At 43.3% G+C, this 288,358-nt stretch overlaps 7 protein-coding genes and 1 pseudogene across 19 annotated transcripts in view; 6 read left to right on the top strand and 2 right to left on the bottom strand.

Annotated features, from left to right (window-relative positions):
* The first annotated feature begins 7,360 nt into the window (after positions 1-7,360).
* On the top strand, positions 7,361-9,439 carry LOC139536149 (zinc finger and SCAN domain-containing protein 31-like). Its single transcript, XM_071336382.1, has 2 exons — positions 7,361-7,682; positions 8,406-9,439. Exons 1-2 carry the CDS (start codon positions 7,490-7,492, stop codon positions 9,299-9,301), a joined length of 1,089 nt encoding a protein of 362 aa, XP_071192483.1. The 5' UTR covers positions 7,361-7,489; the 3' UTR covers positions 9,302-9,439.
* Positions 9,440-26,487: 17,048 nt separating this feature from the next.
* LOC139536148 (zinc finger and SCAN domain-containing protein 2-like) lies at positions 26,488-30,995 on the top strand (annotated as a pseudogene).
* Positions 30,996-43,569: 12,574 nt separating this feature from the next.
* Positions 43,570-61,065, top strand: LOC139536147 (zinc finger and SCAN domain-containing protein 31-like). Of its 3 annotated transcripts, XR_011667263.1 has the most exons (6): positions 43,570-43,897; positions 50,539-50,742; positions 58,055-58,098; positions 58,236-58,253; positions 58,364-58,430; positions 59,029-61,065. XR_011667263.1 is itself a non-coding variant. In XM_071336381.1 (5 exons), exons 1-3 carry the CDS (start codon positions 43,705-43,707, stop codon positions 58,072-58,074), a joined length of 417 nt encoding a protein of 138 aa, XP_071192482.1. In that variant the 5' UTR covers positions 43,570-43,704; the 3' UTR covers positions 58,075-58,098; positions 58,236-58,253; positions 58,364-61,065. The 3 variants fall into 3 exon arrangements, 2 of the variants coding, with proteins under 2 accessions (XP_071192482.1, XP_071192480.1); XM_071336381.1 differs by having other exon boundaries at positions 58,364-61,065; XM_071336379.1 differs by lacking the exons at positions 58,055-58,098; positions 58,236-58,253; positions 58,364-58,430; positions 59,029-61,065 and having other exon boundaries at positions 50,539-52,992.
* A 1,441-nt stretch (positions 61,066-62,506) lies between these two features.
* On the bottom strand, positions 62,507-84,194 carry LOC139536145 (transketolase-like). 4 transcript variants are annotated; one of them, XM_071336377.1, is made up of 14 exons: positions 83,690-84,194; positions 81,332-81,449; positions 80,878-80,991; positions 79,704-79,807; positions 78,648-78,839; positions 78,323-78,441; positions 76,918-77,114; positions 76,385-76,549; positions 68,913-69,069; positions 67,445-67,575; positions 66,452-66,535; positions 65,980-66,073; positions 65,293-65,415; positions 62,507-64,058 (listed from the first exon to the last, which is right to left on the bottom strand). In XM_071336377.1, the coding sequence occupies exons 1-14, from the start codon at positions 83,794-83,796 to the stop codon at positions 63,871-63,873; spliced, it is 1,893 nt and encodes a 630-aa protein (XP_071192478.1). In that variant the 5' UTR covers positions 83,797-84,194; the 3' UTR covers positions 62,507-63,870. The 4 variants fall into 4 exon arrangements, with proteins under 4 accessions (XP_071192478.1, XP_071192479.1, XP_071192476.1 ...); XM_071336378.1 differs by having other exon boundaries at positions 79,704-79,801; XM_071336375.1 differs by lacking the exon at positions 83,690-84,194 and adding an exon at positions 82,108-82,259.
* Positions 84,195-109,425: 25,231 nt separating this feature from the next.
* Positions 109,426-237,781, top strand: LOC139536141 (voltage-dependent L-type calcium channel subunit alpha-1D-like). 6 transcript variants are annotated; one of them, XM_071336362.1, is made up of 49 exons: positions 109,426-109,670; positions 113,560-113,983; positions 114,974-115,079; positions 145,990-146,129; positions 150,883-151,088; positions 156,812-156,964; positions 157,128-157,324; positions 157,735-157,838; positions 163,051-163,223; positions 169,994-170,071; positions 173,404-173,491; positions 173,814-173,840; positions 175,903-176,063; positions 184,312-184,537; positions 184,801-185,008; positions 185,578-185,698; positions 186,062-186,165; positions 186,343-186,376; positions 186,581-186,707; positions 186,894-187,023; positions 187,626-187,685; positions 189,842-189,948; positions 190,271-190,358; positions 190,613-190,720; positions 196,681-196,733; positions 196,969-197,115; positions 197,408-197,609; positions 199,429-199,587; positions 200,111-200,221; positions 202,008-202,091; positions 207,166-207,198; positions 208,603-208,731; positions 208,956-209,021; positions 209,520-209,611; positions 210,267-210,426; positions 211,543-211,670; positions 211,819-211,915; positions 212,106-212,208; positions 212,298-212,399; positions 214,776-214,909; positions 216,223-216,339; positions 216,932-217,344; positions 218,184-218,210; positions 219,460-219,588; positions 220,928-221,094; positions 221,394-221,500; positions 221,832-221,986; positions 228,830-228,995; positions 234,119-237,781. In XM_071336362.1, the coding sequence occupies exons 2-49, from the start codon at positions 113,709-113,711 to the stop codon at positions 234,422-234,424; spliced, it is 6,408 nt and encodes a 2,135-aa protein (XP_071192463.1). In that variant the 5' UTR covers positions 109,426-109,670; positions 113,560-113,708; the 3' UTR covers positions 234,425-237,781. The 6 variants fall into 6 exon arrangements, with proteins under 6 accessions (XP_071192463.1, XP_071192467.1, XP_071192464.1 ...); XM_071336366.1 differs by lacking the exons at positions 169,994-170,071; positions 187,626-187,685 and adding an exon at positions 187,768-187,827; XM_071336363.1 differs by lacking the exon at positions 169,994-170,071.
* Positions 237,782-237,926: 145 nt separating this feature from the next.
* LOC139536144 (parapinopsin-like) lies at positions 237,927-245,241 on the bottom strand. The gene is made up of 5 exons (XM_071336374.1): positions 244,778-245,241; positions 244,118-244,286; positions 243,842-244,001; positions 243,281-243,523; positions 237,927-238,295 (listed from the first exon to the last, which is right to left on the bottom strand). Exons 1-5 carry the CDS (start codon positions 245,115-245,117, stop codon positions 238,176-238,178), a joined length of 1,032 nt encoding a protein of 343 aa, XP_071192475.1. The 5' UTR covers positions 245,118-245,241; the 3' UTR covers positions 237,927-238,175.
* Positions 245,242-269,680: 24,439 nt separating this feature from the next.
* Positions 269,681-271,453, top strand: LOC139535296 (uncharacterized). Its single transcript, XM_071334605.1, has 2 exons — positions 269,681-269,911; positions 270,605-271,453. Exons 1-2 carry the CDS (start codon positions 269,681-269,683, stop codon positions 271,451-271,453), a joined length of 1,080 nt encoding a protein of 359 aa, XP_071190706.1.
* Positions 271,454-272,202: 749 nt separating this feature from the next.
* Positions 272,203-288,358, top strand: part of LOC139536142 (voltage-dependent calcium channel subunit alpha-2/delta-3-like) — a 127,476-nt gene continuing 111,320 nt past the window's right edge. For 2 of the 3 annotated variants that reach the window (XM_071336371.1, XM_071336369.1), the window contains exons 1-4: positions 272,203-272,532; positions 273,530-273,611; positions 282,300-282,416; positions 284,606-284,665. In XM_071336371.1, coding sequence (XP_071192472.1) covers positions 272,396-272,532; positions 273,530-273,611; positions 282,300-282,416; positions 284,606-284,665 — 396 coding nt within the window. In that variant the 5' untranslated portion in view covers positions 272,203-272,395. Of the gene's footprint in view, positions 272,533-273,529; positions 273,612-279,000; positions 279,115-282,299; positions 282,417-284,605; positions 284,666-288,358 lie in introns of those variants that run through there. The other variant, XM_071336370.1, reaches the window with a different exon arrangement.

Genomic DNA, 288,358 nt, shown 5'->3' with positions numbered 1-288,358 from the left:
GGTTAGGAGAATTAGAGTAGCAGGTTAGGAGAATTAGGTTAAGGTTAGAAAAATAGTTAAGCTTAGTTAAAATGCTGTAATCCATCTAGCCACAACCTCATTGTCTACAAAATGCTTCCTCAATCTGTGACCGTTGCGTAGATATTATTTTGGGTCTGTAAGATGTTGTATGGTATATTTACAATCGAGTCTCAACACATAACCATTTTATAGAATCCTGGAGTTCTGGACCTCCAGTACAGCAGACAGCGACAGCTCCCTCCCTTACAGGCACGCAAATAGAGGAAGCGTTTGCGTTGTTTGCTAGTAATTATCGTTCTCCTGGCAGCAGGATATTATGCTGTCAACACGATCGCAGTTTTGTTTATCAAAATAAGAGTTCCCTTTAAAAAACATGCTACATTTTGGCAGTGGTGGAAAAAGTACCCAATTGTCATACTTGAGTAAAAGTAAAGATACCTTCATAGAAAATGACTCAAGTAAAAGTAAAAGTCACCCAGTAAAATTCTACTTGAGTAAAAGTCTAAAAGTATTTGGTTTTAAATATATTAAAGTATCAAAAGTAAAAGTATAAATAATTTACTCAGTTGGGATTACTCAGTAGGGTCTGTAGAATCGCCACTGAGAATACCAAACATTAGGAACACCTTCCTAATATTGATAAGTAACACAATTACTACTACTAACTTTATGTTGCATATCTCTCAATTACTGTCCAATGTGACCTTAAGTTCACTGGCACTATCACATGCTTAAAACCACAGCAGTTGATGGCCATTCTAGGGAAATTTGGCATAACCTCTTCGCTGTCATAAAACAGACTGTAATTTCTGACTCGCAAAAAATACAGTGCACATTAACCTAATTTGTTCCTTCAGATGTAACTTTAACAGATCATTGTACCCATTCACTATTCTGTCATTGCTTAATATGTTATAATCCTCTTTAGTTAGTGGAGATGGAACCCACTGGGAAAAAACTAGTTGAATCAACGTTGTTTCCATATCATTTCAACCCCCAAAATCAATGCGATGACATTAAATCAACGTGGAAAACAAATTTGATTTGCAGAAAATCATCACCTAAGAGCATTTAGTCTTTTTTTCACCCATTTTTTCACCTACATCCAATGACATGGTGAATGGTTTTGTTGATTTCATGTTGAATTCACGATAGTTCACAAATCAAACAAATGTAAATCAAAACTAGACATTGAACTGACGCCTGTGCCCAGTGGGAAGAGTTTTGGTTGTCTTTGCAATTTGATGTTTAGACCCAGATAGTCATTCTATGTGTATTTGTTAGAGCACAGATGACTTGTCTTTGTGAAGAAAATGTTGTATTATTTTCGTATGATACCAGATAGATTTCACAAATGTGTAATTATCAGAAAACACTATGATACTAGATAATTCAAAGAGGTGTACGATAAATACCCTACTGAGTGCTCCCAACCTCACTTTTACATCGGCACAAAAACGCTTTCACTATAAGACAATACTTGCCATATGGCCTATGGAATGGGTATAGTAAAAGGCCAGCAACACTTGGCATTATTCAGCGCCACCATATATACAGTGCCTTCAGAAAGTATTCATACCCCTTGACTTACTCCACATTTTGTTGTGTTACAGTCTGAATTCAAAATATACATACAATACCTCATAATGACAAAGTGAAAATGTTTTAGGAAACCTTTGCTAATTCCTTGAAAATGAAATACAGAAATATACATTTTTGCATACATATTTAAACCCCTGAGTCAATACTTTGTAGAAGCTGCTTTGGTGGAGATTACAACGTTGAGTCATCTTGGGTATGCCTGTATCAGTTTTGCACATTTGGATTTGGGGATTTTCTCCCATTCTTCCTTGCAGATTTTCTCAAGCTCTGTTAAGTTAGATGGGCAGTGGCAGTGAAAAGCAATCTTCAAGTCTTTCCACAGATTTTCAATTGGATTCAAGTCTTGGCATTGGCTGGGCCACTCAAGTTCCTTCACATCCTTGTTCTGAAGCAATTCTATTGTTGCTTTGGCTGTATGCTTGGGGTCATTGTCCTGTTGGAACGTAAATCTTCGCCCCAGTCTAAGGTTGTTTGCACTCTGAAGCAGGTTCTCATCAAGGATTTGCCTGTATTTGGCTCCATTCATTGTTCCCTCTATCCTTACCAGTCTCCCAGCACCTGCCACTGAAAAGCATCGCCATAGCATGAGGCTGCAACCACCAATGTGTCACGGTAGGGATGGCGTTAGACGAGTAATGAGCTGTGCCTGGTTTTCTCCAGACATAGCACTTTGCATTCAGGTCAAAGAGTAACATTTTTGTCTCCTCAGTGTCACGATCTATCACAAGGATGACGCTGGAGAGACGAAGCAGGTACGGGGAGTAACATTTAATAAATAACGGACATGGAACGAGACATAAACAGCTTAGCAAACAGAAAAACAATCAATGCAGAAGCAGGGAACAGAGCTGGGGAACTGACACATATAGGGGAGGAAATGAACAGGTGATAAGAGAGTCCAGGTGAGTCCAATAACGCTGATGCGCGTGACAAGGAAAGGCAGGTGTACGTGATGGATGGCAGGAGTGAGTGATGCAAGGCATTCTGGCGCCCTCAAGCGCCAGGGGGAGGGGAAGAGCGGGAGCAGACGTGACAGTACCCCCCCACTAGGGGCGCCACCCGGCGTCCCACCTGGGCAAACCGGCCGAGACATGGGCGCTGGGCAAGCCGGTTGAGGCGTGGAAGCCCGACGAACCGGCTGGAGCGTGAGAGCCTGGCGAGCCGGCTGAGGCATGGGAGCCTGACGATCCGGCTGAGTCCAGACGCCTGTCGATCCCGCTAAGGAAACCCGATGATCCGGTGGATTGTGACGTGGGATGGGAAGCCACCGAGCCAACCGAGGCAATGAAACCTCTCGAGCCAGCCAGGGCATGAAAGCTCGACGGGCTGGCTTAGGCACCCCCGGTTCCATCGGCGGCAGAATCCACCCCCGACGTCACCGACAAAACAAACAACAAACAAACAAAAAACTCCTGGACAGGCTGGGCAGACAAGAACTGACGATCCAGCTGAGGCCCGACGTGGGATGGGCGCCATCCGAGCCAACCGGGGCAAGGAAACCTCTCGAGCCTGCTAGGGCGTGGAAGCCCGACGAGCAGGCTAGGCACCCCCGGTTCCATCGGTGGTGACCCAGAGCCGATGCCACTATACCAACCAGAACGCCAGTACTCCCCGATGCTTCGTGTGAGGGCTTCTGCATTCTGTCACGATCTATCACAAGGATGACGCTGGAGAGACGAAGCAGGTACGGGAAGTAACATTTAATAAATAACGGACATGGAACGAGACATAAACAGCTTAGCAAACAGAAGCAGGGAACAGAGCTGGGGAACTGACACATATAGGGGAGGAAATGAACAGGTGATAAGAGAGTCCAGGTGAGTCCAATAACGCTGATGCGCGTGACAAGGAAAGGCAGGTGTACGTGATGGATGGCAGGAGTGAGTGATGCAAGGCATTCTGGCGCCCTCAAGCGCCAGAGGGAGGGGAAGAGCGGGAGCAGACGTGACACTCAGACCACAACATATTTTCCCTTATAATCTAGTCATAGTCTTTTAACTGCCTTCTGACATGCACTGTCAACTGTGGGACCTTATATAGATAGATGTGCTTCATTCTAAATGATGTCCAAACAATTGAATTGGCCACAGGTGGACTCCAATCAAATTGTAGTGACATCTCAAGGATTATCAAAGGAAATTAGACGCAACTGAGCTCAAGTTGGATTGTCATAGCAAAAAGGTGTTAATACTTATGTACAGTAAATTAAATAATTCTGTATTTCATTTCCAATAAATGTGCTCAATTTTCTACAAATATGTTTTCACTTTGTCATTATTGGGTATTGTGTGTAGATAGGTGAAAAAACAAATCAATTAAATAAATTGAATCTGTAACAAATGTGGAATAGGTCAAGGGGTATGCTATGAATTTCTGTAGGCACTTTCTAAACGGAGTACTCTAAACCCTAATTTTACGTCAGCAAAAATAATAGTTTTTTCACTATAAAGCAGATATGTATTTCATATACAGGGATTTGCGTTGTGGCCTATGGAATGGGTGCAGTAAAAAGCGTGAAACACTCTGTATTACGCAGCGCCTGATGAAAGGACACCATGCAGTGCATTCGCAAAGTTCTGAAATTGTTTTCCTCATAGATCTGCATACAATACCCCATAAAGACAAAGTGAAAACAGGTTTTTAGACATATTTGCAAATGTATAATTTAAAAAAAACAGAAATGCCTTATTTACATAAGTATTCAGACCCTTTGCTATGAGACTCGAAATTGAGCTCAGCTGCATCCTGTTTCCATTGATCATCCTTGATGTTTCTACAACTCGTCTGGAGTTCTCCTGTGGTAAATTAAATTGATTGGACATGATTTAGAAAGAAACACACCTGTCTATTAGATCCCCAAGAACACAGTGGCCTCCATCATTCTTAAAGGGAAGAAGTTTGGAACAACCAAGACTCTTCCTAGAGCTGGCCACCGCGCCAAACTAAGCAATCGGGGGAGAATGGCCTTGGTCAGGGATATGACCAAGAATTCAATGGTCACTCTGACAGAGCTCCAGAGTTCGTCTGAGAAGATGGGAGAACCTTCCAGAAGGACAACCATCTCTGCAGCACTCCACCAATCAGGCCTTTATGGTAGAGTGGCCAGACAGAAGCCACTCCTCAGTAAAAGGCACATAACAGCCCGCTTGGAGTTTGCCAAAAGGCACCTAAAGCACTCTCAGACCATGAGAAATAAGATTATCTGAACTGATGAAACCAAGATTGAACTCTTTGACCTGAACAACAAGAGTAACATCTGGAGGGAACCTGGCACCATCCCTACTGAGAAGCATGGAGGTGGCAGCAACATGCTGTGGGAATGTTTTTCAGTGGCAGGGACTGGGAGACTAGTCAGGATCGAGGGAAAGATGAATGGAGCAAAGTACAGAGAGATCCTTGATGAAAACCTGCTCCAGAGCCCTCAGGACCTCAGACTGGGGTGAAGGTTCACATACCAACAGGACAATGACCCTAAGCACACAGCCAAGACGACGCAGGAATGGCTTTGGGACAGGTCCCTGAACGTCCTTGAGTGGCCCAGCCAGAGTCCGGACTTGAACCTGATCGAACATCTCTGGAGAGACCTGAATATAGTTGTGCAGCAACACTCCCCATCCAAGTACTGAGTAAGGGCCTCCCGGGTGGCACAGCGGTCTAAGGCACTGCATCGCAGTGCTTGAGGCATCACTATAGCACTGGGTTGGATCCCAGGCTGTGTCACAGCCGACTGTGACCGGGAGACCCATGAGTCGGCGCACAACTGGCAAAGAGTCGTTCTGTTTTTGCTTTGTCATTATGGGGTATTGTGTATAGATTGATGAGGGAATTTAAAAAAATCAATTTTAGAATAAGGCTGTAACGTAACAAAATGGGGGAAAAGTCAAGGGGTCTTGAATGCATGTTGGTCCCATGTTTCATGAGCTGAAATAAAAGATCCCAGACATTCTCCATATGCACAAAAAGCTTATTTGTGTCAAATGTTGTGCACAAAATTGTTTACATCCCTGTTAATGAGTATTTCTCCTTTGCCAAAACAATCCATCCACCTGACAGGTGTGTTATATCAAAAAGCTGATTAAACAGAATGATCATTACACAGATGCAGCTTGTCCTGGAGACAATAAAAGGCCACATATGTCTCAAGTTTTGAGGGAGTGTTCAATTGCCATGCTGACTGCAGGAATGTCCACCAGAGCAGTTGCCAGAGAATTTAATGATCATTTCTCCACCATAAGCTGCCTCCAACATGGTTTTAGAGAATTTGGCAGTATGTCCAACCGGCTTTACATCCGCATACCACATGTAACCACAGCAGCCCAGGACCTCCACATCCGGATTCTTCATCTGTGGGATTGTCTGAGACCAGCCACACGGACAGCTGATGAAACTCTGGATTTGCACAACCGAAGAATTTCTGCACAAACTGTCAGAAACCGTCTCAGGGTAGCTCATCTGCGTGCTCGTCATCCTCACCGGGGTCTTGGCCTGACTGCAGTTTGGCACTGTAACTGACTTCAGTGGGCAAATGCTCACCTTCGATTGACACTGGCACACTTGAGAAGTGTACTCTTCTTGGATGAATTCCAGTTTCAATTGTACTGGGCAAATTACAGACAGTGTGTATGGGAGAGCGGTTTGCTGATGTCACATTGTGCCCCATAGTGATGGCGGGGTTATGGTAGGCATAAGCTACTGACAACGAACACAATTGCATTTTATTAATGGCAATTAGAATAAACAGAGATACCTATACATTTTAGTAATTCAGCAGATGCTCTTATCTAGAGCAACTTACAGTAGTGAGTGCATACATTATTATTTGTACTGTTCTCCCGTGGGAGTTGAACCCACAACCCTGGCGTTGTAAGTGCCATGCTCTACTAACTGAGCCAGTTGGCACATTGTTGTGCCAGTCATCCGCCGCCATCACATCATGTTTCAGCATGATAATGCACAGCCTCATGCCGCAAGGATCTGTACATAATTCCTGGAAGCTGAAAATGTCCCAGTTTTTCCATGGCCTGCATTCTCACCAGATATGTCACCCAGCGTGTTTCAGTTCCCACCAATATCCTGCAACGTTGCACAGCAATTTAAGAGGAGTGGAACAACATTCCACAGGCCACAATCATTTGCCTGATCAACTCTATTTGAAGGAGATGTGTCACTGCATGAGGCAAATGGTGGTCACACCAGATACTGACTGGTATTCTGATCCACACCCTTACCTTTTTTTAAGATATCTGTGACCAACAGATGCATATCTGTATTCCCAGTCATGTGAAATCCATAGACCAGGGCCTAATGAATTTATTTCAATTGACTGAATTCCTTATGTGAACTGTCAAATATTAGAAATTGTTGCATGTTGTGTTTGTATTATTGTTCCTTGTATATTCTAGAGACTCTACTGAGTATGCCCAACCCCACTTTTAGATCGGCACAAATAAAATAAAAATCACTATAGAGCCCAATATTTTCAACATACAAGCCAGAACATTGTATTGTCAATGGTGGTCTTAAAATAATATGTTTAAAAACATATATATATTCATAAATCCCTACTTGTATTTGCTTATAAGTGAAGAAAAAATTAATCGACTGATTAAAATGTGATATTTGTTACGTTATCCACCTTGCAATGTTTTATTTTGAAGGTTTCCTCATTACCATAGTAAACTGACGTCGTCGTTAGTGTCGCTAGCGTAATAGTAGTGATGCAGGAGGTGAACAAATATAAATGATAAAAGGCTACAGATGAAAGGGGAAAGTATCTTCAATCTTGAACCTAGGGGAAATGGTTGTTGCTTGCTAGCGTTCACAAGCACCGCGTTAGCAACAAAATAGCCTAAACGTTTCCTTGAAAATGTCTAAAATGCAGCTGTTGCAGGTTTATCTAAACGAGCGGTTAACAGCGGTGGCTGTTGAGATATTTGGGGCCGTGGAAAATACCATAGGAGAGTACCAGGAAGAAATCTCCCGTTCAAATGAGGAGATCGAACGTCTACGGAGGCTGCTGGATTTGGTTTTCCAACCCGACATAAAGCTACAGAGAGCAGGTTAGTAGTTAGCCCAATAATGGACTAAAGGAACCCAACTTTACTCCGTAAGGAATTTACAAGTTCTGTGTAAAGGCAAATTGGCACTCGAAGCCAAAACAGCCAAATACTCCATGTAAATATGAATCGATTCTCAATTGCGGCACGGTTCTATAAACATAAATCTCCTTATTTTAATATCACAAAATAATTTACCTGAAAAATACACACATACACTGTTTTACCCGGTTTTAACAGTTGCAGCAGATATTTTCAGTGACAACATGTTTGTGGCGTCCGTCTTCAATCAAGTTTTATATAGCCTCCATTAACACAGGGGTTCGCAGACAGCTAATAGCACAGGTAGTCTATTCTGTCTTCTGTTGTTTTCCGTAAACAAGTGCTGTAACATGGACATATCATATGGCCTTGTGGGAACCTAACCCGATAAAAGGTGTGTAATTGAACCTTATTGTTTGCTGATATGAAAGATGTTTCTCGTGTTTCCAAAATCGTACCGAAAGCGATGCGTATTAATGTTTAGAGCAAGCATCGGGGCTCTTAGCAAAACTCCCCATGTCAGATCAGAACATACTGTCGTCAATAGGCGCTGAAGCCGTTAGTGTCTATGAATGTATAGTTCGTAGTGAATGAAGACCGCTGCAAGTTAGCTCAATCAATGTGATTGAACCAGCCAGGCCTGCCAATCAACTGATTGACTAATTTTTTATCCAATCCTCTCAGACCCCCAGCAGCTCATTCTCCCTGTCCCTGAAGAGGAGGTTCCCCCTGAGCAGCAGCACTGTGAGCAGGAGTGGAGCCCCAGTCTGGTCCAGGAGGACCCAGAGCCCACTCCGATTAAAGAGGAACAGGAGGAGTTTGGGACCAGTCAGGAGGAAGAGCAGCTTCAGGGGCTGGAGTCTGATATCAAAGAGGTCATATTCTCTCCTCCCTCTCCTCCCCAGCCCTCACATCATCTCCAAACCCAAACTGTGGAGAACAGAGAGAGGGACGCTCTACCTACCAAAACAAGTGAAGAGATCAAAACGGAACCGGATGGAGAGGGCTATGGAGAATCTGAAGCAAACAATGAATTACAGCCCCTCTCTCCAGTAAATTCTGACTGTTCTGCAGCTCAGATTGGGAACAGTGAAAGTATAGGGCTAATGTCAGGGTTACAGCCACTCAAATCAAAGACAACATGGACAAAGAAAGTACAAAGCTCTATTAAGACCAGGGAAGCCAGTGAGTTGAAAGTTCCATTGAGGGCGGCTCACTCAGGGGAGAGACCACACAGGTGTCCTGTCTGCAGGAAATGCTTTCTGAAAATTAGCATTTTAAAAACTCATCAGAGAATTCACACTGGGGAGAAACCATATTGCTGCAATGTATGTGGCAAATGCTTCAGCCGGATGGGACACCTGACTGAGCATATGAGAACTCACACTGGGGAGAAACCATATCAGTGCAAAGAATGTGGCAAATGCTTCAGCCGAATGAGAAACCTGACTGTTCATATGAGGACTCACACAGATGAGAGACCATATAAGTGCCCCATGTGTGTAGAATGCTTCAGATCAGCAAGTCATCTAAAATGGCACCAGCGAAGACATCACACAGGAGAGAAACCACGTTGCTGACTTTGTGGTAAATGCTTCACTTGTAAGAACTGAGGATGAGAATGAACCCAGAGGGATAAACATGACAGTGCTGCTTGGGGCAAAATTGTACTCTCACTTGTAGGAGGACCTTTCCATTGTAAAACGCTGATGTTTCATAACCCTTCTGAGCATGGCACAAATGTATATACGGTAATATGTTTTTCAGAACCTAGTAGTTATTTGGCAATTCCAGCATTATTTGCACGCAAAATCACAATTTATGTCTCACAGAATGGACAAACAAAATGTAAATGAAACTTTTGATGTGTGTCTATAGTACCCTTTGGGGGGAGTGTTTACCCCCTAAAAGCAGACTTGTAAATATTGACATGTTGGACAAATAACGCAAATAAGAAGTGTTCTGGATGTTACACACCCTCTGTTCTGGATGTTACACACCCTCTGTTCTGGATGTTACACACCCTCTGTTCTGGATGTTACACACCCTCTGTTCTGGATGTTACACACCCTCTGTTCTGGATGTTACACACCCTCTCTTCTGGATGTTACACACCCTCTGTTCTGGATGTTACACACCCTCTCTTCTGGATGTTACACACCCTCTCTTCTGGATGTTACACACCCTCTCTTCTGGATGTTACACACCCTCTCTTCTGGATGTTACAGGGAATTGAACATATTAGCAAAAGTCTGAGAGGTCAAAACATGGATTGCCATTTCGATCACAAAAAACTATAATTTTCAAAAGATTGTAACAACTTATGGATGTTACAGAATCTGAAAGTTTTATTGATCAAAATCAAAAAATATTTTTTGGGGGAATGTTTTTCAAATGTCAGCAGAAGGCATAGTATCTCAGGATTACATAATTGCAGTTAACCTATTAGGGTGTGGTATTTAGGCTATGTTTTGTCTTTAAATACACTATATATACAAAAGTATGTGGACACCCTTTCAAATTAGTGGATTTCAACCACACCCGTTGCTGACAGGTGTAAAAAAAAAAAAAAAAAAATGTTATTGCAGGTGTAGTGAAATGCTTGTGTTCATAGCTCCAACAGTGCAGTAATATTTAACAATTCACACAAATCTAAAAAGTAAACGAATGGAATTAAGAAATATTAGGACGAGCAATGTCGGAGTCCGGAGTATAAATATACACTGAGTATACAAAACATTAAGAACACTTGCTCTTTCCATGACTGACTAATCTGCTGAATCCAGGTGAAAGCTATGATCCCTTAATTGAGGTCACTTGCTAAATCCACTTCAATCAGTGTAGATGAAGTAGAGGAGACGGGTTAAAGAAGGATTTCTAAGTATTGAGACAATTGAGACTTGGATTAGGTATGAGTGCCATTCAGAGGGTGAATGGGCAACACAGAAGATTTAAGTGCCTTTGAACAGGGTATATTAGTAGGTGCCAGGCGCACCAGTTTGTGTCAAGAACTGCAACGGTTTTTCACGCTAAACAGTTTCTGGTGTGTATCAAGAATGATCCAACACCCAAAGGACATCCAGCCAACTCGACACAACTGTGGGAAGCATTGAAGTCAACATTGGGCAGTATCCTTGTGGAACGCTTGACACCTTGTAGAGTCCATGCCCCGATGACTTGAGACTGTTCTGAGGGCAAGGGGGGGGGTGTAACTCAATATTAGGAAGGTGTTCCTAATGTTTGAGAGACTGTGTGTGTGTGTGTGTGTATATATAAGTTTGGGGTCACTTAGAAATGTCCTTGTTTTTGAAAAAAGCAAAAATGTTGTCCATTTTAAAATAACATCAAATGGATCAGAAATACAGTGTAGACATTGTTCATGTTGTAAATGACATTTGTAGCTGGAAACGGCAGATTTTTTTTATGGAATATCTACATAGGCGTACAAAGCAACAGTGAAGAGGCGACTCCGGGAGGCTGGCCTTCTAGGCAGAGTTCCTCTGTCCAGTGTGTGTGTTCTTTTTCCCATCTTAATCTATTCTTTTTATTGACCAGTCTGAGATATGGCTTTTTCTTTGCAACTCTGCCGAGAAGGCCAGCATCCCGGAGTTGCCTCTTCACCTTTGACATTGAGACTGATGTTTTGCCGGTACTATTTAATGAAGCTGCCAGTTGAGGACTTGTGAGTCGTCTGTTTCTCAAACTAACATAATTGCAAAAGGGTTTAAAAAAGCACAAAGCAGATAAGGCTTAATAATTCATAAAGGTCAGGTTAACTGACTGATATTATGGCATATAATAAATTATATAAGATCTCCTAAGCCTGTGTTTACCACCGACCTTGCTAACATAATTGCAAAAGGGTTTTCTAATGATCAATTAGCCCTTTAAATTTATAAACTTGGATTAGCTAACACAACGTGCCATTGGAACACAGGAGTGATAGTTGCTGATAATGGGCCTTTGTACACCTATGTAGATATTCCATTAAAAATCAGCTGTTTCCAGCTACAAATGTAATTTACAACATTAACAATGTCTACACTGTATTTTTGATCAATTTGATGTTATTTTAATGGACAAAAAATTAGCTTTTCTTTCAAACACAAGGACATTTCTAAGTGACCCCAAACTTTTGAACGGTAGTGTATATAGTGAAAAATATATATAAATGCAACATGTAAAGTGTTGATCCCATGTTTCATGAGCTGAAATAAAAGATCCCAGAAATGTTCCATATGCGCAAAATGTATTTCTCTCAAATTTTGTTTACATCCCTGTTAGGGAGCATTTCTCATTTGCCAAGATAATCCATCCACCCTACAGGTGTGGCATATCAAAAAACTGTTTAAACAGCATGATCATTACACAGGTGCACATTGTGCTGGGGACAATAAAAGGCCACTCTAAAATGTGCACTTTTGTCACACACAACACAATGCCTCAAATTTTGAGGGTGCATGCAATTGGCATGCTGACTGCAGGAATCTCCACCAGAGCTGTTTCCAGGGAATTTAATGTTAATTTCTCTACCATAAGCGGGAATGTCGTTTTAGAGAATTTGGCAGTACGTCCAACCCGCCTCACAACCGCAGACCACATGCAACCACGCCTGCCCAGGACCTTCAAATCTGGCATCTTCACCTGTCGGATGGTCTGAGACCAGCCATCTGGACAGCTGATGAAACCAGGGGATTGCAAACCTGGATTTCTGTACAACATTTCAGAAACCATCTCAGGGAAGCTCATCTGTGTGCTCGTCGTCCTCACCAGGGACTTGACCTGACTGCAGTTCGGCGTTGTAACCAACTTCAGTGGGCAAATGTTCACCTTCGATGGCCACTGGCACGCTGGAGGAGTGTACTCTTCACAGATTAATCCCGGTTTCAACTGTACCGGGCAGATAGTGTTTATGGGAGAGCAGTTTGCTGATGTCAACATTGTGCCCCATGGTGGGGTTATGGTATTGGTAGGCATAATTGCATTTTATTGATGGTAATTTCAATAAGCAGCTCGGCGACGCAAACAATGCATTCTTTATCAGAAGTTTGGACCGACCACCGATATACCAAACAGGTCAGTAACAGACCTGGGGCATTGGGATATTTTTTAGACTAGAGGAAAGAGTGCCTCTTACTGGCCCTCCAACACCACTTCCAGCAGCATCTGGTCTCCCATCCAGGGACCGACCAGGACCAACCCTGCTTAGCTTCAGAAGCAAGCCAGCAGTGGTATGCAGGGTGGTATGCGGCTGGTCAATGAAGCTCATGACAAAAGTATGATGCCATAGTTTCAGTGGTGGAAAAAGTACTCAGTTGTCATACTTGAGTAAAAGGAAAGACATCTTAATAGAAAAGGACTCAAGTAAAAGTCACCCAGTAAAATACTACTTGAGTAAAAGTCTAATAGCATCTGGTTTTAAATGTACTTAAGTACAGTGGTGGAAAAAGCACTCAGTTGTAATACTTGAGTAAAAGTAAATGCTATACGTACTTCAAATTCCTTATATTAAGCAAACCAGAGGCTGCAATTTTTTAAAATATACGTGTATATATTTTTTACGGACAGACGCGAACACTCCAATATTCATAAATAATTTGCAAACGCAGTATTTGTGTTTAGTGAGTCCGCCAGATCAGAGGCAGTAGGGATGACAATGTGTTAAATCAAATTGTCACATGCAAATAGTCTGGGTAGCCATTTGATTATCTGTCCAGGAGTCTTATGGCTTGGGTGTAGAAGCTGTTAAGAAGCCTTTTGGACCTAGACTTGGCGCCCTGGTACCGCTTGCTGTGCGGTAGCAGAGACAACAGTCTATGACTAGGGTGGCTGGAGTCGTAACAATTTTTAGGGCCTTCCTCTGACACCGCCTGGTATAGAGGTCTAGGACGGCAGGAAGCTTGGCCCCAGTGATGTACTGTGCCGTACGCTCTACCCTCTGTAGTACCTTGTGGTCGGAGGCCAAGCAGTTGCCATACCAGACAGTGATGCAACCAGTCAGGATGTTCTCAAAGGTGCAGCTGTAGAACATTTTGAGGATCTGAGGACCCATGCCAAATCTTTTCAGTATCCTGAGGGGGAATAGGCTTTGTTGTGCCCTCTTCACGACTGTCTTGGTGTGTTTGGATGGAGAGGTTGTTATCCTGGCACCACACGGCCAGGTCTCTGACCTCCTCCCTAAAGGCTGTCTCATCGTTGTCGGTGATCAGGCCTACCACTGTTGTGTCGTCAGCAAACTTAATGATGGTGTTGGAGTTGTCGTATCTTATCCATCATTAAAGGTGAAGACTTACTTTATCAAAGCAATTCTCTGTAATTATTATTACGTGATTCAACTAATCATGTACATTTTATTAACTAGGAAGTCGGGGCACCACAGAAAATCTTCAGATTACAAAGTTATATTTTTCAGAATAAAACTATCTGATCAATAATTCTTCTATTAATGAATTATTCTTTACCTCACGTCAGTCTCATTCCAAACGTTGTCAATTGTTGGTTATCTGCACGAACCCAGCTTTTACTATAAATCATCCATACACCAATTGGCTTAATCATTTATTTACTAACTAACTAAATAATCACAGAAATGCACAAACAAATAAACAGTAGATATTGGTTACTAACAAGGATAGGGGAAATTCCCTCGTGGGCTAAGCCGATATGACGGCTTGGTGGACAAAGGGAAGTGGGTGTGGACAGAGAGAGCAGGAAAGGAAAAAGGGATCACTACACACAGTTGATAATTATATTAATTGAAATGCAAATCCTTTGCACATGAACGCTCACTCATTCGGGAATAATTGCAATCAATATATATTTACGCCCATGTGTCGTTGTGATTTTCTCTGTTGGAATCCGGTTCGTCTGCTGGAGAGTTCATCCGTCTCGCTCTCTTTCTGTTTCCCTGAAGATCAAAGTAGTTGGTTAGAATGGATACTTCAGAGTACCATTCAGAAATGTTGTCATAGATAGATGTTTCGGCGATTGTCGTTATTCTCGTCCCAGGTTTCCACCATATCTAGCTGAGGACTAGTAATTAGTATCTAAGATTTGCTCGTATTCTGTCGGGATCGATAGTCTCAGAGTTGAACCATTTCCAGCCGTGTAGCCAATGCTCCATGTGGTATGGTTAGGAATTCAATAACTATTCACAATCACAGCTCATACGAATTGCAAAAATCTCTGAAGTTGGAGACTTTTATCTCCCTCAACAACTTTAAAAATCTGCTATCCGAGCAGCTAACCGATCGCTGCAGCTGTACATAGTCCATCTGTAAACTACCCACCCAATTTACCTACCTCACCCCCCATACTGCTTTTATTTATTTACTTTTCTGCTCTTTTGCACACCAGTATCTCTTCTTGCACATGATCATCTGATGATTTATCACTCCAGTGTTAATCTGCTAAATTGTAATTATTCGATTTATTGCCTACCTCATGCCTTTTGCACACATTGTATATAGATTCTCTTTTTTTTCTACCATGTTATTGACTTGTTTATTGTTTACTCCATGTGTAACTCTGTGTTGTCTGTTCACACTGCTATGCTTTATCTTGGCCAGGTCGCAGTTGCAAATGAGAACTTGTTCTCAACTAGCCTACCTGGTTAAATAAAGGTGAAATAAAAAAAATAAAAATAAAATTCTCCTAACCTGCTACGTTAATAATTCTCCATCTAGCCACAGCCGTAGAAGTCACCAGTTCCGTGAAACTATCAGTGTCACCATACCAGGACAGTGACACCAGTTTTGTTTAGGTAGGGCTACTTATGTTTTTGTACACAGTTTGTCTCAATGGACTAAACAATGTAAGTACAAAATACGTCCATTGTAGCATGAATTAATATAATTCCCCTTACAAAAAAAAGGCAGTTTTGAACCTGCAGTAAAAGTGCAGTAACTGCAGTCGACTGTGGTATCTTGGCCGCAGTAATTGCAGAATATCTGCAGTGTGCTGCAGTTGAATTGTAGTTATACTGCACTCTAAATGCAGTTACACTGCAATCTGACTGCAATCTTTTTCATAAGGGTCTGTATAATTTGTTATGTTAGGCTTACCCTTATGAAAAAAGATTGCTTCCAGAGTGCAGTATAACTGCAGTATGCTGCAAATACTGTGTCCAAAATAACATTTTTTTTTACGGCAGTAATTTTGCATTGTAACTGCAGTTCAATTACTGCATCCAAAATACCCCAGTCGACTGCAGTTACTGCACTTTTACAGCAATTTCAAAACTGAAATCTTTTTTTGTAAAGGCAGATTGTCGAGTGAAGGGGCCAAGTGATAGTCGGTGTCAGCAAGAGTCTGTTGCTTTAGCCAGGCAAGCCAAGTGACAGGGGCATTTAGAAGTAGGCTAAATCTTTTTTAACATCAACTCAAGAATATGGTACCACCTCATTTGACTGTGGTATAACAGCAATCTTACTTGAAAGTACAACAAGTCCTCCAACTTGACGTGAATTCCTGAATGGATGGTAATGTGATTGATCTGTTTGTTTGTCCAGTTTCTCTCCACTCTACTAGGTAGCCTGGTATGGCAGCATGGTGCAACCCACAGATTTCAATGGGAGCTCATTATGGCAGTGGCTTTATTGTTGGGCAATTCCACAGTTACTGAATAACGCTGAGACTCAGATTTTTCACTTTAAAATGTACGCCAAACAAAAAACATTGATTTCACAAACCATACAACTCTATGCTCTACTTTTAACAATGCACACTTACAAAAACACATTTACTGGAAGAACTGTGCAGATGAAAAGTTTGGTAACAGGATTTCGGTACAATCTACCTCCATTTTTTATGTGACCAAATTTTCCAAAAACGGTTACATTTTTGATCTGAATTAAGATTCAATTATGTCTGCAGAAAGAATGGGGTGTCAGCTATGACATGACACCTTGAATTGGAAAATATCTATTTTGGTTAATGAACTACCGTAAGTGTCACGGCCGTTGTAAGAAGTGGACCAAAGCGCAGCGTGGTAAACGTACATATTCCTTTTTATTAGAAATGACGCCGACAAAAACAATAAACAATACAACAACAACCGTGAAGCTTACGGGCTATGTGCCACAAACAAAGTTAACTTCCCACACTGAAAGGAGGGAAAAGGGCTACCTAAGTATGGTTCCCAATCAGAGACAATGATAAACAGCTGTCCCTGATTGAGAACCATACCCGGCCAAAACATAGAAATACAAAATCATAGAAAACAAAAACATAGAATGCCCACCCCAAATCACACCCTGACCAAACCAAATAGAGACATAAAAAGGCTCTCAGAGGTCAGGGCGTGACAGTCCCCCCCCCCCCCCGACCTAGAATATGTGGACATCTATAAGTACCTAGGTGTCTGGCTAGACTGCAAACTCTCCTTCCAGACTCATATCAAACATCTCCAATCCAAAATCAAATCAAGAATCGGCTTTCTATTCCGCAACAAAGCCTCCTTCACTCACGCCGCCAAACTTACCCTAGTAAAACTGACTATCCTACCGATCCTCGACTTCGGCGATGTCATCTACAAAATAGCTTCCAATACTCTACTCAGCAAACTGGATGCAGTTTATCACAGTGCCATTCGTTTTGTTACTAAAGCACCTTATACGACCCACCACTGCGACCTGTATGCCCTAGTCGGCTGGCCCTCGCTACATGTTCGTCGTCAGACCCACTGGCTCCAGGTCATCTACAAGGCTATGCTAGGTAAAGTGCCGCCTTATCTCAGTTCACTGGTCACGATGGCTACACCCACCCGCAGCACGCGCTCCAGCAGGTGTATCTCACTGATCATCCCTAAAGCCAAAACCTCATTTGGACGCCTTTCCTTCCAGTTCTCTGCTGCCTGCGACTGGAACGAATTGCAAAAATCTCTGAAGTTGGAGACTTTTATCTCCCTCAACAACTTTAAAAATCTGCTATCCGAGCAGGTAACCGATCGCTGCAGCTGTACATAGTCCATCTGTAAACTACCCACCCAATTTACCTACCTCACCCCCCATACTGCTTTTATTTATTTACTTTTCTGCTCTTTTGCACACCAGTATCTCTTCTTGCACATGATCATCTGATGATTTATCACTCCAGTGTTAATCTGCTAAATTGTAATTATTCGATTCATTGCCTACCTCATGCCTTTTGCACACATTGTATATAGATTCTCTTTTTTTTTTTCTTTTCTACCATGTTATTGACTTGTTTATTGTTTACTCCATGTGTAACTCTGTGTTGTCTGTTCACACTGCTATGCTTTATCTTGGCCAGGTCGCAGTTGCAAATGAGAACTTGTTCTCAACTAGCCTACCTGGTTAAATAAAGGTGAAATAAAAAAATAAAATAAAAAATGCTGTGGGTTTGCTTAGTCTTGGTACTCAAACTTGTGCCACCCCAGCTTACACCGAGGTATGTGTGCTGAAGAGGATATCCTCAGGTGGGGGTTTTATTCGTAACAATAGGAAAGGGCGGTTCCATGACGCCAGATCATGTCTGTGCTCACGGGGGCGGTCCAATGACTTAGTTAACTTTAAAGGGAATTACAATTCTCTCACATTAAAGGTTTAACATCACATTACATAATTTCACAAATAGTTTCATCTTTACTCATTCATTTTATACAAGAATTAGATGCAAACACCATAATTGAGAAATGTACACATTCAGAGATATACAGTGGGGCAAAAAAGTTTAGTCAGCCACCAATTGTGCAAGTTCTCCCACTTAAAAAGATGAGAGAGGCCTGTAATTTTCATCATAGGTACACTTCAACTATGACAGACAAAATTAGAAAAAAAATCCTGAAAATCACATTGTAGGATTTTTAAGGAATTTATTTGCAAATTATGGTGGAAAATAAGTATTTGGTCACCTACAAACAAGCAAGATTTCTGGCTCTCACAGACCTGTAACTTCTTCTTTAAGAGGCTCCTCTGTCCTCCACTCGTTACCTGTATTAACGGCACCTGTTTGAACTTGTTATCAGTATAAAAGACACCTGTCCACAACCTCAAACAGTCACACTCCAAACTCCACTATGACCAAGACCAAAGAGCTGTCAAAGGACACAAGAAACAAAATTGTAGACCTGCACCAGGCTGGGAAGACTGAATCTGCAATAGGTAAGCAGCTTGGTTTGAAGAAATCAACTGTGGGAGCAATTATTAGGAAATGGAAGACATACAAGACCACTGATAATCTCCCTCGATCAGGGGGTCCGCGCAAGATCTTACCCCGTGGGGTCAAAATGATCACAAAAAAATCCCAGGACCACACGAGGGGACCTAGTGAATGACCTGCAGAGAGCTGGGACCAAAGTAACAAAGCCTACCATCAGTAACACACTACGCCGCCAGGGACTCAAATCCTGCAGTGCCAGACGTGTCCCCCTGCTTAAGCCAGTACATGTCCAGGCCCGTCTGAAGTTTGCTAGAGAGCATTTGGATGATCCAGAAGAAGATTGGGAGAATGTCATATGGTCAGATGAAACCAAAATATAACTTTTTGGTAAAAACTCAACTCGTCGTGTTTGGAGGACAAAGAATGCTGAGTTGCATCCAAAGAACACCATACCTACTGTGAAGCATGGGGGTGGAAACATCATGCTTTGGGGCTGTTTTTCTGCAAAGGGACCAGGACAACTGATCCGTGTAAAGGAAAGAATGATTGGGGCCATGTATCGTGAGATTTTGAGTGAAAACCTCCTTCCATCAGCAAGGGCATTGAAGATGAAACGTGGCTGGGTCTTTCAGCATGACAATGATCCCAAACACACCGCCTGGGCAACGAAGGAGTGGCTTCGTAAGAAGCATTTCAAGGTCCTGGAGTGGCCTAGCCAGTCTCTAGATCTCAACCCCATAGAAAATCTTTGGAGGGAGTTGAAAGTCCGTGTTGCCCAGCAACAGCCCCAAAACATAACTGCTCTAGAGGAGATCTGCATGGAGGAATGGGCCAAAATACCAGCAACAGTGTGTGAAAACCTTGTGAAGACTTACAGAAAACGTTTGACCTCTGTCATTGCCAACAAAGGGTATATAACAAAGTATTGAGATAAACTTTTGTTATTGACCAAATACTTATTTTCCACCATAATTTGCAAATAAATTCATTAAAAATCCTACAATGTGATTTTCTGGATTTTTTTTTCTCATTTTGTCTGTCATAGTTGAAGTGTACCTATGATGAAAATTACAGGCCTCTCTCATCTTTTTAAGTGGGAGAACTTGCACAATTGGTGGCTGACTAAAACATTTTTTGCCCCACTGTAGTTATATGTGTTTCCTGTCCTTCATGAGGTCACCAAATGAAACACACTCAACATAACTGTCCCTTAAGTGTCCACCATTCCCACATTCTCAGTAGTGGACATATAGTTTCAGTTTTCCCATTTTGGGGATTTAGGAGTTCGACCACGTGAAATCCTTTGTTCACTTTGGTCTCTCTCTCTGCATGAAAAGGAGGAGAGAGTCTCCACCAGGAATTTATGACCTGAGATAACAGAACCTGGGTGTAGAAGAGAGTGACAGAGGGGGAAGCCCCGATCTACACCCGAAAAGGGCCACGTCATGACAGAGTCGTGCCTGGCCATGCAGTCATGAGTGAACAGGGAGTACAGGAGGGGACTGAGCATGTACCCCTGAGGGGCCCCCCTGTTGAGGATCAGCGTGGCAGATGTGTTGTTACCTACCCTTACCACCTGGGGGGCGGCCCATCAGGAAGTCCAGGATCCAGTTGCAGAGGGAGGTGTTTAGTCCCAGGGTCCTTAGCTTAGTGATGATGAGCTTTGAGGGCACTATGGTGTTGAACGCTGAGCTGTAGTCAATGAATAGCATTCTCACGTAGGTGTTACTTTTGTTCAGGTGTGAAAGGGCAGTGCAATAGAGATTGCATCATATGTGGATCTGTTGGGGCGGTATGCAAATTGGAGTGGGCCTAGGGTTTCTGGGATAATGGTGTTGATGTGAGCCATGACCAGCCTTTCAAAGCACTTCATGGCTACAGATGTTAGTGCTACAGGTCGGTAGTCATTTAGGCATGTTACCTTCGTATTCTTGGGCATAGGGACTATGGTGGTCTCCTTCTAACAGGTTGGTCTTACAGACTCAGTCATATTGATAGGTATGTGAATTGGACCATATCGCTATCCTGCCTGAGCATTCAAAATGGAACGAGTACTTTTGGGTGTCAGGGAAAATTAATGGGAGTAAAAAGTACATATTTTCTTTAGGAATGTAGTGGAGTAAATGTAAAAGTAGTAAAACATAAAAAGTAAAGTACAGTTACAACTAACAAAACAACTAAGTAGTACTTCAAATTTTTTGTACTTACAGTGCCTTAAGAAGTATTCATAACCCTTGACTTATTCCACATTTTGTTGTGTTACAGCCTGAATTCAAAATTGATTAAATCGATTTATTTTTCTCACCCATCTACACACAGTACCCTGTAATGACAACGTTTAAACATGTTTTTAGAAATTCTTGCAAATGTATTTAAAATGAAAAACATAAATATTTGATTTACATAAGTATTAACACCCCGAGTCAATACTTTGTAGAATCACTTTAGGCAGCGATTACAGCTGTGAGTCTTTCTGGGTAAGTCTAAACACTTTCCACACCCGGATTGTGCAACATTTGCCCTTTTATTATTTTCAAAAGTCTTCAAGCTCTGTCAAATTGATTGTTGATCATTGCTAGACAACCATTTTCAGGTCTTGCCATGGGTTTTCAAGTACATTTAAGTAAAAAATGTTAACTCGGCCACTCAGGAACATTCAGTCTTGTTCGTAAGCATCTCCAGTGTAGATTTGGCCTTAACTTTAGGTTACTTTCCTGCTGAAAGGGGAATTAATTTCCCAATGTCTTCTGGAATGCAGACTGTACCGGGTTTTGCTCTAGGATTTTACCTCTGCTCCATTCGGTTTATTTTCTTATCCTGAAACACTCCCCAGTCCTTAACTATTGCAAGCATACCCATAACATGATGCAGCCACCAATATCCTTGAAAATATGAAGAGTGATACTCAGTAATGTGTTGTATTGGATTTGTCCCAAACATAACACCTTTTGAATTCAGGAATTTTTTTGCAGTATTACTTTTAGTGCGTTGTTGAAAACAGGATGCATGTTTTGAAATATTTTTATTCTGTACAGGCTTCCATCTTTTCACTCTGTCAATTAGGTTAGTATTGTGGAGTACCTACAATGTTGTTGATCAGTCCTCAGTTTTCTACTATCACAGCCATTAAACTCTAACTGTTTTAAGTCACCATTGGCTTAATGGTGAAATCCCTGAGAGATTTCCTTCCTCTCTGGCAACTGAGTTAGGAAGGACGCCTGTATCTTTGTAGTGACTGGGTGTATTGATACGCCATCCAAAGTGTAATTAATAACTTCACCATGCTCAAAGCGATATTCAATGTCTGCTTTTTTTCACCATCTACCAATAGGCGCCCTTCTTTGTGAGGCATTGGAAAACCTCCCTGGTCTTTTTGGTTGAATATTTGTTTGAAATTCACTGCTCTATTGAGGGACTTTACAGATAATTGTATGCGTGGGGTACAGAGATGAGGTAGTCATTCAAAAATCATGTTAAACACTATTATTGCACATCGAGTCCATGCAACTTATTGTGACTTTTAAGCACATTTTCACTCCTGAACTTATTTAGGCTTGCCATAACAAAGGGGTTGAATAGTTATTGACTCAAGACATTTCAGCGTTTAATTTTTAATCAATTTGTACAAATTTCAAAAAACAATTCCCTTTTGACATTATGGGGCAATCTGAATTTTAATCCATTTGAAATTCAGGCAGTAACACAACAAAATGTGGAAAAGTCAAGGGGTGTGAATACTTTCTGAAGGCACTGTAAGTACACTATATATACACACAAAAGTATGTAGACACCCCTTCAAATTAGTGGATTCGGCTATTTCAGCCACACTCGTTACTGACAGGTGTATAAAATCGAGTACACCTCCATGCAATCTCCATAGACAAACATTGGCAGTAGAATGGCCTTACTGAAGAGCTCAGTGACTTTCAATGTGGCACCGTCATAAGATGCCACCTTTCCAACAAGTCAGTTCGTCAAATTTCTGCCCTGCTACAGCTGCCCCAGTGAACTGTAAGTGCTGTTATTGTGAAGTGGAAATGTCTTGGAGCAACAACACCTCAGCCGCGAAGTGGTAGGCCACATGAGCTCACAGAAGGTGACTGGCAAGTGCTGAAGCGCCTAGCACGTAAAATTTGTCTGTCCTCAGTGGAAAGCCTTCACAGAAGAGTGGAGGCTGTTATAGCAGCAAAGGGATACCAACTCCATATTAATGCCTATGATTTTGGAATGAGATGTTCGATGAGCAGGTGTCTACTTTTTGGTCATGTGGTGTACTTTACACCACTGCATAGTTTTCAAAATACCGGTAGTTTCTTTGAGAAGATATATAAATTATCTGTGCATTTGAACAACAGCATAAATACACTTATTTCACTTCCACCATGTCAAAAATCAAATGACCACTGCTGCCACTGTTTTGAACAGATTAGATGATACTATTCAGAACAAGCAGCCAGCTCAAGAACGAGTGCACCAGGGAGAACGGTCGTCACTAGTTACCAATGCTAAGTCATAAAGCCCGCCTATTTCAACAGTAAAAAATAAAATCTTTCAGTCATTTAGCAGACGCTCTCATCCAGAGTTATTTACAGTGCATACATTTTCACACTAGTCCCCCATGAGTTTCGAACCCACAATGCTGGCATTTAAAACACCATGCTCTACCAACTGAGAAACATGGGACAACCTCTACAGTTTCTTTTCTGAAAATGTGATTTTAAACCTAACCTTAATCATACTGCTAACCTTAAATGCAATTGTTTGTTTAAATTAGGGAGAACCGAAATAAGCATGCAGATGCAATAAAGGAAAACATGATCTAACTGGGGATAGCTAGCTAATATCATGTCACAAAGCAAGATGCACTAGCCAGATAACCTTCATTCTGAAATTTCTTCATATTTCAGAGTTAGTCAGATAGTTTAGAAAGACTTGAAATTGGAGCTAAAAAAGGTGTTGTCCTTCCAGATCCGCTATGAGAAGGTTCTAGCTAGTGTCTCCCTCTGTCCTTCGACTCTTGTTGGATGTAGTTGTCTGGTTTATCAGGTCCCAGGCTCCTCTACTGGTTTGATTATTTATTTAAAAAGTGCTTTTGCGCCATCTGTACCTGATAGAGCAGATCTAGTCTCACGTGCAGAAGTAAGCCGTCTGGCGTGAGAGACTCAGTGGGGAGGGAGTCTAGAACAGACCTAGAAGTTCTGACTGAATGCACATTTGAGAGCCCCAGAACGGTCCATTTACTTTGTGCTGTTATAATTTATGCTGCAGTTCCCCCTCATAGCAAATAGCTGGCAAAACAATCCAAGGAAACACCTATGCACTCATGGAAGTGGAGCAGCTGCTGAGGAGCAGACTAGTAAGTAACTCAACAGCTTGTTTTGAAAAAAAAAAATATTAACATGGAAATGTACATATTTACCGCAATTTTAAGAGTATTTAAAATATAATCCATGGATTAAATAATATAATATATATAAATATTAACTCAGCAAAAAAATAAACATTCCTTTTTCAGGACATGTCTTCCAAAGATCCAAATAACTTCAGATCTTCATTGTAAAGGGTTTAAACACTGTTTCCCATGCTTGTTCAATGAACCATAAACAATTGATGAACATGCACCTGTGGAACGGTCGTTAAGACACTAACAGCTTACAGATGGTAGGCAATTAAGGTCACAGTTATGAAAACTTAGGACACTTAAGAGGCCTTTCTACTGACTCTGAATAACACCAAAAGAAAGATGCCCAGGGTCCCTACTCATCTGCATGAACGTGCCTTAGGCATGCTGCAAGGAGGCTTGAGGACTGCAGATGTGGCCAGGGCAATACATTGCAATGTCTGTACTGTGAGACGCATAAGACAGCGCTACAGGGAGACAGGACGGACTGCTGATTGTCCTCGCAGTGGCAGACCACGTGTAACAACACCTGTACAGTATCAGTACATCCGAACATCACATCTGCGGGACAGGTACAGGATGGCAACAACAACTGCCTGAGTTACACCAGGAACGCACAATCCCTCCATCAGTGATCAGACTGTCCGCAATAGGCTGAGAGAGGCTGGACTGAGGACTTGTAGGCCTGTTTTAAGGCAGGTCCTCACCAGACATCACTGACAACAACGTCGCCTATGGGCACAAACCCACCGTCGCTTGACCAGACAGGACTGGCAAAAAGTGCTCTTTTCTGACGAGTCGCAGTTTTGTCTCACCAGGGATGATGGTCAGATTCGCGTTTATCGTCGAAGGAATGAGCGTTACACCAAAGCCTGTACTCTGGAGCGAGATCGATTTGGAGGTTGAGGGTCCGTCATGGTCTGGGGCGGTGTGTCACAGCATCATCGGACTGAGCTTGTTGTCATTGCAGGCAATCTCAACACTGTGCGTTACAGGGAAGACATCCTCCTCCCTCATGTGGTACCCTTCCTGCAGGCTCATCCTGACATGACCCTCCAGCATGACAATGCCACCAGCCATACTGCTTGTTCTGTGTGTGATTTCCTACAAGACAGGAATGTCAGTGTTCTGCCATGGCCAGCGAAGAGCCCAGATCTCAATCCTATTGAGCACGTCTGAGACCTGTTGAATCGGAGGGTGAGGGCTAGGTCCATTCCCCCCAGAAATGTCTGGGAACTTGCAGGTGCCTTGGTGGAAGAGTGGGGTAACATCTCACAGCAAGAACTGGCAAATCTGGTGCAGTCCATGAGGAGGAGATGCACTGCAGTACTTAATGCAGCTGGTGGCCACACCAGATACTGACTGTTACTTTTGATTTTGACCCCCCCTTTGTTCAGGGACACATTATTCCATTTATGTTAGTCACATGTCTGTGGAACTTGTTCAGTTTATGTCTCAGTTGTTGAATCTTGTTATGTTCATACAAATATTTACACATGTTAAGTTTGCTGAAAATTAACACAGTTGACAATGAGAGGACGTTTATTTTTTTGATGAGTTTAGTTACTCCTCTTTATGTTAATGATCAACTCTTTTTGGCTTCGCGCCACTATTGTTTTCCCACCCTAAATTCTTCTTTAAGGCGGGCTTTTTCCCACCTCTACAAATCATTTAACACTCTACAAATCACTGAACTGATTATATTATAACTGTGACAGTTTGGTTTAAAAAGTAATAGGGGCCTCTACCAGGCTGCAGTCATAAGTACATTCATTATATAGATTATGACATTTCTTCTCCAGGCATGCATCTGGATTACAATGTGTGTCTATTTCTTTTGTATTTAGGCTTTTCTTATGCTATGCAGGTGTGGTTACAGGTTCCTTTAAAGCTTTTAATGATTCTGTTTCATTACATTATTATTTCACAAAATGCTACTGAAAAATCACCATATTATACATCATTATCCCCAACAAACCCACCACCCCTTCACACTACTTTGGCCCTAACAGATCCTACACCAGACGCTCAGCCTGGGAGGCTGGAACCCCTTCTCTTAAAACCCCCTGTATTTCTTCTGCACTAAAATCTCTGACACCCAACAACTTCTCTGCTGAGCTAGGGTTAGATGGTGGTGCAATTTCTTTTTTCTCCTTTCTATTGACTTGCTTGTGAACAAAATATGCAATTCACTCTCCGACCTGTGAAGGGCAGCAATACGCAATAAAGCGTCTAGTACGTCTGCCAGGAAACCACACGAAGAAGAAGAGTTAGCCTTGTTTACAGATACAACAGGAAAGTGTCTTTGCTGTTTACCTCAAGGGGATGGCTAGCTAGCCAGCTTCCACAGAAAACAGGCTAAACGTTTCCACTTTACTTTCCCTCAAAATGTCTAAAATGCAGCTGTTACGGGATTATCTAAACGAGCGATTAACAGTGGTGGCTGTTGAGATATTTGGGGCAGTGGAAAATACCATAGCAGAGTACCAGGAAGAAATCTCCCGTTCGAAGGAGGAGATCGATCGTCTACGGAAGCTGCTGGATTTGGTTTTCCAACCCGACATAATGTTACATAGAGCAGGTTAGTAGTGAATGATGGCCGCTGCTAGATCAATCAGTGTGATTGAACCAGTCAGGCCTGGCAATCAACCGATTAACCAACGTTTGCTGATTCTACTAAACAAAAATATAAACGCAAGTGTTGGTCCCATGTTTCATGAGCTGAAATAAAATATCCCAGAAATGTTCCATACACACAAAAAGTTTTTCTCTCAAGTTTTGGGAATAAATGTATGTACTTCCCTGTTAGTGAGCGTTTCTCCTTTACCAAGATAATCCATCCACCTGACAGGTGCGACATATCAAGAAGCTGATATGCACCTTGTGTTGGTGACAAAAGGCCACTCTAAAATGTGCAATTTTGTCACACAACACAATGCCACAGATGTCTCAAGTTGAGGGAGCGTGCAATTGTCATGCTGACTGCAGGAATGTCCACCAGAGTTGTTGCCAGATTGAATGGTCATTTTTCTACCATATTCCACCTCCAATGTCATTTTAGAGAATTTGTCAGTACGTCCAACTGGCATCACAACCGCAGACCACGTGTATGGTGTCATGTGGATGAGCGGTTTGCTGATGTTAACGTTGTGAACAGAGTGCCCCATGGTGGGGTTATGGTATGGACAGGCGTAATCTACGAACAACAAACACATAGCATTTTATTGATGGCAATTTGAATGCACAGAGATACCTTGATGAAATCCTGAGGCCCATTGTCGTGCCATTCATCCGCCGGCATCACCTCATGTTTCAGCATGATAATACACGGCCCCATGTCACAAGGATCTGTACACAACTCCTGGAAGATGAAAATGTCCCAGTTCTTCCATGGCCTGAATACTCACCAGACATGTCACCCATTGAGCATTTTGGAATAGTCTGGATTGACGTGTACGACAGCATTTTACAGTTTACGCCAATATCCAGCAACTTAACACAGCCATTGAAAAGGAGTGGGACAACATTCCATAGTTCCAACATTCCACAATCAATAGCTTAATCAACTCTATGCGAAGGAATTGTGTTGCGCTGCATGAGGCAAATGGTGGTCATACCAGATACTGACTGGTTTTCTGATCCACGCCCCTACTTTTTTTAAAGGTATCTGACCAACAGATGCATATCTGCATTCCCAGTCGTGAGAAATACGTAAATTAGGGGCTAATTTATTTATTTCAATTGACAAATTTCCTTATATGAACTGTAACTCAGTAAAATCTTTTAAATTGTTGGATGTTGCATTTATATTTTTGTTCAGTATATATGAAAATTAATATTCATTTGAACTTGGCTCAGAGCTATTGAATACTAATAATTGATCCTATCGTCTCAGATCCCCAGCAGCTCACATTTCCTGTACCTGGAGAAGTTCCCACTGAGCAGCAGCACTGTGAGCAGGAGTGGAGCCCCAGTCTGGTCCAGGAGGACCCAGAGCCCACTCCGATTAAAGAGGAACAGGAGGAGTTTGGGACCAGTCAGGAGGAAGAGCAGCTTCAGGGGCTGGAGTCTGATACCAAAGAGTTCATATTCATTTCTACCTGTGTGAAAAGGGACTGTGATCAGAACCCATCCCAGTCCTCACATCTTTACCAAATCCATACTGTGGAGAACAGAGTGAAGGACTCTCTACCCACCAAAACAATTGAACAAGACATCAAAACAGAACATGGAGAGGGCTACGGAGAATCCGAACCAAACAATGAATTACAGCCCCTCTCTCCAGTAAATTCAGACTGTTCTGCAGCTCAGATTGGGAACGGTGAAAGTGACAATGGTGTGGATGGTGGAGGACTAATGTCAGGGTTACAGCCACTCAAATCAAAGAGAACATTGACGAAGAAAGGACAAAGTTCTAAGACCAGGGAAGCCAGTGAGTTGAAAGTTCCATTGAGGGCGGCTCACTCAGGGGAGAGACCACACAGGTGTCCTGTCTGCAGGAAATGCTTTCTGAAAAGTAGCATTTTAAAAACCCATCAGAGAATTCACACTGGCATGAAACCATATTGCTGTAATGTATGTGGCAAAAGTTTCAGAGAAAAGGGAACCTTGACAGAACATACGAGAAGTCACACTGGGGAGAAACCATATCAGTGCAAAGATTGTGGCAAATGCTTCATCCGGATTAGAAACTTGACAGACCATATGAGGATACATACTGGAGAGAAACCGTATCAGTGCAGTGATTGTGGCAAGTGCTTCAGTCAGAAGAAAACCCTGACCATACATATGAGGACAGTACACTGGAGAGAAACCGTATCCGTGCAAAGAATGTGGCAAATGCTTCAGCCAGATGAAAAGCCTGAAAGGCCATATTAGGATTCACACAGGTGAGATGCACCATCAGATGAGAGACCATATAAGTGCCCCATGTGTGTAGAATGCTTCAGATCAGCAAGTCATCTAAAATGGCACCAGCGAAGACATCACACAGGAGAGAAACCACGTTGCTGACTTTGTGGTAAATGCTTCACTTGTAAGAACTGAGGATGAGAATGAACCCAGAGGGATAAACATGACAGTGCTGCTTGGGGCAAAATTGTACTCTCACTTGTAGGAGGACCTTTCCATTGTAAAACGCTGATGTTTCATAACCCTTCTGAGCATGGCACAAATGTATATACGGTAATATGTTTTGTAGAACTTAGTTATTTTTGTTTCCACAGTAAGATTTTTTAATTTGTTCCAACATTAATCCTCTCCCCACTTGGACTATCCCCTATAAAGTCACAGCAATCTAGTACATTGGTGTTATCTAAATACATTAAAGGATGTTTACATTTTGAGGGTGTGACGATCAGGGTTGGGTTTAATTCCATTTCAATTCCAGTCAATTCAGGAAGTTAATTGAAATTCCAATTCTCCTCAACACTTTTCAATTATGAAGATGTGGAATTGGAATTTGGTTTACTTTCTGAATTGCCTGGATTTTAAATGGAATTCACCTCTACCCTGGTGATGATCATCCTAGGTCATCATCACTTAATCTAAAGCCTTGCTTATTATATAAATGACCAGACATGACAAACGGTTTATGATAAGAAGCCCGATATGTCGATAGTTGATCACCTGGGAAAAGAAATGTGTTAGAGTTTGAGATTGAGGGAATTCTATTCATCTGGACCGGGCGCCCTGGTAGTCGTGTTTTGCACCATGTGAAAGTTGATTGCATTTGTTTTGGAACCGTGCTGCCTGGCATGAGCCAGGTGCCCCATTCAAAGCCCACGGTGAAGTCGGCTAAAAACAAAAGTGACATAATTTAGCATGTGGCATAATGAGTAGGATTCTGTGTTTTCACATGCAGAAGTGATTGCTTTTGATTTAAAAAAAACTTTATCTGCCTTCCCAATGAAAACTAGTTTGAAAATTCAAACATATTTTATGGGAAAGAGATTTATGTTCTGGCCGATTCACCATGCTTCCTTGTTGGCGACATGACCAAGCAGTGCAGTTACTATTTCATTTGAGAAGGGTGCTTTTTCCTCACCGCTTTTGGCCTTTCATGTCATGGGCCATAAACTGCTGCCTCAGCATAATCGAATCCGCCCATTGGCACGTCGGAAATTGGTTTGTCGCTAAAACCTTCTGTTGTGCGTCTCCGATAATATTATTCTTTCTGTTAATGCATTTAACGATCAGAAAGTTCAACTAAAATGTGATCATGTGTAACATTTAAAACGTGAAGGCTAATTTAAAGAAATGTGAATGATTACCTTGTTTATCCCCGTGATTGTTGAGGGTGGTCTGTCCATTTCCTGATCAGAGTTTGACAGGTAAACAGTGGGAGTGTTCGAGTGCATGGTTAATTCATGGTACGGGGTATGTTGTAGCACCTTTATAAGTCCCTCCCGGGAATATTACATATGTATTGTAATAGTTGCCTTTGTTAATTGATCACCATTTTGTGAATGTATTCTCATTGGCCGTTGCATTATGGGTAGCGGTATTTAAACCTTGCCATTCGTTGCCATTCGTTGTTTGAGACAGGACAGAGCCAGGGAAAGGTTGGCATGCTGCTGGGTTAATTGACATTATTGTAGCCTGGATTTTTCTTTGAACAAGCTCTTATGTGGAACAGTTTATGATCCTGTTGCAACCAACAGTCTATTTTGTTTTGTAAATATTGTAAAACTTTGCCCACTGTTTTCTCACTGCAAATAAAAAGCCTCACCCTGAGCAGAAAATCAGCTTTATGTTGTCTTGCCGATTCCAGTTAAAAATCCAACTGCTGGGTCACCCTCAGAGAGGGGAAAGGGCTTCAGATTTGAAGACATGCTACCTTTATACCTGTAGTAGGAGGACAAACAAACCCATCAGGTCAATGATATTGGCTGAATGTATTAAGGGATAAACATGCACTACATTGTAGAAGCCCGCAATGTTGTGCCTAACAGAACCATGCATTTTTAAGCATACATGTATGTAGTTACCTTTCTTTTGTTTAGAATTATACACAATTCGTTTCAGTGACTGTCTTGTAGCTGTACTAAAATTAGCACATATTTTGTTTCATGCAGAAGGCACCTGGTTCAAATGTTGGAGTGTCACCTCACCAGCTCTAGTCTGTCATTACCTCTTATGTCTGTGTAGTGGGTTTGACACCACTGCATGGTGTTCTTTCTCATTAACCTGACATAGCCCCAGTCCATGTAATGCCATGCTATGTTGTTGTGAGCATCTTAGAGTGGATTGGTATATCATGCTTCTTAATAAAATGTTATTTTTAATTAGTTTATAATTTTTATGTTTTTGTTGTAGGTTATTTTTATAGATTTGTTAGTACAGGGGCTCAAAGAAATGGAGTAGTTTCTCAACCTTTATTATTAGTCATACATCAGGTAGAGATGAGATGTAGGATATTTCACAGTGAATATATTTGTGAATATAGTGGAAAGTTACTCCACAACTTTTGCTGTGTGTTTGATTTGCATTATAGAATTGGAACACAGCCAGGTGGAGATTGTTTAGTTCAGATGCGCTACAGTTTCATTACAGCAGGCGGCGGTATAACAATTTTACCTCGTGCAGGTTCAAAAAGACAAACCGATATGGGGGGTGATTCATGCCAGAATTAAGCCTTGTGAAGCTACTGATACCTCTCACCAAGTCACCTAACGTCTTCCTAGCGCCATAAAAATAACGGCATGAATTAACATGGACTGTCAATGGAGACAAGTTTGTTTCTAAAGCGTCAAACTGCCGACGCGTTCACAACACGTGACACATATACGTCATGTAGACGTGGTGTTCACTTCGCGTAACGTGTCAGTTTGCATGTAAGATTATTATGAATGATCTTACCATGAAAGCCTTAACGTCTACATGTGTTACGTGTTTAGTTTGTGTCTGTTCAGTTCATCAATTTCATTTGTCGATTTAGCTAAAATAGGCTTATCACCTCAATGCAACAATTATTAGGCTAGTTAATATTGCAGCCACCATTACTGTGTAGATATGCCTATTTCTCACATCAATAGAAACACAAGGGTTTCTTGGTAGCCTAGTGTTAGAGCGTTGGGCCAGTAACCTAAAGATTGTTAGATTGAATCCCAAAGCTGACAAGATAAACGTTCTTTGTCGTTTTGCCCGAGCAAGGCAGTTAACCCACTGTTCCCTGGGCAACGAATATGTGGATTTCGATTAAGGAATCACCCTGCAACTCTCTGATTCAGAGGGGTTGGGTTAAATGCTGAAGACACATTTCAATTGAGTGCATTCAGTTGTACAACTGACTAGGCAACTGAAGTCGAAAGTCAGAGATTGCCGACTTCCGAGTTGTTTTGAATGGGCCACTAGAGACCTAGGCTACCTCTAACAAAGGAAAGGGTAACAACTCGGAAGTCGGCAATCTCTGACTTTCGACTTCAGTGTGTTCGAGGCAACTGGGAACTCTGGGGGGGAAAAAATTAGCTCAGACTGGGATTTTTGTTTTGAACAGTCATTCAACTCAGAATCTCTGGCATCTTAGGCAGTAGCCTAGTGGTTAGAGTATTGGACTAGTGTAACGGATGTGAGATGGCTAGCTAGTTAGCGGGTACGCGCTAATAGCGTTTCAATCGGTTACGTCACTTGCTCTGAGACTTGAAGTAGGGTTTCCCCTTGCTCTGCAAAGGCCGCGGCTTTTGTGGAGCGATGGGTAACGACGCTTCGTGGGTGACTGTCGTTGATGTGTGCAGAGGGTCCCTGGTTCGCGCCCATGTCGGGGCGAGGGGACGGTCTAAAGTTATACTGTTACATTGATGCTGTTGACCCGGATCACTGGTTGCTGTGGAAAAGGAGGAGGTTGAAAGGGGGGTGAGTGTAACGGATGTGAAATGGCTAGCTAGTTAGCGGGTACGCGCTAATAGCGTTTCAATCAGTTACGTCACTTGCTCTGAAACCAAACATGCAACAGCACCCCCACCTTTGAAGGTTTTTGTCAACCTCTGCTCAGACTTAAATCGCAGTGTTCCAAGAACCTCCACCAGGGGTGACTAGTATCCTCAAACGGGGAAAAATGAGACACAAGAGGCACCCCACACTCATTTTAGATCCCAAGGGTCTTTATTTTCATACTGTATGCTCTCACTCTCATCACTATTTCCTTTGCCATCTTCTCAAGTCTTTACTTGGAACTCCATACACACACACACACACACACACACATACATACACACATACTATAGCATCTTGCTTACATTTCAGGCATCCAGCTGAGGCCTTCGATGGATCATGTTACACTGAGATGGGCACAGGGGTATGTATGTACAGTCATTTTCAGTGTGGTGGCACAGTAGTTGAACAGGAGAAGAGGATGTGGTTACTTGTGGAGGGAGAGCAGTGAGGGTGGTGGGTTGAGCACCTGCAGTGAAGCTGATTGGTTGCTCTGGCTCATCACATCTTCTTGACTAAAAGAAAGAGATTTAGAAATTAGTTCGACATTGGCATAGTTCAACAGCTGAAAAGCCTTCATTAACATACTCCCAGAGATAGCAATGCATGCAGTATTCACTGAATGAAGTAGCCAACCCATCCCCATTTACAATTGTATTCATCAATGAAATAAATTATGCTATAGCACATTCAATTACATTACTATTGTAGGCTATAGACTACTCCTGTATCTACCTTGTACAATTACGTAATCATTGAATGAAATAGCGTACCCAATCACATTCACAATTTAATTGATAAATTAGATAAATAATACTAGCACATAGTTACATTGTTGTAGAATAGGCTACTACTGTATTCACACTATATTAGGATACCGTTGTGATATTGTCAGGCATGATTTTAGGTCTTCGATTGAAGTTGCATGTTGTACCTCGTTTCCCTTCAGTGAAAAGTAGTTATTTCATTTACAATTGAATTAATCCATTAAATAAATAATACTATCACATCAAATTACGTTATTGTACACTAGCCTACTGCGCTATCGACACAGTAAATAATATTGCCTTCGTGCTTTTGACAATACGTTATCAACAAAAAAATATTATTTTCAAATAAACCACATTTGCCTTAACACTGTAGCCCTAAATATTTCCTAACGATGACAACTTAAATATAGCCTACTTACTCCTCAATTGGATCAAGTACATCTGGGTAATTATTTCCATCGTCTCTAATGAAACTATCTGGGGCAGACACTCAAATCGCTTCTGCCGCTTGTAATTTTTTTTTTTTTTAAATTAATGTCTGTGTCGCCGCGGAGCTCTCAAATACCGTGCCAGTCTCTCACTCTATGAACGGTCACTGCTATCCGGATTCCTTGGGACGTCCTTACCCTGAACCCTAAACTAACACTAAACTTAACCAATTGACATATATACTTGATAGAGGTATGGACATCCCGAATAGCACGAACCTCTCGGAAAGTCTATGAACTGCTCTATTCGACTGAAGGGACATCCCAAGGATTCCGAATAGCACCTATGAACTCCTCTGAAAGCCGTGGTCACAACTCTGATTGGTTGTCTGATGTGGAACTGGTAACAACACAGTCTGTGATTGCTAACAACATTTAGATCTGTATACAGCTAGATAAGATAACATACCATGCCATGAGGTGTTGAGGGAAAGACAGAGTATCTATAGATTGGGCATCATCTTTTCTAGGCCATTAGCGATAACAGGAAATACACAAGCCGTAGGCTACACTATAGTTCAAGGTGGCTACTTCGGAATGTCTGCTTGCACTGAAAAATAGTAAGTTTCTAAAATTTATGGTTGAGATTTAATTAATATAAATGATGTACATTATGACTCTCATTAACACGCGATGTAGGCGTCACTCAGACGTTAGTAAGGCGCTGGTATCATGTCAGATGGTACGGGTGCCTAGGCTGATATATGTCCCTTATCACCCCCTATACTATAAACTGATATCTTTGACTAGGAAGCGTTTGAATTGTTTACACTGACAGGACGCTTGCATGCGCGTCACGGCAGCAACATTAACTGGATCCTATCCACATTTATACTTCCGTCTTTCGGATTTTGCCTTCAAAATAAAAGTCCGCTGTAAACAATATTTTTTTTATTTAACCTTTATTTAACTAGGCAAGTCAGTTAAGAACAAATTCTTATTGACAATTATGGCCTACCCAGGCCAAACCTGAATAATACTGTGCCAATTGCACTCCGCCCTATGGGACTCCCAATCATGGCCGGATGTGATACAGCCTGGAATCGAACCAGGGACTGTAGGGACGCCTCTTGCACTGAGATGCAGTGCCTTAGTCCGCTGCGCCGCTCGGGAGCCCTTAAGTGCTGTGCATGATACAAAATCAATATTTTTTTGCATGATTGCATATTGCATAATGTAAAAACAAATATAACTCCATGGGGAAAATCTCAAGGATAATTGCTACTTTCTATAAGATAAAGAATATTATAAGGTGCAGCACATTGAGAAATAGTTGGAGCTTAAGTAAATGAATGTCAAGAACATAGTAGCCTACTGGTAAAAAAATATACAATTAAAATTAAAATGTATTTATATAATTGTATCATATTATTATATGTAGTAGAAAGCGATGGGTTAGAAGAAGCCTACATAACTGTTACGGGTACAGGTATCCTGTGTGTGTATTTCTTTTCTCTCCTTCTCCCCTCACAGGTGGCAATCATCATTCCCCAATCAGTCACCAATCAGTCATCAATCAGAAGACACACCTCCTCCTGTTTCCATTACCCAATCACATCTCCTTTCCCTTGGTTAAAAATCCCATTCAGTTGTTCTCTCTGGAGCTCAATCTCTCTGTCATGCAATCTCTCTGTAGATCTCTTGTTCTTGCAACTACATGTCACTTTGTCCGTTACCCTGTGAGTATTATTTTTGTTATGGTGGGAAAAGGGGGTACCAAGACAAGTCGCCCATGGGCATACACTACCGTAGGAATACTTTGTTTAAGAACACTAGTTAGAACTGGGCGGACCATCCACTGTATTTTTTGGTTAGTTAGTTAGCTGTATCGAAGTAGGCAGTCTAACTTAGGGGTGTTTTTGGATATTTGTTTCTTTCCTTGGGTCCAGCTCAGCACCCCCCCCCCCCCCTTTACTGTGTGTTTACCAAATAAACCATGAGTGTTTGACGGTAGATTTGTCTGTGGTTATTTGTTCTCACTGTTACTTTTTCACTGTTATAATTTGCATGAGTTATATTACGGGTCTTCTTGCCATCCCCCTAGACTGTAGAGCCAAAGGGATGCGTAACATAAGTGGGGGCTCGTCCGGGATCTGTCTGTACTGACACCCATGCTGCTCGTGCAGGTCGATAGTGTCTAGTTGAGCGTCATAGCTGATGTAGCATTAGTGTTTGCTATTTGTTGGCTCTTGTGTATAAGTAGTATTTCAAGATGGCTACTTTTGATTTGAAATCCTTTTTGGATAACCTTTCGTGGGAGATTTTTGACTAATGTCAGAGTTGATTTGATGACCTTGGCTGACCATTATTCAGTATCGATTCCGCAGAGTTTAGTTAAGGCGGAGGTTAAAAAGCTAGTGGTAAATGTGTTGGAAGAGCAGGTGCTTGTATTACCGCTGCCTGAGCCTACTACCCCTGTAGGGGCTGTTGCTGCTCCTGTAAGCCCGTTGGTGTCTGAGAACGAGGGCGAGGCTAAAGCTCAGCCACATTGCCCCGTTTTGATCCACTCTCCCCACAGTCAACCGGTGATGCCAGGAGGGATGTCCGTTCAATACAGTTCCAACTGGAGGCGGAAGGGAGAGCCCAAATTAGGCAAATCTCCAGTTGTAAATGTGTAAACTTGAGGCAGAAAGAGAACAGCGGCATTTGGAGATGTGTAAAATTGTTCAACTATGTCCTTTGCACCACTAATGAAGTTGCTATTGAACCATGGATTGTGAAAATATCCCCAATTCAAAGTGAGGAGACTGTTTCACTTGGTCAGTGTAATCTCTTATGGCATTCAGAAAATACTGATGTAGTATTCAGAAACATTAAAATGGCTAACACTTTATCCACTGATTTGTATTTATTATTATGCCAAAGCAGCAGCTACTCTTCCTGGGGTCCAGCAAAATTAAGGCAGTTTATACAATTTTCAAACATTACAATACATTCACAGATTTCATAACACACTGTGTACCCTCAGGCCCCTACTCCACCAGTACCACATATCTACAGTACTAAATCCATGTGTATGTATAGTGCGTGTGTTTGCGTGCGTATGCATGTGTCTGTGCCAATGTATGTGTTGCTTCACAGTCCCTGCTGTTCCATAAGCTGTTTTTTAAATCTAATTTTACTGCTTGCGTCAGTTACGAGATGTGGAATAGAGTTCCATGTAGTCATGGCTCTATGTAGTACTCTGTGCCTCCCATAGTCTGTTCTGGACTTGAGGACTGAAGAGATGTCTTGTGGGGTATGCATGGGTGTCCGAGTAGTGTGTGCCAGTAGTTTAGACACACAGCTTGGTGCATTCAACATGTCAATACCTTTCATAAATAAAAGTAGTGATGAAGTCAATCTCTCTTCCACTTTCAGCCAGGAGAGATTGACATGCAGATTATTAATATTAGCTCTCTGTGTACATCCAAGGGCAAGCAGTGCTGCCCTGTTCTGAGCCAATTGCAATTTTCCTAAGTCCTTTTTTGTGGCACCTGACCACACGACTGAACAGTACTCAAGGTGCGACAACGAGGGCCTGTAGGACCTGCCTTGTTGATAGTGTTAAGGCAGAGCATCGCTTTATAGACAGACTTCTCCCCATCTTAGCTACTACGGCATCAACATGTTTTGACCATGACACTTTACAATCTAGTCTTACTCCAAGCAGTTTAGTCATCTCAACTTGCTCAATTTCCACATTTATTACAAGATTTAGTTGAGGTTTAGTGAGTGTTTAGTTCCAAATACAATTATTTTAGTTTTAGAAACATTTAAGGCTAACTTATTCATTGCCACCCACTCTGGAACTAACTGCAGCTCTATGTTAAGTGTTGCAGTCATTTCAGTCGCTGTGGTAGTTGACGTGTATAGTAGAGGTCGACCGATTATGATTTTTCTACACCGATTATTGGAGGACCAAAAATGCCGATACCGATTTTTATTTATTTGTAAAAATGACAATTACAACAATACTGAATGAACACTAACTTAATATAATACATCAATAAAATCAATTTAGCATCAAATAAATAATGAAACGTGTTCAATTTGGTTGAAATAATGCAAAAACAAAGTATTGGAGAAGAAAGTAAAAGTGCAATATGTGCCATGTATGAAAGCTAATGTTTAAGTTCCTTGCTCAGAACATATGAAAGTTGGTGGTTCCTTTTTAACATGAGTCCTCAATATTCCCAGGTAATACGTTTTAGGTTGTAGTTACTATAGGAATAAGACTATTTCTCTCTACCATTTGTATTTCATTAACCTTTGACTATTGGATGTTCTTATATGCACTTTAGTATTGCCAGTGTAACAGTATAGCTTCCATCCCTGGGCTCGAACCAGGAACACAACGACAACAGCCACCCTCGAAGCAGCGTTACCCATGCAGAGCAAGGGGAACAACTACTCCAAGTCTCAGAGCGAGTGACGTTTGAAACGCTATTAGTGCGCACCCCGCCAACTAGCTAGCCATTTCACATCGGTTACACCAGCCTAATCTCGGGAGTTGATAGGCTTGAAGCACAGCGAAGAGCTTCTGGCAAAATGCAGGAAAGTGCTGTTTGAATGAATGCTTACGAGCCTGCTGCTGCCTACCACCGCTCAGACTGCTCTATCAAATCATAGACTTAATTATAACATAACACGCAGATATCCGAGCCTTAGGTCATTAATATGGTCGAATCCGTAAACTATCATCTCGAAAACAAGATGTTTATTCTTTCAGTGAAATACGGAACCGTTCCATATTTTATCTAACGGGTGGCATCCATGAGTCTAAATATTCCTGTTACATTGCACAACCTTCAATGTTATGTCATAATTACGTAAAATTCTAGCAAATTAGGCGGCCCAAACGGTTGCATATACACTGACTCTGCATGCAATGAACGCAAGAGAAGTGACACAATTTCACATGGTTAATATTGCCTGCTAACCTGGATTTCTATTAGCTACATATGCAGGTTTAAAAATATATACTTCTGTGTATTGATTTTAAGAAAGGCATTGATGTTTATGGTTAGGTACACATTGGGGCAACGATACGCACCGCATCGATTATATGCAACACCGGACACGCTAGATAAACTAGTAATATCATCAACCATGTGTAGTTAACTAGTGATTATGATTGATTGTTTTTTTTTATAAGATAAGTTTAATGCTAGCTAGCAACTTACCTTGGCTTCTACTGCATTCGTGTAACAGGCAGGCTCCTCGTGGAGTGCAATGTAATCAGGTGATTAGAGCATTGGACTAGTTAACTGTAAGGTTGCAAGATTGAATCCCCCGAGCTGACAAGGTAAAAATATGTCATTCTGCCCCTGAACGAGGCAGTTAACCCACCGTTCCTAGGCCGTCATTGAAAATAAGAATGTGTTCTTAACTGACTTGCCTAGTTAAATAAATATAAAATAAAGGTGTAAAAAAAAAAAAAGAATCGGTGTCCAAAAATACTGATTTCCAATTAAGAAAACTTTAAATCGGCCATTCCGATTAATCGGTCGACGTAGTGTTGAGTCATCCGCATACATAGAAACTCTGGCTTTACTCAGTCAGTGGCATGTCATTAGTAAAAATTGAAAAAAGCAAGGGGCCTAATCAGCTACCCTGGGGAATTCCTGATTCTACCTGGATTATATTTGATAGGCTTCCATTAAAGAACACTGTGTTTTGTTAGACAAGTAACTCTTTATCCACATTACACAGGGTGTGTAAAGCCATAACACATTTACGCAGCAGACTATGATCAATAATGTCAAAAGCTGCACTGAAGTCTAACAAGACAGCCCCCACAATAATTTTATCATCAATTTCTCTCAGCCAATCATTAGTCATCTATGTAAGTGCTGTGCTTGTTGAGTGTCCTTCCCTAAAAGCATGCTTAAGTTCTGTTGTTAATTTGTTTACTGTAAAATAGCATTGTATCTGGTCAAACACAATTTTTTCCAGAAGTTTACTAAGGGTTGGTAACAGGCTGATTGGTAGGCTATTTAAGCCAGTAAAGGGGGCTTTACTATTCTTGGGTAGCGGAATGACTTTAGCTTCCCTCCGGGGCTGAGGGCACACGCTCTCTAGTAGGCTTACAGTGGGGCAAAAAAGTATTTAGTCAGCCACCACTTGTGCAAGTTCTCCCACTTAAAAAGATGAGAGGCCTGTAATTTTCATCATAGGTACACTTCAAGTATGACAGACAAAATGAGAAAAAAAAATCCAGAAAATCACATTGTAGGATTTTTAATGAATTTATTTGCAAATTATGGTGGAAAATAAGTATTTGGTCACCTACAAACAAGCAAGATTTCTGGCTCTCACAGACCTGTAACTTCTTCTTTAAGATGCTCCTCTGTCCTCCACTCGTTACCTGTATTAATGGCACCTGTTTGAACCTGTTATCAGTATAAAAGAAACCTCAAACAGTCACACTCCAAACGCCACTATGACCAAGACCAAAGAGCTGTCAAAGGACACCAGAAACAAAATTGTAGACCTGCACCAGGCTGGGAAGACTGAATCTGCAATAGGTAAGCAGCTTGGTTTGAAGAAATCAACTGTGGGAGCAATTATTAGGAAATGGAAGACATACAAGACCACTGATAATCTCCCTCGATCAGGGGCTCCACGCAAGATCTCACCCCGTGGGGTCAAAATGATCACAAGAACGGTGAGCAAAAATCCCAGAACCACACGGGGGGGACCTAGTGAATGACCTGCAGAGAGCTGGGACTAAAGTAACAAAGCCTACCATCAGTAACACACTACGCCGCCAGGGACTCAAATCCTGCAGTGCCAGACGTGTCCCCCTGCTTAAGCCAGTACATGTCCAGGCCCGTCTGAAGTTTGCTAGAGAGCATTTGGATGATCCAGAAGAAGATTGGGAGAATGTCATATGGTCAGATGAAACCAAAATAGAACTTTTTGGTAAAAACTCAACTCGTCGTGTTTGGAGGACAAAGAATGCTGAGTTGCATCCAAAGAACACCATACCTACTGTGAAGCATGGGGGTGGAAACATCATGCTTTGGGGCTGTTTTTCTGCAAAGGGACCAGGACGACTGATCCGTGTAAAGGAAAGAATGAATGGGGCCATGTATCGTGAGATTTTGAGTGAAAACCTCCTTCCATCAGCAAGGGCATTGAAGATGAAACGTGGCTGGGTCTTTCAGCATGACAATGATCCCAAACACACCGCCCGGGCAACGAAGGAGTGGCTTCGTAAGAAGCATTTCAAGGTCCTGGAGTGGCCTAGCCAGTCTCCAGATCTCAACCCCATAGAAAATCTTTGGAGGGAGTTGAAAGTCCATGTTGCCCAGCAACAGCCCCAAAACATCACTGCTCTAGAGGAGATCTGCATGGAGGAATGGGCCAAAATACCAGCAACAGTGTGTGAAAACCTTGTGAAGACTTACAGAAAACGTTTGACCTCTGTCATTGCCAACAAAGGGTATATAACAAAGTATTGAGAAACTTTTGTTATTGACCAAATACTTATTTTCCACCATAATTTGCAAATAAATTCATTAAAAATCCTACAATGTGATTTTCTGGATTTTCTTTTCTCATTTTGTCTGTCATAGTTGAAGTGTACCTATGATGAAAATTACAGGCCTCTCATCTTTTTAAGTGGGAGAACTTGCACAATTGGTGGCTGACTAAATACTTTTTTGCCCCACTGTAAATTGAAGATGTGGCAAATAGGAGTGGCAATATTATCTGCTATTATACTCAGTAATTGTCCATCTAGATTGTCAGACCCTGGTGGCTTGTCATTGTTGATAACTATATATTGTTGTCTATTTCACCTCTTCCACACTGATTTTACGGAATACAAAAGTACAATTCTTGTCTTTGATAATTTGGTCCGATATACTTGTGATTGGAGAAGTATTCATACTGTGGAATGACAGAAATCTCTGATTCTGAATCAAGTGTTTGTACATCATTGTAATTTGTTTGTGTGTGAGGCTCATTAACTACTTCCTAGAAATATATAACGCCTTCTGTTCTCGTGCCAACAGAAATGTGTTAGTCATCTGCTCGTATATTGGTGTCAAGGTGTCAAATTCAGATCTGCAGCCTCTGAGATTTTGCGCCTGAGTGACATATTACAGAGCTCAATCTGTACATCTGCTTCTTGTTGCCAACTGGGATTTTAAATTGCAATGGATGGAAGAACTGGGTTTCTCTTAACTCTACCATTTTCTGCTACACGGGGAATACAAATAACAAGAATACCTGGTGTGGTGGTCCAAACAGTCTGTCTAATCAATACGCCATCACATTGACTGCAATTTGTGGGTGCACCCCCCTTTGTGATTAATTGCTTGAATAGAATATCAAGCGATGATGTGTCTGTATTTAGTTGAACCTGAAATTTTGTTGCAGTAAAGCTCATTGTGTGAGATGCTGATCACAGCTATCAGTATGCATGGCACTGACCACTGTTTGATGCCCAATTCTTGTAACCAGGGGAGTAATTGATATATATCAATCTAGTGGGTCATTATGCTGACCTATTACCAATGATGGATTGACATGCTTTGGGCCACATATTTGCCACATGTAGTATTTGAAAATAGGCTGACAACATAACATTCTAAAACGATAGCTGTCCATGGTGCTGATATGCCTCTCACTGTTCAAATGTCACATAAAGCTTCCTATAACATAGTTTTTTGTTCAAACTCACCTGTTTTGTATTTTAGGGACTCTAGGGAGTAGACTGGATACTGGTTTTATGGACACACAATTGATTGTTTTTCCTGTACAGTGCTACATTTTAACCATATAGTATCAAGGCATCCAATTTTAAGCTGTTTGACCACAGTAAAAGGCCAGCAATATTCTGTATTTTTTCAGAGCCCCATGAAATGACACTATATTTAGATTCTACAAACCCTACTGAATAATCCCCAACCCACTTTTACAAAAATAATCGTTTTTTCTCTATAAGCCAATATGAGCTGAATGCATATACAGTGATTTGACTTGGGGGCATTTATTTGAACATGTTTTAAAACCCAAATTGAATGGACATTGAATACTTAAATATTAACAAATGTTAATATTGACTATGTTCCATACATCATGAATAAATACAGGTTACTATTTTTTACTATTACATGGGGACCTTTATTTTGAAATTTGTTGAAAATCCCTGACGCGGAAGTACTTTTTATTTATTTCGCTGACCAGACGCTGATAATGCTTGCTACCATTAGACACCTTGTTAGCAGCAAAACACATCTCTTCATAGTAAAACAAAGTGCACTTAGATTTCCATCAAAATGTCGAAAATGCAGCTTTTGCGGGGTTTTCTAAACGAGCGCTTAACAGCAGCGGCTGTTGAGATATTAGGGGCTGTGGAAAATACCATAGCAGAGTACAAGGAAGAAATATCCCGTTCGAAGGAGGAGATCGAACGTCTACAAAGGCTGCTGGATTTGGCTTTCAAACCCGACATAAAGTTACATATTGCAGGTTAGTAATGAGTAGCTATGACCCCGCTATAACAATCTAATTGCAGGCCATAGCTCTGTCTCGCAACTAGCTACAGTAGCCATTTAAATAATCATTTATAGTAACTTTTGACTTTTATTGTTACACATATCATTCTGTAACATTCAAAGGAAAAGTCTAAATTGTTAATGATCATTTTAAATGGCTAGTTGCGGGACGAAGCTAGTCAGGCCACCGCTCAGTTTCTAGCTGGACCTTAACATGGTCCACCTTGAGTTATTTGCCAACCCGTGCCTGTTTGGCAACTTTTCCAACGTCAGGGCATATCTGTAATCGGTAGAAGGTTCTGATTAGGAAGTCCTCGTTTGTATCACAGATCAGTGCTGTTGATAAAACAAGTTTACTGGAGAACTGAGACGAAGTAGAGACTCTGGACAGGGTGGATTAGGTTTAATTAAAAGCAATTTATTCAGAGGTAAAGATATCTGAAATAGCGTGCACGGACCCTTTTCATCAAGCTCAAATGGAACTATCCGAAAGAAGCCCAGATAACAGAGTGCATATACATTTTATACAGTACAGAAAGTAGGTTGAGTCTGGAAGTTCTGGTCCTCTGGTTGGTTCTGATGAGTTGGGCGAGGTCTCCTTCAGGCCAGTATCACTGTCCCATTGGCTCTGAGTAGAGTTCTTTGTCTTCAGAAATGTTCAGCTAAAACAGGAGATTAGGTGTGTGCGTAGATGTTCCTATTTTGACATTTCTGTGTGTCTCTGTAAAATGTTCATACTGAAGAGGAGTTTTTGTGTGTGCGTAAATGTTCCTGTCTTATCTGTGTTTATGAAAGGTTTACGTCAGCCCTCTGTCCTTGGGTATGTGTGTGTCTCAGTTTCTCGTGATATGCAGTACCAGGCACCCCTTTTCTTATCAGTCTTTATGAAAAGGCCTGTGTCAGCCATCTGTCTCTGGGTGTGTGTGGGTCTCCGTATCTGCTATGAGTTTGTGAGAAACCCTGTTTGGAAAGAAGTTAGTTATAACAATGTATTAGCAAATATGCTTGTGTTATAATAAATGATATTTATTACAGTGCCAAATAAATAATTAGGCCTAAATACAATTGTAGATGCTAACAACTCCCCATCGAAATGAAAACCAAACATAGATTTAATGTGTTCTTGCTTTGTGTGCACACCTGTGTTTCATAGTCAGCCTCGCAACTACAGATTGATACAACAGAATGTGATTTAACCAAATCTTTTTTAAGAGGTAGGTACAGTTTGGTGTAGCCAAATATTGGACCCAACGTTGCTCCTTGGTCCAAGGACCTTACATGTTCTGTTTAAAAGGCGAATTGGCTCTGGAAGGCAAATACTAAACGTGAATCGATTCTCAATCACGGTACGGTTCTAGAAACATAAATCCCTCTACTTTCATATCACATCAAAATTATTTAAAATGCAAAATATACTGTACACTATTTTACCCGTTAACAGTTTGGCCGACAGTGTTTTTCAGTAACAACACGTTTGTGGTGTCTGTCTTCCGTTTACACACTGATGTTCACAGATGCATATGGTTAATTAGCACAGATAGTCCACTGTCTAACGTCCGTTTTCCGCAAACAAGCACTGTAATATGGCCGTGTGGGAACCCTAACCCTATAAGTGTGTATCAATTTAACAGTGTATTTTTTTATTATTTCTTGCGGATATGAAAGATAATGTCCTTATGCTTTCAAAGCCATGCCGCAAGCGGCTCTTAATAAAACTTCTTCCATTAAATTACACATAAAAGTAATTGGAACTGAGAGACATGATCAAGGGCTATGTTTGGTGTAGCACAGAGAATTTTTGACCAGCCTTAATTTAGTAATACCATCTTCGTTATCGATTCGGCCAAACGTATCTTCTAAAATGTCAGTGTCCAGATGCAGGTGTTGCGTTTGAATTTAGAAAATGATCCATCTGTACGCCGCCACCTTGTCTATTTCAAATCTTCTCTCATTGATTGAGACAGGTGGGTCCACCCCGAAGTACCGCATGTCACGGTGACACTCACCTGCATTTCTTCTTCTCTGGTATTATGGTGGTCCGCAAACAAACGCCTACTGTGAACGAGGGGGAAAAAATCCATTGTGGGAAAGGTGGAGAAACCCAATATCATATACAGTACTAAAATTAATCCAAAAACCCATGCCACTCCTTCAGTCATAATCCAAGCAAGTGACATCCCTATACAGGCGCAGGGCCTTGTGAGGATGGAACGTTAGTTGACAGTGTTCTTTGTAATGCCTCTGCTGTAAAATCTCTGAGTCCCAAAAAACATTCAGCCACACTCACAACCTAACGCTGCACTTGACACATTTATGCAATTTCTTATTCCGGTTACTAATAAGCATAAACCCATTAAGAAAATGACTGTAAAAACTGTTAAATCCCCTTGGATTGAGGAGGAATTGTATGATTGAGACGCAAAAGGAATGGCAAATAAGTCTGGCATCCCAATCAATTGGCAAGCGTACTGCAAATTTAAGAAAAATTAACTATACTATGAAACAAATAAGTGATATAAAGAATCACTTATTTGTTTTGGAGGACCTTTAAATTACATTTTTGGGAAAAAGGCAAACTGCTTTGTCATTCATTGAATCAGATGGCTCATTTATCAAAACCCACTGATATTGCCAACTACTTTAATGACTTTTTCAATGGCAAGATTAGCAAATTTAGGCATGTCATGCCAGCAACAAATGCTGACACGACACATCCAAGTATATCTAACCAAATTATGAAAGACAAGCATTGTACTTTTGAATTCTGTAAAGTGAGTGTGGAAGAGGTGAACTAATTATTGTTGTCTATCAACAATGACAAGCCACCAGTGTCTGACAATCTGTATGGAAAATTACAGAGGATAATAGCGGACGATATTGCCACTCCTATTTGCCATATCTTCAGTTTAAGCCTACTAGAAAGTGTGTGCCCTCAGGCCAGGAATAGTATAGCCCCCTTTACTGGCTCAAATAGCCGACCAATCAGCCTGTTACCAACCCTTAGTAATAAAATTAATTTCAGTAAATAAATTGACAACAGACTTTCAGCACACTTATAGGGAAGGACATTCAACAAGCACAGCACTTACACAAATGACTGACGATTGGCTAAGATAAATTGATGATAAAAAGATTGTGGGGGCTGTTTTTTTAGACTTCAGTGCGACTTTTGACATTTATTGATCATAGTCTGCTGCTGGAAAAACGTATGTGTTCTGGCTTTACACCCCCTGCTATATTGTGTTATGGCTTTACACCCCCTGCTATATTGTGTTATGGCTTTACACCCCCTGCTATATTGTGTTATGGCTTTACACCCCCTGCTATATTGTGTTATGGCTTTACACCCCCTGCTATATTGTGGATAAAGAGTTAGCTGTCTAACAGAACAGAGTGTGTTCTTTAATGGAAGCCTCCAACATAATCCAGGTAGAATCAGGAATTACCCAGGGTAACTGTTTAGGCCCCTTTTTTCAATCTTTGCTAACGTTATGCCATTGGCATTGAGTAAAGCCAGTGTGTCTATGTATGCGGATGACTCAACACTATACACGTCAGCTACTACAGCTACTGAAATAACTGCAACACTGTCATGTTCAAAACATATTGATACAGCAGTAGCTAAAATGGGGAGAAGTCTGTCCATAATGAAGCGTTACTCTGCCTTAACAACACTATCAACAAGGCAAGTCCTACAGTTCCTAGTTTTGTTGCACCGAGACTACTGTTCAGTCTGGTCAGGTGCCGCAAAGAGGGATTTAGGAAAATTACAATTGGCTCAGAACTGGGCAGCACGGCACGCCCTTAAAAGTACACGGTGAGCTAACATTAATGATATACATACATATACATACAATCTCTCATGGCTTGAAGTGGAAGAGAGATTTACTTTATCACTACTTGTTTTTGTAAGAAGTGTTGACATGCTGATTGTACCGAGCTGTCTGTTTAAACTACTAGCATACAGCTCTGTCACCCATGCATACCCCACAAGACATGTCACCAGAGGTCTCTTCACAGTCCCCAAGTCCAGAACAGACTATGGGAGGTGCACAGTACTACATAGAGCCATGACTACATGGAACTCTATTCCACATTAGGTAACTGATGCAAGCAGTAGAATCAGAAAAAAAATGTAACTGGTAAAAATACACCTTATGGAACAGCGGGGATTGTGAAGACACACAAAGGTACAGACACACGCATGCATTGTAATATTGTTGTATGGTGGTATTATACATTTTGTATGGTAGATATGTAGGGGTTTTATCTTTTGTTTAATATGTGATGTAAGTGTTCTAATGTGTTTGAAACCCAGGAAGGGTTTATATACAAATTCAACGATACCTATTTTCTCAGATTTCCTCATTGTTTGCGCTGTCAAGTTTATAACCAGTGCAAGAAACGATACGAAGTCCACCTTTTTAACATGCATCATGTCAGGATCCTGTTGGCGAGTAACATTTACGGTTGTCTCTAATCCAACTACCATGGTTTCTTCAACGTTACTCACTTCTACTCTTCTCAACGCCTCCAGATAGGAGACATGCTGGATAGCCCTTACTCTTGTCACCTCTGTCTCCTTCACTCTAACAGGGCACTTCATGAATTGGGTGTTTGCTCACTACCAGAATTGCAGCATTTTGTCTCAACTGGCATACAATACTCCTGTCTACATACACTTGACACATGTCCAAATAGTTGTATCACACTTCATGGGTTTGGGCATGAAGTCTCTTACAGGGTATCTCACATAACTGAAATATACACTACCGTTCAAAAGTTTGGGGTCACTTAGAAATGTCCTTCTTGAAAGAAAATTTAAAAAATTGTCCATTTAAAATAACATCAAATTGATCAGAAATACAGTGTAGACATTGTTAATGTTGTAAATTACATTTGTAGCTGGAAACAGCTGATTTTTAATGGAATATCTACATAGGTGTACAAAGGCCCATTATCAGCAACTATCACTCCTGTGTTCCAATGGCACGTTGTGTTAGCTAATCCAAGTTTATCATTTTAAAAGGCGAATTGATCATTAGAAAACCCTTTTGCAATTATGTTAGCACAGCTGAAAACTGTCGTTTTGATTTAAAGAAGCAATACAACTGGCCTTCTTTAGACTAGCTGAGTATCTGGAGCATCAGCATTTGTGGGTTCGATTACAGGCTCAAAATGGCCAGAAACAAATAACTTTTTTTCTGAAACTCGTCAGTCTATTCTTGTTCTGAGAAATTAAGGCTTTTCCATGCGAGAAATTGCCAAGAAACTGAAGATCTCGTACAACGCTGTGTACTACTCCCTTCACAGAACAGCACAAACTGTCTCTAACCAGAATATAAAGAGGAGTGGGAAGCCCTGGTGCACAACTGAGCAAGAGGACAAGTACATTAGTGTCTAGTTTGAGAAATGGACGCCTCACAAGTTCTCAACTGGCAGCTTCATTAAATAGTACCCGCAAAACACCAGTCTCAATGTCAAAAGTGAAGCGGCGACTCCGGAATGCTGGCTTTCTAGGCAGAGTTCCTCTGTCGTGTGTGTGTGTGTGTGTGTGTGTGTGTGTGTGTGTGTGTGTGTGTGTGTGTGTGTGTGTGTGTGTGTGTGTGTGTGTGTGTGTGTGTGTGTGTGTGTGTGTGTGTGTGTGTGTGTGTGTGTGTGTGTGTGTGTGTGTGTGTGTGTGTGTGTGTGTGTTGTGGTGTGGTGTGGTGTGTGTGTGTTCTTTTGTCCATCTTAATCTTTTCTTTTTATTGGCCAGTCTGAGATATGGCTTTTTCTTTGCAACTCTGCCGAGAAGGCCAGCATCCCGGACTCTTCATTGTTGACTTTGAGGCTGGTGTTTTGCGGGTACTATTTAATGAAGCTGCCAGTTGAGGACTTGTGAGGCGTCTGTTTCTCAAACTAGACACTAATGTACTTGTTCTCTTGCTCAGTTTTTTGCAATGATGCCATTTATCTACTTCCCCAGCATCAGATTAACTTTTGGATATCATTTTTATGTCTCTGTGTCCAGTATGAAGGAAGTTGGAGGTAGTTTTGCCAGCCAATGCTAACTAACGTTAGCGCAATGCCTGGAAGTCTGTTTCAAGTTTTAATGTAACATGCACAAGTATAGTGAAATACCTTTTTTTGCTGCCGCAGACTGGAAGTAGAATGGAGCGCACGAAAACATCCACATCCATGTTTGGTTTTAATTTGGGGGGGGGGGGGGTGGTAGCATCTAACAATTGGATTTAATTATTTCCTGGGCATCACACGGTGACACAAACAACACATTCTTTATCAGAACGGTCCACAGACCACGGATATACCCCTCGAAGTGGGAAAGGCTTTGCCAAACAGGCACAGGTCGGTAAATAAATCACACAGTGCATTGTGAGCTAGTGTTATAATGCTAGACTGAGATACAATCTTTGTCTAGAGAAGCTGGGCTAGCCAGGCCACTGCCACTAAACACCTGATTCATTCAATTGTTTAGCTGTAATGTTAGAACTATTTACAACTGATGAAATTGAACATTCCAATTGTAGCTTACTGTTGTTAATCTAATAGTTGGGCTCAAGGCCACGTAGAACTGGAAACTACATCTAATTGATACCCTATTCTTCTCTTCAGACTCCCAGCAGCTCACTCTCCCTGTCCCTGAAGACATTCCTCCTGAGCAGCAGGACTGGAGCCCCTGTCAGGGCCAGGAGGACCCAGAGCCCACTCAGATTAAAGAGGAACAGGAGGAGTTTGGCACCAGTCAGGAGGAAGAGCAGCTTGAAGGGCTGGAGTCTGATATCAAAGAGTTCATATTCACTCTACCCTGTGTAAAAAGTGAGTATGATCAGGACCCTCAGCCCGTATATCTTCCCCAAACCCAGACTATGGAGAACAGAGAGAGGGTCTCTCTTCCTACCAAAACAACTGAACAAGACATCAAAACAGAACCTAATGGAGAGGGCTGCAGTGCATCAGAACCAACAAGTGAATCTCAACCCCTCTCTGCAGTACACCCAGACTGCTCTGCAGCTCAGATTGGGAACAGTGAAAGTGACAATGGGGTGGACTGTGGAGGACTAATGTCAGGGTTACAGCCACTCAAATCAAAGACAACATGGACAAAGAAAGTACAAAGCTCTATTAAGACCAGGGAAGCCAGTGAACTGAAAGTTCCATTGAGGGCGGCTCACTCAGGGGAGAGACCACACAGGTGTCCTGTCTGCAGGAAATGCTTTCTGAAATGTAGCATTTTAAAAGCACATCAGAGAATTCACACTGGGGAGAAACCATATTTCTGTAATGTATGTGGCAAAAGTTTCAGTCAGAAGGGAACACTGACGGAACATATGAGAATTCACACTGGGGAGAAACCATATCAGTGCAAAGATTGTGGCAAATGCTTCAGCCGAATGAGAAACTTGGCAGGACATATGAGGATACACACTGGAGAGAAACCATATAAGTGCAGTGATTGTGGAAAGTGCTTTAGTCAGAAGATATGCCTGAAAGATCATATTATGACTCACACAGGGGAGAGATCATATATTTCCCCGCTTTTGCCATCAAACCCCTGCAACATATCCAGATCGCCGCAGCACGCCTGGTGTTCAACCTTCCCAAGCTCTCCCATGTCACCCCGCTCCTCCGCACACTCTACAGGCTTCCAGTCGAAGCTCACATCTTTGAGACCCTGGTGCTTACCTACGGAGCAGGAAGAGGACCTGCCCCTCCCTAACTTCAGGCTATGGTCAAACTCTACACCCCAACCCAAGCACTCTGTTCTGCCACTTCTGGTCTCTTGGCCCTCCCACCCCTACAGGAGGGCAGCTCCCGCTCAGCCCAGTCAAAGCTCTTCTCTGACCTGGCACCCTAATGGTGGAACAAGCTTCCCCCTAAGTTCAGTACAGCGGAGTCCCTGCCCGAAAACGTCTGAAACCCTACTTAAATAACCCTCCCTAAGAGTATAGGTTTAATCACCATTCGCAATGTCAAGCGTCGGCTGGAGTGGTGTAAAGCTCGCTGCCATTGGGCCCTGGAGCAGTGGAAACGCGTTCTCTGGAATGATGAATCACACTTCACCATCTGGCAGTCCAACGGACGAATCTGGGTTTGGCAGATGCCAGGAGAACGCTACCTGCCCCAATACCTAATGCAAACTATAAAGTTTGGTGAAGGAGGAATAATAGTCTGGGGCTGTTTTTCATGGTTCAGGCAAGGCCTCAACTGTACAGCATACAATGACATTCTAGACGATTCTGTGCGTCCAACTTTGTGGCAACAGTTTGGGGAAGGCCCTTTCCTTTTTCAGCATGACAATGCCCCGTGCACAAAGCAAGGTCAATATAGAAATGGTTTGTCGAGATTGTTGTGGAAGAATATGAATGTCCTGCACAGAGCCCTGACCTCAACTCCATCAAACAATTTTGGAATGAATTGGAACGCCGACTGAGAGCCAGGCCTAATCGCCCAACATCAGTGCCCGACCTCACTAATGCTCCTGTGGCTGAACGGAAGCAAGTCCCCTCAGTAATGTTCCAACGTCTAGTGGAAAGCCTTCCCAGAATAGTGGAGGCTGTTATAGCAGCAAAGGACAGACCAACTCCATATTAATGCCCATGATTCTGGAATGAGATGTTTGACGAGCAGGTGTCCAAATACTTTTGGTCATGTAGTTTATGTACCGTATTTCATGAATTTTGATCAAACGGGGCGCCAACATCTGGCCAATCAGTGTAATTTTGTAAATGTCGGAGCTCTATGGCAAGACACATCATTCACCCAAGTTTAATCAAAGCATGTGACGAACATATTAACGGACGGAGACCGATCCACAGTCCCCTCCCCGATTTCGAGGGTTACAATAAGTAGTTGAAGGATCTTTGCCTACCATCATAGGCTACCTCCTCTGTCAATAAAACCTTCTATCCATGTTGTGAAAATATTGAGAAATTGAGGGTTTCCCTTGATGTTAAATTCCTTTTAGATTTTTTAAAATTTACATCTCAAATGTTATTCTTGCTGTTATTTACATATCAAATGATACTTTTGATGTAATAAAAATGTACTTCCATGTGTCTAAAAGGGGCTGAAGTCTTTCAGAATAATTACTGTAGTTTATTCATACAAAATAGACGGAACAACACATCCAGGACAAAACAAAGGACACTGATAGCCTATTTTTATTTAACCTTTATTTAACTAGGCAAGTCAGTTAAGAACAAATTCTTATTTACAATGATGGCCTACCAGGGAACAGTGGGTTAACTGCCTTGTTCAGGGGCAGAACGACAGATTTTTACCTTGTCAGCTCAGGGATTCGATCTAACAACCTTTCGGTTACTGGCCCAACGCTCTAACCACTAGGCTACCTGCCTATAAGACGATTTATGCGGTCCAGAGTTTCCGTACGGAGGGTGTGACGCAATTGCGGATGCCAAATTAAGCTCTGTACCGCATCGTCCGTATTTTGTAACGATGCAGAGGGCTCCGTATAGCTCTGCATTGATATGATTGGTTGAAGGTAGGTGGGGGCGGTACGTCCTGTGGAAACAAACTCACTTCCTTGACAGCTTCCTTCACAACAGCTCTCTGCGAAGTGCAAGAAGTATGAATGCCCTGACTTCTGCAGAGGCCGCATCGCAGTAAATGCTGTACGGCCAATGCAAACTCCGGAATGACCATAATTTGGCTTTAAGTGTTCAATTATATGATATGTCCAAGAAGATGTACACTCAGTGTACAAAACATTAAGAACACCTTCCTAATATTGCGCTCAGAACAGCCAAAATTTGTCAGGGCATGGATTCTACAAGGTGTTGAAAGTGTTCCACGGGGATGCTGGATGTTGACTCCAATGCTTGGCGGCTGGATGTCCTTTGGGTGGTGGACCCTATTTCTATCCCTCTCACTCTCTCCCTCTTCTCTTTCCCTATACATTCTCCCTATAGCTCTCATATCTCTCCCTCTATCTTTATTTCTCTCTCCCTCTCCTCTCTCCCTATGTCTCCCCTATCTCTCCCTCTGCTCTCTCCCTATGTCTCCCCTATCTCTCCCTATATCTCTCCCTCTCCTCGCTCCCTATGTCTCCCCTATCTCTCCCTCTCCTCGCTCCCTATGTCTCCCCTATCTCTCCCTCTCCTCGCTCCCTATATTGCTCCATATCTCTCCCTCTCCTCTCTCCATACATCTCTCCCTTTATCTCTCCCTCTCCTCTCTTTGTATCTCTCCATACATCTCTCCCTTTATCTCTCCCTCTCCTCTCTTTGTATCTCTCCATACATCTCTCCCTTTATATCTCTCCCTCTCCTCTTTGTATCTCTCCATACATCTCTCCCTTTATATCTCTCCCTCTCCTCTTTGTATCTCTCTATCTCCTCTCTTCATGTATCTCTCCTTTACATCTCTCCCTTTGTCTCCTCTCTCTCTCCCTATATATATCTCCCTCTCCCCCATCTCTCCCTTTCCTCCCTATATCGCTCCTCTCCCTCTCCATGTGCCCCTCTCTACTATTGTCCTCCCCATCTCTCATTTTCTGTCACTTAGGATAATGCTTTATTAATGTGCATTACTCATTATCATAATTCACAGTTCAGCACACACATTGCTTCCACTGAAAGTGGATGGATGACTCTGTATGTGTCTGTCTGGATATGTGTTTGTTAGTGTTTGGCGGGGGAGGAGCGAGTGTGGATTTATGTGCAGGGATGCGTGTCTGTGTTAGGGGCGGCAGGGGGTAGAAATGAGCAGGGGTGGGTATGTGAGTGTGTATGTCATGTGCATGGAGGAGATCTCATACGGGATGTTTCCAGTCAAAGGAATTCTAGAGCCACATTGCAGAGAGATTAAATACAGTCCATCTCTGCCACCTCATTTGTGCACACACGCTGCCATGAAACAATTTCCTTTTCAGAGACCCATCGCTCAGAATCATAGTCATGATATCCATCTTATACTTTCTGGCATGCCATAAAACAGTATGTTAAATTAAGATATACAGTGCATTCGGAAAGTATTCAGACCCCTTGACTTGTTCCACATTGTGTTACGTTAGACTTATTTTAAAATGTATTACATTTTTTTCCTTCCTCGTAGATCTACACACAATACCCCATAATGACAAAGCAAAAACAGGTTTTTAGAAATTGTAGCAAATTTATAAAAAATAAAACAAGGAAATATTACATTTACATAAATATTCAGACCCTTTACTCAGTACTTTGTTGAAGAACCTTTGGCAGTGATTACAGCCTTGAATCTTCTTGGGTATGATGCTACAAGCTTGGCACCTGTATTTGGGGAGTTTCTCCCATTCTTCTCTGCAGATCCTCTCAAGCTTTGTCAGGTTGGATGGGGAGCGTCACTGCACAACTATTTTCAGGTTTCTCCAGAGATGTTCGACAGGGTTCAAGTCCGGGCTCTGGCTGAGCCGCTCAAGGACATTGAGAGACTTGTCCCGACGCCACTCCTGCGTTGTCTTAGCTGTGTGCTTAGGGTCGTTGTCCTGTTGAAGGTGAACCTTTGCTCCAGTCTGAGGCCCTGAGCGCTCTGGAGCAGGTTTTCATCAAGGATCTCTCTGTACTTTGCGCCGTTCATATTTCCTTCGATCCTGTATAGAGCTGCCACCACCATGCTTCATTGTAGGGATGGTGCCAGGTTTCCTCCAGACGGGACGCTTGGCATTCAGGCGAAAGAGTTCAGTCTTGGTTTCATCAGATCAGAGAATCTTATTTTCCATGGTCTGAGAGTCCTTTAGGTGCCTTTTGGCAAACTCCAAGCGGGCTATCGTGCCTTTTACTGAGGAGTGGCTTCTGTCTGGCCACTATACCATAAAGGCCTGATTAGTGGAGTGCTGCAGAGATGGTTGTCCTTCTGGAAGGTTCTCCCATCTCGACAGGAACTCTGGAGCTCTGTCAGAGTGACCATTGGGTTCCTGGCCATCCCCCTGACCAAGGCCCATCTCCTCCGATTGCTGTTTGGCCGGGCGGCCAGCTCTAGGAAGAGTGTTGGTGGTTCCAAACTTCTTCCCTTTAAGAATGATGGAGGCCACTGTGTTCTTGGGGACCTTCAATGCTGCAGACATTTTTTGGTACCCTTCCTCAGATCTGTGCCTCGATACTCCTGTCTCAGAGCTCTACGGGCAATTCCTTCGACCTCATGGCTTGGCATTTGTTCTGACATGCACCGTCAACTGTGAGACCTTATAAAGACAGGTGTGTCCCTTTCCAAATCATGTCCAATTGAATTTACCACAGGTGGACTCCAAGTTATAGAAACATCTCCAGGGTGATCAATGGAAACAGGATGCACCTGAGCTCAATTTCAAGTCTCATTGCAAAAGGTCTGAATACTTATGTAAAAAAGTTTTATTTTAGTTTTATAAATTTGCAAACATTTCTAAAAACCTGTTTTTTGCTTTGTCATTTGGAATATTGTGTCATTTGGAGTATTGTGTAGAGATTGATAAGAAAAAACGATCAATTTCAGAATAAGTCTGTAACGTAACAAAATGTGGAAAAAGGGAAGGAGTCTGAATACGTTCCGAATGCGTTGTATACAAAAGTTTGTGGACACCCCTTCAAATTTGTGGATTCGACTATTTCAGCCAGACCCGTTGCTGACAGGTGTATAAAATCGAGCACACAGCCATGTAATCTCCATAGACAAACATTGGCGGTAGAATGGCTTTGCTGAAAGACTCAGTGACTTTCAATGTGGCACCGTCATAGGATGCCACCTTTCCAACAAGTCAATTTGTCAAATTTCTGCCCTGCTAGAGCTGCCCCAGTCAACTGTATGGGCTGTTATTGTGAAGTGGAAACATTTAGGAGCAACAACGGCTCAGCCGTGAAGAGTTAGGCCTCACAAGCTCACAGAACGGGATCACCGAGTGCTGATGAGCGTAAAAATCGTCTCTCCTCGGTTGCAACACTCACTACCGAGTAACAAACTGCCTCTGGAATCAACATCCGCACAAGAACTGTTCGTTAGGAAGATCCATGAAATGGGTTTCCATGGCCAAGCAGCTGCGCACACAAGCCTAAGATTGCCAAGCATTGGCTGGAGTGGTGTAAAGCCTGCCGCCTTTGGACTCTGGAGCAGTGGAAACGCGTTCTCTCGAGTCACGTTTAACCATCTGGCTGTCCAACGGACGAATCTGGGTTTGGTGGATGCCAGGAGAACACTACCTGCCCCAGTGCAAACTATAAAGTTTGGTAGAGGAGGAATAATGGTCTGGGGCTGTTTTTCATGGTTCGGGCTAGGCGCCTTAGTTCCAGTGAAGGGAAATCTTAACGCTACAGCATACAATTATATTCTAGACGATTCTGTGTCTCCAACTTTGTGGAAACAGTTTGGGGAAGGTCCTTTCTTATTTCAGCATGACAATGCCCCCTGACAGGTTGACTGGTCTGCATAGAGCCATAACCTCAACCCCATCGAACACATTTGGAATGAATTGGAACGCCGACTGCGAGCGAGGCCTAATCGCCCAACATCAGTGCCTGACCTCACTAATGCTCTTGTGGCTGAATGGAAGCAAGTCCCCGCTGCAATGTTCCAACATCTAGTGGAAAGCCTTCCCAGAAGAGTGGAGGCTGTTATATCATCAAAGGGGGGACCAACTCAATATTAATGCCCATGATTTTGGAATGAGATGTTTGTGCAGGTGTCCACATAGATTTGTTCATGTAGTGTATTTTTGTTTGTGTTTATGGTAAGTGAATACGAAAGTGATATGTCTGGGATTTTCCACTGTCCCTCATGTCGGAGCAGTATAGGACCTGATGTATACCAGTCTGACAAGTTTCTGTAGTATAGGACCTGTATACCAGTCTGACAAGTTGCTGTAGTATAGGACCTGTATACCAGTCTGACAGGTCGGAGCAGTATAGGACCTGTATACCAGTCTGACAGGCAGTGTAAAACTGTCAGAGCCTGTCTGGCTTCACTTGAATGATACACTAAGGGGCCAGGAGCTAGTGGCCTACTACACCCTACTACTCCTTCATGGTAGGTACCTCTCACCATGCAAGGCCCCTGGGTTGGGAATGGGATGGTGGTTAATAACCATGGGCATCTTCTTTCTGTCTCAATCAATCTCTCAAAAGTTAAAATGTTGATCTTTTTTGTGTATTGTATCAATTTTCAGGACCCAGGACAAGACTTTAAAAAAAATCTGTTTCTTCCACTACTGTAAGTTTGCATGCTTGCTAAAACTAAAATAAGAAAATGCAAGATCTTTTTAATCTTTTGACCAACATGCTTCTCTTTTGAAGATAACTTTTAAAATTTATTCTCAATTTGTTTTGGACTGTGTTGTGGTATGGCAGTCTACGGACCATATTACTGTGAGTAAATGTCATTGACTATTCAAGAAACCTGAGTAATTGTTACTTTGTTTTTTCTTCACTCAATATGGGCGGTTTTGTGTCTACAATCAGTGTTCTTGTCTTTCCAGTCATTATGACGCCAGCATTTCTCTGTGGTTTCGACGCTTGCATTTTCCTTTGTGGGCAAGCTCTCTGGTAAGGTCACCTGTACTGTCCGTCTTGTGTGTATGTTTATACTGTAATTTGAGGTGTTTATAGTCTTATGTATAGTAAAAAGCATGAGCTTCTTGTGTATAGTCTTGTGTGTGTAATGGCTTACTAGTTAATGACAATGAGAAATAACACAATACATTCCATCTCTGCCGGCTCACATTAAAAGATGGCCCTCCCTATCATAGCAGAGGTACTGCATGTCGTATATATACTCTCACACGAACCTCAAGTCCATCCCAAATACAGAACAACAGGATGTCCAAAACTCTTCTTCACATCCATAGTGAACTTCAACAAAACTACCTTTTTGATGAATGCAACGATAACTCATTCTGCCTCTACCTTCCTAGTATCTTTAACAACCCACAGCATATTACTGTCTTCTCTGAGGTCTACTGGGGGTTGTCTGTTGCTCTGTTTGTGGCTGTTTTAAACCTTCCCTCATATTATGGTACAATTGATTATTCATTGAAGTAATTGTGATGAATACAGTGTAATATGATTGTAATACAAATATAATCATGTTGAACTCACTATTGATTATAATTAAATGTGAATTATTATTTCCCCTGTCTGACAGTCTTATGGATGTGGAATCATGGTGTTTGCAGTTTGAGGAGCCAAGCAGAAATACAGTTCTCTATGGTAGGTAACTGACAACAGACCTACTGTATATAACACAGCTGTCTAGTGCACAATGAAAGCTTCCATATCTCATGTGAATTGACAGAGACACTTGTGATACAGGATGTTATTCTGTACAAGAAAGTGCTTACACTATACACTGTGTACTACAGTGTTACACTGTATATGCTGTAACACGGTGTGGCAGCTGTGGTATCATTGACAAAAGACCCTGCTAAATGGACCTATAACAAACTAAACTTGTATTTTTTACATTTACATCTTATCCAGAGCGAATAAGTTTAGTAGGGAGAACAACCAGTCATCCTATCTAAGTCATCTATTCTAAATAATACTGTCAAATGTGGTGGCAGGTAGTCTAGCGGTTAAGACCGAAAGGTTGCTATTTCGAACCCCTTAGCCCAGTGTTTCCCAACCCTGGTCCTCCAGTACCCCTAACTGTACACGTTAGTATTGTAATCCTGGACAAGCACACCTGATTCAACTTGTCAACTAATCATCAAGCCCTCAATGAGCTGAATAAGGTGTGTTTGTCAAAGGGGAACACTTCCCTAGCAGACTAGGTGACAAATCTGTCGATGTGTCCCTGAGCAAGGCACTTAACCCTAATTGCTCCTGTAAATTGCTCTGGATAAGAGTCTGTTAAATTACTAAAATGTAAGTATGGATGCACTGTTGGTTTTGTCCAGGGAAATAATAGCAAGGTGGTGACCCAGTGACCCATGCCGTTGTCAACTGTAAAACACTATGTCATGACGTTGGCCTTTTGGGGGAGGTTTATGACCCCCATAAATATCCACCCCCTTTTTCCTCTATCTACTCTACCGATGTGACTATTGAAAATCCCTTTGTTAACATAGAGAGTCTGGTAACATCAAAAAGTGGGAAACGGAACCATATTTCGGGTAATTCAACCAGTTGAAAATATGCGTTGGTAGTTAATGAATATAATGTCAGATCAGTTGGCGTCTGAGACATTATTACGGATGATAGGACAACATAAACTGTATCTTGGAAAGTCTACACATTCTAGTTATCAGATTCACATGGAATTGTTGTGCAATTTAAATGTTTAAATATGAAACTATTTGTGAAAAGATTAAATGTAATTTTAGCTTCTAAAAGAGAGAATTGGTTGTCATAGAGTAAACTCTGCTCACCCAGAGGCCCCGCCCAAGTGAACAGACATTGGTTGTAAACTATGAAACACGCCCTTCTTTCACCAAACCCATTGACGGAAATTCGACTTTCTGTTCCAAGGAGGTGAGGACTTGCGGTCCCTGCATTAAAAGTACAAGATAAACTTACGTGAGCGTGAGCTCTGGTTGAACGACAAGAACCTAACGAAATTAGCATTGAATTTCAACGTGAAGATGACGATCAACACGCCGAAAGGATGAATTTCAACTATACCAGCCAGAATATAGCATGAGCTTAAAGTATGGCAACTTGGTATGAACTTTGAACTCTTATTCACTAAAGAAGTGATACCTCCTAGCCGATTGAGTTAGCCGCAGCAACTGTAAACGTGGGCTAGGAGAGGACGGACAGAGTATCCATTCTACCATGCTCCAGTTCACCACTAGACATTCTTCAGAGTAGAAGAGATCCATGCTGGACAACCTGGCCTTCTATCTACGACCAATCTACCGAAGCGCAGCTCAGAGTAAATATTTATTGCATTTTCATTTTCCAAATGGACAGTTATTTAGAATGCATAAGATACTGTATTTACGATAGCATAGCTGCCTACGACCCGATAGAGACACAAAATATTTTTGTTCCTCAGTCTTCCCGCTCTTTCATTCAAAACCCAAACCCCTTTCTTTGTGTAACCAGCCGTCATATCTGTTCCGTCCGCTAGGAACGTTTTCCTTTATGACATAATTTGTAATCAATGTATGATCCATTCTGTGTAGATGTAATTCTGTGTGATTATTTAGGTATTTAGTAAATAAATAATTAAACCAAATTTTGTATTACTTGTTAGCCAGGGTTCGTGAAGATAGCCAAGAATTTACAACTTTCAGATGAGACTGAGTAAAGTGACGATTAATAATTGACTACTACTGATGTAAAAGACTACCAGGTCTTTAAGAGTTTATTCGGAAGATAACAGCTCTATAAACATTATTTCGTGGTGCCCCGACTTTCTAGTTAATTACATTTACATGATTAGTTTAAATCAGGTAATATTAATTACAGAGAAATTATTTTATAGAATAGCAGGTCATATCACTTAATCCGGCATAGCCAAAGACACGACAACTAAGTTGTATGTAGCATTTACTGTGCTACCTACAAGGTCACATTGCCGAGCTGCCATTGGATGAGCTGATCTCAGGACCTGATATATTCAAACTGATACTGTCTGCTGATAGGATCTCAGCATAACCATGGTGACCGATGGACCAACTCTGCTCTGTCATCTGTCAATCTTTCACAATCATATCTGGATACTCTCTGTAGTTGCTGGTTTTGATCAAATGGAAAATTGTACAGAATTGAAAAGAAAGATAAACCTTCTGCAATTATAATCCAATTCAAACTGAATGACACACTACAAAATACATTTTAAAATGTACTAATATTTCTTACACAGATTTGAAATATTTTCTATCATGAAAATATCTCCCCTGAAGTTTATAATATGAAGTTTATTTCCAAAATGCTATATGTACCAATTCTTCACATTTGTGTTTTTTCTCATCAGAAATGGTTGCTTATGGGTACCTTCATGTGTGTGTAAAATATTACTTCTCTCAGATTTTTATTAACAGATTTTAGATGTATGAATTTTATTTAAAAAATTATGCTAAACGCTATATATCTATTGTTTAGCTGGAATGGAACGTTTGTATCCTGTATATTTGACTGTGATATGTGGTTGTCTCACCAAGCTATCTTAAGAGGAATGCACTTACAGTACTGTAAGTCGCTCTGGATACGAGCATCTGCTAAATGACTAAGATGTCAAATGTAAATGTTTTACATACAGATTTCATACTACTAATATGGATTTTTAACATAAAAAAAAAACATGGTTATTTGTCTCTCTGAAATGAAACCAAGTGATAGATTTTAAACAAATACTGTACATATCTGTCATTCAACAGCCCCATGCTATGATTAGATAGTGAAAAAACACACCAAAGCTAATTTACCAACATTTCTGAAAATGTATATATAGTGTTTTGTCATGAAACTCTTCATATTGTTTTATATTAGTTTATTAGTCTTATCTATTGAAAATGTACGCTTTGGTTAGTCTTCCATGTACAATAGTCTAATACGAATGTTTTGAATAAGCAAATACACCAACCTGCCTTTCAATAGATCTACACTCTGATATGCATGCACACATACAGAACGCACAGATACACAGTCAAAAAAACACACAACTACTTGCACTCTAAAATTCAAATGCAGATGGCTTTAATAAATAAAAGTATGAGGTACATACAGAAGTTCAAGTAACGAAGGAGGTGTTTGTACTAGGTTCACAGTTCAGATGTAACAGCATGCTCCCAACATCACCATGGCCACAAGCACAGAGACTCTCTCTAATCCAGGGTTAGGATCAATTCACTTCCTGAATTGACTGAATTCAAATGGAATTCACCCCAACCCTACTGTAAGTCCTAGCTGGCCCTGTATCCCTCTCCCCGACCTCCAAGTCAAACTATTTGCTGTAGAGGACACATTGATCCTGCTCCTGTAAGTCACTCTGGATGAGAGCATACGCTAAATGACAAAAATGTCAATGGAATAGAAACATTATTGGTATGTTCAGACAGCTCGGGCTAACGTACTTCTTCTGGTTTGCTCATCCAGGTAAAAGGTGTTAATATGGAGTTAAATATCTGCCAAAGGTTGAACGCACAACATTTTGGCAGTTCTCTGACGCCATATGTTTAGCTAGTCTACGCCTGTAGAGATGAAAGGAAGTTAATGTGTGCTGTGCTAACACGAGCTGTCCAGTACAAGTTGGGTGTTGTGGTATAAAGAGACATATGGTTCAAACTGTATGGTCTTTTCACTTCACTGATATTTATGGCCCACATACATTTCTATTTGATCGTCTGTATTTATTTTTTATTGGACTACGTTCTACAAACATGTCATGGAGACGACACCTAGATTTCACTACCACATGCCCCACCCTGTCTTCAGAACTACATCATCAGAACAATATAAAAGTATTAAAATAGACTGCTGCTGGTTGTTTGGGTTTGAAAATATCAAAGAGGAAGAGTTTAAAACACATGAGCATCACATAAAGGTACCTGCATTGAGTAAAACATGTACAGTCTTTATTGGATTGTTTGGTATGGAGAATGTCCATCTACACCTGCCAACCGGGTTTGACAGTCAATGACTCATTTTAATTTCTAAACTTGACCCTGTGATGACCCATGGTTACCAGGAAGTGTGTGTGTGTGTGTGTGTGTGTGTGTGTGTGTGTGTGTGTGTGTGTGTGTGTGTGTGTGTGTGTGTGTGTGTGTGTGTGTGTGTGTGTGTGTGTGTGTGTGTGTGTGTGTGTGTGTGTGTGTGTGTGTGTGTGTGTGTGTGTGTGTGTAAAATGTATGAGGGAAAAAAGGTGAAATGTGTGACGGTTACATCAAAATGTACATACAGCACAAACTCACGTTACTTCAGTAAACACAGGGGTGGACTTTCACAGTAAGGGGGCGAGGTTACCAGGTGGGGTGGTGACATGAAACGTTTATCTGAGGGGTGGTAGAATTGGGTGGGGCTTAGGCAGAAAGGGGTGGAGCTACTTGGCGTTGGAAGAGCCGCTGAGCATCTTCCTGATGGCCTGGCAAATGGCTTCGCGGTCGATGCCGTAAATCTTGAGCAGCTCGTTGGGCTTGCCGCTGCGGGGAACGTGGGCCACGGCCAGCCGCTGTAGGGTGAAGCCCTGCTCGTTCACCACCGCTGAGCACACTGCCTCCCCCAGACCACCTGAGGAACAGCAACAATAAATTAAATACGTGACATGAGAGAGGGAAGGGACAGGAAGAACCTTCTCTGTGACAGGGTTATGGTCAATTCATATTCAATTCAGTCAATTTGAAATTCGGTTTCCTTCCCGAAATTTGGTGAATTGAAATGGAATTGACCCCAATCTGAGACACTAGGATTAAGTTGAGCTCAAACACTGACCTAAGGTCAGCTTTGTGTTTATCCCTCTACACTTAAAGGTTATGATTGTGGGTAGATAAGCTGATCCTAGATCAGTGCCCACTGCCTAAAGGTTCTACCTGTAGCCACTCGTTGCTCATTGGTCATTTGGATGAAGCCATTGATCTATTTCTGTTGCCATGCAAGCCCCCCCTATATTCTCACCCTCTATCTGTCTTTCGTTCTCTGACTCTTTTTCTCCCATGCTATCCCTAGTTTCTCTCCCCTTAGGGGACAGAGAGGGGGATGCTACTGATTTTGGATGCCACACATCTTTGGTCCAGTCTGTCCCCTCCCCACCCCCACTCTCATCTCCTCCGGACCTAACCTACACAGGCTGGGCAGGACTAGGCATGGCTGTCTGTGTTGGACATAGCTGTCTATGTGATATCTGGGTCACAGAAAGCCCCATGGGAACACACTCCACTAAGGAAATCTGACAGCACTCTGCTTCCCTGGCGCACACACACACACACACACACACACACACACACACACACACACACACACACACACACACACACACACACACACACACACACACACACACACACACACACACACACACACACACACACACACAGTCTCCCACCTCAGCAAACAAAATACACCAGAACAGAATATATCTCGCCCACCATGACAACGCCTAACATGTGGTGCCTCTCGAGCCAATGAGAACATGCCACTGCATCACGTCTCAGCCACTCATCCAATTGGAACATGCCACCACAACACACCCCAGTGTCTATGGGCCAATGAGAGGACACTGGCTGCATATTCATAAATAAATAATGGCAAAATATTTCAGGTTGCCAGGTTGTAAAGGCCATGCAATATATATGGCTAAAACACTACAATGTGGCTAAACTACATAAAGTACCCTCGAGTGCTGGAGTCTGGTGAAGTGGTTACTTCCTGGTGTTTGGTCCCTCTCTAACTTCCTGGTGTTTGGTCCCTCTCTAACTTCTTGATGTTTGGTCCAAGGAGGTCGGAACACTGGTCAGAAAAAGCATACCTTCGTAGTAGTGGTCCTCTACAGTGAGGATACGCCCCCTGGTCTGGCGAGCATGCTCAATGATGGTCTTGGAGTCCAGGGGTTTGATGGTGAACGGATCAATCACCCTGATGAAGATCCTTTCTGGGAAAACAACAAGGTGGAAAACATAGCGTTAATCAACAGTAGTGCAGAGGATTGCAGAATTCCCAGGTTTTTCAGAAATCCTGGTTGGAAGATTCACGGAATTAGAAGTGAATAAGCAGGACATCTGGAATCCTTCAACCAGGATTTTTGGAAAACCTGGAAATTTGTTACTGGAGTTACTGGAATTGTGGATCTTTGAGTAGAGTGTTTCAGTGGAGAAACAATAACAAGACACAGGCAGCTACACAGAGAATGACTCTAAAACCTGATCCTTAAATCATTGAGAGAGCGGTAAAGCTTTCTAATCTGGATAAACTTGAACATATAGTTGAGAAAGTCTAACACTTATAGGAGAATAAGATGTTGTGTGCGTAATGGTAATGAACTGATTGAATTAAATAGCAGCGCATTAGTGCATGGAGCCAATATTAGCGTATGAAGAAAAGAGAGCATTGCCCCAGACAGGAGTAATCAAACTCAGATAAAGTTTTGTCCTGGGTTCCAAGTATTTCTCCACACCCACATAGTTATATCATTGATCTGGCCGTAGTTGTACTGTACCTTTCTTGAGCAGCTCAGCTGCAGCCACGGCTTCATGCAGAGTAATCCCAGCTCCGATCACGGTCACCTTGTCCTCCGTACTCTGGTGCACCACCTGAGATGGACAGGGAAGGGTTAACAGCAAGGCTCTAGCACATCTCATACAGCTCTTCCTGCTCTAGACTATTGGTTGAGAGACTAATTGTTTATCCTACTAGAAGACAACCCTGTCTGTCTGCAGGCTTGTGTTCTAGCCACTCAACCACTTGTACTGCATCCATAGTAGAAACTCTTTCAGTTGTCAGACAAAACGTTCTCAGTGAGATACAGTAGTTCCTATTATGGATGCTGTACAACTGATTAAACTAATCCTTTTACTAATCATAGCACGTCCTGAAGCAGGATAGAAAACTAAAGTGGTTTAGTCAATGCTGTGATTAGTCTGTGTAGTTAGCGTAATGTAGAAAATATTTCAGAGCTGAGTGGTGCTCACCTTAGCCTGTCCAACATGGAAGTCCTCATTGCTGCTGTAGATGATGGGATTCTCGGGGCGGCTGGTTCTTATGTAGCAAACACCCTAAAAAAAGATAACATAGTACAATGTATATTGGAATTCATTGTAAACAGGTATTACATAGTAGGGTGAGAACACAAAGCCCACCCCATGGTTTTGGGGGGGGGGTGGGAGGTAGAGGGAAAACATGAATGTTGGAGGACAAATAACATATTGTGGGAGGGGATGAGAAACCAATAGCATTTTGGGAGTATGGAGATAAGGACCAATAACATTTTGAGGGTATGGGGATAAGGACCAATAACATTTTGAGGGTATGGAGATAAGGACCAATATCTTTTTGGGGGTATGGGGATAAGAACCAATATCTTTTTGGGGGTATGGGGATAAGAACCAATATCTTTTTGGGGGTATGGGGATAAGGACCAATATCTTTTTGGGGGTATGGGCATAAGGACCAATATATTTTGGGGGGTATGGGGATAAGATCCAATATATTTTGGGGGGTATGGGGATAAGAACCAATATATTTTGGGGGGTATGGGGATAAGAACCAATATCTTTTGGGGCGTATGGGGATAAGGACCAATATCTTTTTGGGGGTATGGGGATAAGAACCAATATATTTTGGGGGGTATGGGGATAAGAACCAATATCTTTTGGGGGGTATGGGGATAAGGACCAATATCTTTTTGGGGGTATGGGGATAAGAACCAATATTTTTGGGGGTGTATGGGGATAAGGACCAATATCTTTTTGGGAACATGGGGATAAGAACCAATATCTTTTAGGGGGTATGGGGATAAGAACCAATAGCCTTTTGGGGGTATGGGGATAAGAACCAATAGCTTTTGGGGGGTATGGGGATAAGGACCAATTGCATTTTGGGAACATGGGGATAAGAACCAATATATTTTTGGGGGTATGGGGATAAGGACCAATAGCATTTTGGTGGGAGGATATAATAAGTACCTTTGTGCTGGCGGCAAGCTCCACTGCCTTTTCAATAGAAACGCCATCGCTGGGGTAGAAGATGGTTGCCGTGGGGATGGCCCTAAACATGGCTATGTCTTCTAGACCCATCTGAGACGGCCCGTCCTCTCCTGGAACACACACATACTCACATAGTTAGAATCATTTAATTCCAAAATGTTGTCAAATGTAGCAGAAAGCAAACAGTATGTTGTTTGTCAGGGACTTTAGACGTGCTTCATTGAGCGTGCCTGGTGAAAACCACATCCATCCCACACTCCAGGCAGGCTCAACAAAACCTGAATACTATTTCAACCCAATATAAAGCGAAAGGCCTGGTGGACCGACAGACATGCAGGTGTATAAGACCAGAAAGGAATGAGGACAATAGGACAGACTGACGGAGAGAGTGGCAGACAGGTGTGCAGACGGACAGACAGACAGAGTGGCATGCAGGTGTGCAGACAGCGAGAGTGGCAGGCAGGTGTGCAGACAGACTGTAGGACAGACAGACAGAGAGAGTAGCATGCAGGTGTGCAGATAGACAGTAGGACAGACAGAGAGTGGCAGACAGGTGTGCAGACAGACAATAGGACAGACAGACAGAGTAGCATGCAGGTGTGCAGACAGACAGTAGGACAGACAGAGAGAGTGGCAGGCAGGTGGTCAGACAGACAGTAGGACATACAGTAGGAAAGACAGACAGAGTGGCATGCAGGTGTGCAGGCAGACAGAGAGAGTGGCAGGCAGGTGTGCAGACTGACAGTAGGACAGACAGACAGACAGGCAGGTGTGCAGACAGACAATAGGACAGACAGACAGAGTGGTAGGCAGGTGTGCAGACAGAGATACAGACAGACAGACAGACAGACAGGCAGACAGAGATAGAGAGTGGCATACAGGTGTACAGACAGACAGTAGGACAGACAAAGTGGCAGGCAGGTGTGCAGACAGACAATAGGACAGACAGAGAGCGAGAGAGACAGAAAGACAGAGAGAGTGGTAGGCAGGTGTGCAGACAGACACTAGGACAGGCAGGCAGATTGAGAGGGTGGCATGCAGTGTACCTGAGGGACTAACAGAGGAGAGGGATATCAGGTCCTCCGGTGAAGGTGACAGCGTCCAGGACAGACAGGGTCAGGGGTCAGGGAGGGTGAGGAGAGAGGGAGGCTAGGGAACTCAGGGGGTGAAGGAGAAGGTGAGGAGGAAAACACAGAAGTGGAGAGAGAGAAAGAAAAATAGGAACTTGGATCAAGGAGGAGGACAGTCACGTTAGGCTTTCAGAACATTTGAGGATGCGTAGACTTGAGGAGCCAATAGAAAGAGTGCAGAGTGAGTGAGGTCACTGGGGAAAGGGTGGGGTTGTGAGATGATAGGTTACAGTTCATGGGGGTGATGGTGGGAGGTTGTGTGAGTAGCATGTAGTGAGGGTGTTTGGGGTGGATGAATGGCTGACAGACAGACTCACCGATGGACAGGCCGCAGTGGGAGCCACACAGATTGATGTTGCTCTCTGAGATGGCAGCCATGCGGAGCTGGTCGTAGGCCCGGGTGAAGAAGGAGGCCAGGGTGCTGGCGTACACAACGTTCCTCTCACGGGCAGCGCAACCAGTGGCAACACTCACCTAGAGGGAGGAGGGGAAGAAGGGGTTCCATCATACTATAACAATGGCGGCTGGTGACTTTGGCAAGATTAGTTTGGGCGAATAATGGATATAAATTATTTTAATGAAGCCAAGGGTGACATCTTCCAAGTCACCGTCTATTCATTTACAAGGGATGCGTCCTAAATGGCCCCATATTCCCTATATAGTGTATTACTTTGTGTGCACCCTGGTTAAAAGTATACTATAAAGGGAATAGGGTGCTATTCAAGATGTAGGCACAAATTCAGGAGGACCATCCTCCTCTTCCTTCCTGGATGAGCCTCCTCTGGAGCCAGGCAGTAAATCTAGTCCCTCTTGAACCCCTCGGGGACATGTGCAGTGACCTCCGCAATTATTGGGACAGTGAAGGATTTTTTATTATTTTGGCTCTATACTCCAAAGGTTTGGGTTTAAAATCAAACAACGACTGAGGGTAAAGTGCTGTCACGCTCTGACCATAGAGAGCCTTTTATTCTCTATGTTGGTTAGGTCGGGGTGCGACTATGGTGGGTAATCTAGGTTGTCTTTTTCTATGTTGGCCTGGTATGGTTCCCAATCAGAGGCAGCTGTTTATCGTTGTCTCTGATTGGGGATCATATTTAGGCAGCCATTTCCCCACTGTGTTTTGTGGGATCTTGTTTTTGTGTTGATGCCTGTGAGCACTACAGAACGTCACGTTTCGTTTATTCTTTATTGTTTTTTGTGCGGGTCACATAATAAATAAATATGTCGAACCGATATCCCGCTGCGCTTTGGTCCGAGTATGCTTACGACGATCGTGACAAGTGCAGACTGTCAGCTTTAATTTGAGGGTATTTTCATCCATATCGGCTAAACCGCTTAGAAATTACAGCACTTTTTCTACATTGTACCACCATTTTAGGGGACCAAAATTAATGGTCCAAATTCAGTTATATGTGACAAATGTCATACCTCCAAGACATGCTAACCTCTCACCATTACAATAACAGGGGAGGTTAGAATTTTATATCATACCTCCAAGACATGCTAACCTCTCACCATTACAATAACAGGGGAGGTTAGAATTTATGGGAGGGTATGATATTTGTGCGTCTGTCATTTTTTCACTCATAATTATTCACGATTCAGTCAGAATTATCCATAGCATCCAGATTAATGTAGAAGTATTTAGAAACATATTATATTCTTATTTACAATAAAATTGACTCCAAAATGACACAATACATTATTTACCATCCATTTATATTGGCCACAAAATGATCTGAAACACAACCAAAACAAACAGCAAATGCATTCAACAAATTTGTAGAGTCACAAGCTTGATGTAGTCATTGCGTGCTATGAATATATTAATAAATTCTAAACTTTTTACTATTTTAATACACATTTAATACACATACAACCCGCCCAAGCCCCCACCATTTCTCCTTCACCCAAATCCAGATTGCTGATGTTCTGAAAGAGCTGCAAAATCTGGACCCCTACAAATCAGCCGGGCTAGACAATCTGGACCCACACTTTCTAAAATTGTTGCAACCCCTATTACTAGCCTGTTCAACCTCTCTTTCGAATCGTCTGAGATTCCCAAAGATTGGAAAGCTGCCACGGTCATCCCCCTCTTCAAAGGGGGAGACACTCTAGACCCAAACTGTTACAGACCTATATCTATCCTACCCTGCCTTTCTAAGGTCTTCGAAAGCCAAGTTAACAAACAGTTCACCGACCATTTTAAATCCCACCGTACCTTCTCTGCTATGCAATCTGGTTTCAGAGCTGGTCATGGGAGCACCTCAGCCACGCTCAAGGTCCTAAACGATATCATAACTGCCATCGATAAGAGACATTACTGTGCAGCCATATTCATCGACCTGGCCAAGGCTTTCGACTCGGTCAATCACCACATTTTTATTGGCATACAAATTCCTTGGTTTCTCAAATGACTGCCTCGCCTGGTTCACCAACTACTTCTCTGACAGAGTTCAGTGTGTCAAATCGGAGGGCCTGTTGTCGGACCTCTGGCAGTCTCTATGCCACAGGGTTCAATTCTTGGGCCGACTCTTCTCTGTATACATCAATGATGTCGCTCTTGCTGCTGGATATTCTCTGATCCACCTCTACGCAGACGACACCATTCTGTATACTTCTGGCCATTCTTTGGACACTGTGTTAACTTCTTACGTCTGAAATCCCGTTAACGGGATCGATTTGACAACAGCCAGTGAAAGTGCATGGCGCCAAATTCAAACAGAAATCTCATAATTAAAATTCCTCAAACATACAAGTATTATACACCATTTTAAAGATGAACTTGTTGTTAATCCCACCACAGTGTCCGATTTCAAAAAGGCTTTACGACGAAAGCATACCATGCGATTATGTTAGGTCAGTGCCTAGTCACAAAAAACACAGCCATTTTTTCCAGCCAAAGAGAGGAGCCACAAAAAGCAGAAATGGAGATAAAATGAATCACTTTGATGATCTTCATCAGATGGCACTCATAGGACTTCATGTTACACAATACATGTATGTTTTGTTTGATTAAGTTCATATTTATATCCAAACATCTCCGTTTACATTGGCGCGTTATGTTCAGTAATGTTTTGCTTCCAAAACATCCGGTGATTTTGCAGAGAGCCACATCAATTTACAGAAATATTCAAAAATGTTGATGAAAATACAAGTGTTATGCATGGAATTAAAGATATACTTCTCCTTAATGCAACTGCTGTGTCACATTTCAAAAAAGCTTTACAGCGAAAGCACACCATGGAATAATCTGAGTACAGCACTCAGCCACCAAAACAAGCCATACAGATACCCGCCATGTTGTGGAGTCAACAGAAGTCAGAAATAGCATTATAAATATTTACTTACCTTTGATGATCTTCATCGGAATGCACTCCCAGGAATCCCAGTTCCACAGTAAATGTTTGTTTTGTTCGATAAAGTCCATAATTTATGTCCAAATACCTCCTTTTTGTTCGCGCGTTTAGTTCACAAATCCAAATTCACAAGACGCAGGCACTTGGTCCAGACAAAAAGTCAAAACAGTTCCATTACAGTTCGTAGAAACATGTCAAACGATGTATAGAATCAATCTTTAGGATGTTTTTATCATAAATCTTCAATAATATTCCAACCGGACAATTCCTTTGTCTTTAGAAATGAAAGGGAACGGAGCTCGCTCTCAAGGCTGCGCGCGTGACTTAGCTCATGGCATTCTGCCAGACCCCTGGTTCAAACAGCTCTTATTCGCTCCCCCTTCACAGTTGAAGCCTGAAACATTTCATCTGAACGTGAAAATAGCGCCCCCAGCCATAAGAAGTTAACTAACCTCCAGACGAGCTTCAATGCCATACAACTCTCCTTCCGTGGCCTCCAACTGCTCTTAAATGCAAGTAAAACTAAATGCATGCTCTTCAACCGATCGCTGCCCACACCTGCCCGCCCGCCCAGCATCACTACTCTGGACGGTTCTGACTTAGAATATGTGGACAACTACATATACCTAGGTGTCTGGTTAGACTGTAAACTCTCCTTCCAGACTCACATTAAGCATCTCCAATCCAAAATTAAATCTAGAATCGGCTTCCTATTTCACAACAAAGCATCCTTCACTCATGCTGCCAAACATACCCTTGTAAAACTGACCATCCTACCGATCCTCGACTTCGGCGATGTCATTTGCAAAATAGCCCCCAACACTCTACTCAACAAATTGGATGCAGTCTATCACAGTGCCATCCGTTTTGTCACCAAAAGCCCCATATACTACCCACCACTGCGACCTGTACGCTTTCGTTCGCTGGCCCTCGCATCATACTCGTCGCCAAACCCACTGGCTTCAGGTCATCTACAAATCTCTGATAGGTAAGGCCCCGCCTTATCTCAGCTCACTGGTCATCATAGCAGCACCCGTAGCACACGCTCCAGCAGGTATATCTCTCTAGTCACCCCCAAAGCCAATTCCTCCTTTGGCTTTGGTTTTCCTTTGGCTTTCCTTCCAGTTCTCTGCTGCCAATGACTGGAATGAATTACAAAAATCACTGAAGCTGGAGACTCTTACCTCCCTCACTAGCTTTAAGCACCAGCTGTCTGAGCAGCTCACAGGTCACTGCACCTGTACATAGCCCATCTGTAAATAGCCCATCCAACTACCCCATCCCCATACTGTATTTATTTATTTATCTTGCTCCTTTGCACCCCTGTATCTCTACTTGCACATTCATCTTCTGCACATCAATCACTCTAGTGTCTAATTAGTATATTGTAATTACTTCGCCACCATGGCCTATTTATTGCCTTACCTCTCTTTTCTTACCTCATTTGTACTCACTTTATATAGATTTTCTTCAACTGTATTATTGACTGTATGTTTTGTTTATTCCATGTGTAACTGTGTTGTTGTATGTGTCGAACTGCTTTGCTTTATCTTGGCCAGGTCACAGTTGTAAATGAGAACTTGTTCTCAACTTGCCTACCTGGCTAAATAAAGGTGAAATAAAAAAATTAAAAGATAAGTGAATTTGTCCCAATACTTTTGGTCCCCTAAAATGGGGGGGAATATGTACAAAAGGTGCTGTCATTTTCTAAACAGTTCACCCAATATGGATGAAAATACCTTCATCTTTAAGCTGTCAGTCCTCACTTTAACCTTTAACCTTTAACCCCAGTCATTGATTTTTTTTACATCCAAACTTTTGGGGTATAGAGCCAAAAGAAATCCCTCTCTGTCCCAATAATTACAGGGGGCACTGTACTTCATTTGTATGGTGGTCCTGCACCTGCAGAGTCTTAGACATGTAGGAAGTTACTGAACACAAATCAGCTGCAGATACAGTACTTCTGAAGTTCAGTAGAACCACAAAATTACATAGAACAATATTTATTGTATCTCTATGACCTGAGGATCCAAAGGGTCAAGTGAGGTCTCCATGGGAACGATAACTGCTGAGCCAATCACAATCAAAGGTTCATGCCTCCAGAAGTTATGTAAAAGTCAGTGAGAAGTCAGTCAGTCCAAAAGCACAGGAGCTTACAGTACCATATGTGAGGAATCACTCTCATGCATTGTCATTTCCTGTTTCCTGTCTCCAGAGCCCTCCCCAATCCCCCTGCTCCTCTCCTCAATGTAATATGGACTCATTCATATTCTATAGCAGTACCAAACAGAGGAACTATTATCCCATGTCCCTATTCTCCACTACTTTGAATCTGGACAAAGAGGACAGAACTCCTGTTATTGACTCCTGTCATTGTATAGAAGAGAATTGAATTAGTCTCCTTTTCTGTATCTCCTTCGCAACATATATATATATTTTTTTTCTGTTTACCAAAAACAGTGGCGGGGTGTCCACTGTGTGATTATTTGAATTACAGCTTGCACCTTTGATACAGTATTCACAAACACATGACATAATGCAGTCATAAATCAGTCATAACATTAACACCGGTGCCTCTCTGATTTTCTCATATCAATATTAATGATTCCTCATTAGAGAATCTGTCTGTCTCATTTGAACCTGTCATTCTGGCTCTTTTCTGCACGTCGTCTTTATGATAATAGTCTAGCAGCCAGCGAGCCAGCCAGTCAGTCAACCAGTCAGTCAGTCTGTCAGTTAGTCAGTCAGCCAGGCAGTCACCTACCCAGTCAGTCAGCCAGTCACCCAGTCCGTCAGCCAGTAAACCAGTCCGCCAGCCAGTCAGTCACCCAGTCAGTCAGTGAGATCAGCCAGACGGCCACACCCACCCTCCTCTCTGATGAATATTTCACCTCTCAACTCAGCATGACTGACTTGTTATAACGGCTGCTCAAACACAGCCCTGACCTACATCTGAACAGACTGCCAGGAGGAACCAGACAAATGGCCAGGCAGCTACTGTATACAGTACAGCCAGGCCTGAATGGCTGACTCTTCCAAAATGTTAATGTATGGGCAGATTGCAATGAGAGGGTGAAATAAGTGGGGAGGGGAGAGAGAGAAACAGAAAGATACAGATACATTTTCCTATTTATATATATATATATATATATATATATATATATATATATATATATATATATATATATATATATATATATATTTTTTTTTATTCAGTTTATTTACAAAATATTTTGTTAACACTTATTTTTCTTAAAACTGCGTTGTTGGTTAAGGGCTTGTAAGTAAGCATTTCACTGTAAAGTCTACACCTGATGTGTTCGGCGCATGTGACAAATACGATTTGATTTGATTTTGATTTGAAAGAGAGAGAGACCTACAAAGACAGACAGAGATAGAAAGAGAAAGAGAGAAATAGACAGAAAGCGAGTGGTGGGCAGTATACTGTATGAGAGGCTGCAGAGCCATAGGCAGCAGCCAGCTGTGTGTAGGGAGGGAGGGAGCATGGCGAGGCATCGGAGGAATGGAGGGAGGGAGGGAGCATGGCATACTGTAAGTAGGTCATGTCGCAGCCTCTCAGCCTCTCTCTCCAGTCCCAGTGTTACATTATGGATGGACCCACATCTCAGCCTCTCTGCCTCTTTCTACAGTCCCAGTGTTACATTATGGATGGACCCACATCTCAGCCTTTCTCTCCAGTCCCAATGTTACATTATGGTTGGACCCACATCTCAGGCTCTCTCTACAGTCCTAGTGTTACATTATGATTGGACGCACATGCATTATTCACCAGACCAGCCTCAGTAACACTGAGAGAGAAAAATTTTTGATTCAGCCAATCAGACCTTTAAAAAATTGTATTTAATGAGAAAGGACAGTGAAGAGAAGTCTAAAAATCCCACATATCTCCCACCTCAACCAGGCTAGAGCAAATTCTCAAAGGATCTAAAATATTTAAAATAATATTCAAACCCAGGTCTGGGGACAGGGCATTCTGTTCAAACCCAGGTCTGGGGACAGGGCATTCTGTTCAAACCCAGGTCTGGGGACAGGGCATTCTGTTCAAACCCAGGTCTGGGGACAGGGCATTCTGTTCAAACCCAGGTCTGGGGACAGGGCATTCTGTTTAGCATCAGAGCGAGAGACGTAAGTAGAGGAGAGAGGACAGCTAAACTGAGCCACTAAATGCTGCTGCAATTGTATTTCTTATTTTAATCTGAGTACATCTCTATGTTTCAGGATAGATTCTTATTTAATTTTTTACACAAATATTTGTTTGGAGGACAGGTCATCTTTTAAAAGCTTGTTGAGGTTAGAGAAAGTGTTTGTCTGTGTTTATAGAGTGGTCATACTTAGTTCCAATAGGTTTCTCCTGACCCTGACAGCATCACCTGTGACCAGGACCAAATCAAGAGGGTTTCATTTCCTACCATGTTCTGTTGAGCGATGTAACACTCCACAAAGCGGTTGGGATGTTCGTTCTTGAAGATCTCAGAGTAGGTGATGTTGTTTGTGTCTCCGTCCAGGACCACCACGCGCTCGTTGTAACGACCTAGTTTAGCCAGGGCCATGCCATAGGCTTTCCTGGTGGAAACCTGTAGAAAGACAACCATTCAATCAATTAATCAACCAATCAACTAATCAATCAATCAATCAACCAGTCATTAATAATAATAAGAAAGCAATAAGTCAATAAGCCAATAAGTCTACCTGTTATTTATGTATCATTATACGACATTCTAGTTGACAGTACTCAAAGTTGTGACAGTTTATTTTATGATATCTTGTTTGGGACTGTGGGCTGAGTCCCTAGTGTCAGTGCAGTCAATAATGTCGACACCTCTGTGATTGGGATGAGAGCACAATCCCAGATGTACTGTAAATGGTGAGGTGCAATGGAGGCTGCTGAGGGGAGGACCACTAGCCTGTCCTCCTGTGGTGAGGTGTGTGTTCTATGTGTTACCTTCTCTCCCTGCTTGTAGGCGGGTGCGCTGGGCATGCGGATGTTGCACAGGCTGACTGGCGGGGCGTCCTCCATGGGCGTGGCAGGGTACAGGCGCTTGCTGCTGTTCATGATGCGCGCCTGCAGATCCTTCACGACTCCCTCAGCCATGTCTTTGGGCAGGGGCTTGGCATGCCAGCCCATCTTATCCTCCACAGCTGGCAAGCGTGGACAGCAGAATACACAACATCAAAATACATACAGTATACTCAACATTATATTGTATACGCATACATAGGCCCAGGAGTTTTTCCTGATCATGTGACCTGACCAGTAAAAACTGGTACTGAAATCAGGTCACATGGTCAGTAAAAAGTCCTTCGCGACACATTATACAGTAGTGACTTGTGTGTGCATATACTGAGATAGAGGGAAACCCATCACTGAGATAGAGGGTAGCCCATCACTGAGATAGAGCGTAGCCCATCACTGAGATAGAGCGTAGCCCATCACTGAGATAGAGGGTAGCCCATCACTGAGATAGAGGGTAGCCCATCACTGAGATAGAGGGTAGCCCATCACTGAGATAGAGGGTAGCCCATCACTGAGATAGAGGGTAGCCCATCACTGAGATAGAGGGTAGCCCATCACTGAGATAGAGGGTAGCCCATCACTGAGATAGAGCGTAGCCCATCACTGAGATAGAGGGTAGCCCATCACTGAGATAGAGGGTAGCCCATCACTGAGATAGAGGGAAACCCATCACTGAGATAGAGGGTAGCCCATCACTGAGATAGAGGGTAGCCCATCACTGAGATAGAGGGTAGCCCATCACTGAGATAGAGGGTAGCCCATCACTGAGATAGAGGGTAGCCCATCACTGAGATAGAGGGTAGCCCATCACTGAGATAGAGGGTAGCCCATCACTGAGATAGAGGGTAGCCCATCACTGAGATAGAGGTTAGCCCATCACTGAGATAGAGGGTAGCCCATCACTGAAATAGAGCGTAGCCCATCACTGAGATAGAGGGTAGCCCATCACTGAGATAGAGGGTAGCCCATCACTGAGATAGAGGGTAGCCCATCACTGAGATAGAGCGTAGCCCATCACTGAGATAGAGGTTAGCCCATCACTGAGATAGAGGGTAGCCCATCACTGAAATAGAGCGTAGCCCATCACTGAGATAGAGGGTAGCCCATCACTGAGATAGAGCGTAGCCCATCACTGAGATAGAGGGTAGCCCATCACTGAGATAGAGGGTAGCCCATCACTGAGATAGAGGGTAGCCCATCACTGAGATAGAGGTTAGCCCATCACTGAGATAAAGGGTAGCCCATCACTGAGATAGAGGGTAGCCCATCACTGAGAAAGAGGCCTAGTATGAGTAATATGATGTAACCAGTAGTCATGTGATGCTGAGAGTACCTGGGATGCCCTTGCCCTTGGTGGTCTTGGCGATGATGGCAGTGGGCTGGTGGCGAGCCTGGCTCAGAGCCTTACACAGCTCCTCCACACTGTGCCCATCCACGATGATGGCATGCCAACTGTAGAAACACATCAGAAAACCCATTTCACATATGGAAACACATGAACACACTTTCTCTACTCATACACACATAAACAATACATTCCACATATGCCCACTAATGTTGACATATGCCTTCACACATTCACAGACTCGTTCTCCCAGCACATTCACAAAGATGATCACTCTCTCCCCGTAAATCCACTTTCACACACACACACTCACCCGAAGGCCTCACAGCGTTTCTGATACTTCTCCACGTGGTGCTGCAGGGGAGCAGGGTCGGTTTGGCCCAGACGGTTGATATCCAAGATGGCCACCAGGTTGTCCAGCTGGTAGTAGGAGGCGAATGACATGGCCTCCCACACTGCCCCCTCAGACAGCTCCCCATCCCCCATCAGACAGAACACACGGTAGCTGGGGAAGAGAAAGGGACGGATGGGTGAGACAGGGGTGTGTGTGTGTCTGACTGGGGGCTGGATGGTAACCTTTACACCTCTCTCTTTCTATAACACCTACACCTACTCTGTTGCCTCATATCTTCACTGAGGCTTCTAGCCACACAGGCTCCTATGAACAGAACAAACGCTCATCTTTTAATCAAATGGTTTGATAATCTGCTTATGTTATGAGTTTTAACCACTGTCCACACAAAATCCCTTTCCAGTACAAATCTATCTAGGGCACATTTTGGAGACTGGCAATATCAGCATTCTGCATATCGGAGATCCACATTCCGAGACAAAAGCTGAATTAGATTGAGGAATGTGAGTGTGGTTTTGAACAATAGACTGAGTGATGAATACTAATGTAAACCTGGTCCAATCGGATTCTGAGACAGAATCTTTCTGGATGGTAAAAAAGAACAGAGTTGTGTCTGCCAGGGCTGTGGTAATTAGAGCAGAACAATTGGGATAGCAGAGCATGCAGCCACTGTACACCCAGAGAACCTTCAAAAACCTCACTATGCTCTAAAGCAATGTTTCCCAACACTGCTCCTTGAGTACCCCAACAGTACACATGTGTATTGTAGCCCTGGAGAAGCACACCTGATTCAACTTGTCAACTAATCATCAAGCCCTTAATGAGTTGCATGAGGTGTGTTTGTCCAGGGCTACAACTAACCTGTGTTCTGTTGGTACTGGAGGACCAGGGTCGGGGATCACTGCTCTAAAGACCTCTAAAATACCACAGTATGAACTAGAGTCCACACTTAACACTTTAGAATTCAGAGGCATGCAAAGACTTAAAATCTGTGCGTGCATGTGTGTGAACTCTTACCTAGACTTGTCAAAGTACTTCCCGGTGTAGGCCATCCCACAGGCCACACCCAGGCCCTGACCCAGAGAGCCAGTAGCCACATCCACAAACTGCTGCTTCTGAAACTCCAACGCATACACAGGAACAGGACTGTTACTATCACCATAGAGAGCAGGGATGTGTTCAGTAGGTGGAAAACGTTGATGTATTATTATAAGTTACAAGTTATTGGACAAGTTTAGTGAGGCACTACCTGAACTTGTCCAATAAGAACACAGATTTTTGTTTACAGTTGCAAAACTTTTTGCTACTGTGTGTCCTTCGGAATATGACCCAGGTTTAGAGTTGTTGTGTGATGATATCTGTCTGTTCCTATTTGAGGCTGTTAAAGGTGATGGGTAGGTTAACTGTTAGGCTATTAAAGGTGAGGAGTAGGCTAAGGTCGCGTTCCCCTGCTCTGACGTTGCATGCATCAACCAATGGTTGCGTGCCACATTGACTGTGCAGTCGGGCACCACATTGCTGTAACATATGATATGGTATGGTTAGCTGATACGTTAAATACCTATCCAGGCGTTGTAAGATCTGGCATGGTCATCAATGTCTGAGCAGGAGAACATGACCTAACTGTTAGGCTGTTAATGGTGAGATGTAGGCTAAAGGTAAGGTGTAGGCTAACTCTTAGGCTATTAAAGGTGAGGTGTAGGCTAACTCTTAGGCTATTAAAGGCCCAATGCAGATGTTTTATATCAATATCATATAGTTTCTGTGTAACAATTAAGTAACTTACTGTAATATATTTAATGGGTAAAAATAGATTTTTATCAAAAAACTATTTCTCAACAAATTATTTTGCTAGGACTGTCTAGGAGTGGTCTGAGTGGGGAGGGGAAAACTAGCTGTTATTGGCAGAGAGGTTTGGAACACTCTTTGTTATTGGTCTATTGACCAATTTACCTCATGGTGATGTCACCATGGCAAGCTGAAACTCCCGTCCATGCAAAACCTGCTGATTATAAGGTTCTGTGTAGACTGTATTTTCAACCAGCAACTATCAGGAAATAACACTGATCATTTTTTGGGGCACTTTTACAATGTTAGTTTCAACAGCTGTTGTACAATATGATACAAAACAGAGGAAAAACATAATTTAGTGCTAAGCTATTAAAGGTGATGTGTAGTAGTTATCACTTACAGGTGTGGGGTGTCCCTCCAGGTTGGACTCCACCTGGCACAGAGAGAGCAGCTCACTCTCCTTCAGGAAGCCAGTCTCTGTCCACATGGAGTACAAGGCCGGGGCGGCATGACCCTGAGGAGAGGAACAGACATCTTACTATAGTACTAGTATATGATACTATAACAAAACCTATAACACTATAACACAACCACAATATAACTGTATAACCAGGAATAGTAAAATACACTGTTGCTGCTTGCCAGCCAAATAATCATACATATGCCTATGACAATTGCAGACCAACTGTAATATCTATGAAAAATCTATTACAAGCCACAACACAGCCATAAAGAAGCAGATGTTGACCGTTATATGACTTTTATCCAACCAAAACAGTGGCTGGTGGTCAAATCAATTAAGTAAAATGTAAAACTTCAATTCAATAGAACTTTGTTAATCTACGGTGTCTCACCTTAGAGAGGATGAAGCGGTCGCTGTTGATGTTCTTGGGGTCCTCTGGGCGGTACTTCATTGTGTTGAAGAACAGGACAGACATGATTTCTGCCACGCTGCAGCATGATGTAGGGTGTCTGGGAGACCAGGGGTATATAGGAGCAGGGAGGGAGGTTACAACAAGTTAGACACAGACTGATTTTCTCTCTCACACTCACACACACACACACACACACACACACACACACACACACACACACACACACACACACACACACACACACACACACACACACACACACACACACAAAGAACAGACAGACCACTTTACAAACTCATAAACATTCAGAATTGACACAGAGCCTCCAACTGGATTGGAAGTGGCACAGTCTAAAGTCTGAGCTTGCCAATCAAATCTTAGGGCACAATGGGGAAGGATGGGTAACACTATTTAGAGTGTACTAGTCTATCCAAAATACTAATGAGGGGGCCATGCTCAAACCGAGATGCCCTATTGGCTCTCTCTCACAAGAGGTTTGGTGGCACCTTAATTAAGGAGTAGGGGCTCGTGGTAATGACTGGAGCATTAACAGTGCAATGGTATCAAATACATCATGACGGCATTCCATTTCCTCTGTTCCGGCCATTATTATGAGCCGTTCTCCCCTCAGCAGCCTGCTCTCTCTTTATCCCAATTACAGTGACGTCAACATCAGAGGGGTAAACCCGCCCCTTGCAGCGCCAGTTCAGGTCACAGTCACAACACAGACCTATCCCTGCTACAACGAGACTAACCGGAGGCTTGGGAGAGATGGGGACCATTTTGGCTTCTGTGCGCACGGAGTCAGACGATCAGTCAGAGGGCGCCATTTGAAGTCACATTCATCACCGGGCCTATAACGGTTACCTTCCATCTCCAGCCAGCGAAATACTTAACATAACCACTGAGGCATAATCTAAAAATCTTCTGTTGAAGGAATAGATGCTCTTTAAAAAATGTGTAAAGAATTGCGTAAAACTAAAAGTACCGATCAGATGCTCTAAAAACTCAACAAAACTGCTGGCAAGTAGCCTAGCCCAACCAAAAAAACACACTTGACTTTCCCCAGTAACGAAATGCGTAGAGGGGTTTTCTCTCAATCATCGACTGCATGGCTGTTGCTTATATTGTCTAGGCTGTGTACGCTCTTGGGCTATTCGTGGATAGGCTACGGTCGAAGGATGGAGCCACAATGGAATTCATGGATGCGGTAGTTTGTGTATGTGCAATATATAGTGATTGATAGCTTACTCAAATAGATTTGTGATTTCCCCCACAAAAATCTAAATTAAATTCCGTTTGGTGCACTTGTTTACACACGGGATGTTTATTCATTTAGCTATAATAATGCACTTCAAGTGGGTGTTCACACAATAAGATTAATTGCTGACTATTTATTATGAATATTTACTGACCAACATCCCAGACAGGTTCATCACCATGCGCTTTGTCTTGTGCTAACAAACTCCGAGGCGCTCCTCCGTCACTTACTCGCACGGTTAGACAGATGAAGACACAATATAATTTCCCGATTTTGTTCACAATAGAACATTTCTAATAACAAAAGAATTAAGCCACAATGGCCATAAAATCAATCTTGTTCAATAGACATAAATAAATAATGTGTATAAGTACACAGTTTTCTGCAATTTAAAGATATTAAGCAGATTAAGTGTCAGAACTTTCTCCGAAGGACTCATATGATACATCCTGTTTCTGTTTCTTTCATTCATTCTCCATAGCTCAAACAACAAAGAGAGAACATGCGCTTCACTTTGCATTTCACATGGATGTGTGTGTGTGTGTGTGTGTGTGTGTGTGTGTGTGTGTGTGTGTGTGTGTGTGTGTGTGTGTGTGTGTGTGTGTGTGTGTGTGTGTGTGTGTGTGTGTGTGTGTGTGTGTGTGTGTGTGTGTGTGTGTGTGTGTGTGTGGACCTGTTTAACCAAAAGTCCCCACTAGTATAGTAAACAAGGACAAATTTGACCAACTGGGTACATTTTGCCAGTCCCCACAAGGAAAATGCTATTTCTAGGGGGGGTTAGAATTAGTGTTTGGGTTAGAATTAGGGTTAAGGGTTAAAGGTTAGGTTTGGAGTTAAGGTTAGGGTAAGGGTTAGGGGAAATAGGATTTTGAATGGGAATCAAATGTGTGTCCCCACAAGGTTAGCAAAACAAGACTGTGTGTGTTTTGTGTGTGTGTGTGTGTGTTATTACGTTTTCATGTGTTTATGAATGAGTCTTTATACACTCTTCCCTAGATTTACGACTGTGTAATCTGTGTGTGTGTATTTGTATGTGTGTGTGTGTGTGTATTTGTCTGTCTGTGTCTGGGTCTTACCCGCTGCCCGTTGCGGTGGTAGCCTTGATGCAGTTGATTCGGAGGCGGTTGGCGATGTTCCTGAGCGCCTGCACTGTCTGCTGGTCGGGTTTGTGGTAGTCCTCCATGAAGGCAAAATGTCAAAGCACCAAAAGAACCAATGTGGACTAGACTGCACAGAGGCTGGGCTGTGTGTGTATTTGTATGGGAGTGAGGTTTGGCAGAGGGAGCCCTGCTCGTGTGTGTGAGTGGCAAAGAGAAGAGGGAAAGAAAGGAGGAGAGGCAGGATTTATCCCTAGTGAGTGTACACACACACACACACACACACACACACACACACACACACACACACACACACACACACACACACACACACACACACACACACACACACACACACACACTCACACACACAGAAGAAGGAGGAGAAAGAGGACAGGGCACATGCATGAGTGTGCAAGGAAGGGTTGTGTTAAGGGTGTGTGTTAGAAAGAGGGTTGTGTTAGGGGTGTGTGTTAAAAAGAGGGTTGTGTTAGGGGTGTGTGTTAAAAAGAGGGTTGTGTTAGGGGTGTGTGTTAAAAAGAGGGTTATGTTAGGGGTGTGTGTTAAAAAGAGGGTTGTGTTAGGGGTGTGTGTTAGAAAGAGGTGTGTGTTAAGGGTGTGTGTTAGAAAGAGATGTGTGTTAGAAGGAGGGTTGTGTTAGGGGTGTGTGTTAGAAAGAGGTGTGTGTTAAGGGTGTGTGTTAGAAGGAGGGTTGTGTTAGGGGTGTGTGTTAGAAAGAGGGTTGTGTTAGGGGTGTGTGTTAGAAAGAGGTGTGTGTTAAGGGTGTGTGTTAGAAGGAGGGTTGTGTTAAGGGTGTGTGTTAGAAAGAGGGTTGTGTTAGGGGTGTGTGTTAGAAAGAGGTGTGTGTTAAGGGTGTGTGTTAGAAGGAGGGTTGTGTTAGGGGTGTGTGTTAGAAAGAGGTGTGTGTTAAGGGTGTGTGTTAGAAAGAGATGTGTGTTAAGGGTGTGTGTTAGAAGGAGGGTTGTGTTAGGGGTGTGTGTTAGAAAGAGGTGTGTGTTAAGGGTGTGTGTTAGAAGGAGGGTTGTGTGTCTGAAAGAGGGGGGGGGGGGGTTGCCCACAGTTGAACCATCTGCCCATAAATGTCTTAGGCTTCAGTGTCTAAACTCATTACCAGACTTGAGATATGTGAGTCTTGTCCTTTGTTCCTGTCAACCTCAGTGTGCGCCTCGTCGATCGTGCCTTTGTTTTGTGTGCTTCATGTCACAGAGATAAAGATGTATCTTTGTCTATGTGTGTAGAGAGAGAGAGTAGCAGAGCGAAAGAGCGAGAGAGAGGTAGGCTACGCTATAGAGAGAAAGTTAAATAATTTCAGTGGCACGCCAAGGTTTAAAGGTTTAATTTGTTTGTTTGAGAGAGAAAGAGAGCGAGAGAGAGACAGAGAGAGAGAGAGAAAAAAAGAAAGAAAGAACGAAAGAAAGAGGATGAAAGAGAGTGAGAGAGAGAATTGTTTTATTTCTCTTGTCTCACTTCACACACATCACTGAGCACTGGCCTGGTGTCATCCACACACACACACACACACACACATCACTGAGCACTGGCCTGGTGTCATCCACACACACACACACACACACACACACACACACATCACTGAGCACTGGCCTGGTGTCATCCACACACACACACACACACACACACACATCACTGAGCACTGGCCTAGTGTCATCCACACACACACACACACACACACACACACACATCACTGAGCACTGGCCTAGTACACACACACACACACACACACACACACACACACACACACATCACTGAGCACTGGCCTGGTGTCATCCACACACACACACACACACACACACACACATCACTGAGCACTGGCCTAGTGTCATCCACACACACACACGATTGTTTTACTATCCTTGTGAGGACTAAACAATTGTGACTCCTTTCTGGAAACTAGGCATATGTCGCGCATCACTACTTCACAGGAGAGCCATTTGAATGTAAACCTTTTTTTATTTTTTTAATCTAAATTATTTTTTGGGCAGAAATGCCTTTTGGATCATGTGAAATTTAATGTGCCTTAATAACAAATGTGTATGCCATCTGTACATATGAATAGAATTGTTAAATTATGAGCCCAGTTGGTTTAGCCACTGAAAAAGTCAGCAACCTTCCTGCTAGCCATGATTCGCTGAGATAATGAGTGGGCTGTCTATAACATAGGACAGTGTGTTATTTTCCAAAACACATCCATGCAGCATAACCTCAATGAACTGATTACTACATAATCTGCACAGTGCTACCCCAGCCACTAACCTTCTCCATCAGACTATCCTGTGTGTTTGTAGTCAGTGCAAAAGTCATGGAGTAGTAACAGGGTCCCGCTGTTAGACAATCTTTGCCATATTTTTTTCTATTGATCTAATTAGGACATGTGATTAGGAAACATCTTCTCTTCCCTACAGTCAAATCGATAGCTTTTCAAACTAGTTAAAAACAAGTAAATGCAATAGGAGTGCAATGTATTTGCTCAACTGTAAATGGAAAGAAGAATAGATCATTTGTTATACAAAGTTATTAGAACTATTGCTTTTCTCAGAGTGTAACATTTATCATTTCTGATCTCCTATTGCATATGAACTAATATGAATTACAATTACATTGAGCTATTGGTTGATTTATTATATATTTTGAAAGTCAACTATACGTTTTGATTCCCTCATTTTCTATATATGCGGTAATATTACAGTTCCTGGTAAGGTGGGGATTGGGAGGCTGTGTACTATACCCAGCTGTCGACAGGTGATGTACGTGGTGGGTTATACCTCCACCTGGTGGACAGGCTGTAGAAGTACGCCTGACCTGTTTCTGACGGGCAACGTCCACTGCAGCTGCGTGCTTCTCTAAATTAGTCAGGGTTTCCCAAACTCGATCCCCGAGCCCCCCCCCCCCCCCCCCCCCTGGATGCACGTTTTGTTTTATACAGATGATTCAAATAACCAACTCATCATCAAGCTTTGATTTTTGAGTCAGCGATGTAATGCTAGGGCCAAAACCAATACACTGCTCTATATGACAACACGTGAGGTACAATGACTTCAATGAACCATATAAAATGTATGTGCAAAATATAGTGTGCTTGTGTGTCTGAGTGTGTCTAAGTAAGTGTATGTGTGTGTGTGCGTATCTCTGTGTCCATCTTCACATAATTATCTTTGTGCGTGCCGTGTGTAACAACGTGTGTATGTCAAATGCATCAGAGCTAGTGGCGGACTGAAGCAACTGCACACAAAGATTAGAGTTGACTCCATCTGGAGTCTGCTTCATGGTAAAGTCCAGAACAGACCACTGAGCAACAGGGAAGAGGGGTAATCCAAAATTAGATTTGTAGGAGAAAAAAAATAAAAAATTGGGGAATAATTACAAACCTATTTTATCAATCCAGACATAATGTAAAGCATCAGTTTACAAACAAACATAATAGTATAAATGCATCTGTATAAAAATTCTGTTTACACAAATAAACTCTCTCTCTCACACACACACACACACCACACACACACACACACACACACACACACACACACACACACACACTGCGTAATGTTAACCACCAGAGGCCACTGTCTCCCCATAAGAGTCTGCTGTGTGCTACAGAGACACCCAGAGCCAGTTCCTCAGACCCAGATTAAACCTAGTCCTGGACTAAAAAGTATTTTCAATGGAGATTCTCCATTGTGTCTGGGAAACCAGTCCCTAGAGTATGAACCTACCACATGAAAGTAGGTGTATGGCTGCCCATAGATAGTAATGGATTGATATACAGTACTCTGTGTCGATATGTTTGGTTTACGTTTCATCAGGAAGGACAGAAAAGGATCGATGATTAGGTAGACAGGGGTGTCTGTGTTTTTAACTGGGGCTCGAATCACAAGGGTGTGACAGTGCAATGGCACAAGTCAGTTTGCAATTTGAGCACCACATACAATTGTGCTGGGTAAGCATAAGACTTGATGCTACTTTTCTATTTGGAAAGAAAAGGGCCTGCGGTTGAGCAATGAGCAGGTTGTTATGGCTGTGCTCCTGTTATATACTATATGTACCTGTGTTTCCTCTTCTGTCACTAGGATCACTGGAGCCTGACTCTCTGTCCCTCCAGTGTCCAGATCCCGGCTCAGCACTGCTCCAGGTCCCAGCTGTCATCACCCTGTGTCCCCTGCCCTCTGCAGCCAGCTGTGATGTCATCACCCTGCATCCCCTGCCCTATGCATCCAGCTGTGATGCAATCACCCTGCATCCCCAGCCCTCTGCTACCTCAGAGCCACAGGGATGCCTCCCTACACACACACACACACACCACACACAGACAAAAATGTATTAACGAATGAATGCAGGCACACACATGTACACACACGCACACACACACCACCACCACCCTGCACCATCACTCCTTCAGCCCCCACCACTCTCCACCCGTACTGCTTCAGCCTTCACCACTCTCCACCCTCACTGCTTCAGCCCCCACCACTCACCACCCTCACTGCTTCAGCCCCCACCACTCACCACACTCACTGCTTCAGCCCCCACCACTCACCACACTCACTGCTTCAGCCCCCACCACTCACCACCCTGCACCATCACTGCTTCAGCCCCCACCACTCACCACACTCACTGCTTCAGCCCCCACCACTCACCACACTCACTGCTTCAGCCCCCACCACTCACCAAACTCACTGCTTCAGCCCCCACCACTCACCAAACTCACTGCTTACATTTACATTTACATTTAAGTCATTTAGCAGACGCTCTTATCCAGAGCGACTTACAAATTGGTGCATTCACCTTATGACATCCAGTGGAACAGCCACTTTACAATAGTGCATCTAAATCTTTTAAGGGGGGGGGGGGTGAGAAGGATTACTTTATCCTATCCTAGGTATTCCTTAAAAAGGTGGGGTTTCAGGTGTCTCCGGAAGGTGGTGATTGACTCCGCTGTCCTGGCGTCGTGAGGGAGTTTGTTCCACCATTGGGGGGCCAGAGCAGCGAACAGTTTTGACTGGGCTGAGCGGGAACTGTACTTCCTCAGTGGTAGGGAGGCGAGCAGGCCAGAGGTGGATGAACGCAGTGCCCTTGTTTGGGTGTAGGGCCTGATCAGAGCCTGGAGGTACTGAGGTGCCGTTCCCCTCACAGCTCCGTAGGCAAGCACCATGGTCTTGTAGCGGATGCGAGCTTCAACTGGAAGCCAGTGGAGAGAGCGGAGGAGCGGGGTGACGTGAGAGAACTTGGGAAGGTTGAACACCAGACGGGCTGCGGCGTTCTGGATGAGTTGTAGGGGTTTAATGGCACAGGCAGGGAGCCCAGCCAACAGCGAGTTGCAGTAATCCAGACGGGAGATGACAAGTGCCTGGATTAGGACCTGCGCCGCTTCCTGTGTGAGGCAGGGTCGTACTCTGCGGATGTTGTAGAGCATGAACCTACAGGAACGGGCCACCGCCTTGATGTTAGTTGAGAACGACAGGGTGTTGTCCAGGATCACGCCAAGGTTCTTAGCGCTCTGGGAGGAGGACACAATGGAGTTGTCAACCGTGATGGCGAGATCATGGAACGGGCAGTCCTTCCCCGGGAGGAAGAGCAGCTCCGTCTTGCCGAGGTTCAGCTTGAGGTGGTGATCCGTCATCCACACTGATATGTCTGCCAGACATGCAGAGATGCGATTCGCCACCTGGTCATCAGAAGGGGGAAAGGAGAAGATTAGTTGTGTGTCGTCTGCATAGCAATGATAGGAGAGACCATGTGAGGTTATGACAGAGCCAAGTGACTTGGTGTATAGCGAGAATAGGAGAGGGCCTAGAACAGAGCCCTGGGGGACACCAGTGGTGAGAGCACGTGGTGAGGAGACAGATTCTCGCCACGCCACCTGGTAGGAGCGACCTGTCAGGTAGGACGCAATCCAAGCGTGGGCCGCGCCGGAGATGCCCAACTCGGAGAGGGTGGAGAGGAGGATCTGATGGTTCACAGTATCGAAGGCAGCCGATAGGTCTAGAAGGATGAGAGCAGAGGAGAGAGAGTTAGCTTTAGCAGTGCGGAGCGCCTCCGTGATACAGAGAAGAGCAGTCTCAGTTGAATGACTAGTCTTGAAACCTGACTGATTTGGATCAAGAAGGTCATTCTGAGAGAGATAGCGGGAGAGCTGGCCAAGGACGGCACGTTCAAGAGTTTTGGAGAGAAAAGAAAGAAGGGATACTGGTCTGTAGTTGTTGACATCGGAGGGATCGAGTGTAGGTTTTTTCAGAAGGGGTGCAACTCTCGCTCTCTTGAAGACGGAAGGGACGTAGCCAGCGGTCAGGGATGAGTTGATGAGCGAGGTGAGGTAAGGGAGAAGGTCTCCGGAAATGGTCTGGAGAAGAGAGGAGGGGATAGGGTCAAGCGGGCAGGTTGTTGGGCGGCCGGCCGTCACAAGACGCGAGATTTCATCTGGAGAGAGAGGGGAGAAAGAGGTCAGAGCACAGGGTAGGGCAGTGTGAGCAGAACCAGCGGTGTCGTTTGACTTAGCAAACGAGGATCGGATGTCGTCGACCTTCTTTTCAAAATGGTTGACGAAGTCATCTGCAGAGAGGGAGGAGGGGGGGGAGGGGGAGGAGGATTCAGGAGGGAGGAGAAGGTGGCAAAGAGCTTCCTAGGGTTAGAGGCAGATGCTTGGAATTTAGAGTGGTAGAAAGTGGCTTTAGCAGCAGAGACAGAAGAGGAAAATGTAGAGAGGAGGGAGTGAAAGGATGCCAGGTCCGCAGGGAGGCGAGTTTTCCTCCATTTCCGCTCGGCTGCCCGGAGCCCTGTTCTGTGAGCTCGCAATGAGTCGTCGAGCCACGGAGCGGGAGGGGAGGACCGAGCCGGCCTGGAGGATAGGGGACAGAGAGAGTCAAAGGATGCAGAAAGGGAGGAGAGGAGGGTTGAGGAGGCAGAATCAGGAGATAGGTTGGAGAAGGTTTGAGCAGAGGGAAGAGATGATAGGATGGAAGAGGAGAGAGTAGCGGGGGAGAGAGAGCGAAGGTTGGGACGGCGCGATACCATCCGAGTAGGGGCAGTGTGGGAAGTGTTGGATGAGAGCGAGAGGGAAAAGGATACAAGGTAGTGGTCGGAGACTTGGAGGGGAGTTGCAATGAGGTTAGTGGAAGAACAGCATCTAGTAAAGATGAGGTCGAGCGTATTGCCTGCCTTGTGAGTAGGGGGGGAAGGTGAGAGGGTGAGGTCAAAAGAGGAGAGGAGTGGAAAGAAGGAGGCAGAGAGGAATGAGTCAAAGGTAGACATGGGGAGGTTAAAGTCGCCCAGAACTGTGAGAGGTGAGCCGTCCTCAGGAAAGGAGCTTATCAAGGCATCAAGCTCATTGATGAACTCTCCGAGGGAACCTGGAGGGCGATAAATGATAAGGATGTTAAGCTTGAAAGGGCTGGTAACTGTGACAGCATGGAATTCAAAGGAGGCGATAGACAGATGGGTAAGGGGAGAAAGAGAGAATGACCACTTGGGAGAGATGAGGATCCCGGTGCCACCACCCCGCTGACCAGAAGCTCTCGGGGTGTGCGAGAACACGTGGGCGGACGAAGAGAGAGCAGTAGGAGTAGCAGTGTTATCTGTGGTGATCCATGTTTCCGTCAGTGCCAAGAAGTCGAGGGACTGGAGGGAGGCATAGGCTGAGATGAACTCTGCCTTGTTGGCCGCAGATCGGCAGTTCCAGAGGCTACCGGAGACCTGGAACTCCACGTGGGTCGTGCGCGCTGGGACCACCAGATTAGGGTGGCCGCGGCCACGCGGTGTGGAGCGTTTGTATGGTCTGTGCAGAGAGGAGAGAACAGGGATAGACAGACACATAGTTGACAGGCTACAGAAGAGGCTACGCTAATGCAAAGGAGATTGGAATGACAAGTGGACTACACGTCTCGAATGTTCAGAAAGTTAAGCTTACGTAGCAAGAATCTTATTGACTAAAATGATTAAAATGATACAGTACTGCTGAAGTAGGCTAGCTGGCAGTGGCTGCGTTGTTGACTTTGTAGGCTAGCTGGCAGTGGCTGCGTTGTTGACACTACACTAATCAAGTCGTTCCGTTGAGTGTAATAGTTTCTACAGTGCTGCTATTCGGGGGCTAGCTGGCTAGCTAGCAGTGTTGATTACGTTACGTTGCGTTAAAAGAACGACAATAGCTGGCTAGCTAACCTAGAAAATCGCTCTAGACTACACAATTATCTTTGATACAAAGACGGCTATGTAGCTAGCTATGTAGCTAGCTACGATCAAACAAATCAAACCGTTGTACTGTAATGAAATGAAATGAAAATGTGATACTACCTGTGGAGCGAAGCGGAATGCGACCGGGTTGTTGAGTGCGGAAGTTCTATTCGGTAGACGTTGGCTAGCTGTTGGCTAGCTAGTTAGCAGTGTCTCCTACGTTAAGGACGACAAATAGCTGGCTAGCTAACCTCGGTAAATTAAGATAATCACTCTAAAACTACACACTCTAAACTACACAATTATCTTGGATACGAAGACAGCAAAGACAACTATGTAGCTAGCTAACACTACACTAATCAAGTCGTTCAGTTGAGTGTAATAGTTTCTACAGTGCTGCTATTCGGTAGACGTTTGCTAGCTGGCTAGCTGCTGGGCAGATAGCAGTGTAGACTACGTTAGGACGACGGAATACGATAATTACGCAATTATCTTTGATACAAAGACGGCTATGTAGCTAGCTAAGAAGAAATTGCTAAGATTAGACAAATCAAACCGTTGTACTATAATGAAATGTAATGAAATGTAATGAAAAGTTATACTACCTGCGGACCAAAGTGCGAATGCGACCGCTCGCTCCAACCCGGAAGTAGAAGTGCTTCAGCCCCCACCACCCTCCACCATCACTGCTTCAGCCCCCACCACTCACCACACTCACTGCTTCAGCCCCCACCACTCACCAAACTCACTGCTTCAGCCCCCACCACCCTCCACCATCACTGCTTCAGCACCCACCACTCACCACCATCACTGCTTCAGCCCCCACCACTCACCAAACTCACTGGTTCAGCCCCCACCACTCACCACCCGTACTGCTTCAGCCCCCACCACTCACCACCCTCACTGCTTCAGCACCCACCACCCTCCACCCTCACTGCTTCAGCCCCCACCACTCTCCACCCTCACTGCTTCAGCACCCACCACCCACCACCCTCCACCCTCACTGCTTTAGCCCCCACCACTCTCCACCCTCACTGCTTCAGCCCCCACCACTCACCACCCTGCACCATCACTGCTTCAGCCCACACCACTCACCACACTCACTGCTTCAGCCCCCACCACTCACCACACTCACTGGTTCAGCCCCCACCACTCTCCACCCGTACTGCTTCAGCCCCAACCACTCATCACCCTCACTGCTTCAGCCCCCACCACTCACCACCCGTACTGCTTCAGCCCCCACCACTCACCACACTGACTGCTTCAGCCCCCACCACTCTCCACCCTAACTGCTTCAACCCCCACCACTCACCACCCTGCACCATCACTGCTTCAGCCCCCACCACTCACCACCCTCACTGCTTCAGCCCCCACCACTCACCACCCTGCACCATCACTGCTTCAGCCCACACCACTCACCACACTCACTGCTTCAGCCCCCACCACTCACCACACTCACTGGTTCAGCCCCCACCACTCTCCACCCGTACTGCTTCAGCCCCAACCACTCATCACCCTCACTGCTTCAGCCCCCACCACTCACCACCCGTACTGCTTAAGCCCGCACCACTCTCCCCCCTCACTGCTTCAGCCCCCACCACTCTCCACCCGTACTGCTTCAGCCCCCACCACTCTCCCCCTCACTGCTTTAGCCCCCACCACTCACCACCCGTACTGCTTCAGCCCCCACCACTCTCCACCCGTACTGCTTCAGCCCCCACCACTCACCACCCGTACTGCTTCAGCCTCCACCACTCTCCACCCGTACTGCTTCAGCCCCCACCACTCTCCACCCGTACTGCTTCAGCCCCCACCACTCACCACCCGTACTGCTTCAGCCCCCACCACTCTCCCCCCTCACTGCTTCAGCCCTCACCACCCGTACTGCTTCAGCCCCCACCACTCTCCCCCCTCACTCCTTCAGCACCCACCACCCTCCACCTTTACTGCTTCAGCCCCCACCACTCACCACCCGTACTGCTTCAGCCCCCACCACTCTCCACCCGTACTGCTTCAGCCCCCACCACTCACCACCCGTACTGCTTCAGCCCCCACCACTCTCCCCCCTCACTGCTTCAGCCCTCACCACTCTCCCCCCTCACTGCTTCAGCCCTCACCACCCGTACTGCTTCAACCCCCACCACTCTCCCCCCTCACTCCTTCAGCACCCACCACCCTCACTGCTTCAGCAACCACCACTCTCCCCCCACTGCTTCAGCCTTCACCACTCTACCCCCTCACTGCTTCAGCCTTCACCACTCTCCCTGCTTCAGCACCCACCACTCTCCCCCCTCACTGCTTCAGCCTTCACCACTCTCCCCCCTCACTGCTTCAGCCCTCACCACTCTCCCCCTCACTGCTTCAGCCCCCACCACCCTCCACCCTCACTGCTTCAGCCCCAACCACCCTCCACCCTCACTGCTTTAGCACCCACCACTTTCCACCCTCACTGCTTCAGCACCCACCAACCTCCATCCTCACTGCTTTAGCCCCCACCACTCTTCCCCCTCACTGCTTCAGCCCGCCAATCTCCAACCCCCCACCAACACCACCCCCACCGTGCTCCAGCCTCCCACCCACCAACACTGTCCTTCTTTCCCACTTCCACAACAACTCCTCTGGGCTCCTGAGTCCCGTCAGAAAGGCTTTCCTTCAAAGAGACCCACAGGTGCCAACCAATGGGAGCCTGAGAACGGGGGCGCCACATGACAAAAGGGCAGCCAATCCAATAACCCCACAGATGTGCACTTCCTGGAGGGAAAGTACATTGAGAGAGCATGAAAGTTTCTATTTTTACTCACTCTGGCAGAAAAAGAGAAGCTGGTGAACCACTTTTAAAACAATGCCTTAATATAACACAGAGGAGAAAAACAACTAGGCCCTGGAATAGCACTGAACAAGTATACTGCTGGGCTCTTCTGATTAATGGGCTCTGGATCAGAACAAAAGAAGTAAGAATACTCACACACACACACACACACACACAAATGAACCTATGAATATTATCTTATTCATGCAGTGCCTTCAGAAAGTATTCATACTCCTTGACTTATTCAACATTTTGTTGCGTTACAGCCTGAATTCAAAATTGATTTAAAAAAATTATAATAATCTCACCCATCTACACACAATACCTCATAATGACAAAGTGAAAATATGTTTTTAGACATGTTTCAGAAATATCTAATTTACAGCAAGTACCAGTCAAAAGTTTGGGCACACCTACTTATTAAAATGTTTTTTTTAAAACTATTTTCTACATTGTACAATAATAGTGAAGACATCAAAACTATGAAATAACACATATGGAATCATGTAGCAACGATTCCTCAAAGAAGCCACCCTTTGCCTTGATGACAGCTTTGCACACTCTTGGCATTCTCTCAACCAGCTTCACCTGGAATGCTTTTCCAACAGTCTTGAATGAGTTCCCACATATGCTGAGCACTAGTTGACTGCTTTTCCTTCACTCTGCGGTCCAACTCATCCCAAATCATCTCAATTGGGTTGAGGTTGGGTGATTGTGGAGGCCAGGTCATCTAATGCAGAACTCCATCACTCTCCTTCTTGGTAAAATAGCCATTACCCAGCCTGGAGGTGTGTTGGGTCATTGTCCTGTTGAAAAACAAATGATAGTCCCACTAAGCCCAAACCAGATGGGATGGCGTATCGCTGCAGAATGCTGTGGTAGCCATGCTGGTTAAGTGTGCCTTGAATTCTAAATAAATCACAGACAGTGTCACCAGCAAAGCACACCCACACCATCACACCTCTTCCTCCATATTTCACAATGGGAACCACACATGCAGAGATCATCTAAGATCACTGATTCTGCGTCTCACAAAGACACGGCGGTTGGAACCAAAAATCTCATCAGACCAAAGGACAAATTCTCACTGGTCTAATATCCATTGCTCGTGGTTCTTGGCCCAAGCAAGTCTCTTATTATTATTGGTGTCCTTTGCAGCAATTCGACCATAATTCCTGATTCACCCAGTCTCCTCTGAAAAGTTGATGTTGAGATGTGTCTGTTACTTAAACTCTGTGAAGCATTTATTTGGGCTGCAATTTCTGAGGCTGGTAACTCTAATGAACTGATCCTCTGCAGCAGAGGTAACTCTCGGTCTTCCTTTCCTAAGGTGGTTCTCATGAGAGCCAGCTTCATCATAGAGCTTGATGGTTTTTGCGACTGCACTTGAAGAAACTATCAAAGTTCTTGACATTTTCCTGTTCTTGCCATAATATGGACTTAATATTTTACCAAATAGGGCTATATTCTGTATACCACCCCTACCTTGTCACAACACAACTGATTGGCTCAAATGCATTAAGAAGTAAAGAAATTCCACAAATTAACTTTTAACAAGGCACATGTGTTAATTGAAATGCATTCCATGTGACTACCTCATGAAGCTGGTTGAGAGAATGCCAAGAGTGGGCAAAGCTGTCATCAAGGCAAAGGGTGGCTACTTTGAAGAATCTCAAATATAAAATATATTTGGATTTGTTTAACACTTTTTTGGTTACTATATGCTCCCATATGTGTTATTTCATATTTTGATATCTTCACTATTATTCTGCAATGTAGAAAATAGTAAAAATAAAGAAAAACCCTGGAATGAGTAGGTGTGTCCAAACGTTTGACTGGTACTGTAAGTATTCACACCCCTTTGCTATGACATTTTAAATTGAGCTCAGGTGCATCCAACTTCCTTTTATCATCCTTGAGATGTTACTACAACTTGTTTGGAGTCCACCTGTGCCAAATGAAATTGTTTAGACATGGTTTAAGGTCCCACTGTTGGCAGTGCATGTCAGAGCAGAAACCATATCATGAAGTCCACAGATCTGTCCGTAGATCTCTGAGATAAAATTGTGATGAGGCATATTTCTGGAGAAGGGTATGAAACAATTTCTAGAGTGTTGAAAGTTTCCAAGAGCACAGTGGTCTCCATCATTGGGAAATGGAAGAAATATAGAACTACCCAGACTCTGCCTAGAGCTGGCCGTTCGACTAAACTGAGCAACCAGGGCGAGAAGGACATTGACCAAGAACCCAATGTCCACTCTGACAGAATTACAAAGTTCCTTGGCTGAGATGGGAGAACCAGCCAGAAGGACAACAGTCTCTACACCACTTCACTAATCAGGGCTTTATGGGAGAGTGGCCATACAAAGGCCACTCCTAAGAAAAAAGCACATGACAGCACGCCTGGAGTTTGCAAAAGGGCATGTGAACGACTCTGAGAGCATAAAGCAAAATATTATGTGGTCTGATGAGACAAAAATTTAACTATTTTGCCTGAATGCATGCACTACTGTATGTATGGCGAAAACCAGGCACAGCTCATCAACCGTCTGGTCCCATCCCTACTGTGAAGCATAGTGGTGGCAGCATCATGCTATGGGGATGCTTTTCAGCGGCAGGGACTGGGAGACTGGTATGGATAGAGGGGACAATGAAATGGAGCCAAATACAGGCAAATCCTTGATGAAAACCTGCTTAAGAGTGCAAACGACCTTAGGCTGGGGCGAAGATTTACATTCCAACAGGACAATGACCCCAAGCATACAGCCAAAGCAACGCAGTGGTTTAATGCCAGCTCCTCCAGGCCTAAGCCTCTTCCACTCTGCTCTTATCACTCCATTTCCCTAAATTGTTGGGCGGTCACCACAGCGACACATCGCTTACACTCCTCTCTGACGGCTGTCCGTCACTCATTGGCCCCACCCCCTAACATGGCATAACAAGAGCAGAGGACTTGATTGAGTAATCAACAGAGCAGTCACTCAGTCAGACCGACAGGCAGTCACTCACTCATTCACTCACAAGGCTCACAACTCCATTAACCAGTCATCATTAAGGGGGTGCTGGATGAAGAGAGAATGGGGGGGTAGTTGATTGGCGAGAAGGAAAAAGACAGGAATGGCGAGTCAGAGAAAAGAGGAGAAAATAGCTAAAATAAATATAAAGAAAGAAAATAAAGAAAATGAAATTCAACAAGAAAGAGGCATGTGAAGGGAAGGATTAAATATACCGGAGAAGAGAAACAGGGGGGCTATTCCAAAACTGCTTTGTAGATGAAGGAAAAGATAGACCCATATATAGATTTAGCTAAATAAGATCATATATTCATTGGAGGAGAGGCAGAGCAAAGAGGAGCACGAGTGAGATAACAATGAAGCGAGAGAGAGAGAGAGAGAGAGAGAGAGAGAGAGAGAGAGAGATGCATGGCGAGAGTGAGATAAGAGGAGAGTGGGGGTTAGGGCTGGCAGAGCAGAGCAGAGTGTTGTAGGCTCAGTGGTGAAGTTGACGATGCATTGGGAGAACAGCTGCGCTGCAGGGCTTTCAGGCTCCATCACTACTGCTCTCCTTCAAGCAGCTCCCTTCCTCTGCTTACACACACACGCACACACAAACACACATAAAACGTAGACGCACACCCACACACGTGCACATAAATACACACATACACGCATGGACTAACAAACATGCAAAAACACTGATTATTACATCAGTGCACATAGATATAATAACAAGTAGTAGAGAAACTGGGCTGTAGTATTAATGTACCAGACTGTGAAACAAACACCTCATATATGAATACATCAAATCACTCTATACTAATTGCATTCACACAGTCTATTACCATGGTGTAATACATACACAAACAAGCATAGAAGGGTATACAGTGTAATTTACAGTTTAAACTATAGCTGTATGTTCACACATGAACCAATGTACAGTACAATTAGACATGCACAAGAGCACAGGCAACATATACACACCCGCGGAGGCTACTAAGTGGAGGACGACTCATAATATTGTCTGGAACGGAGTAAATGGAATGGCATCAAACACATTGAAACCATGTGTTTGATGTATTTAATACCATTCCACTAATTCCGCTTTAGCCATTATCATGAGCCCGTCCTCTCCAATTAAGGTGCCACCAGCCTCCTGTGATACACACATATATATATATATATAACACAGACACTGCACACTTCCAGCTGCACAAACACACACACTTCTGAATGGGATTAAATGAAAACACGATCCCAAAGAAAGAGTAGTTTAGTGAGCGCTGCTTTAATACGTTAGCCAGAGATTTACTGCAATTCGATTTAAAAAAAATTATTTATGCGAGAAAGAAGGAGAGAGAGCGCGCGAGAGAGAGATAGAGGGAGGGAGACAGAGTGTTTGGTGAGAGAGAGGTTTTCACAGAAGAGCAAAGTGCACTGGCAGAGAGCCAGCAAAAATTAACAGCTGTTTACTGTGGATCACTTATGTAAATAAAATAAACACAGATTCTTTGTGCTGTTTTTGCTGCTACAGTAATACAACCGCCACAGTATGATCCCATTAGAGGTTGGCCAAACGTAACCTTGTCATGGGATCTCTGGGAGCTGAAGACCTAAATTAGAACCATAGAAATATAATACATTGGCCTGAATGGGGAGGCTATTCTATGGATTCTATTTCTATGGTGAGGAGGACTCTCCTCCTGTCTGTCTGGCTGTCTGGTGCCGAGTTGCCTTCTTTCAGTCTTGCTGCATGTCATTGTGACTGGGTTATATATTTTATATAATTGTCCAGTTCTTCTTTAGTTCACTTGTCTTGGTACACACCTAGGGCCTGTGAACAGTCTCGCTAAACCAATCTTAAAGTGTGTAAAATTGATTGTGTAGCTGAATGAAGTTACTTTAAGATGATAAGGTCATAAAATGCAAAAAATGCAAATATATGGGATATTGACTTGCATTGGATTTGTTCCATAAATGCTAAAAAGTTAGCATTTAGAGACAATGACATGGTAAACAAAACCAAAGCATTGATTGATGTCTTACCTTGTCCATAGAATGCTTACAGGGAAGTAAACCAATACGTCAGTTTGTAATTTGGTTGAACTATCCCTTTAAGTCTAAACCAAAACTTAAACCCTGGTGTGTATTAACTAGGAACCAAGCAGAACCAAATGGAAGCAAACCGAACGAAACGGGCAGGGACCTACCTGAATTTGTCCAAAAGAAACTCTCACTGTTTGGACTAATGATTACAACCTTTCTGGCCACAACAGGAATGACAGAGATTATACAAGGCCTCTACTTGGAATAAACCATTTGCACTAATCAAATATCAATGGCTGAAAATAAATGGATGTACTCAGACAGGCCATCTGAGATACAAGTCAGTATTCGATGTCTGAGGACGTCAGGAGATGATGTGGGAACCTGACACTAGGGACAGCAGTGAGTGCTGTTACCTTCAAGTAGGCTTTGGCTTTGCTAGGACATTGTGGAAGGGGATGGCAGATGAGTGTAAGCGTCTGGCTCAGAAGGTTGCATGTTTGAATCCAGCAATAGTTGTTATAGATATTTTGGTTTTATCCCAAACCTTAACCCTTACCTTAACCATTTGGAGTTAATGCCTAAACTTAACCTGAAACGCTTTAAAATTTGACGTTTGAAACAACTTCGAAATTTGAAGTTTGAAAAACATGGCTGAACCTCTAATTCTGACTTGAGACTGTGAGAGCTTGTTGCAGTACTAGCCTACACATAAACACATTCAGGTAACACAGCCAATTACCATAAAAACGCACTCCAATAATAGTGTTAAGTACTACTTAAGTCGTTTTTTAGGGTATCTGTACTTTACTTTACTATTTATCATTTTGACTTTGACTTTTACTTCATTCCTAAATAATATAATGTACTTTCTACTCCATACATTTTCCCTGACATCCAAAAGTACTCTTTACATTTTGAATGATCCAATTCACACACCAATAAAGAGAACGTCCCTGGTCAACCCTACTCCCTCTGATCTGGCAGACTCATAGCACACATGCTTTGTTTGTTAATTATGTCTGAGTGTTGGAGTGTGCCCCTGGCTATCCATACATTTAAAAAAAACAAGAAAATGGTGCTGTCTGGTTTGCTTAATATAAGGAATTTTAAATGATTTATACTTTTACTTTTGATATTTAAAATGAAATACTTTTAGACTTTTACTCAAGTAGAATTTTACTTGGTGACTTTAAACTTTTATTTGAGTCATTTTCTGTTATGGTATCTTTACTTTTACTCAAGTATGACGATTTGGTACTTTTTCCACCCCTGTAAACATCAGGCCTACTCACCCGCTTGGGATTTAGCAGCATTGCGTTGCCTAAACACACAGAAGAGTCTGTTCCTCTGCTCAGAGGTCATAGCTAGAAGGCATCCAGCTTTTGTCAAATTAACATCAAAAGTTAAATTAGTTTAGCATTTTAGCTAACCCTAACCCTTTTCCTAACCTTAACCTAATTCCCTTAACCTGCTATGTTAATTCTCCTAACCTGCTGCGTAAATTCTCCTAAACTGCTAAGAAAAGTCAAATCTGACCTTAATTTCACAAAAGCTAGATCCCTTCTAGCCATGACCCTGTTCAAAGCCTGGATAGGTATTTCACATATCAGCAAACCACATAATATGATATAGCAATCTGGTGCCCGACTGCACAGTCGATGATGCAGTACGCCACCATTGGTTGATGCATGCAACGTCTGAGCACCGGTAGAAGTAGCAATCATTTCAACTTTTCAATTAGCCTACGAGGAATGAATGCCAACAGTAAGTTCTAACCATTACTTAAAATAGAAATAGTGATTTGATTACCAACACACGTGTACTTTGTAGCAGAAGTTGGAACCAAAATTATTTTCCAGAACCATTATTTTTTTTATTCAGTTCCACTGTTCAGACCAGCAAAATAAAGTTCTGAACTGGTTCGAACCTGAAAAAATATTTAAATGTAGCTTGACATTAAACTACTTCACCAGTAAGGGCAGATAGAGCAGCTTGCTATGGAGTGGGCAAGCTATCTTTGTTTACATGCATTGGACAGACAAGTGTAGGGCATGTGATGCGAGTGAAATTTTGGGGTGGGGAGAGAGCCAGAGAGGGTGGAGGAGGAGGTTTGGCTTGAAGTGCTGGGTATCTCATTATGACATGCATTATCTGAACTAGGCCCACAAATTATACCTACGGAGGAGCGGCTTCTATGAAGGAACTTTGAATGTCTTTGAACTTCCGAGAGTTGGCTTAACGTTGGACCAGAGCTAGCTAACTAGCTAACAAGCGTGTGTGTAATGAGCAGCACCAGAATTAAAATAAAACACTTCTTGCCTTTTTGTAGTTGATAAATTCAATGTGAAACGTGATAACTATAGTATCCTTAACTAGCATTGAAAAAGTTAATCCATTCTTCTGTAATTAAAAATCTCTCTCCCTAATTTCTGAATCACGCTTGTAACGTCCGTAGGCTACAGTAACCTATGCTTAGGAGGGGAGGGGCAGGTAGCCTACACATGCATACACACCGGCAAAGATTTTCAGCTTGCAGGCAGAAACTGGAATACGTTTCTGAGTGACAGAGTGAGGGCTTTGTTGATTTTTTTGTGGGACTGGAAAAACATTCCCGGAACGTAAAATAACGTTATTAACCGGTTCCCATGCTTTTAAAATAACGGTTCTGTTCTGGAAAAAAATATAGATCACTTTCGTTCCCGGTTCCTATTTTCCGGTTTTCGGTTCTGTTCCTTGAAACAGTTCCAAGCCCTGCTTTGTAGTGGTAACATTAATATATGAAACACATGATTAATAGAGTGAAACTAGCGAAGCAACAAACAGATGTTTGGCGCCAAAACCAACTGAACTACATTTGAGTAATTCAATGACTGCATCCGACTACAAACATGTACTAATCAAAGCAATGTTTTGGGTGTGGACCAAAACTAAACTTAATTTGAATTAGCTAATTTTCTTTGGGAATTTGATTTCAATCTATCCCAGAGGCCCAGTTGCAGTACTTGTGATTGAATAGTGAGGCATCCAGCAGTTTGAAGAGAGGAGAGTGGGCATTTGAGGAGGTAGAGGAGGGGAGGGAGGGTGATGGTCGAGATGCACCCAGCCCCAGCCAAATGGCAGCCCTAACCCCTGGGGCTCGGCTGCACCCTCTGTCTGTGTGTTTACTTCAATTCCTGGAGTAAACATAAACTGCACCCATCTCATGGGGATTGGAGGAGAGAGTTTGGGTGTTGGGAGCGGGGCATTGTAGATAGTGTCTGGGTATTTTGCACACGCACACAATTACACACACCAGGGAGTTCTAGTCATTTCAGGTTGAGGAACAAACTAAAGTACAACTGCCATTTCCACGATCCACTCTTCCTTGGAGTGATCTCTCCAGGAAACATCATGTTGGCAGGTAAAGAGAGAAAGCAGGTCACCAACTAGAGGAGGTGAGGGGAGAGAATAAAAAATAGAGAGAGGGAGCGGTGGAACGTAAAGAGAGGGAGCGGAGGAAAGATTTCAGGGGCTTACCGATGGCCCAATATTCCTATGTATCAAATCATTGCTGTGTGTATCATATATTTGTGTAGCATTGAGAACCCAGGATCCATTCTCATGCTCCTACCAGCACTCTGCAAACTAAAGCCAGCCAAACATATTACTAGACCACAACGATAACTTAGTTCCGGAGCATCAGTCCCAGTTAAGCTTCAGGTCTCAGGATTGGTGATGTTACCAGATACGCTAGTATTTTCAACTAAAATATCTGTATCACATAAGATCATATTGCATATGTAGACCTACACCATATCAGATAATACATGACCTGAGCAGGACAAATTCAAGGCTTCAACTTGGACCCACAGGTTTTCTTGGTTAGATTATATGGTCAGGAACAACTCTCTGCCATGATGTTTTCTTTCTTGCTCTCTCTCACTGCTTGTGGTTTCGGGGATAATCCAGTGTTTCCCAAACTCGTTCCTCGGGACTCCAGTGGGGTGTACGTTTTGGTTTTTGCCCTACCACTACACAGCCAAATCAAATAATCAACGTATCATCAAGCTTTATTATTTTAATGAGCTGTGTAGTGCTAGGGCAAAAAACAAAACGTGCACCTCATTGAGGTCCCGAGGAACGAGTTTGGGAAACACTGGTAGCCTTTCCTTTCTCTTTCCATAGTGACATCAACCTCTGTCATCACGGAACACTTACTCAGCTAAGAGGTAATGATTGACTGACACAAACGCTTGATGGACAGGCCGTGTACCCCTCCCTCCTTCTCCCCAGATGAATAATTCAGGTGCATTCTGGGAGAAACCATTATCCTGAACCGAAAAGGGTAAGGTGATAGGGGTAGTAAACCTATTCCCTTCCCCTGAGGCCTGTTATCCTCCCTCTGCCATTACTACCAGGAACCTTACCGGGAGCCTGGATAGTACCTCTCATCTCGGTGCACTCACCCACCCCTACCACTCGCCGCCGGGAGGAAGAGTAAGAGGAGAGGCTCCATTGTCTTCCTCACTCCCCTCTGACCTACAGGTAAAGCTGAAGCTTTTCTTCTGTATTGAGTTGTTTACAGTTAGATAAGGTTTCTAATAGCTTTCTAGCTCTGATAGACTGTTGTTATATGTTGATAGTGTATGGACCTGACTGACCACAGTTCCAGTAAGGAAAAATTAATTGGTTACATCTGTTTAGATTATAGATTACAACCAAAGAGATCATTGGATTCTACTTTAATCTATTGTGTTAATATACATTGTATTGTGTACAACTATTGTTATAAGACACGTTGTGGATGTTTCTTTTGTCTTGGTGTTTTGTTTCCAGGAAAATTGGTGCTTGTTGAGGGTCTTCATTGTAATATAATTACAGATTTTAAACAACTTCTTATGGATCAAATCCCTTTAGCGGGATCGATTTGACAACGTCCGGTGAAATGGCAGAGCGCCAAATTCAAATTAAATTACTATAAAAATTATACTTTCATGAAACCACACATGCAATACACCAAATTAAAGCTACACTTGTTGTGAATCCAGCCGCAGTGTCAGATTTCAAAAATGCTTTACGGCGAAAGCAAACCGTGCTATTATCTGAGGACAGCACCCCATCAAACAAAGACAGACAATCATAATTCAACCTGCCAGCTCCGACACAAAACTCAGAAATAAAGATATAATTAATGCCTTACCTTTCATGAGCTTCTTCTGTTGGCACTCCAATATGTCCCATAAACATCACAAATGGTCCTTTTGTTCGATTAATTCCGTCGTTATATATCCAAAATGTCCATTTATTTGGCGCGTTTGATCCAGAAAAACACCGATTCCAACTCACCCTACATGACTACAAAATCTCTCATAAATTACCTGTAATCTTTGTCCAAACATTTCAAACAACTTTCGTAATACAACTTTAGGTATTTTTTAATGTAAATAATCGATCAAATTTAAGACGGGATAAACAGCGTTCAATACCGGACGAAAACAAAGAAAGCATGTTCTAGGTCGCGCGCACCAAATCATTAGAGTGCACCTGCAGTGACACAGGAAAATAACAGGGCTACCTACTTCTTAATTTCTCTAAAGAAAAACATCAACCAATTTCTAAAGACTGTTGACATCTAGTGGAAGCTATAGGAACTGCAAGGATATTTCTATTAAAACGGCCTTGCCAAAGAAAACAAATGGAAAACAGATTGACCTCAAAAATGTTTTTCCCTGGATGGATTGTTCTCGGGGTTTCGCCTGCCAAATCAGTTCTGTTATACTCACAGACTTTATTCAAACAGTTTTGGAAACTTTAGAGTGTTTTCTATCCAAACATATAAATTGTATGCATATCCAAGCTTCTGGGCCTGAGTAGCAGGCAGTTTACTTCGGGCACACTTTTCATCCAGGCGTGAAAATAGCACCCCCAAGCCATAAGAAGTTTTAAAGGGATCAATAGAGCAACATTATTCCCTCAGATTTCCATAACATGCGTAATGCTACTCTCTGTTTATTATCCAAGCATAGTCACTTTACCTGTATATATTACCTCTACCTACATGTACATATTACTTCAACTAACCTGTGCCCCCGCACATTGACTCTGTACCTGTACCCCCTGTATATAGCCTCGCTATTGTTATTTTATTGTTGCTCCTTAATTATTAGTTACTTATCTTCTTTTTATTTTTAATTAAAAATGTTTTATTCTTTTTTTACTTCAGTTTATTTTAGTAAATACTTTCTTAACACTTTTCTTCTTAAAAGTGCATTGTTGGTTAAGGGCTTGTAAGTAAGCATTTCACTGTAAGATCTACACCTGTTGTGTTCGGCGCATGTGAAAAATACAATTTGATTTGATTTGATTTGAACTTACAGCTTTCTTACATTTGGTTCCTAGTGAATACGTCTCTGATGTCAGAAAGGCTCAAACCGTTTTGGACCATATCCTTCCCAACAGATATTAGAGCGCTTGAGCCAGCTCTTTCCTGTCTAGTCTGACAAAGAGAGAACATTATTTTTGTATAAATTCCAGAACAGGGTGGTGTAGGGGTCTCTTATGGGTCACCTGTATCCTCATTACTATTTCATAAAAGTGAGCTTTGTGTGTGTGTGACAGGCAGGTGCACTGGAGTTTTGAGGCTTGACATAAATAGGCCTAAATGACAACCTGCTGTTTGGAGAAACTCCTAGGCCCGTTCAGGTGGATATTACAGATTGTTCCCGATAGAAATCTATTGTGTAGAACAGATATGATGGTTTTCCAGATAGAATAGGGAATTGTGTCAGCCTTATTCATTATATTTCTATCTGAAATGCTCAGAACGTTTCACATCACTGAATACACCACCTGTGTAACGGGCATGGAGGGGTTTGGTCCTGCCTGAAGTGTATGTGCATCACTCAGCAAGTGTGCAACCCAAGTGAAAGATGTGCTGACATCTACACAGGTGATGTGTTACTTTACACAGTAGAATTGTTACACTGAATTACAGTACTGTTCAAATCCATCAAGACATAGACTTATTTCTGCATCCTGGTGTGTGTGTGTGTGTGTATGTGTATGTGTATGTGTGATGTGTGTGTGTGTGTGTGTGTGTGTGTGTGTGTGTGTGTGTGTGTGTGTGTGTGTGTGTGTGTGTGTGTGTGTGTGTGTGTGTGTGTGCGTGTGCGTGTGCGTGCATGCATGCATGTGTGCCTGTTCATCTCAGTTAGACTCATTAGCATGTTCACAATTATAATTATACTGCCTGAGAGTAAGACACTCCCCTTTTTAAGCATGTCACCTGCTCATTGGGCTTAAGCAGCTGGCACAAACCCTACAGTTTTGGGCAATTCTGCCTCTTATTGGAATACCACTGTATGGGGAAATGTGTGAAATTGTGAACATCACTGGTAATCTTGGGGGTGTCTCAAGAATTCCCTAATCAATATTGTGGTGCATAGATTAGGGTAGAGTATATTGTTTATTATTGTGTATTATGAAGGAATACTCTGCACTTCAGAGAAATGTTACAGCTATGCTGTCCTACACTACAGGCATTTTCAGAATATTCCAGAAACAGTTCAATAGTTGGAACATCCTACAGTAGCATTGGCAGTATAGCTGTATTCCATAGCCAATGTCAATTCCGACCAACAAGGGCATATTCTAGAAACTGAATTAAGTGGAAAGAGGCCAGGGCTACAGAGGAATATTCCAGAACAGAAGGTGGCTGATCCTGATAGGACTAGAACAGAACAGCTGTAATGGGAGAGAAGCCATGAGTGTGAAAGCAGATCAAGCAGAACGGTATTGCCTTACTGCCTCGTCACGATACTATACACAAGCTGTGGGAGTAGGAATATGTTCATGTAGGCTACAGTGCAACGCTATGCAATTAACCATAGAGGGGATTTGGACCATGGCCTAATTTGGAAGGGGATGTGAAAACGAATGTTGGAAAGAGTTGTCACAGTGTGTGAATCATGATTATTTAGTAAATAAATAGAGCTGAGTTTTACCTGACCACGTGACTAGGGAACACTCCTGACCCTACTAGCTGGGGAAAGGATAAATAACGTGCTCCTCCATAAACTTAGATTGGGTGCTGTATCCTCGTGTATGTAATCCAAAGAACAGAAATAGGACAGGACTCCTATGAATAAACTTAAATGAGCATATTTTTATTGCTGCACGAACGTTTCGGGTGTGAGCCCCTCTTTAGGGGGCATAGGAGGCAATGGCAATCAATGTTAAGATGACACCTTGCTAGTTAGGGACCATTTGTCATAATCATTACAGCATGATTATCTGATTTGCTTGTAATCAATCAGCTATTGAATTTGATGCTTATGTAACACTGTAACACTTATAGTATTCATAAAGGTGTTATAAGCCTTATACTGTAAAGGCGTTAAACAACACTGATATCATGTAGGCAGCAGGCTATGCTATAGGCATAGCACTAAAGTCAACTCTTACCGTAATGCCTTACAGGCTACCAAGAACTCCATTTAGTGTGTATGGAAAGATAAACTACTTTATCATCTCAACAGTCATGCTGATGTAGGGCAGGCATAGAGATAGCTGGCCAATTAGTCCTTTTTATATGCATGGAGAGAAAGCAGGTCTGTTTCCTTGATGTTTACATGTATAATGTGCCATAATAGATGTATATCTGAATACAGGCTAGGCTACTGCTGCTTGACCCTGTGTTACATGATAAGGAGCCTTGTGGTGCATAGAATCGATGCTCACTGGAGCTGTTATTACCACACACAACCATTCTGGCCTGCCTGTGGGCATTCATTCAAATTCTTGTGGAAGTGATTTACATTTTGGTGGCTGTGAATGTCTTTAGTGTCACATGTATCGCCTCCCTAGTAAATAAGATGAGTTGTAGAATAGGCTTCCGTTCCAACAGCTCAGTGGTTCTGTCTACTGTGTCTGACAATAGGCATTTCCCAACATTTCCAAGGAGAGTTGAGTGAATTCCCAGTCCAAACCAAAAAGGGGTCATGGCATGGGTTGCTTCATCACTGCTGTGCACGTCCCCATTGAGTCCACTTTTACTTCCAACACTTGTCAACTTTGCTTTCTCTACTGGCTGCTGAGGGAGTTTTAGTTTGAATAACATACACTAAAGGTCACTTAAATTCTAGGCTATCCGTCTGAGGCGAATAGGGGATAACATTTGCGGGCCATGCACGGTATGGCTGGACTATGCTGCTTGAGCCTCTCTCCAATATGTCATCTGTCATGCCACCTGGACCATGTCAACTGGAATTTATAATTTTTCATTCATAAAATGAATTTGAGGTGTTTCACTGATAATACAAAGATTGATCAACATGGACCTTCAGTTTAAGTTAATCAAGGCAATGAAATCAGAGGACTCCTAGTGTCACTGTGCCAGTGGTTTGGCAATATTTGGGTGTCTTAATATTTGCCTCCCAAATTGAGATGATTGATTATAGTTTTGAGGTTCTAAATTAAAATATATTAAAAGTATGCTAGACTAGACCTAATTAGACCTAGGATATATACTCATGATGTCTCTTTTGTTGATTACTTTTTCCGTGGCATGTAAATGAAGAGAAGCTTGTGCACGAACAGGAGGGACACAGAGCCAGGAGGAAGAGGGCTCTGACTCTGATGTGCTCATTTCACTGTTCACTGACGCTGTGACGATAAACTGGCAGGCAGCGCTGCGCAGCGGACTAGGATGCTCTGTTCTCTCGCGCGCACACTCTCCTGTCTCCTGCTTTCCACCGTTAACATGGAAGGGCTTAATTAATGCATGTGTCCCTCCTGCCCTGAAGCTAATGAATTTTAATTCGCCGTTTGAGACTGGACTTGCATTTTTTCGGCCGCAAAAGCACTGGAATTTCCTTGTACAGAGTGGATAACACGGAGGTATCTGCCGAATAATACGTCTTCAGAAAAGGTACGTTTTTTGTTGTGGCATGGAATAGGGTCTGAAATTAGCATGTTAGCTTAGCTACACCGGTTTTTAAAGGGTTTTTGTAATGTCGTTTGTTTTCATTATTTCTATACCAGAACAATATAACTAATTGACAGTGTCCATTTCATTTTTTAAAAACCGTATTGCCAAGTTTGCCCTTCATATTCCCTGCTATTTTGTTGAGCATATCTCAGAATAGCTTTGTGTAGACTATTTCACATTTATCATGACAATATCAATAGCCTACTGAACAAGATACATGCTTGTCATTTGGACCGAAGTTCGGTGACTACGTTAGTATCCTTTCACAGAATTCTTTGCGCGGAATCAAACGCCGGGCAAAATATCCCAGACCGTGTTCCTAGACCGGAGCGACGGTCAGTGAGCTTGGTAACCCATTGTAACTTAGCAATAACGCCAGCTGTTTCTTCTGAGCATCGCGAGGACTATCTGACGGCCATGCATTGCTCCATTTCTACACTGAGCGCCTAGAGCCGGGCTGTCATTTTACACCGTTTTATTTTGGGATTTTACGAAATAGGCCTACGCCTACCTCAGTGTGTTCAAGGAGAAATACGGACACGTTTGGTGAAGGGTATTGTTCAAGTGTCACGAATCGATTTATATCAATGTTACTTGGACATTTATCAAATTAATATTGATGTAGCCTATTCTTCTGCATAGGATACAGTTCCATATGGACAGCAAATGAAAACAGTAAGGATGAATTACAATACTACACTCATAGAAAAAAATGTGCTATTTAGAACCAAAAAGGGTTAATCAGCTGTCCCCATAGGAGAAACCTTTGCATAACCCCTTTTGGTTTCAGGTAGAACCCTTTTGTGGTCTATGTAGAACCATTTCCACAGAGGGTTCTACATGGAACCCAAAAGAGTTCTACCTGGAACCATAAAGGGTTATCCTATGGGGATAGCTGCAGAACCCTTTTGGAACCCTTTTTTCTAATAGTGTAGGCTAACGTTTGGTGCTTTCTGCATTAATGTGTTTATTTTCAATGACAAAGATGATTGTAACGCTCTACACGGAATTTGAGAGATTTTATAAGCTCTCGGGAATATTCAGGCAAAATGACCTTTTTCAGCTTCTTCTTGTTTTCTCTGCGGGGCCTAGCACTCGCAGTTCAAGGACTTACACAACTGATTTGACCAAGTGATGCATTAGAGTGACAGCTTTGAATTCACGCAGCTTATCCCTGTGTTTTTGGCTCGGGCAGCATGTCATCTGTGGTGATATTTTAATATGTATGGCCGCATTTTTCAGTTTAAAATACTTTCGGATTGTTTACAAATATGGCTGTGTCCCCTCTTTGTTGTGATGACATGGTCGAGTCCATCATCCAGACACATATCCTAGTCTTGTGCCTTGCTTACATTCTTTGATAGACTAATGCTTTAATTTTGTATCCTCATAATGCAACATTGTGTCAATTTTTATAGATGCATTATAGTTGTATTAGCTTTGCCTGTGCGTTTCGGTTTTAAACCACTCTTTTTCACTCAACTCTTTATTGTGTCCAAAAATGTAATTGATGCACTTTACCTATTTTGAGAGGGAGATGGTTCTCTCCTTATTTTCCAATCATGAGACTCAACAGATATCCAGCATTAGCTATGCCCTGTCATTTTGCTGACACTGTGAATTGAATGATTAACAACTCTTACCATGTGTAATAAGATTATGAAAGGGTAGGTAGAATAAACGTAGCCACATGTAACGTGGATTTGCATTAGTATACACATCAAAAGTCTCAATGCAAAGTTACACCCCGCTTTTTCTATTTTTCGAGTTAATACATAAAACGCTGAAGTCATGTCGGAAAATGTTTTAACGGGGTGTGACGTAATATGGAGGACCCGGCAAGCCAGCCTATTCCCTATAATGTAAATTCCAACAGAAATAACTTCAAATGTATAACTTCAAATTCAACCAAATCGTTTGCACTCATGACTACTGGTTTCAGTTACATTTTCAGCCAACTTACAAGCAAATACTTTATGAATTTATTGTTACAAATTAACTTGCAAGGTTTATTGCCAACTAGCCTGCTAACGTTAGCCCTACCAGCCATGATACTGTTATGTTAGCATGACATGAGTCAGCCAGTTGCTATCAACGCCAAATAACGTCAACCATCTATTAAATAATGTTTTAAAGAATGTTAGCCATATGCCGTTATCTTAGCCAGCAAGCTAGCCAGCCAGCCAATGTTAGCTGTTTAGCCAACTAAGTATTAGCCTAGTCCTCCTAGCCAACCGCCACGGTTATGGTCGGCAAGCCAGAGCCCAACAACTGGAGACCAGCTAGAACACAACTAACACAACACAACTAAAACATAACCACAGATCAAAAGCAGAGAGAGCAGAGACTTACAGATTGATGGCTGGGGCCCAGCCGATGGTAAAACTTTGAAAAGGGTGCAGGCTGAGTTAGCTACCAAAGTGAAGGGGAGGCGGTGAGGGAAATCCAAAAGCTATATAGCGATAAAAATCCCAAATAGATAGATTCCAGATGTCAGTCAGCTAGCGCGCTAGCATTAAACCAAGGTGGAAAAAGTTGCAAAACTCCCGTAGCCTACTTCATAGAGAACATGCTAAAAATTTTGCAAAACAAAATGGAGAACAGATGAGGTACTACACAATTAGAGCAAGCAGTTATGATTTTCTCTTTAGTTTTAATTCCACATCAAGAAGGCACCAGAGCCTGCCGTGCTAACGGGTTCCAACTAGATAACACAGCCACAAAGTCCGTGACGAGCATGAGGATGCTAACGTTAGCCAGCTTGAACTAGCTAACGAGCTAGCATATGAACTCGGTAGCACAGAGTATATTTTCAATATTACATTGAGAAATAGTGCATTGTGGGTAGTTTAGAAGATATCCGGAAATAAGTTCATAAATATGTAATAACCAAAAAACATAACTATGTTTGTAGTTATAAGTAACCAGATCGTGACTACAACTAAGTTACTAAGTCTTTGACCACACTGTGTTGTTACTTTGGTGAGTAAAAACTACTCATGCTTGCTACCCTTTAATAAGGTAGATTTGATTATTGGTCTTGTCAGACAGAATTATTGAATTATTACCCTGTTATTACAGTGTTAATAGTACTATTCATGTATTTTTACAGTGTTATTACACTCACAACCTCTAAGATAGCTCTGTGCGACTGTGTAGCTGGGCTGAAGGAGTGAGCTCATCTCATTACCCCCTGCATGGTGGTGAAGGTGACAACATTTCATAACTGACACTGACACATGCATGTCCTCCAACAGAGGACACTGACTAAAGCTGCCAAGCGATTGGATGAAGATAAATTATATGAGGAAGACTAACAAAATCCTACTGCTATGTAATGCATCATTAGTGCCTAACCTATATCGCATCTAACACAGTAGCAATAATTTAAATAAGATTTAGGTTGAGTTTATCAATGGCTTCCCTGAGATCAGTGGCATGAGGCTTGTTGGTTGTTATGAAGGAGTGGTTCTGGATGGGGTAGCTGTTGAATAGCAAGGGAACACTGGAGAAGTCTATTTTCATCTTTTGCCAATTTATTACCTATTATTAACAATACTGAAGTTAAACGTTTGAAATCTTCACCTGAGATGGCTGCTGTCCACTGTCTTGTGGTTCCGAATGTCAGATTGTGGGGATTCAATCGTTTCTGTCTGTGATGCTGAATCAGAAACTCCACTGTTAGTGCTTGTTGTTTACCTTTTAACATTATTCACAAAGTCACCACAGTAACCTGCTACTAATGATGTTAGCTAGTGATGATCATTGATCAATTTTATGTAAAAGTATGGATTGGTAACCACTCTTTGTCCCTTTCTATCTTTCTCAGAGGCAAATTATGCCAGCAGCACCAGAGTCCCTCCCCCTGGTGACTTGCCAGCCCATTGGTCAGACAGCTCTGTGCACCACCTCTAGCCCCGCCCAATCCCCTGGCAGATCCATGCTGCTGGACACGCCCCACAGAGCCACGCCCACACCATGAGCGCCAACGGGCCCGCCCCTGTGGCCCTGGCTTCAGCCCCGGCTACAACCCCAGTCGCCCCACCGGTCGCAGCTCCGGTAGCTGCCCCCACGGCTGCCCCGGTCCCGGTGCCGACCGTCCCGGTGGGCGCGTTGGCACAAAAAAAGCGGGCGCAGTACGCCAAAAGCAAGAAGCAGGGCAGCAACGCCAACACCAGGCCTGCCAGGGCCCTGTTCTGCCTCAAACTTAACAACCCTATACGAAGAGCCTGCATCAGCCTGGTGGAGTGGAAGTATCCTTTACAACGGACCACAGTGTGTGTGTGTGTGTGGGTATGTCTGGATGTCAGTAATCTATGCCGTGTTCTTTAGTGTGTGTAGCGTTGTGGGTGATGTGTATGTGAGTACATCATGAAGAACCATCATGAGCTCAGTTAGGGTCGATTCAGGGCCGTCACGAGAACTTCCACCCATGCACCAATTCCTGATTTACTTCTGAACAGTACAGTTGGCTAACTCTGAGTTGCACCTAGCCCATGCCTAACTGTAGCTGCCTAGCTTTAACTTAGCCATGTGGAGAGACTGTATCCCGTCTCCATTACTCCTCAGACTCCAGTACAACTAGACGAGAGACACTGCTTCATGTTAATCTCACTGCAGCCTGTGACTCACTACCCAACACAGAATATGAAAGTGAAACAGCAAGTCAACGTTTACTTTGAATCAGTTTGTTCGAGCGTAGGTAGCATACTGCAACAGGGAATGCAAAAACACATTATTTGACTGCTATAGCCACTGAGGTGTGAATCATTCTACACTTTGTGTTTTTTCAGCGGTTCATGCTAGAGAATAGTCAACTGGAGGTGATTTTTTTTTTTAAACAAAGTCATTTTTTGCTGCCTCCCAAGGCACAGTGAAAGTCACCACGTCCTAAATCCGAAAATACTGGTGGGGCTTGTAATAACAGAGGGTGACTCAGTGACAAGACACAGCTGTGTGTGTGTCAGCCTCTGCTGGGACTCTGCTGCTCCAGAAGACACAGTCATCAGAACACTGTGATAACAAGGCACATTATCTCATGTTATTTAGATGGGTGCTGAATTGCAAAGTTGCATTTTGAATGTTGTTCTGACTTTTTTTGCTCCTGTAATTTCCATGTCTTTGACTAGAACTATCTGTGTTTGATGACTATAATTTGAACAGGAAATAGTCACATGTTGGCACTGTGAATATATTTATGTGATCCACTGCTTTTATGTTTTTCCCTTAACCTTCTCTTCCAGGCCATTTGACATCTTTATATTAATTGCTATATTTGCCAACTGTATGGCCTTAGCTGTGTATATCCCCTTCCCTCAGGATGACTCCAACTCCACCAACCATGACCTGGTGAGTACATTCATATGTCAACATTACTCCTGACTCCCCTAATTAACCCCATGACCTTCGAATCCCATTGCAATACCTTTAACCTCTATTGTGCTCTGTAGGGGGAAGTTGCCCCTTGATGCTGACCACTAATGGTTAAGGTTAGGATTGGGGGAGGGGAAGCTGATCCTAGATCTGTTCCTAGGGGACACTTCACCCCAGAGCCTAGAGAATTTTGTGCTTTGCTGTTTTCAGCTGCTACTGTGAATCCCTGCTTGGGTTTGCTGCTGTGTACTCTGACAGTAACATCATTCATGGTGCAGATGACTTATGGTGTCATTGAAGTCTCTATGGAGGTGCTGTAGGATAGAAGATACCCTCAGTTTGTTTTCAGGTTGTTATGCTGTACCCTGCTCAGATGTAATGGCTGTGTCTGGTTGTAGGACTAGGGGTTGTCAGGACATATTTAAAGGGAATATATGGGCGTTTTTTTGCTGTTCAATGGTCATACATTATTTATGTATAATACATGTAAATATCTTGCTTTGGATGTGTGCTAGGGATGTGTCGATGTGTGTGTATATCCTCTTTGAAGATTGTTAGTGTTTAACCACAGAGACTATGAGTCCAATCTTTGGCTACATAGAGAATCATTTCCATGCTCTTTTCATTCGTACTTTGTCATGTCACATTGTTCTTGCAGTTGTCTGGAATTTCATTCAGCTTTTATTTTTTAGAAATCCCCATCTCTGCAACGCCGCTCTCTATGCTCCCCGTGCATGTTAGTCTGACAGTGTGTCTGTGTAGGCTGATGAATTATGGGTGATGTAGTGTTCAAAGCAGTGCTTCTACAGCTGAGAGTGAGTATGAGAGTGTGTGCAAAGTCCACTGGCGAGACAACAGACATTTGGGTTCGTACATGAGCAGAATTTAGCTGGAGTGTTTAATGATTCATGAAGAGATCGTATGTCTGACTGCAGAGAGAGCGGACTGCTGGATGTTCTCGTAATGTTATGTCTGAGAGAGGGGTGGAGAGAGAGAAACAGACAGAGAGAGAGAGACAGACAGACAGACAGACAGACAGACAGACAGACAGACAGACAGACAGACAGACAGACAGACAGACAGACAGACAGACAGACAGACAGACAGACAGACAGACAGACAGACAGACAGACAGACAAAAAGAGAGAGAGAGAGAGAGAGAGAGAGTGAGAGCTCGGATGGTGTAAGAGTGATAGAAGGCTAGTTGAAGCTGTCCAGTTTTGTAAAACTCAACACACCTACTGCTTTAAAAGATGTGTGGGGTTTATACTGCAGTTATGCTGTGATTGTACGAAGACGTACTACTGTAAGATACCAAGATGTACTACTTGAGAGGAGAAGTGTGGTGTAATGCTTGCCAATGTGACCTCCAGGAGGGTGACCCCAGGGTATTTGTTTGCACAGTGGTGCATAGGCGGAGGAAAGTAGGTCATCAGGGACAATACAGTCTGTGCTACACTATTGTGTAATCTTGGTTGGTGTTAAACTACATGTTGTTAGGAGGACGAAAGTGCATCTTCTTAGTGAGGGGATTGCGATAATCATATCAGTATGAGTATAAGGCAAAAATGTTGTCTTGTATGTCTCAGTTGGTAAAGCATGGCGCTTGCAATGCCGGGGTTGATAGTTAATTTCCCGCAGGGGCCACCCATACAAAAATGAATAAAAGACAGATGAAATGTAACAGGGGATCTGATCTGATAGTTCTGGGGAGTAAACCAGGGCCATATATAAAGTATGTATGGCCCTGGAGTTAACTATGGTTCAAGTCGACTATAGAATGTACGTAGCATATACACTGAGTGTACAAAACATTAGGAACACTGCTCTTCCCATGAAGAATCCAGGTGAAAGCTATGATCCCTTATTGATGTCACCTGTTAAATTGACTTCAATCAGTAAATGAAGGGGAGGAGACAGGTTAAAGAAGGATTTTTAAGCCTTGAGACAATTGAGACATGGATTGTATATGTGTGACATTCAGAGGGTGAATGGGCAAGACAAAAGATCAAAGTACCTTTGAATGGGGTATGGTAGTAGGTGCCAGGCGCACCGGTTTGTGTCAAGAACTGCAACTAAATATTAGGAAGGTGTTCTTAATGTTTTGTACACTCAGTGTAGGTATGTAGGCTACATTACACTTTATCTTATGTTCATATGGTAGAATGATGATTAAATCAAATCTAATTTTATTAGTCACATGCGCGAAATACAACAGGTGTAGACCTTACAGTGAAATGCTTACTTATGAGCCCCTAACCAACAATGCAGTTAAAAAAATATATGAGTAAGAGTAAGAAATACAAGTAAAAAGTAATTAAAGAGCAGCAGTAAAATAACAATAGCGAGACTATATACAGGGGGGTACCGGTACAGAGTCAATGTACGGGGGAACCGGTTAGTTGAAGTATTATGTACATGTAGGTAGAGTTATTAAAGTGACTATGTATAGATGATAACAACAGAGAGTAGCACCGGTGTAAAAGGGGGGGGGGCAATGCAAATAGTCTGGGTAGCCATTTGATGAGATGTTCAGGAGTCTTATGGCTTGGAGGTAGAAGCTGTTTAGAAGCCTCTTGGACCTAGACTTGGCGCTCCAGTACCGCTTGTAGCAGAGAGAACAGTCTATGACTAGGATGGCTGGCCTCATTGACAATTTTTAGGGCCTTCCTCTGGTGTAGAGGTCCTGGATGGCAGGAAGCTTGGCCCCAGTGATGTACTGGGCCGTACGCACTACCCTCTGTAGTGCCTTGCGGTCGGAAGCCGAGAATTTTCCATACCAGGCAGTGATGCAACCAGTCAGGATGCTCTTGATGGTGCAGCTGTAGAACCTTTTGAGGATCTGAGGACCCATGCCAAATCTTTTCAGTCTCCTGAGGGGGAATAGGTTTTGTCGTGCCCTCTTCACGACTGTCTTGGTGTGCTTGGACCATGTTAGTTTTTTGATGATGTGGACACCAAGGAACTTGAAGCTCTCAACCTGCTCCACTGCAGCCCAGTCGATGAGAATGGGGGCGTGCTCGGTCCTCTTTTTTCTGTAGTCCACAATCATCTCCTTTGGCTTGATCACCTTGAGGGAGAGGTTGTTGTCCTGGCACTACACGGCCAGGTCTCTGACCTCCTCCCCATAGGCTGTCTCGTCGTAGTAGATGATCAGGCCTACCACTGTTGTGTCATCGGCAAACTTAATGATGGTGTTGGAGTCGTGCCTGGCCGTGAAGTCATGAGTGAACAGGGAGTACAGGAGGGGACTGAGTACAGGAGGGGACTGAGCACGCACCCCTGAGGGGCCCCTGTGTTGAGGATTAGTGTGGCGGATGTGTTGTTACCTACCCTTACCACCTGGGGGTGGTCCGTCAGGATGTCCAGGATCCAGTTGCAGAGGGAGGTGTTTAGTCCCAGGGTCCTTAGCTTATTGATGAGCTTTGAGGGCACTATGGTGTTGAACGCTGAGCTGTAGTCAATGAATAGCATTCTTCCTTTTGTCCAGGTGGGAAAGGGCAGTGTGGAGTGCAATAGAGATTGCGTCATCAGTGGATCTGTTGGGGCGGTATGCAAACTGGATTGGGTCTAGGGTTTCTGGGATAATGGTGTTGATGTGAGCCATGACCAGCCTTTCAAAGCACTTCATTGCTACAGACGTGAGTGCTACGGGTCAGTAGTCATTTAGGCAGGTTACCTTAGTGTTCTTGGGCACAGGGACTATGGTGGTCTGCTTCTAACTTGTTGGTATTACAGAATCGGACAGGGAGAGGTTGAAAATGTCAGTGTAGACACTTGCCAGTTGATCAGCGCATGCTCGCGGTACACGTCCTGGTAATCCATCTGGCCCTGCGGCCTTGTGAATGTTGACATGTTTAAAGGTCTTACTCACATCGGCTGTGGAGAGCGTGATCACAGAGTCTTCCGGAACAGATGGTGCTCTCATGCATGTTTCAGTGTTATTTGCCTCGAAGCGAGCATGGAAGTAGTTTAGCTCGTCTGGTTGGCTCGTGTCACTGGGCAGCTCTCGGCTGTGCTTCCCTTTGTAGTCTGTAATGGTTTGCAAGCCCTGCTCTAGCCTTTAGCTCAGTGCGAATGCCTGTAATCCATGGCTTTTGGTTGAGGTGTGTAGGTACGGTCACTGTGGGGACGACTTCATCAATGGACTTATTGATGAAGCCAGTGACTGATGTGATGTTCTCCTCAATGCCATCAGAGAAATCACGGAACATATTCCCGTCTGTGCCAGCAAAACAGTCCTGTAGCTTAGCATCTGCTTCATCTCACCACTTTCTTATTGACCGAGTCACTGGTGCTTCCTGCTTTAGTTTTTGCTTGTAAGCAGGAATCAGGAGGATAGAATTATGGTCAGATTTGCCAAATGGAGGGCGAGGGAGAGCTTTGTATGCGTCCCCAGCTACTTGGAGCGCCGCATCTGGGTGAGTGTTTTCCTGTTTGTTTATGGCGGAATACAGCTCATTCATTGTGGTCTTAGTGCCAGCATCAGTCTGTGGTGGTATGTAAACAGCTACGATAAAACACAGAGGAAAACTCTCTAGGTAGATAGTGTGGTCTTCAGTTTATCATGTGTGGTCTACAGCTTATCATGAAATACTCGAGCAAAATCTCGAGACTTCCTTAGATATCGTGCACCAGCTGGTATTTACAAAAATACATAGTCCACAGCCCCTTGTCTTACCAGACGCCGCTGTTCTATTCTGCCAATACAGAGTATATCCAGCCAGCTGTATGTTGATAATGTCGTCGTTCAGCCACGACTCCGTGAAGCATAAGATATTACAGTTTTGAATTTCCCGTTGGTAGTTTAATCTTCCACGTAGGTCATCGATTTTATTTTCTCAAGATTGCACGTTTGCTAGCAGAATGGAAGGAGGTGGGGGTTTATTCAATCACCTACGAATTCTCAGAAGGCAACCCGCCCTCTGGCCCCATTTTCTCCACCTTCTCTTCACGCAAATGACTGGGCCTGTTCCCGGGAAAGCAGTATATCATTCGCATCGGGCTCGTCACTCGTTAAAGGAGAAAAAGGATTCTGCCAGTCCGTGGTGAGTAATCTCAGTCCTGATGTCTAGAAGTTATTTTCGGTCATAAGAGACGGTAGTAGCAACATAATGTACAAAATACGTTTAAAAAATAAGTTACAAACAGCGCAAAGAAATGAACAAAAAAACACAATTTGTTAGGAATATGTAAAACGTCAGCCTTGTTCTCCGGCGCCATCTTGATTCAACCTCATAAGGGAACAAACTATAGTGTCATACTAAAAGTCGACTCTATGTAATATAAATGTAGGCTTCAGTACAGTACAGTCTATATTCTGTAGAGTGGCTATGAAGTCACTCCACAGACGTATAGGTTTCACTGTGCACAGCAACTGTGGGATGGTCGTATTGTTGTGTGAGGGAAGGATTGGGTGGGTGGGGATGTATCTAAATGGCAGCTAATGAGCAACTGCTGGGCTGACTGAAAGATCCACACGCAAGCACACATATAAGGAAACACACACACCCTCCACTACATCCTCATGCTTTCCCGCCCGCCTGGCCTCTGACTGCTACTTAGCCACGCATGGCCATGCTGAGGATTAGACATGTCATTATAATCACTGCTCAAAAAAATAAAGGGAACACTTAAACAACACAATGTAACTCCAAGTCAATCACACTTCTATGAAATCAAACTGTCCACTTAGGAAGCAACACTGATTGACAATAAATTTCACATGCTGTTGTGCAAATGGAATAGACAAAAGGTGGAAATTATAGGCAATTAGCAAGACACCCCCAATAAAGGAGTGATTCTGCAGGTGGTGACCACAGACCACTTCTCAGTTCCTATGCTTCCTGGCTGATGTTTTGGTCACTTTTGAATGCTGGCGGTGCTTTCACTCTAGTGGTAGCATGAGACGGAGTCTACAACCCACACAAGTGGCTCAGGTAGTGCAGCTCATCCAGGATGGCACATCAATGCGAGCTGTGGCAAGAAGGTTTGCTGTGTCTGTCAGCGTAGTGTCCAGAGCATGGAGGCGCTACCAGGAGACAGGCCAGTACATCAGGAGACGTGGAGGAGGCCGTAGGAGGGCAACAACCCAGCAGCAGGACCGCTACCTCCGCCTTTGAGCAGGAGGAGCACTGCCAGAGCCCAGCAAAATGACCTCCAGCAGGCCACAAATGTGCATGTGTCAGCATATGGTCTCACAAGGGCTCTGAGGATCTCATCTCGGTACCTAATGGCAGTCAGGCTACCTCTGGCGAGCACATGGAGGGCTGTGCGGCCCCACAAAGAAATGCCTCCCCACACCATGACTGACCCACCGCCAAACCGGTCATGCTGGAGGATGTTGCAGGCAGCAGAACGTTCTCCACGGCGTCTCCAGACTCTGTCACGTCTGTCACATGTGCTCATGTGCTCAGTGTGAACCTGCTTTCATCTGTGAAGAGCACAGGGCGCCAGTGGCGAATTTGCCAATCTTGGTGTTCTCTGGCAAATGCCAAACGTCCTGCACGGTGTTGGGCTGTAAGCACAACCCCCACCTGTGGACGTCGGGCCCTCATACCACCCTCATGGAGTCTGTTTCTGACCGTTTGAGCAAACACATGCACATTTGTGGCCTGCTGGAGGTCATTTTGCAGGGCTCTGGCAGTGCTCCTCCTGCTCAAAGGCGGAGGTAGCGGTCCTGCTGCTGGGTTGTTGCCCTCCTACGGCCTCCTCCACGCCCTCCTCCACCTGCAGAATCACTCCTTTATTGGGGGTGTCTTGCTAATTGCCTATAATTTCCGCCTTTTGTCTATTCCATTTACACAACAGCATGTGAAATTTATTGTCAATCAGTGTTGCTTCCTAAGTGGACAGTTTGATTTCACAGAAGTGTGATTGACCTGGAGTTACATTGTGTTGTTTAAGTGTTCCCTTTATTTTTTTGAGCAGTGTATATCACATATTGGACTCAGAGTACCAGGGAATCTCCCACCACCGCCTCAGCTCGGCCGCCACAAGAAACTCCAGACTGTCTGCATCTTAAAAGGCACCCAGTTCCCTGCATATGCACAACTTTTTTACCAGAGCTCGAGTTAAAATTGTCCAGAGCCCTGGTATTTTCTTTATCCATCTACTGCACTGGCCTTTTTTACATTAATTCTCCCGTTTTTTGTTTGTTGATATTTGTTGCTAATGTGTTTGTGTACTTTGGGTAGGGAATAATAGGGTTGGGCTATATTACGATAGCGTCGTCTGTCTACGATGATTGACAGCCAAATGAATTTCCCCCTTCGGGGAAAATAAAGTTGATCTGAATCTGAATCAGAGCCATCGTCGATGGTGACCATATCGGGATGTGACAGACGATGGTTTAATCTATTTGAATTTGACTGGCAGTGCGCAGTAAATAACGAGTCTCGCAGCGTACAGCAGGGCAGCACACAATTGACCTTCCAAGTAATTTGCCTATTCCTATTTGCTAAATCCTATTTTAATAAATATCTCATATACAGAACGCAATAGAGGAATGTAGGCCAGACAGAGTGGAGAATTCTACCAAAGCAGCGCAAATGTCCAGTCAGAAAATATAGTTTCTATCTCTCTGTTGGATGCTATAGATTAAACCTATGCATTTTGTTTTTTAAATAACGGACACTCCATAACTATCTTGTGTCTAGCTGTTTATAAAAACGTATATTCTCATATATTCCCTTTTCTCTCCATTCGGTATTCTATGAAAATGACTGGGCTATACAGATGTAGGATCTTAATTTTAGCCTGTTTGCTATTGCAGAAAAATAATCCTGCAGCAATAGGAAATGTGAATTATGATGTAGCCATTTTTTGTAGGAGTTTATACATTTTCGTTAGGGCAAATCATGTCTGACATTTTTTAAGTGGAAATTACAAACTTTAGAAGCCTTTTTAAACCTTTAATACACTACAAGTTTGAAATATTCTGCATTGCGGGAAAATTCTCATCAACAAAAGAGTGATCAAAGCCTAAAAACGTAAGGTAGCAGGGGACTAATAATGAGAGAGAACCAACAATATCAAAATCTAATGACAAGTTTAAGCTTATTAAGAACGAAATGATCCATGCGGGCTGGGAAAATCCCTCCATGCGAGGTTGTAAACCAAATGGCCAATAACCTATCCTCCTACGTGTAACCTTTATTTAACTAGGCAAGTCAGTTAAGAACAAATCCTTATTTACAATGACGGCCTACACCGGCCAAACCTGGATGACTCTGGGCCAATTGTGCGCCGCCCTATGGGACTCCCAATCACAGCCTGGATTCAAACCAGGGTATCTGAGTGATGCCTCTAGCACTGAGATGTAGTGTCTTAGAACGCTGTGCCACTCAGGAGCCCCTATTAACTCTTCTATTCCATTTTTTGCACTGACTCTATGCACACTCACAGGACTACACACACACTCACTCACACACACACACACACACACACACACACACACACACACACACACACACACACACACACACACACACACACACACACACACACACACACACACACACACACACACACACACACACACACACACACACTCACACTCACACACACACTTCTTTGGCTCACACACACTTAACACACACACATTCATACTGACTACACACACACACACACACACACACACACACACACACACACACACACACACACACACACACACACACACACACACACTGCAGGGCCCAATGCAGGCCCATATGTGGGCTGGCCGGCTGATGTTGGGAGAACCATGATGGCAAGGGGATGGCACAGGGTCAGGGTGGATGGCCTAGCTGTCAGAGAGGGCCAACCAGGCGAGTCCCCTGGATCCAATCTTCCTATCACGAGGCTCTAATGCCATGCAGATTAGATTCAGAGACAGACTCAGTGTAACTGGGTTACAGCTCCAGTCGCAACATATACAGTAGCACAGAGAGACATACAGACAGAGAGACACGCTGCAAATAGCATCGAAACAGACAAACTGTGAGGTGAGTTCTACGGATGTCTCCCTAACACAGGGAGAGGGGTTGGGGGAGAGGTCTCACTGTACCGTTAAAATCAGTAGCTTACTTTGAGCTCAGCAAGCTGACATCTTTTAAACTCAGAGAGGAGGAACATAGACTAAAGCTCTGTGGGAGAAACCAACGGTGAAACAACGACTCAGGGAGGTGCAGCTGTGAGTATAAAGCATTCTGCCTGAGACTATCACTATCTAATCACACATAAATGGCATACTATTCCCTATATAGTGCACTACTTTTGGGCTCTGGCTGAAAGTAGTGCACTGCTATACAGGGAATAGGGTGCCATTTCAGACTCGACCATAGACTAGCTTCTGTGGATGGATGAGATGTGTGTTTAGAACAGAGTCATATTCACTAGGAACCAAATGGAAGGAATTGTGGAGGGACCTACCTGAATTTGCCCAATAAGAAACGCTTGTTTTCACTTGCCGTTGCAAAATGTTTTGTGTGTAGTAATGAACACGACCCAGTAATGAACAGGACCCAGTGCAGTGTGCTGCAGAATCATGTTGCCCTGGTTTGGAGAGTGGGCCTCCCAGCTTGCCAGCATCGTTAGTAAAGCTTGGTTTACTGCAGCAGCAAGCAGCTCATTATAAATAGAAATCCATTTCCTCCTCAGGCAGTAAGACAAGGCTGGAGGACTGGAGTTCCACAACCACCAGGAGGCAGAAGGGGGTCCATAATAGGGCTAAATTTACACACACACATACACACACACACACACAGACACACACCCGCACACACACACACACACACACACACACACACACACACACACACACACACACACACACACACACACACACACACAAAGGGCATTTCCAAAAGCACGATTCGTCATGGTCCACCATGGTTGACCAACTTGACCTCCTGCTCTAATACACTGTAAAAAAATCTAGTTGTTTCAATTTCATATTATTAGGTAACTGGTTCTACAGACTTTTTTTTGTTTACTCGGTCAAAGTGTTACCTGAACTTGCCCTTTTTAGTTAGTTCCAACATGAGAAAACATAAGCAAAAATTGTTAAACTTTAACTTAAAGTGTTAACTTAATGTTATTTCGCAAATTGTCTCATATGTTTGTTCAACTCTATATTTTGGGCATCTTACCTAAAAAAATATTGTGGAATTAGTTACTTTTAACATAGAATGTTTTCAATGTAAATATTTTGATGTAAATGATTACATTGTGAATGTTCATTTATACAGCAGTTATTATTCAACATCTCCTCACTTGGGAGTTGAACTTACAACCTCTTGGTTGACAGCATTCCAATTTTCCTGCTACGCCACCATGTGTGTCAATAACTGATTTCACCTGTATTGCTACACTTTTCACTTCAATGTAAATCTCAGCTTTGTTAAAAGTACACTCAAGAAAAACTATTTTATTGATCATAGTGATTCAGGAGTACCATTAAAACAGAGTAATATGACCCACCAACATTAGACAACTATACAAAAAAAACTACAATTGCTTAAATAAGTAAATCAAATCAATGATGTGAGAATAGTCAGATGAAATGATAATTGACACAGACATGGTGGTGTATGTAGCAGGAAGGTCAGAATGCTATGAACCAAGAGGTTGTGAGTTCAAGTCCCAGATTAGAAAGTGTTTTAGTAATATTTACTGTATAAATGTACATGCACAATGTATGTCAATGTGTATCAAATATATACGTTGAACACGTTGCTTGTTCCTGATAACTTCCTTGTCAAAAAGTTTGGAATGAGTGCTCTGAAATGATCACCCTGAAATGCTCTAACAGACACCTTATTGAAGAACAGTCACACACGCACACCTGTCTGAGAGAGAGTGTTGTCTCTTCTCTGCACACGCCTGTCTCCACCTGTGTGGGAAACAGCCAGGGAGACATGGGGTCTGTCTGCCCCATCCTTCCTGTTTTAAGGTCATTTGTGACTGCTCTCTGTAAGACTCAGTGCTCCCGGCAGGAAGCTCCTACTGCTGAAGATAGCTGAGCAGAAAGCACCCTGGAACAATGACCTTTTCACTGTGTATATGATTCATACGTTTCAACCTTCATAGGGCAACATGCACATGGCGCATTCTGGCTGCTATCATGTTAGTGTGTGTGTCTGTATCACTGTTGTTGGACAATACTATTCACTTTAATTCACCTCACCCACCGGGGACAAAATGACACTGACTTGTGGAGACTAAATTGACCGCAGAGAAACTAGCCGAGAATGAAATGACGGTACATAAGGTGAACGAATATAGTCTCAAATGACTGCAGATATACCAATAGTCTGAAATGACCGCAGATATACCAATAGTCTGAAATGACCGCAGATATACCAATAGTCTGAAATGACCGCAGATAAACCAATAGTCTGAAATGACCGCAGATATACCAATAGTCTGAAATGACCGCAGATATACCAGTAGTCTGAAATGACCGCAGATATACCAGTAGTCTGAAATGACCGCAGATATACCAATAGTCTGAAATGACCGCAGATATACCAATAGTTTGAAATGACTGCAGATCTACCAATAGTCTGAAATGACCGCAGATATACCAATAGTCTGAAATGACCGCAGATAAACCAATAGTCTGAAATGACCGCAGATATACCAATAGTCTGAAATGACCGCAGATATACCAATAGTCTGAAATGACCGCAGATATACCAATAGTCTGAAATGACCGCAGATATACCAATAGTCTGAAATGACCGCAGATAAACCAATAGTCTGAAATTACCGCAGATATACCAATAGTCTGAAATGACCACAGATATACCAATAGTCTGAAATGACCGCAGATAAACCAATAGTCTGAAATGACTGCAGATAAACCAATAGTCTGAAATGACTGCAGATAAACCCATAGTCTGAAATGACCGCAGATATACCAATAGTCTGAAATGACCGCAGATAAACCAATAGTCTGAAATGACTGCAGATATACCAATAGTCTGAAATGACCGCAGATATACCAATAGTCTGAAATGACTGCAGATCTACCAATAGTCTGAAATGGCCGCAGATATACCAATAGTCTGAAATGACCGCAGATATACCAATAGTCTGAAATGACCGCAGATATACCAATAGTCTGAAATGACCGCAGATAAACCAATATTCTGACATGACCGCAGATATACCAATAGTCTGAAATGACCGCAGATATACCAATCATCTGAAATGACCGCAGATATACCAATAGTCTGAAATGACCGCAGATATACCAATAGTTTGATATGACTGCAGATATACCAATAGTCTGAAATGACTGCAGATATACCAATAGTCTGAAATGACCGCAGATATAACAATAGTCTGAAATGACCGCAGATTAACCAATAGTCTGAAATGACCGCAGATATACCAGTAGTCTGAAATGACTGCAGATAAACCAATAGTCTGAAGTTACCGAAGATATACTAAATCAGGGCTGTTCAATGTCGGTCCTGGAGGGCCCAAACACTTCTGATTTCATCCTCTCCTTCTAATAAGGGACTGATTCAGACCTGGGACATCAGGTGAGTGCAACAAACTACCAGGTAGAAACAAAAACCAGAAGTGTTTCAGCCTTTCAGTACCGGAATTGAACAGCCCGTGCTAGATGATCCAATGGAGACTGAAATGACCATAGGTGAAGTACAGATTAGGGGGACCACAGCACAGATGGTCCAGTACAGTAACATCGATCAGGCAGACTGCTAGAGCAGAAACACATCCTGTGATCCCACATTTTTGCCTTGTTGTTTATATGGGCATTCTGTTGATTACATGTACTGTTTACTGTCTGTTAGCCTTTTGTGGTATTTTGGTTTTCACATGTCGTGTCAGAGGAGTATGTGACCGAGGTTGTGTGTGTATGTGTGTGTGTGTTTGTCCATGTGTCTGTGACAGTGGAGGTTGGCTGTGGCTGTAACTGTAGCTGGCGTGGCAGCAGTGTCTCTGGACTCCAGTGGAGATGATGGCAGAAGTGTGTGTTTAGTCACTTAACTAACTGCTCATTTGTGGCTCACGCTACGACACCCCCTTCTCGTTATCCCTAATGTGCGTGCACATGCGTGTGTGTGTTTATGTGTGGGTGGTAAAGCAGGGCATTGATAGACAATGCATGCCCATCCAGACTGTCTTGTCTAGAAGGACACACTGGGCCTATTTATCCCTATAGAATGTTAATGGGAATTCATGTATCTATATCATATATCATGTAAGTTAGGCTCCTGCAATGATTAGTTGAAGGAGTCAAATGATGAATTACTGAACACATGAATGAATGAATCAGGTAATCTAACTAGTATGACTAATCATGTTTTCTAGTTATGGTGAAAATCACTAACATCAAGCTCTCATGGAAATACCATCAACATGCTCAGGGGCCCAGATATATCAAGCATCTCAGAGTAAGTTTGCTAATTTATGATCAGATTTGCCTTTTAAGATCACAGTGAAAAAGGTTACACAGGCAGGGAAGACCTGATCCTCGATCAGCACTCATATTCTGAGACATTTGATACGTACGGCCCCAGATCTCTAGACGAGTATAAGACTGAGAGTGAGAATATGCTGAATGTGTTATTAGACAATCCAGAGAAGCAGCTACTATCTGATCTATGTCCTTATCAAAGACAGCATGTCAAAGTGCACCAGGCCATGGGAGCAGGAGGAGGTTTTTCCTCAGGTGATCTGGGGCTCATGCAATAATATGCGATGCAGCTCTGAGGCAAAAAGTGAACCTGTACTTATGCACACAGGACACACACGTGCACGCGCACACACACACATGCATGCACATCCCTTGTTCGAAACATCCCATTTCCCTTTGAGAGCAGTGTGTCCAGCCCATCCTCCATTTCTCTGTCCTTCAACCAGTAGGCCTCTCCACAGATGACTCACTGTATGTGCCAACGTGTATGTGTCGGTTATATGCTTAACTACATCTGTGTGTGCGAGTGCAAATGTGTTTTAGTGGTGTGCCTTTGTGTGTGTGTATGTGTGTATGTGTGTGTGTGCGTGCGTGCGTGCGTGCGTGTGTGTGTGCGTGCACGTGCGTGTGTGTGTGTGAGAAAGAGAGAGAGCAAGAGAGAAATAATGTCAGCACAATGCACTGCACAGTATGTCTACATGATACTGTGTGTCCTTGAATCATGTGAGCAGCATGTTTGCCTAGTATCTATTCGCGCACTGCAGTATTTGGCGTTGTTCATTTTGCCAGCTATTTTAGATTTAGATTGTCTTAAAATACCTTTTAGTCTTAATCACTTTTTAGGCATTTCATCCTTTGTTCGTTTTTTTCCCATCAGAAAAAAGTAACCTGTGGTGCGAGAGCGGCAACACAGATTAATGAATAACAGCACACACGGGAAAACGGAGGTTCTGATGTGATCAAAGCCGAAAAAAGCTTACATGAAAGGAAGAGAGAGTTAACATTATTGTTTCTAGTTTAGGTTAGTTATGCGTGATGCATCCTGGCTTCGCATCAGTTCAAAAGATTGACAAGATTTTATTTTTTTATTTAACCTTTATTTAACCAGGTAGGCCAGTTGAGAACAAGTTCTCATTTACAACTGCGACCTGGCCAAGCAGTGCGACACAAACAACAACACAGAGTTACACATGGAATAAAGAAACATACACAATAGAAAAAGTCAATATACAAATATGCAAATGGCGTGAGGAGGTAAGGCAATAAATAGGCCATAGTAGTGAAGTATTTACAATTTAGCAAATTAACACTGGAGTGATTGATGTGCAGATGATGATGTGCAAGTAGAAATACTGGTGTGCAAAAGAGCAAAAAAGTAAATAAAAACAATATGGGGATGAAGTAGGTAGATTGGATGGGCTATTTACAGATGGGCTGTGTACAGCTGCAGCGATCGGTAAGCTGCTCAGATAGCTGATGCTTAAAGTTAGTGAGGGAGATATGTCTCCAACTTCAGCGATTTTTGCAATTCGTTCCAGTCATTGGCAGTAGAGAACTGGAAGGAAAGGCGGCCATAGGAGGTGTTGGCTTTGGGGATGACCAGTGAGATATACCTGCTGGAGCGCGTGCTACGGGGGGGTGTTGTTATGGTGACCAGTGAGCTGAGATAAGGCGGAGCTTTACCTAGCAAAGACTTACAGATGACCTGGAGCCAGTGGGTCTGGCGACGAATATGTAGCGAGGGCCAGCCAACGAGAGCATACAGGTCGCAGTGGTGGATGGTATATGGGGCTTTGGTGACAAAACGGATGGCACTGTGATGGACTGCATCCAGTTTGCTGAGTAGAGTGTTGGAGGCTATTTTGTAAATGACATCGCGGAAGTTGAGGATCGGTAGGATAGTCCATTTTACGAGGGTATGTTTGGCAGTATGAGTGAAGGAGGTTTTGTTGCGAAATAGGAAGCCGATTCTAGATTTGATTTTGGATTGGAGATGTTTAATATGAGTCTGGAAGGAGAGTTTACAGTCTAGCCAAACACCGTGGTATTTATAGTTGTCCACATATTCTAAGTCAGAACCGTCCAGAGTAGTGATGCTAGTCGGGCGGGCGAGGGCAGCCATCGGTTGAAAAGCTTGCATTTAGTTTTACTAGCGTTTAAGAGCAGGTGGAGGCCACGGAATGAGTGTTGTATGGCATTGAAGCTCGTTTGGAGGTTTGTTAACACAGTATCCAGAGAAGGGTCAGATGTATACAGAATGGTGTCGTCTGCTTAGAGGTGGATCAGGGAATCACCCGCAGCAAGAGCGACATTGTTGATATATACAGAGAAAAGAGTTGACCCGACAATTGAACCCTGTGGTACCCCCATAGAGACTGCCAGAGGTCCAGACAACAGGCCCTCTGATTTGACACACTGAACTCTATCTGAGAAGTAGTTGGTGAACCAGGCGAGGCAGTCATTTGAGAAACCAAGGCTGTTGAATCTGCCGATAAGAATACGGTGATTGACAGAGTCGAAAGCCATGGCCAGGTCGATGAAGACGGCTGCACAGTACTGTCTTTTATCGATGGCAGTTATGATATCGTTTAGTACCTTGAGCGTGGCTAAGGTGCACCCGTGACCAGCTCGGAAACCGGATTGCACAGCGGAGAAGGTACGGTGGGATTCAAAATGGTCAGTGATCTGTTTGTTAACTTGGCTTTCAAAGACTTTTGAAAGGTAGGGCAGGATGGATATAGGTCTGTAACAGTTTGGGTCTAGAGTGTCACCCCCTTTGAAGAGGGGGATGACTGCGGCATCTTTCCAATCTTTAGGGATCTCGGACGATATGAAAGAGAGGTTGAACAGACTGGTAATAGGGGTTGCAACAATTGCGGCGGATCATTTTAGAAAGAGAGGGTCCAGATTGTCTAGCCCAGCTGATCAAATCAAATCAAATTTTATTTGTCACATACACATGGTTAGCAGATGTTAATGCGAGTGTAGCGAAATGCTTGTGCTTCTAGTTCCGACAATGCAGTAATAACCAACGAGTAATCTAACCTAACAATTCCACAACTACTACCTTATACACACAAGTGTAAAGGGATAAAGAATATGTACATAAAGATATATGAATGAGTGATGGTACAGAACGGCATAGGCAAGATGCAGTAGATGGTATAGAGTACAGTATATACATATGAGATGAGTAATGTAGGGTATATAAACATAAAGTGGCATAGTTCAAAGTGGCTAGTGATACATGTATTACATAAAGATGGCAAGATGCAGTAGATGATATAGAGTACAGTATATACATATGAGATGAGTAATGTAGGGTATGTAAACATTATATTAAGTGGCATTGTTTAAAGTGGCTAGTGATACATTTTTACATAAATTTCCATCAATTCCCATTATTAAAGTGGCTGGAGTTGAGTCAGTATGTTGGCAGCGGCCACTAAATGTTAGTGGTGGCTGTTTAACAGTCTGATGGCCTTGAGATAGAAGCTGTTTTTCAGTCTCTCGGTCCCTGCTTTGATGCACTTGTACTGACCTCGCCTTCTGGATGATAGCGGGGTGAACAGGCAGTCGCTCGGGTGGTTGTTGTCCTTGATGATCTTTATGGCCTTCCTGTGACATCGGGTGGTGTAGGTGTCCTGGAGGGCAGGTAATTTGCCCCCGGTGATGCGTTGTGCAGACCTCACTACCCTCTGGAGAGCCTTACGGTTGTGGGCGAAGCAGTTGCCGTACCAGGCGGTGATACAGCCCGACAGGATGCTCTCGATTGTGCATCTGTAGAAGTTTGTGAGTGCTTTTGGTGACAAGCCTAATTTCTTCAGCCTCCTGAGGCTGAAGAGGCGCTGCTGCGCCTTCTTCACAACGCTGTCTGTGTGGGTGGACCAATTCAGTTTGTCCGTGATGTGTACACCGAGGAACTTAAAACTTACTACCCTCTCCACTACTGTCCCGTTGATGTGGATAGGGGGGTGCTCCCTCTGCTGTTTCCTGAAGTCCACAATCATCTCCTTTGTTTTGTTGACGTTGAGTGTGAGGTTATTTTCCTGACACCACACTCCGAGGGCCCTCACCTCCTCCCTGTAGGCCGTCTCGTCGTTGTTGGTAATCAAGCCTACCATTGTAGTGTCGTCCGCAAACTTGATTATTGAGTTGGAGGCGTGCATGGCCACGCAGTCGTGGGTGAACAGGGAGTACAGGAGAGGGCTCAGAACGCACCCTTGTGGGGCCCCAGTGTTGAGGATCAGCGGGGTGGAGATGTTGTTACTTACCCTCACCACCTGGGGGCGGCCCATCAGGAAGTCCAGTACCCAGTTGCACAGGGCGGGGTCGAGACCCAGGGACTCGAGCTTGATGACGAGTTTGGAGGGTACTATGGTGTTAAATGCTGACCTGGAGTCGATGAACAGCATTCTCACGTAGGTATTCCTCTTGTCCAGATGGGTTAGGTCAGTGTGCAGTGTGGTTGCGATTGCGTTGTCTGTGGACCTATTGGGTCGGTAAGCAAATTGGAGTGGGTCTAGGGTGTCAGGTAGGGTGAGGTGATATGGTCCTTGACTCGTCTCTCAAAGCACTTCATGATGACGGAAGTGAGTGCTACGGGGCGGTAGTCGTTTAGCTCAGTTACCTTAGCTTTCTTGGGAACAGGAACAATGGTGGCCCTCTTGAAGCATGTGGGAACAGCAGACTGGGATAAGGATTGATTGAATATGTCCGTAAACACACCAACCAGCCAGTCTGGGCCTGCAGCCTTGCGAGGGTTAACACGTTTAAATGTTTTACTCACCTCGGCTGCAGTGAAGGAGAGCCCGCAAGTTTTGGTAGCGGGCCGTGTCAGTGGCACTGTATTGTCCTCAAAGCGAGCAAAAAAGTTATTTAGTCTGTCTGGGAGCAAGACATCCTGGTCCGCGACGGGGCTGGTTTTCTTTTTGTAATCCGTGATTGACTGTAGACCCTGCCACATACCTCTTGTGTCTGAGCTGTTGAATTGCGACTCTACTTTGTCTCTATACTGGCACTTAGCTTGTTTGATTGCCCTGCGGAGGGAATAGCTACACTGTTTGTATTCGGTCATGTTTCCGGTCACCTTGCCCTGGTTAAAAGCAGTGGTTTGCGCTTTCAGTTTCACGCGAATGCTGCCATCAATCCACGGTTTCTGGTTTGGGAATGTTTTAATCGTTGCTGTGGGTATTATGTCGCCGATGCACTTTCTAATGAACTCGCTCACCGATTTGTACGGGTCTAGGTTTTGCAGTTCTTTCAGAGCATCTGCTATCTGGATTTGGGTGAAGGAGAACTGGGGAGGTTTGGGCAAGTAGCTGCGAGGGGTGCGGCTCCAGCTGTTGGCCTGGGGTTTGGTCAGCCAGGAGGAAAGCATGGCCAGCCGTAGAGAAATGCTTATTGAAATTCTCGATTATCGTGGATTTATCGGTGGTGACAGTGTTTCCTAGCCTCAGTGCAGTGGGCAGCTGGGAGGAGGTGCTCTTTTTCTCCATGGACTTTACAGTGTCCCAAAACCTTTTGGAGTTAGAGCTACAGGATGCACATTTCTGTTTGAAAAAGCTAGCCTTTTGCTTTCCTAACTGACTGCCTGTATTGGTTCCTAACTTCCCTGAAAAGTTGCATATCGCGGGGACTATTCGATGCTCGCGCAGTCCGCCACAGGATGTTTTTGTGCTGGTCGAGGGCAGTCAGGTCTGGAGTGAACCAAGGGCTATATCTGTTCTTAGTTCTACATTTTTTGAAAGGGGCATGCTTATTTAAGATGGTGAGGAAATTTATTTTAAAGAACAACCAGGCATCCTCGACTGACGGGATGAGGTCAATATCCTTCCAGGATACCCGGGCCAGGTCGATTAGAAAGGCCTGCTCGCAGAAGTGTTTTAGAGGGTGTTTGACAGTGATGAGGGGTGGTCGTTTGACCGCGGACCCATAGTGGATGCAGGCAATGAGGTAGTGATCACTGAGATCCTGATTGAAAACAGCAGAGGTGACTGAAGTAACTGAAGTAACCAGCTGGGAGCTTCGTGGGAGAGCTGGGCAAATCAGCTCAATCAGTCCGCGCAACTGAAAGATTTAAATTCTGTCAATGAGAGGATTGTATGAAATATTCTGCTTACGTTTTTCAGGGCATCTCGTCTCGTCTCGTTATCGTCATAGTTTTAGTCAGGAAAAATCTTGAAAAGTATTTTCATCATAGTTATTGTTGATGAAATTAACACTGGTATTTGGTTAATGGATTCACCCTCTAGAAAAACAGCTTTTTTCAGTCATTATTCTGCAGTCAGTAGCTATATTTACATTAAAGGGATACTTTGGGATTTTGGCTGTTACCATAGACTTCCAGTCATTGCGCTAAACCTAGTTAGCAATTGTGCTAATGCTAGTTAGCAACCTCCTTCAAACTGCATGCAGAGACATAAAAATGGTATCCACAAGTTCATCTGACTCTGGGGAAGTAGATAAAGAGCTTCATTGCTAAAATCACAAAGGATCGCTTTAACTTGTCCAGCGATTTTTTTTGTCGAAATTTGGCAATTGCCTGCTACAGTGGGTTTCCATTGAATGATCTTGTGTAGATAAAAACAGCTGGACGTAATGACGTCACACCTAAAAAACAAAGAACAAATGAAGTGATTGAAGTGTTTCCATTACCCATTTAGGCAAATTGCGCGTTAATATTTTGGCGACAGCCTGTGTGCCCTCCCACCTATCTGTTTCATGTCTCAGGTAGCCTGTGAAAGCCACCATTGATAGAATGCAATAATTAACTAATATTTGCCATATTCTAAAAGTTTTCATGTGCCAACGTATCACCACAGTCCGTGCCATTTCGAAAACTTGCACTCCTGTAGATCTGTAATAATTGGATGGTGAAACTTGCATCCAGCCAACCAGAAGAGCAAGGCGAAGCAATTCAGGCATTCTTGAAAGTCAGGACAATCCTGGACAAAATAAAAATATAGATAGTTTAAAAGGGTACTTTGGTAAGCAGTAGGCATTTATAAATACATGTGGATTTGAGCTTTATAGTTACGTGATGACATCACATGCCCCACGTACTTTCAAAATTATTCGGCAATCATAATTTATTTGAAAAACACAATTTCCATCATCATTTGGCACAATAAAGTTTGACAAAAGAAGAATCCACCCCTGTACAATGGATGAAAATGTTTTAAATCTTTAGAACATTTCTCCTATATCTCCTGTTTTCATTACAAATGTCGCAATAATTTTTTTTGAATAAATGTGGGCCAATGGAAACATGCCTATTGAATGCGTCCCAAATGGTACCCTTTTCCCTATATTTCTGTGACCAGGGCACATAGGGAATAGGGTGCCATTTAGGACGCAGACAATCATTCGGTCAGTAATGCATGGGCCCATTCATCGTTAGGGGGGCTGCACGTCTCAACCACACAATTAAACAGGTCATTCATGCGCCTTGATGATCATTCTAGCAATGTTTCCCAAACTCGGTCTTGGGGAACCCAAAGGGTGCACATTTTGGTTTTTGCCCTAATACTACACAGCTGATTCAATTAATCAACTCATCATTAAGCTTTTATCATTTGAATCAGCTGTGTAGTACTGGGGGCAAAAAACAAAACGTGCACCCCTTGGAATCCCCAGGACTGAGTTTGGGAAACACTGTGCTAATGAAATCTGGAACTCATCAAAATCACCTACTACTCTGGCCTAAATCTCCTCAGCAACTCTCTCGCCTGGCTGACTGGCTGATGCCTCATTGCCACATAATAGTGACCTCAGAGACAGTGAGATGCAATCTACTAATTTGTAAGTCGCTCTGGATAAGAGCGTCTGCTAAATGACTTAAATGTAAATGTAAATACTAATAGTAAAACCTCAATATACCCTCAATTCATTCAATCATTGCATTAAACCTCAATATACTCTTGGTTCCTTCTATTGTTGTATGAACCTAGTGAGAGTTTCCTTCAGATTGATCACATTACAGGAACAAGACAATAATTTGTCTATATTGGTAGATACTTTCTTTCTATAAGCTAATGTATAACTGATTGGGTTAATATATAGCTAATGTGGCTTACAAGTGGCTAATAACTAACAATGTGGATAATAGCTAACATGTGGTTAATGTGGCTAATAACTAACAATGTGGTTAATAGCTAACATGTGGCTAATGTGGCTAATAACTAACAATGTGGCTAATAACTAACAATGTTTCTAATGTGGCTTACAAGTGTCGATTGTGGCTAATAACTAACAATGTGGCTAATAGCTAACATGTGGCTAATGTTGCTAATAACTAACAATGTGGTTAATGTTGCTAATAATATCTAACAATGTGGCTAATAACTAACAATGTGGCTAATAGCTAACATGTGGCTAATGTGGCAAATAACTAACACTGTGGTTAATGTTGCTAATAATATCTAACAATGTGGCTAATAACTAACAATGTGGCTAATAGCTAACATGTGGCTAATGTTGCTAATAATATCTAACAATATGGCTAATAACTAACATGTGGCTAATAGCTAACATGTGGCTAATAGCTAACATGTGGCTAATAACTAACAATGTGGCTAATAGCTAACATGTGGCTAATGTTGCTAATAATATCTAACAATGTGGATAATAGCTAACATATGGTTAATGTGGCTAATAACTAACAATGTGGTTAATAGCTAACATGTGGCTAATGTGGCTAATAACTAACAATGTTTCTAATGTGGCTTACAAGTGTCGATTGTGGCTAATAACTAACAATGTGGCTAATAGCTAACATGTGGCTAATGTTGCTAATAACTAACAATGTGGTTAATGTTGCTAATAATATCTAACAATGTGGCTAATAACTAACAATGTGGCTAATAGCTAACATGTGGCTAATGTGGCTTATAACTAACAATGTGGTTAATGTTGCTAATAATATCTAACAATGTGGCTAATAACTAACAATGTGTCTAATAGCTAACATGTGGCTAATGTTGCTAATAATATCTAACAATGTGGCTTACAAGTGTCGATTGTGGCTAATAACTAACAATGTGGCTAATGGCTAACATGTGGCTAATGTTGCTAATAATATCTAACAATGTGGCTAATAGCTAACATGTGGCTAATAACTAACATGTGGCTAATAGCTAACATGTGGCTAATAACTAACAATGTGGCTAATATCTAACGTGTGGCTAATGTTGCTAATAATATCTAACAATGTGGCTAATAACTAACAATGTGGATAATAGCTAACAATGTGGCTAATGTGACTAATAACTAACAATATGGCTATTGGCTAACAATATGTCACATTAAAGGGGAGCTTTGATTATACATGATAGAACTAATGGTAGCTACATTCTCAGTGTAATGCTTCTGCTGATTGAAGATAGACTTTATGGCAATGTTAAAGATGACCTCTGCTTGTTATAGCGTTGCTGTTTCCCTTCGGAGAATGACACCCACAGCCTCTCCATAACTTCGCCCGCCCCCTCACTGCTGCACACACACACGTATGCACCCGTGCGCACACACACTCAATGCATGCATGCACCAGTGTCTGCGCACACGCGCACACACACACTGCCCTCTGTGATTAGGGGTGGTACTGCACACTGAGCTCCTACATACAATATATAGAACTGCTTGTGTGTGTAGAAAAGGATATGATGCTGTTGCTGGCTAACAGTGCATTAATAAACATTGCTTTCAGAGGAAGTATAGAAACACCTCTTTCTGAGGGGGGGGGGGTGGTCTATGGTTTGATCAGCGATCGAAGGACATATTCACACAAATAATCTACACACATGCACGCACGTACACACACACACACACACACACACACACACACACACACACACACACACACACACACACACACACTGAACTCACTCACTCACACAAACATTTACATATACACTACACATATACACTTGTTCAAATGCAGTTGCTGTTTCTCCGGTGGAGGTTGATGTTAGAGCTCAAGCTGAGCATAAAATTACTCCACAATTAATGTTGGCCTAGCTATTTTGTTAGCAAGGAAGTTTGTCAAATGTGTTGGTGTTGTGTCCAATATGGCACAATTATACATCACACACATATAACTATACTACCTCTGAGGAAGTACAGTTCCCGCTCAGCCCAGTCAAAACTGTTCGCTGCTCTGGCACCCCAATGGTGGAACAAACTCCCTCACGACGCCAGGTCAGCGGAGTCAATCACCACCTTCCGGAGACACCTGAAACCCCACCTCTTTAAGGAATACCTAGGATAGGATAAAGTAATCCTTCTAACCCCCCCCCCCCCCTTAAAAGAGTTAGATGCACTATTGTAAAGTGGTTGTTCCACTGGATATCATAAGGTGAATGCACCAATTTGTAAGTCGCTCTGGATAAGAGCGTCTGCTAAATGACTTAAATTTAAATGTAAAATATAAACACACACAGAATGATGCTGTGAGGAAGCACTGTGTGTGCGCTGGCTTCCTTTAAACCCCTAGCTGGCCTAGACTCCTATGACTGAGCCATACAGACAGGAGGAGAGTGGGGGGGGGGAACAGGGGAGGGAGAGAGAGTCATGATGATGGCATTGTTACAAAACCAGAACAGCAATACATCTTGTAGACCTGTGAAATCACATTAATTGGTTACAATGTCGACACAATGTAGATGGGGTAGGTTTGTTATTTTGTGCTATTTGTTTACCGTAAATATGTTGACTGATATCAAGCACCTCCACAAATCCAATGGATATGCATATTCAATTTTCTATCCTAGCTGTGGTCCAGGGCGTTACATGCAGCTTGCTGATGCTGAGACTTCCTACAGTGTCAGTAAGCCACACGTAAAGCCCTGGACCAGAGCTAGTCCTAAACCTTCTCTACTATACACTTGACATGCGTCTTTAAGGTTTCTGTGTATTTTGAATGCAGTAGTAGTGTACATGTACGGTATAGTTGGTTGTTTGGGTTTTTGTTGTCTGCAGAGATAGTCGTCCTGGTCATACAGTGATATTAAACACACACGATGTGTGTGACTCATCATGTGACTCTGGCCCTCCGCCACAACACAGATGTGCTGTTCCATGCACGCTCCTTGTGTACTTAATCACTGACTGTGATACACGCTCTTCGTGTACTTACTCACCGCTCTCAGGTAATCATGTGATCAACTGCACTGGAGCCATGGTTTATTATTACGCAATAATATTGCACAATAATCCATAGAAAATAAATGTACAATATTTAAGCCAGTGGCATTTATCAATAATAGGCATTTAATATGATTGCTTGCCAGGTCCCTTTGTAAAATATATTTCCAGAGATGTAATGGCAGTGAGATCACCTGTGTATTAAATAAAGGATAAAACTGAAATATGTAATGTAATAGAGGCTTAACTTTGCAATGTCTATATCCCTCCCTCATCCCCCTGCCTGCATTCTCTATCAGTGCGCTCCAATTTTTTTATATTTTTTATTTCACCTTTATTTAACCAGGTAAGCTAGTTGAGAACAAGTTCTCATTTACAACTGCGACCTGGCCAAGATAAAGCAAAGCAGTGTGACATAAACAACAACACAGAGTTACACATGGAATAAACAAGCGTACAGTCAATAACAAAATAGAAAAAAACAAAGTCTATATACAGTGTGTGCAAATGGCATGAGGTGGTAAGGCAATAAATAGGCCATAGTAGCAAAGTAATTACAATTTAGCAGATTAACACTGGAGTGATAGATGAGCAGATGATGATGATCAGATGATGGTGTGTAAGTAGTGATACTGGTGTGCACTGGTGTTCTAATTTTAAAAATGAATCTCTCCAGAAATAAGTCTAACTTTAAACATCAGCTATCTGAGCAGCTAACCCGATCGCTGCAGCTGTACATAGTCCATCTGTAAATAGCCTGTAAATGGAATAGCTAAGTCAACAACGGGTAAGACAAGAACAGCTAATCAGCTAAGACAACAACAACAGGTAAAATTGCGATGAATGGGCAGAGAGGTTCGGTTAACTACACACAGGGCCTGAGTTCGGGGCTAGGGCCGACAGAACAACAAAAGTAAACAAAGTGAAGTACCGTGATAAATGAACAGTCCAGCAGGCATCAGCTATGTAGCCAAGTGATCATAGGGTCCAGTGTACAGCAATAGATGGAACAGGGAAGCCGCGGGGTAGTCGTTGCTACGCTAGCATGCAGGAGTTTATAGTTAACAGTCCGGCGTTTAAAGTTAACAGTCCGGGGTAAGTAGAAGCGTCTGCTCCGTCGTCCGGCAAAGGCCGGTTGAAGGCACAGCTGATGGAATTACGTCTGTGGACCAGTCGTGGTGGTACGGCGGGGCGCCGTGTCGACGGGCCAGATGGCGAAGGAGGTATTGTAGTTGTGGTAATTTCGTTTGCTAGCCGGGAGATGCGCCTGGCTCAGGGCTAGCTTACTTTTGCCTATAGGCCTGTTCCTACGGCACCAAACGGAAGAGAAAACTGAGTGAAACAGGGAAGGACTACCTGAACTTGTCCAATAAGAAATGCTCGTTTTCTTTTTCTGTTGCAATACGTTTTGCCCTAATGAATACGACCCATGACTTTTGCATGATGAGATGAGTCATTTTAGCAGCCTAGTGGATAGATCTACTAACAGTGTCTGCATTGTTCATAGCCTGGTAACTTCAACCATTTTCTATCTTCTTTATGGGTCATATGGCCAGTGATGTTATGTAGTCAAATCAAAATCAAATGAAATGTATTTATATAGCCCTTCTTACATCAGCTGATATCTCAAAGTGCTGTACAGAAACCCAGCATAAAACCCCAAACAGCAAGCAATGCAGGTGTAGAAGCACGGTGGCTAGGAAAAACTCCCTAGAAAGGCCAAAACCTAGGAAGAAACCTAGAGAGGAACCAGGCTATGAGGGGTGGCCAGTCCTCTTCTGGCTGTGCCGGGTGGAGATTATAACAGAACATGGCCAAGATGTTCAAATGTTCATAAATTACCAGCATGGTCAAATAATAATAATCACAGTAGTTGTCGAGGGTGCAGCAAGTCAGCACCTCAGGAGTAAATTTCAGTTGGCTTTTCATAGCCGATCATTAAGAGTATCTCTTCCGCTCCGGCAGTCTCTAGAGAGTTGAAAACAGCAGGTCTGGGACAGGTAGCTATCTAGTCCTGCCTGTGTATGGTTCAGTGGGTTAGCATCCTCCTTGATCATATGGTGAGCTCTGTCTCTGAGTCTCGTGGACTGTGTTATTGCCTTCAGACATGAGCATTCACCCTGTGGTAGGCTAGAGACAGGGCAACACCGGCTGGATGAGGGGTGTGTGGGTGTCTGTGCGTGTGTGTGTGCCTGCCTGCGTGTCACCGGCGTGCACGTGTGTGGAAGTGTTTAACTGTATTGACAGGACCGTTTATCTATCTGTGTGTGTGTGTGTGTGTATGGGGGGGGGGGGTGTCTTGGTAAGTGTGGGATGTGTTAATAATGTTCTGTTAGTATCTGTGTGTGTATGTATGCTGGACTGCATACTGTACGTCTCTTTACAGCACAAATAAGCTCTGTGATGAGTCAGAGATATTTATGGCCTGCCCCACAGGCCTCGCTTTCCTCGCTTTCCCTCTCTCTCACACACTTTCTCTCTTTCACACACACTCTTTGTCTCTCTTACTTTCTCTCTCTCTCTTCATCCATCTTCTATCTCTATCCCTGTGTCTCTCTCTCTTCTACTCTATCTCCCTCTCTCTTTCTCTCTCTCAGACTAGGATGGCAGAGTGCAGATCTCACTATCCCTGTGTCTCTCTCTCTTCTACACTATCTCCCTCTCTCTTTCTCTCTCAGACTAGGATGGCAGAGTGCAGATCTCACTATCCCTGTATCTCTCTCTCTTCTACTCTATCTCCTTCTCTCTTTCTCTCTCTCAGACTAGGATGGCAGAGTGCAGATCTCACTATCCCTGTGTCTCTCTCTCTTCTACTCTATCTCCCTCTCTCTTTCTCTCTCTCAGACTACGATGGCAGAGTGCAGATCTAACTTGCTGATGGATGAATAAATGCCTGTGTAATCGAGTGGGAATGGTTTATTATTCACTATTAAACTCACATGCTTTCATGAACAACAATGTGGACATTTGTGTACATTTACCATAGCTCTGGATGCTTAAGCCATGTGGTGATGACATCTGATTTTTGTTGTAACGATGTGCAAATAGTTAAAGTACAAAAGGGAAAATAAATAGACATAAATATGGGTTGTATTTACAATGGTGTTTGTTCTTCACTGGTTGCCCTTTTCTAGTGGCAACAGGTCACAAATCATTGTGCGGGGATGGCACACTGGTATTTCACCCAATAGATATGGGAGTTTATCAAAATTGGATTTGTTTTCAAATTATTTGTGTGTCTGTGTAATCTGAGGAAAAATGTGTCTCTAATATGGTCATACCTTTGGTAGGAGGTTAGGAAGTGCAGCTCAGTTTCCATCTTATTTTTGGGGTAGTGTGCACATAGCCTGTCTTCTCCTCTCTGAATAGCAAGGCCATACTCACTGCAAGGACAAGCTTCCTTTATTTTGGGGTCATTCACAGTGGTCAGGTATTCTGCCACTGTGTACTCTCTGTTTAAGGGAAAATAGCATTCTAGTTTTCTCTGTTTTAAAAATTTTTTTTCCAATTGTGTCAAGTAATTATATTTTTGTTTTATAATGATTTGGTTTTGTCTAGTTGTGTTGCTGTCCTGGGGCTCTGTGGGATGTGTTTGTGTTTGTGAAGAAGAGCCCTAGGACCAGCTTGCTTAGAGATGAACCTCTTCTGCAGGTTCATCTCTCTGTAGGTGATGGCTTTGTTATGGAAGGTTTGGGAATCACTTCCTTTTAGGTGGTTGTTGAATTTAACTGGATTTTGATAATTACCGGGTATCGGCCTAATTCTGCATGCATCATTTGGTGTTTTACGTTGTATACGAAGGACATTTTTCCCGAATTCATAAATTTGATGTTTGCCTCATTTTGTGAATACTTGGTTGGCGAGCTCTGTATCTGTCTGCCCCTCTCTCTCTCTCTCTCTCTCTCTCTCTCTCTCTCTCTCTCTCTCTCTCTCTCTCTCTCTCTCTCTCTCCACCTCATTTTGTGGGCAGTGTGCACATAGCCTGTATATAGTGTGCACATAGCTCTTTTTTGGGATTTTGATAATTAGTGGGTATTGGCCTAATTCTGCTCTGCATGCATTATTTGGTGTTCCAAGTTGTACACGGAGGATATTTTTTCAGAATTATGCATGCAGAGTCTCAATTTGGTGTTTGTCTCATTTTGTGAAATCTTGGTTGGTGAGCGGACCCCAGACCTCACAACCATGACGGGCAATGGGTTCTATAACTGATTCAAGTAATTTTAGCCAGATCCTAATTGGTATGTTGAATTTTATGTTCCTTTTGATGGCATAGAATGCCCTTCTTGCCTTGTATCTCAGATCGTTCACAGCATTGTGGAAGTTACCTGTGGCGCTGATGTTTAGGCCAAGGTATGTATAGTTTTTTGTGTGCTCAAAGGGCAATGGTGTCTAGATGGAATTTGTATTTGTGGTCCTGGCGACTGGACCTTTTTTGGAACACCATTATTTTGGTCTTACTGAGATTTACGAATCTGTGCAGAATATCTAGGTGCTGCTGTAGGCCCTCCTTGGTTGGTGACAGAAGCACCAGATCATCAGCAAACAGTAGACATTTGACTTCAGATTCTAGTAGGGTGAGGCCGGGTGCTGCAGACTTTTCTAGTGCCCGCGCCAATTCGTTGATATATATGTTGAAGAGGGTGGGGCTTAAGCTGCATCCCTGTCTCACCCCACGGCCTTGTGGGAAGAAATGTGTGTGTTTTTTGCCTATTTTAACTGCACACTTGTTGTTTGTGTACATGGATTTTATAATGTCTTATGTTTTACCCCCAACACCACTTTCCATCAATTTGTATAGCAGACCCTCATGCCAAATTGAGTCGAAGGCTTTTTTGAAATCAACAAAGCATGAGAAGACTTTGCCTTTGTTTTGGTTTGTTTGGTTGTCAATTAGGGTGTGCAGTGTGAATACATGGTCTATTGTACGGTAATTTGTTAAAAAGCCAATTTGACATTTGCTCAGTACATTGTTTTCATTGAGGAAATGTACGAGTCTGCTGTTAATGATAATGCAGAGGATTTTCCCAAGGTTGCTGTTGACGCATATCCCACGGTAGTTATTGGGGTCAAATTTGTCTCCACTTTTGTGGATTGGGGTGATCAGTCCTTGGTTCCAAATATTGGGGAAGATGTCAGAGCTAAGCTCTCTCTCTGCCCCTCTCTCTGTTGCTTTCTCTCTCTCAGAGCACTCAGTAGAGTGGCAGTAGTGAGCCGAGAGCCTCCCTCAACCTTTTACAGTGGTAACAGAGGGGCCTGTGTCTCTTTCACTGGGCTAAGTGCTGCACTCAATCGGCAGTTAACTGTTGGTAAAACAAGCCCCGCAGCACACAATACTCCTGCATTTACTGTATGTTGTCTAAAAAGCAGGGGGATTAAGGACAGGAGACTGTGTGTGTGTGTGTGTGTGTGTGTGTGTGTGTGTGTGTGTGTGTGTGTGTGTGTGTGTGTGTGTGTGTGTGTGTGTGTGTGTGTGTGTGTGTGTGTGTGTGTGTGTGTGTGTGTGAATGGAGTCGGGAGTCCTGTATCTGAAGAGTGAAATGACTGTGTCTAACATTCACTCCTCCAACACTGCCTCTGGTTAGCAGAACCTAGTATGACCCATGACTTTAGAACAGGTAACAATAGTTATTATATGGGTTTGATAGTAGCAGATCAAACCAAGTTAGCTAGCACATGATTTGATTATGGCTTTGAGAATATTGAAAGACAGACAGACAGACTGTGTGCGATGTGGCTGTGTCAATACTGTATACGCTGCATGCTGAGTGTTAAGGTGAGCTGCTGTACCTCATGTATAATGAATGGTTGCAGGGAGGGAGGGGACCCAGCCCAGCCCTCTCACCTGTCACGTATCTCGTGTGTGTGTGTGTGTGTGTGTGTGTGTGTGTGTGTGTGTGTGTGTGTGTGTGTGTGTGTGTGTGTGTGTGTGTGTGTGTGTGTGTGTGTGTGTGTGTGTGTGTGTGTGTGTGTGTGTGTGTGTGTGTACTGTGTGTTTGTGTGTACTGTATGTGTGTGTGCCCATGCATGCATTTGTAGCCTAACGGTAGCCTAGTGGTTAAGAGGGTTGGGCCAGTAACTGAAAAGTCACTGGTTCGAATCCCTGAGATGACTAGGTGATAAATTGGTTGATGTCCCTTTGAGCAAGGCATTTAACCCTAATTACTCCTGTAAGTTGTTCTGGATAAGAGTGTCTGCTAAATGTAAAAATGCCTGTGTTTTTGTTAACATGCTGTTATGAATGGTCATTACTCTATAATGAAGCTTTAGTATACCAATCCACTGTTTTCTGTTCCTCTCTGTCTGCAGGAAACGGTAGAACATGTCTTCCTCGTCATTTTCACTATAGAGACCTTCCTGAAGATTATCGCCTATGGTTTAGTGGCGCACCAGAACGCATATGTGAGAAACGGATGGAACATGCTGGATTTTGTCATCGTCGTTGTTGGGTAAGTATCTCCAAGATTCCTTACTCTCCAGCCGCTCATTCAATGCCACATGGAATTCATCTGATGAGCAGAACGTGGATAGTTTTTACCATAACACGTTTTTCCTGCTTGTGATGTGTCCAGGCCTTTTTTGTGTTTCAGTTTGGGGTTCGTATTTGAACTGCAGTTCCTCGTTTGAACGCAATGGTTTGCTGTGTACAGTATCTTTCAGCCTGACTTTGTGCTTGTTTGTGACAGTGGTTGAGTTGGACTCCTTTAAGCCTCCATCCTCTCCAGTCAGTATGCGTCCCAAATAGCACCTTATTCTCTATATAGTTCACTACTTTTGACCAGCACCCTTGTCAAAAGTAGTGCACTTATTATATAGGGAATAGGGTGCCATTTGGAACATATCCACAGTCAGTGGCCCAGTCCTAAGAGAGACTCTCATCCAGCTACAATATACAGTATGACCTAGAAAAGACATGGAGGATAAATCACAGCTTTACCACCACTGGAGTGACTCACCATCTCACCCCATATTCCATCTCATCGCTCCCTCCTTCTCTCGCCCACCCTCTCTTCCTCTCTCTCTCCCTCCTCTCTAACTCCATACTCTCTCCTCTCTCATTCCCTATTTATCTTTCTCTCCCTCTCCCTCTTTCTCTCTTCTATACCTCTACATTTTTCTCTTCCTCTCTGTCCCACCCTCCTCTCCCTCTCCTCCTCTATCTCCCTCCCTCCCTCCCTCCAATACAAACACAGTCCAGTAGGTAGCTAGGTCAAATCTATGTCTGTAAGCGGCATGCAGGGTTGATCTGTCATGCAGTCAGATGCAGAGCGATGCATCCTGCTAGGATGACTGACTGACTGACTGACTGACTGACTGACTGACTGACTGACTGGCTGGCTGACTACAGAATACATGCACATGCTACCAAATCATAATAGAAATGCCACTCTGAGATAAATCCTGTCAATAAACAAGTATAGTATCCCCACAACTGAATTGGACACTTTGAAGTACTGCACACAGGTCAAAGGACCGCACAAACTATGTGATGTCAGATCAAATGGTAAGATTGCTTCATTGGGATCTGACATGATTATTAGCATTTAGAATCTTAAATTCTAAAAAAAGGCCAAAAGTACTCTACAAGAATGTAAATATACAGTATATAATAAAAGTGGTATTCTAGTTTGGTATTGTATTGTATTCTGATGGTATTCTATTTTGGTATTCTATTCTATTCTAATGGTATTCTATTTTGGTATTCTATTCTATTTTACTCTAATGGTGTTCTATTTTGGTATTCTATTCTATTCTAATGGTATTCTATTTTGGTATTCTATTCTATTTTACTCTAATGGTGTTCTATTTTGGTATTCTATTCTATTCTGATGGTATTCTATTTTGGTATTCTATTCTTCTATTCTAATGGTATTCTGTTTTGGTATTCTATTCTATTTTACTCTAATGGTGTTCTATTTTGGTATTCTATTCTATTCTAATGGTATTCTATTTTGGTATTCTATTCTATTTTACTCTAATGGTGTTCTATTTTGGTATTCTATTCTATTCTGATGGTATTCTATTTTGGTATTCTATTCTATTCTGATGGTATTCTATTTTGGTATTCTATTCTATTCTGATGGTATTCTATTTTCGTATTCTATTCTATTCTGATGGTATTCTATTTTGGTATTCTATTCTATTCTATTCTGATGGTATTCTATTTTGGTAATCTATTCTATTCTGAATGGTATTCTATTTTGGTATTCTATTCTATTCTGATGGTATTCTATTTTGGTATTCTATTCTATTCTATTCTGATGGTATTCTATTTTGGTATTCTATTCTGATGGTATTCTATTTTGTTATTCTATTCTATTCTGATGGTATTCTATTTTGGTATTCTATTCTATTCTGATGGTATTCTATTTTGGTATTCTATTCTATTCAAATGGTATTCTATTTAAGTGATAATGCCAGAGAAGCTGTGCCAATATATCCTCCAAACACCGTCTTCTCGGGCATTATCACTTTTATACAACTGGTTACCAACATATTCAAATAATGATTGACATATTTGAATTAGAAACGTTATTTTGATTAATCTATTCATATTATTTCATCCTTCCACAAGGTATAATCCCAAAACAAATCTAGGGTTGCTACCCAAGCCGGCTGGTTGTTCGTTCTATTGGTTTGATTGCCAGAGAAGCGACCCAGTCGTTCAGTCTTTTTGTTCTGTATTTATGGACGCGGCCCAGTCTTTCGTTCTAAATGTTCCATTGCCATACTGGCTGGCAATGTTCTAATCCCTTGCTTGCTAGCTAGCCAACTATGGCTAACTTAGTCACGTCAAACAGTGCAGCCAGAATAACAACAGTAGCTGCATTTGTTTAAGCTGTTTTCTAGTGACATTTATTTGGATACATCCATAACAATGAGTTAATGAGGCTTGATTTCGCTTGGCATAGAACACATGTGCTCTCTCGTCAGGATACTGTTGTTCAAAGGAGCTAACCAACAACACAGCTAACACAATCACTTCAAACTGAAGCTGGAAATACTGCAAACTAGCTGCACTTTGCTTTGTTTCACCTTTTTTCAAATGACATTTCTTTGTATATATCTATAAAAAATTATGCCAGCTGATTCATGATTTCGACTGGCTGAGAATCGCTGCCTGCCTCTCTCTCGCTCCCGTCCCGACCCCGACACGTTCATTAGTATGGGACAGCTGGAGATAGAATTTGAATATTGAAACAATGTTGCAAATGTCGGTGAGACAGACAGCAAGGTTTATACAAATCTCCGCTGTTGAAAACTAAATGTTAGTCTAAAAGAAATGTGAGATAATGTCTAGATGCTTTTATAGTGGAGATCAAGTTTATAAATTGCTTGGCTGGGTTGATGAGACAGTGGATTGCTCAGTCAGATGGAACAGAGTAAATAGGCATTTTAACGTCATAGATTTAGCCTTGTGGAATGCGCTTTTAACCAATCAGCATTCAGGACCCACCTGTTGTATAATTTGGTATTCTATTCTATTCTGATGGTATTCTATTTTGGTATTCTATTCTATTCTGATGGTATTCTATTTTGGTATTTTATTATATTCTGATGGTATTCTATTTTGGTATTTTATTCTATTCTGATGGTATTCTATTTTGGTATTCTATTCTATTCTGATGATATTCTATTTTGGTATTCTATTCTATTCTGATGATATTCTATTTTGGTATTCTATTCTATTCTGATGATATTCTATTTTGGTATTTTATTCTATTCTGATGGTATTCTATTCATGTGAACAGATGAGTGACACATCAAACACCTCAGTTAATTTTTCCACTCTGATTCAGTCCAACATCGGTTAGCTACAGCTGCTGTAGCAGTCTGTGATTGTAGCCCTGAAGTATGACCCTCTATGGCCCTCCAGGCCTCAATTGGCAGCTCCATTCAGCCCATTTAGTGCCTTCTGCTGCCCAGCTTTGACGTGATGTGCTGGGATAATTTCTCCTATTGGCTAGGTGAGGACAGGTTAACTGACTAGAATTAAGCGGACTCTTTTTTTGCTATAGGATGTTCACTATTCACTCAGCCCATACACTACAGTATTGCATTGTATTTTCACCTGGTATTGTTGTGTGTGTGTGTATGTTTGTTGATTTATTCATGTTTTAATGAGCTGTGTCTTTGTTGTCTATGTAGTTTGTACATGGGTTCAATATATTTGTGCTATATTTTTCAGCTTGTGTTCTTCTTATTCATTTGTTACTGCAATCTTACAAACATATATTATATTCAGTGTGAAGCTTAAAAGTCATATGGTGATTTGCTGTATCAGTAGATACCTATGTATAGTGGATATATTTGACTGCTGTCTATACATGCAGCTTACAGTACAGGTGTATCATAAACAAGTGACTTTTCAAAATGCCTGTGCTGCAGCATTGGTAAATTGTTAATGTGACAAACTGTGCTTAGCAGCAAGTTGGTCTGCAATCATCTAACAATAACAGTGTAATAACATTTGATCTGAAGTGTAAAGAGTATCTGGAAGAATATAAAATAGTTTAAAAAAAATACAACAACAAAAAAGAGTAAAGAGTACCTTAAATAATCCCACAGCACACCTTCCCAATAATATGTCAACTTTGAAATCTGAAATATTTCAACATTTTTCTCCAGACGTTGCAGTTACATCCACTTCTAGCAGAACTTTTTAACCAGCCCAACTGTATGCATCTCTAGTGTATTGGTCTGGGCCTGTATTTATAAAGCATCTCAGAGTAGGACTGCTAGTTTATTTTGTATTTGTTTTACCTTTATTTATCTAGGCAAGTCAGTTAGAACAAATTCTTATTTACAATGAGAGCCTAGAAACAGTGAGTTAACTGCCTTGTTCAGGGGCAGAACGACAGATTTTTACCTTGTCAGCTCGGGGCTGATCTAGCAACCTTTCGGTTACTGGTCCAACACTCTAACCACTAGGCTACCTGCCGCAAAGTCTAGGATGAGTTTTGCCTTTCAGATCATAAGGAATAAGATTGCATAAACCGGGGGAACCTGATCCTAGATCCTACTCTGAGACTCTTTATGGATTCGGGCCCTTAATCAAAAGCTCCAATCCTGTAATGTATTCTCATTCTTTCTGCTGTAATTCTATACAGACTGTTCAGTGTTGTTCTAGAGCTTTTTACCTGTAACATTCTCTTTCTGATGTGTTTTCTGTAACACGTTTCCTCTGGTGTTTCTCTGCAGACTGTTCAGTGTTGTCCTGGAGCTTTTGACCAAAGACTCTGTAGAGACGAAGGAGGAGGCAGAGGCGGGTGCGGCTGCGGCGGCGGCGGCGGCAGCACTCCACCCCTCCGCGCACGGCCACGGGGGAAAGTCGGGCGGCTTCGACGTCAAAGCCCTCCGAGCCTTCCGTGTACTGCGACCCCTACGCCTGGTCTCAGGAGTGCCCAGTGAGTTACTGCTATCTGACCCTTCACCTTTGACCCCACAACACCGACCAGACCTGGGTTCAAATACTATTTGAGATAATTTCAAGTACTTTATCTGGGCTTGATTGGGCTTGCCTGACACAATGGAATAGAATAGTTACAAGGAGTACAAACCCCGTCCATCTGGCACTCCAGGCAGGCTAAAGCAAATTTGAAAGATTTGAAATAGTATTTCAACCTAGGTCTGACACGAATACAGTGTTGTGTTTATTGTTGTGAGTGCTGACTGACCTCTCACTTTTGACCCCCATGATGAAACAGGCACAGCAACCTCTATTGACCTACAGTATGTAGGCTGGCTAACCTGTGAAAGTCACTGCATAACACACACCAATAAATAACACTGCGGAAAACTGTGACCTGATATAACTGGCATTACCTCTATAAGGTTCAATTCAGTCTTCCTCAATCTTGTCTCCTCCACCATTTTGTCTTGATGCCCCCCCCCCCCCCCCCTGTGGTCATGTATGGTTCAGTGGCTAGGAAAATTGCGCTACAGTAGGAACGTTAAGGTGATAGGTTTGATTCCTGTGGCTTCGAATCCCACATCCGCATAATGAAAAAGTTTACTCTACACTTCTTTACTGTATGTTGTTCTGGAGAAAAATGTGCCAAAGTTACATATGTATTAGAAGTCTGCTTCTGTCCTGACAGTCCCTCCCCAGCCCAAACCAGCCCAGCCGTTCCTCTCCATGACAGAAAGTGTTTCTCTCTCAGCTCAGACTATGTGTCTGTGGGGTGAAGACACTAACAGTAATATGTGACCATATGCTCTGTGTGCAGCCCCTCTGGAATGTTCTCTTAAAACAGGCTGTCCAAATCAATGCCCCAGAGACATGAGTTCTCCTGCGAGTGTGTGTATGTGTGTGTGTGTGTGTGTGTGTGTGTGTGTGTGTGTGTGTGTGTGTGTGTGTGTGTGTGTGTGTGTGTGTGTGTGTGTGTGTGTGTGTGTGTGTGTGTGTGTGTGTGTGTGTGTGTGTGTCTCCCTCACAACCATGAAAAAAGACTCTTCGACATTCTGTCCAGATGCACATGCATGCACATGTTTACATACTGTACGACAAGGTTATTATAGTTTTGTGATTTTTAATTAGTTTTGAGGTTTTTATTTGCAATTCTGATTATTTTCAGTTTTCATACTTGATTTACTCGTTTTTATTCAGTTTTAGTTTAATAAAAACATTTCTATTTCGTTTTGATATGATTTAATTTCAGGGACAGAAAGTAGGCCAGTGCATGGGAGGCTTGAAGCCATATACCCATATACCCATGCATGGGAGGCTTGAAGTCGTACTCCAGTGCTATTTCAGAAGGTCCGGTCACACAAATGTCCTAGGTGGCAAAGGTCCGGATGGATATTGTTTTTATCAGCATAGTAACAAACCTTGCGACCCCAGACTGTTAAAACTATTCACACCCTTCTTGTTGGAAGAAAAAATGTAGCAGACGTGGATTTTTTATTGTTGTTGTTCTTGTTGCAGGAAATTAGCTTTAAAACTGCTAATATACCAGAAGTTGAATCCTGACCGAATACCCCTGACCGAATCCCCCCCCCCCAAAAAAAATAATGTCTGTCTCACTTTGTCTTTATCCTGAAATTCTTTGTGTGTGCTGTTCAGATGATTGGGTTTTTCCATTTTATATGTGTTCCACATACGCTGCCATCTCCTGACACTACAATACACTTGTTTTTGTCCTTTCCAGCAATGTACTCAAAACAATCCCATTGTCGTGTCTCTGAATGATTAAATGAGATGACAGACTATTTTATCAAATCGATTACCGAACGTTTAATTGATTACGTGATTGAATTAAACCATGCAACAATTAACTCATTAAAACTTCTTATGGCTGCAATCCCGGTAACGGGATCGATATGACAATAGCCAGTGAAAGTGCAGGGCGCCAAATTCAAAAAACAGAAATCTCATAATTAAAATTCCTCAGACATACATGTGTTTTATACCATTTTAAAGGTAATCTTGTTGTTAATCCCACCAAAGTGTCCGATTTCAAATATGCTTTTCAGCGAAAGCACTACAAACGATTATGTTAGGTCACACCAAACCACAATAAGCACAGCCATTTTTCCAGCGAAAGATAGCAGTCACAAAAAGCAGAAATATAGCTAAACTGAATCACTAACCTTTGATGATCTTCATCAGATGACACTCATAGGACTTCATGTTACACAATATATGCATGTTTTGTTTGATAAAGTTCATATTTATATAAAAAAATCTGAGTTTACATTGGCGCGTTACATTCACTAGTTCCAAAAACATCCATTGATAGTGCATAGCCACATCGTTTCAACAGAAATACTCATCATAAATGTAGATGATAATTCAAGTTATACACATGGAATTATAGATATACCTCTCCTTAAAGCAACCGCTGTGCCAGATTTAAAAAAAAAAACTTTACGGAAAAAGCAAACCATGCAATAATCTGAGACGGAGCTCAGAACAAGAGTCAAATTAGCCGCCATGTTGGAGTCAACAGAAACCAGAAATTACATGATAAATATTCCCTTGCCTTTGATGATCTTCATCACAATGCACTCCCAGGAATCCCAGGTCCACAATAAATGATTGATTTGTTCGATAATGTCCGTTATTTATGTCCAATTAGCTACTTTGGTTAGCGCGTTTGGTAAACAATTCCAAAGTCACAAAGCGCGTTCACTAAAACGTGACGAAATGTCAAAAAGTACCGTAACAGTCAGTAGAAACATGTCAAACGATGTATTGAATCAATCTTTAGAATGTTGTTAACATACATCTTGAATAACGTTCCAACCGGAGAATTACATTGACTTCAGTTGAGCGATGGAACGGAGCTGCCTCTCACGTGAACGCGCGTGGTGAAAGCGTGGTCACCTCATGGCAGTGGTTACTCATTCCTGTCTCCTTCGGCCCCCCTTCACAGTAGAGTCATCAGACAAAGTTCTATTGACTGTTGACATCTAGTGGAAGCCGTAGGAAGTGAAAACTCATCCATATCTCGCTGTAATTTCAATGGGAGCTTGGTTGAAAATCTACCAGCCTTAGAAAAAATCCAAACAGGAAGTGGAACTTCTCAGGTTTTTGCCTGCCATATGAGTTCTGTTATACTCACAAACATAATTCAAACAGTTTTAGAAACTTCAGAGTGTTTTCTATCCAATACTAATAATAATATGCATATATTAGCAACTATGACTGAGGAGCAGGCCGTTTACTCTGGGCACCTCTGTGCACCTTTCATCCAAGCTACTCAATACTGCCCCTGCAGCCATAAGAAGTTAATAACCTGGGGCACCACAGAAGAGTGTTTATAGAGCTGCTGTCTTCTGAATAAACTCTTAAAGATCTGAAGATCTTTTTTATCAATAGCAGTCAATTGTTAATTGTCACCTTATTCAGTCTCATTCTCAATGTCGTAAAGTACTTGGTTTTCTGCACGAACCCTGGCTAACAAGTTGAATCAGCAATACACAAATTGGCTTAATTATTTATTTACTAAATAGCTAAATAATCACACAGAATTACATATATATATATATATACACAGGATAGATCATACATCGATTACTAATCATGTCATGAAAAGTCCCTAGTGGACTAACCCGATGTGATGGCTGGTTACACAAAGGAAGGGGGTTGGGTTTGAATGAAAGAGCGGGAAGACTGAGGGACAAAGGAATTGGGTCTCTATCGGACCTTGAGAAGATGGGTCGAAGATGGAAGACTGGTTTGCCCAGCAGAGATTGCCATTGTCCTTTGAAGAATCTTTCTGGTCGTAGTGTTGTAGAGCAGATACGTTGAAGTACACTGTCGTTCTTAGGAGATTGTCTGTCCTTTCTTAGGCCACGTACGTTTACAGCTGCAGCTGATAACTCAACGTCTAGAATGTATCACTTCTTCTTTAGTGAATAATAGTTCAAAGTTCATACTAAGTTGCCATAATCAGCTCGTGCTGTATTCTGGCTGGTCTAGTCGAAATTCACAATTCCAACGTGATGATCGTCACCTCCACGTTGAAATTCGCCCACCTAAACATTAGGACAGCAGTCCTCACATTTCTGGAACTAAATGTTAATGATCGTTACGGGGGCTTTTGTACTGGGGAGGAGAAGGGGCGTGTTTCATCCTTCTAACCAATGTCTGTGCTCCCGTGGGTGGGGTTACTGATTGAGCATAAGTTTACTTATGAAACAATTCTCTCATTTAGAAGCTAAAATCACATTTTATCTTCTCACAAATAGTTTCATGTTTAATCACATATGTTTTGCAAGATTTTGAAATAAATCTGATAACTAGAATGTGTAGACTTTCAAAGATACAATTACGTGGTCCTATCATCAGTAACAATCTACCAAAACAATGACTGATCTGACATCATATTCTTTAAGTACCAACGGACCCTTCCATTACAGAAATATTGTCTCATTGTTCAACTTTCTGATGTTACTATCCTGTAGAGTCTTTCTCTGTGGTAGCAAAGGTCTTTCCAAAAGTCCATTCTGTAGAGTGGAGAGAGAGAGTTTCTGTATTTATCGGGGGGTCATAAACCAGTGGGGGTGGAGAGAGAAAATGGGTTTTATGACCTTCACCAAACAGGGCAAAGTCATGACAGTCCCCCTCTGTTGGGTTCAATCTTGTGATTATCCTGCAAGTTGCAAACCAACATAAAAATGACCGTGAGTTGTCCTGGTTGTGGGTCATTGTTGCGGTCCCCCTCTGGTGGTTTACCTTTGGTAGGCTTTCTGGATGCTGCAAAGCACCACAGGAATGGCCAGGGGATGTCTGGTTTGGGGATCGCCATTCTGGACCTGTCATCTGGTCATCCAGACTAGAAGATCTGGGCAGTAACATAGGCAGATGTTAACAACCCACATGAAACCATACAGGGCTTTGCCTTTTGCGACCGACCACTGCTGGTGTTGGGTTTGCTGCCGCCATTGTTCACACCTAGGGTTCAGGCTCACACTCCGCGCTCGCCCTCAAATTTCTTCCCTTTTAGCTACTGATAGCTAGTGATAGTGATGAACAAGCTAGGCCTATTTGAAACATTGCCATCTACTGGCAGCATTTACCCACCAGATTCAGAGGCTTCAAAGCCCCATCAGAAGAAAAAAAACATAACATTTTTGCCCAAAGTAAAAAAATAAATAATAATAATAATAAACATAATTTACTATTTTTTGTTGTTGTTGTTTTTGTTAGTTTTGCAGTCAAAGTTAATAGTTTCAGTATAGTTTTAGTTTTTCAAATGTTTTTCTTAATATTTTTCAATTTTAGTTTTTATTTTAGTTTCAGTTTTACTATAATAACCATTTACTATAATAACCTTATTATATGCACAGGCACACAAGTGCATTCACAAACAAACCACATACCCACACACATACTTCATACAAACCCTCATAACATGAGTGGATTGGTGATCCAATGAGCCGTCCTCCCCATTTCTCCTCCCCACCAGCCTCAACTGACCAATACCAATTCAACCACATACAATATTACTGTCACACACACACACACACACACACACACACACACACACACACACACACACACACACACACACACACACACACACACACACACACACACACACACACACACACACACACACACACACACACACACATCTAGCTATGTCTTCCCTATCTAACCTGTATGTTTGACTCTCTGTAGGTTTACAGGTTGTGTTGAACTCCATTATTAAAGCCATGGTCCCTCTCCTCCACATCGCCCTGCTGGTCCTGTTTGTCATCATCATCTACGCCATCATCGGTCTTGAGCTCTTCATTGGCAAAATGCACGCTACCTGCTTCTTCCCCAGCACAGGTAAGAGCGTGCGTGCGTGCGTGTGTGTGTGTGTGTGTGTGTGTGTGTGTGTGTATGTGTGTGTGTGCATCTTACCATCAGTGTGTGTGTACATGACTATTGCATTTGTATTTCAGTCTCCCTCTCAGTTTCTCTCTCTCTCTCCCCGCCCCCCTCTCTGTAGGCATGATAGCGGAGGATGACCCGGCTCCGTGTGCGATCTCAGGGCACGGGCGCCAATGTCCCATAAATGGCACCGAGTGCAGGGAGGGCTGGCACGGCCCCAACAACGGCATCACGAACTTTGACAACTTCCTGTTCGCCATGCTGACTGTGTTCCAGTGTATCACCATGGAGGGCTGGACAGACGTGCTCTACTGGGTGAGGCCCTCCCTATCATTCATATCATATTTCAGTCTGTGCCCTCTGCGCTCCCTGTGCGGTCTCTGTATGAACTTTGACCCACTCATTCCCTCTGAGAATTTGACTAAGCTGGTGTGTCAGTAGATTAGTCATTAGGCCTAGATGTGACTGACATTTAAATGTTAAAGATTCAGTCAAGCATTTCTCTATATATCTGAGTCCCAGAACCTTCCCTCACCTTTTTTATCACTCTGAACTGTAAAACTATATATAAATGCCTTGAGGTTTTTCCTTTCATCTTGCATTCTTAGCAAACAGTTATTCTCACCTTTCTCTACCTCGGACTATCCATTTTATTCTCTTTCTCTTCCTTCCCTCTTTCTTCTTCATCTTTCCCCATCTCTCTTTGGTGACGGGTGCTCCTCCAGATGAATGATGCTATGGGTCTAGAGCTTCCATGGGTCTACTTTGTTTCTCTTGTCATCTTCGGCTCCTTCTTTGTTCTAAACCTGGTTCTGGGAGTGTTGAGCGGGTAAGACATCTCTCTCTGTCTGTCTGTCTGTCTGTCTGTCTGTCTGTCTGTCTGTCTGTCTGTCTGTCTGTCTACCTGTCTGACTAACTGTCCACCTGTCTATCTGTCTACCTGTCCGTCCGTCCGTATGTCTGCCTGCCTGTCTGTCTGACTGTCTACCTGTCTATCTGTCTACCTGTCCGACCGTCCGTCTGTCCGTCTGTCTGTCTGTCTATCTACCTGTCTGTCTGTCTACCTGGCTCTCTCTCTATGTCTGTCTGCCTGTCTGTCTCTCTCTGCCTGCCTGTCTTACCTGTCTGTCTGCCTACCTGTCTATCTGTCTGTCTGTATCTATAGGTCTGTCTGTTAACCTGCTGCTCTGGGCTCCAACAGGTGAACGACGCCATCGGCTTTGGAACGCCCGCCATCTACTTTGTTAGTCTGATCATTCTGGGCTCCTTTTTCGTGCTTAACCTTGTGCTGGGTGTTCTGAGTGGGTAAGAGGTGGAGGGGCTGTGTGCTGGGTGTTCTGAGTGGGTAAGAGGTGGTGGGGCTGTGTGCTGGGTGTTCTGAGTGGGTAAGAGGTGGTGGGGCTGTGTGCTGGGTGTTCTGAGTGGGTCAGAGGTGGAGGGGCTGTGTGCTGGGTGTTCTGAGTGGGTCATAGGTGGAGGGGCTGTGTGCTGGGTGTTCTGAGTGGGTCAGAGGTGGAGGGGCTGTGTGCTGGGTGTTCTGAGTGGGTAAGAGGTGGAGGGGCTGTGTGCTGGGTGTTCTGAGTGGGTAAGAGGTGGAGGGGCTGTGTGCTGGGTGTTCTGAGTGGGTCAGAGGTGGAGGGGCTGTGTGCTGGGTGTTCTGAGTGGGTAAGAGGTGGTGGGGCTGTGTGCTGGGTGTTCTGAGTGGGTAAGAGGTGGTGGGGCTGTGTGCTGGGTGTTCTGAGTGGGTAAGAGGTGGAGGGGCTGTGTGCTGGGTGTTCTGAGTGGGTCAGAGGTGGTGGGGCTGTGTGCTGGGTGTTCTGAGTGGGTAAGAGGTGGAGGGACTGTGTGCTGGGTGTTCTGAGTGGGTAAGAGGTGGAGGGACTGTGTGCTGGGTGTTCTGAGTGGGTAAGAGGTGGAAGGGCTGTGTGCTGGGTGTTCTGAGTGGGTCAGAGGTGGAGGGGGCTGTGTGCTGGGTGTTCTGAGTGGGTAAGAGGTGGAGGGACTGTGTGCTGGGTGTTCTGAGTGGGTAAGAGGTGGAGGGACTGTGTGCTGGGTGTTCTGAGTGGGTCAGAGGTGGAGGGGGCTGTGTGCTGGGTGTTCTGAGTGGGTAAGAGGTGGAGGGACTGTGTGCTGGGTGTTCTGAGTGGGTAAGATGTGGAGGGACTGTGTGCTGGGTGTTCTGAGTGGGTCAGAGGTGGAGGGGGCTGTGTGCTGGGTGTTCTGAGTGGGTAAGAGGTGGAGGGGCTGTGTGCTGGGTGTTCTGAGTGGGTCAGAGGTGGTGGGGGCTGTGTGCTGGGTGTTCTGAGTGGGTCAGAGGTGGAGGGGGCTGTGTGCTGGGTGTTCTGAGTGGGTAAGAGGTGGAGGGGCTGTGTGCTGGGTGTTCTGAGTGGGTAAGAGGTGGTGGGGGCTGTGTGCTGGGTGTTCTGAGTGGGTCAGAGGTGGTGGGGGCTGTGTGCTGGGTGTTCTGAGTGGGTCAGAGGTGGTGGGGGCTGTGTGCTGGGTGTTCTGAGTGGGTAAGAGGTGGTGGGGGCTGTGTGCTGGGTGTTCTGAGTGGGTCAGAGGTGGTGGGGGCTGTGTGCTGGGTGTTCTGAGTGGGTCAGAGGTGGTGGGGGCTGTGTGCTGGGTGTTCTGAGTGGGTCAGAGGTGGTGGGGGCTGTGTGCTGGGTGTTCTGAGTGGGTCAGAGGTGGTGGGGGCTGTGTGCTGGGTGTTCTGAGTGGGTAAGAGGTGGTGGGGACTGTGTGCTGGGTGTTCTGAGTGGGTCAGAGGTGGAGGGGGCTGTGTGCTGGGTGTTCTGAGTGGGTCAGAGGTGGTGGGGGCTGTGTGCTGGGTGTTCTGAGTGGGTCAGAGGTGGTGGGGGCTGTGTGCTGGGTGTTCTGAGTGGGTAAGAGGTTGTGGGGACTGTGTGCTGGGTGTTCTGAGTGGGTCAGAGGTTGTGGGGACTGTGTGCTGGGTGTTCTGAGTGGGTCAGAGGTGGAGGGGGCTGTGTGCTGGGTGTTCTGAGTGTGTAAGAGTTGGTGGGGGCTATGTGCTGGGTGTTCTGAGTGGGTCAGAGGTGGTGGGGGCTGTGTGCTGGGTGTTCTGAGTGGGTCAGAGGTAGAGGGGCTGTGTGCTGGGTGTTCTGAGTGGGTCAGAGGTGGTGGGGGCTGTGTGCTGGGTGTTCTGAGTGGGTCAGAGGTGGTGGGGGCTGTGTGCTGGGTGTTCTGAGTGGGTCAGAGGTGGTGGGAGCTGTGTGCTGGGTGTTCTGAGTGTGTAAGAGTTGGTGGGGGCTGTGTGCTGGGTGTTCTGAGTGGGTCAGAGGTGGTGGGGGCTGTGTGCTGGGTGTTCTGAGTGGGTCAGAGGTAGAGGGGCTGTGTGCTGGGTGTTCTGAGTGTGTAAGAGTTGGTGGGGGCTGTGTGCTGGGTGCCGAATGCTCTGCAGTGGGGTGTGGGCTGTGTGTGTGCGCTGTGTGCATTGTGTTTGCTGTGCGCGGTGAGGTAAGGACAGACAATGGTGTGGCTTGCAGTGTGTGGTGTTGGGGAATGGTGAGAAAGTCTCAGGGAAACAGAGATGGAAATATTCAGTCACTGGTAATACAGTATTCCATTTTGATATATAATTCTGACTGACGCTGTTTACTGCCCTGGCCACCACCAGTATAACCTTTGTTGACCTCTCACTCATTTTGCGTTGTGTTTCCTCGTCTCAACAACCTATAGCAAAGGGAGCCGTTTCCCCCCACCTCTGTCATCACCACCATCCTCCCAACTTTCTGAGAGATAAATTGATCTCATTCCTTGCCCTTCACTCCCTCCTCAGCCTCACTTCCTAATCTCTCTCTCTCTCTCTCTCTCTCTCTCTCTCTCTCTCTCTCTCTCTCTCTCTCTCTCTCTCTCTCTCTCTCTCTCTCTCTCTCTCTCTCTCTTTCTCTCTCTCTCTCTCTCTCTCTCTCTCTCTCTCTCTCTCTCTCTCTCTCTCTCTCTCTCTCTCTCCTAATGCACCAACCCAGTGTACTGCTGCTTCCATTCCCCTGCTTTGGGGAGGAAGTGTTAGTGGAGGTGGGGTGTTAGTTCATAACTAAGCAATAACGTGTGGTATATGACCAATATACCACGGCTAAGGGCTGTTAATAGCACGACGCAACACAGAGTGCCTGGATACAGCCCTTAGCCGTGGTACATTAGCCATATACCACAAACTCCCAAGGTACCTTACTGCTGTTATATACATGTCACCAGCGTAATTAGAACAGTAAACAGTAAAGTAGTTTTGCATCATACCCGTGGTATATTCAAGCAATAAGGCCCGACTGGGTGTGGTATATGACCAATATACCATGGCTTCTTAGGATTGACGTAACGCAGACTTAGCCGTGGTATATTGGCCGTATACTACAAACCCCTAAGGTGCGTTATTGCTGTTATAATCTGGTTACCAACGTAGTTAGAAGAGTAAAAATACATGTTTTGTCATACCCATGGTATACTGTCTCATATACCACAGCTTTCAGCCAATCAGCATTCAGGGCTCGAACCACCCAGTTTATAATGTCTGATAGACCATGTATTTCAGCTAATCGTCATCTATGAGCCAAAATACCGGTTTATAATTCTCACTACACCAGGGCTCTCCAGCCCTGTTCCTGGAGAGCTACTGTCCTGTAGGTTTTCACTCTAGCTCAAATCTAGCACACCTGATTTTAATGATTAGCTGGTTGATAAGCTGAACCATGTTAGTTACAACTGGGTTGGAGTGAAAACCTAGAGGAGGGTAGCTCTCCAGGAACAGAGCTAGAGACCCCTGCACTACTCTATGGCCAGCAGCACTCTGAGGATGTGTGTTCTTTCTTAGCGGGGTCTGTTGGCGGTTGGCAATGTTCCCTGAAGGTTCTTTTAATGTTCCCTGAAGGTTCTTCTCACTAGGTTATGACTCTCTCTCTCTATGATTTTTTCTTTTTTCTTCAGATGTATTCGCGGAAGGTCATTTAAGAGAAAATTATATTACGGCTCCAATTAAGTTTGACATTCAGTAATTGTAGATGATTATAGTAATTAATATGTCATACTGTAATATGCTATGAGTGGGACTGATTATTCAAGTAGCAATTTACGTAGCAACAAGACCCACTGGGCAAAACAAAACAGCTAAAGGAACGTTTGTTTTTACAAATTGATATATTCATTTAAAATATGTCTACATGTTATATTTTCACATTCATAGCATATTATAGGCACTCCATCGTACATCTTTTGGTTTCCAAAATGTTCTAGAAATATCATTGAGATGTTCTATTGTAGTGTATTTGTAGACCTTTGTGAACACAATCCTCTGGGAACATTTTGACAACCACAATTGTTTGATGCGTGCTTAATTCCAAAGTGATGGCATCACTGTGTTACCCGCTCATTTGAATGACTGAACGTTTCCCTGAAGCTATTCCACCCACAATATTGGCCAGTGGTCATCAGCTTGCATGTGGTTTTGTGTGTGTTTCTGATTCCTGTGTGAAAATAGTATAACATTCTGAGTACATGCCAGTAACCACTCCCCCCATTGGTCTATCTCTGCATCATATTGATGTTCTGTTGTTATTGAAAGGTGTCCGTCCCCATCCAGTGGCTAGACTAGGGTTAGGAAGACTACACAGGCAATCAGAGGTCAAAAGTAGTGCACTATATAGGGAAGAGGGTGCCATTTGCGACAGTGATATAATAGAAGGAGCAGTTTTCCAGTGTATTGATGTGTTATACTGTTAGGAACTGGATACACAGCCATGCATTGGTATCATATTGTCATCATGTTGACTGTCTGAAGGTCACAGTTGGATTGAGCACTCATTGCCCATTCAGTATGAACTGTATTACATTTTGTATACAAATTGTGTGGTGAGGCGTTACTGAGTCTGAGCATGTGTTTTGTGTGTGATTTTGCGTGTGGCGCATTTGTGTGTTTGTATGTTATGTATGCATTCACTAACGTGGGTGCATTCTGCGTGCCTGCCTGCGTGCGTGCGTGTGTGTGGTTGCATGTGTGTGCTTGCTTCTGTGTGTGTCTGTGCCCACAGAGAGTTCTCCAAGGAGAGAGAGAAGGCCAAGGCCAGAGGAGACTTCCAGAAGCTGAGAGAGAAGCAGCAGCTAGAGGAGGACCTGAAGGGCTACCTGGACTGGATCACTCAGGCCGAGGACATCGACCCTGACAACGAGGACGAGGAGGGCAACGAGGAGGGAAAACGCAACCGTAAGCACCCTACAACATACACACACATACTACCCTAAAACACACACACACACAAACATGTGCACACACAAACCGCACACTACACGCCACCCTAAATCACACACTACCCAAAAACATACACCCTATCTTAAAACACACACTACCCCAAAACATACACACTATCCTAAAACACACACTACCCCAAAACATACACACTATCCCAAAACATACACACTACCCCAAAACATACACCCTTTCTTAAAACACACACTACCCCAAAACATACACACTATCCTAAAACACACACTACCCCAAAACATACACACTACCCCAAAACACACACTACCCCAAAACACACACTACCCCAAAACATACACACTACCCCAAAACACACACTACCCCAAAACATACACACTACCCCAAAACACACACTACCCTAAAACATACACACTACCCCAAAACACACACTATCCTAAAACACACACACTATCCCGAAACACACACACACACACACACACACACACACACACACACACACACACACACACACACACACACACACACACACACACACACACACACACACACACACACACACACACACACACACACACACACACACACACTCACAAACTAAAGTACTACACACACCACACACACACAGCTAAGCAGATAATATAGATGTGGTGAGCCAGAGTCCCCTGTAATGTAGGTCAGTGTAGGGAGATGAAGCCAAAAGATCAAGGTTGTTTTAAAAAAAAAAGATTACACACATAATCTGTGTCACGGCTGCGCTGTGAGTCAGGTGATTACACTCTCTCACTCTCTCTGTCTAGACACACACACACACACACATAGACACACACACTCCTACATGTACAACTATATTAACCACTATATATTGTAATCAGCAATGTTTCCAATATTGTTGTCAACTATTGTTATGACTCTAAAGAGTATCTCTGTCAGGTTTGTGAGGTGCAGTATACAGCCTTCCTCAGTTCACACCATAGTCATGTTAGTGGAGCTCCAGTTGAGTTAGTCTGAGAAGGGAAAAAAGGGATAAATCATATTACTTGAGCAGAAGAAAGACTGTAATCCAAATCCTCTTTATATAAGCAGCACATGATGCAGAACAGAACAGCAAACTGTTACTGCCCCTCCATACAGCTTTAGTACTGTACCCTCCCTACCTGTCAACCAGATACTGTTACTGCCCCTCCATACAGCTTTAGTACTGTACCCTCCCTACCTGTCAACCAGATACTGTTACTGCCCCTCCATACAGATTTAGTACTGTACCCTCCCTACCTGTCAACCAGATACTGTTACTGCCCCTCCATACAGCTTTAGTACTGTACCCTCCCTACCTGTCAACCAGATACTGTTACTGCCCCTCCATACAGCTTTAGTACTGTACCCTGTCGTGGAAATTTCCTGTATTACTCAATAGAGAGAGAGAGAGCCAACCACACACAAGTCAGAGTTAAATTATATATTCCATCTTTAATATATATACAAGCTTCACCAAAGCCCTTTAATGACTCTCAGATCAATTCAGTGTCTATAAATGAATTCTCTGAGAGTCCTTACAAAACAATTCTTAGTTTCATTTATAGCCAAGATACACCCCTCTCAACTTACAAAGAATCCTTTACCCGAAAGAAGAGTATCCTATCGCTAGACAGCATCAGCTATAAATCATCGTTCAGTTTGATCTCCCAAGACAAGGTTTAAATCTCATGCTTGATACTTCACTGTCTACCAAAACATTACCTCATCCAATGGCATATATCAATTGTCATTTCTAGATACTCCCAAACCTGGACAAACTCAAAATCAGACAGTGAGCCCCTTAGGTCAAATACTAGGTCAAGATAAGGGCAACCTCAGAGGGGACATACAATGGTTCCAAACACGGCCAAACTCCTTCCCCCTATGAGAAAAGTAGGGAGTGACTGGCGTACAGACATTGTATGAGATAACTAACTGGTTCCCCAATTAATAACTCCATCCCATGGTTTAGGAATAGTTACAAACAACGTTCCCATAAGAAACCAACATTCCACTCTGTCCTCCTCCCCTTCTAATATTCTACTTAGCACCATATGGTTTAACAGATACATTGACATATGAAGACAAGCCTGACCTCTCCCCTCTCTGGCCCCAAGTTACCAATCCCTAGCTCAGAAGATTCTAATGACAAGTATCTCACAAGCATATGATGAAAATAACATCTTATCTATCTATGTTACTTAGCTAAATCTGATTCTGCCACGACAACCCTCCCTACCTGTCAACCAGATACTGTTACTGCCCCTCCATACAGCTTTAGTACTGTACCCTCCCTACCTGTCAACCAGATACTGTTACTGCCCCTCCATACAGCTTTAGTACTGTACCCTCCCTACCTGTCAACCAGATACTGTTACTGCCCCTCCATACAGCTTTAGTACTGTACCCTCCCTACATGTCAACCAGATACTGTTACTGCCCCTCCATACAGCTTTAGTACTGTACCCTCCCTACCTGTCAACCAGATACTGTTACTGCCCCTCCATACAGCTTTAGTACTGTACCCTCCCTACATGTCAACCAGATACTGTTACTGCCCCTCCATACAGCTTTAGTACTGTACCCTCCCTACATGTCAACCAGATACTGTTACTGCCCCTCCATACAGCTTTAGTACAGTATATTTCTCTTCACCATCCCTTCCTATGAACCAGAGAGCAGCACTACACCACTACACTATCTCTCAGTCTCCAGTCTCCTTCCCCTAGAAAGTACTGAGCTCTAGATTAGAATCACAACCTCTTTCACTGATTTACTTTAAAGCCACATCTCTCCTGTATTCTCTCCAAACTCCAGAGTTTCAGTACGGTCAGAGTCCCTCTCCTGTTTACCAAGTATGTAGATTTAGTCAAGCATCTTTGCCATGCTTCCAAATATACTGTTTTACTTAGACATTTATCGTTCTATTGTCAATAACTGTATTTCAATCCCTCCAGGATTCTGCTATGCTGTTATCACAATTGTTTTTGCAGAATCAACAATTCCCTGCATATTATGCGAGGACTTGCAAATTTGACAAATCACTGCAGTATTGCCACGTAAAACAGTAAAATCATCGCAATATTATCGCATATAACTGACCCACCACCGCAGAACAAAAAGAGGGCTCGCAAGTTCAACCAATCACCGCACATTTACCGCAGAATATGGTTCAATCAAGCCATGCGTCATCAAAGTTTTTGCCTCGTCATTGCATTTTCGTGACAAATTGGACAAAATCATTACATTTTCCCATAAAAAAATTCAAAATTGCTGCAGCAAAATCAAGTATTTTTACCTGCAAATATCACAAAAAATCCCTGGGAAATCCTGGGGGGATGGGGATTTAGTAATTGAACCTTCAAACCAAGTAAGGTAATGTATATTAAATTATAGTCAAGAATAGAATACTAAAGCAAGTAAAGGATTACCACAGGATTATCACCACTGCCTCCATTTACACACAGTTAACATAACTAGTAACTGGATAGGAACATGATAGGAGATATGTATGGTAGGAGTAGCATCTTCAGTATGTAGGGGTCTCAGAAGAGATCTTTCTAGTGCTCAGAATGCTTGGCACTAGACTGAAGGTTGGGGTTAAAGGTCAAGGGTTATAATAACATGGATCTCTCGGCGATGCCAACTTGTGAAATGCATCACCCTGGCTTTTCTGTGTCTATCACCGTACCCGGGCATGACATGAGAGACTGTATAGTAACATATACACTGAGTGTACAAAACATTAAGAACACCTGCTCTTTCCATGAAATTGACTGACCAGGTGAATAAAGTTTCAAGTTTTAATGTCACATGCACAAGTACAGTGAAATGCCTTTTTTGCAAACTAAAAAGTATAATAAAAAATTATAATTCCAGGTGAAATTCAGGTCAAAGCTATGATCCCTTATTGATGTCACTTGTTAAATCCACTTCAATAGTGTAGATGAAGGGGAGGAGACAGGATTTTTAAGACTTGGGACAATTGAGACATGGATTGTATATGTGTGACATTCAGAGGGTGAATGGGCAAGACAAAAGATCAAAGTACCTTTGAACGGGGTATGGTAGTAGGTGCCAGGCGCACCGGTTTGTGTCAAGAGCTGCAATGCTGCTGGGTTTTTCATGCTCAACAGTTTGTGTGTGTATCAAGAATAGTCCACCACCTAAAGGACATCCAGCCAACTTGACACAACTGTGGGAAGCATTGGAGTCAACATGGGCCAGCATCCCTGTGGAACGCTTTTAGGAAGGTGTTCTTAATGTTTTGTACACTCAGTGTGGATGTGAATGCTGTTAATTTGCATTGCAGCATGTAGGTATAGACTCTAGAGCAACTGTACTGTACTGTTCTGTATGACCCCCCCCCCCCCTCCGGCCTGCAGGTGCTAGCTTCCTGTCATGTGACTAACAGTTGTCCATCTTCCTCTTCTGCTCCTCTTCAGTGTCTACTACAGTCCATGCTACTGGTGTCAGTGGTGCTGGTGTTGTCAGTCAGTGTCGCTGTTGCCAGCTGTACTGGGTCGTTCCACGAAAAGAGTGCCTTTAAGTAGAAATTGTGCACAAATATTGAATTTTAAAAACCTGTTATATTAAATGAAGTGCCCTTTAATATAGACCACATTGAGAATTTAATAAAGCAGATTTTTTATTTGAATAAAGGCTTGCTAAATGCTTGTAAAATTCAGCGTTTTGACATGTTCCTCCATCAACCCTGTGCCACTTCTAGAAAGATTTTAACCCACTTAATTCCAAAAGTTACACCATCATTGTAAAGCTCTTGTTATTTTGTTGCTTTGACAATGTCATTTCTGAAGATTATTATTTATGTCATGTAATTTGAGTTTAATTTACATCTGTCCCTCATTTTAAGGTCAACCCTGTTACGTGAACTGAAATCTCGTTTTTAATAGGGTGAAACTATTAGTAAAAAAATTAATAATCCTAAATTCATTGAACATCTAATAGTCAAATCATATGGAAAAGCAAGTGAGCTGGTTCTGCTCTTTTTGGCAATTGTCTGGTGTTTTGTGGTGTAAAGATAAGCAGGTTGAACATAAAAAGTCAACCCTAGTCAGGCTAGAAATGTTTTAACAATGAATTTTCTTGCATTCTATTGACCCTCCCAGTTGCACACAACAAGCTTCCATTCCCCCGGTCACAACGGGAGTTATGGCTGAACAGATTTAAACCTGTTACGTTATTTGGCCCTTAAGTTAGGTCACCACCAAACCACAATAAGCACAGCCATTTTTCAGCGAAAGATAGCAGGAAATAGACATTTCAGAAAAAGCAGAAATAGAGATAAAATGAATCACTAACCTTTGATTATCTTCATCAGATGACATTCATAGGACTTCATGTTACACAATACATGCATGTTTTGTTTGATAAAGTTCATATTTATAACAAAAAATCTGAGTTTACATTGGCGCGTTACATTCACTATCAAGTGATTTTGCATAGCCACATCGTTTCAACAGAAATACTCATCATAAATGTAATAAATAATACAAGTTATAATAAATAATACAAGTTATACACATGGAATTATAGATATACCTCTCCTTAATGCAACCGCCGTGTCAGATTTCAAAAGAACTTTACGGAAAAAGCAAATCATGCAATAATCTGAGACGGAGCTCAGAACAAGAGCCAAATTAGCCGCCATGTTGGGGTCAACAGAAACTAGAAAATACATGATACATGTTTCCTTACCTTTGATGAACTTCATTAGAATGATTTGTTCGATAATGTCCGTTATTTATGTCCAATTAGCTACTTTGGTTAGCGCTTTTGGTAAATAATTCCAAAGTCACAAAGCGCGTCCACTATAACGTGACGAAATGTTCAAAAGTTCCGTAACAGTCAGTAGAAACATGTCAAACGATGTACTGAATCAATCTTTAGAATGTTGTTAACATACATCTTGAATAACGTTCCAACCGGAGAATTAGATTGACTTCAGAAGAGCGGTGGAACGGAGGTCCTCCTCATGTGAATGCGCATGTGAAAGCATGGTCAGCTCGTGGCAGACCTGACTAATTCCTGTCTCCTTCGGCCCCCCTTCACATTAGAGTCATCAGACAAGGTTCTATTGACTGTTGACATCTAGTGGAAGCCATAGGAAGTGAAAACTCATCAATATCTCGCTGTAATTTCAATGAGAGCTTTGTTGAAAATCTGCCACCTCAGAAAAAATTCAAACAGGAAGTGGAACTTCTCAGGATTTTGCCTGCCATATGAGTTCTGTTATACTCACAGACATAATTCAAACAGTTTTAGAAACTTCAGAGTGTTTTCTATCCAATACTAATAATAATATACATATATTAGCAACTGGGACATGAGGAGCAGGCAGTTTACTCTGGGCACCTCTGTGCACCTTTCATCCAAGCTACTCAATACTGCCCCTGCAGCCATCTGAAGTTTTAATAGCCACTTACTATCTCATTGAGATGTGTTTTTATGAAGTTGAACATGTGCTCTTTATGACAGTATGTTAAAAGTAGGTGAAATCAAGCATTTTCTTTTACCAAGTTACACTTCTTGAAAGGCACCGAATTGGTGGAACGACCCTACTATTATTGTTGCTGTTACGGTTGTTGTTGTTGTTGTTGTGCATTGTTACTGTGCTGCTCTAACCTATCTTGATAGAGGCCCATTCTCCTCCCCATGTTTCTCTGCTGTGCCGTCTGCTGTCTGAATGCATGGGCTTGCATGCATTAAACATGAAGGGGTGACTCTGGCTGACCTCACAGAGAAGAAGAAAGCAAGCAGGTTTGGGTGGTTCAGCCAGTCCTCCGACACTCATGGTAAATCCCCTGGTCTTCCCTTCCACATTGAAAAAGTCTGAGTGTGCGTGTGTGCGTGAGCAAGCTTGTGTGTGGGTGGGTGATTGCGCGTGCTTGCGTGAGCTTGTGTGTTTGTGTATGTATTTGTTTGTTTGGGTGTGTCTGCGTGTACACCTCTGTGTGTCTGCAGCCTAATGTCTGCAGCATAATGTCTGCAGCCTAATGTCTGCAGCCTAATGTCTGCAGCCTAATGTCTGCAGCCTAATGTCTGCAGCCTAATGTCTGTAGCATAATGTCTGTAGCCTAATGTCTGTAGCATAATGTGTGCAGCCTAATGTCTGTAGCCTAATGTCTGTAGCCTAATGTCTGTAGCATAATGTCTGTAGCTTAATGTCTGTAGCATAATGTGTGCAGCCTAATGTCTGTAGCATAATGTCTGTAGCTTAATGTCTGTAGCATAATGTCTGTAGCATAATGTGTGCAGCCTAATCGCCCTGCTTGTGCTTTGCTATTGTGATTGACCATTCTGTTTGAGCATCACTATCTTTTCAGTCTTGCTTTTCCTTTTGTGTTCTTTCTGTGTTTGATAAAGCCTCTCCCTGCAGGCCGTCTCCTGCTGTTTCTGACTCAATGAGCCCAGACTCTCTCATCCCCTGTGAGTGGAGTCACATGAGGAGCACCAGGCAGCATAATGGGGATACATACTGCTCTGGTTGATACCAGGCACTCAACTTCTCTCCCTCTCTCTCTCTCTCTCCATGCGCAGCCCGGTTAAATCAGCTAGGCTAGGGGCTCAGTGTGAATAGGAAAACAGGGCTAAACGAAGATCACTACATCCAGCAGTCAGCAGTATTGAGAAAGAGAGAGAGAGCTGTCGGAGGACTCAAGAGTCAAAGAGAACGCTTTCACACAAACCTCGTAACCTCGCACAAACAGGCTGTGGTCTCACATAAAAGTTGTAGCTTTGTTTCTTTTCACACAGTCTTAGCAGCAGTCTTCTCATATTACAGAATTTCTCCCAAAGTATTTAGAGAATATTTTAAGAGTCTAATATTTTAGAGTAGTACAGTGCCTTCGTAAAGTATTCAGACAGCTTGACTTTTTCCACATTTTGTTACGTTACAGCCTTATTCTAAAATGGATTAAATAAACAAAATTTCTCAGAAATCTACACACAATACCCCATAATGATAAAGTGAAAACAGGTTTTTGAAAATGTATGTATTAAAAATAAAAAACAGAAATAAAAGTATTCAGACCCTTTATGAGACTTGAAATTGAGCTCAAGTGCATCCTTGATATGTTTCTACAACTTGATTGGAGTCCACCTGTGGTAAATTCAATTGATTGGACAGGGACAGATATGTCTATATAAGGTCCCACAGTTGACAGTGCATGTCAGAGCAAAAACCAGAGGCCAGTAACTGAAAGGGGCCAGTAACTGAAAGGTTGCTGGATCGAATCCCCGAGCTGACAAAGTAAAAATCTGTCGTTATGCCCCTGAACAAGGCAGTTAACCCACTGTTCCCTGGTAGGCCATCATTGTAAATAAGAATTTGTTCTTAACTGACTTGCCTAGTTAAATAAAGGTTCAATTAAAAAAATATATATAAAAAAAAACAAGCCATGAGGTTGAAGGAAATGTCGAGAGCTCTGAGACAGGATTGTGTTGAGGCACATATCTGGCGAAGGGAACCAAAACAATTCTGCAGCATTGAAGGTCCCCAAGAACACAGTGCCTCGATCATTCTTAAATGGAAGACGTTTTGAACTACCAAGACTCTTCCTAGAGCTGGCTGCACGGCCAAACTGAGCAATCAGGGGAGAAGGGCCTTGGTCAGGGAGGTGACCAAGAACCTGGTGGTCACTCTCTTTTATGGAGATGGGAGAACCTTCCAGAAGGATAACCATCTCTGCAGCACTCCACCAATCAGGCCTTTATGGTAGAGTGGCCAGACGGAAGCCACTCCTCAGTAAAATGCACATGACAGCCCACTTGGAGTGGGGATGTTTTTCAGCGACAGGGACTGGGAGAATCGTTAGGATCGAGGCAAAGATGAACAGAGCAAAGTACAGAGAGATCCTTGATGAAAACCTGCTCCAAAGCGCTCAGGTCCTCAGACTGGGGCGAAGGTTCACCATCCAACATGACAAAGACCCTAAGCACACAGCCAAGACAATGTAGAGTGGCTTCGGGACAAGTCTCTGAATATCCTTGAGTGGCCCAGCCAGAGCCCAGACTTGAACCCGATCTAACAGCTCAGGAGAATTCTGAAAATAGCTGTGCAGCAACGCTCCCCATCCAACCTGAGAGACCATGAGAGGATCTGCAGAGAAGAATGGAAGAAACTCCCCAAATACAGGTGTGCCAAGCTTGTAGCGTCATACCCACAAATACCCGATGCTGTAATCGCTGCCATAGGTGCTTCAACAAAGTACTGAGTCAAGGGTCTGAATACTTATTTTTTTGATAAATTAGCAAAAATCTAAAAACCTGTTTTTGGTTTGTTATTATGGGGTATTATGTGTAGATTGATGAGGAGGAAAAAAACAATTTAATCAATTTTAGAATAAGGCTGTAACGTAATTTTTTGGGGGGAAAAGTCAGTGCCGTATCTAGTGTTTTAAGTCTAATATTTTACTATGTAGTGTTTTGTGACTAATATTTTAAAGTAATACTTTATTTTTTTGTCTAATATGGCTGTTTAAAGGAGCATCCTCTTTCTTCATCCTGTACTCCTCCACTGCATCGGAGAGCCCTCAGACATAGCAGCTGTCCCGTCCTCTAACTCCCCTCTGTCCCCACATCTCTAACTCATTATGTTAAGTCATAGTGAGGATTACAATGACCATACTAGTAACGCTTATGATGGCAGTTAGTTTATTAATTCATAGTAAGTTAATAAGGTACTAGAAGCCAGTAGTTATTACGATGAAGAGACATCCTATCACATTGTCATACTTTCCAGGGGATATAAAATAAACACAAGCCCTATAGTTGTTTCTTTCTTTCTTGTTTTTCTTGTTTTTCTATCTGCCCACTTTACAGACTTTCTTCTGTCTCTTCTGTTGCACATGGATTTGGTTTTGTGAGGTATCGTCCTTTCGAACTGAATTTGTGCTTTTTCTTTGTTGAGAAAAGGGATTTCTTAGACATTCCTGCAGTGATGCTGAACATTCTTTCTTTCTTTGATGAATGAGGTTTATTTTCTCTGGGATGTGTTTGACTCTGCTGTGGTACCGTGGGTCTGAATGTGTACTGTACGTTTGAGATGTGTGTGCGTGACATGTACGGTGTGTTATACATGGGGTTCTGTGTGTGTGTATGATGAGTACTCTGTTTGCCACTGCAGCGAGTATGCCAGCCAGTGAGACGGAGTCGGTGAACACAGAGAACGTGACCGAGGATGAGGTGAAGACACCGTGCTGTGGACCTTTTTGGTGAGAACTCCCCCAGACTAGAACCACATCTGCAGTTCCGTACCATAGAACACAACCTGCGATATCATAGAAACTACCACGTTCATTACAGAAACACAACCTCTGTCACCTGAGTGAACTATTGTGTGCTTTATCTATCTTTATCTATCCTCTATCTATCCTGTCTGGACAACTGCTGATGTAAAACAAGCTTTAATAGATAAGTTTGTTTGGTTGACCACTCATGTTGCACATAGGATATGTGGCTTTGTACAACATTTATGAATAACCTGCAGTCAGCAAGGTAAACTGACATCTATTATAAACGTTTTGATTTTTCCAGTCAAAAAATTTCAAAGTCAAAGTTCAGGTCAGTGAAATCACCTTACCTCGCATGTGTCCTTGCTCGACGCATGCAGCAGCAGTCTGTACAGTAAAAGTTTTGTATTTCTGTATGAAGTAGTGACGTCTGTTATTTCTGTAGATAAATGCTTGCTTTAGGTTTCTCTACTGTATGTGCTGTTCTGTTCTCTGGAGTCAGCTTTAATGAGTCTGCAGGTAATAAATCAACTCCAACTCCCCTTTAAACATGTCAGCATATAATCTGGGGCATCGGGAGGAACTGGAGGTGCTGGAGCCTTATACTTTGTGATTTATGCTGCATGCTATGCTGCTCTCTCCCTCTCCCAAATTTCTTTCAAAGTTCATTGACTTCTCTTTCCCAAATTTTCTTCTAATATTCTTTGAACGCAGTGCCTGCCTCTTTATATACACTGCTCAAAAAAATAAAGGGAACACTTAAACAACACAATGTAACTCCAAGTCAATCACACTTCTGTGAAATCAAACTGCCCACTTAGGAAGCAACACTGATTGACAATAAATTTCACATGCTGTTGTGCAAATGGAATAGACAAAAGGTGGAAATTATAGGCAATTAGCAAGACACACCCAATAAAGGAGTGGTTCTGCAGGTGGTGACCACAGACCACTTCTCAGTTCCTATGCTTCCTGGCTGATGTTTTGGTCACTTTTGAATGCTGGCGGTGCTTTCACTCTAGTGGTAGCATGAGACGGAGTCTACAACCCACACAAGTGGCTCAGGTAGTGCAGCTCATCCAGGATGGCACATCAATGCGAGCTGTGGCAAGAAGGTTTGCTGTGTCTGTCAGCGTAGTGTCCAGAGCATGGAGGCGCTACCAGGAGACAGGCCAGTACATCAGGAGACGTGGAGGAGGCCGTAGGAGGGCAACAACCCAGCAGCAGGACCGCTACCTCCGCCTTTGTGCAAGGAGGAGCAGGAGGAGCACTGCCAGAGCCCTGCAAAATGACCTCCAGCAGGCCACAAATGTGCATGTGTCTGCTCAAACGGTCAGAAACATGACTCCATGAGGGTGGTATGAGGGCCCGACGTCCACAGGTGGGGGTTGTGCTTACAGCCCAACACCGTGCAGGACGTTTGGCATTTGCCAGAGAACACCAAGATTGGCAAATTCGCCACTGGCGCCCTGTGCTCTTCACAGATGAAAGCAGGTTCACACTGAGCACGTGACAGACGTGACAGAGTCTGGAGACGCCGTGGAGAACGTTCTGCTGCCTGCAACATCCTCCAGCATGACCGGTTTGGCGGTGGGTCAGTCATGGTGTGGGGTGGCATTTCTTTGGGGGGCCGCACAGCCCTCCATGTGCTCGCCAGAGGTAGCCTGACTGCCATTAGGTACCGAGATGAGATCCTCAGACCCCTTGTGAGACCATATGCTGGTGCGGTTGGCCCTGGGTTCCTCCTAAAGCAAGACAATGCTAGACCTCATGTGGCTGGAGTGTGTCAGCAGTTCCTGCAAGAGGAAGGCATTGATGCTATGGACTGGCCCGCCCGTTCCCCAGACCTGAATCCAATTGAGCACATCTGGGACATCATGTCTCGCTCCATCCACCAACGACACGTTGCACCACAGACTGTCCAGGAGTTGGCGGATGCTTTAGTCCAGGTCTGGGAGGAGATCCCTCAGGAGACCATCCGCCACCTCATCAGGAGCATGCCCAGGCGTTGTAGGGAGGTCATACAGGCACATGGAGGCCACACACACTACTGAGCCTCATTTTGACTTGTTTTAAGGACATTACATCAAAGTTGGATCAGCCTGTAGTGTGGTTTTCACTGTAGTGTGTGACTCCAAATCCAGACCTCCATGGGTTGATAAATTTGATTTCCATTGATAATTTTTGTGTGATTTTGTTGTCAGCACATTCAACTATGTACAGAAAAAAGTATTTAATAAGAATATTTCATTCATTCAGATCTAGGATGTGTTATTTTAGTGTTCCCTTTATTTTTTTGAGCAGTGTATTTCCTAACCCCCCACTAACCATCGATCCCCCTTCTTCAATGAAAACCTCCCCTACTGGTCTCCTTTTTACTTCCTGTCTCACAGTCGGCGCTGGCGTCGCTGGAACAGGTTCTGCCGCAGGAAGTGCCGGTTGGCAGTTAAATCGGTGCCTTTCTATTGGCTGGTGATCATCCTGGTGTTTCTCAACACACTCACCATCTCCTCAGAGCACTACATGCAGCCTGACTGGCTCACTCAAGTACAGGGTTAGTACATTGCAATCAGCCTGACTGGCTCACTCCAGTACAGGGTTAGTACACTACAATCAGCCTGACTGGCTCACTTCAGTACAGGGTTAGTACATTGCAATCAGCCTGACTGGCTCACTCCAGTACAGGGTTAGTACATTACAATCAGCCTGACTGGCTCACTCCAGTACAGGGTTAGTACACTACAATCAGCCTGACTGTCTCACTCCGGTACAGGGTTAGTACACTACAATCAGCCTGACTGGCTCACTCCAGTACAGGGTTAGTACACTACAATCAGCCTGACTGGCTCACTCCAGTACAGGGTTAGTACACTACAATCAGCCTGACTGGCTCACTCCAGTACAGGGTTAGTACTCTACAATCAGCCTGACTGGCTCACTCCAGTACAGGGAGTGGGTCTACTACACCACATACTGGCTACCATTGTCTTAGATCATGTGCCATAGGGCCAGGAGTTTTTCCTGACCACATGACCTGACCAGCAAAACTTCAGGCCCATACAGTATTTATACTCTATAACTAAGGCCCGGAGAAGTCTCATTTGCAAGACTCATGGCGCTCCATGGCAGCTGTGAAAAGAGACTCGACCAGAATTACTTCCAAGTCAGGTCAGGTGGTAAGGAAAAACTCCTGGCCCTAACTATGGAATCAATGATATTTTTAATGTGACTTGCTTCAGCAGTCACACTTTAAATATTGTACTTATTTCTGACATTTTATTAGTTATTATTTGGACCACTACTCCTTTTACACTGTTTAAGCTAGAAACACCATTCAAACTTTAAAACATGCAGACTGGTGTGGAATAGTTTTGATACCTTTTAAACTATTAACCTTTTTGTAATCCAAAAAATCCTAATCCACTTTAATGTAAACAATGTGACTTTTGACACAAATCAGCTACTTTGACCACTTTCCCAACAACTTAGACAAAAACGTTGAGCGTATGAAATCTTAAGCCCGGTTCAGATACAACAGCCGACATAAGGAGAGATGAGACAAGACAAAATTAGCTAGTTCTGGAATTGTCTGTTGTTGTAACAGCTCTCGTTGGTAGAAGGAAGAGTGGACCAAAGCGCAGCGTGGAAAGTGTTCATGATATTTATTTACAAAAAACACTCCAACAAAATAACCAAAATGAAAACGAAAGCGGACAGTTCTGTAAGGCAAATAAACTATACAGAAAACAAGATCCCACAAAACCCAAACGGAAAATGACAACTTATATATGATCCCCAATCAGAGACAATGATAGACAGCTGCCTCTGATTGGGAACCACACTCGGCCAAAACACACTCGGCCACACCCTGACCTAACCAAACATAGAGAATAATAGGGATCTCTAAGGTCAGGGCGTGACAGTTGTAGGACAGCTGACTAAAATTGGTGCATTCAGATCAAAAAGATGAGATGCATGGTTGAGAACGATTCCATTATAATGTGACTATTTTTACAATGATGTGGTGAAGCTTTGAAACAAAGTTGGCACTTGTTGTAGCAAACGAGTTGGCACTTGTTGTAGTATCATTAAATACATGCACCAGAAACATGGCACACTTTGTGACTTGACAGAGAAATATCAGCAAGCTAGCCTCTAACGAGTCACAAACCCGGATCCGGGATCCCCCCCATCAAAAAAGCTGACTAGCATAGCCTAGCCTAAAGCCACAGGGAAATCATATAATAAAATGTTCATGAAATCACAAGTCCAAGACACCAAATGAAAGATACACATCTCTTGAATCCAGCCATCATTTCTGATTTTTAAAATGTTTTACAGGGAAGACACAATATGTATTTCTATTAGCTAACCACCATAGCAAAAGACACAACTTTTTTTTTCACCATTTTTTTCCTGTATAGGTAGCTATCACAAATTCGACCAAATAAAGATATAAATAGTCACTAACCAAGAAACAACTTCATCAGATGACAGTCTGATAACATATTTATTGTATAGCATATGTTTTGTTCGAAAAATGTGCATATTTCAGGTATAAATCATAGTTTTACATTGCAGCCACCATCACAACTCTCACCAAAGCAACTAGAATAACTACAGAGAGCAACGTGAATTACCTAAATACTCATCATAAAACATTTATGAAAAATACACAGCGTACAGCAAATGAAAGACAAAGATCTTGTGAATCCAGCCAATATTTCAGATTCTTTAATTGTTTTACAGCGAAAACACAATTTAGCATTATATTAGCTTACTACAATAGCCAACCACACAGCAGCATTGATTCATGCACGTTAGCGATAGCGAATAAACCAGCAAAAGATATAACATTTTTCACTAACCTTCTCAAAACTTCATCAGATGACAGTCCTATAACATCATATTACACAATACATATATTGTTTGTTCGAAAATGTGCATATTTAGCGGCACAAATCGTGGTTATACAATGAGAATAGTAGCCAAGCTGCCAACAAAATGTCGGGAGAAATCTTGGGAGAGGCACCTAATCTAATCAATAACTAATCATAAACTTGACTAAAAAATACAGGTTGGACAGCAAATGAAAGATACATTAGTTCTTAATGCAACCGCTGTGTTAGATTTTTAAAATTAACGTTACTACGACATACAGCGTGCGTTAAAGCGAGACCGCACCGAAATTAATGGTGGAATAGTAGTTTTACATTTTTCAACAGAACAACAAATTAACATCATAAATAGTTCTTACTTTTTGATGAGCTTCCATCAGAATCTTGTGCAAGTTGTCCTTTGTCCAGAAGAATCGTTGCTCGGTTGTAGATTGTCGTCTTCAACTTTGGAATTAGCAGCAAACGTTAGCCATGTGACGAAGACGTGTCCAACTCACTATAACGCAGCACAAATGAAATACCAAAAATCGCAATATACTGATATAAACTGATATAACTCGGTTTAAAATAACTACATTATGATGTTTTTAACACCTATATCGAATAAAATCAGAGCCGGATATATCTAAGGCCTATAACGAGAGCTTTTCAGAATGCCATCCTGAGGTCTGTCTTGCGCCATGACGAACGTTGAAAAGAGTGCACCCCACGTTCCAAGAGCCTTTATACGGCCTCAGATCTACCTAGCAACACCATTCCAATTCTCACTGCTTACTGACATCTAGGGGAAATCGTATGCAGTGCATGTCGACTCATAGATTACATGCAAATTAATAAACTGACCCTGGAACAGAGTGCCCGATTTCAGATTTCTCACTTCCTGACAGGAAGTTAGCTGCAACTTGAGTTCTGTTTTACTCACAGATATAATTCAAACGGTTTTAGAAACTAGAGAGTGTTTTCTATCCAATAGTAATAATAATATGCATATTGTACGAGCAAGAATTGAGTACGAGGCAGTTTAATTTGGGAACGAATTTTTACAAAGTGAAAACAGCGCCCCCATATTGACTATTACTGCAGCAAAAGAGCTAGCTAGCTGTCTGCTTGGCTTGCTAGCTGCTTGTTTAAACACAGACAAAATGTCAGCGCACTGTTCTCTGATTGGCTAAATGGATCCGTCTCGTCGCAAGTCTTTAGCTAAGATTTGACATGTTCAATTTGGGAAAATCAAGCAGCCGACATGAGACGTTCTAAAAATAGAGTGTTCAAAGCAAATGTTATGAAACTGAGTAAAACCATGTTGTCTGTTGTATCTGAATCAGGCTTTAGTCTGCTTCTCTGCTGTTCAAATCTGAAATCAGAACTGAAATATCTTCTACCAATTTATTTTTATTTTTATTTATTTGCACCAAAGAAAACAAGTGATAGACAACAATACAGATATAAAATAAAGAAAACGGTGTGCAGGTGTTGATGAAAGACCAACGGCTAATATGAAAACCACACCACAAAAAATTATATTCAATACATAAGTACAAAAATAACGAAGGTTTGTTAAAACAGATAACAAAACCTAATAATAATAAATGTTTAAATTAATTTATCAGTAATCACCTGAAAAAAAACTATTCAGCTTTTTTAGTAACCAAGTCAACAATTCTTTCTCTCAACTTTAATTTTTTTTAACCACCTTCCCAACATCTTAGACAAAAAAGAGCATATGAATTCTTGTTCTCATTCTCTTTTGTTCAAATCTGAAATCAGATCAGAAAAACTTCTACAAATCAAGAGTTACAGCTGTTTTAGTAACCGCATCAGCTACTTTCATTAAGCTAACTTCCCACTGTTGAATAAACTGCCATGGAACTTTCAGAAATGTCTAATTATATACCAGGTAGTTTGGATCCTGGATGCTGATTGGCTGTGTGTATATCAGACAATATATCACGAGTATGATGCAAAACTACTTATTTACTGTTATATTCATGTTGGAAACTGGTTTAAAATAGCAATAAGACAACTCTGGGGTTTGTCGTATATGGCCAATATGCCACTGCTAAGGGCTGTATCCAGGCACTCCACTTTGCATTGTGTGTAAGAACAGCCCTTAGGTGTGGTATACTGGCCAATATATCACACCTCGTCAGGCCTTATTGCTTAATTATAAAACTTGGGGAGCACATTCTAAGAATTAGACAATTAGTAAACAATGTGACTTTTGACACATCAGCTATTTTTACCACTTTCCCAACTGTTGGAAAAGGTATGAAATCAGTCTCCTTCTCTGCTATTAAAATGTTAAATCAGAACAGAAATATCTTCTACCAATCAAACGATATAACTGTTATAAAAACCGCATCAACTACTTTCATCAAGCTAAATGCCCACTGTTGAATTAACTGCCATGTAATGGAGCATTCTTACATTTCTAATTATATCACTGGGGGAGCACATTCTAAGAATGAGAACCACTAATTAATGTGACTTGCTTCAGCAGGACCACTAGAAATTCCACTTGCTTCTGACTTATAGTTAGTGTGCCTTGCTTCACAATACCATTCTATGTAATAACCTACCACTACTATAAGGCCTACTAATACCACACTCACTACTACTACTACTACTACTACTACCACACTCACTACTACTATTGCTACTACTGCTACTACTACTACTACTACTAATAATAATAATAATAATATTACTACTACTTCACGGAGTTGTGGCTGAACGACGACATTATCAACATACAGTTGGCTGGTTATATGCTGTATTGGCAGAATAGAACAGCGGCGTCTGGTAAGACAAGGGGCTGTGGACTATGTATTTTTGTAAATAATAGCTGGTGCACGATATCTAAGGAAGTCTCGAGGTTTTGCTCGCCTGAGGTAGAGTATCTCATGATAAACTGTAAACTACACTATCTACATAGAGAGTTTTCACCTGTATTTTTCGTAGCTGTCTACATACCACCACAGACTGAGGCTGGCAATAAGACCGCACTCAATGAGCTGCATTCCGCCATAAGCAAACAGGACGAGCGCTCCTAGTGGCCGGGGACTTTAATGCAGGGAAACTTAAATCGATCTTACCAAATTTCTATCAGCATGTTAAATGTGCAACCAGATGGGGAAAAAAAACTATTAACCACCTTTACTCCACACACAGAGACACATACAAAGCTCTCCCTCGCCCTACATTTGGCAAATTTGACCATAATTCTATCCTCCTGATTCTTGCTTACAAGCAAAAATTAAAGCAGGAAGCACCAGTGACTCGATCAATAAAAAAGTGGTGAGATGAAGCAGATGCTAAGCTACAGAACTGTTTTGCTAGCACAGACTGGAATATGTTCCGGGATTCCTCCGATGGCATTGAGAAGTACACCACATCAGTCACTGGCTTCATCAATAAGTGCATCGATGACGTCATCCCCACAGTGACCGTACGTACATACCCCAACCAGAAGCCATGGATTACAGGCAACATCTGCACTGAGCTAAAGGCTAGAGCTGCCGCTTTCAAGGAGCGGGACTCTAACCTGGAAGCTTATAAGAAATCCCGCTATGCTGTCCGACGAACCATCAAACAGGCAAAGCATCAATACAGGACTAAGATCGAATCGTATGACGCTCGTCGGCTGTGTCAGGGCTTGCAAACCATTACAGACTACAAAGGGAAGCACAGACGAGAGCTGCCCAGTGACACGAGCCTACCAGACAAGCTAAACTACTTCTATGCTCGCTTTGAGGCAAATAACACTGAAACATGCATGAGAGCACCAGCTGTTCCGGACGACTGTGTGATCACGCTCTCCGCAGCCGATGTGAGTAAGACCTTTACAGGTCAACATTCACAAGGCGGCAGGGCCAGACGGATTACAAGGACGTGTACTCCGAGCATGCGCTGACCAACTGTCAAGTGTCTACACTGACATTTTCAACCTCTCCCTGTCCGAGTTTGTAATACCAACATGTTTTAAGCAGACCACCATAGTCCCTGTGCCCAAGAACACTAAGGTAACCTGCCTAAATGACTACCGACCCATAGCACTCACATCTGTAGCCATGAAGTGCTTTGAAAGGCTGGTCATGGCTCACATCAACACCATTATCCCAGAAACCCTAGAACCAATCCAATTTGCATACCACCCAACAGATCCACATATGATGCAATCTCTATTGCACTCCACACTTCCCTTTCCCACCTGGACAAAAGGAACACCTACGTGAGAATGCTATTCATTGACTACAGCTCAGCGTTCAACACCATAGTGCCCTCAAAGCTCATCAATAAGCTAAGGACCCTGGGACTAAACACCTCCCTCTGCAACTGGATCCTGGACTTCCTGACGGGCCGCCCCCAGGTGGTAAGGGTAGGTAACAACACAACTGCCACACTGATCCTCAACACAGGAGCTCCATAGGGGTGCGTGCTCAGTCCCCTCCTGTCCTCTCTGTTCACTCATGACTGCACGGCCAGGCACAACAGCAACACCATCATTAAGTTTGCCGATGATACAGTGGTAGGCCTGATCACCGACAACGACGAGACAGCCTATAGTGAGGAGGTCAGAGACCTGGCCGTCTGGTGCCAGGACAACAACCACTCCCTAAACGTGATCAAGACAAAGGAGATGATTGTGGATTAAAGGAGGACCGAGGACCGAGCAAACCCCCATTCTCATCAACAGGGCTGTAGTGGAGCAGGTTGAGAGCTTCAAGTTCCTTGGTGTCCACATCACCATCAAACTAACATGGTCCAAGCACACCAAGAAGGTCGTGAAGAGGGCACGACAAAACCTATTCCCCCTCAGGAGACTTGCCCCTCAAAGATTTGGCATGGGTCCTCAGATCTTCAAAATTTTCTACAGCTGCACCATCGAGAGCATCCTGACTGGTTGCATCACTGCCTGGTATAGCAACTTTTCGGCCTCTGACCGCAAGGCACTACAGGGGTTAGTGCGTACGGCCAAGTACCTCACTGGGGCAAAGCTTCCTGCCATCCAGGACCTCTATACCAGGCGGTGTCAGAGGAAGGCCCTAAAAATTGTCAAAGACTCCAGCCACCCTATTCATAGACTGTTCTCTCTGCTACTGAACGGCAAGCTGTACCGGAGCGCCAAGTCTAGGTCCAAGAGGCTTCTAAACAGCTTCTACCCCCAAGCCATAAGACTCCTGAACATCTAATCAAATTGCTACTCATACTATTTGCACCCCCCCTTACACCACTGCTCCTCTCTGTTGTTATCATTTATGTGTAGTCACTTTAATAACTCTACCTACATGTACATATTACCTCAATTACCTTGACTAACGGTGCCCCCGCACATTGACTCTGTACCGGTACGCCCCTGTTGCTATTTTACTGCTGCTCTTGAATTACTTGTTACTTTTATTTCTTATTTATATTCATATTTTTATTTTATTTAAACTGCGTTGTTGGTTAGGGGCTCATAAGTAAGCATTTCACTGTAAGGTCTACACCTGTATTCGGCGCATGTGACTAATGCAGTTTGATTTGATTTGATTATTATTACTACAAGTACTACTACTACTAATAATAATAATAATAATAATAGTAATTACTGCTACTGCTACTACTACTACTACTACTAATAATAATAATAATAATAGTATACTATTACTGCTACTGCTACTACTACTGCTACTACAGTCAATAGGTCCACCACTACTGCAGTCACTACTTCTACTAAAACATTAGCCTTCATTTTTCAACACTAGCAATTTAAACTTCAACATTTCTTTGAATGCAATAAAAATATGTTTTTGCCAGCTGAAGCAATTCACAATTTATTTTCATGGAAAATGACCTTTCTAGTTTATAATGTGTTAATGTGTTATATTGACTGACACCACCCTCTGTCCTTTGTGATTCCAGACGTGGCAAACAAGGTTCTGCTGGGATGTTTTACGTGTGAGATGATGACCAAGATGTACAGTCTGGGCCTGCAGGCCTACTTCGTGTCCCTGTTCAACCGCTTTGACTGCTTTGTAGTGTGTGGAGGCATCACAGAGACCATCCTGGTGGAGCTGGCCATCATGTCTCCTCTGGGCATCTCTGTGTTCCGCTGTGTCCGCCTTCTCAGGATCTTCAAGGTCACACGGTGAGACCACTGTCATGTCGAGTAGGGTGAAGTCGCCCCTAGACACTGTTCTCTCTCTCTCTCTCTGTGTGTGTGTGTGTGTGTGTGTGTGTGTGTGTGTGTGTGTGTGTGTGTGTGTGTGTGTGTGTGTGTGTGTGTGTGTGTGTGTGTGTGTGTGTGTGTGTGTGTGTGTGTGTGTGTGTGTGTGTGCATATGTGTGTGTCCATGCATACTGTATGCATGAGAGTGTGTGTGTGATTTGGCCATCTCTCTCTGTTCTCCAGTCACTGGCAGTCTCTCAGTAACTTGGTGGCATCGCTGCTCAACTCCATGAAGTCCATCGCCTCCCTGCTGCTCCTGCTCTTCCTCTTCATCATCATCTTCTCCCTGCTGGGCATGCAGGTGTTCGGAGGCAAGTTCAACTTTGACGAGACACAGACCAAGAGGAGCACCTTCGATAACTTCCCCCAGGCACTGCTCACTGTGTTTCAGGTGGGTGAACAGTACAGTGTGTGGGTGTTCTCTCTCTCTCTCTCTCTCTCACACACACACACACACACACACACACACACACACACACACACACACACACACACACACACACACACACACACACACACACACACACACACACACACACTTATATCTAGAACCTCATGAGCTACCGGTATTTAGTGAATGTTGTATATAAGGAGAGCCTCCTGGTGATGACGTAGGGGCTAGCCCAGGGATGTAGTGGTAAAATACAGATGGGTAAACACTGATCGCCTCTGGCGGTGAATAAAGTCATGCTGCCTATATTTTAAATGCATTTTTCCACAATAGGTGGGTTTGTGTTTGTTTATGCCTCAGACAAGTCCTCTGTTTTTGCTGTTGTGTGATACATAACTAGAGTAAAATGTTCCATGGTCTACAGTATATACATACTGTAAAGTACAGTATGTTATGTTGTACTACCAGCGTATGCTCTATGTGTATCCATAAAATGACATATGAATTATAGGACCTCTATGTGTGTAGCATCCAATATGATTGAGTGTGTTTGGGTGTGTTGTTGCCAGATCCTGACGGGTGAAGACTGGAACGCTGTGATGTATGACGGCATCATGGCGTACGGTGGCCCTTCCTCATCAGGGATGATCGTCTCCTTCTACTTCATCATCCTCTTCATCTGCGGAAACTGTATCCTTTCTTTACCCCACCCATCCTATCAACAGCCCAGATCATAATCTGCGCTTACCTAGGTTCCAGGGAGGCTGGTGGGAGGAGATATAGGAGCTGATTGTAATGGCTGGAATGTTATGAATGGGATGGTATCAAACATATACAACATGCCCAACAGCTTCCTCTGATCCAGACACTCCAGGGCTGGGAGGTTTGTATTAGCCCAAACACAATAACCATCTTATCCTTGGCCGTTTCCTCCCATCCAGCATTGAACATTTCTGACTTCGACACAAGCACTGTATGCTTTTCTCTCTGTTCCTATTCTGAATATTCTGTATCAGTGTCTTCCTTTTGTCCTTGACTGAACACTTTGCTCAGACATCCTGCTGAACGTCTTCTTGGCTATCGCTGTGGACAACCTGGGAGACGCGGAGTCTCTCAACGCTCCACGAGACAAAAAGGAAGAGAAAAAGGAAGACTTGGTAAAACTCCTTCCCAGACATATTGTGGTTCAGGTTTATTCAGCGGCATTGTATACTTGTGAAACATACATAATATGTGATGCTATAAAATAGTTTCAAATACACTTTAAAAACTAAATTATGACACTTATTATACACAATTAGAACTCTTAATCACATTTGGTTCTTTGGATACAGGTGCCAGTGGAGGAAGAAGAGGAGAATGCTGCAGGTACATGGAGAGAACAGGCCTGTGTGTGTGTGTGTGTGTGTGTGTGTGTGTGTGTGTGTGTGTGTGTGTGTGTGTGTGTGTGTGTGTGTGTGTGTGTGTGTGTGTGTGTGTGTGTGTGTGTGTGTGTGTGTGTGTGTGTGTGTGTGTGTGTGTGTGTGTGTGTGTGTGATCCGTCTCTCACTGTGTGTGTGCCTGTATGTGCAGCGGAGGAGGAAGAGGAGCCGGAGGTTCCAGCAGGGCCACGCCCACCCATCTCTGAACTGGTCAAGAAGGAGAAGATCACCCCCATCCCTGATGGCAGCGCCTTCTTTATCTTCAGCAAGACCAACCCGTAGGTCACAAACACACACACACACACACACACACACACACACACACACACACACACACACACACACACACACACACACACACACACACACACACACACACACACACACACACACACAACAGGTGGCTGTTCTTGAGCCTGTTCTCACAGCTGTGTCTATTGTCTATTGTCTGTTGTTCTCCTCAGGATCCGGGTGGGATGTCATAAACTCATCAATCACCACATCTTCACCAACCTCATCCTGGTCTTCATCATGCTCAGCTCTGTCTCCCTCGCTGCAGAGGACCCCATACGCAACTTCTCTGCTCGCAACATCGTAAGTACAGGAACCTTCTGTCTAGGTTAGAGGAACACACCGTATACAGCAATTGATTTTCAACAGATAGGCTTCGTAGTAGTACATAGTATGTACAGTAAAGACAGATTCTGTAAGGTTAATTATTGGTTAATTATTTACCTTGATTTAGTGATGTAGTTTGTTGTGATTGATGTACATTAACAGAGTACTGTGGGAGGAGATAACTCTTTCCTGAACTTTTCCCCATGATGCTCTGAGGCAGCAGGTTCATTGACTTGAGTTTCCTTATTTCAACTCATCATACTAACTTAACCTCAAGCTGCGGGAATTTAAAGATGATGTCATTGTGGTAGTGGGATAATGACATCCTGCAGGTGCACTCAATGAAACTGATGAATAGATAGTGTATTATAAAATATATTGTATTCTACTGTACATGGATTTGATACATTTATATGAATACGGTTGATGTTCTGTTTATGCATATTAAGTCATTTCCTATGCCCTTTCCTGCACACATGGATTATCCCACTCTAACTAGTTGTTCTAATGTCTTTGATGAATATACATGCTGCATAACCTGTATAATCATTGTTAAACATGTACGTTGCTTTTTGCAGATACTTGGTTACTTTGACTATGCTTTCACGGCTATCTTTACTGTTGAGATCCTGTTGAAGGTAAATGGCCTGTGTCCGCCTCTTTGTGCTGTCAACTAACTGCCCCCCACAGTAACACTCCCAACGTCTGGTTGCCTTCCAGGTCCTAGGCTATGCAGATTATGTCTTCACTAGTATGTTTACATTTGAGATCATGTTGAAGGTAACCCCCGTTAATGACGACAGAGAGCCTTGTTGCATTCTCTCCTTGTGTGTCACCTGCTGCCACCACAGTACTACCTGCCTTGTTTTGTTTTCAGTTTCTATTCTTTGTCTTTTGACTCCATGGCACCTCTTTTAACTTTTAGATTGTCATCATTAGCTAACTCACGACTACTACTACACACACACTGACTAACACAAGAGTTGTTCAATTTCCACTAATCAACAAACTAATAATCCAGGAAGGAATCAGACACAAACTAACCCAGATTGGTGTCATCATGATTGTCATGCTTGAGTTGAAAAGGTTTTGGAATTTCGACCGACGACACAATTTTGTGTAACTTTCAAAAAATGATGCAACTCTTTGTGCAAGGAAACAGCTATCATGGCACTGTTTAAGACATGTAGCTTTGACTGAAGTTGACCCAGAAGTCATTGGCGGAGTTTTGGAGGGTTTAAAAACAAACATCTAAGGCCATCTCCAGTCAAAGCCAACTCCATCTCATACTGACTGACTGCTATTCAGATACTAAGCAATAAAAGAGGGGGCAAACCAACCATGTTCATGTGGAGCATGGGCTTTCCCCTGACTGACTGAGTGCATAGAAATGTAGTGTTTCCTCCAGAACCGTTAAGAGGGTAGACCTAACCTGCACAGTTTTGTCCAGGGTCGTATTCATTAGGGCAAACCGTAGCAACATGTTTTGCAACGGAAAGCGAAAACTAGAGTTTCTTATTGGACCAGTTCAGGTTGTCCTCCCTGTTTTGGTCCTTTTATTTCCGTTTGGTGCCTAATGAACACGTCCCGGCTCAGCTTGGTCCTGCTGCGTTAGCAGCACCCTGCGTTCTCTGTTACCATTCTCAGTTAGCTCTTTACTCCCTCCCTCGCTGTATGTTCTACTGGTCTCTACATTTACATGCACTCAGGACGATGAACTTTACTTTTATGATTTGAACAAGACTTCCTTCTGCTGGGTTGTTTACTTCTCTGCCTGCTGAAGTCTGACATGTTTTAGTAGGAGCTGCTTTATTATCCCTTTATATTTGAGCTATTAAAGAACATGAAGGAATGTGCTTTAAGGGAAACGGCCATACATGAATGTGTCAGTAAGGGGATTCGGTTTTCCAATCGCTGGAGCGTTCGATCCTATAGTTCATCTCAGGTAGTAGACATAATATCTGTTCTCGCAGAGCGGCAATAAATTGCATGTTTTACTGCTGCGAGTGACCCTGTTATTAGCGGATTGGGAAATGAATGACTTGCTACTACATTCATGTACCAGTGTGCCGTGGGGTGGCGATGGTAGCTGCTAGCCTCCTGTTTTACTGCTCTGTCTGAGCCTGAGCCTGAGTCTGAGTCTGAGCTCGCCACCCTGAAATAGAGTGATCTACAAGAGTGTGGAATTATGTGGGTGTACGTGGGTGTGAGGGAGAGTGAGTGCTGTATTATTGCTGTTTCTACTCCTTTGTCTATTTGGGTGTGTCTGTCTTGTGGTGTACAACTGTTGTGTACTTCTCACTGGGGACACCATGTCATTTCAACGTGGAGAACTGGGTAATATTTGGTTGAGACGATGAACAGTGAGATTACAACCTATATTTACCCACTTTAAATTATTACATAAGAAGAACTTTATAGTTGCAGTAACCACAAAATGTGGCCATGGATGTGTTACTCATTTTAAGGTTGTATGTTACATTAGTTTGTAAGGTAGCCTTTTCCTGTATTACACAAGTAATATTGAATTGTGTTTGGTTGAGCTTTAATTCCAGTTTGTTTGATTACTTTCACTTAGTCTTGCTTTAATTCCAGTTTGTTTGATTACTTTCTTCATATCCAAGGCATTTTCCACGTAGATTCCACATCACAATATGTTGATAAATTACGTTAAAACAACGTTGATTCAACCAGTTTGTGCCCAGTGGGTTGTGTGTATGTCTCTGTGTTTGTGTTAATGTGCGTATTTCTTAATGTCTGATACCCCTCTAACTAACTGTGCCCTTCCCATCAGATGACCACATACGGGGCGTTCCTCCATAAAGGGGCGTTCTGTAGGAACACCTTCAACCTGCTGGATCTGCTGGTGGTGGGGGTCTCCCTGGTCTCCTTCTGCATCCAGTCAGTACCTGCTGCTACCCTCCGCCCACACTATTTCCTTTCTTTCTTTCTCTCTCGCTCCCTCTCTCTCTCTCTCTCTCTGTCTCACTTTTTCTCTCTCTCTCTCTCTCTCTGTCTCACATTTTCTCTATCTCACACTCTGCTATCTGTCTCTTCATCATATTCCTCACCCATTCTCCCTCTCTCTCTGTTTCTTCTCTCTTGCACACTGTCCTAACACATCATTTTTAATTGATATGGTCCAGTTAGATATGGCAGTGAATGGTTGTATTTAGAGAGTGCGAGTTTGTTTCTGACAGTGAGTTCCTGTGATGACATTTAGGTCCTCTGCCATCTCAGTGGTGAAGATTCTGAGGGTCCTGCGTGTGCTTCGGCCCCTGAGGGCTATCAACAGAGCCAAAGGTCTCAAGGTAGACTGTAAACCTCCTACTCTTTCTCTTTATGTATCATATTACTTGCCACAGTATTGGTAGAACAATTACAGTAAACTTGTGATAGTTTGTTACAAAAACCTGTGCCGTGCGACAGGTAAAAAAAGTAATAGTTCCCGTAACTGTATCGTTACTATAGCTCCTTGTCTTCTTTGACATATATTGACCTTTCATCAATGTAATGCCATCTTACCGTTCAATGACTGCTAACATTTTAACTTTGACCCTTGCAGCACGTAGTCCAGTGTGTGTTTGTGGCCATCAGGACCATCGGTAACATCATGATCGTCACCACGCTGCTGCAGTTCATGTTTGCCTGCATAGGAGTACAGCTCTTTAAGGTCAGCACAGTAACACTGGTTCTAAGATCAGTACTATAACACTACGTAACTACACTGTCAGCGCCATAACACTGGTTCTAAGATCAGAACTATAACACTACGTAACAGCACTGTCAGCGTGGTAACACTGGTTCTAAGATCAGTACTATAACACTACGTAACAACACTGTCAGCGCTGTAACACTGGTTCTAAGATCAGTACTATAAGACTACCGTAACAGCACTGTCAGCGCTGTAACACTGGTTCTAAGATCAGTACTATAACACTACCGTAACAGCACTGTCAGCGCCATAACACTGGTTCTAAGATCAGTACTATAAGACTACGTAACAGCACTGTCAGCGTGGTAACACTGGTTCTAAGATCAGTACTATAACACTACCGTAACAACACTGTCAGTGCTGTAACACTGGTTCTAAGATCAGTACTATAACACTACTGTAACAGCACTGTCAGCGCCGTAACACTGGTTCTAAGATCAGTACTATAACACTACCGTAACAACACTGTCAGCGCCGTAACACTGGTTCTAAGATCAGTACTATAACACTACGTAACAACACTGTCAGCGCCATAACACTGGTTCTAAGATCAGTACTATAACACTACGTAACAGCACTGTCAGCGCCGTAACACTGGTTCTAAGATAGGTACTATAAGACTACGTAACAGCACTGTCAGCGTGGTAACACTGGTTCTAAGATCAGTACTATAACACTACCGTAACAGCACTGTCAGCGCTGTAACACTGGTTCTAAGATCAGTACTATAACACTACCGTAACAGCACTGTCAGCGCCATAACACTGGTTCTAAGATCAGTACTATAAGACTACGTAACAGCACTGTCAGCGTGGTAACACTGGTTCTAAGATCAGTACTATAACACTACCGTAACAACACTGTCAGCGCTGTAACACTGGTTCTAAGATCAGTACTATAACACTACTGTAACAGCACTGTCAGCGCCATAACACTGGTTATAAGATCAGTACTATAACACTACTGTAACAGCACTGTCAGCGCCATAACACTGGTTCTAAGATCAGTACTATAACACTACTGTAACAGCACTGTCAGCGCTGTAACACTGGTTCTAAGATCAGTACTATAACACTACTGTAACAGCACTGTCAGCGCTGTAACACTGGTTCTAAGATCAGTACTATAACACTACCGTAACAACACTGTCAGCGCTGTAACACTGGTTCTAAGATCAGTACTATAACACTACTGTAACAGCACTGTCAGCGCTGTAACACTGGTTCTAAGATCAGTACTATAACACTACTGTAACAGCACTGTCAGCGCTGTAACACTGGTTCTAAGATCAGTACTATAACACTACCGTAACAACACTGTCAGCGCTGTAACACTGGTTCTAAGATCAGTACTATAACACTACCGTAACAGCACTGTCAGCGCCGTAACACTGGTTCTAAGATCAGTACTATAACACTACGTAACAGCACTGTCAGCGCTGTAACACTGGTTCTAAGATCAGTACTATAACACTACCGTAACAACACTGTCAGCGCTGTAACACTGGTTCTAAGATCAGTACTATAACACTACCGTAACAGCACTGTCAGCGTGGTAACACTGGTTCTAAGATCAGTACTATAACACTACGTAACAACACTGTCAGCGCTGTAACACTGGTTCTAAGATCAGTACTATAACACTACCGTAACAGCACTGTCAGCGTGGTAACACTGGTTCTAAGATCAGTACTATAACACTACCGTAACAGCACTGTCAGCGCCATAACACTGGTTCTAAGATCAGTACTATAACACTACCGTAACAACACTGTCAGCGCTGTAACACTGGTTCTAAGATCAGTACTATAACACTACCGTAACAGCACTGTCAGCGCCATAACACTGGTTCTAAGATCAGTACTATAACACTACCGTAACAACACTGTCAGCGCTGTAACACTGGTTCTAAGATCAGTACTATAACACTACTGTAACAGCACTGTCAGAGCCGTAACACTGGTTCTAAGATCAGTACTATAACACTACTGTAACAGCACTGTCAGAGCCGTAACACTGGTTCTAAGATCAGTACTATAACACTACGTAACAACACTGTCAGTGCTGTAACACTGGTTCTAAGATCAGTACTATAACACTACTGTAACAGCACTGTCAGCGCCGTAACACTGGTTCTAAGATCAGTACTATAACACTACCGTAACAGCACTGTCAGCGCCGTAACACTGGTTCTAAGATCAGTACTATAAGACTACGTAACAACACTGTCAGTGCTGTAACACTGGTTCTAAGATCAGTACTATAACACTACCGTAACAGCACTGTCAGCGCCGTACATTTACATTTACATTTAAGTCATTTAGCAGACGCTCTTATCCAGAGCGACTTACAAATTGGTGCATTCACCTTATGATATCCAGTGGAACAACCACTTTACAATAGTGCATCTAACTCTTTTAAGGGGGGGGGGGGGTTAGAAGGATTACTTTATCCTATCCTAGGTATTCCTTAAAGAGGTGGGGTTTCAGGTGTCTCCGGAAGGTGGTGATTGACTCCGCTGACCTGGCGTCGTGAGGGAGTTTGTTCCACCATTGGGGTGCCAGAGCAGCGAACAGTTTTGACTGGGCTGAGCGGGAACTGTACTTCCTCAGAGGTAGGGAGGCGAGCAGGCCAGAGGTGGATGAACGCAGTGCCCTTGTTTGGGTGTAGGGCCTGATCAGAGCCTGAAGGTACGGAGGTGCCGTTCCCCTCACAGCTCCGTAGGCAAGCACCATGGTCTTGTAGCGGATGCGAGCTTCAACTGGAAGCCAGTGGAGAGAGCGGAGGAGCGGGGTGACGTGAGAGAACTTGGGAAAGTTGAACACCAGACGGGCTGCGGCGTTCTGGATGAGTTGTAGGGGTTTAATGGCACAGGCAGGGAGCCCAGCCAACAGCGAGTTGCAGTAATCCAGACGGGAGATGACAAGTGCCTGGATTAGGACCTGCGCCGCTTCCTGCGTGAGGCAGGGTCGTACTCTGCGAATGTTGTAGAGCATGAACCTACAGGAACGGGTCACCGCCTTGATGTTAGTTGAGAACGACAGGGTGTTGTCCAGGATCACGCCAAGGTTCTTAGCACTCTGGGAGGAGGACACAATGGAGTTGTCAACCGTGATGGCGAGATCATGGAACGGGCAGTCCTTCCCCGGGAGGAAGAGCAGCTCCGTCTTGCCGAGGTTCAGCTTGAGGTGGTGATCCGTCATCCACACTGATATGTCTGCCAGACATGCAGAGATGCGATTCACCACCTGGTAATCAGAGGCGGGAAAGGAGAAGATTAATTGTGTGTCGTCTGCATAGCAATGATAGGAGAGACCATGTGAGGATATGACAGAGCCAAGTGACTTGGTGTATAGCGAGAATAGGAGAGGGCCTAGAACAGAGCCCTGGGGGACACCAGTGGTGAGAGCACGTGGTGCGGAGACAGATTCTCGCCACGCCACCTGGTAGGAGCGACCTATCAGGTAGGACGCAATCCAAGCGTGGGCCGCGCCGGAGATGCCCAGCTCGGAGAGGGTGGAGAGGAGGATCTGATGGTTCACAGTATCAAAGGCAGCCGATAGGTCTAGAAGGATGAGAGCAGAGGAGAGAGAGTTAGCTTTAGCAGTGCGGAGCGCCTCCGTGACACAGAGAAGAGCAGTCTCAGTTGAATGACTAGTCTTGAAACCTGACTGATTTGGATCAAGAAGGTCATTCTGAGAGAGATAGCAGGAGAGCTGGCCAAGGACGGCACGTTCAAGAGTTTTGGAGAGAAAAGAAAGAAGGGATACTGGTCTGTAGTTGTTGACATCGGAGGGATCGAGTGTAGGTTTTTTCAGAAGGGGTGCAACTCTCGCTCTCTTGAAGACGGAAGGGACGTAGCCAGCGGTCAAGGATGAGTTGATGAGCGAGGTGAGGTAAGGGAGAAGGTCTCCGGAAATGGTCTGGAGAAGAGAGGAGGGGATAGGGTCAAGCGGGCAGGTTGTTGGGCGGCCGGCCGTCACAAGACGCGAGATTTCATCTGGAGAGAGAGGGGAGAAAGAGGTCAAAGCACAGGGTAGGGCAGTGTGAGCAGAACCAGCGGTTTCGTTTGACTTAGCAAACGAGGATCGGATGTCGTCGACCTTCTTTTCAAAATGGTTGACGAAGTCATCAGCAGAGAGGGAGGAGGGGGGATGAGGGGGAGGAGGATTCAGGAGGGAGGAGAAGGTGGCAAAGAGCTTCCTAGGGTTAGAGGCAGATGCTTGGAATTTAGAGTGGTAGAAATTGGCTTTAGCAGCAGAGTCAGAAGAGGAGAATGTAGAGAGGAGGGAGTGAAAGGATGCCAGGTCCGCAGGGAGGCGAATTTTCCTCCATTTCCGCTCGGCTGCCCGGAGCCCTGTTCTGTGAGCTCGCAATGAGTCGTCGAGCCACGGAGCAGGAGGGGAGGACCGAGCCGGCCTGGAGGATAGGGGACATAGAGAGTCAAAGGATGCAGAAAGGGAGGAGAGGAGGGTTGAGGAGGCAGAATCAGGAGATAGGTTGGAGAAGGTTTGAGCAGAGGGAAGAGATGATAGGATGGAAGAGGAGAGAGTAGCGGGGGAGAGAGAGCGAAGGTTGGGACGGCGCGATACCATCCGAGTAGGGGCAGTGTGGGAAGTGTTGGATGAGAGCGAGAGGGAAAAGGATACAAGGTAGTGGTCGGAGACTTGGAGGGGAGTTGCAATGAGATTAGTGGAAGAACAGCATCTAGTAAAGATGAGGTCAAGCGTATTGCCTGCCTTGTGAGTAGGGGGGGAAGGTGAGAGGGTGAGGTCAAAAGAGGAGAGGTGTGGAAAGAAGGAGGCAGAGAGGAATGAGTCAAAGGTAGACGTGGGGAGGTTAAAGTCACCCAGAACTGTGAGAGGTGAGCCATCCTCAGGAAAGGAACTTATCAGGGCGTCAAGCTCATTGATGAACTCTCCAAGGGAACCTGGAGGGCGATAAATGATAAGGATGTTAAGCTTGAAAGGGCTGGTAACTGTGACAGCATGGAATTCAAAGGAGGCGATAGACAGATGGGTCAGGGGAGAAAGAGAGAATGTCCACTTGGGAGAGATGAGGATCCCAGTGCCACCACCCCGCTGACCAGAAGCTCTCGGGGTGTGCGAGAACACGTGGGCAGACGAGGAGAGAGCAGTAGGAGTAGCAGTGTTATCAGTGGTAATCCATGTTTCCGTCAGTGCCAAGAAGTCGAGGGACTGGAGGGAAGCATAGGCTGAGATGAACTCTGCCTTGTTGGCCGCAGATCGGCAGTTCCAGAGGCTGCCTGAGACCTGGAACTCCACGTGGGTCGTGCGCGCTGGGACCACCAGGTTAGAGTAGCAGCGGCCACGCGGTGTGAAGCGTTTGTATGGTCTGTGCAGAGAGGAGAGAACAGGGATAGACAGACACATAGTTGACAGGCTACAGAAGGGGCTACGCTAATGCAAAGGAGATTGGAATGACAAGTGGACTACACGTCTCGAATGTTCAGAAAGTTAAGCTTACGTTGCAAAAAATCTTATTGACTAAAATGATATAGTACTGCTGGCTGGTGAAATAGGCTAGCTAGCAGTGGCTGCGTTGTTGACTTTGTTTGAAAGTGTAGCTGGCTAGGTAACCTCTAACTGGCTAGGTAACCTCGACAATTACTCTAGACTACACAATTATCTTGGATACAAAGACGGCTATGTAGCCAGCTAAGCCGTAACACTGGTTCTAAGATCAGTACTATAAGACTACGTAACAGCACTGTCAGCGCTGTAACACCAAATTGGAAGAAAACTGACTTAAACGGGGGACCACTGAAACCCATCCAATATGAAATGCTTTTTTTTTTTTTTCGTTGCTAAACATTTTGCTATGGTGTGTCCTAATGAATTAGACCCTTGTGTGTAGACACTATCCCAGACAATGAAGATGTGTGTGTTTGCTTCACAGGGGAAGTTTTACCGCTGTACAGACGAAGCCAAGTCCAGCCCAGACGAATGCAAGTCAGTAGCTTTTGATACATTTGTCCATCTATAGCTACATAGTAAACTGACACCAGTCATATTGTACCATAAATACTTTCATTTACTCTACAGTATGTGTTCTTTAGTATCTTGTGAGTTGAGCATGTTGCCCATAGACATACATATTCACAACATCCACAATATTCATATTGTTAATATATTGTACATCATAGGCCTAACCCTATATCCTGACCTCTGACCTCTAACCTCCCAGGGGCACCTACATCCATTTTAAGGACGGGGACGTGAACCAGCCAGCCATCCAAAAGAGAGTGTGGCACAACAGCGAGTTCAACTTTGACAACGTGCTGATGGCCATGATGGCTCTTTTCACCGTGTCTACCTTCGAGGGCTGGCCTTCGTAAGACACACTCTCATAATATATACTCAAATACAATATTAAACACGTTCATATTTTTGTGTATAAAAAATAACAATTAAACAAAAATGTCTTCTCTCTCTCTCTCTCTGCTCTCCTCTCCCTCTCCCTCTCTCTCTCCTCTCTCTGTCTCTCCTATCTCTCTATCTCTCTCTCTCCGATCTCTCTCTCTCTCCTATTTCTCTCCTCTCTCTGTCTCTCCTATCTCTCTATTTCTCCTCTCGGTCTCTCCTATCTCTCTCCCTCTCTCTCTCTCTCTCTCTCTCTCTCTCAGGTTGCTCTACAAGGCCATAGACTCTAACAGGGAGAACCTGGGTCCCATCTACAACTACCGCATCGAGATCTCCATCTTCTTCATCATCTACATCATCATCATCGCTTTCTTCATGATGAACATCTTCGTCGGCTTCGTCATCGTCACCTTCCAGGAGCAAGGAGAGAAAGAGTACAAGAACTGTGAGCTTGATAAGAACCAGGTCAGTTCATGTGTGTGTGTGTGTTTAGAAGAACAAAACATGTGTGTGTGTGTGTTTAGAAGAACAAAACATGTGTGTGTGTGTGTTTAGAAGAACAAAACATGTGTGTGTGTTTAGAAGAACAAAACATGTGTGTGTGTGTGTTTAGAAGAACAAAACATGTGTGTGTGTGTGTTTAGAAGAACAAAACATGTGTGTGTGTGTGTTTAGAAGAACAAAACATGTGTGTGTGTGTTTAGAAGAACAAAACATGTGTGTGTGTGTTTAGAAGAACAAAACATGTGTGTGTGTGGGTGTGTGCGTGCGTGTGCATCTGTACGTGTGTGTTCATGTGGTGTTTATGTGTGTTTATGAGTTTTGTGGCACTACAAGTTTAGTCTGCTCATCCTTCCCCACACTAAGGTTCTCAGTGTGTTGCTATGCAGTTTGTGTGTATACCAGGGTTTCCATTAGGAAAATATGCCTCCAGACATTTGACCAGCAGCATTTAAATGTAACTGACATTTGATAAATGTACCGGACCCGTATGCGTTGGGTGCGTAACCTGATTATGACTGCTCAGAGTGACAGAAATCACATTCAGATTATAGTCTTTCATATTAACAGAGGATGCAATGATATCCGGTTCTTCTTACCGAATTCTGATACGTACTTTGAACATGTTAGAATAACTGTTCTCACAGCCGATAAGACGAGTAACAAACAGCAAAATCACTACCTATGTCAATCTACTATCCCTCATAGTAGAAAAGTTGACCTATTCTATTGATCAGCTTGGAGAGAAAGAAATAGTCTGTTCCAAACAGACTCTGACTGTGAGATGATAGATCCCAAATTCATACAACCAGTAAGCCGAGGCTACAAAAATAAAAAACGTTAAAAAGCAATGAGTCTGATGCAACAGATCAGATCGTTTAGCTTAAAACATGAGTGCAGCAACGTGCACAAGGCAGTAGGCTAGGCGCAAATGTTTGTTCCATAATGCAATTCATGGGAAAACACGGTTGTCAAAACGCACCTGCGAGCGGTTTCATGTGACAGAGATAAAAATATCTGTTTGAAATGTAGAAAGAGGGGAGATGAAATATGCAACAACTAGCATGGGTTGTTAATATGACTAGGGTTGTGCCTTTGTCTACTGGACAATGAAAGAAAGATTATATAAAATAATTGCCTCCACGGATATGGTCTGATTTTGGCTACTTTGAAGAAAGGTAAGACATGCCTCATAATATGTACTGTAGTATGAAGGCTGCCTTCCATTACCAATGCATTTGCTGTTTGAGATGCTGCAGCAGCAGCTCCCACACTGTCTGACAGATTTCACGCTCAAAGGCTCAGTATCTGTATGCTGTACGCATGTGAGAAATAAGATACATAACAAGTATACTGTACACACGAGCCAGTTTAATTCCACAAAATTATACAGTGCATTCGGAATGTGTTCCTTCACTTTGTCCACATTTTGATACGTTACAGCCTTATTCTAAAATGGATAAAATTATAATTTTTCCTCATTAATCTACATATAATAACCCATAATGACAAAGTGAAAACAGGTTTTATATAAAAAATATATATAAAAACATTTAAACAGAACTACCTTATTTACATAAGTATTCAGACACTTTACTCAGTACTTTGTTGAAGTACCTTTGTTAGCGATTACAGCCTCGAGTCTTCTTGGTTATTTTATTTAGCGGCTTTTCTAAATGTTTATTGGCCAAAAGCCGGTTATTACCAGCTAACAGAAATCCTGGTGTATACTATACTGTGTGTACAGGTATGCAATGAATAACTGTGTGGCTTCTCTCTACAGCGGCAGTGTGTGGAGTATGCCCTGAAGGCCCGTCCGTTGAGAAGGTACATCCCTAAGAACCCCTACCAGTATAAGTTCTGGTACGTGGTCAACTCCACAGGGTTTGAGTACATCATGTTCGTCCTCATCATGCTCAACACGCTCTGCCTGGCTGTGCAGGTAAGAAGAAGCTCAACCCAACCCATTCAGAGGCCGTAGTCTTGTCGTAACATTTGTTATTATACTCCGGTTATTAGAAATAAAAAACATTGATTGTTCTCCTTCCCTCCCTCTCTATCGCTCTATCTCGCTCTCCATCTCTCTCTCTATCTCCCTCTCCATCTCTCTCTCTATCTCTCTCTCCATCTCTCTCTCTATCTCCCTCTCCATCTCTCTCTCTGTCTCCCTCTCCATCTCTCCATCTATCTCTATCTCCCTCTCCATCTCTCTCTATCTCCCTCTCCATCTCTCCATCTATCTCTACCTCTATCTCCCTCTCCATCTCTCCATCTATCTCTCTCTATCTCCCTCTCCATCTCTCTCTCTATCTCCCTCTATCTCTCTCTCTATCTCCCTCTTCATCTCTCCATCTCTATCTCCATCTCTCTCTATCTCCCTCTCCATCTTTCCACCTATCTCCCTCTCCCTCTCCATCTCTCTCTCTATCTCCCTCTATCTCTCTCTCTATCTCCCTCTACTGTAGCACTATGGCCAGTCTGCAACATTTAACTATGTGATGGACATCCTCAACATGGTCTTCACTGCTGTTTTCACTGCAGAGATGGTGCTCAAACTCATCGCCTTCAAACCTCGGGTAAGGACACACACACAAACACACACCCGCAGACACACACACACACACACACACACACACACACACACACACACACACACACACACACACACACACACACACACACACACACACACACACACACACACACACACACACACACACACACACACACACACACAAATGCATGCATCTGTGCACACAGACGGACACACAGACGGACACACACACATACATATTCGTGCATTTCCCGTCTCACATAGATCCCCATTTGTCTATTTTGTGGGTGTATTGTCTGTGGCTGTTATGTGTGTAGGTGTCTTTGGTTATTGTGTGTACATTTACATTTAAGTCATTTAGCAGACGCTCTTATCCAGAGCGACTTACAAATTGGTGCATTCACCTTATGATATCCAGTGGAACAACCACTTTACAATAGTGCATCTAACTCTTTTAAGGGGGGGGGGGGGGGGGGTTAGAAGGATTACTTTATCCTATCCTAGGTGTACAGTACAGTACCTTCATTTGTTGGTTGTTGACTTGTTTACACCCTGCCCTACCCCTTCCTGCTCCTCCCTACCCCCTACTGTACCTGGTGGCCCACACACAGCTTTGTGTTGAGAAGAAGGACAGGGACCCAGTAAGAGACTGAGTGGTGTGGTGCAGTGCCTAGAGACAGGACTCTCTCTCTCTCTCTCTCTCTCTCTCTCTCTCTCTCTCTCTCTCTCTCTCTCTCTCTCTCTCTCTCTCTCTCTCTCTCTCTCTCTCTCTCTCTCTCAACTCTCCTTCTCTCTCTCTCTCTCTCTCTCTCTCTCTCTCTCTCTCTCTCTCTCTCTCTCTCTCTCTCTCTCTCTCTCTCTCTGTATCTCTGTATCTCTGTATCTCTCTCTCTCTGTCTCTCTCTCTGTCTCTTTGTGACTACTAGTGCATACCTGGGAAAACTAACCAGTGACCTAGCTAACTTTCTAATACCTTAACATTTAGAGTTCAGTAATTCTATCAACGTGTTTTATTGCATACTGTCATTTACAATACAGTTGTACAGTGGAATATATGCATTAAACATGCAGATAACATTTGAAAGTAACTGAAATGACACCAGTAGCCCAGTATTAACCTCACCACCTAACCACTGCCTACTCCCCTGACCTCACTCAGGGGTATTTTGGGGACGCCTGGAATGTGTTCGACGCCCTGGTGGTGATGGGCAGCATAGTAGACATTGTGCTCAGTGAGATTGATGTAAGTAAGCCCCACCCAACCCTCCTTGGCCCCGCCCCTGATCTGTTCCGTCTGATCTGTTCCCGGTCATCTGTCCTCCCTCTATGTATCTATGTTCTGGGGTGTGTTCAAGAGGGTGTACCGTTACAGAACGTTTAGATAGAAAAGTATTGTGTAGAACAGATATGACTGTCAGATAGAATAGGCAATTGTATTAGCTTTATTTGTTACATTTCTATCTGCGACATGCTGGACGTTTTACCTCACTGAATGCACCCGCTGGTCTTTGGTTGTATGGCCTGCTGTTTCTGCTGACTTCAGCTCCTCTGCTACCAAAGGGCCTACTCAGTCTCTCTGTTATTGATTGCTCAGGTCTTAATGGCTACTTTTCTATTTGTCTTTTTTCTCTCCTTCTCTGGCCCTACCTGCTGCCTCCCTACACAATCCTATTCACACTTATTCTCTTCTCATTTTCTCTCTCTCTCTCGTTCACAATAACATTATTGCCTCTGTTATCTTCTCTGTTTTCTCTCTTTCTTTTTCATCCCCCTCTCTTCCCCTTGTGTGCTGTGGCTTCTGTTAACAGCACTATTTCACTGACGCGTGGAACACATTTGATGCCTTAATTGTAGTTGGTAGCGTCGTTGATATTGCTATCACTGAAGTGAATGTAAGTACTGCCTTTTCTGCCTCTCTCGTGGAACTGAAGCCTTACGATAACGCCAGAATTGACAGTAGCACCAACATTATTCCCAAGTGTGTTCTGAGATTGAGGAAGGTGCTTGTGCTTACATTCAGTGAACATTAGACTGAGAGAGTAAATCCAAGCATCTTCCTCATATCACTCTCCCTCTCCCCTCATGAATTCTATTATTTTACATTAGGCCCACAGTGCCCCCATGTTAGCTAGTTGGTACTACAATTCTGCTGCTCCTAATTTACAGTAATGCCCACAGTAAAATTAACACTCAAATCACTATAGATGATTAGGAAATGTACTGTATATATGTGTCTAAAAATGATAATCTGTAGAATAGATCCTATTGGATTTTGTCATTGTTTGATAACATATGTTTAGGTCATATATCCATTGGCTTTGTCTGTAAGGCTTCAGTTGGCTTGTGATTCTTGTCTTGTACTGTCCTGTCTGAAAATGTACTGTCACTATTGAAATGAACCCCTTTACCTAGCTCAGTGTTTTTGTGCTACTCAGATCTTATACAATGGGGTACTGTATAAACATGATGATGAAATGTTTTATTGTTTGAACAGCTGTTACGATGCCTCTGTATACATGGACGTTTCCCGATAGAGGTGTCCCACGCTTTGTAACCATGGGGATCTATAGTTGGGTTACAGCCGTGTGATGTTGCTATGTATCCGCTTGGTTTTCTAACCCTTATACCTCTTGTTCATTCTGTTTCCATAGAAACTTGTAGAGGCAAGTATGGCAATGATCCATCTCCCTGTTTTGCGTGTTAATCTGTTTCATAACAACTTTATCTTCGGGACCCAATTTATAGTGTAAATGGATTAAGAAACTCAATGCTATTAGTCATCTAGTGTTTTATCGTCTTGGTCAAAGAATTGTTCTGAATTAATGTCATTAAAAAAGCTATAGGAAATCTAGAGAGTCATCTGTTAATCAGATAACCCAGGTTAAGTCTTGGCCTGGTATAGTTATTGTGTCAAGACAGGGTAAAATGCTGGATGACTGCTACTTCCAGCTACTGTAACAGACTACTGCTATAACATTGTTCTCTGCATGGCCCTGATGGACAGTGCTCTATTAAAATGACTGCTACTAACATAACTTTACTAACGCAGCACTCTTTTAGGTCACATACAGCACTGTGTAATGCTCATACATAATGTCAATAATGTGTTTAATCAATACATATCCCAGACTGTCATGGACAGGTACCCTCTGACAATGAACACACACACACACACACACACACACACACACACACACACACACACACACACACACACACACACACACACACACACACACACACACACGTACATTGTTTTTCATATTGAGTAGATTCAGTAAAGGTGCTTATTTATAGGTGAAGTGTAGCAGAGCCTTACTGCTCAACTCTCTCTCTCTCTCTCTCTCTCTCTTCCCTCTCTCTCTCCCTCTCTCTCCCTCTCTCTCTCTTCCTCTCTCTCTCTCTCTCTCTCTCTCTCGCTCTCTTTCTCTCTCTCACTCCCTCCCTCTCTCTCTCTCTCCCTCTCTCTCTCTCTCTCTATGTCTCCGAGTGCTCTACTTTCTAAGCTGCAGTGCTGATTCTCTGGAGTCACCATATGTCAGTGTGTTGGTGTCTGTTCCTAGTTTATGTGGATATGAATGTGTTCGTGTCTGTTCCTAGTTTATGTGGATATGAATGTGTTAGTGTCTGTTCTTAGTTTATGTGGATATGAACGTGTTAGTGTCTGTTCTTAGTTTATGTGGATATGAATGTGTTAGTGCATGAGTGTCTGTGTGAGAGCTGGTGTGTTTTTCCTGTATTTAACATGCATATGTTGGATACTTATGCATGTTGGTGTGTGTGCGCGCGTGCTTCCATGTGTTTATATGTTAAAGTCAGGCCTTCTATATGTGTGTTGTTTGGTGGTTTGGTGTTGATTTCACAAGGCCTTTGACAGAGGACCTTGCGAGGCCCATTTCATCCTTCATTGACTGTTGGTTTGCATGCTGCTGTTCTGTCCCACTGTCTGTCATAGACTAGATCAGAAACGCCACTCAGTTGGGCTGTTTTAACTTGTGATCTATGATCTATGTTTATGTGTGGCTATATTATAGCTGCTCGTTGTTGTTACCCAATCACTGGGCTGTGTACCTCCTCTCCTGATGCATGCTGGGAAAGTGTCAGGTATTCCCATCTCCCTAACATCCTCCCCATGTCCTGCCCCCCCCCTCCCCCCATCAACCCACAGATGGCACGTGGCCCTGCACCGGTCAGTCCCGTCCACTTGCTCACTAACCATTTGTGACCCTTTGTGAAGTTTGACCCTCCTCTCTCGCCATACCTCCTCTTATCTGTTTCTCCTCCAGACAGAATGGCCCTGGAGCTCAGAGCAAAGCTAGGGCACAATGCTACACATAGAAATAGAATGTACAGACAGAGGTGATTTAATATGGGATTGAGAAACATACTTTTACATTATATTTCTTCCACAGCTTTGTGTAGGGTCTGCTTCTGCTTAGCAACACAATTAAAGCGGCACGGTCAATATCAATTTCAATCAGGGTCAAAGTTGAATCACAAACACAGGCAATGTAGATAGACACACATGGAACTAAAAGTAGCAGGCTAAACTAATGTTAATTTACAATCAGTGTATGAGCCTCATGTAAGAACCAGTGCACTTATAGCCCATCAGCAGGTGTGATGGAAGTTATCATGACTGTCATCTCTATCACACTGATGGTGCTTCAATCAATGAGGTAGCTGACTGTGAGGTTCTTTGTTGATCTTGTGTTTATGTCTCTGTGAGTGATTGTCTCTGTCTTCTGTTCTGTCTTCCTATGTAGTGAGCTCTTAAAGCTCACAATGGAGCTCATGTGTAGAGAAGGTCCAGGTGTGTAGCCTTCAGTCAGGTGCATGGCCATTTCTTTTTTCTCTCTCTCTCTCTCGCTCTCTCTCTGAACTCTTTCAGTCACTTGATATTTCTCACCTCTGTCTCTTCCTTCCTCTATTCTGTTTCTCTCTCTTTTTTTCGTTCCCTCTCGCCCTTTCTCAACCCCAAACATTCTATCTTTCTCTCTCTCTCTTCCTCTTCTCCCTCCCCTCACTCTCTCTCTTTAACCCCTCTCTTCCTGCACTGGACGATGAGAGCGCCCCCTAGCGGTGACTCTGATGCAGGTCACTGACTGACTCTCGACATGCATGGGGTTACTGCGTGCGATGCTAACAGATACCACTAACGGCTCCTAATGCCGCCTCCTCCTCATCATCAAAACTTGTCTTGCGTGTATGTGTGCGGTGCTTGTCTGCAACAACATGGCAATGCTGAACGCATGCTCTATCAAACGCTGTTGGTTGACCAGGATTAGCTAAAGAACCTCCTCAAGCTTTATTATTCCATGTGTTATGATTTCTTGTTCATTCCGCACCTCATAACGTTCCTGTTGTTCAGCGTGAACCACTGCGCTGTAGGAGATGAATGAACTGAAGGCATGTCTGTCTGGAGTTACTCTACTCATACTGTCCACTGTTGACGACATCACTCAGTGTTCTTCCTGTACTGTTGCTGTGAAATCATACATCTGAAATCATACAATGGTTCATAGTTTCTCTCACAGTTTCTTTCACAGTTTTCACAGCTGTGTTTTGATGAAGAATATACTGTTTTCCCATATAGGTGCATTTTTAAAGGCCCAGTGCAGTCAAAAACCTTGTATTATATATATTTTCACACTATAAGTTTGGAATAATAATGTGAAATTGTGAAAATTATGTTAATACCATTTTAGTGTAAGAGCTGTTTGAAAAGTGCCTGAAATTAAAACCTGTTTTGGTGGGATGGAGTTTTGGCCTTCCATGGTGACATCACCATGCTGTAAATTAGTTAATAGACCACTCCCAGACAGTCCTAGCAAAATTCTCGCTTGAGAAATTGCCCTTTGCTAAGAAGCTATTGTTGTTTCTTTTTGACCATTTTAATGAAGTTACTTAATTGTTACCCAGAAATGATATGATATTGAGATAAACAACAGCTGCATTGGACCTTTAAGAGTTGTGACTAATACAATATGATATTTTAAAACACCTTTGACTACCTTTGTATGTAATATTTTACTAAATGTGTGTTGGTGGGGTGTGTTTGTGTGGATTTATGTGTGGGAGAAAGCGAGTGTCAGTTCGCAAAAGACAGTGTTTGATTTACAGTTTTAGCCTGCATGTCCAGCCCCTTAAGTGAAATGTTGAAGTAGAAAAACTGAATGTAAGTAATCTGAAAGTAATCTTTGGACAAGACGTTATATGAGTAGGAGGGGAGAAGAGGTTGTAGTATTATAACCGGTTGACAGGTATAAATGGGTTATATATGGGTTGTGCGACTTATCACTAAAATAACACTTGTTATAGTCATGTTAACATTATGTTTGGAACATCATGTCCATAAGCATCATATTAACAGTCTGGGTCAGTCAAATAATGTTTCAGAAACATTGTTATAGCATTATCCATATGTAGAGCCACAAGCTTTTTCATCTTGTTGTTTAAACCATTTAAAACCATTACGATAATGTATGTCAGTCATTACCATTACACAGGGGGAGTGATAAAGTTATGTTTCAGTCTTAAACGTTAACTTAAGTGTTATATTGTCTTAATGCTATGTCAGTCTTAAATGCAACGTAAGCGCCACATAGAAGTTCTTAAGCGTCACAGTATGTTGTCTGACAGTCTTAAACATTTAAAGTGTTAAGATTCTGTTCTGCGTGTCATCACCGTTATGTTACATAGGGGTTGTGATTTAGGTGTGAGTCAGTCGGTCTTTCAATGTTACAAAAACAGTGTATAAACGTCAAGTGTCGAGACAATGTTGTGTGTCAGTCTTAAACCTAACGTAAGTTTAATTTAAGCGTAGTGACAGTATATGTAGTTACGTGTGTCTTTAATGGTGCATACGTCTTAAACATGGTGATAATATTGTGTTAAAGTATAAGGGAGACCTGAGGGTTGTGATACCGTTGTGTGAGTCATTAACACAGGTCTTTGATTTTAAAGCCTACGGAGGCTCCTCAGTTGGATGAGTCGGGGGTAAGATGCTCTTCCCCCAATCAGGGCCCTGCCCTGTCTTCTCTGGGCTTGCATTGGTTTATGTTGATCTTTATTTTATCGTCTTCAATCTATATAACCTCCTCTAATCTTCTACATGGGCTCTTCTAAAACCTCGCCTTTTTAATTTATACAATTAAAAAGTTCTGTTTTCATTTTAAGATTGGTTTGGTTTGGTTTCTTTACGGTTCTTTTTGGTTGTATTTTTTGTTTACGTTTTTCTGCTCTTCATTTTCCTTTTTTGGTTTGGGGTTATTATTTTGAAGGAGAGTGTGTCGGTCACTCAAACGTGGCGGAGTGCATCCCCATGGTGAGGGCGGTTCTGTCCGCTCCTCCTCACGTTTGTATCGCTGACACCGCTGCATGGTCTCTGCTGTGCAATGTTCCCTCTGCGTGCGGCAGTGACCCATGGATGACCCCATGGGGTTGGGATCATGACCTCTGCTATGACCTCTGACCCCTGCTGGCTGACCTCTCTGGGGGGATCAGTCCCACTGTGACTCCGCATGCAGTGACTCTGGACCGAGGGTGCCATGCTTGTGCTGATGTGTCCAGTCAAGTTATGGCAAGGTTTTCTTTCCTACAGCATGCACCCTGTCCCTCTCGTCCTCCCCTGTAGGTCTGTCTGTACTGTAGCAGGGCTCCTGGCAAAACTTCACCACCAGCCTCTTAGATACAGTTACATAGCAGATACACTCCAGCTAAACTGCATATGGGAATACTCCTCCCACTCTGTCACTCTAAACTCCTCCCACAGAGTTTACCCCACTGCTGTTTCCCCAACTTCTCGTCATCAGGGCTACAACAAATGTATGAAATGGTTGGTGGTCCCTGAGGAGAGGGTTGGGAAACTCTGCCCTAGTAGATGCAACAAGTCCAGGATTCGTCTGGTTTGAACAGAAAGTGTCTTGATGGCCATAACATGATACTTAGATTAATGTGAAATATAATGCAAACTTGATCAAAGATGAATCACAAGGATACGTAAAATCGCCACCATCCCCCAAACAACCCTCAGAGATGTTAGTTGAGTAAAGATGCAATACATGCTGAATCAGCTCATATATATCTCACATCTCAGTCTCAGTAAAGGCCAGTCACCGTTAGTATCAACATTTGATTTAGTATACATGCATGTAGTACTTTGAGTACTGTTAAGTGCTGGTCCAGGCATTGAAGCACAGCCAGGTTCCCTGTGTACACAGGTTATTCCTTTTCATGGTTTTGAGTGTGAGTACCTTTTGAACTCTACATACTGTATATTCTTTCTCCTGCGCACCGGCCACCTTCCATTCTAGTCTGAGCGCAAACCCTCATGCTGGCTTTCTACAAACACACACACACACACACACTCCGATCCTCTAATGCTGCCTCCGTCTCCTACAGAACACGGAGGACAGTGCTCGCATCTCCATCACCTTCTTCCGACTGTTCCGAGTCATGCGATTGGTCAAGCTGCTGAGTAGAGGGGAGGGCATCCGCACCCTCCTGTGGACCTTCATCAAGTCCTTTCAGGTGAGTAGGCATCATCCACTCAGCTCATTTACCAGGCTATTAATGAATTGAACTATCTCTGGTCTCTTTCTTTCTGTCTCTTTCCCTCTCGCTTTCTGTCTCCCTCTTTCATTCTAATTCTCCTTCTTTCATTCTCCTTCTCCTTACCATTTCTCTCATTCTTCTCGCTCTCATTCTCGCTGTCTCTCACTCTGCCCTCTCTCTGCCTCTCTCTCTCCCTCCAGGCTCTGCCCTATGTCGCCCTTCTGATCGCCATGCTCTTCTTCATCTATGCTGTCATCGGCATGCAGGTGAGTCACTGAAACTGAGAAACTATTTGTTACTAAACCATTCTCCCCAAAATATCTTCTTCTTCATCTCACAGTAACAGCCTCACTAAACCTCTTCATAAAGAGTAGCAGTACACCTGGGTCAGTCTCACGGTAACAGCCTCACCAAACCTCTTCATAAAGAGTAGCAGTACACCTGGGTCAGTCTCACAGTAACAGCCTCACCAAACCTCTTTATAAAGAGTAGCAGTACACCTGGGTCAGTCTCACAGTAACAGCCTCACCAAACCTCTTTATAAAGAGTAGCAGTACACCTGGGTCAGTCTCACAGTAACAGCCTCACCAAACCTCTTTATAAAGAGTAGCAGTACACCTGGGTCAGTCTCACAGTAACAGCCTCACTTAACCTCTTTATAAAGAGTAGTAAAATTGTTTTCGATTGCATACGCTAATGAACACAACCCTGTTCTTCACACGGTATGTAAACTGACCCTTGTTTATCTATATTGTTTGTTTCAGGTGTTCGGGAAGGTAGCCATGGTGGATGGCACCCACATCAACAGGAACAACAACTTTCAGACCTTCCCTCAGGCCGTGTTGTTGCTCTTTAGGTCTGTAGGGGTCAGGGGGTCAGCGTGAGAGGTCACATGGGCAGAGTTCACCCAGACGATGTAGCGTTGAAGCGCAAGACTAAACATCTTTGCTATTTCGGTCCCGTAGCTACCACGTTGTAAGAGCATGAAGCGAACCCGTGCACATGCACAGATATACGTGTGACTGTCTGAGAGCGAAGTCATACTTCTTCCTCATCGCAAATTCTGCATTGCTGCTCGTGCAACGTCATTCCTCTAAAGTTACCTTTAACAACGTTTTGACCCTTAAAGGGATAGTTCGGGAATTTAGCAATGAAGTCCAGCATAAAGGAAGTTATGCTAGCTGTATCCAAATACTTCCAGTCTTTGTGCTAAGCTAGTTAGCATTGGCTTGTGAAACTATCTCAAATTTCATAAAAATGCTATCCACAAGTTCATCCGAAGTAGATAAAGGGCCTCATTGCCAAAATTCCAAACTATCCCTAAAAGTCTTCATCAGGAGATGTGGTTGTGAAAAGATTATGGTAATGCTGACTAGGCTATCTGATGAGTGATGTTTTTGTCCCAGGTGTACCACAGACGAGGTAAGGAGATATGTTGATGACATATGGTTGTGAATAGGTTGTGCAAACGTTATGCTGAGGTATCTTGACGAGTCATGTCTTGGTCTCAGGTGTGCCACGGGGGAGGCGTGGCAGGAGATCATGTTGGCGTGTGTGTCTGGAAAGCTGTGTGACCCAGAGTCTGACTACAACCCTGGAGAGGAGATGACCTGTGGAGCCAGCTTCGCCTACATCTACTTCATCAGCTTCTACATGCTCTGTGCATTCCTGGTGCATAAATACACTTAGATACACAACATTCTGTACATACTGTACATACTGGACACACTTATACACTAGGTTTGCGCTGTATACCGTATATACCGTATACCGGGATATTTGGAAACAGCCACGGGATGGTTTTTCAATATCGTCAAAACTATTTAACAGTAAATGTGAATATTTGTAGCTACGTTTAAAGTTAATACCTGCAGTCAAATTGTGCAATACGTTAGGAGATAAAGCAGATTGCGTTCTTCATTTCACCTGTCATGTTATTTTACATTATGAAGGTTACCGTAGTTCCTCAGAACAGTTGAGCCAGTCATGTGTTTGTAAATAGCACAATGGGAGAAAGAGAGCTGCTGAGTCCATAGCGTTCTATATCTAGCGGTGAGTCTCAGGTGTGTGTTGCACATGAGATAATGAAGTTACACTTGTATGCAAATCACTACTAAATGTTTGCCATCAGATATCTTATAATGGCTTTCTACCAGGAGTCAAAGAGCTCTGGATGAGTTATCTTTACAGCTGCCATTTGTTCCCTGTGCTTCCTACTAGCATTTTTTCCCCTCCTTTTTTCTCCCCTCTGCTCCATGTACACATGCTGCTCTTTCTTCAGAAAAGCATGCATCGCAACTTTGTTCATTTGCACAATTTCTCATTCACTTTCACTTGTAAATGTCCACACTCACCGAAAATAACATTTGATAGCTGCTAGCTATGCTTGCATAACTTTATGAGCTTAATTTGCCTATCTTTGCAATTAGTTTATGTTTGTTTTCACTCATTAGCATTTAGCTAACAGCATCTATGTGATTTCATTATTAGTTTGTGCTTATTTTGTTAGCATTCTGATAATAGAGGGCCAATGGGCTCTTCTTGCGTTTTTAGCACCCCCTTGTGTGCTATGCCGGTAATACCATAAATCCTGGGATGAGAGAAGGTTGGTATGAAGATATGAAAATCTGGAAAATGTTCAAGCCTATTATACACTCAGCAGACACACACTCAAACACATACACACCAGCATACAGGCATACACTATAAATTCTCACAAATACGCTCACACAGATACAGGCCTATATTCCCACAATAACTGTAGCCTGTTCTGTTCTTCTAATCTAGATTATCAATTTGTTTGTGGCTGTCATCATGGACAACTTTGACTATCTGACTCGTGATTGGTCGATCCTGGGTCCTCACCACTTGGACGAGTTTAAGAGGATCTGGTCTGAGTATGACCCAGAGGCCAAGTAAGTGTGTTTTGTGTGTCTATTTAGTGCAAATATTTGGCTGTATTAACCTGTGTGAGATTATGTTTGAGATTAATTTCTGTCTGTTCTGTTGCAATAGTCTCTGAGTGCATGTTTATATCTTGCTCTCTCTCTCTCTCTGACACAGGGGCAGGATTAAACATCTGGACGTGGTCACTCTGCTCCGACGCATCCAGCCTCCTCTGGGCTTCGGCAAACTCTGTCCTCATAGAGTGGCCTGCAAGGTACACCCTCTCTCTGGTCTCTCTCTCTTTCTCCTTTTCTCTGCTATGATATCCCTCTCTCTCGCTCTCTATTTTTCTCCCTCACTCTCTCTCTCTTGTAACTCTCTGTCTCTCTCTCCCTCAAATGTTTCTGGCATGTGTTGATCCCTATAAACAGCATGTAAGTAACTCTCCTTTTTCCTTCTCTCAGAGACTGGTGGCCATGAACATGCCTCTAAACAGCGACGGCACCGTGATGTTCAATGCTACCCTATTTGCATTAGTACGCACAGCCTTGAAGATCAAAACTGATGGTAGGAGACACAGCACAACACCACAACAGTATCATCTGTACAGTTTGTATTGATAGTGACAGGACATGTGTTGTTTATCTGTGCTGTAGGTAATCTGGAGCAGGCCAACGAGGAGCTGAGAGCGGTCATCAAGAAGATCTGGAAGAGGACCAGTATGAAGCTACTGGACCAAGTGGTGCCCCCTGCTGGTGGTCAGTCAAAACACAACATCCTAGTAGCAACACACAAATTAGATCCCGGTAGCATATATAGACCCACACGCACACTATCACACATAAATATATTACACACACACATAATGCCTTCTCATTGTAAATACACAACAAACTCCCCCTCTCACACATAATGCCTTCTCAATGTATATTCACAACACACTCCCCCTCTCACACATAATAGCCTACACACACACTCTCACTCATGATTTCAGCTGTGTCCTGGTGTTTTCTGCTCTCATGTTCTCCGCAGTGTTTTTGATCCGTGTGTGTGTGTATCTACACTCTTTCTTTCCTGTTCCGGATACCACTGGAGGTTCCAGGGCGACTGTTACTGTGACTGTTACTGTGACTGTTACTGAGACTGTTACTGAGACTATTACTGCTACTGTGTGCTAGGCTTTGGGCTTGCATGGCCTCATAGTGGTAGATCACTGTTTGTCAGTGCATGCCGTACCTCTCCTACTAAACTCTCTTTCTCTCCATCTCTGTCCTTATCTCCCTCTGTCTCACTCTCTCTCTCTCGCTTTCTCTCTGTATGTTCTTATCTCTCTCTGTCTCTCTCTCTGTCTGTCTGTCTGTCTGTCTGTCTGTCTGTCTGTCTGTCTGTCTGTCTGTCTGTCTGTCTGTCTGTCTGTCTGTCTGTCTGTCTGTCTGTCTGTCTGTCTGTCTGTCTGTCTGTCTGTCTGTCTCTCTCTCTCTCTCTCTCTCTCTCTCTCTCTCTCTCTCTCTCTCTCTCTCTCTCTCTCTCTCTCTCTCTCTCTCTCTCTCTCTCTCTCTCTCTCTCTCTCTCTCTCTCCGTTTGAGCTTTTCCACAGCTTCTGTTCCTTTCCTCTATACTGTATATCTGTGTATATAAAAAAAAAAAAAAACTCTTAAGAACTTCAGAATATTCTGAAGCAGTTCTGTTTTAGGGTGGTGGCATGGAACTAGTGTTGCCTCATTTTTCCGAACTCTGTCCCCAACGTGCTTGTTTAAAGTGACACAGACCCCTGCTTCAGAATCATTCTCACTCACTCACTCACTCACTCACTCACTCACTCACTCACAGACACACACACACACACACACACACACACACACACACACACACACACACACACACACACACACACACACACACACACACACACACACACACACACACACACACACACACACACACCACATATTGTATTGTAAATGCACACTTTGATATACTCTTGCATACATCTTCTACATCTATTTTTACATTGCTCTCATATGTGTGCGCACACACGCACATGCTACCACATGCTACCACAAGCACACACAAATACACACTAACACTAACATACTCACATGTTTACCTAGTTCTGCTTGCTTGCATGTGCTCAGTAGAGTCTATCTGCGTATTGTGCTCCTTAACACCCCAAATCCCTCTACTGGAGTGGATCTCAACTGTTTGAATACATTCCCAGGGCTGCGTCTTTTTAGTCATATCATAAATCAACTTAACAAAAACAGCTTGGCGCATTAACTCCTATCTAAATGAAGTGCCTTGCTTTACTTAGTAAATTACTCATATTAACCAGTATGAATGGTACTATTTTAACCTGCAGACTCAAGAAAGTAGACTCTGTACAGGTCCTGTGCCTCTGTGGTCCTGCCTGTGCCCTGTCTGCTATGTCTGCCCTCTCTTTCTGCCTCCTAGGCTAGGCAGGGGGTTTATTAATAGAAGTGATAGTTTAGAAGATGTCAATAGGCCAAATAGAAATCTTATAATTCTTAGGAATTACAGGATCTCTATGGGAGGCCCAGCATTTAACTAGCATGGAACCATAGTTCAGCTAAGGTTTCGGTTTAATTTGAGGTGTACCAGTGAGGTATACCAGTTCTGTTTTAGGGTGGTGGCATGGAACTACAGTTGCCTCTTCTCTCCGACCTCTGTCCCCAGGCCTGAAAGATGTAATTGAGGATCTAGATTCTATTATTGAGTTATTATTGAGTTATTATTGAGTTATTATCGAGTTATTATCGAGTTATTGTCGAGTTATTGTCGAGTTATTATCGAGTTATTATCGAGTTATTGTGGTCTTTGACCTACTTCAGATACAGTAAAAAAAACATCAACATGGATGTATATGAATGATACAGATGATATGAGATTTCAGTGCATTGACCAGTGCAGTATAGTGCATGAAGGTCCAGTACAGCACAGGGATCTAGGGAATAGTGTCTTATCATAGTGTTTAAAGGATAACCTCACGGTTAGGGTCCAGAATCTGAGGGGAACGGCCGGGGCGTGGGGAAGCGAAATGAGCATGGGACTCCCAGAATGCTGTGCAGTGACCTCCTGTCTGACACAGGAAGCGTTTGTGTGGTCTGTTCACCTAGATGATGAGGTAACCGTGGGGAAGTTCTATGCCACCTTCCTGATACAGGACTACTTTAGGAAATTCAAGAAACGTAAAGAGGAGGGCCTGGTAGGGGTGCACGCCTCCCAGAACAACACAGCCATCGCTCTACAGGTGAGTATCGGTGTGTGTGTGTACTGTATGTGTGTGTGCGATCGAGCATTTGTGTGTGTGCGTGTGTTTGTGTGTGTGCATGTGTGCGTTTGTGTACGTGCGTGCGTTTGTATGTGTGTGTGTGTGTGTGTGTGCGTGCGTGCGTATGTGTGTTTGAGAGAGAGTCTACAAAAGAGTCTACAAAATGTGTGAAGAAATGTGTGTGAAGAGAAAGTGTGTGCCTGAAACACTGAGAATCTGTGTGCTAATGTTGTGATTTATGATTCAGCAGGTCATTCATGATCAAAGCTATTGGTGTACAGTATGACCCTGTTTATGTGATGACGTACATCAATGTATGTCTCTCTCTGAGAGGCATGTGTCTTCATCGCTATGTTAATGTTGACAATGGTATGTGTGCGTATCTGGCAACGTCCCAAAAGGTTCCCTATTCCCTCTATCGTGCACTACCATGGCTCTGGTCACTATGTAGGGAATAGGATGCCATTTGGGACGCATCCATTGTATCTGTCCGCTCACCATCGTCATCCAATGTTTTCACGTGTCTATCACCCATCAGCTCATGAAGCTCACACTCACAGCAGCTTTTTTCTGTTTCCATCACCGTTAGCTTCAAGCCATGAGGGTTTTTTCTGTTTCCGTCACGGTTAGCTTCAAGCCATGAGGGTTTTTATGTTTCCGTCACGGTTAGCTTCAAGCCATGAGGTTTTACCGTTTAGCTATTCCTCTCTATATCTCCTCATATCCCTCATATTCCTAGATATAATTTTCCTCGTTGAAATTGATCTATAGTAAGTAAAGTACAGTATGTGCCTATTGTAATAACTGTAATACTGAGTAGTTGAAATTTTTTCTACACTGCCAAAGATGTAACCAAAATGTCTCACATAACCAAGCGAGCACCCTTTGGTGAGGGAGAGCTGTATCACACAGTCAGAATAATGTCATGTCATAGGAGACACACGAACGGCAGGGCACATTCAGGGGAGCACATTTTGTTTGTCTCTTATAAATGTTCTCATCTCTCACAGTCTGTCTAGCACCGTCCTATATGGGCGTCTGTAAACTTCAGGTTTTGCGTGAGAGCCAGCAAAGGGCAGCTGTGTGTGCGTGTGTGTGTGTCTGCGTGTGTGTTTTTGATCTTGTTTGTATGTGTGTGTGTGTGTGTGTGTGTGTGTGTGTGTGTGTGTGTGTGTGTGTGTGTGTGTGTGTGTGTGTGTGTGTGTGTGTGTGTGTGTGTGTGTGTGTGAAGAGCCTCTTTGAGAACTCACCCTACCAGCCCTTAGCCCCTCCCTCTATTGTCATGGTTACAGGCTGGCCTTCGCACGCTACATGATATCGGGCCTGAAATTCGACGAGCGATATCATGTGACCTGCAAGATGACGAGCTAGTAGACTTTATTCCAGAGGAGGACGAGGAGATTTATAGGGTAACTTGTTCAATTCATCTGCCTGAGGGGGTAAATGTATGGCACATATATTTATTTTGTCTTGCTGGAATGGATTGGTTGGGTAAATGGAATATTAGGGTAATGGTAGTCTATAATGCCCCACATCAATATCCCTATTGGAGGTATATACTGTACACAACAGACATAGACATGCACAGTCTGTAATATGACATGTTATTTGTATAGCGCAGCGCCTTCCATTTACAGGCCAAAATCACAATGCTCTAAACTCAGTCACAAAGGTGGACTGGACATCGTTGCATAGATCAGACCTGTAGGTGTAGGAAAAGGACAATGTACTATGTTAATCTCAGAACCAAGCCTGTTTTTCTTTTTTCAGTTGATATGAAAAAAAAGCAATTATAGTGCCTCCATTTTGCTCACATATACCATGAACCATTGAACCAGCTTCTGAACTTATTTTCCGCCCATACAATGATTTCTGCAAGGAAAACAAATCAACAATCACAACAAGTCAACCCAGTTTGCACATAAGTAGCGTTGCATATTCATCTTCCGTGTTGAACAGAAAGTAGTCTCTGACCATTTCACCTTGAGTCTTCTTCCACAGCGCAACGGCGGCCTGTTTGGTAACCACGTCAACCACGTGAACGGGGACCACCACCGGCGCTCATCGAGTCACCAAACCAACGCCACCCAGCGGCCCCTGCAAGTGCAGCCGCCTCCGCACTACGCCCACATGGAGCAGCCGGTGGGGCGTCTCTGCCGGGCCAATGCCATGTCCCACCCTAACCACCACCATCGCCACCACCACCACAACTCCTCCTACGGCAAGTCGCCCAAGTCCACCAACATCAACTTGAACAATGCCAACGTGTCCAGTCTGCCCAACGGAGGAGGGCACCACCACCGCTACTACGAGCACGCTCCGCCCCCCGCAAACGGTTACCCTGGACACCGTGGCGTCCCCTACTACCCCGACTACGACAAGCCACCTCCTCGCGGCACGCCGCAAGGACAAAGGTGACCACACACTGACCATCAGCCATCTCTCTCTCTGGCCGTGAAATGAAATGGGTGACGAGACGTGTTGTTGAATGGGATTGATTACTTATAGTAAGAGAGAATGGGGAAACGTCTGTGGCTTGAAGCTTCATGTACTATAAACTTCAAATGCCACAATAGTTTAGAAACTATAATGTCTAACCTTTAAACTCTTCCGTCCCTCCTTGTCAATTCACCTGAGCGACGCTCTGAGTCCCTCGTAGTCATACAGCTGTCTACGTGTGAATGATGATGTCAACACTAAGGGTTTTTGTACAATAGAACAAACCTGGGATATAAATTAGCATGCAGAGTAAGCATGCGGCTACCATTAGCCATAAGGCCATTCTGTGTATCTATCATTACAGATTGCCAAAGGCAGGACCTAGCCTCTCCTTATCAAATGTTTTCCTTGTCACTGACCTATAGCACGTACCCTCTCAGACCCTCTCTTAAACTGACCAATCCCAGCTTCTTCATTCCATATAAGTGGCTAACGACACACATTTTATAGTTATTCAGGCTACCCATCCCACAAGCAGTCAATACATCTCTCTGGAGCACCCCAGGGTTGGGTTCAAAGTCCATTTCAATTCTTATAATTTCAGAAAATGTTGCCCCCCCCAAACATTGGTACACACATCTGTCACCCCTCTGTCTTCCTTCTTCAATTATACATATATAGGAATGCATGTATATGTTTCATATACTGTATGATATATATGTGACTCCCTACCCTTTTCTCTCTGTTCTCTCCTCCCTTTCTTCTACCTAACCAAAATGCTTTCTCTCAACCATCTCTCTGCTTTCTTGGACAGAAGGCGCTACTATGAGACCTATGTTAGGTACTGTATGTTACTTTCCTAGGTATGTCTAGAGCAGTATGTGTCCACATGACAAAGGGGAACTTTTCACTTTAATTCTGTTTTTTGGGGCCAGTTTGTGACTGACTGCATCCCTGCTAAGGTTGCAAAATGCCTGTAACTGGTTCTGGCAATATTCCAACTGGGATTTCTGGAAAACCTCTGAGTTTTGGGGAAGGTACTGGAATTTTGCAACCCTAATCCCTGCTCAGTTAGTGCTGAGTGTTCTAGTCAGTCATCCCTCTCCCTGTCTCTGCTCCACCACCTGTCTGTGGAGTAGAATCTCTTGACCCAGTGTTCTGATGTTTGACAGAGAAAGGAGAGGCCTGATTGGCCAGCACACTGCCTAGCCCTAGACCAGTCTTGCTGTGTGCATGTGTCTGCTAGGAAGAGAGCACTGCTAAAAGAGAAGTGAACTGAAGTGCTTGCCTTGGAGGAACTCGGATGCTCAAAACACATGGATATGTATGGAAACTTACCTTACTCACCCCAGCTCTGATACTCCTAAGAGGCCAACAACGACCAGTATAAAAACCCTCAGAAATGTCTTTCAATAAAGGGTCAGTTCACCCAAATTACAAAATGATATTGGTTTCCTTATCCTGTAAGCAGTCTATGGACAAACCAAAGCATAGATTGCTGTTCTCCCTTGTCCATAGACTGCTTGCAGGGAAAGGAAACCAAAATGTAATTTTGTAATTTGGGTCAACTATCCCTTTAAGTAAACCATGGCTGAGATGGGTGATAATAAGGAAATGTAAGTTTTGATACATTTGATTGAAGACTTCCCAAATGAACGTACAGGAAACCATAGTTTTCCTTTGACAAAAGAAGTGTTAGTGAACACTGAGGGATGGTCTTCGATACTACATGCTATGTCCACTGGTCTACTGCTTCTACTGTCTATGTCCCTGTTGTCTTGATGAGGCTGTGGTGGTGGATGATGAGGGCGTTGGTTCTGTTGCATCGCTGCCCCCTGGAGGCTGGAGGTTTGCGTCTGCATGGCAGTGCATGGCCCTGTTCCCCCACGACCCCCCTCGCAGTCCAGCACCACCAGTGGAGGCTAGTGAAGGGAGGACCGCTCATAGTAATGTCTGGAACCGGTACCATTCTATTCATTCCATTCGAGCCATTACAATGAGCCCATCCTCCGATTTGAAAGTGACACCAGCCTCCACTGGGCACCACCCCTCCTCTGACCTCTGAACCCTGACTCCTCACCCCCTCCCAGGTCCCACGTAGGAGACGTCCGCCACCCGACCATCCGGCGGGAGGAGGAGTTTGACGATGACAGGTACTCAGGAGAGTACTATAGCGGGGAGGAGTTCTACGAGGACGACAGCATGTTGTCAGGAGACAGGTAAAGTAACACTCCACCTGCATAGCCTCACAGAAATACATGTATTATCTTATATATTGTTTATACACTATAAATACAAAAGTATGCGCACACCCCTTCAAATTAGTGGATTTGGCTATTTCAGCCTCACCCATTGCTGACAGGTGTATAAAATTGAGCACACAGCCATGCAATCTCCATAGACAATCATTGGCAGTAGAATGACGTGTACTGAAGAGCTCAGTGACTTTCAATGTGGAACCGTCATAGGATGCCACCTTTCCAACAAGTCAGTTCGTCAAATTTCTGCCGTGCTAGGGCTGTCCCGGTCAACTGTAATGGCAGTTATTGTGATGTGGAAACATCTAGGACACAACAACGGCTCAGCGCGAGGTGGTAGGCCACACAAGCTCACAGAACGGGACTGTCGAGTGCTGAAGCACGTAGCGCGTAAAAGTCGTCTTTCCCCAATTGCAACACTTACTACCGAGTTCCAAACCGCCTCTGGAAGCACCGTCAGCACAAGAACTGTTCATCGGGAGCTTCATGAAATGGGCTTCCATGGCCGAGTAGCCGCACATAAGCCTAAGATTACCATGTGTAATGCCAAGTGTCAGCTGGAGTGGTGTAAAGCTCGCCGCCATTGTACTCTGGAGCAGCGGAAACGCGTTCTCTGGAGTGATGAATTATGCTTCACCATCTGGTAGTCCGACGGACAAATCTGGGTTTGGCGGATGCCAGGAGAACGCTACCTGCCCGAATGCTTAGTGCCAACTGTAAAGTTTGGTGAAGGAGGAATAATGGTTTGGGGCTGTTTTTCAAAAGTTTGGGGAAGGCCCTTTCGTGTTTCATCATGGCAATGTCCCTGTGCATAAAGCGAGGTCCATACAGAAATGTTTTGTTGAGATTGGTGTGAAAGAACCTGACTGGCCTGCACAGAGCCCTGACCTCAACCCCATCAAACACCTTTGGGATGAATTAGAACGCCAACTGTGATCCAGGCCTAATCGTCCAACATTAGTGCCCGACCTCACTAATGCTCTTGTGGCTGAATGGAAGCAAGTTCCCGTATCCAACATCTAGTGGAAAGCCTTCCCAGAAGCGTGGAGGCTGTTATAGCAGCAAAGGGTGGACCAACTCCATATTAATGCCCATGATTTTGGAATGAGATGTTCGACAAGCAGGTGTCTACATACTTTTGGTCATGTAGTGTACCTCATAATTAGTTCTCTTCTGCTGGAGCAGGGGTCTCAAACTAGCGTCCCGCAAGCCAGATGTGAACCTGAAGCCTATTAAATGTGGCCCGCTATATTTTTTAAAGTAGCTAGTTCACCTCCAACACCCTATCCTTGGCTTCCAGGAGGTCCTATAAAGAATACCTGGACAGGTACCAGAACAGTGACACAGAGTATGAGACTCCTAGAGGCTACCACCACCCCGACAGTTACTATGACGACGATGAGCAGCCCCTCTACCAAGATGGAAGGAGGTCGCCTAAGAGACGGATGCTTCCTGCCACGCCTCAAGGTAACGCCCCTCCTCTCTACCCAGAAATGCTTCTGATACTTGTCATCAAATATACTGTTACTGAGGTTAGATAAAAGGTAATAGCTATTCACACACACACAGTTTTTGACTCTTTCATTAAACTGCCTTGCCGCTGACTTGGTACTCTATCATTTTAAAGACAGCTTCATGACATTTTGTTTGTTTGTGAATGTGTGTTGATGCCCTTTATTTGCATGTCGTCATTGTTTCCTGCATGAGTAGTTTAGTTTCACTAGTTTTATCCTCCTGTCTTGTCCACCTATCCGCCACACACCCAGGTCACCGGAGGCCCTCCTTCAACTTTGAGTGCCTGAGAAGGCAAGGCAGTCAGGACGAGCTACCACACCAACGCACTGCACTACCATTGCACCTAATGCAGCACCAGGTAACACACACACACACACACACACACACACACACACACACACACACACACACACACACACACACACACACACACACACACACACACACACACACGCACACTTCTCACAGTGCACTGCTGTACAACTGCATGGAATGTACCACCAGGTAACACATACAGTAGACAGCTCTGCGTCTGCACCGAATGCACCTCCATGTAGTTCACACATACATTCACACACATTCATATTACTAGTGCACTATGTTGCATGAATTGATTCACCAACACAGTGCTTCACCAGGGGTTCTAGACCAGTGTGTTTGTTCCTTTCCGTCCGTCCCTTCCTCTACAGGTGATGGCTGTAGCAGGGCTGGACTCCAGCAGAGCCCACCGTCTCTCCCCCACCCGCTCCACCCGCTCCTGGGCCACTCCCCCCGCCACTCCGGCCAGTAAGGAACAGTCGCCCTACTACACGCCCCTCATCAGGGTCGATCTCCCCGGACGCAGGTATATAAAAGACTCCTTCATTGTTCTGTCTGTTCTTCTGATGAAGGCTACAGATTGGTTTTAGTAATGTGAAACCCTTATTTTGTGACTGTAATGTGGGACTTTTATTTTTAATATATCTGTTATTTTGGTACTTAAAGGGGGTGCTGTTTCAACTTCGACATTTTGCGTCTCCAAATTAAACTGCCTCGTACTCAATTCTTGCTCGTACAATATGCATATTATTATTACTATTGGATAGAAAACAATCTCTAGTTTCTAAAACCGTTTGAATTATGTCTGTGGGTGAACCAGAACACTTTCTACAGCGAAAATCATGACAGGACATGCGAAGGTCTGAAAACTAGGCTCTGATCTCGGATCAGTTTAAAGCTCTGTGTGTGCCCTATGGATCGAAATGAACTGCACCCGCCTTCCCCTGGATGTCAGTAACCAATGAGAAGTGGAATGGTGTTTCTACGTATTTCTCAGAGCTTATAAAAGGGCAAGGAACGAGGTGCGCTCTCTTTTCGACTTCCGCCATTACGCAACGCAAGATCTCAGGATAGCATTTTGAAACGCTCAGTTATCGGCCTTAGATATGTCCGTCTGTAATTTAATTCGGTATAGGTGTTAGAAACATCATAACGAAGTTATTTGAAACCGATTTATATCAGTTTATGCGAGTATATTGCTATTTTCGGAATTTTCGTAGTATTGCGTTTGAGGATTTGGACATGTGTGTGCCACGTAGCTACTGTTAGCTGCTAGTTCCGAAGTTGAAGTGGACGTTTTACAACAAAGCAACGATTCTTTTGGACAAAATACACCTTGCCCAAGATTCTGATGGAAGCTCGTCCAAAAGTAAGAGCTATTTATGATTTTATTCCGTATTTATGTGGAAAAATGTAAACGCATTTTTCGGCCATTATTGCGGCACTAGTCTGGCTGTAACGCACACTGTATGTCTAGTAACGTTAATTTTAAAAATCTAAATCAGCGGTTGCATTAATAACCAATGCATCTTTCATTAGCTGTCCAACCTGTATTTTTTTTGTCAATATAATCGATAAATAATCGTAAACTTAGGTGCCCTTCCAAGATGGCGCCGGCCAGAATGCATGCCATGTTTTGACTGATTACATAGCATAACCACGATTTGTGGTGCTAAATATGCACATTTTCGAACAAACTCTATATGCATTGTGTAATATGATGTTACAGGACTGTCATCTGAAGAATTCTGAGAAGGTTAGTGAAAAAATTAATATATTTTGGTGGTGATAACGTTATCGCGCTTTTTGCCTTGAATCAATGCTGGGGTGATGTTAGCTCATGTGGTATGCTAATATAACGATATATTGTGTTTTCGCTGTAAAACACTTAGAAAATCTGAAATATTGTCTGGATTCACAAGATGTTGGGCTTTCATTTGCTGTACGCTGTGTATTTTTCAGAAATGTTTTAAGATGAGTAATTAGCTAATACACGTTGCTCTCTGTAGTTATTCTAGTCGCTTTGGGTGAGTTTTGTGATAGTGGCTGCAATGGTAAACTGTGATTTATACCTGAAAAATGCACATTTTTCTAAAAAAACATATGCTATACCATAAATATGTTATCAGACTGTCATCTTATGAAGTTGTTTCTTGGTTAGTGGCTATATATATCTTTATTTAGTCGAATTAGTGATAGCTACTGATGGAGTAAAAAACTGGTGGAGTAAAACAGTTTTGACTGGGCTGAGCGGGAACTGTACTCCCTACCACTGAGGAAGTACAGTTCCCGCTCAGCCCAGTCAAAACTGTTCGCTGCTCTGGCCCCCCAATGGTGGAACAAACTCCCTCACGACGCCAGGACAGCGGAGTCAATCACCACCTTCCGGAGACACCTGAAACCCCACCTCTTTAAGGAATACCTAGGATAGGATAAAGTAATCCTTCTCACTCCCCCCCCCCTTAAAAGATTTAGATGCACTATTGTAAAGTGGCCGTTCCACTGGATGTCATAAGGTGAATGCACCAATTTGTAAGTCGCTCTGGATAAGAGCGTCTGCTAAATGACTTAAATGTAAATGTAAATGTAAAAAAAGTGGTGTCTTTTGCTAACGTGGTTAGCTAATAGATTTACATATTGTGTCTTCCCTGTAAAACATTTTAAAAATCATAAATGATGGCTGGATTCACAAGATGTTGGGCTTTCATTTGCTGTATGCTGTGTATTTTTCAGAAATGTTTTAGGATGAGTATTTTGGTAATTGACGTCGGTCTCTGTAATTATTCCGGCTGCTTCCAACGCTATTTCAGATTGCAGCTGCAATGTAGAACTGTGATTTATACCTGAAATATGCACATTTTTCAAAAAAAAACATATGCTATACCATAAATATGTTATCAGACTGTCATCTTATGAAGTTGTTTCTTGGTTAGTGGCTATATATATCTTTATTTAGTCGAAATTGTGATAGCTGCCCATGCAGGAAAAAAATGGTGGAGAAAAAAAAAGTTGTGTCTTTTGCTATCGTGGTTAGCTAATAGATTTACATATTGTGTCTTCCCTGTAAAACATTAAAAAAATCGGAAATGATGGCTGGATTCACAAGATCTGTATCTTTCATTTGGTGTCTTGGACTTGTGATTTCATGAACATTTTATTATATGATATCCCTGTGGCTTTAGGCTAGGCTATGCTAGTCAGCTTTTTTGATGGGGGGGATCCCGGATCCGGGGTTGTGACTCGTTAGAGGTTAACAAAATAAAATGACCAAATGACACATTGGTTTCCTAACACTGTAAGCAGTCTATGGACAAGGTATGACAGCAATTAATTCTTTGGGTTAGTTTCCCTGGCACTGTTTCCACATGCTGACGTTTTAGCATTTGTGGCACAAATCCCATTCAAGTAATAGGGCCAATATTAGTATCTTTCGTGCATCATGTCCAAAAATGCTTGTCCATAGACAGCTTACCGGGAAAGGAAACCAATATGTGAACTATCCCTTTAACTTCTCTAGGATAGGGGGCAGCATTTTCACTTTGGATGAATAGTGTGCCCAGAGTGAACTGCCTCCTACTCTGTCCCAGATGCTAATATATGCATATTATTATTACTATTGGATATAAAACACTCTGAAGTGTATAAAACTGTTTGAATGATGTCTGTGAGTATAACAGAACTCATATGGCAGGCAAAAACCTGAGAAGAAATCCAAACAGGAAGTGAGAATTCCTGAGGCTGGTCGATTTTCAACTCATCGCCTATTCAAATCCCAGTAAGATATGGATCTGTTTGCACTTCCTACGCCTTCCACTAGATGTCAACAGTCTGTAGAACGTTGAATGAAGCCTCTACTGTGATGTGGGGCCGGATGGGAGGTGTTTGAGTCAGTGGTCTGGCAGAGTGCCAGTTCCTGGTCATGCGCATTCCACATGATATCGACTTGCGTTCCATTTCTTCTGTAGATTCAAAGGAATTCTCCGGTTGGAACATTATTGAATATTTATGATAACAACATCCTAAAGATTGATTCTCTACTTAGTTTGACAAGTTTATTCGACCTGTAATATAACTTTTTGAAGTTTTAGTCCGACGTTCGCCTGGATCTGCGCGAGCGTTTGGACATGTGTACTAAACGTGCTAGCAAAAGTAGCTACTTGGACATAAGTAATGGACATTATCGAACAAAACAACAATTTATTGTGGAACTAGGATTCCTGGGAGTGCATTCTGATGAAGATCATCAAAGGTAAGGGAATATTTATGATGTAATTTCGTATTTCTGTTGACTCCAACATGGCGGAGAAATGTTGTTTATATCTGAGCGCCGTCTCAGATTATTGCATGGTTTGCTTTTTCCGTAAAGTTTTTTTGAAATCTTACACAGCGGTTGCATTAAGAACAAGTGTATCTTTAATTCTATGTAAAACATGTATCTTTCATCAGAGTTTATGAAGAGTAATTCTGTTATTTGATGTGGCTCTCTGCAAATTCTCTGGATATTTTGGAGGCATTTCTGAACATGGCGCCAATGTAAACTGAGATTTGTGGATATAAATATGCACATTATCGAACAAAACATACATGTATTGTGTAACATGATGTCCTATGATTGTCATCTGATGAAGATCATCAAAGGTTAGTGATTAGTTTTATCTCTATTTCTGCTTTTTGTGACTCCTATCTTTGGCTGGAAAAATGGCTGTGTTTTTCTGTGGCTATGTACTGACCTAACATAATCGTTTGGTGTGCTTTCGCCGTAAATCCTTTTTGAAATCAGACATGTTGGCTGGATTCACAACATGTGTAGCTTTAATTTGGTGTCTTTCATGTGTGATTTCATGAAAGATTGATTTTTAGAGTAATTTATTTGAATTTGGCGCGCTGCATTTTTACTGGCTTTTGGCCAAGTGGGACGTTAGCGTCCCACATATCCCAGAGAAGTTAAGATAAAAGATGAAGAGGTGCTAAAGCGAGGAGCGGAACCGGAACGAGGAGCGAAACCCTCTCTCTTTGGAAGTTACGGGCTGTACATTCCTTCCCTTTTCCGAAATTCGAAAGATGCTAATACCTGCAAAAACTTTATTTTGAGATATTGGGACTATAAGGTTCTATCTGCAAAAAGATGATTCTGAGATAACTGGCTTTAACTTCTTATGGCTGCAATCCTGCTACCGGGATCGATATGACAACAGCCAGTGATAGTGCAGGGTGCCAAATACAAACAACAGAAATCTCATAATTAAAATTCCTCAGACATTCATGTGTTTTATATAATTTTAAAGGTAATCTTGTTGTTAATCCCACCAAAGTGTCCGATTTCAAATATGCTTTTCAGCGAAAGCACTACAAACGATTATGTTAGGTCACCACAAAACCACAATAAGCACAGCCATTTTTCCAGCGAAAGATAGCTTTCACAAAAACCAGAAATAGAGATAAAATGAATCACTAACCTTTGATTATCTTCATCAGATGACATTCATAGTACTTCATGTTACACAATACATGCATGTTTTGTTTGATAAAGTTCATATTTATATAAAAAAATCTGAGTTTACATTGGCGTGTTAGATTCACTAGTTCCAAAAACATCAAGTGATTTTGCATAGCCACATCGTTTCAACAGAAATAGTCATCATAAATGTAGATGATAATACAAGTTATACACATGGAATTATAGATATACCTCTCCTTAATGCAACCGCTGTGTCAGATTTCAAAAAAACTTTACGGAAAAATAAACCATGCAATAATCTGAGACGGAGCTCAGAACAATAGCCAAATTAGCCGCCATGTTGGACTCAACAGAAACCAGAAAATACATGATAAATGTTTCCTTACCTTTGATGAACTTCATTAGAATGCAGTCCTAGGAATCCCAGGTCCACAATAAATGCTTGATTTGTTCGATAATGTCCGTTATTTATGTCCAATTAGCTACTTTCGAATTGTTTACCAAACGCCCTAACCAAAGTCTCAAAGCGCGTCCACTATAACGTGACGAAATGTCCAAAAGTTCCGTTACAGTCAGTAGAAACATGTCAAACGATGTACTGAATCAATCTTTAGAATGTTGTTAACATACATCTTGAATAACGTTCCAACCGGAGAATTACATCGACTTCAATTGACCGATGGAACGGAGCTCCCTCTCACATGAACGCGCCAGTTTAATGCGTGGGCACCTCATGGAAGTGATTATTCATTCCTGTCTCCTTCGGCCCCCCTTCACATTAGAGTCATCAGACAAAGTTCTGTTGACTGTTGACATCTAGTGGAAGCCGTAGGAAGTGAAAACCCATCCATATCTCTCTGTATTTTCAATGAGAGCTTGGTTGAAAATCTGGCACCCCCAGAAAATATCCAAACAGGAAGTGGAACTTCTCAGGTTTTTGCCTGCCATATGAGTTCTGTTATACTCACAGACATAATTCAAACAGTTTTAGAAACTTCAGAGTGTTTTCTATCCAATACTAATAATAATATGCATATATTAGCAACTATGACATAGGAGCAGGCCGTTTACTCTGGGCACCTCTGTGCACCTTTCATCCAAGCTACTCAATACTGCCCCTTCAGCCATAAGAAGTTAAAGTTCCGAACCCTCATTGGTTTTAATGTTGTTAGTAATTTTTATATTGCATTCTTTTGAGCTTAAACAGCGTGCACTGGGGTATTTCGAGTTCTACATATCAAATCAAATCACATTTTATTTGTCACATGCACCAAATACAATAGGTGTAGTAGACCTTACCGTGAAATGCTTACTGACAAGCCCTAACCAACAAAAAAAAGTGAGTTGGAAAATATTAGTTAGTTGGAAAAAAGTGACATGATAAAATAACAGTAACGAGGCTATATACAGGGGCAACCGATACAGAGTCATTGTGCGGAGGTACAGGTTAGTTGAGGTAATTTGTACATGTAGGTAGGGGTGAAGTGACTATGCATGGATAATAAACAGTGAGTAGTAGCAGCGTAAAAAAGGGGGTCAATGCAAATAGCCATATAAGTAGAGAACATTGAACAGAACAAGGCTATGTCAATAACTACATTTTGACATAAATGCAGATAGAACCTAATAGTCCCAAGCTCTTGATTTGACCAAATAACCAGTGAAAAACCCAAACACCGAAACTACTTCTGCTCGCTATACCACGCATCCCATTCCTTCGCGACAGAATCGACAAACAATTAGTCTTGGAATGGTTGCAGGAACCACGCTCACTTTGATTATTTTGTCCCGAAGAAAGTTGTGTAGAACTCTGATAATAACCATCGAGTTGCTGTGTTCATTCAATCATTCTCATCCTTCACCTTTCTTCCATTGCCCTCCAAGAGTGTCTAAATCTCTTCTTCTCTTCAGGGAGAGCGCCTCCAGCAGCCAGGTGTCTGTGAGGAAGAGTTCGTGGTACACAGACGACCCAGAGTACTCCCAGAGGACCTACTCCCCCGTCCACCTCCAGCTGCCTCCAGAGTACCGACAGCATTACCACCAGAAGAGAGGCAGTGCTACCAGCCTGGTGGAGGCGGTGAGGCAGGGAAGGGGAGGGTGGGTGGGTTGGTGTCCAGGGGCCAGTTGCACCAGTCGGTCGTAAGTGTGTCGTAACTACGTCCAACTACGTCCAACGCTCTACGCCGGACCTAAAAATAATACCACCTGGGCATAATCCCTTTTATGAGCTACGCCTGGGTGTAGATTCTACACATTGTAGGGAGCAGGGCCCGCTTCCATAAAACATCTTAAGTGTTTCCCCTAAGGGTTTAGCTTAAGGAATCATTTTACCTTACCTAAGGGAATTGTTTAAGGGCATTGCATCGAGCCCCTCAAATATTTCCTTATCTAAGTGCGTACTTAAGGTGTTTTACTGGCATGTATGGCAAAAGAGTATCTGGTTACCATTGAGACGGCCTGATTCACTGACTAAACCTCTCTTCATTTTGTGAGATAGCAAATTAGAACTTCTACAATCAAGACAGGATAACCAAATTGCTTCAGAAGATAACGTTTTTTGTAGTTACTTTTTTTCAACTTTCTTTCTAGTACGACAAGCTAGCTTCAGAGTAGCTATAGCTAACTAGCCAGCTAGCTTCAAGAAAAATCACATTTTATTTGTCACATATACGTGTTTAGCAGGTGTTATTGCGGGTGTAGCGAAATGCTTGTGCTTCTAGCTCCGACAGTGCAGTAATATCTAACAAATAATATCTAACAGTTTCACAACATATACCCAAAATACACATAAATATAAGTAAGGAATGGATTAAGAATATACATACATATATGTCAGAGCGGCATTGGACTAAGATACAGTGGCATAGTATAGAGTACAGTATATACAGTCGTGGCCAAAAGTTTTGAGAATGACACAAATATACATTTTCACAAAGTCTGCTGCCTCAGTTTGTATGATGGAAATTTGCAGTTACTCCAGAATGTTATGAAGAGTGATCAGATGAATTGGAATGAATTGCAAAGTCCCTCTTTTCCATGCAAATGAACTGAATCCCCAAAAAACATTTCCACTGCATTTCAGCCCTGCCACAAAAGGACCAGCTGACATCATGTCAGTGATTCTCTCGTTAACACAGGTGTGAGTGTTGACGAGAACAAGGCTGGAGATCACTCTGTCATGCTGATTGAGTTCAAATAACAGACTGAAAGCTTCAAAAGAAGGGTGGTGCTTGGAATCATTGTTCTTCCTCTGTCAAACATGGTTACCTGCAAGGAAACACGTGCTGTCATCATTGCTTTGCACAAAAAGGGCTTCACAGGCAAGGATATTGCTGCCAGTAAGATTGCACCTAAATCAACCATTTATCGGATCATCAAGAACTTCAAGTAGAGCGGTTCAATTGTTGTGAAGAAGGCTTCAGGGCGCCCAAGAAAGTCCAGCAAGCGCCAGGACCGTCTCCTAAAGTTGATTCAGCTGCGGGATCGGGGCACCACCAGTGCAGAGCTTGCTCAGGAATGGCAGCAGGCAGGTGTGAGTGGATCTGCACGCACAGTGAGGCGAAGACTTTTGGAGGATGGCCTGGTGTCAAGAAGGGCAGCAAAGAAGCCACTTCTCTCCAGGAAAAACATCAGGGACAGACTGATATTCTGCAAAAGGTACAGGGATTGGACTGCTGAGGACTGGGGTAAAGTCATTTTCTCTGATGAATCCCCTTTCCGATTGTTTGGGGCATCCGGAAAAAAGCATGTCCGGAGAAGACAAGGTGAGCACTACCATCAGTCCTGTGTCATGCCAACAGTAAAGCATCCTCAGACCATTCATGTGTGGGGTTACTTCTCAGCCAAGGGAGTGGGCTCACCCACAATTCTGCCTAAGAACACAGCCATGAATAAAGAATGGTACCAACACATCCTCCGAGAGCAACTTCTCCCAACCATCCAGGAACAGTTTGATGACGAACAATGCCTTTTCCAGCTTGGGGAACAAAACATCAATATTTTGGGTCCATGGCCAGGAAACTCCCCAGACCTTAATCCCATTGAGAACTTGTGGTCAATCCTCAAGAGGCGTGTGGACAAACAAAACCCCACAAATTCTGACAAACTCCAAGCATTGATTATGCAAGAATGGGCTGCCATCAGTCAGGATGTGGCCCAGAAGTTAATTGACAGCATGCCAGGGCAGATTGCAGAGGTCTTGAAAAAGAAGTGTCAATACTGCAAATATTGACTCTTTCCATCAACTTCATGTAATTGTCAATAAAAGCCTTTGACACTTATGAAATGTTTGTAATTATACTTCAGTATTCCATAGTAACATCTGACAAAAATATCTAAAGACACTGAAGCAGCAGACTTTGTGGAAATTAATATTTGTGTCATTCTAAAACAAATTGGGCCACGACTGTACATATGAGATGGGTGATGCAATATTTACACACAATTAAAGTACAGTTTACACATATGAGATGAGTAATGCTAGATACAGAAACATTATTAAAGTGGCTAGTAATCCATTTCTAAAAGTGGCCATTGATTCCTAATCAATGTCTATTGGCAGCCGAATCTGATGTGCTAGAGATGGCTGTTTAGTCTCTCGGTCCCAGCTTTGATGCACCTGTACTGACCTCGCCTTTTGGATGATAGCAGGGTGAACAGGCAGTGGTTCAGGTGGTTGATAACCTTGATGATCTTTTTGGCCTTCCTTTTTGGCATCGGATGCTGTAGGCGTCCAGGAGGGCAGGAAGTTTGCCCCCAGTAATGCGTTGGGCAAACCGCACCACCCTCTGGAGAGCTTTGTGGTTGTGGGTGGTGCAGTTGCCGTACTAGATGGTGATACAGTCTGACAGGATGCTCTCAATTGTGCATCTGTAAAAGTATGTGAGGGTTTTAGGTGATAAGACACATTTCTTTAGCCTCCTGAGGTTGAATAGGCGCTGTTGTGCCTTCTTCACCACACTTTCTGTGTGGGTGGACCATTTCAGTTTGTCAGTGATGTGTACGCCGAGGAACTTGAAGCTTTCCACCTTCTCCACTGCAGTCCCATCGATGTGGATAGCGGGGTGTTCCCTCTGCTGTTTCCTGAAGTCCACCATCATCTCCTTAGTTTTGTTGACGTTGAGTGAGAGGTTATTTTCCTGGCACCACACTCCCAGAGCCCTCACATCCTCCCTGTAGGCTGTCTCATCGTTGTTGTCAATCATTAAGTTTGTCGTCTGCAAACTTAATGATTGAGTTGAAGGCGTGCTTGGCCACGCAGTCATGGGTGAACAGGGAGTACAGGAGGGGGCTGAGCACGCACCCTTGTGGGGCCCCAGTGTTGAGTTTTAGAAGAGGAGAGGAGGTGTTGAAGAGGAGGTGTTGTTTTCTACCTTCACCACCTGGGGGAGACCCGTCAGGAAGTCCAGGACGGGATGGGGTTCAGACCCAGGGCCTCGAGCTTGATGATGAGCTTGGAGGGTACTATGGTGTTGAATGCTGAGCTATAGTCAATGAACAGCATTCTTACATAGGTATGCCTCTTGTCCAGATGGGACAGGGCAGTATGCAGTGTGGTGGCGATTGCATCGTCTATGGATCTATTGGGGCGGTAAGCAAATTGAAGTGGGTCTAGGGTGGCAGGTAAGGTGGAGGTAATATGATCCTTGACTAGTCTCTCAAAGCACTTCATGATGACAGAGGTGAGTACTACGGGGCAATAGTAATTTAGTTCAGTTACCTTTGCTTTCTTAGGTACAGGGACAAGGGTGGCCATCGTGAAGCATGTGGGGATAACAGACTGGGATAGGGAGAGATTGAATATATCTGTAAACACACCAGCCAGCTGGTCTGCGTATGCTCTGAGGACATGGCTAGGGATAGCATCTGGGCCGGCAGCCTTGTGAGGGTTAACACACTTAAATATCTTACTCACGTCGGCCACGGAGAAGGGGAGCCCACAGGCCTTGATAGCGGGCCGCGTCGGTGGAACTGTATTATCCTCAAAGCGAGCAAAGAAGGTGTTCAGCCTGTACGGAAGCAAAACGACAGTGTCTGGTTTTCCTTTTATAATCTGTGATTATCTGTAGACCCTGCCACATACGTCTCGTGTCTAAGCCATTGAACTGGGACTCAACTTTGTCACTATACCGACGTTTAGCTGGCTTGATTGCTTTGCGGACTGAACCGTTTGTATTCGGCCCTATTCCTCGTCACCTTTCCATGGTTAAATGCGGTGGTTCGCGCTTTCTATCCATGGTTTCTGGTTGGGGTAGGTTTTAATAGTCACAGTGGGTACAACATCTCTTATGCACTTCCTGATAAACTCATTCACCGTATGTGTTCACCGTATGTGTCGATATTATTTTCTGAAGCTACTCTGTACATATCCCAGTCCGCGCGATCAAAACAATCTTTAAACGTAGATTCCGATTGGTCAGACCAGCGTTGAATAGTCCTCACCACAGCAGGGGAGGAGCAAGATGGAATCGTGGTCCGATTTGCCAAATGGAGGGCAGGGGAGGGCCTTATATGCATTCTGGAAGGTAGTATAACAATGGTTGAGAGTTTTAGCAGCACGTGTACAACAATCAATATGTTGATAGAATTTCGGGATCCTTTTCCTCAAATTTGCTTTGTTAAAATCCCCAGCTCCAATAAATGCAGCCTCGGGATATGTGGTTTCCAGTTTGCATACAGTCCAGTGATATCCGCTTGGGGGGATATAGACTGCTGTGGCTATTATTGATGAAAATTCTCTCGGGAGAACATTTGATTGTGAGATATTCTAGGTCGGGTGAACAGAAGGACTTGAGTTACTGTATGTTATCACAGTTGCACCATAAGTCGTTAATCATAAAACATATACCTCCACCCTTCTGCTTCCCGGAGAGATGTTTGTTTCTGTCGGCGATATGGCTTTACAGAGCCAGACAGTATATCTCGAGAGAGCCATGTTTCATGGAAGCAGAGTATGTTACAATCCCAGGTGTCTCTCTGAAAAGCAACTCTTGCCTTGAGCTCATCAATTTTATTATCCAGAGATTGGACATTAGCGAGTAAAATACTCGGGAGCGGTGGGTGGTGTGCACGCTACAGGAGTTGCCACAGGTGTTGATGGTTTAAACACTCAGACTCAGATATACAAACTTTGGTGACTAACAGTAATTTAAATGACCCACGTTTACACAATGTGGTCGGTTTTCTCCTGTTGCCACGCAGGTTTTGATATCAGAGGGGCTCGGGAGATACGCCAAGGATCCAAAGTTCGTGGCGGCCACCAAGCACGAGATAGCGGACGCGTGCGAGATGACCATTGACGAGATGGAGAGCGCGGCCAGCCACTTGCTGAACGGCGGTGTGGCGCCGGCGGTTAATGGGGTCAACGTGTACCCCGTCATGAGCGAGCGGGACTACGACCTCCAGGACGCCACGGCCAGTTACAGTGACGAGGAGCCGGAGGTGGAGCTTAGATTACCGTACGAGGAGGACCTGGCAGACGAGATGATCTGCATCACCACTTTATAGCATCGGCTGGAGAATAAACTACTAGAAACTAACTACTAGCTGTATGTACTCTACTTCATATAGACTACAGTACCATCAGTGGAAAACTAAATGAGAAATGCATCTATTGGCTTACGACCAAAAGAAGTGCCTTTTACATGGAAGAGAAAGGCACCTATGAGGAGAGAGAGACACACTTATTCTCTCACTCGCCCTCTGCCAGCCAGGGAATTCACATCACTTCTGTCAATCACAGGACCAGGAGCCAATCCTGGTGCCAGGGAACCATGTTAGTCCCACCCTCCCAGACCGACACTACTGGCGCATAGGAGGCCATGACCATCTGTCATAGGTCACCGTCTGGAGGTGACACTCACAGGTTCATCAACGAGCCAATTGCAGACGAGGACATGGCGTGTCAGTGGAGGAGATGGACCTATTGGCAGAGGCGTGAGGTACCGTGGGCAGGTCGTTAAGGGTGATGACAATCAGATGTAAGATGTCATTCCCTCTGTCACTTTATTAAGATTTTGGCATATCATGCAAGTTTTCAATGCAAGCATAGAAAGGCATATCTCTCCCCACCTAACCCCCCTTAGATGTTTTAGTATAACTTTGATCCCGGAATCATTGACATAAATAATTAAAAGATGGCTGTAGATGGTTCACAACGAACAGATTCTTAGAGAATAACCAGTTTACGTATGCAGGAGATATCAGTCACATTTATAGCATCTTCCAACTGGAGATATACACTTCTGAGACGACTACAGCATGGAATAAATGCACTAGCAGGCAGGTTGTTTTTAATTTGACAATAGCCTGACGATGAATATTTCATAGTAGATATAGTGTAAATGAATTGTATTATATAAACAAAAAGAAAAACTTTGTAAAGAGATGTTCTATATTTTGTAATTGTGTACCATTTCAAAAGAAGATCAGCAATACACACCCTAATGAATCCTATTATGCTACCAGGAAAGAAGATCGCTGGTGTTATTATTTTATTAGGTACAATATTCTGACATTTATTTGCCTTTTCTTTGTTGTTGCTCATATGCATCCTTGACATGTCTGTGAACAGCTTTTTTTAATTGTTTTGTTTTTCGTGTAACAACACAGCTGCACAAGATATGCAAATGTCTTTGTTTTTTTACTTGTTTTATGAGCATAAGAACACTGTATATGTGTTACTCAAACCACACCAACACCAGTACCACAAAGTAAAGTACCCCTTATTAAGAGCATCTTTGTAGGACTTGATGTTAGCTAAGGCTCAAGGAGGCTATTCTACCTTTATAAAGATGTGATACGTAACTTCCGTGTTTGCATATGTTGTGCAGAGGAGGTGCACAGCACAGAAAGGTCAAATGCCTAGTGCATTGACAATGCTGCTTCATTCTCCCATTTTCAAATGAATTCTACAACTTTATTAGTTTCATCTGTCCCAACTGAAATGCCTTCTGCTGCTGAAAGAAAACAATATGATAGACGTGAGATGAACAGAAATCTCCCTGTCGTTCTCAATGCTTTTATTGGGATTTTTCCTCAATATACGACTTGTTGATCACGATTAATGTAAGTTAATTCCACTGATCCTTTCAAACTGAATCTTCCTAATCACTTGGCCTTTATGTTGTTGTGTGCGAGACTTGTGACAGACTGGGCCGGTGTGAGCCAGGACAGACGGGATGCATGGTGGTTGATTGGTGAGGCACGTATTCATCAGGGATGTTGACAGGGCAGATGAGCTCACATGATGAGGCTGCATCTAGCCTGGGTGCCAGTCTGGTTCTGCTCTCTCGCCAACTCCTTACGGAATTGTCAAGCAAAACATGACGATGGAGTAGGCAAAAGCACAAACAGATCTGGGACCAGGCTAGGTATCATCATGGTCTAGGTAGGTCCACGGTCTCCACCATTGTTGTCCTCTTCTGTTGTGTTGTCGTGTCATATTTGTCCCGAAGTGTTTTAGCTGGAGAGAGGCTAAGCAATACTAACCCCCTCACTCTCTCAGCCTCTCTGGCTTCTCTCTGCATACACTATACCTCGTGGTGGTCCAGCATCGTCTGGGGAAAACATATCAGCCTTCCTCTCAACCAACCAGTCTGTTTCCCACAGCCATCTTATCCGTCCAATGAGAAGGGAGTGTTTGTACTACGGCTCATTTTACAAGAAAACTCAACTTTTGTTGATATCAACGCAAGTTGAAAATTGATGCACCACAAAATTACTTTACACTAGCAGACAAAAAATAAAGTACTAAGTTCACTTTTTTTTCAGGCGCTGCCCTGGATAGTTTGAATAAGCACAGATGATGGGTAGGTGATGAGACGTGTGGGATCTGTAATTCATGAGTGTTTGATTTGTAGGTCATGAGTTCGCATTGCGTTCTCAGTCAACCTGAATACTGTCGTGAAAATGTAGGTTATCCACTTTGTGTGCACATTGAAAGGGCTCTTTGAATTGTTTGAGTAAAAAAAAATGTGTTCTGGTCTTTTTGTTGAGAATTATCTTGTGAAAGGACCAATGCGCATTCCAGGCACGTTATACTATTCGTAGCAATTACTGATAAACTGAAAATATGCATTATTTTGTAAACACTTTTAAAAAGGTTGTGTTAAACTAAAGATAAAACAAACATACTTTTACCTCATGTCAGGGATTCCTGAAAAAAGAAAAGAGAAAATGATTTGGTTCATTCTATACCAATGGTATTTCAATATTAGCACATAGCTGTTTGTCTTTGCACAAGTAACTGTATAGTGCTATTGTTTCTCCTTTTTCTATACACATTTTTGTGAATTAAGGTGAGACAATTTTGTACTTTTTTGTGACTGTGTGTATGGTTTAGTGAAATCTATATTTGTCATTTACACCTCACCTTTCAATGCTGGGACAGAAAGAATCTGAAAAAAAATAAAGAAAAAAATATACATTTTCAAGGTGCACTGTTCCTCTGTTGGCGGGTTAAAAAAAGATAAATCCAATGGTAATATACCAGTTTACAGAGAAACCCTTGTTGATTTAAACATTTTGATTCGTTTTCATTCTATTATTATAGTTATTATGATTACTATTACTACTATTACTGTTATTAAATATGTATTAAAATCGAAGATAATGTAAAATATGTACAAACATATGGAAAGACCCATGGTAATGTTCTCTACTTGAAAGTCCTTATATTTTCTCTGTAATGTTTTTATTCAGTAAACATGATTTCTCTTAGTAGCAAATGCTTTATTATGACCCTCTATGTTTTGTATCAATTCATTTTTCCCCCATTTTTTTTTTGCCTTGAATTCATTTTAATCAATAATGATATTTTATTTTCTAATGATTATTACTGAATAAACTTACACTGAAATTCTACACTGTATGTTCATTATTTGTGCTTTGTTTATAGATAAGCCATGCATTATGTATTGAACAGCATTTTCATAGTATTTTATATTTACCATAAAGTAACGATAGATTCCACAGTTAATATACATTCTGTAACATACTGTACGTAACATACCAGTTTTAAACTTCCTGTCTCTCATCCCATTCTGGATGTGGTATTAAAACCATACTCTGTAAAGTTTTTTTGGTTATGACAAGGTAAGAAAGTCATATAAATCTCCTTATTAAGGTATTAATAAGTCATATTCTTACAAACTAAGAGGTATATTTAATGAATGTATTAAAAAAGGCATAGAATATGAGTGACACTTTATTGGTGCTGCTGGTGCCATCAGTGGATTTATCTAAATGCCTGTATGGATCAACTGGGGGAGACTCTGTTGTTGATGGTTGCCACAGTGGTCTGCATCTCTGACCCCTCCTCCTCAGATGGCCATGGGTCCCTCCCACACAGCAGGAAGGGCACTGCATATCTCCGGAACTGGACAAGACACAACACCATCATCACACACTGTTACTGTGTCAGGCATTTTGTTGTATATCAAATGGCTTCAATGTTTAAAATAACTGTTCATGGTAAACAGCGGCTGTTCAATCGCAAAACTGTATGAGATTAAGTCGCAGTGAAACAATGTTCTACCACAGGACCTGAGCTAATGGTGACTGAAATTACTTTCAAATTTTTCTCCACTAGATGGAGTCTTTGGACTGCTAACGAGTGTCTGGTTTGTGGCAAGGCGCATTGCAGTGATCATTCTACAGATTAGTGTCTAACTTAATCTCCTATCACATTTATAGGCTTATTTTCATCCTTGACATTTTTTGCTTACTATATCTGATCTTGTTTTCAATACAAAACAAAGTGTTTAATTGACTGGTTTGCTGACGTCACGAAAACGATGCGCACATTTCAAAGGGGCATAAGGGCATGTCTTGTTATGGTTCTGAATGGCCAGATAGCTAGCAACAAAGAAACTGACATGGTGTGAATCGTAAGTGGCACGTTTCAGTTGGTTTGAGCTTGTTCTTGATACCATGTCTTGTTTTGAGGTGTTTTGACTGATGTCACGTCTATGCTAATATGGAAAAATGTGTGTTGGTTTTGTTGCTAAATAACCAACCCATCTATACACATGTGTAGATGAATAGAAGATGTACTGTATGTACAGTAGCAGTCAAAAGTTTGGACACACCTACTCATTCAAGTGTTTTTCTTTATTTGTACTATTTTATACATTTTAGAATAATAGTGAAGACATCAAAACTATGAAGTAATACATATGGAATCATGTAGTAACCAGAGTTAAACAAATCAAAATATATTTTAGATTTGAGATTCTTTAAAGTAGCCACCCTTTGCCTTGATGACTGCTTTGCACACTCTTGGCATTCTGTCAACCACCTTTATGAGGTAGTCACCTGGAATGCATTTCAATTAACAGGTGTGCCTTGTTAAAAATTGCAGGACAAATAAATGCTTCACAGACACATCTCAACATCAACTGTTCAGAGAAGACTGCATGAATTAGGCATTCATGGTCGAATTGCTGCAAAGTAACCACTACTATAGGACAACAATAAATAGAAGAGACTTGCTTGGGCCAAGAAACTTGAGCAATGGACATTAGACCGGTGGAAATCTGTCTTTGGTCTGATGAGTTCAAATTTGAGATTTTTGGTTCCAACCGCCGTGTCTTTGTGAGACGCAGAGTAGATGATCTCAGATGATCTCCGCATGTGTGGTTCCCACCATGAAGCATGGAGGAGGGGGTGTGATGGTGTGGGGGTGCTTTGCTGGTGACACTGTGATTTATTTAGAATTCAAGGCACACTTAACCAGCATGGATACCACAGCATTCTGCAGTGATATTCCAGCCCATCTTGTTTGCGCTTAGTGGGACAATCATTTGTTTTTCAACAGGACAATGACCCAACACACCTCCAGGCTGTGTAAGGGCTATTTGACCAAGAAGGAGAGTGATGGAGTTATGCATCAGATGACTTGGCCACAATCACCTGACCTCAACCCAATTGAGATGGTTTGGGATGAGTTGAACCGCAGCATGAAGGAAAAGGAGCCAACAAGGGCTCAGCATATGTGGGAACTCCTTCAAGACTGTTGGGAATGCATTCCAGGTGAAGCTGGTTGAGAGAATGCCAAGAGTGTGCAAAGCTGTCATCAAGGCAAAGGGTGACTACTTTGAAGAATATAAAATCCCAAATATCTTTTGATTTGTAAAATCTTTTGGGTTACTACATGATTCCATATGGGTTTCGGGATTCTTCCGATGGCATTGAAGAGTACACCACATCAGTCACTGGCTGGCTTTATCAATAAGTGCATCTATGATGTTGTCCCCACAGTGACTGTACATGCATGCGCTGACCAACTGGCAAGTGTCTTCACTGACATTTTCAACCTCTCCCTCTCCCTCTCCGTCTGTAATACCAACATGTTTCAAGCAGACCACCATAGTCCCTGTGCCCAAGAACACTAAGGTAACTTGCCTAAATGACTACCGACCTGTAGCACTCACATCTGTAGCCATGAAGTGCTTTGAAAGGCTGATCATGGCTCACATCAGCACCATTATCCCAGAAACTCTAGACCCACTCAATTTGCATAACGCCCCAACAGATCCACATATGATTAAATCTCTATTGCACTCCACACTGCCCTTTCCCACCTTGAGAAAAGGAACACCTATGTGAGAATGCTATTCATTGACAACAGTCCAGCGTTCAAAGCTCATCACTAAGCTAAGGACCCTGGGACTAAAAACCTCCCTCTGCAACTGGATCCTGGACTTCCTGACAGGCTGCCCCCAGATGGTAAGGGTATGTAACAACACAACTGCCACACTGATCACGGGGGCCCCTCAGGGGTGTGTGCTCAGTCCCCTCCTGTACTCCCTGTTCACTCATGACTGCATGGCCAGGCACGACTCCAACACCATCATTAAGTTTGCTGATGACACAACAGTGGTTGGCCAGATCACGAACAACGATGAGACAGCCTATAGGAAGGAGGTCATAGACCTGGCCGTGTGGTGCCAGGACAACAACCTCTCCTTCAACTTGATCAAGACAAAGGAGATGATTGTGGACTACAGGAAAAGGAGGACCGAGCAAACCCCCATTCTCATCGACGGGGAGCAGGTTGAGAGCTTCAAGTTCCTTGGTGTCCACAGCACCAAAAAACTAACATGGTCCAAGCACACCAAGACAGTCGTGAAGAGGGCACGACAAAACCTATTCCCCCTCAGGAGAGTGAAAAGATTTGGCATGAGTCCTCAGATCCTCAAAAAGTTATACAGCTGCACCATCGAGAGCATCCTGACTGGTTGCATCACTGACTGGTATGGCAACTGCTTGGCCCATGACCGTAAGGCCCAGTACATCACTGGGGCTAAGCTTCCTGCGATCCAGGACCTCTATACCAGGCTGTCAGAGGAAGGCTCTAAAAATGATCAAAGACTCCAGCCACCCTAGTCATAGACTGTTCTCTCTGCTACCGCACAGCAAGCGGTACCGGAGCGCCAAGTCTAGGTCCAAGAGGCTTCTCAACAGCTTCTAACCCCAAGCCATAAGACTCCTGAATAGCTAATCAAATGTCTAGGCTCTTTGCATTTCCCCCCACCTCTTTTAGGCTGCTGCTATTCTCTGTTTATTATCTATGCATAGTCACTTTAACTCTACCTACAGGTACAGTACATATTACCTCGACTAACCGGTGCCCCCGCACATTGACTCTGTACCGGTAACCACTGTATATAGCCTCGCTATTGTTATTTTACTGCTGCTCTTAATTATTTGTTACTTTCATGTCTTATTTTTTACTTGTCTCTTTTTTACTTAATAAATCCTCTACGGGATTGGTGTCCCCCCCCGCGGGACGGTTGAGCTAACGTAGGCTAATGTGATTAGCATGAGGTTGTAAGTGACTAAACAAATTCTCAGGACATAGACATATCTGATATGGGCAGAAAGCTTCAAATATTTTTTATGTAACTGCACTGTCCAACTTACATGAACTATTACAGTGAAATAATGCCATGCTATTGTTTGAGGAGAGTGCACAATTATGAACTTGAAAATGTATTAATAAACCAATTAGGCACCTTTGGGCAGTCTTGATACAACATTTTGAGCAGATATGCAATGGTTCATTGGGTCAGTCTAAAACCTTGCACATACACTGCTGCCATCTAGTGGCCAAAATCCAAATTGCGCTTGGGCTGGAATAATACATTATGGCCTTTCTCTTGCATTTCAAAGATGATGCGCATATTTTTTTCTTTGTATTATTTTTTTCAGATCTAATGTGTTATATTCTCCTACATTCATTTCCACAAACTTCAAAGTGTTTCCTTTCAAATGGTATCAAGAATATGCATATCCTATTTTTTTAAAGATCCTTAAGAGTTTTTTTAACACGTATTTTTCTTAAAACTGCATTTCTGGTTAAGGGCTTGTAAGTAAGCATTTCACTGTGAGGTCTACACTTGTTGTATTCGGCGCATGTGACAAATCAAATTTTATTTTATTTTATTTTGGGATTTCATAGTTTATGTCTTCACTATTATTCTACAATGTATAAAATAGTCAAAATAAAGAAAAACCCTTGAATGAGTAGGTGTCCAAACTTTTGACTTATACTCTATGTGTACATGTTTCTTAATGTAGAGGTAGATTTATAAGTATTCCTGTTTGTTCATGTAGAGGTAGATTTATAAGTATTCCTGTTTGTTCATGTAGAGGTAGATTTATATAATATGTGTACCTGTTTGTTCATGTAGAGGTAGATTTATAAGTATTCCTGTTTGTTCATGTAGAGGTAGATTTATAAGTATTCCTGTTTGTTCATGTAGAGGTAGATTTATAAGTATTCCTGTTTGTTCATGTAGAGGTAGATTTATAAGTATTCCTGTTTGTTCATGTAGAGGTAGATTTATAAGTATTCCTGTTTGTTCATGTAGAGGTAGATTTATAAGTATTCCTGTTTGTTCATGTAGAGGTAGATTTATAAGTATTCCTGTTTGTTCATGTAGAGGTAGATTTATAAGTATTCCTGTTTGTTCATGTAGAGGTAGATTTATAAGTATTCCTGTTTGTTCATGTAGAGGTAGATTTATAAGTATTCCTGTTTGTTCATGTAGAGGTAGATTTATACAATATGTGTACCTGTTTGTTCATGTAGAGGTAGATTTATACAGTATGTGTACCTGTTTGTTCATGTAGAGGTAGATTTATACAATATGTGTACCTGTTTGTTCATGTAGAGGTAGATTTATACAGTATGTGTACCTGTTTGTTCATGTAGAGGTAGATTTATACAGTATGTGTACCTGTTTGTTCATGTAGAGGTAGATTTATACAGTATGTGTACCTGTTTGTTCATGTAAAAGTAGATTTATACAGTATGTGTACCTGTTTGTTCATGTAGAGGTAGATTTATAAGTATACCTGTTTGTTCATATAGAGGTAGATGAGAGGGTTGTACACGGTGCTGCTCTTGGCCAGGTAGACTGGCACGGTGCCCAGCAAAGGGCTGATGTGGGCATCAGGGTGGGAGACCACCACGAGGGCCAGGGTAGCATAGGGCAGCCAGCTGATCAGGAAAGTAACCACCATCAGAACCACCATGCGGGCCACCTTAGCCTCCGCCTTGGCTGCTGCACCCCCTTCTATACAGCCCATTGCAGAGACCTGCAGCAACAACAACAACAACACAGCCAGGTTGTGTTATATAGATAATACAGTATGTAAGGCTTGCTGAATGCATGGCACAGACAATATGTGGTCATACAGAGAGTATGTCTTGGGCTAGGAGTTTTTCCTCACCATATAACCTGACCAAGAACAACTCCAACCTACAGGCTGACTTTTTCCGGTTCAGGTCTTGAGATCAGGAAAAACTCCTGATTGGCCCTAATTATTACGCACACTACCAAACTGGCACAGACACTGTCTGAGCAGACACACCTTTAGGGCCGTGCATGTAAACTACACATTGAGTGGACCTACCTGTCTTAAGGTGTAAATGAGTTTAGAGTAAGAGGCCACGATGATGAGGAAGGGCACGGCGAAACACAGCAGGAAGTAGCACAGGATATATGACACATTATTGGGGTCCCGGTTGTGCCAGTCCGGGGCACACGACGTCCCCACACCCTCCAGCTCGTACCTGTAAGGGAAGTGAAGTTTAGTCATGGTTTACTATTATAATCTGCGTGGTCTCATTACATGATACGTCATCAGTACATAGCAGTGTGGCGGATTAATCTGATGTCATTACAGTACCTTCCCCAGCCGAATAGGGGCGGGGTGTTCCAGATGAGAGACCAAACCCATGACAAGGCCACACCCCCAACCGCATGCTTTGTCTGGAAAGAGATTGGTCCTAGCGGCTTGCTCACCACAAACATCCTCTCTATGGCAATCAGAGCTACCGTGCACAGTGACGTGATACCTGCAGTACACCCCAGCCAGACAGTACAGTACAGCAGTCATACAGTGCTCCACAGGGCCTCATCGTAAAGGTATTTTGCTAATTATATTGTTGTTGTAATTAAAGGTACAGTAATTACAGATAGTGTTGCCTGAAGATTGCAACGACTGATTAGTATGACAGAATCATTACGAGAACTCATTTTAATTGATTCAGAATTTGTTTAATTACGTGTTTGATTCAAAATAATGATTCAGCTAGATGGCCATAAGAAAATAATTCAATTGAAACAAAATCAACATGGTTCCATATGATAAAATATGTTTAAAAAAAGTAAACAATACAATCGTACTTTTTGAAGCAAATATAGACTTTTAATACAGTACATGTATTTTCAAATGTACACTTTACAGTAAGGCCATATTTGTAGAGAAGGAATGAATGTCATCAATGTCTATGTGTATGAAAAACTTACAAAGTATATCCAAAAGACGGTTCTGGGAGCCACTCACCAAACAGAGCCACAGAGAATCCCTCTATGACACAGCCGGTCCGTCCCAGGGAGAAGTACCCCAGAGCGTTGTTGACCACAGACAGAACCCCACCAGTCAGCGCTGTCCCCAGGTCAGCTACGGCCATGTTGACCAGGGCGTAGTTCAGAGGTTGCCTCAGCTGCTTGTTCATCAGCGACACCACGATCACCGTGGAGTTCAACACGATGGCCGGTACGGTGAACATAGCCATGACGATGGAGAGGGTGATGAAGCCGGCTCGGGGTAGGAGCGCCTCGCCCTCGGGGGACGGTCCCAGGTAGGACGAAGCGTTGGGGAGAGAGGCTGGCAGCTGCATCATAGATATAGAACGACAACAACCACACAGGCTCTCACTCTTGGAGGTGGTAAGAACCCCCACACCACTCTGACGGCAGCGAAAGGGTGCACAGACTGAGACACAGAGTGGAATATCTGAGATTAGGTGTTCTAAGTCGTGTGATGTAAAGTCCCACAAATCCAGACTTAACAAAGACTAATTCCCTCGGGTGGTGATCCTTGATCACAATTTACACCTGATTGTAGAGGCGCCAGAACAAGTTGTCTCTCACCAATTGCAAGTGCCCTCACAGGAATATGTGTTAAACTACTCCAGTCAAGGTGATAGGAATTTTAAACTTCCCAGGATCCCTTTTCATTCCCTGACATCCCTGGCGAAAATCAGTGTCACTCCAGAGAGGGGCTTTCTGGGAAATGTCTGACTACCTAAGCTTTTTTGCTGTCACACACATGGACATACACAAACTCTCACACACACACTAACACATGCACACACACTAACTCGCTCTCTCACACACACATGGACACACACAGGGTCAGTGAAAGTTGAAAGTGTCAGCCTCTGACTAATAGGTGTGTGAGAGAGGGGCATTCCAGGTCACTATCCTCTCCTGATTGATCTGACCTGTCCAGACTTCCTTATTTTAAATTACCATGGACCTACAACAAAGCTGTGTGTGTGTGTGCACGCGCTTGCGTGCGTGAGGGGGTCAACGAGTCAAGTATCATTAAATACAATTACTATTCAGTGTATTTACTTACTGTAATAATTTTCATAAGATAATGCTACTTTTTTCAATTACTGTTTTGATTCTGTTGTCTTATGATAATATTGGACGCTCATTTGAATACAGATGAAGAGAATGTTCTTTCCCATTTCAGCCTCCTCCATTCTATTATGTGTTGTTGTGGCTCAATTTTGCTTATCCAGGTTATTTCTTAACTGCAGTAATACCGCCACGTAATGGATTAAATAAACCATTATAAAAATAAACACTGTGTTGTGCTGGTCCTGGCTGGTACACTGTGTTAGCAGCTGCTATATTTAGTCACTGGCCTCCTCTTGTTCTAAACAAGTTTTTATCAAGTCGGAGGAATCCCCACAGAGATCCTATGAATTACAATTTAAAATAGTTACAGTATATATGTAATTATATGGGAATCCCCCTCCTTTCTCCTGACTACTGTATATACAGTAGTGGCCAAAGGTTTTGAGAATGACACAAATATTAATTTCCACAGTTTGCTGCTTCAGTGTCTTTAGATATTTTTGTCAGATGTTACTATGGAAAACTGAAGTTTAAATACAACCATTTCATACGTGTCAAAGGCTTTTATTGACAATTACATGAAGTTGATGCAAAGAGTCAATATTTGCAGTGTTGACACTTCTTTTTCAAGACCTCTGCAATCTGCCCTGGCATGCTGTCAATTAACTTCTGGACCACATCTTGACTGATGGCAGCCCCTTCTTGCATAATCAATGCTTGGAGTTTGTCAGAATTTGTGGGGTTTTGTTTGTCCACCCGCCTCTTGAGGATTGACCACAAGTTCTCAATGGGATTAAGGTCTGGGGAGTTTCTTGGCCATGGACCCAAAATATTGATGTTTTGTTCCCCAAGCCACTTAATTATCACTTTTGCCTATCCCTTTTGCCTTATGGCAACGTGCTCCATCATGCTGGAAAAGGCATTGTTCGTCACCAAATTGTTCCTGGATGGTTGGGAGAAGTTGCTCTCGGAGGATGTGTTGGTACCATTCTTTTTTTTATTTTTTTTATTTTATTTTTTTACCCCCTTTTCTCCCCAATTTTCGTGGTATCCAATTGCTAGTAATTACTACCTTGTCTCATCGCAACAACTCCCGTACGGGCTCGGGAGAGACGAAGGTCGAAAGTCATGCGTCCTCCGAAGCACAACCCAACCAAGCCGCACTGCTTCTTAACACAGCGCGCCTCCAACCCGGAAGTCAGCCGCACCAATGTGTCGGAGGAAACACCGTGCACCTGGCCCCCTCGGTTAGCGCACACTGCGCCCGGCCCGCCACAGGAGTCGCTGGAGCGCGATGAGACAAGGATATCCCTACCGGCCAAACCCTCCCTAACCCGGACGACGCTAGGCCAATTGTGCGTCGCCCCACGGACCTCCCGGTCGCGGCCAGCTGCGACAGAGCCTGGGCGCGAACCAAGAGACTCTGCGATGCAGTGCCCTAGACCTCTGCGCCACCCGGGAGGCTATGTTGGTACCATTCTTTATTCATGGCTGTGTTCTTAGGCAAAATTGTGAGTGAGCCCACTCCCTTGGCTGAGAAGCAACCCCACACATGAATGGTCTCAGGATGCTTTACTGTTGGCATGACACAGGACTGATGGTAGCGCTCACCTTGTCTTCTCCGTACAAGTTTTTTTCCGGATGCCCCAAACAATCGGAAAGGGGATTCATCAGAGAAAATGACTTTACCCCAGTCCTCAGCAGTCCAATCCTTGTACCTTTTGCAGAATATCAGTCTGTCCCTGATGTTTTTCCTGGAGAGAAGTGGCTTCTTTGCTGCCCTTCTTGACACCAGGCCATCCTCCAAAAGTCTTCTCCTCACTGTGCGTGCAGATGCACTCACACCTGCCTGCTGCCATTCCTGAGCAAGCTCTGCACTGGTGGTGCCCCGAACCCGCAGCTGAATCAACTTTAGGTTGATTCAGTCCTTGAAGTCCTTGAATTTCGCTCTCCTGTGAAGCCCTTTGTGTGCAAAGCATTGATGACGCACGTGTTTCCTTGCAGGTAACCATGGTTGACAGAGGAAGAACAATGATTCCAAGCACCACCCTCCTTTTGAAGCTTCCAGTCTGTTATTCGAACTCAATCAGCATGACGGAGTGATCTCCAGCCTTGTCCTCGTCAACACTCACACCTGTGTTAACGAGAGAATCACTGACATGATGTCAGCTAATCCTTTTGTGGCAGGGCTTAAATGCAGTGGAAATGTTTTTTTTAGATAATTGCAATTCATCTCCTCACTCTTCATAACATTCTGGAGTATATGCAAATTGCCATCATACAAACTGAGACAGCAGACTTTTGGCCACGACTGTACACTACCGGTCAAAAGCTTTAGAACACCTACTTATTCAAAGGATTTTTTTTTAAACTATTTTCTAATAGTGATGACATCAAAACTATGAAATAATACATCTTTTATATTTGAGATTCTTCAAATAGCCACCCTTTGCCTTGATGACAGCTTTGCACATTCTTGGCATTCTCTCAACCAGCTTCACCTGGAATGCTTTTCCAACAGTCTTCAAGGAGTTCCCACATATGCTGAGCACTTGTTGGCTGCTTTTCCTTCACTCTGTGGTCCAACTCATCCCAAACCATCTCAATTTGGTTGAGGCCAGGTTATCTGATGCAGCACTCCATCACTCTCCTTCTTGGTTAAATATCCCTTACACCGCTTGGAGGTGTGTTGGGTCATTGTCCTGTTGAAAAACAAATGATAGTCCCACTAAGCCAAAACCAGATGGGCTGGCATATCACTGCAGAATGCTGTGGTAGCCATGCTGGTTAAGTGTGCCTTGAATTCTAAATAAATCACAGACAGTGTCACCAGCAAAGCACCTTCACACCAAATGCGGAGATCATCCGTTCACCCACACCACGTCTCACAAAGACACGGCAGTTGGAACCAAAAATATCCAATTTGGACTCCAGACCAAAGGACACATTTCCACCGGTCTAATGTCCATTGCTCGTGTTTCTTGGCCCAAGCAAGTCTCTTCTTATTATTGGTGTCCTTTAGTAGTGTTTTCTTTGCAGCAATTTGACCATAAAGGCCTGATTCACACAGTCTCCTCTGAAGAATTGATGTTGATATGTGTCTGTTACTTGAACTCTGTGAATTAAGCATTTATTTTTGCTTTCAATATCAGAGGCTGGTAACTCTAATGAACTTATCCTCTGCAGCAGAGGTAACGCTGGGACTTCCATTCCTGTGCCGGTCCTCATGAGAGCCAGTTTCATCATAGCGCTTGATGGTTTTTGCGACTGCACTTGAAGAAACTTTCAACGTTTTTGAAATGTTCCGTATTAAATACAGTTCAAGTCGGAAGTTTACATAGTCATTAAAACTCGTTTTTCAACCACTCCACAAATTTCTTGTTAACAAACTATAGTTTTGGCAAGTCGGTTAGGACATCTACTTTGTGCATGACACAAGTAATCTTTCCAACAATTGTTTACAGACAGATCATTTCACTTATAATTCACTGTATCACAATTCCAGTTAGTCAGAAGTTTACATACACTAAGTTTACTGTGCCTTTAAACAGCTTGGAAACAATATCCAGACTACGGTTTGCAACTGCACATGGGGACAAAGATCGTACTTTTTGGAGAAATGTCCTCTGGTCTGATGAAACAAAAATAGAACTGTTTGGCCATAATGACCACCGTTATGTTTGGAGGAAAAAGGGGGAAGCTTGCAAGCCGAAGAACACCATCCCAACCGCGAAGCACGGGGGTGGCAGCATCATGTTGTGGGGGTGCTTTGCTGCAGGAGGGACTGGTGCACTTCACAAAATAGATGGCATCATGAAGAAGGGAAATTATGTGGATATATTGAAGCAACATCTCAAGACATCAGTCAGGAAGTTAAAGCTTGGTCGCAAATTGGTCTTCCAAATGGACAATGATCCCAACCATACTTCCAAAGTTGTGGCAAAATGGCTTAAGGACAACAAAGTCAAGGTATTGGAGTGGTCATCACAAAGCCCTGACCTCAATCCTCTAGAAATTTTATGGGCAGAACTGAAAAAGCGTGTGCGAGCAAGGAGGCCTACAAACCTGACTCAGTTAGACCAGCTTTGTCAGGAGGAATGGGCCAAAATTCACCCAACTTATTGTGGGAAGCTTGTGGAAGGCTGCCCCAAACGTTTGACCCAAGTTAAACAATTTAAAGCCAATGCTACCAAATACTAAATAAATTATTCTCTCTACTATTATTCTGACATTTCACATTCTTAAAATTGTCACGACTTCCGCCGAAGTCGGTCCCTCTCCTAGTTCGGGCGGCGTTCGGCGGTCGACGTCACCGGCCTTCTAGCCATCGCCGATCCACCTTTCATTTTCCATTGGTTTTGTCTTGTCTTCCCTCACACCTGGTTTCAATTCCATCAATTACATGTTGTGTATTTAACCCTCTGTTTCCCCCATGTCCTTGTCCGGTATTGTTTATTGTAAGTGCTTGTGCACGTTATGTCTGGTGTGCGTCGGGTTATGTACCCATTTATTGATTGTTCTGTTTTCCGGTGGGTTTTTATTATTAAACTGCGCCGTTGGAAACACAGTTTTTGCTCTCCTGCGTCTAACTTCTCTGCCGCCAGTACGCACCCCTTACAAAAATAAAGTGGTGATCCTAACTGACCTAAAACAGGGAATTTTTACTAGGATTAAATGTCAGGAATTGTGAAAAACTGAGTTTAAATGTATTTGGCTAAGGTGTATGTAAACTTCCGACTTCAACTGTAGGTGTTCTAAAACTTTTGACCGGTAGTGTATAGTCTATAATACTGTACATATATAATCACTTTGATAATTAAGTCAGGGGTAATCCTGTTTCTTTAAACTGTAGAGAATATAGAGGTTGAAAGGGTACATGCCACTAGTCGGGATGATGGAATTCGCACTGAAATGATTGGCCCTGGCCCATGTCACACTTTACATATTTGTCCCAAACAAATGTTAATCATCTAACAATGGGAATTGTTCTAACAATTACAGTAGCTTTAGCATACAGTTATTCAGATGTTGACCTGAAATACAGGTGTTATTCCATAATAAAATGACATGAGAAAGAGCCTATCACATAAGACTATTCACAATTGGACACAACTGACTATGGGGCAGTTTGCAGAGTGATACAAAATTCCTACTAGAGAGCCAGAGAAAGTTATAATGTGACAGGTCAGAGGGTGACTGACAGGTGGTGAGACTGGAGTTAAGCTCCATGGAGTTAACAGGCCAGACAGCACAGTAAGTTGTCAGTCCAGTGCATAACCTTCTAAGAGGTTTAACTTTCATTAAATCAAGACAGAGATTACGAGTGTTTGGAGGTCCTGAATTAAAATCCAGCCATGAGGTTTAAAAAACCGCTTTCAACGCAGTACTTTCGAACCCTGTTTAATCTCGGCCAATCATTCTAAATCTGTGGGTGAAAAAAAATTGTTTGTGAAATGTAGTTGGCATGATGAGTTGATTGTTACATGACACACACTGTGAATTCAGTAGGCTGGTATAAGTTTAGTACATTTATTTCGATGTTGCGTGCATAAACTTCCCCGCTTCGTAAAGACTGGCGCGAAAATCAGCACCGTGGACAGTGCCTCGTGCAACTACAGTGAAATCAGAACCATTCTTTATTTCTACATGGGTTTACTCTAAATTCTTCAAATATAAAATGGGGGGAATTAATCAAGAGAACTTCAATACTCTGTTCTTATCTAAGTTTAACGGGCTTTATCTACCCTGTCTGATGCCAATAGTGGAGATCATTGGAATGAAATCCCTCTCACTGCAATAGACCTACCTATCTCATATCAAATCAAATTGTATTTGTCACATGCGCTGAATACAACAGGTGTAGACCTTACAGTGAAATCCTTACTTACAAGCACTTATCTGGCGCCGGTCTTGAGTGCAACTCAGATAAAGTGTAGCGGATTCGGAATGCGAGGCTAAGCTTTTATTTGGAGTCAGTTAATTTAAAGCAGTGACCCTCCTCGCACTAGATGTGATTGGGACCTGGACAGACAAAATGCTGTGATATTGTCCATGATCATGCGCTTTATTGACGCGATCCCAGCCTGGCAGAGGCTCCACGCGCCTTTGATGTACGATGTAATTATCCAGCTAATAATGGCCTCGCACCGAAACGCGGCGTGCATGGCGGGAAATCCATCAGCCCATACACCGCCTTGACATTATTATCACACGCTAATCAGCGTTTCGAAAGAGGGCCTCTCGAAGACTTCTGAAAGGAGAAGGGTCTGTTTGTAACAAAAAGTGGCCAATGACATACAGTGGCTTGCGAAAGTTTTCACCCCCCTTGGCATTTTTCCTATTTTGTTGCCTTACAACCTGGAAGTAAAAGGTATTTGGGGATTGTTTTGTATAATTTGATTTACACAACATGCCCACCACTTTGAAGTTGCAAAATATATTTTATTGTGAAACAAACAAGAAATAAGACAAAAAAACAGAAAACTTGAGTGTGCATAATTATTCACTCCCCCAAGTCAATACTTTGTAGAGCCACCTTTTGCAGCCATTACAGCTGCAAGTCTCTTGGGGTGTCTCTATAAGCATGGCACATCTAGCCACTGGGATTCTTGTCCATTCTTCAAGTCAAAACTGCTCCAGCTCCTTCAAGTTGGATGGGTTCCGCTGATGTACAGCAATCTTTAAGTCATACCAAAGATTCTCAATTGGATTGAGGTCTGGGCTTTGACTAGGCCATTCCAAGACATTTAAATGTTTCCCCTTAAACCACTCGAGGGTTACTTTAGCAGTATGCTTAGGGTCATTGTCCTGCTGGAAGGTGAACCTCTGTCCCAGTCTCAAATCTCTGGAAGACTGAAACAGGTTTCCCTCAAGAATTTCCCTGTATTTAGCGCCATCCATCATTCCTTCAATTCTAACCAGTTTCCCAATCCCTTTCTATGAAAAATATCCCCACAGCATGATGCTGCCACCACCATGCTTCACTGTTGGGGATGGTGTTCTTGGGTGTTGAGAGGTATTGGGTTTGCACCAGACATAGTGTTTTCCTTGATGTCCAAAAAACTACATTTTAGTCTCATCTGTCCAGAATACCATCTTCTTCAACCCTGATCTGTACTTCTCCACAACTTTGTCCCTGACCTGTTTGGAGAGCTCATTGGTCTTCATAGTGCTGCTTGCTTGGTGGTGACCCTTGCTTAGTGGTGTTGCAGACTCTGGGGCCTTTCAGAACAGGTGTATATATACTGAGATCATATGACAGATCATGTGACACTTAGATTGCACACAGGTGGACTTTATTTAACGAATTATGTGACTTCTGAAGGTAATTGGTTGCACCAGATCTTATTTAGGGGCTTCATAGCAAAAGGGGTGAATACATATTTCTTTTCCGTTTTTTATTTTTTATCATTTTTTAAAACAAGTTATTTTTTTCATTTCACTTCACCAATTTGGACTATTTTGTGTATGTCCATTATATGAAATCCAATTTGATTTGTTCGATAATGTCCATCATTTATGTCCAAATAGCTACTTTTGTTAGCGCATTTGGTAAACAAATCAAAACTCACGAAGCTACACAATACACAATACATGTATGTTTTGTTCGGTAAAGTTCATATTTATATAAAAAAATGTCAGTATACATTGGCGCGTTATGTTCAGTAGTTCCAAAAACATCCGGTGATTTTGCAGAGAGCCACATCAATTTCCAGAAATAGTCATAATAAACATTCATCAAAGATACAAGTGTTATACATGGAATTTTAGATCCACTTCTCCTTAATGCAACCACTGTGTCAGATTTCAAAAAAGCTTTACGGAAAAGCAAACCATGCAATAATCTGAGGTCGGCGCTCAGAGCCCAATCAAGACAAAAAGATATCCGCCATATTGTGCAGTCAACAGAAGTCAGAAATAACATGATAAATATTCACTCATAGCAAAAGGGGTGAATACATATTTCTTTTCCGTTTTTTATTTTTTATCATTTTTTAAAACAAGTTCTTTTTTTCATTTCACTTCACCAATTTGGACTATTTTGTGTATGTCCATTATATGAAATCCAAATAAAAATATATTTAAATTCCAGGTTGTAATGCAACAAAATAGGAAAAACGCCAAGGGGGTGAATACTTTTGCAAGGCACTGTAACTGTCACACCAGAGAGCGCAAACTGAGTTTTTTAAACACTGTTGGACATTGTGGCGATGGGGGGTAGGGCATCCTCACAGAGGAGAGTTTGGGTACTGACCAGCTCAAGAATAGGCTATAATATATTCTTCCATATTATCGGCTTGCCTACTCCCAACATTAACTCTAACATGCATTTAGTCTTAATGACTCAAATGATTTGTAATGGCAATTCATGTATGCACTGCAGTAGCCTAGTTCATGGCATTGTGGCTATAGCCTACCCATCAAATAAAACATGCACTTAGTGCTGAGTCTCTTTGGTAATCTGTAAGTATTCAAAAGGTATGAAAATATCATGTAGTCTAATATAAAAATATACCATTTAAAATGTAGAGCCTGTGCACTCGGCCTAACCTCTGTCGGTTCCGCTGTGGATCCGTTTTGTAGATGGCAACACACTTGGGATGTTGAAGTATAGTCAGGTTAAGTGCTGGAATTTAAACTGTTTTAAAAAGCGGACTACATCAAGGCTAGCTTATACCACATGTCCAGCATGTGCACATGCGTTTTGCCATATGTTGTTTGCCAGATGTCTATCCCGCATTTTCTGAACAATGATGCACATGTGCTTCGCAAGGCTGCAGAATGGAATGCAGCCTGGAGAAGATCATGTTCACCCTGTTCGACCAAAGCTAATAATTAGAACAGGTGAAAGTTATTCTCCAATCGACCTACTAGTATCATAGGCTGGCAGAGCTACCAACAGACTGGCGTGCACAAGGGCGCTTTATAACAATTCTGTCACTTATCTCTAGCAACATCAATAAATTGAACTGGTTGTTCACATATAGAGTACTGATTTCAAATCACTAGCTTGTACTGCATGATGGCATGCTAAATTACACATAGAACCGTTCTGTGCATATTCATTTTGAATGACATTCTGTTGGCTGGTTTCCTGAAAAGCCAACAGGGTGCACTACCCAAGTGTAGTAATGATGAATTGTCCCAGAGTCATTCTTACCAGAGAGACATTTCCAGTCATTCATCCGATTATATTATTGTCTCTAACTACACAATAGTCCTCATCATTTGGCCTATGTATGGTGCCACCCCCGCCATGGAACTTTTATGAACTTCTGTTTGTACCACCGCATGGTAATGCAACGCACGAGTTGAAAATATTGAACGCATGCAATATACAGAACGCACCGCAGCCTAGTGCGGCATCCCAAACATGGCGTTGCGGACTGCTCCATTGACAATGAATTACTTCTGCCGGAATGCTGAGTTTGACACATCTTGTGGACATGAAGCTTTACGCCTTGATAACACCGATAATGTTTTTGCGCAAAATAGTATGCCGCATCATCTGGATATGTATGCAACAAAAGTTCAACATTCCCCTTCTGCTGTAATTTCTGTCAAGCCGTCTTCGCAGAGTTTGACACATATGAACGTATAAACCACACATAACACACTGCCTCTGCAACGCAATGCTGCAAGGAAAACACAGCGTTCCATTGTATATGAATGTACTTCTGGTGTACCAAAATGCATGTACTTCTGGTTTACCAAATAAACACTGTTGGTGTGATTGAGGCGTTCGGCTACCAAAAGGCTTACGCTTCGAACACACCGACAGTGCATTTGCGCAAAATAGTATGCAGCATCATCTGGATATTTATGCAACAAAAGTTCAACATTCACCTTCTGCTACCATTTCTGTCAAGTCATCTACTCATACAGTTTGACGCATACCTTCATAAATCCAAAGTATGCACCACACCAAACGTACCACAACTGCCTTGCAGTGCTGCAATGCTGCAAGGCAAACGCAGCGTTTCATTGGAAATGAATGCAATTCTGGTGTACCAAAATGCAAAGACGCTGTGTGATCGAGGAGTTAGAATGACAAACCTTGATCTCCGTGTGATCGAGGCGTTAGACTACCAAAGACTTAGAATGACAAACGTTGATCTTTGATTAGCATAATATACACTTCATCGGTCATCTCGATTTGATGGCAGGTGTGCATATTGCATTGGTCTATCGTTTCATCCACCACCGACTTGAAAGACAACGAGCAGTTCAGACGGTGCAATCTCCCTCAAATAACAAAGCATTGTCTAAAACACTGCAAAAAGCAAGTCAAAGCTATTTTGAGTCAGTCATGTCTGGATGTCTGTAGGAAGAAAGGGCAATATAGGAATAGCACAAACTCTCATGCTGACTTTGGAATGTCCGCATCCATAGGAATGGAGTGAAAGTCTCGAGTGAAAGTTTCGCATTTTACATTTCCACCTTTTCACGCTCTTTCTGGGGTTCTCACAAAGTGATGCAGGATACCCCACACAAACGTTGGTGCTCTTTGCTCCCTCTCTCTCGCACCCTGCACCAGGCTCTTTGCTCTACCTGCAACTCCTTATCTCTCCTCATTGTTCCTTCCCTGTGAAAGCAGCTGAGGTGGGGTTTTTTTTATTTGGGGCAAAAGGCTGAGATCCGCAAATCTCAAGAAAATCCCCAGGAGAGAATATAACAATTTGCTTCTCAGACGATAACAGCAATTGCAATGTTATCACACACTAGATGCCTGACTTTAGTGTCTCTCTCTAGCTCTCTCTCAATTCGATTTCAATTTAAGGGACTTTATTGGCATGGGAAACATATGTTAACATTGCCAAAGCAAGTGAAATATATAATAAACAAAAGTGAAATAAACAATAAAAAAACAACATTACATTCGCAAAAGTTCCATAATAATAAAGACATTTCAAATGTCATATTATGTCTATTTACAGTGTTGTAATGATGCGCAAATAGTTAAAGTGCAAAAGGGAAAATAAATAAACATAAATACAGGTTGTACAGGCTTCTTAGGGCTGCAATCCCGTTAACGGGATCGATATGACAACAGCCAGTGAAAGTGCAGGGCCCCAAATTCAAACAACAGAAATCTCATAATAAAAATTCCTCAAACATACAAGTATCTTATACCATTTTAAAGGTAATCTTGTTGTTAATCCCACCACAGTGTCCGATTTCAAAAAGGCTTTACAGCGAAAGCACCACAAACGATTATGTTAGGTCACCGCCAAATCACAGAAAAACACAGCCATTTTTCCAGCCAAAGACAGGAGTCACAAAAAGCAGAAATAGAGATAAAATTAATCACTAACCTTTGATGATCTTCATCAGATGACACTCATAGGACTTCATGTTACACAATACATGTATGTTTTGTTCGGTAAAGTTCATATTTATATTAAAAAATGTCAGTATACATTGGCGCGTTATGTTCAGTAGTTCCAAAAACATCCGGTGATTTTGCAGAGAGCCACATCAATTTCCAGAAATAGTCATAATAAACGTTGATCAAAGATACAAGTGTTATACATGGCATTTTAGATCCACTTCTCCTTAATGCAACCACTGTGTCAGATTTCAAAAAAACTTTACGGAAAAGCAAACCATGCAATAATCTGAGGTCGGCGCTCAGAGCCCAATCAAGACAAAAAGATATCCGCCATATTGTGCAGTCAACAGAAGTCAGAAATAACATGATAAATATTCACTTACCTTTGATGATCTTCATCAGAATGCACTCCCAGGAATCCCAGTTCCACAATAAATGTTTGATTTGTTCGATAATGTCCATCATTTATGTCCAAATAGCTACTTTTGTTAGCGCATTTGGTAAACAAATCAAAACTCACGAAGCGCATTCACTAGTTGCAGACGAAATGTCAAAAAGTTCCGTTACAGTCCGTAGAAACATGTCAAACGATGTATGGAATCAATCTTTAGGATGTTTTTAACATAAATCTTCAATAATGTTCCAACCGGAGAATTCCTTTGTCTTCAGAAAAATCTAATGAAACGGGAGCTACCTCTCATGTGAATGCGCGTGACCAGCTCCTGGCACTCTACCAGACCTCTGACTCAATCCCGTCTCATTCAGTCCCCCTTTACAGTAGAAGCCTCAAACAAGTTTCTAAAGACGGTTGACATCTAGTGGAAGCCTTAGGAAGTGCAACATGACCAATATCCCACTGTATCTTCAATAGGGGCTGAGTTGAAAATCGACCAACCTCAGATTTCCCACTTCCTGGTTGGATTTTTTCTCAGGTTTCTGCCTGCTATATGAGTTCTGTTATACTCACATACATCATTCAAACAGTTTTAGAAACTTCAGAGTGTTTTCTATCCAAATATACTAATAATATGCATATATTAGCAACTGGGACTGAGGAGCAGGCAGTTTACTCTGGGCACCTCTGGGCACCTTATTCATCCAAGTTACTCAATACTGCCCCCAGCCATAAGAAGTTTTAACAATGGTGTTTGTTCTTCACTGGTTGCCCTTTTCTTGTTGCAACAGCTCACAAATATTGCTGCTGTAATTACACACTGTGGTATTTCACCCAATAGATATAGGAGTTTATAAAAAATGTATTTGTATTTTCTTTGTGGATCTGTGTAATCCGAGGGAAATATGTGTCTATAATATGGTCATACATTTGGCAGGAGGTGTCACGCCCTGACCTTAGAGATCCTTGTTATTCTCTATGTTTGGTTAGGTCAGGGTGTGATTTGGGTGGGCATTCTATGTTCTCTATTTCTTCGTGTTTGGCCGAGTGTGGTTCCCAATCAGAGGCAGCTGTCTTTCATTGTCTCTGCTTGGGGATCATACTTAGGCAGCCCTTTTTACCTCCTTCAGTGTGGGATCTTGTCTTTGTTTGAGTGCATGTAGTTTGCACGACAAAGCTTTTCGTTCGTTGTATTGTTTATTGTTTTTCTTGGTGGAACATTTAAATAAAATAATGTACGCCTACGACGCTGCACGTTACAGAAGATCCCACCACCAACGGACCAAGCAGCGTGGTCAGGAGGACTGGACCTGGGAGGAAATCCTGGATGGAGCAGGACCCTGGACAAGGGCTGGGGAGTATCGCCGTCCGAAGGAGGAGATAGCGGCAGCGAAAGCAGAACGGCGACATTACGAGGAGTTAGCTCAACGTAGCAAGCACAAGAGGCAGCCCCAAAAAATGTTTTGGGGGGGGACACGGGGAGATTGGTGGAGTCAGGGTTCAGACCTGAGCCAACTCCCCGTGCTTACCGTGGGGAGTGTGTGACTGGTCAGGCACCGTGTTGTGCGGTGATGCGCACGGTGTCCCCAGTGAGCAGCCACAGCCCGGTGCGCTCTGTGCAAGCTCCCCGCAGTTGCCGTGCTAGAGTGGGCATTCAGCCAGGATGGATTGTGCCGGCTCAGCGCTCCTGGCCTCTGGTGCGTCTCTTCGGTCCAGGATATCCTGCGCCAGCTCTACGCACGGTATCACTAGTGCACCAGCAAAGCCCAGTGCGGCCTGTTCCAGCTCAGGGGGGATTCAGTCAGGACGTGTTGTGCCAGCTCTGCGCTCCTGACCTCCAGTGCGCCTCCACGGCCCAGCATATCCTGCGCCGGCTCTACGCACTATGCCTCCAGTGCGCCTTCATAGCCCAGTGCGTCCCATGCCAGCTCTCCACTCTCACCAAGCTGGAGTGGGTATCCAGCCAGGACGTGCTGTGGCAGCTCCCTGCACCAGGCTTCCAGTACATCTCCTCAGTCCGGTGAGACCTGTTCCGGCTCCACGTACGAAGCCTCCAGTGATGATCCATGGCCCGGAGCCTGCAGTGAACATCCAGGGCACGAAGCCTCCAGTGATGATCCATGGCCCGGAGCCTGTAGTGAAGATCAATGGCACGGAGCCTGTAGTGAAGATCAATGGCACGGAGCCTGCAGCGACGGTCTCCAGTTCGGAGCCTGCAGCGACGGTCTCCAGTCCGGAGCCTCCATCGACGGTCCCCAGTCCGGAGCCTCCAGCGGCGGTCCCCAGTCCGGAGCCTTCAACGACGGTCGGCAGTCCAGAGCCTCCAGCGACGATCGGCAGTCCAGAGCCTTCAGCGAGGGTTCCCAGTCCAGAGCCTTCAGCGAGGGATCCCAGTCCAGAGCCTTCAGCGAGGGTTCCCAGTCTAGAGCCTCTGGCGACGATCTACGGTCCGGAGGTCCCAGCGACGATCCCTGCACCAGAGGCGCCACCGAAGTGGGGGGAGCCTCAAGCGGAGCGGGGTCTGCGTCCCGCACCGGAGCCCCCACCGAGAGTAGATGCCCACCCGGACCCTCCCCTATAGGTTCAGGTTTGCGGCCAGAGTCCGGGGGGTTCTGTCACGCCCTGACCTTAGAGATCCTTGTTATTCTCTATGTTTGGTTGGGTCAGGGTGTGATTTGGGTGGGCATTCTATGTTCTCTATTTCTTCGTGTTTGGCCGAGTGTGGTTCCCAATCAGAGGCAGCTGTCTTTCATTGTCTCTGATTGGGGATCATACTTAGGCAGCCCTTTTTCCCTCCTTCAGTGTGGGATCTTGTCTTTGTTTGAGGGCATGTAGTTTGCACGACAAAGCTTTTCGTTCGTTAGATTGTTTATTGTTTTTCTTGGTGGAACATTTAAATAAAAGAATGTACGCCTACCACGCTGCACCTTGGTCTCCTTCCGACGACAAACGTTACAGGAGGTTATGAAGTGCAGCTCAGTTTCCACCTTAGTTTGTGGGCAGTGCACATAGCCTTTCTTCTCTTGAGAGCCAGGTCTCTTTCTCAACAGCAAGGCTATGCTCACTGAGTTTGTACATAATAAGATTTCCTTTATTTTGGGTCAGTCACAGTGGTCAGGTATTCTGTCACTATGTACTCTCTGTTTTAGGGCCAAATAGCTTTCTAGTTTGCTCTGTTTTTTTGTAAATTCTTTCCAATGTGTCAAGTAATTATCTTTTTGTTTTCTCATGATTTGGTTGGTGTTAAGATAATGGGCATAATGCCAACCCATAGATGGTGCTAGTGGGGCATCTTTCAAGGATATACAGTTGATGTCGGAAGTTTACATACACTTAGGTTGGAGTCATTAAAAGTCGTTTTTCAACCACTCCACAAATTTCTTGTTCACAAACTATAGTTTTGGCAAGTCGGTTAGGACATCTGCTTTGTGCATGACAAAAGTAATTTTTCCAACAATTGTTTACAGACAGATTATTTCACTTATAATTCACTGTATCACAATTCCATTGGGTCAGAAGTTTACATACACTGAATTGACTATGCCTTTAAACAGCTTGGAAAATTCCAGAAAATGATGTCATGGCTTTAGAAGCTTCTGATAGGCTAATTGACATCATTTGAGTCAATTGGAGGTGTACCTGTGGATGTATTTCAAGGCCTACCTTCAAACTCAGTGCCTCTTTGCTTGACATCATGGGAAAATCAAAAGAAATCAGCCAAGACCTCATAAAAAAATTGTAGACCTCCACAAGTCTGGTTCATCCTTGGGAGCAATTTCCAAGGATGAACGTGAAAGTATCACGTTCATCTGTACAAACAATAGTACACAAGTATAAACACCATGGGACCACGCAGACGTCATACCGCTCAGGAAGGAGATGCGTTCTGTCTCCTAGAGATGAACGTACTCTGGTGCGAAAAGTGCAAATCAATCCCAGAACAACAGCATGGGACCTTGTGAAGATGCTGGAGGAAACAGGTACAAAATTATCTATATCCACAGTAAAACGAGTCCTATATCAACATAACCTGAAAGGCCGCTTAGCACGGAAGAAGCCACTGCTCCAAAACCGCCATAAAAAAACAGACTATGGTTTGCAACTGCACATGGGGACAAAAATTGTACTTTTTGCAGAAATGTCTGATGAAACAAAAATAGAACTGTTTGGCCATAATGACCACCGTTATGTTTGGAGGAAAAAGGGAGAGGCTTGCAAGCCGAAGAACACCATCCCAACCGTGAAGCACGGGGGTGGCAGCATCATGTTGTGGGGGTGCTTTGCTGCAGGAGGGACTGGTGCACTTCACAAAATAGATGGCATCATGAGGTAGGAAAATTCTGTCGATATATTGAAGCAACATCTCAAGACATCAGTCAGGAAGTTAAAGCTTGGTCGCAAGTCTTCCAAATGGACAATGACCCCAACCATACTTCCAACGTTGTGGCAAAATGGCTTAAGGACAACAAAGTCAAGGTATTGGAGTGGCCATCACAAAGCCCTGACCTCAATCCTATAGATTTTGTGGACAGAACTGAAAAATTGTGTGCGAGCAAGGAGGCCTACAAACCTGACTCAGTTGCACCAGCTCTGTCAGGAGGAATGGGCCAAAATTCACCCAACATATTGTGGGAAGCCTGTGGAAGGCTACCCGAAACGTTTGACCCAAGTTAAACAATTTAAAGGCAATGCTACCAAATACTAATTGATTGTATGTAAACTTCTGACCCACTGGGAATGTGATGAAAGAAATAAAAGCTGAAATAAATTATTCTCTCTACTATTATTCTGACATTTCACATTCTTAAAATCAAGTGGTGATCTTAACTGACCTAAGACAGGGAATTTTTACTAGGATTAAATGTCAGGAATTGTGAAAAACTGAGTTCAAATGTATTTGGCTAAGGTGTATGTAAACTTACGACTTCAAATCAAATAAAATCAAATAAAATGTATTTGTCACATACACATGGTTAGCAGATGTTAATGCGAGTGTAGCGAAATGCTTGTGCTTCTAGTTCCGACAATGCAGTAATAACCAATGAGTAATCTAACCTAACAATTCCACAACTACTACCTTATACACACAAGTGTAAAGGGATAAAGAATATGTACATAAAGATATATGAATGAGTGATGGTACAGAACGGCATAGGCAAGATGCAGTAGATGGTATAGAGTACAGTATATACATATGAGATGAGTAATGTAGGGTATGTAAACATTATATTAAGTGGCATTGTTGCGAGTGTGAGGTTATTTTCCTGACACCACACTCCGAGGGCCCTCACCTCCTCCTCCCTGTAGGCCGTCTCGTCGTTGTTGGTAATCAAGCCTACCACTGTAGTGTCGTCCGCAAACTTGATGATTGAGTTGGAGGCGTGCATGGCCACGCAGTCGTGGGTGAACAGGGAGTACAGGAGAGGGCTCAGAACGCACCCTTGTGGGGCCCCAGTGTTGAGGATCAGCGGGGTGGAGATGTTGTTACCTACCCTCACCACCTGGGGGCGAGTTTGGATGGCACTATGGTGTTAAATGCTGAGCTGTAGTCGATGAACAGCATTCTCACATAGGTATTCCTCTTGTCCAGATGGGTTAGAGCAGTGTGCAGTGTGGTTGCGATTGCGTCGTCTGTGGACCTATTGGGTCGGTAAGCAAATTGGAGTGGGTCTAGGGTGTCAGGTAGGGTGGAGGTGATATGGTCCTTGACTAGTCTCTCAAAGCACTTCATGATGACGGAAGTGAGTGCTATGGGGCGGTAGTCGTTTAGCTCAGTTACCTTAGCTTTCTTGGGAACAGGAACAATGGTGGCCCTCTTGAAGCATGTGGGAACAGCAGACTGGGATAAGGATTGATTGAATATGTCCGTAAACACACCAGCCAGCTGGTCTGCGCATGCTCTGAGGACGCGGCTGGGAATGCCGTCTGGGCCTGCAGCCTTGCGAGGGTTAACACGTTTAAATGTTTTACTCACCTCGGCTGCAGTGAAGGAGAGCCCGCAGGTTTTGGTAGCGGGCCATGTCAGTGGCACTGTATTTGTCCTCAAAGCGAGCAATTATTATTATTTTTTTCTGGGAGCAAGACATCCTGGTCCGCGACGGGGCTGGTTTTCTTCTTGTAATCCGTGATTGACTGTAGACCCTGCCACCTCTTGTGGCATACCTCTTGTGTCTGAGCTGTTGAATTGCGACTCTACTTTGTCTCTATACTGACACTTAGCTTGTTTGATTGCCTTGCGGAGGGAATAGCTACACTGTTTGTATTCGGTCATGTTTCCGGTCACCTTGCCCTGGTTAAAAGCAGTGGTTCGCGCTTTCAGTTTCACGCGAATGCTGCCATCAATCCACGGTTTCTGGTTTGGGAATGTTTTAATCGTTGCTGTGGATATTACGTCGCCGATGCACTTTCTAATGAACTCGCTCACCGAATCAGCGTATTCGTCAATGTTGTTGTTGGACGCAATGCGGAACATATCCCAATCCACGTGATCGAAGCAGTCTTGACGCGTGGAATCAGATTGGTCGGACCAGCGTTGAACAGACCTGAGCGCTGGAGCTTCTTGTTTAAGTTTCTGGTTGTAGGCTGGAAGCAACAAAATGGAGTCGTGGTAAGCTTTTCCGAAAGGAGGGTGGGGGAGGGCCTTATATGCATCGCGGAAGTTAGAATAACAATGATCCAGGGTTTTACCAGCCCTGGTAGCACAATCGATATGCTGATAGAATTTAGGGAGTTTTGTTTTCAGATTAGCCTTGTTAAAATCCCCAGCTACGATGAATGCAGCCTCAGGGTGTGTGGTTTCCAGTTTACATAGAGTCAGATAAAGTTCGTTCAGGGCCGTCGATGTGTCTGCTTGGGGGGGAATATATACGGCTGTGATTATAATCGAAGAGAATTCCCTTGGTAGATAATGCGATCGACATTTGATTGTGAGGAATTCTAAGTCAGGTGAACAGAATGACTTGAGTTCCTGTATGTTGTTATGATCACACCACGTCTCGTTGATCATAAGGCATACCCCCCCGCCCCTCTTCTTACCAGAAAGATGTTTGTTTCTGTCGGCGCGATGCGTGAAGAAACCATGTGGCTGCACCGACTCCGTTAGCGTCTCTCGAGTGAGCGATGTTTCCGTGAAGCAAAGAACGTTACAGTCTCTGATGTCTCTCTGGAATGCTACCCTTCAAATGTATGAACAGGTGCATTATGAGTGTCTGATTAGAATGTTGTGACCTGTAACATGTAACACCTGAGTAAAGGATTATGCTTGTATTTTACCAAACTCTCCGACGTGAGTTATTCACATACACATAATTACATGGTGTCAGAGAAATGAACCCAAAGCCAAGCGCTACAGAAAAGAGGACATGGTATGTGGACAATATAATCGCTGTCGGATAAATGCAAAGAAGTGGAACAAATGAGCAAGGACGATGAGCCTCCATTGTCTTTCAGGCAAATTCCAGAGCATAGCGCCATGGACATGAAAGGCGATTTGTATCAAAACGGATTGTTTTTTAGTGATCAGTGGGAGAGTTATGAAATCGCTAGGGTCTTAGATAAAAATGACCTGCACGTGCGAGTGGCAACACTGCTTAGTTTTATTGGAAGAGAGTGCCATATGCTTTCTATATCTGGGTAGTGTTGCCAACTCCTCAGTAAGGAAAGTAGCTATTGGCTGTCCTAAAAGTGGCTAGAAATCACTAAATGACATCATCACCTAATTTGCATAATTGGCCATGTGCATGTAATTGTGATGGACACTGTAGGAGAGAGGAATAACGTCATGGGAGAGACAAAACGTGAGTAAAAAACACCCTAAATATGTTTAGAACTACAAATGAACTTTCTTCTGTCAATTCTTGGTTTTTTATGTCCCAATTCCAACCCCCCTCCTTTATCCGGGCTTGGGACCGGTAAGTGACCCAAAAGAGACACTCTGGCAAATTTACTTCGTTTTTTTATTTTTTATGTATTTTTATTTTTTATTTTATTTTTCTTAATTTGGTTTGGTTTTTAACCTTATGGTCCACTTAGGAGCCTACAACAACAATTTTTAACCATACATTTTTTTACATTTCTTGTATACAATCTACATTAACAATCTAAATGGACCAAAAAGAGACAATAGAAAAAACTGTCAATGGCAATGTGAGAAAATTATGGTAACTAGTCTGGCCCTAATTCAGGTTAATAGTTTTTTTTTCAGACCCCCCTCCACACACACACATGCTGTGCTGGCTCACAGAAAGAGTGGGTCATCGTCATTTTTGGTCAAGGCTCTCTATGGCATTGTTCAGCAACTGAGGGAGCTGACTTAAATGAGTAAGCAGCTGATGTGCCAAAAAGCTGCAAAACATTATCAGGCAGCTGGTGCTCATAGCAAGCCTCACCAGACAGCTTCAGTCCATATCGAATGTACAGGATGGAGTTAAGGGTCTGCATGGACATCCGATTTCTACGTTTGCTTTTTACCACACTCATCTGGCTGAATACTCTCTCGACTTCAGCATTCGAGTGTGGCAAGGACAACACAGACACAGCAGCCATGGCAAGTTCTTGAAACGGGTTGATATCAGCTGCATCCCTGAACTTCCAAATCTGACTCCAGAAGCGCAGTGTGTTTTTTGTCTCATTCCATTTACTAAGATGGATGGCACGCCATTGCTGGACAATCTTGTCTATCTCTGCAGGGGAGTAAACAAGGAGTGTGGCTATTTTTTCTTTTTCTTTTTCTTCTTATTGTGCTTTAGAGTTCCCTCCACATTGAAAACTGACATGTACTGCAATGCTTCGATGTTGTCCGGCAGTCTCAACCTCAACTCATTAGTGAGATAGATGGAGAAGGCTACACACCGCTTTCGGGCATTGTTTTCATCCTCAGGCGCAAGGTGGAGCTCAGCTGCCTTTGATTCAAAAAGGTAACCAAGGTACGGTTTGGGACTGATGTATCCATCTATTGGCCCTTTGAGTACATCAACATTTGCCAGTGGATTCAGCACCCTGCTGCTCACAGACTTGATCAGGCTAACCAAGCTGTCAAGTAGCTTAAGAGGATCTACTTGCTCTCCCTCAAATGCCTTGATGGAGAACTGTACCTCACCCAGCACTGACTTCAAAAAGTCAGATACAATAGGTTTTGAGGATCACTGTACATGGAGTGTAAAACCTCAGCCATGTAGCAGTGTTCACTGGACTTGGTGACTGCGAAATGCAGCCTAAGCTCCTCCCACTGGTCCAAAATGCATGAAACCGCGGGTTCAATGGAGAGCCAACTGTACCTCACCCAGCACTGACTTCAAAAAGTCAGATACAATAGGTTTTGAGGATCACTGTACATGGAGTATAAAACCTCAGCCATGTAGCAGTGTTCACTGGACTTGGTGACTGCGAAATGCAGCCTAAGCTCCTCCCACTGGTCCAAAATGCATGAAACCGCGGGTTCAATGGAGAGCCAATGGAGATCCAATTTAAAAAGATGAACACTGTCCCTGAACAGGCAAAATCTGTCAATTATGCCATTCAGAACAAATACAGACCATGTCGCTAAAAAATGGAAACATAATTCATCGGACAGTGATGCAAGGCGGAAAAATACTAAAGATGGATGCATGTACTGAGGATCAACACACGCAAGAGCCAAATGCCCAGCATATGGGGTTATATGCAAATGATGTGGGAAAAAATAAAACATTTGCTAAAGCGTGCAGACAAAGTAAGCTTGTCAATCTGCTAGAACAGGATACATGCAGTGATCAAGCGACATGCTATACATGACAGATGTCAATTTTGTTCAAAGTGTCAAAGATAAATGGTTTACAAACGTAAAGCTTGCCCCACTGACATGTGATAACTGTGATTATGATCAAAGCAGCACTATCAAATGCCAGCTACACAGTTGCTCAACTGTTAATATACTCAGCTACAGAGACTTTAAGCAAGTAATGCAGGATGGAGATGCAAAGCCACAACCAACCAAGCAAGGCAAGGCCAATGCTGTACGATGGCTTGGTTATTACACCAGTAGGGGAGTGTGAAATACAAGCCAATAATGATGGGGAAACATGTGCTAAAGTTCCAAGTGGTGAAAACCTTGCAAAAGCCTCTCCTTTTCAGCAGAAATGTTGCTACAGCTCAACCACCAACATGTTGTTCATCATGTCAGTACTAAAGAAAAACAAAAAGTCCCATCAGACTTTTACACATCAGAGGCAATACTGAAAGAGTTTGAGGATGTTTTTGAAGGGATGGGGGCTCTGGCAGGTGAGCTTCACCTGGTGGTGGATGAGTCTGTTAGACCAGTTCAACAGCTTCTCCGCAGAATCCCCATTCCACTAAAGGAAAAGATACTAAAGGCTGTTGATTCAATGGAGGAACAGGGTGTCATTACGAAGGTCACCAAACCTACTAAGTGGATAAGCAACATGGTTGTAGTGGAAAAGCCTGGCAAAATAAGAGTCTGCCTTGATCCAAGTTCCCTGAACAAAGCCCTATGTAGGGCACATTACCAAATGCCTACCATTGAAGCGGTACTGCCAAGCCTGGCAAAAGTGAAAATCTTTTCCGTTACGGATGCAAAAAATGGGTACTGGCAGGTACGTTAGGATGAAGAGAGTAGTTACCTCACCACATTTTGGACCTCCAATGGTAGATACCGGTGGACAAGGTTAACTTTTGGAGTGAAACCAGCTGCAGAGGAATATCAGCTCAGGCAACATGATGCGCTTCAGGGACTGCCAGGAATAAGCGTCATAGCTGATGACATCCTGGTATACGGCTGTGGTGCTACAATGGAAGAAACAGTGCAGGACCATGACCACAACCTGACTCAGCTCTTACAAAGAGAAAGGGAGATTAATCTAAATCTGAATAAAGACTAAGTTAAACTCAGGCTCACAAGTATTACATACATGGGACATCTTTCGACAGCTGAAGGCCTGAAGCCAGAACGTGGAGGCAGAACAGTAAATTCCGACACCTACAGACACAAAAGCAGTACAGCGACTGCTTGGTTTTGTAAATTACTTAGCCAAATTCTTACCTCATCTGTCTGACGTATGTGAGCCATTGCGTCAGCTGACCAATAAAGATGTGCTGTGGGAATGGCTTCCTCAGGGGGAGGCTGGAATTGGAGCAAATCAATAAATTGGTAAGCAACCAACCAATACTGAGGTACTATGACCTCTGAGGAAGTGACCCTACAATGTGATGCAAGTGACAAAGGCCTAGGGGCAGCGCTCGTGCAGAAAGGGCAGCCCATTGCATTTGCTTCAAGGACATTTACAGCCACGGAGAAAGGATATGCCCAAATTGAAAAGGAGTGCCTAGCCATAGTGTTTGCCTGTGACCGTTTTGATCAATAACTTCATGGTAGGGACATTATCACGGTGCACACTGACCACAAGCTGCTTGAGGTTATCTTTAAAAACCTCTTCTGTCTGCCCCGAAGCAACTTCAACTACAGGTAGTATACAGACTATGTTTGAAGTTGTGAACCATGCTACTTATCAAAACATCTCCCCACAGACATGGGATGCTATCAAAGCTCATTCAGCAGAGGACAAGACTTCTCTAATGCTTCAGTCTTTTATCCTAAGAGGCTGGCCGGACACAAGAAAGAGTATGCCCATCCTGGTGAGTGACTACTGGACATACAGAGATGAACTCACAATGCAGGAACCGGTTGTCTACAAAAGTGACAGGGTGGTAGTGCCAGAAACTCTACGCCCAAAGATTCTCTCTCGTACCCATGCAGGGCACTCAGGGGTCGAAACCAGTCTCAGCAAAGCCAGAGACTCAGTATTCTGGCCCAACATGACCCAAGAAATTAAACATTTTGTGGCTGTGTGCAGCATATGTAATGCTAATCTACCTAAGCAGCAAAAGGAAACGCTGCACCCACATGACGTACAGTACCAGCACGTCCTTGGTCTAAAGTGGGAATGGATCTGTTCACAATAAAGAACGTTCCTTTTTGATTTATAGTGGACTACTATTCAGATTTTTGGGAGGTGGAGAAATGGATTGACACAACAGTCGCTTGCATCAGTGACTGTTGTAAGCAGCATTTTAGCAGATATGGTAGTGGTGTAGTAATGGATAATGGGCCCCAGTTCATGAGTCAAGACTTTGCTATGTTTGTAAAAGCCTTGGAGTTCCATCATGTGACCTCCTCACCCTACCACAGTCAGAGTAATGGTAAGGCGGAGTCAGCAAAGAAAATAGCAAAGACTCTTATCACAAATACTATGCACGAAGGCAAAGATGTGTGGCAAGCCATTTTGGCGTGGAGAAATACTCCCACAGAGGGCTTCGGCAGCAGTCCTGTACAGCGCTTAATGTCTAGATGCACCCGCTCTCTGTTGCCAACAGCTCCCAAGCTCCTCGCACCAAAGGTCATTGGGGATGTTCAGGCTCACAAACGTGCACGTCAGGACAAGTCAAAACATTACTATGACCAGCATGCAAAAAAATCTGCCTGTAATAAAACAAGGCCAAGCTGTCAGAGTGCTCCTGTCACCTCACGCCAGGGATGCCACATGGTGTCTTGGCACATGCATAGGGAACATCAGCGCAAGGTCATATGAAGTGGAAGTAAAGGGCCGAAAGTATGGAAGGAACCGGAAGGACATACCCCCAGTTTAGGAGAGCATAGGGCACAGGAGGAACTCATGGGAAGACTGGGAATATCCTCTGGATGGTGCGGGCAGGACACAATGAGGAGACGGCAAGATCCCACCAGGGCAGTTATCTCTGCTGGCTGTGCCGCCACAATTTGGGGCTCCCGAGCTGCACAGCAGTCTAAGGCACTGCATCTAGAGGTGTCACTACACTCTGGTTCGATTCCAGGCTGTCTCATAACCGGCCATGATTGGGAGTCCCATAGGGCGGCGCCCAATTGGCCCAGCGTCGTCCAGGTTTGGTCAGGATAGGCCGTCATTGTAAATAAGAATTTGTTCTTAACTGACTTGCCTAGTTAAATAAAGTTTAAATAAAAATAAAATAAATAAAAATTTCAGGAGGCTGTGGAAGAGGAAGGAGAGGCCCTAAGGATCCTAGAGGTACCCAACATCCCAGAGGTGCCCAACGTCCCAGAGGTGCCCAACGTCCCAGAGATGCCCAACGTCCCAGAGATGCCCAACGTCCCAGAGATGCCCAACGTCCCAGAGATGCCCAACGTCCCAGAGATGCCCAACGTCCCAGAGGTGCCCAACGTCCCAGAGATGCCCAACGTCCCAGAGGTGCCCAACGTCCCAGAGATGCCCAACGTCCCAGAGATACTCAACGTCCCAGAGGTGCCCAACGTCCCAGAGGTGCCCAACGTCCCAGAGGTGCCCAACGTCCCAGAGGTGCCCAACGTCCCAGAGGTGCCCAACGTCCCAGAGGTGCCCAACATCCCAGAGATGCCCAACGTCCCAGAGATGCCCAACGTCCCAGAGGTGCCCAACGTCCCAGAGGTGCCCAACATCCCAGAGGTGCCCAACGTCCCAGAGGTGCCCAACGTCCCAGAGGTGCCCAACGTCCCAGAGGTGCCCAACATCCCAGAGATGCCCAACGTCCCAGAGGTGCCCAACGTCCCAGAGGTGCCCAACGTCCCAGAGGTGCCCAACATCCCAGAGATGCCCAACGTCCCAGAGGTGCCCAACGTCCCAGAGATGCCCAACGTCCCAGAGGTGCCCAACGTCCCAGAGGTGCCCAACGTCCCAGAGGTGCCCAACGTCCCAGAGATGCCCAACGTCCCAGAGGTGCCCAACGTCCCAGAGATGCCCAACGTCCCAGAGGTGCCCAACGTCCCAGAGATGCTCAACGTCCCAGAGATGCCCAACGTCCCAGAGGTGCCCAACGTCCCAGAGGTGCCCAACGTCTGAGAGATGCCCAATATGCTACCAGTGTGACACACTAGGACAAGGGATAACAGAAGACTGCCCCTGTGTTATGGGAACTATGTCCCTTAAGAGGTGGACAATGACATTTTTTATTTGATAAAAATTCAAAACAATTTTACAAAATGATAATGTACATAGGTATTTTCACTCTGGTATTAAAATGGTATGAAGTGATCGAGCTAATTATATATGAAAAGGAAGATGTTAAGATAATGGGCATAATGCCAACCCAGAGATGGCACTAGTGGGGCACCTTTCTAGGATGTATGAACAGGTGCATTATGAGTGTCTGATTAGAATGTGGTAACCTGTAACATGTAACACCTGAGTAAAGGATTATGCTTGTATTTTACCAAACTCTCCAACGTGAGTTATTCACATACACATAATAACAGTTGGGTCTAATAGTGTTGCTGTCCTGGGGCTCTTTGGGGTCTGTTTGTGTTTGTGAACAGAGCCCCAGGATGAGCTTGCTTAGGGGCTCTTCTCCAGTTTAATTTCTCTGTAGGTGATGGCTTTGTAATGGAAGGTTTGGGAATCGCTTCCTTTTAGGTGGTTGAAGAATTTAACGTCTCTTTTTTGCATAATTAGCGGGTATCGCCTAATTCTGCTCTGCATGCATTATCTCTCTCTCTCTCTCTCTCTCTCTCTCTCTCTCTCTCTCTCTCTCTCTCTCTCCCTCTCTCTCTCTCTCTCTCTCTCTGCCCTCTGGTGGTGAGCGGTTTGTGCCTATGTTCATAGGTCAACGCTCTCTTTCAGCACGCGGGTCCCTCCAGGAGTGACAACTGCCCCCTTGGATGCGGGACTGGTGCGAGGGAGGCACCGATAAATATGTGCCGGTAACAGGGGCTGCCGCTTTTCGCGCTGAGTGCGTTTTCGGGACTAGAGAGGTACTAGCCATTGTACCAGGATCCGTGGTCGGGAATGCTCGTGAAGATGCTGTGGAATTGGAAGATCCTCGTTTCGCACGTGTGCTGCGCCAGCTTCCTTCTGTTCTGGATTATACTGGGAACGGCAGTGGTGGACGTGATAGGGTCCCAGCAAGGGATTCCTCTCTCAGTGTGAGTGGAGGGTGTCATATCTTAACATTTTAGTTACTCAATAGTTACACCACATGTTGTTGAGTTTTTCAGTTAGATTTCCTGAAGTGTGTAAGCAGTAGATTTGTTATAGTAAAAATGATAAACAAGCCGAAAACATCAGCATGTAATAACAATGTAACAACAACTGCATAATACTAATATTAGTTCGTTTTTGTTATTTATTTATTAGTGTTGGTGTCTAATAAATAATTACCAAAAATAGACTTCTTTACCCTAACCCCAAGTCTATTGCTGCTATAGATAGATCATATCTGGCATAATAACAACAAATTAATCATATATCATCATATATGACATGTACACACTATTTAAATGTACAGATGTCTTTATTTTAAACTGATTGTTGTCCTTCTTTTAATCAAAATACAGATATGTCCCAAATAACTACTATACAAAACATTACAATAAAACCATGTTCATTTGTCGATGTTAACCCAGAGTGCTGTACTTTGGTCTGCGTAGAGACACCACAGTCTACAATGTACAGTTTAAGGAAGACTTTAGGCAAAAGTTTGCATCAACTTTAGCTTCATAAACGATAAATTTATAACACATCATAAACACCAAATAAACATGAATAAACCGCTACATTGAATGATATCACTTATCTACAATATAGGTCTAGTGTATTTGACATATTGTTGATGGACACAAATTCAACACACCTCAAAACAATGTATTTCTTATATGAGGGTCTTGTGTTTTTTTAAGAACAGGAGTATCTTCAAGAAAATAGTTTATACTCACACCAGCCATATAACACACAAACAACTTCTAGATATCCATGGATCTATGATTACATTTTTTGAGATTTGTTTTGAAATTTCTGGTGCAGTTTTTGTTTTCTTGTTATCTCAGCTGTACATTATTGAAATGTGTGTGTAATGTCACAGAATATCCTGTGTTCACCTGAACTGGTATAATAACAATTTGGAAATGTTCTGTTGGTTTCCAGGGTGAAGTTATGGGCCTCAGCGTTTGGTGGAGAAATTAAATCAATTTCTGCAAAATACTCTGGATCCCAGCTGCTGCAGAAGGTATCTCTTTCATTCCTCAATCTTAATCTCATTCCTATACACGCACACACAGACACACACACACTGTACGCTGTAATGCTGCATTTTCATCTAATGGCTGCTGACACATTTCTGTGTCCCAGCTGAATACTGATGTGTTGTGTATGAAAGGACTCAGGTGTGTGGATCAGAGGCCCATCTCTCCGTGTGTGTGTGTGGGGGGGTACTGGACACAGCCCATTAACCACAGCACTGTTTCTTCTCTCATCTCATCTCCAGTTCACTCTCTGGAGTAAAGAGTTTCAACCCCAGGATATAAATGTGACAAGGAGACAAATTGAATAAGAGTGTGTTGAGTGTGTTGAGTGTGATGGGCTGTGATGGGTTGGGATGGGTTGGGATGGGCTGTGATGGGTTGGGATGGGATGGGCTGGGATGGGCTGTGATGGGTGTTGATGGGCTGTGATGGGTTGGGCTGTGATGGGTTGGGATGGGCTGGGTTGGGATGGGCTGTGATGGGCTGTGATGGGATGGGCTGTGCTGGGATGGGCTGTGATGGGATGGGCTGTGATGGGTTGGGATGGGCTGTGATGGTCTGTGATGGGATGGGTTGGGCTGGGCTGGGTTGGGTTGGGTTGGTTGGGTTGGGTTGGGTTGGGTTGGGTTGGTTTGGTTGGGTTGGGATGGGCTGGGATGTGATGGGTTGGGATGGGCTGGGATGTGATGGGTTGGGATGGGATGGGTTGGGATGGGCTGGGATGGGTTGGGGTGGGCTGGGATGTGATGGGTTGGGTTGGGATGGGTTGGGGTGGGCTGTGCTGTGCTGGGTTGGGATGGGCTGTGATGGGATGGGTTGGGCTGGGCTGGGATGGGTTGGTTGGGTTGGGATGGGCTGGGATGGGATGGGCTGGGATGGGCTGTGATGGGTTGGGATATGATGGGTTGGGATGGGCTGGGATGGGCTGTGATGGGTTGGGATGAGCTGGGATGGGCTGTGATGGGTTGGGATGGGTTGGGATAGGATGGGCTGGGATGGGCTGGGATGGGCTGGGATGGGCTGGGATGGGCTGTGATGGGCTGTGATGGGTTGGGATGGGCTGGGATGGGCTGGATGCAATGGGTGGGGTGCAGAGAGAGAGTGGGGAGAAGAGAGAGAGAAAGAGAGATGGGTTTGCAGAAAAATCCCCCAAGTGAAAGTAAATGACCCCTTGGCAGCAGACATGTGCTCCCCAGTGTGTACAGAGCTTATGGTTTGAACACTACAGCACCTGTCATCCAAGTGGAGGCAATGTACTGTACTGTATGTTGGATAGGGTTGCAAAATTTGGAATCTTTCCAAAAATTCCCAGGTTTTCCAGAAATCCTGGATGGAAGATTCACAGAATCAGATGGGAATAAGCAGAAAATCGGGAATCCTCCAACCAGGATTTCTGGAATCTTGCAAACCTAATGTTGTACCCAGAGCACTGGCTGGAGTACTGTAAAAGTACAGAGTTTGTGTTATCTTGGCAATATGGGCATTTTTGAAGTTTTAGCACTATTTGTACTGTAGTGAACTCACAGCATTAGAACTGAGCACTAATGTGCATACTTTATGGGAAAGTCTGAGTTAAGCAGACGGATTGAATTAAAACTTGGCCATATGGCCCTATGTGCTTACACCTGAATGTAGACAGTCATTTTATTCCAACAGATTTTATATTCATTTTCCTTCAATTGAGCTCTAATTAAATGCTGCATTTAAAATATATATATATTCCAGACTTGCAGCAGTTTGAAATTAGTTTGATTGAAAACCAGAGATTGTCGATGACCACAGATAGAGGAAAACATGGGTCATATTCATTAGTGCACACCATAATAAACTGTAGCAAAACATTTTGCAACAAAAAACATTTTGCTTTGAAAATTAGAGTTTCTTATTTGGACAAGTTCAGCTAGTCCCTCCCTGTTTCAGTCCGTTTGGTTTCTAGTGAATACGACCCTGATATGTTACATTCATACAGTACATACTGTACTGTATGTAAGTGATCTGTTGTGTAATGTGATTGAGTGTGAAGTCAGTGGTGATGAGGAGATACATATCCCCATTTAGCTCTGTTCATCATTCTCTCATTTGATGATAATGTGGAGCTTAGCTCAGCACCAGGCTGCTGCTGCAATAGTCTAACATCCAACACTGTAGCAGTATACGGGTAGTGTGTGTGCTTGCGTTTATGTGTTGGATGTGAGTGTCTGCCTACCTTTTGACTGTCTAACGTCCCCAGCTGATCTTGTGTGAGAACAGAATACTCAGAGGTAAAATGTCCCCAGCAGTTGTTTTTCTTTCTGTGTATGTAAGCACTTTCCTCATGTTCCCGTTCACAGATGCATGACTGGTGTAGGACACCTTTCATCCAATCAGCAGACCTCTCCCACTCTGAGGGGCCAGTGAGGCGAGTAGAGAGAGAGAGGCACGGCTGGATAGTTTTAGGGCTGATCATTAAGGATGATCATTAGGTGCTTTATTATGGGGTATTAGTAGATTTCCACACAGAGCTGAGCTGCTGTATGGGCAACAGAACAGGATTACGGATACAAACAGAAGGCTGTGTGTGTGTGTGTCTGTGTGACACCTCCTCAGGCTTGGGTTCGGTCAGGCCTCATCTACACATCAGTCATTACCTTAATCAATAAACATAATCAGTTCTGTTGATGGATGGGGTTTAACCTCTCCCTGATGACTGGGGGGGGGGGGGGGGGGGGGGGGAGGACAGGCGTGAAATGAACTGTTCCGAGCCACTGCCGGCCCACACTCTTCCTTTCCCTGGGTCTAATTTCACCCCATGTACTTGGATTTGTTTATGTATGTGTGTGTTCTGCTCATCCATTCTCATTTCGACGCTGAACCCACCAATGGTGTGCATGGCCAAAGAGCTCTATTTTCATGTCAACTGACCAAGGCACCGGTTCCAATCCAAGTGCAAATGCCATTTAGCAAACTCCAGACATTTATATCTGTTGGATGACATGAAAATAGAGGTCATGCACACCAGTTGTGGGTTTGGTATCGAAATGAGAATGGATGAGCAGAAAAGAACCCCATACCTACTGTAAAATATTGTGGTGGATCTTTGATGTTATGGGGCAATTTTGCTTCCACTGGTCCTGGGGACCTTGTTAAGGTCAACAGCATCATTTGGCCACCAAAACGCGGGTTGCCTCTGTCAGGAGGTTGAAACTTGGCTGCAAGTGGATCTTCCACCAAGACAATAACCCCAAGCATGGTCCAGGATAATCAATATGTCTTTCGTCTCAGACTTATTGAAGTAGAAGTCCTCGTCCAAATCAAGGTTAGTGATAGCTGTTCTGATTTCCAGAAGCTCTTTTCGTCATAGGAAACGATGGCGGAAAAATTATGTACGAAACAAGTTAAGATCAGCACAAATAAATACACAAAATAGCACCATCCCTCCAGCACCATTCTCTCACACAGGAGTGCGCCAACTGCCAGTGACCATAGCAACAAAATAAACAAACATTATTGACATGCAAAAGAATGATCACTTTCACACCATATGCATGCATAAAAATGTATTTACATGCAACAGAAATTATTGATCAAAAAATCAATTAGAAAACAATTATTTTTAATTGTTAGACGTGACTCTGTACTAATAATGTTAGCCAGCTAGCTAGCTGGAGTGGGCAAATTGGACATTCTTGCTGAAGTACCACCACGCAGGCCACGTTTTCAACTGTGATTGGTCAACAACTACTGCTCTGCTTGAAAAATAGAGCAGAATTTAATTTTCTACGGCTCGGTTTAACGGCTTCCACAGGCACAAACACCGCCGAAGGGAGCAAGTAGTAGAGGTTAATGGTTCACTGTCTCAGGAAAAAACAATGAGTTGTGGCGTTCCGCAGGGGAGCGTGCTTGGGCCTCTGCTGTTTTTATTGTATATTAACGATATGAAAGATGCTTGTTCTTGCCGTCTTTTTCTTTATGCGGATGACTCTACACTTCTGGTGTCTCACAAAGTAAAACTATGTTGGAGAGCATACTTAGCACAGAGCTTACTAACATTAGCAAATGGCTTGGAGATAATAAGCTATCTCTGCACTTAGGGAAAACTGAAGCAATTATTTTTGGATCCAGACCTAAATTGTGTAGGTCGTCTGAAATCAGAGTGGAGTTAGGGGGTGAGGTGCTGACTACTAAAACCTCTGTTAGTGTCACGCCCTGACCTTAGAGATCCTTTTTATGTCTCTATTTTGGTTTGGTCAGGGCGTGAGTTGGGGTGGGCATTCTGTGTTCTATGTTTTGTATTTCTTTGTTGGTTGGCCGGGTGTGGTTCTCAATCAGAGGCAGCTGTCTATCGTTGTCTCTGATTGAGAACCATACTTAGGTAGCTCTTGCCTACATGGGTTTTGTGGGTAGTTGTTTTTTGTCTTTGTGTCTGCACCAGACAGAACTGTTTCGGGTTGGTCTATTTTTGTTATTTTGTCTTAGTGTTCTGAGTTAAAATAAATATTATGAACACGTACGACGCTGCACCTTGGTCCGATCCTTCTCATTCCGACGACAACCGTTACAGTTAGCTACTTGGGATGTATCCTTGATGGAAGCTTGGGAGGTGTGAGCATGGCCAATAAGGTGCTAGGGAAGGTTAATGCCAGGACTAAGTTTTTGGCTAGAAAGTCCAAGCTGCTTGATAAGGACTCCAGGAAAGTGCTAGCTACTGCCCTCATTCAATGCCATTTTGACTATGCTAGTACTTCCTGGTTTGGGGGCTTATCTAAACTTATGAAGGGGAAGCTCCAGATAGCCCAGAATAAGCTGATCAGGGTAATATTGAAGGTGAGTACACGTACTCACATAGGCAGGAGCTGCTTTCAGGAACTAAACTGGCTGCCTGTTGAGGCTAGGGTGTCCCAGATTAGACTAGGTTTGGTTTACAGGAGTATTTAGGGTCCTGCGCCCAGGTGTTGCTGATGTGTGCTTATACAGGTTCAGGAGTAATGCTGGGAAAGGTACTTTCTTGTATACTGGAGCCTCAGAATGGAATGAGTTGCCTCTGCCTATAAAAAACAACGTCCTCTCTGGACAGCTTTAAAAAATAAAGTAAAAATATGTTTGATGTCTTCTGTGCCCATATGACTAACCTCTATGATGTAACTGGAATGATGAGATAGATGTTCTTCTTCTATGTTTTTGTTATATTATTTCACTGCTATACTGTGTTTGATCTTGTCTAGCCATCTTGTCTCAAGAGGACCACAATGGAAATAAGTCCTAGACTTTATTGTGTGTTATCCTCGATGATTTTATTCATGTGCATGTATGGCTTTTAAGTTTTATGTGTGCTTGTTTTTTTAAATGGTCGAATTAATAAACTAAACTAAACTAAAGACCCCTCCATCTGGGTAGAATTTCACCCCCGCCTAGGCTTCATCGAAACTTAATGGGCACCCCGGTCGCCGCATGCTGTCTGTTGGTGTAACGAATGTCCTGGGAAGAAGGAGTGGACCAAAACGCAGCGTGGTACGTGTTCATGATGAATTTAATTAAATAAACTGAACACTGAATAACAAAAAACAACAAAGAGAGTGAACGAAACGAAACAGTCCTGAAAGGTGCAACAAAACAAAACAGGAAACAACTACCCACAAACCACAGGTGGGAAAAGGCTACCTAAGTATGGTTCTCAATCAGAGACAACAATAGACAGCTGCCTCTGATTGGGACCCATACCAGGCCAAACACATAGAAATAGAAAACATAGAAAAAAACACATAGAATGCCCACCCCAACTCACGCCCTGACCAAACCAAAATAGAGACATAAAAAGGATCTCTAAGGTCAGGGCGTGACAGCACCCCTCCCCCCCCAAAGGTGCGGACTCTGGCCGCAAAACCTAAACCCATAGGGGTGGGCATCTATCCGCGGTGGCGGCTCTGGTGCGGGACCCTTGCCGCCGACCCCGGACTGGGGACCCTCGCAGCGGGCCCCGGACAGGAGGGCGACTCTGTTAGCTCCGGACAGGAGGGCGACTCTGTTAGCTCCGGACAGGAGGGAGACTCTGGCAGCTCTGGACAGGAGGGAGACTGGCAGCTCCGGACAGGAGGGAGACTCTGGCAGCTCCGGACAGGAGGGAGACTCTGGCAGCTCCGGACAGGAGGGAGACTCTGGCAGCTCCGGACAGGAGGGAGACTCTGGCAGCTCCGGACAGGAGGGAGACTCTGGCAGCTCCGGACAGGAGGGAGACTCTGGCAGCTCCGGACAGGAGGGAGACTCTGGCAGCTCCGGACTGGGGATCGTCGCTGGAGGCTCCCGACGGGGGATCGTCGCTGGAGGCTCCGGACTGGGGATCGTCGCTGGAGGCTCCGGACTGAGGATCGTCGCTGGAGGCTCCGGTCTGAGGATCGTCGCTGGATGCTCCGGACTGAATGGCGTCACTGTAGTGGAGAGACACACAGGAGGCTTCGTGCCATGGATCATCACTGGAGGCTTCTTGCCATGGATCATCACTGGAGGCTTCGTGCCATGGATCACCACTGGAGGCTTCTTGCCATGGATCACCACTTGAGTGGAGAGACACACAGGAGGCCTGGCTCTGGGAGAAGGCACAAGACTCACCAGGCTGGGGAGACATATAGGAGGGTTAATTCTCGGCGCAGGCACAGGACTCACCAGGCTGGAGAGACATGCAAGAGGCCTTGTCCTTGGCCGAGGCACCGGATACACTGGGCCGTGGAGGCGCACTGGCGGTCTCGAGCGCAGATCTTGCCCCACCCGCAAATGCGGGACGCTGGCACCGAGCACACCGGCCTGTGGATGCTCGGCCGAGACACAGTGCGCATCGCCCCATAGCACGGGGCCTGACCAGTCACATGCTCGCCCCGGTAAGAACATGGAGTGGGCTCAGGTCTCCAACCTGACTCCGCCACACTCCCCGTGTGCACCCTCCCCTCCAAAAAATGTTGGGGCTGCGTCTCGGGCTTCCTTGCCAGCCGTGTTCCCTCATACCGCTGGTTCTTTTCTCCTGCTGCCTCCGCTCTCCTGGCTGCCTCCACCTGTTCCCATGGGAGGCGATCCCTTCCAGCCAGGTTCTCCTCCCATGTGTAGGATCCCTTGCCGTCCAGAATGTCCTCCCATGTCCAGTCCTCTCTTCCACGCTGCTTGGTCCGTTGGTGGTGGGTAGTTCTGTAACGAATGTCCTGGGAAGAAGGAGTGGACCAAAACACAGCGTGGTACATGTTCATGATTAATTTAATTAAATAAACTGAACACTGAATATCAAAAAACAACAAAGAGAGTGAACGAAACGAAACAGTCCTGAAAGGTGCAACAACACAAAACAGGAAACAACTACCCACAAACCACAGGTGGGAAAAGGCTACCTAAGTATGGTTCTCAATCAGAGACAACGATAGACAGCTGCCTCTGATTGGGAACCATACCAGGCCAAACACATAGAAATAGAAAACATAGAAAAAACACATAGAATGCCCACCCCAACTCACGCCCAGACCAAACCAAAATAGAGACATAAAAAAGGAACTAAGGTCAGGGCGTGACAGTTGGTGCCTTTATCCTCAATGTGAGGTTTTGAAAAGTATTTAAAACAGGGCTGTCAATACTTTTTCACCCATACCTTTTTGAGAAAAACAATTATTATTTGTTAAACCAAAACTCTCTCTGAGCAATTGTATTAGTATGAAATAATATAATTTCCCTATTTTTTAGCATACATTGCTCAGTATTTGAATTATTTATTTTATACAGTCATTTTTGCTCATCTTTATCAAGGGTGTAAATAATTTAGAACCCCAGTGTGTCTGCGAGCGTGTGCGCATGTGCGCGCGCGTGTGTGTGTGTGTGTGTGTGTGTGTGTGTGTGTGTGTGTGTGTGTGTGTGTGTGTGTGTGTGTGTGTGTGTGTGTGTGTGTGTGTGTGTGTGTGTGTGTGTGCGTGCGTGCGTGCGTGCGTGTGAGGGACGTGAGGGACGTGAGACACATGCAGGTTATATTCGGATTATTATTTTGTGTGACTCTGTGTGTTTTTTGTTGTTGTGTATGTTATGTTCTATTCTCTTTGTGTGTTCTGTTGGGCTTTGTTCTGTCAGTGCAGGTGCAGTGTATCCTGCAGGCTCAGCATTATGTGAAGTGTAGTTCATTATCCAGAAGCGCCCAAGCCTGACACGTTATTATCTTTCTCCCATGCTTTGACTGCATTTAAATTAACCTCCAACCATGCGTGGCCTTCACTTCCAGGCCCGCCCACAGCCCACCCAGCAGCCAATCAGAGCCAGAGCCACAGCTTGTCAGCCAAGATAAAGCCTATCAATCATATAATAAAACAGGATACGTTTTATCAGCCAATCATCTGAGGGTTGTCAGCCCTTCTCAGATACATGGGAGGGAGTGTTACACTGGACTCTGCTGGTTCCAGAGGTGCAGGGATATGAAAGCTAAGGGGTTTTTCTATGTGTGTGTGGATTTAACAGATAGAACAAAGGTTCACCTTTGTGAACACCTTTGTTACTAAAACACAGAGCTCATTGACTTAACCCACCCAATAAAACCCATTGACATGAGATGTGTATTCGAAGTGTTCGTGTGATCCTCTGTGACACACACTCACTCTGAATTTCTCAAACACCAGCTGATGATTAATTCAGTATCCAAGTATTAGAGAGTTAACACGTATTTTCTCTTTCATTTACAGAAATATAAAGAATTGGAAAAGTCTGTCCGAGTGGAAGAAATTGATGGCATGAAAGTGGTCAAAAATCTATCGAAGAAGATGGAGGACATGTTCCGGAAGAAAAAGGAGGCAATTCGGGTACATATATCGTCGTATCTTTCCTTTTATCTTCCTTTCATTAGGCTGTGATTTCTGGAAGTAGGCCTAATTTAGACTACTGACAAGAGGTGACTTTAAATATCTAAAAATGATCAACAAAATATCTATATGTATTATAATTAGTATTATCACATTTAGGAGCATCTTTTGCATTTTCCTTAGGCCTATCCATGACCATGAATGAAGCTGTTATAACCAATTGTAAGCTGGTGGCCATATATATCAACGGTCAGAAATTTATATTTCGTTTTTATTCCTCAAGCTTTCTGCTTGGTGGGCATTTCTATTCATAGCACAGGTTTAAATTTAAAGTTTGTCATGGATGACAATTACACTAGTGTCGCATTTTATCCAGCAGCGGTATGCTATTTACTACAATCCCTCTCCTGTGACAGCATTCTCATGAGACAAATATAGCCGTTGTACATTTGTATTTGGCCTGAGAGGAGAGGTGCAAGTAGCCTATTTTAATGGTTAAGCTGGTGTGAGATGATAGCGTTTATCTCGCACCGCCAGATCTCACTGCGCTGTACGGTATTACCTGCATGGTTGTAATTCTACAGTGTAGGCCCATTTGCTTGTATCATTCTCTATTTATTAGGCAGTATTTCAATGTATATTATTACAGTGCTGTAAATTGAAAAAATGGTTTCGGTGTGAACAAATTAAAATTATTTGAAAGCACTGCATTGCCTAGGCCTATTTCGTCAGATGCAAATCATAAAAATCCCATTCGTTGACTTCTTTTGTTATTGCTTAGCCTAAAGAAAATAACTGATATCTCTCAATTGGCAACAATCAAATTGTCATATCCAATTAACGAAATTCCGATGGTCACCAATTGACATTAGGCTATAGGCTACCAGTGCCGTGGCGAAGGCCTATTGGAAATGAAAATGAATATAAAACAATTACAATGTAGCCCAATTCGTGTTTACGATATTGATCTAGTCCTTCTGAGCCTTGCATATTTTTAGAGTGGTATGGCTACCTGTTTTGAAATTCACGTCCGTTAATAATACTTATTTGATATGGTTTGAAATAACTTCCCAGCAAATGTTGGCTTCTTGTGATTTGCGGTTTACATTTAGCGCCTTTGAGGTTTTATCATTATTACAATACAATTACTATGTCTATTGTTAACGACAGCATCTAAGACTGAAACGCCAAAGGTATGAAAATAAATTAAGTATAACTGTCACACAAGCGTTTGCTTCATGCCATAGCCTACAGCTGTTTACTGTTTGAGTTGACATGCTCGACAGTTATTAATGACCTGTTCCAGAACGGCAATGAGACTGTAGAAGCCTAGGTGTTAAGGCGGCATTTCTTCCAAAACACGCAGGCAAGCACCTTTCAAAGAGGGGACTATTGTATAGGTTATTGCGTGTGGTGGGTTACAGTTCTACACTGGGCCATGCTAATCAAGAAGTTCACTCACTGCACGCGTATATTTCTGTGCGTGGCCTTGCTAGGCAGAAATATAGGCCTACGGTAACCTATGTGATGAGACATTTTTACCACATCATTGTTGTATGCCTATTCGTATGATTTTCATGTTGTTTTCAGAGGCAAGAGCATCCTTTGTTGGAGGCAGGTAATTGATAGGCTGAGCACAGTGCTTAGTGCTATCATTTGAAGTGGATTAGAAGAATGACCTAAGCATCACTAAATAACATCAAATCCTTTAACAGTTGATGTATAACTCTATCATTATTCGTTTTGGGAAATATCATTTAAGTGTGGAAACATTGATTGAATACTGTAAGATGTCAAAGGTCCTTGACTAGACATTCTGTCCATCCCAGCTACCATTTACATTACTTGGCTTGGGCTGTTCCGTGGCCAGAGCACCAGTAGTAGAGCAAACTCATGTCTCTGTGCTCCAAACAGCTATGCAGGTAGGCAGGCAGGGCCATTCCTCATCTCTCTGGCCCTCTGTTACTGCAGATTGACTGCCTCCCTGCAGCAGGCTAGCTAGAACTATAGGAGCAACTGAGATGCTCTGACATTGTGTCAGGTCTTAAAAAACTCTTGATCATGGGTGATGGGTTGGAGTTGAGCTGGTGTGTTGATGCTTCCCCTCTGTCCATCCCCCTCCCCATATCTCTCTCTTCCCCTCCTTATGTCCCCCTCCCCCCCATACCCCCCCCCCCCCCCCCCTTCAGAGGCTGGTGGAGGCAGCAGAGGAGGCACATCTACAGCATGAGGAAAACCCAGAGCTGCAGGTGAGAGGGGCGGGGGGGGGGGGGGGGGATAAGATGGCGTGTAGAAGACAGAGACAGTAAGTATCATAATATCCAGAAGAGAAAGTGAGAGATATAAAATAATGGTTCGTCGATGACAAGGTGATACATGGGGTAGTCTATGACAAGGTGATAAAAGGGGTAGTCTATGACAAGGTGATAGAAGGGGTAGTCTATGACAAGGTGATAGGAGGGTTAGTCTATGACACGGTGATAGAAGCGGTTGTCTATGACAAGGTGATAGAAGGGGTAGTCTATGACAAGGTGATAGAAGGGGTAGTCTATGACAAGGTGATAGAAGGGGTAGTCTATGACAAGGTGATAGAAGGGGTAGTCTATGACAAGGTGATAAAAGGGGTAGTCTATGACAAGGTGATAGGAGAGGTAGTCTATGACAAGGTGATAGAAGGGGTAGTCTATGACAAGGTGATAGAAGGGGTAGTCTATGACAAGGTGATAGAAGGGGTAGTCTATGACAAGGTGATAGAAGGGGTAGTCTATGACAAGGTGATAGAAGGGGTAGTCTATGACAAGGTGATAGAAGGGGTAGTCTATGACAAGGTGATAGAAGGGGTAGTCTATGACAAGGTGATAGGAGAGGTAGTCTATGACAAGGTGATAAAAGGGGTAGTCTATGACAAGGTGATAAAAGGGGTAGTCTATGACAAGGTGATAGGAGGGTTAGTCTATGACAAGGTGATAGAAGGGGTAGTCTATGACAAGGTGATAAAAGGGGTAGTCTATGACAAGGTGATAAAAGGGGTAGTCTATGACAAGGTGATAGAAGGGGTAGTCTATGACAAGGTGATAGGAGAGGTAGTCTATGACAAGGTGATAAAAGGGGTAGTCTATGACAAGGTGATAAAAGGGGTAGTCTATGACAAGGTGATAGGAGGGTTAGTCTATGACAAGGTGATAGAAGGGGTAGTCTATGACAAGATGATAGAAGGGGTAGTCTATGACAAGGTGATAGAAGGGGTAGTCTATGACAAGGTGATAGGAGAGGTAGTCTATGACAAGGTGATAGAAGGGGTAGTCTATGACAAGGTGATAGAAGGGGTAGTCTATGACAAGGTGATAGAAGGGGTAGTCTATGACAAGGTGATAGAAGGGGTAGTCTATGACAAGGTGATAGAAGGGGTAGTCTATGACAAGGTGATAGAAGGGGTAGTCTATGACAAGGTGATACAAGGGGTAGTCTATGACAAGGTGATAGAAGGGGTAGTCTATGACAAGGTGATAGAAGGGGTAGTCTATGACAAGGTGATAGAAGGGGTAGTCTATGACAAGGTGATAAAAGGGGTAGTCTATGACAAGGTGATAAAAGGGGTAGTCTATGACAAGGTGATAGGAGGGTTAGTCTATGACAAGGTGATAGGAGGGTTAGTCTATGACAAGGTGATAGAAGGGGTAGTCTATGACAAGATGATAGAAGGGGTAGTCTATGACAAGGTGATAGGAGGGTTAGTCTATGACAAGGTGATAGAAGGGGTAGTCTATGACAAGGTGATAGAAGGGGTAGTCTATGACACGGTGATAGAAGGGGTAGTCTATGACAAGGTGATAGAAGGGGTAGTCTATGACAAGGTGATAGAAGGGGTAGTCTATGACAAGGTGATAGAAGGGGTAGTCTATGACAAGGTGATAGAAGGGGTAGTCTATGACAAGATGATAGAAGGGGTAGTCTATGACAAGGTGATAGGAGGGTTAGTCTATGACAAGGTGATAGAAGGGGTAGTCTATGACAAGGTGATAGAAGCGGTTGTCTATGACAAGGTGATAGAAGGGGTAGTCTATGACAAGGTGGTAGGAGGGGTAGTCTATGACAAGGTGATAGGAGAGGTAGTCTCTGACAAGGTGATAGAAGGGGTAGTCTATGACAAGGTGATAGAAGGGGTAGTCTATGACAAGGTGATAGAAGGGGTAGTCTATGACAAGGTGATAGGAGGGTTAGTCTATGACAAGGTGATAGAAGGGGTAGTCTATGACAAGGTGATAGAAGGGGTAGTCTATGACAAGGTGGTAGGAGGGGTAGTCTATGACAAGGTGATAGGAGAGGTAGTCTCTGACAAGGTGATAGAAGGGGTAGTCTATGACAAGGTGATAGAAGGGGTAGTCTATGACAAGGTGATAGAAGGGGTAGTCTATGACAAGGTGATAGGAGGGTTAGTCTATGACAAGGTGATAGAAGGGGTAGTCTATGACAAGGTGATAGAAGGGGTAGTCTATGACAAGGTGATAGAAGGGGTAGTCTATGACACGGTGATAGAAGGGTTAGTCTATGACAAGGTGATAGAAGGAGTAGTCTATGACAAGGTGATAGAAAGGCAAGTCTATGACAAGATGATAGAAGGAGTAGTCTATGACAAGGTGATAGAAAGGCAAGTCTATGACAAGGTGATAGAAGGGGTAGTCTATGACAAGGTGATAGGAGGGTTAGTCTATGACAAGGTGATAGAAGGAGTAGTCTATGACAAGGTGATAGAAGGGGTAGTCTATGACAAGGTGATAGAAGCGGTTGTCTATGACAAGGTGATAGGAGAGGTAGTCTCTGACAAGGTGATAGAAGGAGTAGTCTATGACAATGTGATAGAAGGGGTAGTCTATGACAAGGTGGTAGGAGGGGTAGTCTATGACAAGGTGATAGGAGAGGTAGTCTCTGACAAGGTGATAGAAGGGGTAGTCTATGACAATGTGATAGAAGGGGTAGTCTATGACAATGTGATAGAAGGGGTAGTCTATGACAAGGTGATAGAAGGGCTAGTCTATGACAAGGTGATAGGAGGGTTAGTCTATGACAAGGTGATAGAAAGGCAAGTCTATGACAAGGTGATAGAAGGGCTAGTCTATGACAAGGTGATAGGAGGGTTAGTCTATGACAAGGTGATAGAAAGGCAAGTCTATGACAAGGTGATAGAAAGGCAAGTCTATGACAAGGTGATAGAAAGGCAAGTCTATGACAAGGTGATAGAAAGGCAAGTCTATGACAAGGTGATAGAAAGGCAAGTCTATGACAACGTGATAGAAGGGGTAGTCTATGACAAGGTGATAGAAAGGCAAGTCTATGACAAGGTGATAGAAGGGGTAGTCTATGACAAGGTGATAGAAAGGCAAGTCTATGACAAGGTGATAGAAGGGGTAGTCTATGACAAGGTGATAGAAAGGCAAGTCTATGACAAGGTGATAGAAGGGGTTATGGACAGTATAGTGGCTGTTGGCGTTGGCAGTGTCCTTCATGTTAATACCCTGTCACAGTGATGATACATAATGCCTCTTTAATAAGCAACGCTGCATAGAACGCCATACCATGCTGCGGCTGGAAACTCACACTGATTGTTTTAAAGCGTAAGCATCATTCACAAGTAGCCTGTGAACGTGACACTGTTGAAGAGGGAGTGGCTTCAATTTCAGTAAACTGCCATTGGAAAGAACACGATCCAAGTGTAAATTCAGCACCATGGTCAGCGCTCACTGACAACCACACTGGAATCAGATTATATTACAATGCATTTATACCATTACATATCTGCACCATTAACAATAATGACGTACTTTTTATTTTCCTGAATGCAATCTCGCACCCAAGGAATGCTGATGTTATCTTCTAACACATCACAAAATGATTGGATGTCATGCAACAACAATCAGCTGTGTCTTTGGTTTATTTCAACTTCA

Source organism: Salvelinus alpinus, chromosome 12 (assembly GCF_045679555.1).
Source record: "Salvelinus alpinus chromosome 12, SLU_Salpinus.1, whole genome shotgun sequence".
NCBI classification, from domain to species: domain Eukaryota; kingdom Metazoa; phylum Chordata; class Actinopteri; order Salmoniformes; family Salmonidae; genus Salvelinus; species Salvelinus alpinus.
Note: the sequence above shows the minus strand (reverse complement) of the source record. Positions and strands in the feature narration are given on the sequence as shown.

What these genes read in the sequence shown, in the direction of transcription:
- LOC139536149 (XM_071336382.1), top strand. Translation starts at nt 7,490, where the DNA reads ATGTCTAAAATGCAGCTGTTGCAGGTTTATCTAAACGAGCGGTTAACA. An exon ending in CATAAAGCTACAGAGAGCAG is followed by an intron (nt 7,683 to 8,405) that starts GTTAGTAGTTAG and finishes CAATCCTCTCAG; the next exon opens with ACCCCCAGCAGCTCATTCTC.
- LOC139536147 (XM_071336379.1), top strand. Translation starts at nt 43,705, where the DNA reads ATGTCGAAAATGCAGCTTTTGCGGGGTTTTCTAAACGAGCGCTTAACA. An exon ending in CATAAAGTTACATATTGCAG is followed by an intron (nt 43,898 to 50,538) that starts GTTAGTAATGAG and finishes TCTTCTCTTCAG; the next exon opens with ACTCCCAGCAGCTCACTCTC.
- LOC139536145 (XM_071336375.1), bottom strand. Translation starts at nt 82,226, where the DNA reads ATGGAAGGTAACCGTTATAGGCCCGGTGATGAATGTGACTTCAAATGG. An exon ending in ACCGCTTCATCCTCTCTAAG is followed by an intron (nt 80,992 to 81,331) that starts GTGAGACACCGT and finishes TCCTCTCCTCAG; the next exon opens with GGTCATGCCGCCCCGGCCTT. An exon ending in ACATCGCTCAACAGAACATG is followed by an intron (nt 69,070 to 76,384) that starts GTAGGAAATGAA and finishes TCCTCCCTCTAG; the next exon opens with GTGAGTGTTGCCACTGGTTG.
- LOC139536141 (XM_071336362.1), top strand. Translation starts at nt 113,709, where the DNA reads ATGAGCGCCAACGGGCCCGCCCCTGTGGCCCTGGCTTCAGCCCCGGCT. An exon ending in CACTGCTCACTGTGTTTCAG is followed by an intron (nt 185,009 to 185,577) that starts GTGGGTGAACAG and finishes TGTTGTTGCCAG; the next exon opens with ATCCTGACGGGTGAAGACTG. An exon ending in TGCACCTAATGCAGCACCAG is followed by an intron (nt 221,501 to 221,831) that starts GTAACACACACA and finishes CTTCCTCTACAG; the next exon opens with GTGATGGCTGTAGCAGGGCT.
- LOC139536144 (XM_071336374.1), bottom strand. Translation starts at nt 245,117, where the DNA reads ATGATGCAGCTGCCAGCCTCTCTCCCCAACGCTTCGTCCTACCTGGGA. An exon ending in ATTCTCTGTGGCTCTGTTTG is followed by an intron (nt 244,287 to 244,777) that starts GTGAGTGGCTCC and finishes GGTGTACTGCAG; the next exon opens with GTATCACGTCACTGTGCACG. An exon ending in TCATTTACACCTTAAGACAG is followed by an intron (nt 243,524 to 243,841) that starts GTAGGTCCACTC and finishes TTGTTGCTGCAG; the next exon opens with GTCTCTGCAATGGGCTGTAT.
- LOC139535296 (XM_071334605.1), top strand. Translation starts at nt 269,681, where the DNA reads ATGGATAATGGGCCCCAGTTCATGAGTCAAGACTTTGCTATGTTTGTA. An exon ending in AGGGCTTCGGCAGCAGTCCT is followed by an intron (nt 269,912 to 270,604) that starts GTACAGCGCTTA and finishes TAAAAATTTCAG; the next exon opens with GAGGCTGTGGAAGAGGAAGG.